The sequence below is a fragment of the Macaca mulatta genome, chromosome 2, assembly GCF_049350105.2.
Source record: "Macaca mulatta isolate MMU2019108-1 chromosome 2, T2T-MMU8v2.0, whole genome shotgun sequence".
NCBI classification, from domain to species: domain Eukaryota; kingdom Metazoa; phylum Chordata; class Mammalia; order Primates; family Cercopithecidae; genus Macaca; species Macaca mulatta.
The window spans coordinates 101,303,290-101,590,310 of NC_133407.1; the positions used below are offsets into that span (position 1 = coordinate 101,303,290).

Here is a 287,021-nt window from a genome sequence, read left to right on the forward strand (position 1 = left end):
CCGGCTGTGGTGGCATGTGCCTGTAGTCCCAGCTACTCAGAGGGCTGAGGCAGGAGAATAGCTTGAACCCAGGAGGTGGAGGTTGCAGTGAGCTGAGATTGTGCCATTGCACTCCAACATGGGCAACAGAGCAAGACTCCATCTCCAAAAAAAAAGTATATATATATATATTTGGACCAGTAATTCCCAAAGTGAGGTCCAGTGGCCCTAGGGGTCCCTGAAACCTTATTAGATAATTTGCAAGGTCAAAGCTATTTATGTAATAATACTAGATATTATTGTTCTTTTTCAATCTCCTTCTCTCATAAGCATACAAAAAAGTTTTCCAGAGGCTACATGGCACGTGGTATCACAATAGATTGAATGAAAAAGCAGATATGAGAAGTCAGCTGTCTTCCAAGAAGCCAAACATTAAAGAGATTTGAAAATATGTAAAATAATATCATTCTTATTATATTTGTTTTGTTTTAGAAAACATAGTTATATTTCATGAAAAATGTTATTTATATTAACATAAAATAGGTTTGGCATTTTTTTGTTGTTGTTGAGACAGAGTCTCGCTTTGTCGCCCAGACTGGAGTGCAGTGGCCAGATCTCAGCTCACCGCAAGCTCTGCCTCCCAGGTTCACGCCATTTTCCTGCCTCAGCCCCCCCATTAGCTGGGACTACAGACGCCCGCCACCTCGCCTGGTTAGGTTTTTGTATTTTTTAGTAGAGACGGGGTTTCACCATGTTAGCCAGGATGGTCTCAATCTCCTGACCTCGTGATCTGCCTGTCTCGGCCTCCCAAAGTGCTGGGATTATAGGCTTGAGCCACCGCGCCCGGCCAGGTTTGGTATTTTAATGTATTAATAAACAGATTTTTTTATTTGTAAGCTTTAATTTCAAATATGAAAAATGTAGTGGATATGACCCATATAATCAAAAGCTCTTTGGTCCTCTGACCCTGCTCATGCAAAAATAAAAAGTACATATATATATACACACACATACACACACACACACACACACATACATAAGCTCTTTAGGATTCTCCATCATATTAAGAGTGGAAAGGGCTCTTGAGACCAGAAAGTTTGAGAACTGCTGATTTAGACAACTAATGGAGAGTTTAGGTTGAATTTTTGTTAGGTAGACCAAAGCAAACAAACAATTACAAATTCCAGAGAAAATAGAAAGTTGAACAGAAAAGGAAACTAAGCATAGCATACTAGATGACTCAGCTAAGAAGAGCATCTACACAGTCTTTTAAAAATATTTTTTATTTTTATTTTTTGAGACAGGGTCTTATTTTGTCACCCAGGCTGGAGTGTAGTAGCATGATTATAGCTCACTGCAGTCTTGACCTCTAGAACTCAAGTGATCCTCCCACCTTAGTCTCCTGAGTAGCTGAGACTACAGGTTGGCACCATCATGCTCAACTAATTTTTTTTTTTTTTTTGTAAAGATAGATGTCTCATTATGTTGCCCAGGCTGATCTCAAACTCCTGGGCTCAAGCTATCCTCCTACCTCAGCATCTCAAAGTGCTGGAATTACAGGTATGAGTCACTGTGCCCAGCCAGGGCATGTACATAACCATATTAATGTAAAATGATATTGTCTAATCAAAGGTATGACATAACTATGTTAGATACTAGGGGCAAGTCTAGTTAAAGGGAAGTTGTCAAAAAAGAGCTAAATTCTCATCTTTCATAGTGAGAACTCAACAGGTAATAACTAATTCTAAAAAGATTTTAAAAATAAGCATGTTATTTAGAGATATGAAAATAAATACTAAAAAACCCACAAATAAAAGTAGAAGTAGGGGCCTCTAGAAGGGGGAAATGAAGAGGGGGATGGCATTTTCCCAACAAGTCCTATGGAATTATTTGACTCTAATTATGTATAATTTTATTAAAGATAAAAGCTGAAAATAGAAAAAATTTAGTACAAACTGAAGTTTTAGTATTTCTTTTCTTTTTTTTTTTTTTTCTTTTTTTTTTTGAGACAGAGTCTTGCTTTGTTCTCCAGGCTGGAGTGCAGTGGCGCGATCTCTACTCACTGCAAGCTCTGCCTCCCGGGTTCATGCCATTCTCCTGCCCCAGCCTCCAGAGTAGCTGGGACTATAGGCGCCCATCACCACACCCAGCTAATTTTTTGTATTTTTAGGAGAGACGGGGTTTCACTGTGTTAGCCAGGATGGTCTCGATCTCCTGACCTCGTGATCCACCCGCCTCGGCCTCCCAAAGTGCTGGGATTACGGGTGTAAGCCACCGCGCCCAGCCCATGAGCCACCCTGCCCACCCTAGTATTTCTTTTCTCTTGACTTTGCAATAGATAAATTCATGAGATAGCAGCTAAATTTTTTGATTCAGAGACCACCGCAGTAAATTTGGGATTTTAAATTTTGATTTGCGAAATAGAAGATTGTAATACATGTTTCCCAACTGGAGAATGAAACATAAGAGAATCACAAGGGTGGGATTGCTGAGGAGGGGTGTGTGTGGTTTGAAGAAAAACTGCTGTTCATTGAAGAACCGTTAATATTTATAAGAAACAGTGAATTCAGAGTCAAGAGAGCAGACTGTGGTTCCAGCTCTGCCACTTACTCCCCTTGTTTCCGAACCAAACCTAGGTCTGCTTGCCTGGCGCAGCATAGTTAAGCATTCACACTGAGGTTTTGCAGCAAGAGAAAGGAGGGCATTTATTTGCAGGGTGCCAAGCAAGGAGAATCAGGCAGCTCTGCTTAAGACCTGACCTCCCTGATGGTTTACAGGAAGGGTTTTTAAAGGCAGGGGAGGGGTAAATTTCAGGAAAGTAGAAGTTACAGGCAAAATTATAAATTGATACATGAAGGTTATACACTGGTTTGGCCTAAAAAGGTGGGATATCTTTAAGTGAGGGTTAAAGGCCATAGGTGGATTCAAAGACTCTCTGATTTGCAATTGGTTAAGGAAGTAAAGCTTTGCCTAAAAACTTGGGGTTAGTAGAAAGGCATGTTAAATTCTGGCCTGTAGGCCTAAGAAATTTAGAACAAAGAACAGTGGTCAGAGTTTGGTCCTCAGTTCCCTTTTATCTGAGGTCTACGTGCCAGCAGATGGCATTTTCCATTTGGTGGGGGTCCAGGTTTTTGAAAAGCAACTGTAGGACATATGATATCATCTTTAGTTTCTATAGGGAACCAAATATCTTGTGGCTCTAACTTCCTTGGCTACTGTTTTAAGCTACCTTTTTGCTTATCAGGTTGCTCATTTATTTCTCAAGGCTAGCTAGGTGTCTGGAATTCCCCTTGAAGGAGCTCAAGATTTTCCTTTATTTCCATGCTTGGGGGCGGGAGGTTCCTAAAAATGGTCCCTGCTCTGTCTCATCCTAACCAAGTCAGTTGGTCTCAATTTCTTGTTAAATAAGAGGAATGCACTTGATAGTCACTCGGATTATAATTAAGTCAAAAAATTATTGAATGTTCTACCAATAATCTGAATTACAAAAAACAGGTCAGACTGATCTGGACAAGGAATCTCTCTTATCTTTAAAATAGAGATAAAAACATTTTAGAAAAGAAAAATAATATTTGATTTGGGCTTTGAGATTTACAAATTAAATAATACGAAATTCTGGGTCCGGGAGCAGTGGCTTATGCCTGTAATCCCAGCACTTTGGGAGGCCAAGGCGGGTGGATCACCTGAGGTCGGAAGTTCGAGACCAGCCTGACCAACAAGGAGAAACCCTGTCTCTACTAAAAATACAAAATTAGCTGGGCATGGTGGCTCATGCCTGTAATCCCAGCTACTCGGGAGGCTGAGGCAGGAGAATCACTTGAACCTGGGAGGCAGAGGTTGCAGTGAGTCGTGATTGCGCCATTGCACTCCAGCCTAGGCAACAAGAGTGAAACTCCGTCTCAAAAAGAAAAAAAACAAAGAAAAGAAAGAAATTCTGTTGATTGAATAAACTTAGTGTACTGGATTAGCCCCCTCCCTCCCTCCCTCCCTTCCTTCCTTCCTTCCTTCCTCTTTCTTCTCTCTCTCTCTTTCTTCTCTTTCTCTCTCTCTTTCTTCTCTTTCTCTCTTTCTTTCTTTCTTTCTTTCTTTCTTTTTTTTCTCTCTTTTTTCTCTTTTTTTTTTTTTTTTGGACAGAATCTTGCTCTGTTGCCCAGGCTGGAGAGCAGTGATGCTATCTTGGCTTGTTGAAGCCTCCACCTCCCAGGTTCAAGCAATTCTCCTGCCTCAGCCTCCCAAGCAGCTGGGACTACAGGCACGTGCCACCACACCCAGCTAATTTTTGTATTAGAGACAGGGTTTCACCATGTTGGCCAGGCTGGCCTCAAACTCCTGACTTCAAGTGATCCACCTGCCCTGGCCTCCCAAAGTGCTGGGATTATAGGCGTGAACTACTATGCTCAGCCTGGATCATTTTCTTTACATGAAAACTCCATAGCAGTTTTTCATTGTGCTCCTTTCCAATAACTTCCTTGCTTCATAAATTCTACTTAAGATGTTGTTTTCTCTTCCTGATCTCTATGTGGGCAGAAAAAAGGTAGCAATGCTTCAGTGATAAGTGATTATGCTCATCTTTTACTTTTTCTTATGTTCATTTCTACAGCTTCTACTGTAATTAATTTTTTTAACTGAGGATGGCTAAAAATGTACCTCCAACTAGAGCTTGTAAATGCAAGATAAATGCTTGATGATCTGCTATTAGAGGTTCCTGAAAATAAATACCAGGTGACAGTTTGCACTATTCATCAAAGAGCATTAAGAGAGGTGAAAGGGTGGCATACTTTTTTATTTTAAAAACTACCAAATGAAAAAAAGTCATCAATAATGCTACCACTTAGAGATAACAATCTTTAGCAGATTGCATCATTAATAGTGTCTTCCAATCCTTTTTCTTGGCAGATATAACAAACTAAGTGATCCTGAGACACATTTTACAGGCTTAGTTCACACAAACTTTCACATACATAAAATTAGTGTATGCTGTAGTTGGAGCTATGCAGGAGATTCGGTCCCTGCTGGAGATGATGCTAGGACAGAAAAAAAGAGGAAGAAATTCCCTGGCTTCTTCCATTCTTTTTTTTCCAGTCTCCCAGTAATGCCTCCCATTGCCTGAACCCAGCCAGAAGTCAGCTGACAAAAGATCCTGGAAAAAGCAGCCCACAGCAGGGAAGCCCCAGGAAGTCACAGGAAGAAAGGGAGAGGCACAAACAAGCACAGGATCAGCATAGCCCACCCTTTTTGCTACTCAGCATCCATTCCAATCTTTCTGCCCATACTTAACTCTCATAAAACAACCTTACACTTCTACCTAATATAAAATGTTAGGCAGAAGATCTGTCCTACAAATAAGGATGTTCTTGCACTCTCCCCAACAAGGCAAAACACAAAATCTCATCTGTCATGTTGTCCACATAAAATCTAAGATCTCCAAGGGATATGCAGCACCAGCAGGTCTGGTTGTATCTTCTCATACCTTGTTGCCATTGAATTAAAGTTGAGCACCATTGAAAGTCTTTGTGCAAAACCACAGGGGAAAGGTGAAGGGCAGTGTTAGGCAGGAATCTAGACCCAACATGGCAGCGTTACCCAGCGTAGCAGGCCTTTTGTTAAAGACTCCCTTCACCCTTGTACATACCCGCAGACTTACATGCGTCAGAGTTCTGGTTAGGCAACCACACTCCCCGATGACCTGCAGCTCACCTGCATTCCACAAGTTCGTAAACAGCAGTTTCGGTTGACAGTTTCCAAAGACCCCTTCCTCATGACCCTTACTCGACTCCTGCCCTAGTAGTTTCAAGACCCCCCAGGCCCTGTTTGTACAACCAGCTTCCCTACCTCTTGGGCTATAAAAAGCCCCTACCCTCCTCCCTCAGCGCGACTTCCTCAGCCCACACCTTTGGACCAAGGAACCTCGCCCGCAAGCCCTAATAAAAGGCTATTCTCACTGCCATTTGCCTTGTGTCTTCGTTCCTGGTTTGGCTCCAGCCTCAGTTTACCTTTACATTTGGTGCCGAAACCCGGGAGGAGACCCCCTCCCCGAACCCCTGCTGGGTCGGGTGGGCTCTCCTCTCCCCAAGCCAGGATCCCCTCCTCAAGCCTGGAGCTGTCTCACCAAATTTGACTCAATTCGATCACTGCTGGGTAAGCTCCCCCCCGTCCTGAAGGCTCCCTCCGGGAGTCCCTGTCCAAAACGTGCGGCCGCGTCAGGGGCTCTCTCCGGTCAACTATGACCTCGGCACCGGGGACTAGGAGACTTCCAGCCTCCCCGGAAGCCACCGTATCCCACACTTCGCGTGGCAGTGGGAGGACGCTCCCATTGCCTGCGGACTGCCTGCCTTGAGACCATGGGAACTACCCAGTCCAAACCAAACCGAAAATCTCCTCTGGGGTGCCTCTTGGCGAATCTCCAGACTTTAAGTCTCAGCCAAGACATAAAACGAAAGCCGCTCATTTTCTTCTGCACAATAGCGTGGCTGCAATATAAATTGGATAATCAGTCTCAGTGGCCTGCAGAAGACACTCTAGACTTTAACATTCTCACAGATCTGACCAACTTCTGCAAGAGACTAAGCAAATGGTCCGAGATACCCTATGTTCAGGCCTTTTGGGACTTGCGTTCTCACCCAGATCTCTGCGCCCAGTGCTCATTAACTCAAGTTCTGCTCGCAAAGTCTCTTCCCTCAAGCAAGGAGAGGAATGATTCCTCCTCTTTTTCTGAGCCTCCTGACACCCTATCCTGGCCCCCCCTCCAGTCTCCTGCCCAACCTCCTCCTTACCCTGACTCACCGTTATCCCTGTCCTCGTCAATGCCTCCCCACCCTTCCCCCCGTCCTGTGCCCTTACCAAACCCGACAGATTCTGTCTCCCCTACCTCCACCTCCTCCCCTTCCTCGCCTGTCTCAGCCCATACTCGGTCCAGGACCGACCTCCTGTGTCCCTTACGAGAGGTGGCAGGCGCCGAAGGAGTAGTCCGGGTCCATGTGCCGTTTTCATTGGCAGACTTGTCTAAGGTTGAGGAGTGTGCAGGCTCCTTTTCAGCCAATCCTACTCATTATATCAAAGAGTTTAGGTATCTATGCTAGGCATGTGATCTCACCTGGCATGACCTTCATGTCGTTATGACCTCAACCCTGTCTCCTGAGGAGCAGGAACGCATCCTAGCGGCAGCCAGGCAGCATGGTAACCAGGTTCATTTAACTGACCCTGCCATGCCAGTCAACACCGAGGCAGTGCCCTCGGCTGAGCCTGACTGGGACTAGCAGGTGGGGCAGGCAGGCCGCCACTGAGACACGATGGTTCAGTGCCTTCTTGCCGGCATGCAGGCAGCCTCTAACAAATCAGTCAACTTTAACAAACTAAAGGAGGTAGTCCAAGGCGCAGATGAAAATCCGGCTGTTTTTCTTAACCGGCTGACTGAGGCACTTATTCAGTACATCCGCCTTGACCCTGCCTCCCCCGCAGGGGGGACCATCTTGGCCTCATATTTCATTTCTCAGTCAGCCCCCAATAGCCAAAAAAAGTTTAAAAAGGCAGAGGAAGGCCCTCAAACTCCCATTCAGGGTTTAGTCAAACTGGCCTTCAAGGTCTACAACTCCAGGGAGGAAGCAGCTGAGGCCCAACAACAGGCCAGGCTAAAACAGAAGGTACAACTCCAAACCCAGGCCTTGGTAGTGAGCCCTGAGGCCGGCTGGCTCCAGGAGCTCCCAGAAAGGAGGTACTCCCTAAGCGCCATCTGGTGCCTGCTTCAAGTGCAACAACGACGGCCAATGGCCCAGGCAGTGCCCTAACCCAAAGAAGCCAACTCGCCCCTGTCCGAACTGTCGGCAGATGGGCCACTGGAGGTCAGACTGCCCCAACCTAAGGACGGTCGCTGCGCCTCCACGTGACGACCCTCCTCCAGGTATTGGAGGCGCCTTCCAGCTCCTTGACACTGACGAAGATTGAAGAGGCCCAGACTCGGGGACCCCTCTCACTCTCACCGAGCCCAGGATCATTCTCCAGGTAGCGGGTAAGTCCATATCCTTCCTTATCGACACGGGGGCTACCTACTCTGTTTCGCCTTCCTTCACTGGCCCCAGCCACCCCTCCACTGTCACAGTCCCTCCACCTACTGCCAGACTCCTCTTCTGTCTTGCCACCTGGATGGCTCCCTCTTCTCACACTCATTCCTTATCATTCCTTCATGCCCAGTCCCCTTGTTAGGACGAGACCTCCTCTCCAAGCTAGGGGCCTCAGTTCACTTCCGACCCAACCCCTCCCCACACCTCACTTTCCTCTTCCCCCTTCTCTCACCTGACAAACCCCGCCAGGCTGACCTCCCACTCCGGTTTCCAGTCCCCATTAACCCTAAGGTGTGGGACACCTCCACCCCAATCATTGCCCAGCACCACACTCTGATCCGCATCCGGCTAAAAGACCCTTCCAAGTTCCCCTCTAGATTCCAGTTCCCTATCTCCCTTGAACACCAACAAGGACTAAAACCCATCATTACATGCCTGCTCCGGCAGCACATTCTAGTTCCAGCCAACTCACCATGCAATACTCCTATCCTGCCTGTACAGAAAAGCTCTGGGGCCTATCGCCTCGTGCAGGACCTACGCCTCATCAATGAGGCAGTAGTCCCTAACTTTCCAGTTGTTCCTAATCCATATATACTCCTCTCACACGTTCCCCCTGACACCACTCATTTCACTGTCCTTGACCTGAAAGATGCCTTCTTTACCATCCCTCTACACCCAGACTGCCACTTTCTGTTTGCTTTTACATTAGAAGATCCAGACACTCATATTTCTTCCCAGCTGACTTGGACTGTCTTGCCTCAAGGGTTCCGAGATAGCCCCCATTTTTTCGGACAGGCACTGGCACAGGACATCCTCCTCTGCCCCCTAACCCATAGCACCCTTCTACAATACGTAGATGATCTATTACTATGTAGTCCTTCCTGGGAGTGCTCCCTTGCAGACACTGCCACGCTTTTAAATTTTCTAGGTGACCGAGGTTATCAGGTTACCCCGGCTAAGGCTCAACTTTGCAGCCCTTCTGTCACCTACCTAGGCATACACCTCACACCCACTATAAAAAGCCTCACAGCAGATAGAATAAGCCTCATTGAAACTCTCCAGCCTCCTCAGGATGCAGAAGAGATCTTGTCCTTCCTAAGGCTGGTGGGCACAGTGAGTCTTATCCCATGGCCTGACTCAGGATCTTTAAGGCCCACATCAAGTTCATAAGCAGCCTTGTCAGCCTGGCCTCTGACGTCAGACAACAGGAGGAAGCCATCTCAGCTCTAGCCCAGGCAGCAAGCCCCAGGACAGGAGCAACCCTTTTTCTTGGCTAACCTTAGTCAGAGAAGGGGCTCAAGTGGTACACATGGCTGAGGTACACAACATCTCTCGTTGTTTCTTGTGTGCAGCCTTGAATAAGCCCCCACTGGTTGTGGTACCCTTACCCAGCCCTTTTAACTCCTCTAACCTAACCCCCTCCTTTCCCCTTCCCGGCCGCACACTACATTAATGAGTCAGGACTAGTAGAAACCAATCTCCTCACTCTAGAAAAGATTCAGGAAAGACTCCACCAGAAAAACCTCGGATCAAGGCCCTCACTTAGGTGGTGGCAGTCGTCTGTGGCCGGTTAAGTCATACCCTTTCTAAGCCCCTTACTAATCATTGGCTTCTTGCTACTCATAGCTCCCTGTGTCCTCCGCTTCATCCAGGACCGCATGAAAGAAGTCTCCCAGGTCACTTTCAATCAGATGCTGCTCCACCCCTATACCCGAGTTCCAGCCTCCGAAAAACCCCACGATGACCCATACCAGCAGGAAGCAGCCAGATGAACACGTCGCCCCATTTTCTTATTAGAAAGAGGTCAGAATGTTAGGCAGGAATCTAGACCCAACATGGTGGTGTTACCCGGCGTAGCAGGCCTTTTGTTAAAGACTCCCTTCACCCTTGTACATACCCGCAGACTTACATGCGTCAGAGTTCTGTCTGGGCAACCACACTCCCCCGTGACCTGCAGCTCACCTGCATTCCACAACTTCGTAAACAGCAGTTTCGGTTGACAGTTTCCAAAGACCCCTTCCTCATGACCCTTACTCGACTCCTGCCCTAGTAGTTTCAAGACCCCCCAGGCCCTGTTTGTACAACCAGCTTCCCTACCTCTTGGGCTATAAAAAGCCCCTACCCTCCTCCCTCAGCGCGACTTCCTCAGCCCACGCCTTTGGACCGAGGAACCTCGCCCGCAAGCCCTAATAAAAGGCTACTCTCACTGCCATTTGCCTTGTGTCTTCGTTCCTGGTTCGGCTCCAGCCTCAGTTTACCTTTACAGGCAGAGGCTTGGAATTACTGGTGTAAATACACATAACACTGCAGCCTCAGTCCTCAGCTTCATATCTGATCATGAAGCCACAGTTGATATTCATCATATCCTTTTTCCATTACCCATTCCATAACACTCCTGTCTTCGATCAGAACCTTGGCCGGTTAGAATTCTTTACACAGTGAGGTGACCCACACCTTCATTCTTTATGGGTTTTAGTCCTTAATTGTCCTGAATTTTTGTGGTCACTCTTACCCTCCTCTTCCACACTGACCTTTTCTATTGAATATGCTAGTATTAAGAGGTGCCCCAGGGAATTCCTGATTCCAGACATGGTCTTCTCAGTCTTCATTGAGTAGAAATGCCTCCAATTGAACGGAACTATTGTGTCTCCTGATGTAAGCATTCTTCTCTGGGGAATTAGGACTTCTAGACCAGAAGTCAAAGTTACAGACAAAGTCAACAAACTCTTGCAAACAGATTATTAATTGTAAAAAGGAGGCCCTCCCATTTCCATCACTTGGTTTCCAAATTGTGTGCTCTTGCCAGTAGAGAAAATGAAACATATATAAATTATTGGCTCAAAACACATCCTATAAGACAATATTCCAACTTAGTAAAGTATTGTCTCCCAATTATGTCTGCCATAATTGAGTCCTTAGCAGACCATTCTACCATTTTATTGGGCCAGCTGCTTCTAGATGATGGGACACATAGTAAGACCAGTTGAATCCCTTGCTGTACTTATTTATGGTAAAATGACTTCTTTGGTTGGAAGTGATGTTGTGTGGGATACCTTGGGGGTGAATAGGAATCTCATAAATCCATGGATTGTGCTGTTAGTTAAAGCAAACTGAACAGAAGCAATTATTCGTATTCAGAAAAAAAATTCAGTGAGATAAAAATGCTGCCCATTTAATGATGGAAGGGCTTCTATGTAATTGATCTACCATCAGGTGGCTGGCTGGTCTCCCAAGGAAATGATATAATATGAGGGGCTCATCATCGGCCTTTGTTGTTGGCATATTATGCATTCAACAGCAGCAGCAGCCAAATCAGTCTTGGTGTGGGGAAGTCCATGCTGTTGAACTAAGACATGGCCTGCATTTCTCATGTCATGGCCACTGCTATGGTTTGAACATTTGTTACTCTCCACAACTCATGTTAAAATTTAATTGCCATTGTAACAATATAAAGAGGTGGAGCCTTTAAGAAGAGAGAGACTTTAAGAATCAGGACACTAGGCCTCCACCCTCATGGGTGTGATTGGTACTGTTATAAAAGGGCAAATTTAGCCTCTTCTAGGTCTTTGCTTGCCGTTCTACCTTCTGCCATGTGATAGCATAGTAAGAAAGCCCTTGACAGGTGCCAGCTTCTTGATCTTGGACTTTCAGCCTCCAGAACAGTGAGCCAAACTTCCACTCATTATAAATTACTCAGTCTCAGGTATTCTATTATAGGAGCACAAATGGACTAAGACAACCACGTTGGGTTTCTATACACAAGCCCACTAAGTAAGCAACAGAACAACTGAAAAAAGAGACTGACTTATATCCACAGGATGATCATCTTGTAGCTCGGTTATTGTGAGGCTCTACTGATGTTAATGCCATCTGCTCAGTATTTACATTGGATACATTTTTATACTCTGTGCCTCTCCTAATTCAGGTTTTCCAGAAGCTGAGCCTGAAACAGAGGTTCATATATATGCAAAATTTTTTTCCAGTGGTTTAAACAAATAGATGTTTATTTATTTCTCAGAGACAGTGACTACACTGAAAAGGGTTACTAAGCGCTGGATTGTTCTGGTCATCATGGGAAAGATGTAACATATATATTTTTTGAGACAGTCTTGCTCTGTCGCCCAGGCTGGAGTGCAGTAGCGTGATCTTGGGTCACTGCAAACTCCACCTCCAGGGCTTAAGTGATTCTCCTGCCTCAGCCTCGCAAGTAGCTGGGATTACAGGCGCTCACCACCACCACATATTTTGTACAAAATATTTTTATTTTGTACAAAAATACAAAATAATTTTTGTATTTTTAGTAGAGACAGGGTTTCGCCATTTTGGCCAGGCTGGTCTTGAACTTCTGACCTCAAGTGATCAGCCCAACTCAGCCTCCCAAACTGCTGGGATTACAGGCGTAAGCCACCAAATGTGATATATTTTTAAGGCAGTCTCAGGAGAAACTGATAAAGGAATGAGAGAGGCAGGGTAGGGAAGGAAAAGGAGCTATGTAAGAATGTGGGTTAAGGTGAAGTCTAGCTTCACCTGATCCCACAGAGAACTTTGAAGTACAAATTGTGCCACAGAAACTGTCCCACTTTGAGGCTAGGAAAGGGGCTTTAGCACCCCTATCGCAGGTGGTCATTGGCCATAGGCTGCCAGGGTAGGGAAGGCAGTAAAATTCTCAGGTATCTGGGGTAAGATGGCTTCAGTTGTTCAGGGGTAATCCCCCAGAGAAAGTTGCAAGTATGAGGTATTGCCTGAAACACCCTGTTGGCTCAAGCATGTGTATACAAACTAAGGCACTGAAATTCAATTTCTGATGTTTATTCCTTTGTGTAGATCCATATTTCCATCTGGCATCATTTTCCTGTGGCCTGAAAGACATCCTTTAATAGTTCTTACAGTGCATCATGTAGTAGTGATAAATGTTTTCAGCCTTTGTTAAGTTTGGAGCATATTTATTTTGCTTTCATTTTTATTTAATTTTATTTCTTTACTTTTTGAGATGGAGTCTCACTCTGTCACCCAGGCTGGAGTGCAGTGGTGTGATCTTAGCTTACAGCAACTTCCGCCTCCTGGGTTCAAACAATTCTTTTGCCTCAGCCTCCCAAGTAGCTGGGATTACAGGAGCCCACCAACATGCCAGGCTAATTTTTGTATTTTTTGGTAGAGACAGGGTTTCACCATGTTGGCCAGGCTGGTCTCAAACTCCTGGCCTCAGGTGATCTGCCCATTTCAGCCTTTCAAAGTGCTGAGATTACAGGTGTGAGCCACTGCGCCCAGCCAGCCTTCATTTTTAAAAGATATTTTTATTGGTTATAAAATTATAGGTTGATAGTATTTTTATTTTAGCACTTTAAAAATGTTGCTTCACTAGTGCTATGAACTATGTTCCCCTCACATTCATATGTTGAAATCCTAACACCCAGTGTTGATGATATTGGAACGTGGGGCTTTTGGGAGGTAATTATATCATGAGAGTGGAGCCCTCAGGAATGAAATTAGTGTTCTCATAAAAATACACAAGAGAGCTTGCCTTTTCTCTCTCTGCTCTCTGCCATGTGAGAACACAATAAAAAAGATGGCCTTCTGCAAACCAGAAAGTGAGCTCTCATCAGACGTCAAGTCTGCCTGCATCTTGCTCTTGAACTTTCCAATCTCTAGAACCGTGAAAAATGAATGTTTGTTGTTTATATCACCTAGTCTATGGTAATTTGTTATAGCAGCCCAAGCTGACCAAGATAACTATTTTCTCACTCACATTGTGTTGAACAAGAAATCTAAAGTCATCCTCATCCTTGCTTTTCTGTAATGCCTTTTATTCTCTCTGGCTGCTTTTAAGAGCTTCTCTGTATCACCAGTTTTATGATGCGCCTTAGAGTTGTTTTCTTTATGTTTATGTACTTGAGTATTTTCTGAGGTTCTTGGATCTATAGATTTATAGTTCCATCAAATTTGGGAAAATTTCAACCATTATTTTTTCAAGTATTTTTTCTGTCTCTCTCTCTCTCTCTCTCTCCTCTGTTTTGGAAGCTCCAACTGTATTGTTTGAAGTTGTCCTACAGTTCACTTTTATTATAGTTTTCATTTAAAAGTTTTATGTCTTTTTTCTTTTACATCTTTTATATCTCTACTCAACTTTGTGAACATATGCATATAGTTACAACTGTTTTAATGTCCTACTAATTATAATATCTGTGTCAGTTCTGCATGGTTTCGATTGAACAATTTATCTCCTTAATATGGGTCGTATTTTCTTACTTCTTTGCATGCCTGACAATTTTTGTTGGATGGCAGATATAGTGAAATTTACTTGTTAGGTGTGGGTATTTTTGTATTCCTATAAATATTCTTAAACTTTGTTTTGGAACACTATTAAGTTGTTTGGAAAGAGTTTGTTTCTTTTAGGTCTTAAAGATTTGTTAGGTAGAACTGCAACAGGATTCATTCATAATTTCCCATTATTAAGGCAAGACTCTTCCACAGGGACTACCCAGTGCCCTGGCTGGTGAGATTGGGCCACTATTCCTGGCTTTTTGTGAACCCTGGGCACTGCTACTTCTAATCTTTTTGGAAAACTTATTTTCCTGACCTCAGGTTGGCTCCTCACACACACGTGCATGTGCACTGTGTGTACTCTGCCAAATACTAGAAAAGAACTCTCTACAGATCTCTGGGTTTCTTTCTGTGTGCAATTCTTTGCTTGTTGGTAGTCTGTCCTGAAAACTCCAGAAGCTTTTATTCTCCTTCAGACTCTCAGCTCCTTCCCCTCAACTCAAAAAAAGTACTGTACTCTGCTGGGTTCCCCTTCCTGTTCCAAGAACTGGAAACTCTCTCAAGATAGGGTTCACCTCCTTTGTTTCCTGTGAAGGAATCTGTCTTTTGTTGTTTGATGTCGAGTGCCTTAAAAAAAAATCATTGTTTTGAAACTGCGTTTATAAAAATTATGTAACAGTGATAAAATTATGGCAGTAGGGGAGATCTGATCTAGCCAACTTCTCTTGCCTTTAGCCTTCAAGCTGCCCTCCTAGGTTTAAGTAAGCTAACTTTGGGAGAAATATAGTTTATAGTTTACATGATAATAGCCCTTCCCCCAAACTCAACCACCTTTGTAATGCTAATGAGAGACCACCAGGCGAGAAGGATAGAGGAGCCTAAATTCTGCTAAGGTGTAGACACAGACAATTGACAGCCATTATTCTGGAGGTCACAAGATATGCAACTTCCCCAATTATTCCTGCAGATAACATTAATATTATAGAACCTAAGATTGGCCTTTTGAGATATCTTCTCAGTTTTTTTGCATGTCCAATAATGGATGGCTCTGCCTGGACCCACCAACCACTCCTGTGACCCCACCCAGAAGTGACTCAGCACTCAGGAGAATCATTTCCCACACCCTTTTGATTGCACCTCCAACCAATCACCAATGAGCACTCCTACTCCTTTCCCCAAACTACCTTTGAAAAACCCTGAACCTGTGAGCCTTCAGCAAGATTGACTTGAGTAATAACTCTGTCTCCTGTGTGATGTGGCCAGCCTTACATCAATTAAACTCTTTCTTTACTGCAATGCCATGGTCTCCAGGAATTGATTTTGTTTGTGCAGTGGGCAGGAAGAGTCCATTGAGCAGTTACAGTTTCACATGTTTTGTCTATTTTTTCGTTGTTTCAGCAGGAGGATCAATCCAGTTTCTGTTATTCCATCTTTACCTGAAATGAAAATCCACTCTGCTGTCATTTTTATGAATCCCTCACTTCCATTTTCCAAAGCTTTATTCTTTTCATAACCTTTTGAGTAGAATGTTTAATTCATATGTCACTCTTTCATATTTATAGTGCTATTCCCTTTTATCACAATTTTAACCATAACCCATACGTTTTACTTTATAGGGTTTTTCTTATCATTGCTTTCATTGTCTAATCAGATAAATTTTTTAAATCTCCAAATGGTTGGCATATTTATTGTTTGATCATTTTGTACCATTGTTATTATAAACTTCTTGTTTTTCCACATTATGAGTAAAGGCTTTGGTGAAGCATACCTCATAGTGGTTAACAGTTTGAATGCTTGAGTCAGAAGGCTGGGGTTTGCATCCCTGCTCTGTCTTTTTCTGACTATATGTTCTTGAGCAAATTATTTAACCTAAGGCTGAATTTCTTCATTTGTACAATGGAGATGACAACAATACCGATCTCAAATGGTTGCCCTAAGAGTTAAATAAAGATAATAAATACCTGGGAAGCCTTAGCGCATAGTAAGCATTCAACAAATCTTAGTTAAAGTTTCTATTTGGGAAAATGTAGAGACTTCTTTGTGGTCAAATTTTGATACTCACTGATAATTGAAAGAATTAAAAAGGATATTCTCAATAGGTGTGAAGTTCAATGTTGCAACAGATGTTACTGATCTCCAACCCCATATTCCTTTGGCCCCCCTCAGAGTTTGCCTGAAGCTGCATTGGACAATGTGCCGACCGGACAGTTCCCCTCAAGAACCTGTACATTTCTCTGCTTGTCTACCTAAAGTTGCTCCAGGGACAGTCCAGCAGTGTTTGAGATTTGAAACTGTCAGAGACAATTCTCAATCAGTGAGGAACAGGAAAAACAGGATACAAACCCCAGCTTTGCTGTCCCTTGAGAGAGAAAATCTAAGGTGTGTTCTATATATTCTTCCTAGAATCCCCAGAAAGATTGAGCTTCAGTCGCCCACAGAAGAAATCCACTCATTTTTTATGCACCCTGGATGGGCTTTTTCCCCTTCCTGTCTCACAGTTCCTGCTCTTTCTCTTGAGCTTCTTGAGATTACCTCCTAAATCTCCTTTCTGGAGGAACACACACTAACACAGATATGTGTATGTATTAGGTTGTCCTAGTAAATGCATTGTTCACATCCTCTAAGCAGAGGCTCTCAATTCTCATTTCATATTATAATCAACTGGAGAATGCATCAAAATTTCTGGGAATTGTGAAATAAAAAACAAATCCAGACTTAGTGATGAAAGACTTTATTAAAAAAAAATATATTGCAAAGGGGAGTGGGAGGAACTATTGCAATAGTGAGAGAAGAGCTATTACAACAGGGAGAACCTTCTGACCATAAGATCTGTTTAAAAAAAAAAAAAAAAAGCTTATGCACATTAAAATTTTAATAAGTTTATTTGAGCATTCAGCTATTTATGCATGGGGCAGTACCAGACCACAAGCGGTTTAGCGCTCCACCAAGAAGGTAAGGGGAAACTTTTTAAAGGTGTTCATAGAAGTAAGGCAAATTAAATATTTGCTTGGTTGAAAAGGAAAATCCCTAGTTAGAGGTTCGTTGGTCATTCCTGATTGGTAAATTCTCTAGTTAGAGGTTAGTTGGCAGTTTCTGATTGGTTAAGCTTAAGTTTTGCTCTATTGTTTACATTGAGTTGGGTTTTAGTTTGCTTAGGAACTCAAGGTGCTGGAGCTGTATTAGCCTAATGGCCTCCCTATTAATGATTTTGACAGTTCTCAAGGCCAAAAAGGGATTTCTTTTATAGAGAGAAGTAAACAAGACAAGAAAGACCCTGGTGTGACGACCTGGGATGAAAAGGTGGCCTGATGGAATAACAGATCAGAGAATGGTTTGCTCTGAGGCCAGCCTATTCTTGAGGGGCTGCTAAGAAGATGTTGTGGGGACCTGAGCGAAGGAGAGAATCTTAACCAAAGTTTGGTTAACAGGCATTTGTTCTGAGTCCCACCTAAGTCATATGGGAAAACATGGTCCTTCGCAATGGGCCTTTTCCAGAACACAAAATGGGTGGGCATAGGAAGGATTCTTAGCTGTTTCTTTTTTCCACAATCATAGGACTCAGGTAAAATTCTATGTCGTCTGGATGGAGCCTGAACAACAAAATTTTCTAGAAGCTTCTGTAAACTAAAAATAAAATTCTAAGCCCCTCAACTGACCGCTTGGCCAAGGAGCCCCCAGCATAACCTTGAAAACTGAGTTCTTGGCTATGATGGGATGGGGGGGTCAGACACACCTTGTTATACCCCCTCCCTGACTAACCATGATTAGGCTTTCTTCCCTCAGGGCTTAGCAGAAACCAGCCCTTTCAAAAGACTCCACCACAGATATCAATCAACCAAGTGCCTAAGGCAGTCCCTCCTTTTTTGCCTGATAAGAGATCACCACTGAAGTAGTTCTGGCCAGTCTAAGGAGAAGGCACAGTAAGGGTTTGTGTGTCCTCTGCTTCACCTTTTGATATCAGAGGGCCAAAAACTCTGCCCTCAGATCATGCTGACTTTGCTATGTTTTGTCCCTGGGACTCATGGAGAGGCATGAAGCTCAATTGTGCATGCACATGTTTCTCCTTTCATAAATGTTCATGACTCTTCCTATAGCTTAATAAATATGTATACTTGGCCACTGTGCTCCGCATAAATTTCTGCTCCCTTTGCCCCTACCTTGAAGTGTCTGTTTCTGGCTTCTTACTGGAGGCTGTGCTTCCCAGTCTGTCAGAATGGCCATCCTGCAGGCTGCAACCCTTTATGAGACACAAAGCTTTCCTTCCCACATTTATGAACTTTGTCTTTCTTCAGTTGACACTTCCTAGGTATAGATTACAATAAGAGACTTGTGAGACACATCAACTAATCAAAATGTATAGACCTTACTCAGATCCTGAGTTAAACACAGCTTTTTTCGCCAGGGGCAGTGGTTCACATGTGTAATCACAGCACTTTGGGAAACAAGGCTGGTGGATTGCTTGATTCCAGGAGTTTGAGACCAGCCTGGGCAATATGGCAAAACCCTGTCCCTACAAGAAAAATACAACAATAGGCCAGGCACGGTGGTGCATGCCTGTAGTCCCAGCTACTTGGGAGGCTGAGGCAAAAAGATTTTGAGCCCAGGATGCAGAGGTTGCAGTGAGCCCTGATCATGCCATTGCACTCCAGCCTGGATGACAGAGCAAAACCCTGTCTCAAAAAACTAAAATGAAATAAACATAGCTTTTTAATAATGGCATTTGTGCAACAATTGGAAACTTTAACACTAAATTTTTGACGAAGTTAAGGAATTACTGTTATTTTTAAGTGTGATAATGATACTACACTTACAAATTTTTAATTTTTAAAAAGTGATAAACGTATTGTGGTTATGCTTTTTAAAACGAGTCCTTACATGTTAGAGATACTGACTGGAGGAAATATTTATAGATAAAGCAATATGATTTCTGTGATTTGCTTCAGTATAATTTGGAAAGGGGGAAAGTGGATGGCGATACAGTTGGCCATGAATTGATAATGGTTGATGTTGGGTGGTGGACCATGTGGGCTCATTTGGTTAGTCTATTACTTTTGCATATGTTTGAAGTTTCCATAACAAAAAAGCATTTAAAAAGAAACTTCTAAATTGTTCTTCATATACAGCCTATATTGAGAACTGCTATTCATACCCTTACTTATTTTTTGTCTGCTCAATTGTTAAAACTTGAAAGGGGTTTTTTGAGGGTTCTCCTCCCATGACTTTTATATTTCTATTCATTTCTCCTTGTATTTTCTGCAATGCTTCCTTTATATCTTTTATTGCTTTATTATTTGTCACAGTAGGTTTATAAAAGATACCCTTTTTTCTTTAAAAATAATATATGCTTATGGCAAAAGCAAAGAAAAAAATCAAGCAGAATATGAAGGTAGATGATGAAAAATAGACTTGCCTTTCACCTCAGATCCCCAACTTTCCTTTTTTTTTGAGATGGAGTCTTGCTCTGTCATCCAGGCTGGAGTGCAGTGGCAGGATCTCAGCTCACTGCAACCTCTGCCTCCTGGGTTCAAGCAATTCTCCTGCCTCAGCCTCTCGAGTAGCTGGGACTACAGGCATCTGCCACCACGCCTGGGTAATTTTTGTATTTTTAGTAGAGGCAGGGTTTCACCATGTTGGCCAGGCTGGTCTCAGACTCCTGACCTCAGGTGATCCGCCCACCTCAGTCTCCCAGAGTTCTGGGAGTACAGGCATGAGCCACCATGCCTGGCCAAGATCCCCAACTTTCAGTCCCCCTTCCCAATCACCAGTTTTTTCTGTCTCCATGGAGGAGTATTGACTATGTATATAAACTGTAGGGACAGAAAGGTGTGATACCTTTCCTCCCCATCACAAGTGTCACTGCAGAAACTCCTATAACAAAAGACAGGTTAACAAGAGAAGAGCATACAGATTCATTTAATCACAGTTTTACATGACCCAGAATGCTTCAGAAATGAAGACCCAAGGACCCAGGGAAAATAGTTTGTTTTTATGCTTAGGTTCCATGAAACATGGATAGCCATGTAGAAATGTGATTAGACAAAAGGGTATGACCTAATAGTAATAGATAGAGTGGGGAAGCCCAGAAAGGCCTGTCTGCTCAGAATCTTCTTGGCCTCTCTGTTGTAGCATTTATTCCTCCTGGGTATGGGGCAGGACCCTTTGGAATGAGGTAAGGTCTTATGACCTACTATCAGGCAAGGGCAGATCAGAGAACATCTTTATGACCAGTGTTGGGGCTCAGAAAACAGTACCCCAAAATGAAGGCCTCAGAAGCAGCCTTAGGAACAAAAGTTTCTCCCCTGAGACTAGTCATACAAACTAGAATCCCTCTTCCCCAAGGCAGGTCACAGAAACCAGAACCCCTTTCCCCTAAAGCCAGCCATGAAACCTGAACATAATACTCCAACTTTTCCTCTACCTTTCTGTGTAATACTGGCCATAAAAAAAAAAAAGTTATCTGATCTTCCTTGTTTGACTGTAAGTCATAAGACTCCCATTTCAGAAAGCGTCCTGCCCCATACCCAGAAGGAAGAAATGCAGGCTCAGAGAGGGACAGACAGGCCTTGCTGGACTTCCCCATTTAGTCTATTAGCATTAGATCACACCCTTCTGTCTAATCACATTTCTACATGGCTGTCCATACTTTTTTGAACCTAAGCATGAAAATGGACAATTTCCCCTGTATCTTTGGGTCTTCCTTCTGAAGGCTCCTGTATATGCACATTACATAAATGTATATGCCTTTTCTCCAGTTAGTCTACCTTTTCCAAGTTGGTTTTTCAGCAAACCCTCAAAGTGCCAAGTGGAACCCCCTGGCCTCTGCACGAGCTCTTAGACAGAAAGGTTGGAGGAACTTTGGAGTAATAGCTTGCTTTGGGTAAAGGGAGTTCTAGCTTCTAAGGGCCCCCCTTCACCCTTGGGGAAGAGGAATTCTTGTTCCTGACTTATTTCAGGAGAGAAGGAGGGGTGGGAGACAGGAGGGCAGGAGGTCAGAGAGACCTTGGTTCTGAGGCTGCTCCTGAGACCTTCCAGTGTCCTTTAGTTCAAAGTACTCAGCATGTCATAGTGCCCTCAGAGAGGGTTCTTGATCTCACACAAGACAGGATTTGGAGTGAGTCCATAGAGTGAAGTGAAAGCAAGTTTATTAAGAAAGTAAAGGAATAAAAGAATGGCTACTCCATAGACAGAGGAGCAGCACAGGATGCTCAGCTGGCTATAAGTATTGTTACTTCTTGATTATATGCTAAACAAGGGGTGGATTATTCATGAGTTTTTTTTCCTGGAAAGGGATGGGAAATTCCTGGAATTAAGGGTTCCTCCCCTTTTTAGACCATATAGGGTAACTTCCTGGCATTGCCATGGCATTTGTAAACTGTGGTGGCGCTGGTGGGAGTGTCTTCTAGCATGCTAATGCATTATAATTAGTGTGTAATGAGCAGTGAGGACAACCAGAGGTCACTTTCATCGCCACCTTAGTTTTGATGGGTTTTGGCTGGCTTCATTACCGCAGCCTGTTTTATCAGCATGGACTTTATGACCTGTCTGATGTGCCAACCTCCTCTCTCATCCTGTGACACAGAATGCTTAACCTCCTGGGAGTGCAGCCTAGTAGGTCTCAGCCTTATTTTACCCCTCCCCAATTCAAGATGAAGTTGCTGTGGTTCAAATGCCTCTGATAGTTCTATTGCTATTATTTCTTCTTTTATACCTAAAGCTCTAAAAAACCTTGTTGACAAAAGTACACAGAAGAGTACTTGCTTCAGCAGCACATATATTAAAATTAGAATGATACAGAGAAGATTAACATGGCCCCTACACAAGAATAACATGCGAATTCACGAAGTGTTCCATATTTTTATTACATTATGTGTCAATTAAAACTAAAATAAAACTTTAAAGAAACACATAGAAGAAAATCCTTTCAACCTTAAATATCACATTCTGATCTGTCATTAGAGATTGTCTGCAATGATTTCTCAGCTGACAAGTCATTATACAAGGCAGATATTTATCTTTAAAATAATCCTGTGTTCTTTTTTTATGTGTGAAGATTCACTTTCTGAAAGTTCATTAAGCTCTATACTTAAGACGTGTTCACTGTTCTCTACTTGGGATATAACTTAAAAAGTGTCTTCTAAACAACTCATTTGCTCACCACGAATTACCTGAACTACAGCCTCGCTGGGTCGTGGGGGCTCTCCCTTCTCCCATCATGATGAGTACCTTTAAGTCCAACTTCCCATGATACCAATGGTTTCCTCCCAGGTGAGGGGCCTTTAACATCCTGCAGACTCCTGTCAAAGAAAACCAGAGCCAGACAGAAGTTAAAGCAGTGAAGATAAATTTTATTCAGGAGCTATTGCAGTAGGGAAAGAGAGACCTCAGTTTATAATGGGCTCCCTTCTGAATACAAAGACAAGTGGGAAATTATGGCCAAGGTGCAGGGTGGGGTCAGTGGATGGAAATTACTAAAAGGGAACATCAGCAATAAGATGGATTCTAAACTGTTTCAGCTTCTAGCTGAAGGCAGCCAGGATAGTAAGATACTGAGGGAGAGGGGTTGAGGAATTTCATCAGATATCAAGGGTGGTCAGATACCAAGGGTGGGGGATTCTAATGACACTAACTCACCAGGATTCTTTCTGAAAGCAGAATAAGCAAGCCAAGGACGGAGCCCAAGGTCTGGGTCTTCAGGGCTTAAAAGAGCCCAATTAGTGTTAGGTCAAAGAGAGAGTCTGTTGCTCCAGATGTCCCTAAAGCCCCCAGGGGTCAGACAGCTAACTTTCCTAGGCAACTTCTGAAAACAGCTGGCACTCCAAATCAAGACTGCCTGATGCCACTTCCTCCCATGGAGGCCACTTCTAGGAATGGCTCACTTTACTAGAAAAAAATAAATAAATAAAAGTGTCCAGCAGAAGCCCTGGCCCTAGAAACAACTCACATGGAAAGATGAGTAGAATGAGGAACACTGAAGATCCTTGTCTTGTTTAAAACCCCCCTTGACCTGGGGGGTTTTCCTTTACTCAATAAAGTCTACTTCTTAAGTCATGCTTGCAAAGCCAGTGGCAACCATAAAGGGCCTCATCTGGCAGGATAGATCCTCCTTCAATTTTATTAAACCATGAGATTTGCAAAAGGATTGTTACTGGGTTTGGGGGGTCATTCATTTACTCAAGGTTGACACCAGTTTTTCAAAAATCCCTGCTTGTTGCCCAGGGGTCAGTGCATGATAGTGAGATTCAGAACACATGGCTTTCTTTTGTAAATTGGAAGCTGAGCTCGAAAGGGTAGGTAAGAAAAGAAGGACCAGCATTGGCACTCAGCTGTGGGCAAATTTCTCAAACAAATGAACTTTAGGAATAAACACTCGGCTTCTGAAAGTTTAGCCCCTTAAAACTATCACTGCCCCTATCCCTTAAAACATCTCACAAACCCAACTGGGGAGGCTGTTTACCCCCATTGACAGCTGCTATTTCAGACCTTGCTACCAAGGTTGAAGCAAGGGTTTGAGAAGTAAGGAGGTAGGACAGTTCTTCCTTAGCTGGTGGCTTCTCTGGAACTAGCAGATGACTGAAGCTGGCATTTTACCTTCTAGAGCTTTCTTGGGCACTTCTGGGAGACCCAGCTCTGTGACCCAGCTTCAAGTCTCCTGAAGAGGTGACATATTCTGCTCCTTAGCCTAGCTGCATCCCACTCGGCCCTGGGTCATGGTGATGCACCCACACATTTTTCATAGTTGAAGACTTCTTTCTCATCTCCCAGGTGGTCCTCTTGAGTTGGACTTAATACAGTTCAGCCTAGATTTTTCTCCCATCTGCCACACATCCATCTAGTCTACAGAAAACCCTCATCAAACCCTTACCCCCTCCCAAATAAAAAACTGTGGGAGTACAGTCTGTTAACTAGCACTCTTGTGGCTCTACCAGCAAAGCAACTAGTTGGCCCATCTCTAGCCCTCTAGATTTGGGAGGGTTACACCCCAGACCACCTAACTGGTCACTTACCAAGCTCTCAGATGCTCTCACTGAAGATCTACCTCATTATATTCGGGATCACAGGATATATCCCCTTGGGGTAGAAGGGATGGAGTTCACAGCACAGATTTTTTCCAAAGAAATCTTTTAATCCCTCTTCCCATGCTCTGACACTGTTAATATCCTTAAACCTTCTAGATGCTTGTAACCAGTTCTCAAGGATATTTCATTTGTCAATTGGCACATAGGATCCATCTTAAACCGATTTGAGATTTCATATTAATTATATTTCTACCTCAGGTCAAACCGAGACAATAAACACTCATGCCATACCATTCTTTAACTGCTGTCTTGGCCTGTTTTCTGTTGTTATAACACAATGCCTGGGACTGGGTAATTCATAAAGGAAGTTGATTTGGTTCACAGTTCTGGAGACTGGGAAGTCCAAGGGCATGATGACAGCTTCTGGTAAGGGCTTTGTAGTGCATCATAACTTGGCAAAGGGCATCACATGGCGAGAGAGCAAGAGTGTGCAAAAAAGACAAAACATGAGGGGTGGCCTTGCTTTATAGCAATCCACTCTCGTGGTAACTAATTCAGTCCCGTTAGAGCAAGAACTCACTGACCCCCTGGTAACTAATTCAGTCCCATTAGAGCAAGAACTCACTGACCCCCTGGAGAACTAACCCAGTCCCATGAGAGCAGCATTAATCCCTTCATGAAGGCAAAGCCCTCATGACCTAAACACTTCATAAAGGTCCCATGACTTTTCAACATCATTACATTGGGAATCAAATTGCAACATGAGTTTTATAGGGGACAAGTCCTATTCAAATCATTAGTAACTGCCTATGTGTGGCAGTATCAGTAACTGTCTGGATGCATCTTTATGGATGTATCAATTAATTCATTTCATCCGTCATGGTCATTTGCTTCAACAATGCTTTAATAAACATCCCTTTACCTGTGTTTTTAAGTCAACTGTTAGTATACTGGTAGGATAAATTTCTAGAAAAGGAGCTAAGTCACTCTCTAAAGAGGTTATAGCAATTTACCCTCCCAATCTAAGTGTAAAAAAAGATGGTTTTCCACATCCTCTGAACACAGTACCTTATTAAACTTTTAAATCTTTTCCAATGTAATAGGTAAAAAATTATATCCTATTTGAATATGTATTTTCTTGATTACAAATGAGGTTAAATACATTTTTATGCAATTTAAAACCACTTATTTTATTTTACTATGAGATGCCTGTGCATATCCTTTGCCCATTTTTTCCTATTGTGCTTTTGGTATTTTTTCATATTAACTTGTAAACACTTCTTGTAATATTAAGGAAACTGGCCCACTATCATGTGTGTTCCAAACAGATTTTCCCATAGTGGGAAAGGGCATAGTGGGCAGGGGCACCCATGAAGAGGTGGTTCAAGGCAAACATAGTACAACTCAGTGCTTTTAGAATGTAGCTACATTTGGAACAGCATCTCTCACATCTTCTCCTGTCTTCCAGATGTTACTGAGTTGTTACCTTCTCATTCATAGCAGTTCAGCAGTGAAGATCTAATTGAAGTATAAGAAAAAGGGTCCATTGGACAGTCACCATGGCAACTGCCCCTCCCACAGTATTTACCATTCAAAGGCTTCTGCAGGCATTCATGTACAACAAATTAGCAAAGAAAGATTTCCAGATTCACAACCCTAATTTTGAATGCAGTTTGAAGGTGCTTAGAGACATAAAGAATGCCTGTGGTTTCTACAAGATTACTAGGAAAAGAATTGTCTTCAGTTCCAGCTTCTGTGGCAGGATGATTTGTTCAGACATTAGAGTATGTTTTGTTTTTGGTGTAATTTTTCTTCCATTTCCACCATCTGCTAAGGGTTGCCAGCCCACAGTGCTTGCTGGTCTCAGGAGTGGTTTATATTCCTGGACACAAAGCAGAAGCTGCTTAAAGATCTTCTCTGATCTTGCCCTTAGTGAAAGCTCAAGCTTACTGAAGAGGTAAAACTATAAATCTAGGTGGGGAGGGGCATGGTGGGGATAAACCAATTCTCTTTGGAGGCAGGAAGAGGACTGGGTGAAAGCAGGGTAGAAGCTCTGCAAAGAGGGCAGACCTGTGACCACTGCTGAAAACATCTAAGCTGGTGACAGAACCTGGTCATGATGCCTAGAGGTCTTAGGGAAGTGGAGCCCTAGGCACTGGGATTCCTGGTCCTCACAAAAAGTTCCAGTCCCAATGGCAGAAAAGATCAGTGGTCCGCCCACTTCCAAGGGACCATATTTCTGATACTCCAAAGAATCTCAGCCCTAACCACTGTGGCCTGAGGATTGTTGGTGCTTCCAGGCATATAACCCCTGGGATATATGAGTGACTTTATGGTCAATTAGAGTGTCAGAAGAATCTTAACAGTAACTGAAGTTACATTTTCCATCATTTTAGCTGGCCAAGAGCTTGAAATTATTTTTATTTTTAATAATGCGACATCAATTTGACACATCAGTTTATGGAGTAAAATTTACATCCAGTGCACCTTTTTAGATAGTATTGTAAGAAGCCTCAGCCAGTTCAGCTTCTGACAAAAATCCTACCACAAAAAAAAAAAAAAAAAGCACATTTGTGACATGGTTTTTATATTGTTTTTATTTTGCCCACTTAATACTTTACAAACACATTTTGCTTTATTTCTTTTAACGTATTTTCATGATCAATTATAGCACTTTTATGGGAGAAAATAGGTTTCCTGAAAAGATACTTTGGTTATGACTTTTCATCAGTGGGGAGTGTTAAGTATTTTGAAGTCTGACTTGTCACATTAGCCAGTTAGTTCAGATTAGGGATGGCCTGGATGGTTCTCTACTGCCCTCCAGTGGGAAAGCTAGATGGAGGTCAAAGCATTTTTGAAATGGAAAATGGATTGGTTTATGTGTCTCTAATATTGGGATGTAAAATATATGGACAGAAGAAGATAAAAGAACTGAAGGATGTTTTCTTCTCAGTGTGTTCAGAAATAAGTGAACTGTTGAACAGTGAGCCATTCAGCACCATGACTTCTTACAACTTGAAAACGATATTGTAAAGACTGTATTTAAAACTGAGGTCTTGGCCAGGCACGGGGGTTCTTGCTCACCGATAATCCCAACACTTTGGCGGGCCAAAGCAGGAGGATCACTTTGAGGTCAGAAGTTGGATACCAGCCTGGCCAACATGGTGAAACCCCATCTCTACTAAAAATACAAAAATTAGCTGGGCGTGGTGGTGTGTGACTGTAATCCCAGCTACCTGGGAGGCTTAGGCAGAAGAATAGCTTGAACCTGGGAGGCAGAGGTTGCAGTGAGCCAAGATTGCACCACTGTATTCCATGCCTGGGTGACAGAGCGAGATTTTGTGTTAAAAAAAAAAAGGAAGGAAAAAGAAAAAGAAAGATAAAATGGAGGTCTTTCTGCCAGGACAAAAATAGTACACAACTTTGGACATGAACATTTTAAACATTCTGAGTCTCTATGTATACTTATATAATCTTGCTTTACTTTTGCATAATTATTTAATTATGATCTTGTAGTCTATTATATATCATAATACCCTTATTTCTTCAAAGAAGATTATTAAAGGGCTATGAAGAAATTATGTAGCTTCTCAGTTTCTCCATGAATCTGATTAATATCTGTGACAGCCTTGCATTAAAAACTTTATTTAGTTTACAGAAAAAGTTTGCCAATCCCTCCTAAGTCACAATTCCCACCACATTTGCATCCTGCTTTAACCAACTGATAGATATTTTTATAGTGAAGGAAAAACTTAGAAAAAGTACATTTTACTAACATAAAAACAAAACAAGTACAACAAACCAAACAAAAATGGTTATACAAAAGGAGTGTATTAATCTCTGAATACTGACTGACTCTTACATGCTCATTTCCTCCTATACTTCTAAAGATACTTCTAGAACTGATGTGTTTAAAACAGATTGATGTCTGTGTCCGGAGCAGGGCAATAAAATAAACTCAGTTGCTCAAAAAAAAAAATAGTTTATTTAGCATTTCTGCATTATTTAAATGAGTCTTATTCTATTCTTTTAAAAGTCTGTCTTTAAAATATCCAAATTAATATATTAATCACTAACACACAGTGGTGGTTATAAATAAAGGCTCTAATTATGTTGTGTTTTTAAATATATCTTCAAAATATATTAATTCCTCTTGAACAAACAAACAAAAAACATGAAAACATTCACCTCTCCCCTCTGGTAAACAAGATGCCAACTGTGGGTTATGGTGGAAAGACATACTGGATACTTACATGGTGTTCAGCAAATGGATTGAACATGGAACCAGAAACAGAAACACCAGGACAATCTGAAAACAACAACAACAAGAAAAAAGAAAAAACAAGCTTTATCATTCCCCAAGACCTTTTCCAGGTTATAAAAGCAAGAGAGGAGGCAAGAAAAACTTCCAAACTGACTTGAAAAGTTTTAAGAAGTGATAGAGCCTGTATTACATAAAACTTATGAGACAGTTGACCCTAGGAAATTATAACAGTTTGCCAATGTTTCCTGGGCAAGCTGATCATTAAAATTAATATCTAAAATATACTGAATATTTCCTGCATACTAAGTGCTATGCTAAGATCATCTCATTTGAATTCAGAAGACCCATATGAGATGAGTACCATTTTCATTCCCATTTTACAGATAAAGAAACTGAAGATGAGAGAAACTGGCCAGGCACGGTGGCTCATGCCTGCAATCCCAACACTTTGGGAGGCCGAAGTGGGCAGATTACTTGAGGTCAGGAGTTCGAGACCAGCCTGGCCAAAATGACAAAACCCTGACTCTACTAAAAATACAAAAATTAGGCAAGCCAAGGTGGCGGGCGCCTGTAATCCCAGCTACTGGAGAGGCTGAGGCAGGAGAATTGCTTGAACCTGGTAGGTGGAGATTGCAGTGAGCTGAGATTGCGCCACTGCACTCCAGTCTGGGTAACAGAAGGAGACTGCATCTTGGAAAAAAAAGAAAAGAGAGAGAGAAAAAAAAAAACTAAATTAACTTGCTCAGGTAATTGGCAGAAGAAAGATCAAACTTCAGAGAATGATTTAACAATAACAAGTCCGGTTTATTTGGAAGCAGAAGCCTTCCAAAACTCTTATTTACTTTTTGTATTTACTACATTTTTGTTTATTATACATGTGAGGTTTCTTTCCGGATGTCAAACTTTTTTCATGTACAATCTATATTTTATTGTACAAAAATGCTTAAAACGAAGATTTGAGACTCAAAGAGAACAGAACTACAATATACCTCAGAAGTACCTTGTGAGAAAAGCATTGTTATTACTATTTTACAGATTAGTTAAGACCTTAGGGGCTTGGAGAAATAATGTGAATTCTCAAAGGGCAAAAGTTGACCTAGGACTTGACCCGTATCATGTGAATAACTTCAGGTGTGTAAGATTGACTTGAGAATATTCCTTAGGCCATGGCACATTGCTATCATTAGGCATTCACAGGGAATCTGAGAGATTATATGAACACATCACAGTACAATTGGCCCTCAATATCCATTGGTTCCACATCTGTGGATTCAAGCAACTGCAAATAAAAAATATTTGAAAAAAATCGCATCTGTACTGAACATGCAGAGTTTTTTCTTGTTATTGCCTAAACAATATAGCAGAGCTACTATTTACATAGCATTTACATTGTATTGGGTATAAGTAATCTAGAGATAATTAAAAATATAGGCCGGGCATGGTGGCTCACACCTGTAATCCCAGCACTTTGGGAGGCCAAGGCGGGCAGATCACAAGGTCAGGAGTTGAGGCCAGCCTGGCCAACATAGTGAAACACCATTTCTACTAAAAATACAAAAATTAGCGGGCATGGTGGTGTGCACCTGCAATCCCAGCTACTTGGGAGGCTAAAGCAGGAGAATTGCTTGAACCCAGGAAGTGAAGGTTGCAGTGAGCTGAGATTGCACCAGTGCATTCCAGCCTGGGTGACAGAACGAGACTCCATCTCAAAAACAAAACAAAACAAACAAAACACAAAACAAACAAAAAAAAACTATACAGGAGGCAACAAAATACCAGCAAATAGAATTCATCAACACATTAAAAAGATCATGCATTACGACCAAGTGGAATTCAGCCCAGAGATGCAAGGACGGTCCAATATATACAAATTAATTTAAGTGATACAACATAATAACATAATAAAGGACAAAAATCATATGATCATTTCAATTGATGCTGAGAAAGCATTTAATAAAATCCAACATCCCTTCATGATAAAAAAAAAAAAATTCCTCAAAGAACTGGGCATAGAAGGAACATATCTCAACAAAAGCCATATACAACAGACCCATGGCAGTATCAGACTAATGCAGAGGAACTGAAAGTCCTTCCTCTAAGATCTGAAACACAACAAAGATGTCCACTTTCATCACTGTTACTGAACATTTTAATAGTAGTCAGTGTCCCAGCTAGAGCAACTCAGTAAGAGAAATAAAAAAAAAGGCATACAAATTGGAAAGGAATAAGTCAAATTATCCTTGTTTGCAGATATGATCTCATATTGGGAAAAACTTAAAGACTCTATCAAAAAACTATTAGAACTGATAAACAAATTCAGTAGAGTTGCAGGATATAAAATCAACATAAAAAATCAGTAGCATTCCTGTATGTCAATAGTGAACAATCTGAAAACAAAATCAGGAAGGTAATTCCATTTACAATAACAACAAATCAAATAAAAACCAAGAAATAAACTTAATCAAAAAAGTAAAAGATCTCTATAATAAAAAGTATAAAATGTTGATAAAAGAAATTGAAGCGGACACACAAAAAATAGAAAGATATTCCATGTTCATGGATTGGAAGAATTAATATTGTTAAAATGTCCATATCACCCAAAGCAATCTACAGACTCAATGCAATCCCTACCAAAATAATAATAACATTCTTCACAGAAATAAAAAAAAAATCCTAAAATTTATATGGAACCATGAAAGGCCCAGAATAGCCAAAGCCATCCTAAGCAGAAAGAACAAAACTGAAGGAATCACATTACCTGACTTCAAATTATATTACAGAGCCATAGTAACCAAAATAGCATGGTACTGGCACAAAAACAGATACACCGACCAAGGGAATGGAATAGAGAACCCAGAAATAAATCCATATATCTACAATGAACTCACTTTTGACAAAGGCACCAATTACATACACTGGGGAAAGGACAGTCTCTTCAGTAAATGGTGCTGGGAAAACTGGATATCCATATGCAAAAGAATGAAACTAGGCCCCTATCTCTTGCTGTATATAAAAATCAAATCAAAATGGATTAAAGCCTTAAATCTAAGCCCTCAAACTATGAAACAACTAAAGGAAAACATTGAGGAAACTCTCCAGGACATTAGTCTGGGCAAAATTTTTTCTTTTTCCTTTTTTTAGAGATGGGATCTCACTATGTTGCTCCAGCTGAAGTGCAGTAGCTATTCACAGGTGTGATCCTGGTACTGATCAACATGGAAGTTTTGGCTTGCTACATTTCTGACCTGGGCCAGTCCACTCCTCCTTAGGCAACCAGGTCTGGTCCCCTGCTCCTAGGAGGTCACCACATTGATGCCAAATTTAGTGCAGATGCCTGATTGGCATAGTGCGTTATAGCTCAGAACTCCTGGACTTAAGCCATCCTCCTGCGTCAGCTTTCTGAATTCAGCAGATTTCTTTTTTTTTTTAAAGAGACACAGTCTCACTCCGTAGCCCAGGCTGGAGTGCAACGGCACAATATTGGCTCACTGCAACCTCTGCCTCCCAGGTTCAAGAGATTCTCATGCCTCAGGCCCCCCAAGTAGCTGGGATTACAGGCATGCCCCACCACATCTGGCTAATTTATGTATTTTTAGAAGAGATGGGGTTTTGCCATGTTGGCCAGGCTGATCTTAAACTCCTGGCCTCAAGTGATCCGCCTGCCTCGGCCTCCCAAAGTGCTGAGATTACAGGCATGAGCCACCGCGCCTGGCCAAGCAGATTTCTTAAGTAATACCCCAAAAGCACAGACAATCAAAGAAAATGGATAAGTGGGATCATCAGTTAAAAAGCTTCTGCACAGCAAAGGAAATAATCAACAAAGTGAAGAGACAACACATAGAATGGGAAAAAATATTTGTAAACTGTAAAAATATCTGTCAAGTGGTTAATAACCAGAATATATAAGAAGCACAAACAACTCTGTAAGAAAATATCTAATAATCCAATTAAAAATGGGCAAAATATCTGAATAGATATTTCTCAAAAGAAGACATACGAATGGCAAACAGGTATATGAAAAGGTGTCCAACATCACTGATCATCAAAGAAATGCATATCAAAACTATATTATCTCACCCCAGTTTAAATGGCTTTTATCCAAAAGACAGGCAATAACAAATGCTAGTGGGGATGTGGAGAAAAGGGAACCCTCATATACTGTTGGTGGGAATGTGAATTAGTACAGCCACTCTGGAGAACAGTATAGAAGTTCCCTCAAGAAACTGAAAACAGAACTACTACATGATCCAGCAATCCCACTGCTAGGTATATGCCCAAAAGAAAGGAAATCAGTATATTGAAGAGATATCCGCACTCTCGTGTTTATTGCAGCTCTACTCAACAATAGCCAAGATTTGGAATAAACTTAAGTGTTCATCAACAGACAAATGGATAAAGTAAATGTGGCACGTGTATATGATGGAGTACTATTCAACTACAAAAAGGAATGAGATAGTGTCATTTGCAACAACATGGATGGAACTGGAGGACGTTATGTTAAGTGAAATAAGCCAGGCATGGAAAAACAAACCTTGCATGTTATTACCAATTTGTGGGAACTAAAAATTAAAACAATTGAACTCATGGAGATAGAGTAAAATGATGGTTACTAAAAGCTGTGAAGGGTAGTGGTGGGGGTGGGGGAAGTGGGTGTCATTAATGGGTACAAAAATATAGTTAGATAGAATGAATAAGACCTAGTATTTGATAGCACAAGAAGGTGATTACGGTCAGTTATAATTTGTTGTACGTTTTAGAATAACTAAGGGAGTGCAATTGGAATGTTTGTAACCCACAGAAATATGAATGTTTCAGGTAATAGATACTCCATATACACTGATGTGATTATTGCACATTGTATGCCCCTATCAAAGTATCTCATGTACCTCATAAATATATATACACCTACTCTGTACCCATAAATTTAAAAATAAAAAAATTAAAGTGTACCGGAGGATGTGTGTAGGTTATATGCTAACACTATCCCATTTTATATCAGAGACTTGAGCATACTTCCATTTTGGTATCAGAGGAGGTCCTGGAACAAATCCCTCACAGATACTGAGGGATGACTGTACTTATAATGGGGGACAGAAATGAGAATGGGAGCCAAAAATAAAGAAGGATGTTAAACTTTTCATATTATCTAGGAGTTTTGGCAGAAGTCTTAAAAGCTGAAAACAATATAATAGGTGTCAAGGTTTCTTACATTTTGAATAAAGAAACCAATCTTTTCATACAGAAAATGCTTAAAAAGATTGTTGAAGGAATTCTGCCAGGACAAGCTTCCTAGCAATTTTGCAAGAGAAGGCAAAGAATTAAATGGTAGATTGAAGAGGGTGATGGTAAGAATATCCTTGTGAGAGTTGTGAAGGCACTGTGACATTTTCACTCCCCATGAAGAAGAGAAGGTGTATTAGTTATCTATTGTTGCATTGCAAATTATCCCACAACTTAGCCGCTTAAAACAATAATAAACATTTATTGTTTCACACAGTTTCTGTAGTTCAGAAATTCAGGAGCAGTTTAGGTGGTTGGTTGTATCTCAGAGTTTCATGAGGTTGCAGTCAAGATGTTATCTGATTAGTCAAACTGAGGTTACATGCACATACTTTAACTACAAAAGTGAGTAACTATCCTCATTTTCTATAGTGGGAGTATTGCTCACCACAACTAAGACACATACAGTGAGGAATTCCACACACATAGAACGAGGGCTCATATGATAGACAGCAGAAAATAAAACCACAAAAATGTCAAACACAAAGCCATCCCTTTTGTTGCCCAACACCAATATAACCGTTGCTTCCAATGTTTATATTTCAAAAAAGTGTTGCCACTTAATATATTGCAATGTTCCTTTATACAATCAAAGATGCACTCACATTATCACTCTCCAAGGAAGCCAATCCAATGTGTCATCAGTTACCACATCCATCAACCCAATTCCAAATCTAGAACCATCCATCACCAAGTCTAGTTGGTGGCCATTCCCCTTCAGGTTCTGTACTGATATCACATCCACATTCTGATACTTATGGACTAAATGATGAAGTTTACAACAGTATCACACCCTATATACAATAGTGAAGTATAAAGGCTAAAGAAAGAAAATAAAAGTGAAAACACATAAAAGAATACATGAAACATTAAAAAATACATAAACAAGATGACAGCTCTCATTTCTTCCCCTGATCATAAGGCCTTCCCTCCATTTATGACTTCCTTTCTCTACCGGCGATTCCATGCTCCTTTTCCTTTCAGCCAGTACCTTCATTTCTAAGGGATCCAAGCATTTGGTAGATCTATCTGTTTAAAGGTATTATACCAGCTAAACTATTTTTTTGCCTGGTGATAAGTTTAATCACATCAAACAATACCATAACTTTTTTCCTCTCTTTCACCTTCCTCTTCTCTTGCTTATCCAATGACAGATGACATGGAAAATGGTCAGAGGGCAGTCTCAGCTCCAAATCAAAGGAATCATTGTTTAGTTCTTGCTGGAGGAACTCCTTTCCTTAGAAACAAATCTCTAAACCACCAAATCCCAGAATTTCAGAGAATGGAAGTCTAAAAAATTGTTTTAAGTGGGGGGGTCATTAGGTATAATATCCCTTTGTTTCTAAATCTATTTATTTTGCCTATGGCAGTGTGGTGGTTTTAAAATATCTCCACTATCAGAGGAACCCACCCCCAATATTTCAACGTAGGTTCTTTCTATTTTCCCTAAGTGTTGACCAGTCTGAGAAATAAAGAGAAAGAGTACAAAGAGAGGAATTTTACAGCTGGGCCTCTGGGGGTGACATCACATATCGGAAGTACCGTGATGCCCACATGAGCTGCAAAACCAAAAGGTTTTTATTAAGGACTTCAAAAGGGAAGGGGGTGTATGAACAGGGAGTAGGTCACAAAGGTCACATGCTTCAAAGGGCAAAAAGGAGAATAAAGATGACATGCTTCTGAGGCCAATAAAGATCACAAGGCAAAGGGCAAAGCAAAGATCACAAGGCAAAGGCAAATCAAAAACTCCTGATAAGGGTCTACATTCAGCTGTGTACATATTGTCTTGATAGACATCTTAAACAACAGAAAACAAGATTCAAGAGCAGAGAACCAGTCTGACCTCAAATTTACCAGGGTGGGGTTTCTTCCCCACCCTAATAAGCCTGAGGGTACTACAGGAGACAAGGGCGTATTTTAGTCCTTATCTCAACCACATAAGACAGATACTCCCAGAGCTGCTGTTTATAGACCTCCCCCCAGGAATGCATTCCTTCCTCAGGGTATTAATTATTAATATTCCTTACTGGGAAAAAGAACTCAGCGATATCTTCCCCACTTGCACGTCCGTTTATAGGCTCTCTGCAAGAAGAAAAATATGGCTGTATTCTGCCCAACCCCTCAGGCAGTCAGACCTTATGGTTGTCTTCCCTTGTTCCCTGAAAATCACGTTATTCTGTTCATTTACAAGGTGCATTGATTTCATATTGTTCAAACACACCTGTTTTACAATCAATTTGTATAGTTAATGCAATCATCACAGTGGACCTGAGGTGATGTACATCCTCAGCTTATGAAGATAACAGGATTAAGAGATTAAAGTAAGACAGGCATAAGAAATTATGAGTATGAATTTTGGGAACTGATATATGTCCATACTAAAATGAAATCTTCACAATTTATGTTCCTCTGCTGTGGCTCCAGCCGGTTCCTCCATTCAGGGTCCCTGACTTCCCGCAACAATCCACAAACACACAATGAGCCCTCTCCCGCACACTCCGTGGGACCTAAGCTGTCACAGCATGGTACCATTTTGGGAAAGAAGCCACTGCCAAAGTACATCCTGCCCCAGGATCTAATGGCCCCTATATCTCCAATATCCCTGGGGCCCTGCGGTCATTCCACCATGCCCATACAGAAGACTGAGTGCCAATATCCCAGCCAGACCTAGCAGTAGAGCCATGACTCCAGCACTAAAGTCCACATACCACTCTGTGATCCAAGAAGGAGATAGTCCAGCACAGTAAGGAGGTCACACTCAGGAGTGAGGGAGCCAATGTGTATGCCCAGCCACCTGGTACCCACTGCTGCCAGCAACCCTATCCCCTCCAGTGATGAGGCTGCCTTATGCATGGGCACCCCTAGAGACCAAAGATCAGCCCACCTAGAGGCTGTCACCACTGAAGACCCTGCTCCCTCCAGCAGCAGAGCTACCATGTACCTCAAAAAGTCCCCAGGGACCAAGGACCTGCCCACTTAGCACCCACTGCTGCCAGCAACCCTGCCCCATCCAGTAGTGGAGATATAGCATGTGTATATGTCCCCCAAGGACTGAGGACTGGTTTACCTAGCACACACCACCTCTGCTAATCCCACCCCCTCCAGAGGTAGAGACATCACATGCTGTGTTCCTCAGGGACTAGTGCCCACCACAGCTGGCAATGGCACTCCTGTAATCAGTAAAGCTGTTGTTCCAGGTAAGCACCCTCCCATAATCCGAGAACTGACCACCAGTGGACACTTACCACCAGCAAAACTACACTATTGCCTCCACAAATGTCCAGTCCATGCCACTGTGGCACTCAAATACTGCTGATGCTGTCAAAAATCACACAGAGACTACATAACTGTTATTGCTTCTCAGCCTTTTGTCTAAGATCGAGTGTGGAGACTACACTACTGCACCCACTCAGAACCAAAGCCAAAGCACCTTACACAATCAACACTATAGGTCACAACTACAGGAAAAAAGTCTTTCCCAATCAAAGCTACTCCATGAAATTGGGAGAGGTGACTGTTTCACCAGATGCACAGATATCAACCTAGGAACACAAGAAACATAAGAAAACAAGGAAACACAACATTACCAAAGGAACACAATAATTCTCCAATAACACATTGCCCAAAATGAAAGCTATCAGATGCCTAAAAAGGAACTGAAACTAATGAGCCTAAGGAATCTCAGCAAGATACAGGATAAATACAGACAATTAAATGAAATCAGGTAAACATTAACACTCTGAATGAGAAATTCAACAAAGAAATACATATTTTTTTTTTAAAGAACCAAACAGAAATCTTGAAGCTAAAAAATTCCACAAATGAAATAAAAAGTACAATAGAGAGCTTCAACAACAAACTAGAAAAAGAAGAAGAAAATAATTTCTGAACTTGGAGACAGGTCTTTTGAAATAACTCAGTCAGACTAAAAAAAGAAAAAAGGATTCAAAAAGAATAAAGAAAGCCTACGGTACTTACAGGACACCATTAAGCAAACAAATATTCACATTCTGAATGTTTAAGAAGGAAATGAGATGAAAAAGGAATAGAAAAACTATTTGATGAAATAATCACTGAAACCTTTCTAAGACTTTGGAGAAATATGGACATTTATATCCAGGACACTAAAAAATCTTCAAATACAGTCAACTCAAAAAGGTCCTCTCTGAAGCACATTATAATCAAACTGTCAAAAGTCAAACACAAGGAGAGAATTTTTAAAACAGCAAGAAAAAAATGTCAAGTCACATGTATGAAAATCCCCATTAAACTAACAGCATTTTTCTCAGCAGAAACCTTACAGGCCAGGAGAGAATGGGATGACATATTCAAAGTGCTGTAAGAAAAAAACTGCCAAGTAAGAATATCAAACCAAATAAAACTATCCTTCAGAAATGCAGAAGAAATAAAATTTTCCCCAAACTAAAACTGAGGAAATTCATTACCACTAGACCATCCTTACGAGAAATACTTAAAGGAGTCCTACACCTGGAAGCAAAAGGATGATAGCTACCATCATGAAAACACAAAAGTACAAAACTAACTGGTTGAAAAGATACACAAATGAGAAAGAAAAATAAATCAAACCTTATCACTGCAAAGATAAATGATTAGAGGAAGAAAAAAACAAAGAATTTCAAAACAACCAGAAAACAATTAACAATATGACAGGAAAAAAAATCATATTTTAATAATAACCTTGAATGTAAATAGATTAAATTTCCCAATTAAATAATATAGACTGGTTGAATGGATTAAAAAAACAAGACCCAGGCCAGGCACAGTGGCTCATGCCTGTAATCCCAGCACTTTGGGAGGCTGAGGCGGGAGGATCACTTAAAGTCAGGAGACCAGCTTGGCCAACATGGTGAAACCTGTCCCTACCAAAAATATAAAAATTAGCTGGGCATGGTGGTAGGCATCTGTAGTCCCAGGTACTCAGGAGGCCAAGGCAGGAAAATCACTTGAACCCAGCAGGTAGAGGTTGCAGTGAGCCAAGATTGTGCCACTGCACTCCAGCCTGAGAGACGGAGCAAGACTCCATCTCCAAAAAAAACCCCAAACAAACCAAGCGCCAACTGTATGCTGCCTATAAGAAACTCACTTCACTTGTAAAGACACACATAGACTGAAAGTGAAAAAATATAAAAAAGAAATCTCAATGAAATTTCTGCAAGAAAACATTGGAGAAACACTCCAGGACATTAATCTGGGCAAAAATTTCTTGAGTAATACGTCACAAGCACAAGCAACCAAAGCAAAAATGAACAAATGGGATCACATCAAGTTAAAAAGCTTCTGCACAGCAAAGGAAACAATCATCAAAGTGAAGAGACAACACAAAGAGTGGGAGAAAATATTAGAAAACTAGCCACATAACAAGAAGTTAATAACCAGAACATATAAGGAGCTCAAACACTTCTATAGGGGAAAAAAATCTAATAATCTGATCAAGAAATGAGCAAAAGGTCTGGGTGCAGTGACTCATGCCTGTAATCTCAGCACTTTGGGAGGCCGAGGCAGGATGATCACCTGAGGTCAGAAGTTCGAGACCAGCCTGACCAACACGGAGAAACCCTGTCTCTACTAAAAGTACAAAATTAGCCGGCTTGGTGGCACATACCTGTAATCCCAACTACTCGGGAGGCTGAGGCAGAAGAATCACTTCAACCTGGAAGGCAGAGTTTGTGGTGAGCTGAGATCATGCCATTGCACTCTATCCTGGGCAACAAGAGCAAAACTCCATCTCAGAAAAAAAAAAAAAAGAAAGAAAAGAAAAAAGAAATGAGCAAAAGGTTTGACTCGACATTTCTCAAAACAAGACATACAAATGGCAAACAGCATGTGAAAAAGTGCTCAACATCATTAATTATCAGAGAAATGAAAATCAAAACTACAATGAGATATTATCTCACCCCCAGTTAAAATGGCTTTTATCCAAAAGTCAGGCAATAACAAACGCTAGCAAGGATGAAGAGAAGGGAGAACCCTCGTATACTGTTGGTAAGAAGGCACATTTGTACAACCTTTATGGAGAATCATTTAGCAATCTCAAAAAACTAAAAATAGAGCTACCATATGATCCAGCAATCCCACTACTGGGTATATATCCAAAAGAAGAGAAATCAGAATATGAAAGAGACATTTGCACTCCCATGTTTGTTGCAGCACTGTTCACAATAGCCAAGATTTGGAAGTAACCTAAGTGTCCATCAACAGATGAATGGATAAAGAAAATGTGATACTTACACACAATGAAGTACTATACAGCCAAAAACAACAACAACAACAACAAAAAAACCCAGAATCCTGTCATTTGCAACAACATAGGTGGAACTGGAGGTCGTTATATTAAGTGAAACAAGCCAGGCACAGAAAGACAAACATCACATGTTCCCACTTACTTGTGGGATCTAAAAAAGCAATCGAACTCATGGATATAGAGAATAGAAGAATGGCTACCAGAAACCAGGAAGGGTAGTTGGGGGTGGGGGGAGGTAGAGATGGCTAATGAGTACAAAAAAAAATTAGAAAGAATGAATAAGACAGTCAGTATTTGATAGCACAATGGGGGGGCTATAGTTAATAATACTTTAATTGTACATTTAAAAATAATTAAAAGAGGATAATTAGATTGCTTGTAATAAAAAGGATAAATGCAAAACAAAAAGGATAACTGCTTGAGGAGATGGATACCCAATTTTTCATGATGTGATTACCATGCATTGCATGCTTGTACCAAAAGATCTCATATATCCCATAAATGAATACACCTACTATGTACCTACAAAAGTTAAAAATAAAAATAATTTTTAAAATGCCAAATGTAAATGCAAACAGAAACCAAAAACAAGCAAGAGCTTTTTACTTTAAGTCAAAAACTGTAAAAAGAGAAAAAGAGTGTCATTATATAATAATAAAGGGATCAATTCAGTAAAAGGGTATAACAATTTTAAATATATGTACCCTCAGATATACAAAGCAAATATCATTAGATCTAAAGGGAAGACAGACTCCAATACAATTAAGTTGGGGATTTCAATACCTCATTCTCAGCTTTGACCAGATAATGTAGATAGGAAATCAACAAAGAAACATCAGATTTAAACGGCAATATAGACCAAATGGACCTAACAGACATTTACAGAACATTTTATCTAACAGCTGCAGAATACACATTCTTCTCATCAGCATATAGAACATCCTCCAAGATAGACCATATGTTAGCCCTAAAAACAAGTCTCAACACATTTTTTAAAATCAAAACCATATCAAGCATCTTTTCTGACTACAATGAAATAAAACTAGAAATCAATAATAACAGAAACTTCGGAAACTGTGCAAACACATAGAAAGTAAATAACATGTTCCTGAATGATAAATGTGTCAGTGAAGAAATTAAGAAGGACGTTTAAAAATTTATTGAAACAAATGAAAATAGAAACACAACATACCAAAACCAATGGGACACATCAAAAGCATTACTAAGAGGAATGTTTATGACAATAAATGCCTACATCAAAAAAGCAGAAAGATTAAAAATAAACAAACTAATGATGCCCGTCAGGGAACTACAGAAACAAGAACCAACAAAACTCAAAATTAGCATAAGGAAATAAATAATGAAGATGAGAGCAGAAATAATGAAATTGAGACAAAAAAATACAAACCAACAAAACAAAAAGTTTTTTGAAAAGATAAAATCAACAAACCACTAACTAGACTAATTTAAATAAAAGAGAGCAACAACCCAAATAAATAAAATCAGAAATGAAAAAAACAACTGTTACCACAGGAATACAAATGATCATTAAAGACTATTATGAAACAACTATATGCCAACTAGATGAAAAGCCTGGAGGAAATGAATTCCTGGACACATGCAACCTACCAAAATTGAATTGGGAAGAAATAGAAAACCTGAACAAATCAATAGCAAGTAATGAGATTGAGGGAGAAATAAAAAGTCTCCCAACCAAGAAAAGCCTAGGACCAATGGCTTCACTGCTGAATTGCACCAGGCATTTAAATAACTAATACCAATTCCTCTCAAATTATTCCAAAAAATTAAAGGGGAAGGAATTCTTCCAAACTCATTCTACAACCCCAACATTACCCTAATGCCAAAACCAGGCAAAAACACAACCAAAAAAAGAAAGCTACAGGCCAATATCCCTGATGAACATAGATGTAAAAATTCTCAACAAAATATTAGCAAACCAGATCCAACAACATATCAAAAGGATTACACACGATGATCAAGTGGGATTTATTCCAGGAATGCAAGGATGATTCAACATATGCAAATCAATAAACAAAAGATACATCACATCAACAGAATCAAGGACAAAAACCAAATGATCATCTTAATCAATGCAGAAAAGGCATTTGATAAAATTCAACATCCTTTCATGATAAAAATTCTCAAAAAAGTAAGTACAAAAAGAACATACCTCAACACAATAAAGGCCATATATGACAAACCCACAGCTAATATCATCTTAAACAGGAGAAAGTTGAAAATTTTTCCTCTAAAAACTGGAAAAAGACAAAGATACCCACTTTCACCACTCTTACTCAACTTAGTATGGAGAATACTAGCCAGAGCATTTAGGCAAGATTAAAGAATAAAGGGCATCCAAGCTGGAAAGAAAATGTCAAATTGTCACTATTTGCAGATGATATGATCTTATACACGGAAAACTTAAAGACTTCATCAAAAAATTCTCAGAACTGATGAACAAATTCATAAAATTGTAGTATATAAAATCAATATACAAAAATCAGTAGAGGCCAGGCACAGTGGCTCACTCCTGTAATCCCAACACTTTCGGGGGCCTAAGCAGGAGGAACACTTGAGGCCAAGAATTCAAAATCAGCTTAGTCAACATGGCAAAACCCTGTCTGTACTAAAAATACAAAAATTAGCTGGGCGTGGTGGCATGGGCCTGTAATCTCAGCTACTCAGAAAGCTGGGGCATGAGAATCACTTGAATCTGGGAAGTGGAGGTTGCAGTGAGCCGAGATCATGCCCCTGTACTCCAGCCTGGACAAAAGAGTGAGGCTGTGTCGCAAAAAGAAAGGGAGGAAGGAAGGAAGGAAGGAAGGAAGGGAGGGAGGGAGGGAGGGAGGGAGGGAGGGAGGGAGGGAGGGAAGGAGGGAGGGAGGGAAGGAAATTATAAAACTCTGATGAAATAAATTGAAGAGGACATATACAAAAATGGAAAGACATCAATGTTCATATATTAAATTAATATTGTTAAAATGACCAAACTACCCGAAGTGATCTACAGATTAAATGCAATCCCTATTAAAATACCAATGACATTCTTCATAGAAATAGAAAAAATAATCCTAAAATTCATATGGAACTACAAACAACCCCAAATAGCCAAAGCAATCCTGAGCAAAAAGAACAAAGTTGGAGGCATCACACTAACCTCAAAATATACTATACAAAGCTATAGTAAACAAAACAGCATAGTACTGGCATTAGAAAAGACACATTGACCAATGGAACAGAATAGAGACCCCAGAAATAAATCCATGTATTTATAGCAAACTAATTGTTTTTTTGAAACAGGGTCTTGCACTGTCACCCAGACTGAAGTGCAATGATGTGATCTCTGCTCACTGCAATCTCAACCTCCTAGGCTCAAGCAATCCTCCCACTCGAGTAGCTAGGACTCTCAAGTAGCTAGGACTACAGGTGTGCACCACCATCCCCGGTTAATTTTTGCTTTTTTTGATAAAGACTGGGTTTTGCCATGTTGCCCTGTTTGGTCTCGAACTCCTGGGCTCAAGCAATCCACCTACCTCAGCCTCCCAAAATTGTGGGATTATAGTTGTGAGCCATTGCACCCAGTCCCCCACCACCCCCCAACCCTTTTTTTTTTTAAGACTGGATATTGCTGTGTTTCCCAGGCTGGAATGCAGTGACCACTCACAATCATAGTATACTGCAGGCCTCAAACTCCTGGGCTTAAGCAATCCTCCTATATCAGCCTTCAAGTAGCTGGGACTACAGGCATGTACCACCATGCCTGGCAATTAACTGATTTTTAACAAAGGCCCTATAACATATTGGGAAAAGAACAGTCTCTTCAATAAATGGTGCTGGGAAAACTGACTACCCATATGAAAAGGAAAGAAACTAGACTCCCTATGTCTCACTTTATACAAAAATCAATGCGAAATGGATTAAAAACCTAAATATAAAACCCAAAACTATGAAACTGCTAAAAGATAATACAGGAGAAATGCTTCAGGACATTGGCCTGGGCAAAGATTTTATGGATAAGCCCTCAAAAGCACAGGCAATGAAACCAAATATAGGCAAATTGGATTATATCAAACTAAAAAGCTTCTGCACAGAAAAGGAAACAATCAATAGAGGAATGAGACAGCCAACAGAATGAGAGAAAATATTTGCAAAGTGTTTATCCAACCAGGAATTCATATCCAGGAAGTACGAAAAACTCAAACAACTCAATAGCAAAAAAAACCCCAATAATTTTTAAATGGGCAAATGATCTGAATACACAATTCTCAAAAGAAGACATATAAATGGTCAACAAATACATGAAAAAAATGCTCAACATCACTAATCATCAGGGAAATACAGATCAAAACCACGATGAGATATCATCTCACTCCAGTTAGAATGGCTATTATGAAAAAGACAAAAACAAATGCAGAGGGTGAGGGTGCAGAGAAAAGGGAATTCATACACTATTGATAGGAATGTAAATTAGTTCAACCGTTATGGAAAACAGTGTGTAGATTTCTCAAAAAACTAAAACTACAACTACCATATGATCCAGCAATCCTACTACTACCCAAAGAACAAGAAATCAGTATGTCAAAGAGATATCTGTGCTCGCATAGTTACTGCGGCACTATTCACAGCCCCCAAGATATGGAGTCAACCTAAGTGTCCATCAAAAGAAGAATGGATAAAGAAAATGTAGTACATATACACAATGAAATACTATTCAGTCATAAAAAAGAATAAAATGTTGTCATTTGCAGCAACATGGATAGCACTGGAGGTCATTATCTTAAGTGAAATAAGTCAGGCACAGAAAGATAAATACTGCATGTTCCCAACAATATGTGAAAGATAAATAAGTTGATCTCAGAGAAGTAGAGAACAGAATAGTGTTAACTAGTGGCTGAGAAGGGTAAAGGAGAGGATTATATAGAGAGAGGTTGGTTAACACATATAAAATTACAGGTAGGCAAAAGGAATAATTTTTGGTGTTCTATATCGCTGTAGGGTGACTATGGTTAACAATAACTTATTCTATATTTTCCAATAGCTAGAAGAGTGGATATTGAATTTTCCCAAAGCAATTATTACAGATTGTATACAGGTATCAAAATATCACACTGTACCCCATATATATACAATTATTATGTGTCAATTAAAAAATACATCCACAAATTTATTGACACTTCATAAAAAAAGGAGTCATCTGGCCGGGCGCAGTGGCTCAAGCCTGTAATCCCAGCACTTTGGGAGGCCGAGACAGGCGGATCACAAGGTCAGGAGATCGAGACCATCCTGGCTAACACGGTGAAACTCCGTCTCTATTAAAAAGTACAAAAAACTAGCTGGGCGAGGTGGCGGGCACCTGTAGTCCCAGCTACTTGGGAGGCTGAGGCAGGAGAATGGCATAAACCCGGGAGGCGGAGCTTGCAGTGAGCTGAGATCTGGCCACTGCACTCCACTGCACTCCAGCCTGGGTGACAGAGCGAGACTCCGCCTCAAAAAAAAACAAAACAAAAAAAAAAAACACCGACGGCCTTAGTAACTAAGTTCTAATGAATTGACTGTGGCTTAAAGTGATACTGCATGACTTCCACTGTGAGTTAGAAAAAGCATTATAGCTTCCAACCAGATTTTTCTTCTTTTGGATGCTCATCCTTGGAACTCAGCATATTGTGAGGAACCAAACAGTGCTGTGGAAAGATCATGAATAGGTGTTCTAGCCACAGCTTCAGTTAAGGACTAGGTCAACACCAGTATCAGTCACCGGACATGTAAGAAAAGGGGTCTTCAGATGATTCCAGCCTCAATCTTGTAGCTGCCCCTGCTGATGTGAAGTGGATAGTGGAACAGAGACAATCTGTTCCCACCAAGCTCTGCATAAATTACAGATTTGGAAGTAAAGTAAGTGTTGCAACTGTTTTAAACCATTACATTTTGCGGGCGGTTAAACAGCAATAGATAAAAGGAACAGGAAAAAAGAGTGCTGAATATTGGACACTAGTTCAGAGCATATACTGCATCCTACAGGACAGTATCAAAAAGGGTTATCTCCCAGAAGGCACCATAACTAAGTCTTCAATATGTCTTCAATAAGACAAGATACTCCTCAGTGATTGAGTACACAATTAGGCCAATAAATTCTATGGGCAATAGCCCATTGCATTACTTCTTTCATTGTAGAGTGAATTTTTTGGTCGAAAGCAAAAAGCGTTAGAGAAAATGATAGTGTCTAAAGCACTAATTCCCTAGATGGTGGTGTCAGTGGAAGTACAGTGAGCAGGGGAAGCAAATCTCAATCTAGAATAAATATATTTCAGAGAGAACAAATAAGAACTCCCTCAATGATGGGAGAGGGCCAATGGCCAATGGAATGGACTTGCCTACATGTGGCTGGCTGATCCTCTTAGAGCATGGGGTATTGGTCACTGCTTCTGAACACCCAGCAGTGGCTTGGTGATCTGAACACTCAGCAGTGGCTTGGTGATCCCATGCATAGCTCCAATCCTGCTGCCATTGCCATTGTCATTGCCATTTATTTCATGATTCCACTGAGCAGGCAGTAAGGCTGAGTTTCATCACAAAGCAGTTCATTTCATCCCTATGATTCTTAAGGTTTATTCTGAGAGGCCCATCACTATATCCCTTCTGGAGTCTTCTGTCACTAGTCCCCCAATCTTGCTCTTTCCATGTCTTTGACAAACTGGCCAAAAAATTATCCTGACCCTGAATTGACCATTTCTCCTTTCAGCCAAAGTGAACATCAAAACATACTGGTGAAAATTCTGCCCACTGAAAGAACTTCACTACTTTAATATTCTTCAGGTCCAAAGCAGGTCTACAACATAACAATCAATTTTTGGCAAGTACCGGCATATTGTCCAGAGCAACATACCTGTATGGTACTTTGCACATCATAGGTGCTCGATGGACACTTAAACAATTTTTAAAATATAGACCACATTTTTTCCCTCGCTATATTTCAACAGCTTCCCATTGGTCTAAGAGACCCTGCTGGGTATGGACTCTGCATACTCCTTTCACTTCCTGTACTCTGAGCCTTGACCCTCAGTTCCTGTAATGTTCCATGCTCTCTCCTGCTACAAGATCTTTGCTCAGACTGTTCCCTCTCCTTGACTAGTTAACTCTTGACTCAAGATACTTCCTGTCTTACAATCATCTTTCTTCAGAGTACTTATTTCTGTATTAATTCCTGTCTCATCCTGGGACTCTAAGTTCTATGACTATGTGCACTCACCACTGATTCCCCAACACCTAATATAGTGCCTGGCACATATGAGGTACTATTTAATATTTTGTTAAATGAATGAATACATGAATCAGTGAATGAGTGAGCCTGTAATGATGCAGTAATTTACTTCTAAGTTATCACTGCCAGTTTTGCTTAAGCAGCTTTCTGCCATCACAATTTTTACTCCTCTAATTCACATTTCTTTATTAATTTAAGAACAAGTATTTGTCAAGACAACTTTTCTAAGCATTACTTATATACTAGCACTATGCAACAGAAATTTGTAACCACAGATGTAATTTGAAATATTCTAATATCCATATGACAAAATTTAATAATAAATTTTATTTAGCCTAATATGCCCCCAAACATCATTTCAACATGAAATCAATACAAAAAATTATTAATGAGATATTTTACATTCTTTTCTTCAAACTAGTCTTTGAAATTTGGGGGTAGTTTACAATTACGTATCTAAACTGGAACTAGCTATATTTCAAGTGCTCAAGAGCCACAGATGACTAGCAGATACAACATCAAATCCCACAGTGTAGTTCTATAGGATTCACTTTCACTAGAGAGGGCCTGATCACCCTCAGCTCCTATAATTAGTGTCAGTGAAAACCACACTTTCACCCAGAAGGACCTAACTGTTCTAGTATAAGAGATGATTTAAACTAGAACTGGGTTTTCAGTTCAGGGTTTGGAACTGAGTTGTCTCTGGGAACAATTTTAGCTGATGTACCGTTTTCACCTTCCTGTAACATCTTTTTGTCTTTTTTTTTTTTTTTTTTTTTTTTTGAACTTTTAAGTTCAGGGATACAAGTGCAGGTTTGTTATATAGGTGAACTTGTGTCATGGGGGTTTGTTGTACAGACTATTTTGTCACCCAGGTATTTTTTTTTTTTTTTTTTTTTTTTGAGACGTAGTCTCGCTCTGTCCCCCAGGCTGGAGTGCAGTGGCCGGATCTCAGCTCACTGCAAGCTCCACCTCCCAGGTTCACGCCATTCTCCTGCCTCAGCCTCCTGAGTAGCTGGGACTACAGGCGCCCGCCACCGCTCCCCGCTAATTTTTGTATTTTTTTAGTAGAGACGGAGTTTCACGTGTTAGCCAGGATGGTCTCGATCTCCTGACCTCGTGATCCGCCCATCTCGGCCTCCCAAAGTGCTGGGATTACAGGCTTGAGCCACCGCGCCCGGCCTGTCACCCAGGTATTAAGCCTAGTACCCGTTAGTTATTTTTCCTGATCCTCACCCTCCTCCCACCCTCCACCCTCCAAAAGGCCCCAGTGTGTGTTGTCCCCCTCTTTGTGTCCATGTGTTCTCATCATTTGGCTCCTACTTACGAGAACACGCCGTATTTGGTTTCCTGTTCCTTTGTTAGTTTGCTTAAGGAAACGGCCTCCAGTTCCATCATGTCCCTGCAAAGGACATGATCTCGTTCTTTTTCATGGCCCCACTTTTTATCCTTTTAATTTAAATGTATTATTTGCTCTTCCCGAAGATGGAGGCAATCTCCTTTGCAAGGACTTCTATTCTTCCCCCTTTGAGGCCAAGATACAATTCTCCGCATTTTTAGGTACTTAATAGTAAATCACTTGGTTCCCCTGCTTGTCTAGGAAGGGTTAGGAGATCGCCCAGCGCCATGTCTTGCACTGTTAATTCTTTCAGTGCTTTCATTTCGCTTGGACCTCTCGGGGAGGGCCTGGAAAAGAGAGCAAGCCAGGGTCTAGGGCCACACAGAAGTGGATTTGGATTGCTCACTCAGCCCTGAAAAGTGGCTCTCTCCCCATCAGTATTATACTTGCACAATGATTTTGTTTTTAGGTGCATCTACCTCACCACGTGGCTACCGGCCATACAGCAACGAACACCACCTAGGAAACACATATCCTGTCTACCTTCAGACCCGCCACTGATCCTTGGCCAAAGGGAAACGGGCAGAACATCCGCCCGGTCTGAGCCACCTCCGGAAGTGACGTCGGAGTGTCAACATGCAAGATGGCGGCCCATCACCGGCAGAACACAGCAGGGCGGAGGAAAGTGCAGGTATGGAAGCCCGGTTCCTCGGCCTTCCGGACGCGGCTGGCAGCTCCGGGCCCACTCCAGCTAGAAGGTGTCCGGGGCCACGGCCGGCCGGGGTAGCGGCATGGGGCGAACGGGGCGGGGCGCGGCCGGCCTTGAGGGGTGGGGCCGCGGCGCTAACGGCTTGAGGAAGGGGCGGGGGTCGGCCTGCGTGGCCCTTGGGGCCCAGGCCCGGGACCCTCGCGGGCGGCGTTCTGAGCCCGGGATTGCTGGTCGCCGCTTTTCTGTAGGAATGGACTTGCGGGGTCGGGATAGGCTAGTTCCCCGCCCACTTGCCTCCCTCTTCCCCTGCCTTTCTTCGAAGCGCTCTGCCCTCGCTGCGTCTGAGCGGAGGCCTCCAGGGGTTTCCCGGGAGGGTGGGCGTTGGAGGAGTGAGCGGCCTGTGCGGGGGCGTGGCGAGGCGGCGGAGCATCGACGGCCCTGCGGGGTTTCTGCTGAGGATTCCGCACTTGGGAGCCCCCAGCCTTCTCTTATGTTGGAGCTGTCCCCTGGGTAGGTGGAAGTGACATGAGAATGTGCGTGGGGAAATTATAATTTTAATTGGAAATTTAAGTTCGTCTTCACCATTTCTTCACCTTCAGTGTGCATCGCTGAATCTTTCTTTATTGTTTGTATAATTTATTGTCCATGTGGTAAAGAGTTGTCTAATCTTACCGTGTGTGTCTTGTGCCTTGTGCCTTTGTGAATTCACTTTTGTTTGGGGTTACGCTTAAGAGTTATTGCCACTTCGGGGAACATCACACACCGTGGCCTGTCGGGGTCTGGGGGAGGGATAGCATTAGGAGAAATACCTAATGTAAATGAGTTGATGGGTGCAGCAAATCAGCATGGCACATGTATACCTGTGTAGCAAACCTGCACGTTATGCACATATATCCTAGAACTTAAAGTATAATAATAAAAAAAGTTATTGCCATTTAATATTTTCCGTGATGCAGGGAATAAAAGCCCTCTTACAGGTGTTTGCCTGCAGGTGTATTGTATGTGGTAGTGGCAGTTTGGTGCATTTATTCTTTAAACATTTACCTAGCACTTAGAGTGGCCCCCAGAGGGGAAAAGGGATTGAAAGGTTGTAGGAATAATTTACACCTAGGCTTTCTTTATAAAACACAGCATTATATGGAGTTCTGCAGGTTGAAATCAAGTGTCAGATGAAGGTGGTTAGATAAAGGGATCCTTCAGTAAGGTAATCCCAGCAGAAGGTGGTAGGTTATAAAGTCTTCTGAGTAGTTCACATCTTGGTTTTATTGATCTCATTGATCAGCACAGTGTCTTAAGCACTCACTGTATGTTTGTTGAAATGAGTGAAATTAATGAGTCTAAACTCACTCTGTTAGGTGAGTTTTTCAGTGCATTAGTGATAGGATTTCAGTATCACCAGCATCCAAGGCAGGTAGTGAGAATGTCTCCTCTGGATGGAAATATAACTCAAAATTGTAACCTGATTGTATTACAAGTCTATAACACTATATGGTGGTATACTTCTCAGGGGAATAAGGGTAGTTCATCAGGCCTTTCAGTTTATTGCATTAAGACTTAAAAGTCCTATTACTGCAGTGTGTTCCCTGCTTGCTTCCTTCCCAGGCCTACCCACTCCCAAAATGCATGCAATAAAGTATATATATTTTAAAAAGACTTACAAGGCAATTGTACTAGTATGGGATGAAGAAAATGTAAATTAACTGCAGCAGGTTTGGAAAACCAATGTTTTAATAGGCTGAATGTGAGCCAGTGCATGTAGAATGAGACAGGTGATGGATAATGCCACTTTTCACTGGTCAGAATAAAAAATTAGAGTTTGCTCTTCCGCACTTAGGACCGTGTTCTTCATAGGTAGCAGTCAGATTGGTGAACTGACTTGAAATTATTTCCTATGAAGAACTTTTGAAAGAGCTGTCTGAGATTAACCTGCTGAAGAGAAGATTCAGGTAGCTTTCAGAATTTGTCCCCAAGGTATAGAAGCAGCCTGAGAAGCCACAGGATTGATTTCATCTGAACCATCATTGTCTATGAGGTGTTATTTAAACTAATGAGTGTTCATTGTAAAAATCCCAGCAAACAAAAGTATAGATTAGAGTTGCCCTCCATGCTTCCGAGAAAGCTGCTGTGGGCAATGTCATGTTTTAATCCTAGACCAGAGTTTATCAACCTGAGCATTCTTGAAATTTTCGTCTGGATAATTCTTGGCTGTGTCTGAGGGAGGGAGCTGTCTTACGCATCACAGGTTCTTTAGCATCATCCCTGGCTTCTACCAACTAGATGTGGTAGCATCTCCCTGGTTGTGACAACTAAAAATGTCTCCAGACGTTTTCAGATGTCCCCTCGAGGGCAAAACTGCTGCTGGTTGAGAACCACTGTTCTGTACCTCTTCCTGCTTGTGTACCTGACTTAACGTGATTTTTTTTTTTGCTATAAGTGGAGCCATAGTATTCACTGTTTTGTGTCTTGCTTTGTCAAATTTTTAAATAAACACTCCCTTTAGCCCAGAATTCCTTATCTAAAAATATATTCTACAAATTTGCATATGCATATATCTGTCCCTACTTATGCAAGGGTGTTGTGTGAAGCCATTCTTGAATTGCTATAAAGAAATACCTGAGACTGGCTCATTTATAAAGAAAAGAGACATAATTGGCTCACAGTTCTATAGGCTTTACAGGAAGTATGGTGCTGGGATCTGCTCGTCTTCCAGGGAGGCCTCAGAGAGAGAGAGAGAGAGAGTCAGAAAAGCAGGTCAACATGGCATATTCCCATTTCCACAAAGGAAATACGTGTTTTAAAAGTCTGTAAGGGTCATAGCAGTGATTATCCCTTTGGGAATAGATTGTGTGATTATAGATAAGACAGGACATGGGATATCTTTTAGTTTGAAGTATACATAACTTTGTATTTTTGAACTTTTTACCACAGTATTTGCTCTTATACATCAAAAAGAAAACTTCTCGTTTTGGAAAAAGCATATATGGGTACTTGCAGTAAAATATACTTTGTCTCCTGACTGTCTCAGACCAAGGGATAGTAGCCCTGAGCTCCTTGTCAAATTGTAGGCCAAGACAAACCCTTGAGACTTAAAATATTGCTAAATAATCAGTGGAGGCCGGGCGTGGTGTCTCACACTTGTAATCCCAGCACTTTGGGAAGCCAAGGTGGACAGATCACTTGAGGTCAGGAGTTCGAGACTAGCCTGGCCAATATGGAGAAATGCCGTCTCTATTAAAAATACAAAAATTAGCTGGCATGGTGGTGCTTACCTGTAATCCCAGCTACTCGGGAGGCTGAGGCAAGGGAATCGTTTGAACCCAGGAGGCGGAGGTTACAGTTGGCTGAGATTGTACCACTGTACTCCAGCCTGGGGGACAGAGCAAGGCTCCATCTCAAAAATAAAATAAAATGATTACTTAAAGAAAATCAGTGGAGATGAGTCCAAACATACTGCATATTAATTATCGACATAATTTTAAATGAGTCCATGTCCTACCATCTTCAGCTTCTAAGAAAACTGGAGATATGAGGGGAGAGGGATAGATTTGTGATTGTGAGAAACATAATCAAATATGTGAATTCAGATACATGATGCAGCGTTTTCTCTGGTAACCAAGATATCAAAGCAAGTCTTTCCCATCCTTGGCAGTCCCTTAGTGTTACGATTTTCCAACAACCTGAGTCTATTGATTGGCTCTCTCTGCCTCCATTTTTCCTCCTGTTATGGCCTCTTCCTTCACTGCTTCATAGTGTTTGGGGAGAAGCTAGAAAGGTTTAGTTACTCTGGTAGGCAGAGTGAGCTCTCCCCAAAACGTTCATGCTCTAATCCCTTGCAAATATGCTACATGATCATGTTACATGCTATGTTACATGATCACGTAACATGTTAATCCGTTGCAAATATGTTATGTCACATGATAAAGGGGATTTTGTGAATGTAATGAGGTTACAGACTTGAAAATAAGGGATTATCCTAGTGGGCCCATTCTAATCGTTCTAATCATATGAGCCCTTTAAAACAGAGGACTTTCTCTAGCTGGAGGCGGAAGCAGGGAGATGTGGTGACAGAAATTTGAGTTGTAAGAAGGACCCAACCCTCTGTTGCTGGAGAGGACCACTGGAAAGCATGAGAAGGAATGCAGGCAGCCTTTAGGAGCAAAGATGGGCCCTTGGCTGACAGTCAGCAAGGAAACAAAACAGAGACCTCAGGGCCTACAACCGCAAGAAACTGAATTTGACCAGCAACCTAAATGAGCCTGGAAGCAGACTCTTTCTAGAGCCTTGAGTAAGGAACACAGATCTGCTGATCCTTGTCAGTTTTGGCCTTGTGAGATCTTATGCAGGGGACTCATTTCAGCCGTTTGGACTTCTGACCTGCATAATTGAAATAATAAATGGGGTTATTTAAAAGCCACTAAATTTGTGGTAATTTGTTACGTCGGTAATAGAAAATCAATGTGATTACTTTCAAATAAAATGATGAACAAGGAAAGATACGTTTATTTCTTGATTGTGTGTACCCTCTGGCACACTACCAATGACTCTAGGATTATTTAAGTGTGAAAGGCAGAAACAGATCACATGAAGTACAGTGGATTATGATCACTATTTTTTGTTTGTTTGTTTGTGGTCCCAGATAATTGGACTACATTAATGGTTGGCGAAATTAAACAATGCTTACTGAGCCAGCTGCAAATGCTCCACTGTAACTTAACTGGATACTTGCTGCTGGGAACTATTCTATTATTTTTCTCCCTGTTAGAGTCCCTTTGATTGACTCTTTCAAAATGTGTATTTTCTACTGAAGGGCAAACTTCCCATTCCTTTGCAAAACTCATATAATACCCTGCTCCCATTTTTTAAAGCAAATCAAGATGTTTGGATATGAATCCTCATCTTCTCTGCCTTAGCTTATACTCTTGACTATCTAAATGAAGTTCTCCCATGACTTTGTACACTCAGTTATTGCTTCTGTCTCTAGTACCTTCTACTTTTATCTTTTACTCCCATCTCTTCTGCCTGAAAAAGCTTGCCTGTATCTTGGGGAAAAAAAAATACTTCACTTAACTTGCTGTCACTTCTAGTTATGCTCTTTCCCCAGCTAAATGCCAAGAGGACTTTCGTGCTGACTACCACATCCTCAGCATTTAGAATAGTGCCTGGCAACAAGTGGGTGCCTAGTCAATATTCGTTGAAAGAATTAAATCCATTTTCTTCTATTTTTCTGTAGCCAGACATTTTAAATTTTTTCTCTGTACTTTAATGGATGCAGTAACAAGTTTTTAAGGTGACATGTCTTGAAACATATCAGTGTATATAGTTTTCATTCTTTGATGACCACACAGAATGGATGTACCGTAATTTAGCCATTTCCTTATTGAAGATATTGCTTTGATTTTTTTCCACCATACTATAATTTGCTTTGAAAAAACCTCCAGAGTTATAAAATAGTAAAGGAAGTGTTACGAAAATAAATGAAAGGACAAAGATAGATAATACAGAATGCATAAGATGAGGGATCAGTTTGAAAGTTCCAGTATCTGACTCATTTGAGTTCAAGAAAAAGCAAAGCAAACAGATGATTATTAATAATGAATACAAGAAAATTTCCCAGCGCTTAAGTGCCACAAATTTCTAGATTGAAAGGGCTTTCTAAATGCACAGCAAAACTAATGATAGAAAAAACAAACAAGGAAATGTCACAACACCGAGGAAAAAGAAAAGATCCTAAAAGCTTAGGGAAGGAGATGATAAGGGAGTGGAGAAAAGAATGAAAATAGGATCCCTTTAAAGCTGTATGAAACAGAATGGCATTGAAATCAGTGGCAACATTGGATGCTAGAGGAACTTACAGCAATGCTTTCAAGAGCTGAGAGAATTGCTAAATCAAGTGTAAATGTGGAGGAAAGACCTTTTCAGGCATGCAGGGACTAAGTTGCCACCCGTGTGCCTTTTCTTATATTACTTTCTTAAGGTATTGGGGATGTACTTCAGCAAAACTGTGGAGTGAACAAAGAAAGGAGGAGGCATTAGAATTCAAGAAACAATGGCTGTAACCCAGAAAAGCAGTAAAGGAAAACACCAAAGGTGACAGCTGTGCCAGCAGATCTAGAGGACAGTCAGCCTAGATTGTAGTGAGAAGAAGGAGGGTTTGGAGAGGGAAGCCTTCTGAGAAAATAAAGGGGTGGGGGTGAGTTCTGTGGCACAACAATTAAAGAAAATTGAAGTTAAAGTGAAGAAAACCATTGAAGAAGGAAAGATTAAAACTCTAGGGAAAACAAAAAGGTCTTTGAGGAAGCAAATGTATTCATAATATAGTACTTAGTAGATAGCCTTACAGTCACAACAATATAGCACTGATTGTTTTGTTCAATTAAAAATAGGGATGTATCTATATTAGAAGAGTAGAGGGAGGAGATATTGAGGGTAATTCCAGAGCTACATCCTAATCTACAGTAGCATGAGTAAATTGATAATGTCTAAAATGGATAAGCCACAAAGTTATAAGATAAGCACAATATTTAGAGAAATGCAGTTAACTATCCAGTAGCAACAACTGAGTTGCAATTAGTTACCTTTAGGGATGAAGACTAGCTGTGGGAGTCTTATCCAGACAGTAAAGAGACTGTTTTTCATTACAGTCATTACTATTTGATTTTCTAAATACAGGCAAGAATTACTTGGATAACAAATGATCAAATTTTAAAAACTAAGTAATATATGTTCTTTGTAAAACATTCAGACCTCATAAAAGAGACATGAATGAGTGGAAAATCACCATAATCCCATCATTCAGAAATAACTGCTGGTTATTTTATTATTATTTTTTTTTGAGACATTGTCTCACTCTGTCTTCAGGCTAGAGTGCAGTGGCACAATCTCGGCTCACTGCAACCTCTGCCTCCTGGGTTCAAGCGATTCTTCTGCCTCAGCCTCCTGAGTAGCTGGGACTACAGGTGCGCACCACCACACCCGTCTAATTTTTGTATTTTTAGTAGAGACAGGGTTTCACCATGTTGGCCAGAATGGTTTCAATCTCCTGACCTTGTGATCTGCCCACCTTGGCCTCCCAAAGCTGGGATTACAGGCGTGAGCCACTGCAGCTGGCCCCTGGTTATTTTTATATATGTATAGTCTTCAAAACTTGTGTATTCTGAAATATTTAATATTTTGAAACATTTTTATAATAATGACTATTGTACATTGCTGTGTTGGACCACACATATTTCACTAAAAATATATCATGGCTTTCCTCCCATGTTTATTAGTCTAGACCTCCATCAACTCTTTCTTATTCTTTAGAGACAGGGGTCTCATACTGTTGCCCAGGCTGTAGTACAGTGGTGCCATCATAGCTCACTGCAACCTCAAGCTCCTGGGCTCAAGCAGTCCTCCCACCTCAGCCTCCTAAAGCACAGAGATTACAGGCATGAGCCACCACAGCTGGCCTACATCAACATTTTAAGTGATTGAATAGTACTGTGTTTTACAGATGTGCATGCTAGAATTTATCCAACTAGGATACTTCTAATTCTTTTACATTTTAAAGCGCATATCTTTAGGAAATATCATTGAAGAGGCTGGCCCAGACTGGTTTTGACAGTAATTACTTTCCACCTAGAATGAGAATTCTGACCTTCAGGTTATTCTTTCACTCTTGCCTTAATCAGTCAGATAATCTCCCAGAAGTCTGGATGTTAAGATTTAGATATGCTGCAGTCTCCGTTAAAGGAAATGTGAGCTAGGTAAGCAGCCCTGGGACCCCAGAGAAAGAGAGATTGAGAGAGACTGAAGTTGACATTGAAACTAACTTGGTGCCTAGTGGCTTTGGAAAGCCAATTCATGCAGTGATACTTATGTCTTTTATATGCCAGACACTATGATGGGGACACAGTGGTGGAAGGAACAAGGCAGACAAGTCTCTTGCCTTCTTGGAGCTATTATTCTAATGGAGAAGATACACCAAAAAATATGAATGTGGCTGGGCGTGGTGGCTCACACTTGTAATCCCAGCACTTTGGGAGTCCAAGGTGGGTGGATCACAAGGTCAGGAGGTCAAGACCAGCCTGGCCAAGATGGCGAAACCCTGTCTCTACAGAAAATACAAAAATTAGCTGGGCACCGTAGCAGATGCCTATAATCTCAGCTAGTTGGGAGGCTGAGTCAGGGGAATTGCTTGAACCTGGGCAGCAGAGGTTGCAGTGAGCCAAGATCGTACCACTGTACTCCAGCCTGGGCGATACAGTGAGACTCCGTCTCAAAAATAATAATAATAATAATTTAAAAAAAGAATAAAGAATGTGGTAAGAACTGTTAAATAAGTAGGGTAAGTGATAGGGTCATAACCCTGAGGAGAATGAGATCAGGAAAGGCCTTTCCAAGGAGACCTTTTTCCTAAGATCTGAAGAGTAAGGGTGAGTTAGACAAGATGAAAGCTGGAGAAAGAATATTGCTATAGGGATTCGAGGGGTGATGAATCTTCATGACACTGGCAACAGTAAATGAGAAGGTGCTGGGATGGGAAAGAGCTTGATGTGTTTACGGAACAGAAAGGAGTTTGGAGTGACTGTCATAAAAGAAACTGGGGGCAGTCAGTTTGAAATGAGTGTGAGGATGTGGGGTTAGAACTAAGCATTTGAGGAGTTTGAACTTTAAATTTTGTGAAAAACCCTTTGGAAAGTTTCAGCAGAGAAGTGTCATGATTTGATTTTTTAAATGCCTCTTATAAATGATGACTGTATTTCCTGACCTGGGGCTCTGTTAAGATATCTTGTATTCTTGTGTTGAAGTCTCCTTTAAAATACAGACAAACAAACAAACAAAAAGGCTGATTTGAGTAGATCTCAGTTACAGTTAATTGCATCCAAAAGACTTGGTTAAAACAACATCCTTGTAGCGATTTGTGTCTGCAGCCCTGGCCCTTTTTAAAGGACAAATTTCTGGAAATTGAATTTTAAAGAACATTTCAAAGAGTTTAAAACTTTTGTCAGAAAGTGTTTATTTATCCTCAGGGGAAACAAAAATGGCAGTTATTTTTAAAATTTTCCTGTATTATAGGTAAAATCTCATATTAATTATGTCTTTGATTATTTATGTGGTTTTTGGCCATTTCTTTTTTTAAAAGTTCCTTTTTGTAACTTTGTTCCTCTTTCTGTTAGAAAATTTGACTTTTTCTTATAAGGAATCTTGTTAAGAGTAAACTTTCTTTCATATTTATTTCATTATTCTCTTAGTCTTGCTCATGTTACTTTTTGAAATTCAGAAGGTTTAAGAAAATAACATTGTGATAAAATTCACATACCATAAAGTGCACCCTTTCAAAATGTACAATTCAGTGACTTTTTTGTATATTCAGAAAGTTGTTTATTGGTCACTTAACTCCAGAATGTTTAATTACTCTATGTTCATTAGCAATCACTCCCCATTTTTTAGTTTTTCCTCCTTCAATCCCCTGGCAATTACTAATGTACTTTCTCTGTGGATTTGTCTATCCTAGACATTATATATAAATAGAGTTATAAAATATGTGGCCTGTTGTAAAATATGTGGCTAATTTCACTTAGCATATTTTCAAGGTTCATCCATGTTGTAGCATGTGTCAGTACAGTATATATATGTGTGTGTATATATGTGTATATATAGTGTGTATAGATATTTGTGTATATATATTTTGTTTGTTTCGTCAGTGTGTTTTGTTTTGTCAGTTGATGGATATTTGGGTTGTTTGTTTTGTCAGTTGATGGATATTTGGGTTGTTTCTACTTTTGTGGCATTATTGTGAATGGCACAATGCCGTGAACATTCTTGTGCATAGAAAAGGTTTTGACTTGTATTTGGCCAGATCACCATTGTTCTTTTCCTTCGTAAAGATTACCATCTTTCTTGGCATGTTGGAAGAGTTTTCTCTGCCAAGGGACTATGTAAATATTCACCTGTCTTTCAAAATTTATTTTTATGCTGGCCAGGTGCAGTGGCTCACTCCTGTAATCTCAGCACTTTGGGAGGCTGAGGCGGGTGGACCACTTGAGGCCAGGAGTTCAAGACCAGCCTGGCCAACATGGTGAAACCACTATCTCTACTAAAAATGTAAAAATCAGCTGGGCACGGTGGCACATGCCTGTAATCCCAGCTACTCAGGAGGTTGAGGCATTGCTTGAACCTGGGAGGTAAAGGATGTAGTAAGCTAAGATCGGGCCACTGCACTCCAGCCTGGGTGACAGAGCGAGATTCTCTCAAAAAATAAATACAAAAATTTTTATGGTTATTAAATTTCAGTCTTTAATTCGTAGAAAAGTTCATTTTTGGTTTAAGATGTGGAGAAAGGATATAATTGTTCCTAAAGGAATCACTATAGTTACTTTAGATAATTTTTTTATTATTATACTTTAAGTTCTAGGGTACATGTGCACAACATGCAGGTTTGTTACATAGATATACATGTGCCATGTTGGTTTGTTACACCTATCAACTCGTCATTTACATTAGGCATGTCTCCTAATGCTATCCCTCCCCCAACCCTTCCCACACCCCGACATGCCCCAGTGTGTGATGTTCCCTGCCCTGTGTCCGTGTGTTCTCATTGTTCAACTCCCACTTAGGAGTCAGAAGATATGGTGTTTGGTTTTCTGTCCTTGTGATAGTTTGCTGAGAATGATGGTTTCCAGCTTCATCCATGTCCCTGCAAAGGACATGAACTCATCCTTTTTTATGGCTGCATAGTATTCCACGGTGGAATTTTCTTAATTCAGTCTGTCATTGATGGACATTTGGGTTGGTTCCAAGTCTTTGCTATTGTGAATAGTGCTGCAATAAACATACATGCGCATGTGTCTTTATAGTAGAATGATTTATAATCTTTTGGGTATATACCCAGTAATGGGATCGCTGAGTCAAATGGTATTTCTGGTTCTAGATCCTTGAGGAATCGCCACACTGTCTTCCACAATGGTTGAACTACTTTACACTCCCACCAACAGTGTAAAAGCATTCCTATTTCTCCACATCCTCTCCAGCATCTGTTGTTTCCTGACTTTTTAATGATTGCCACTCTAACTGGCATAAGATGGTATCTTATTGTGGTTTTGATTTGCATTTCTCTGATGACCAGTGATGATGAGTATTTTTTCATGTGTCTGTTGGCTGTATAAATGTCTTCTTTTGAGAAGTGTCTGTTCATATCCTTTGCCCACTTTTTGATGTGTTTTTTTTTTTTTCTTGTACATTTGTTTAAGTTCTTTGTAGATTCTGGATATTAGCCCTTTGTCAGATGGGCAGATTGCAAAAATTTTCTCCCATTCTGTAGGTTGCGTATTCACTCTGATGGTAGTTTATTTTGCTGTGCAAAAGCTCTTTAGTTTAATTAGATCCCGTTTGTCAATTTGGGCTTTTATTGTAATTGACTTTGGTGTTTTAGTGATGAAGTCCTTGCCCGTGCCTGTGTCGTGAATGGTATTGCCTAGGTTTTCTTCTAGGGTTTTTATGATTTTAAGTCTTAACGTTTTAAGTCTTTAATCCATCTTAAGTTAATTTTTAACTGGTGATTTCATTACATTAGACAGTTTTACTTCTGGCTGCCAGCCAGCTTATTGACTTTTTCTTAGGGGTAATTGTTTTCAGTTGATCCTCTGTTTTCACAAGGAACAGGCAGAGGTCACCAACAATAATAAAGTAGGGAAAAATGCCCTGAAGAAAAAGGTTATTAGTATGCCATAGGAGCTCAAAACCTCCTTTTGCTTGGCAATTCAGGGAAGGCCCTCTAAAGGAAGTATTGTTTAAATGGAAGCCTAAAGGCTGCAACGAGAGTTAGCCAGACAGGTGGGAGGAAGAGCTTCCAAACAGAGAGGACCGGCATGTGTGATGGTCTGGCGGCACAATGTGCACCAGAACCTGGAGCACAGATGAGTGGCCAGAAAGACAAACAGGGCACTTGAGACCATGTTAAGGATTTACACCCAATCATGAGTCTAGTAGTCAGCAACTGGAGGCTTTTGAGCAGAGTTAAGATACATTTTTAAATAATTACTCTAGCTGCTTTGTGAAAAATGCATTAAAGAGTGGGAAAGGAGTCCAGTTAGGAAGCAGTTGTAGTAGTGTAGCAACTTACTGATCTTGGACTAGGCTATCATTGATAGCATCCTTCTCTTCAGCCCTTTAGTCTTTAAGGAGTAAAATTAAAATTAAATTTGTATTGGATTGAAAAAGTACATATTGCAAAACATGGGATTTTCTGTTTCAGATTGGCCACTAGAAGACTATATTTTATTACTGCATGGCTTCTAACTTTATAAAAAGCATATGTTGACGTATTTGTCAGGTTTCCTATGTTATTCGAGATGAAGTAGAGAAGTACAACCGAAATGGAGTCAATGCCCTGCAGCTGGATCCAGCACTAAATAGACTTTTCACAGCCGGTCGAGACTCTATCATAAGAATATGGAGTGTCAATCAGCACAAGGTAATGCAGGGATTAAAATCTGTACCCAGCAAATTTTGTGCAAATGGCTTTCACTGTGTAATACGACACCTCTTTCACAGTTTCAGATTTAATCTCTCTGATTACTGAGTTATTAGGTACACTCTATAAATACATCGCGACCAGAATTCTGTAAGTCTCTGAGAAAAACCATACCTAGGAAAGTTTCAGAAGTGTTTTAGCTAAGACAAGGACTCCCTAAACTAAGTTTGCCTTAAGAGTTATTTGCCACAAAGGAACAAAGTGATTTGGCTAGTAGGGGGATTACTTTCAACAATTAATTTTTCTGCTTTAAATATGTTCCCCAAAAACCTCCTGGTAACCTTACTAAAAAAAGATTGAACATTCTTTTACATTTATAATTAATCTTTAAAATATTTTATTTTCCTCATTTAAAAGTAATTAGGGTCCTCACAAACCCCACAGGGCCTAATTAGATAATATAAGGTTAGGCTGGGCACAGTGGCTCACTATAATCCCAACAATTTGGGAGGCCGAGGTGAAAGGATTCCTTGAGTCCAGGAGTTCGAGACCAGCCTGGGCAATGTGACAATACCCCATCTCTGCCAAAAAAAATTAAAAATTAGCTGGGCATGGTGGCACACACCTGTAGTTCCAGCTGCTCGGGAAGCTGAGGTGGGAGGATCACTTGATTGAGTATGGGAGGTTGAGGCTGCAGTGAGCCACAATCACACCACTGCATTCCAGCTTAGGCAACAGACCTTGTCCCAAATAAATAAAGATAATATAAAATTGGTGTTAAAACTATGAAGACAACTTGCTGCCCTTCAAAAGTTTCCCTTTCTTAAGCAGGGAACAGGATTTAAATATATATAAAGATAAATCCCCAGGCAAATGGGAAGGAGCCCTTTTGTTAGAACGCTTATATTGTGAATGACAGAGAAAAAAAGAAAGAGGGAAGAAAAGAAGAGCGTTTATTGATCTTCTAAGTATGTGTCGGACGCTCTTTGCATTTTCATATCCAAAGTGATTTTAATTTTCAATGTCCCTCAAGGTATCTTTAGGATCCATTTTATTTATTTATTTTTTTGAGACGGAGTCTTGTCTGTCACCCAGGCTGGAGTGCAGTGGCGCAATCTTGGCTCACTGCAACCTCTGCTTTCTGGGTTCAAGCAATTTTCCTGCCTCAGCCTCCCGAGTAGCTGAAACTACAGGCACATGCTACCACGTCTGGCTACTTTTTATAATTTTAGTAGAAACAGGGTTTCACCATGTTGGTCAGGCTGGTCTCGAACTCCTAGACTCAGGTGATCCACCTGCCTCTGTCTCCCAAGGTGCTGGGATTGCGGGTGTGAGCCACTGCGCCCAGCCAGATCCATTTTCATAGATGGGAAAATGGGCTCAGAGAAACCCATGGTTAAGTGGCTAGTAAGTAACAGAGAATTAGCACCCAACCCAACTTGAAAACCCTAGTGCTAGACCTTGTATTTTTAAAAGTTTGTGTCTTTTTAGCAAGTTTTACAAATCTGATATTCAGTTCAGAAAAAGAACCACTACTTTATGCACCTAGAACTTCAGTCTAGCAGGCTTTGAATTCTTTAGCCAGTGGAAGCAGTGGTGGCCAAATGTCAAAAGCATGAAAAGTAAGAAAACTATGTTTGGCTTTGAAATGCTTTTTGGTACTTGTATTTGAATTGGAATGTCTCCTTTCTGAGAATTCACAGTATTTCAAACAAATTAAGAAAAACCCCCACAAGAACTAACCTGAAGAATCTGGAAATCTGCCTGTCCTGCCCCAAACATCTTTTTTCTGGTCTTCCTTTTATGACAAGATTGAATAGCATTATTTGTCAAACAGACTTGTACAGAGCTGTTCTGTTTGCCCATAAAGTGTCTCAAACTTGCCTGTTTTAGGTGTAGGATGTAACTAAATACTGTTCTTTAAAAGGCCTCTCCCGGTTATTAAGCCAGGTAAGAGAAGTAGAATCTTGAATTACCTAATTGAAATGGTGACATGGGTTGTCCTTTCTCAGCCATTGGATTTCATTTTGTCTCTGAAGGACTGTAGGTACCATGAGGAAAACATTTAATTCAGAAAGTGACCCCAACAGTAGGAAGCTGAAAGCAGAAGTGTTTATCTCCCTCTGCATCCAGACCAGGCTCCTTACCACACTCATCAGACTCATTGCTGCCTCTGCTGTCTGCTGTTGAGCCTTCACCACCACTCATTCAAATCCCCACAGCCTACAGATTCCTGCAAGCCCTGTCCTTTCTAGTGAACCCTTTTTAGAGGGTTTTATGTCACACACAGTGCTTAGTCCAGAGCTTGTTGCCTTCACTTTCACAAGGCAAAAAAAAAAAAAAAAAAAAAAGAAGTATTTATCCTGGAAACCTAAGCTTTCAGTAAGAGTAAAACTATCCTGAAACAAAACTGTTTACATCTGTTATCTGGAGGCATCACCTATTTGGTGAGATTCTACTCAGAATTCAGGTGTTAGTTTTAATGCCTAGAGCAGTGTGTCACATTAATTGAAGAATTTAACCATATCTATCATTCGTAATATATTTCATTCTCTCATGTAAACTCTTATGATTTTTCTTTTAATTTCAGCAAGATCCATATATAGCATCTATGGAACACCATACGGATTGGGTAAACGACATTGTGCTCTGTTGTAATGGGAAAACATGTAAGTATTTCTTCGGATTATTATTGGGCTTCTGATATATTTTTCATTTTTTATATAAGCTTTTTTATTGAAATATACATACAGAAAAGTACACACAGTTTGAGATTGCAGTTCAATACAGTTTTAGAAAGTGAATACCCAAATTAAGAAACAGAATATTACTAGAAGCCTCCTTGTGCCACCCTTTGCCACCCTTTCAGTTATTCCCCCTTGCCCCAAGGTAACTGCTCTTCTGTCTTCTGAACACCAAAGGGTAGTTTTGCCTTGATTTGAACTGTATATAGACTCATGTATTCTTCTTTTAGCCTTATTAATACCTCTTTTGTTCTTGTTTTGGTGAGATCCATGCCTTGGTTTTGCAGTCTGAGCTACAGGAATTTTTCTCAGTCACATTAGTTGAGGCTTCAACTGGAAGATTAAAAATGTTTGCACTGCTTGTTTTAAAAATATATTTTTTTCTTTGAACATGTGTCTTGAGATTTTAAAAAATTGAGGCAATATACAGTAGGTTCTAGAAAGAGCTTTTAGGTATGTTTGTGTGTGTGAGAGAGAGAACAGGTTAGTTTGAAATAATGTTACATTGTTGTAAGATAAGTTTTCAAAGTTGTAAGTCATACTACTAAGGAGTTTGTTAATTCTTTGCTGCTTCTAGTGATATCTGCTTCTTCTGACACGACAGTAAAAGTATGGAATGCACATAAGGGATTTTGCATGTCAACATTAAGGACACATAAGGTAAAACAATACAGTTCTCAGTGTCTTTAATATTGGGATCTCAGTACTTTGTGTGGCTCATTTTATTACTGATCTACAGAAAGATCATAGTATGTCTGTTCTATTACAGGATTACGTAAAGGCCTTAGCATATGCCAAGGATAAAGAACTAGTAGCATCTGCTGGGTTGGACAGACAAATATTCCTTTGGGATGTGAATACTCTAACAGCACTGACTGCCTCAAATAACACTGTCACAAGTAAGGTGTTTAAAAGAAACTTCTTTGAAAGTGATCCAAGTTAACATAAATAAAGAATGGTTTATAAAACATTTTTGATAGGTTTGCATCAAGACAGTGGTTCATATTTTGAGAGTGCTTCTACCTACAGCGTTCTAGCCCCCAAGAGTATGATTCAACAACAAGGAGCTAGTTCCTCACTGCAGTCTGAAAATGGTAACTTCTCCAGGTATAACCTGGTTATTTTTTGTACATGTGCATGCCTTAGCTCCCTAGCTAAAATGTAAGTCGCTGCAGGGTAGAGAAGACTGTCTTACTACTTTGTGTCTCCCACAGCATTCCCTGGTCCAAATCCATACACTCAGCAGGTATTATTGAAGGAGGTGGTGATTATCTAGACAAAGTAGGCGGTTTTCTGACTTTTTAAAGTGTTAATATATATTAACAGCTTTTGAGTTAATAGCCAATATGAAAAGTACCCAAGAGAAAGAAAGAAAAGTTTTCCAGTGCCAATTTATCCAATTTTCTGCCTTTTAGAGCAGCCCTGAGAAATCGAGCCAATTCCAGAAGAGCCAGAAGGGTAGAGTGCTTCTAGAGGCAATCCAGAGATGTTCACAGCATGGATGCTTCATCAGCTAAGAGATCTCAGACTACCAAGTCAGGCTCATACAAGTCTAGATTTGAAATTGAGCTTCATGCTTGGCCCAACCTACTAGAGTCCTCCAGGCCAAGTTTCAGAAGGGACTGTTAGGAGCACATTTTTGGTGAGGCCTGACCTGGAAAGTCTACATTGAAAACATGGGCCTGCACTCTCTGGATCCCTACATTATAGATCCATTTTATAATGACTCTGTGGAGTGTTCACATTGACATAGACAATACACTTTTACTAATATAGCATAGTATGTGCCAAGAAGGGCAAGTTGGGAGACTGGTATTTATAATCTCTTGATTGTTGTTTTGCCTTGTTTCCCAGGAAATATGTGAAGGTCTCAACATTCTGTTTCCCTTGTTCTTGATTTTTCACCTGTACATTATCTCTCATTCATCAGCTGGTCCCTGTTGGGGGCTGTCATGATACATCATTAGATTTTAAGTCTGGCTGTAAGGCCTGCCTCAAAGAGACACTAATGGGCGGGAACAAAGCAAAAAAAAGAAGCAGATTGTCACAAGGTCAGGGCCCAGGCTTAGTGGATACAGATTCTACTATAAATACATCTTGCTTAGAGTTGTTTAGAGAGGATATCACACTTTTTTGTTTAATATATAATAATAAAAATAACACTAATAATGGCTAACATGTATACAGTACTTGCTACAAGTAGACATTTTTCTAAACACTACATGTATTAACTCGTTTACTCCAACTTTTTAATATGTTTGTTTGTAAAATTGGGATCATACTATATAGACAGTTTCACACGCAGTTTTTTTCACTTCAGTGATACTGAGAGCATGAACATGACATGATTTTTGCTATATATTGTCTGAATTCCTTCCTGAAAGGTTGTACCACATACTTCACATAAGTAATGTATGAGAGTTCCATTGTACTGTTTTCTTTTTAGAATCAAGTATTACCTTGTTTTTTGTCTTTGTGTATGAAACAGTATTTTTGGTTTGATTTGTGTTTGAAAAATACTGAAATTGAACTTTTTTTCGTATTTATGGCACATTTTTTGCTTTAAACATATGTCATTTAAGTGGATAGCTTTTCAGTGGCACTGCAATTTATCAGATATTTATTGAGCATTTGTGTATATTCAAATCCAGAAAATATGTAAATTTTGATAATAATACTGTTTAGAATTATCTCCATTATAGGTAGATTTCTTTTACTTAGAGTACTTATAAAGATAATATTTTCTAAATTGAATAATTAAACTTGAAGTTTTTGCTGACTGGTTACTAAATGGCTGATGATCTTGTTAACATTTAGTTCCATTTATCCTCAATAGCTTCTTCTTTAAGTGGAAACAAAGATTCCATTTATAGCCTGGCCATGAATCAACTGGGAACAATCATTGTATCAGGGTCCACTGAAAAGGTAAAGGAGGAGCTTATTTCTTCTTTTTTTTTCTTTTTTTAAAATTATTTTTCACATACCTTGTCTCCTGTTATTTAAGCAGGTATTTTACGATTAGCTTCTTTATATTTATTTATTTAGAGACTGGGTCTCTGTCACCCAGGCTGAAGTGCAGTGGCATCATGATCCTGGACTTCTGAGGCTTTAGCGATCCTTCCACCTCAACCTCCTGAGTAGCTGGGACCCCAGGCACACACCATCACTCTCATCAGGCCACACCTTGCCCCATCTGGCTAATTTTTGTATATTTTTGATAGAGACAGGGTTTCGCCATGTTGCCCAGGCTGGTCTCCAATTCCTTAATGCAAGCAATTCACCTGCCTCAGCCTTCCAGAGTGCTGAGATTGCAGGCGTGAGAGCCCCTGTGCGTGGATCAGGGGGAGCTTAAAGGGTGTTTTGAACATTAGAAAATAAAGAAACAAAAATAATTTAATCTGTGTAATTATTAAATATATAGACAGTGGTTTTGCCTAGTGGGTGCTAAACAAAAGGTTTTATTTGAATAGGTAAAACTATAACTGTTGTGTGTATAGTGACAAGATAAAGAGGCTGTGCATTTTTGATGTTTGAAAGACCCAATTCCCTGAGATTGGGAGGCTTAGACAGTGTCCATTGGCAGAAGCAGTATTGCCTTCTCAGAATTTAATGGTTATCATTTGCCTTATGAGAGTTGTCTGTTATTTAAATTTGATACTGATATATTTAGTTTGTGCAATATTCTATTAAAATTCACAGGTGTTAAGGGTATGGGATCCAAGAACATGTGCAAAACTAATGAAGCTTAAAGGGCACACGGATAATGTGAAGGCATTGCTATTAAACAGAGATGGCACGCAAGTATGCAGTTTCATTTGAGTATTTACCTAATAGCCTTGTTAGAAATTTCCGCACTTTGTATACTATTGCATAGGTTGATTTGAACTGAAAGCCACACTTACTATAAATTGTGGTCTGATTAAAAAATTTTAAAATACTAAATTGCATATATAAGCTACATTTAAAAACTATTCTATTTGCATCACTTTTAAAAACAAAACAAAGAATTTCCTTAGAATAATTCTAATGCAAATGAGTATATGCATTTATGGTGCATAGAGGCTAAAATAACTAAAAATGTTACCTGTGTAAAGCAAAAGGAAGCTTTGATATCAAATGCTTTTTGCCAATGTGTTAAGTGGAAAATTTTCTCACAGTGGGTCTGACTTTGGGGCACGTTTTGTCAGTTGACTATGTAGCTATAGTTGATAAATTTAGTTTTCTAACATAATGCTCAGGGTGAACATTTCAAAGAAAAGCATTTTGGTAATGTTATACATTAGCTCTGTTGGCCACATAATTTGTGAATTATAAATCACAATTCTGTTCTGTAGCAGTGGAAAATACTATTTCATCAATGTAGATAATAAAAAACAAAAGCCATCATCTTGTAGGTATGACATACATCTACCATGTACCCTTGAATCCCTCAGCCTTTTTTTTTCAGAGTGCAGTGATAAGTGAGAGATAACTGGAATTGATTGTAATAGGGTTAGAAAAGGGCGAGTAGAAAGATGATGAGGTGAGAAACACCATCGGTTTCTTTTCCTGTAGAAGTTAAGGCAGAAATTGCTTTAGAAATTAATCAGAGAAACCGTTGCCTCCAGAAGTGAACAGAAGGTTTGGAAACTAAGGAAGGAAATCATTTTTCAGAACCAGGAAAAGAAAGATTTTATTAAAGATACCTGTGGAGGTCTTTGGAAATGTGAAGAATCTTGATGTACTGTGTGACCTTGAGGATAAAATTTCACTTTAGTCCTTAATTTGCTTATCTGCAAAGTGAGAATCATAATATATAGTTGGTGAGAGTGTGTTTGTGTGTATATACATGTGTTAATAGTAAGTATTTTCTTGACTGTAAGCCAGGGCATTTTCTAGAGCTCTCAAGTTCCTTTGTGACGTCATTTTCATGTGAGTGTAAGAAGCCCAGTGCAGTCAGCTCCTCACTGTTTTGCAGTGTAGCTGCAAGGCTGCACTTGAGATGGTTGCCCATGTGTCTTTAGTTAGCTTTGCCAGGATTGGGCTGGATCATATCATCTCCATGGTTTTCAGAAGGGGGCTATGGGCCTGGCAGACCTTCTAAAGCTCTACCTGTCTACTCCATCTCTTGTTTCCTATCTATGCAATTATGAATGTGATTTTATAAAAGATGATTTAAGTATCACATGTACAGTTAGAAATGTACTTCATCTGAAGTCAGCTACATTTATTGTAAGCAGAGGCAATATTGTGGTTCTACTTTAAAAACTGCCTGTTAGTCTCAAGAGTGTATACTTGATAGGTATCATTCTTCATCTAGTTTCTCTTCTATCCATTTTCCTTATTGGCAACTATGGACTAAATGTAAAATTACCACCAACAACCTAGCATATTTATGTTAGTGAATTGATCAACAAACTGTGATAACTGCTTATTTGGGAAAAAGAGGTGAGGAAAAAAGAAACTCTTACTGATTAATGAATTGACCAACAAAAAACTATAATTACTTCTTTGGAAAAATGAGGTGCGGAAAAAAGAAACTTCTACTTACAGATTCTTGAATTCTTGTAATATGGAAGAGGTGGTTGTCAGTTACTGGGCCAAAGTTTATATTGCATCCTGCTAAATTGTCCTCTGAGCTTATAATATAGGGTATCTGGTGACTTTGTTAAGTCAGGAGCTGGCAGTAAGATATATATATGTTATAGGCCAATGAATCCCATGAACATCTGCCTGTTGCCTCATTCTTTTGTTGTAGAATAAGATTCTTATTTACCAAATGTATTTGAGGTTCTCCCTAAGGGAGTTCTGCCTGTAAAGAGGTCAGCATTGCAGTTGCTTTGATTGGTGCTAACATTATTGGGCAGAGCCACCTATCTTTTTATTCCTTTTACTCAGGCAATTAATTGCTTGAGGAGCTGGGGACAGCCTGCCATCTTGATTTGAGTCAGTCATGTCCTTGTATGTCACAGGGTTCTTTTGGTAATACAAGTCTGCTGATCCTAGCTTATGGGTCTGAGGGTCTCAGAGCATCAGGCCACTTATTGCCTCAACTTACCTCGTCTACTTGGCTGATCTCTGCTGGCACTTGAGATTGTGTGTTAGTGACCATCCCAGGAACACTCCTGTTGGTCAGCAGGAACTTGGCCTCAGTACACTGGTACTTCCTATCTTCATTGACAGAAACAAAGAGCACCTGATTAGGGAGGGCTACAGACTCTATTCCACTAAATCTGATTTAGCAGAATCATTGAAGGACATTCTGTCCTTGTCCCAGGAGTTACCTCATAATGAACATCTTCATGTTTACCTATGTTTATCTAGTGGAAGGATGGAGGCAGTGGAAATGTTTTGATGACTCCTCCAACTCCTACAAGATCTCAGGCACTAGAATTCCTATAAAACAGGACATTCTTTAATCATACTACCAAACACTGCGAAGAAGTTGGCCAACGTAATACTTTTTTTTTTCTATTTTTGTACTTTTTTTTTTTTTTTTTTTTAATGTAAGTTCTAGGGTACATGTTCACAACGTGCAGGTTTGTTACATATGTATACGTGTGCCATGGTGGTGTGCTGCACCCATCAACTCGTCATCTACATTAGGTATATCTCATAATGCTATCCCTCCCCACTCCCCGCATCCCCACAATAGGACCCGGTGTGTGATGATCCCCTTCCTGTGTCCAAGTGATCTCATTGTTCAGTTCTCACCTATGAGTGAGAACATGTGGTATTTGGTTTTCTGTTCTTGCGATAGTTTGCTGAGAATGATGGTTTCTAGCTGCTTCCATGTCCTTACAAAGGACACGAACTTATCCTTTTTTATGGCTGCATAGTATTCCATGGTGTATATGTGACACATTTTCTTAATCCAGTCTGTCACTGATGGACATTTGAGTTGATTCCAAGTCTTTGCTATCGTGAATAGTGCCGCAATAAACATACATGTGCATGTGTCTTTATAGCAGCATGACTTATAATCCTTTGGGTATATACCCAGTAATAGGATGGCTGGGTCGAATGGTATTTCTAGTTCTAGATCCTTGAGGAATCACCACACTGTTTTCCACAATGGTTGAACTAGTTTACAGTCCCACCAACAGTGTAAAAGTGTTCCTATTTCTCCACATCCTCTCCAGCACCTGTTGTTTCCTGACTTTTTAATGATTGCCATTCTAACTGGTGTGAGATGGTATCTCATTGTGTTTTGATTTCCATTTCTCTGATGGCGAGTGATGATGTATGAATGTCTTCTTTTGAGAAGTGTCTGTTCATATCCTTTGCCCACTTTTTGATGGGGTTGTTTGTTTTTTTCTTGTAAATTTGATTGAGTTCTTTATAGGTTCTGGATATTAGCCCTTTGTCAGATGAGTAGATTGCAAAAATTTTCTCCCATTCTGTAGGTTGCCTGTTCACTCTGATGATAGTTTCTTTTGCTGTGCAGAAGCTCTTTAGTTTAATTAGATCCCATTTGTCAATTTTGGCTTTTGTTGCCGTTGCTTTTGGTGTTTTAGATATGAAGTCCTTGCCCATGCCTACATCCTGAATGGTATTACCTAGATTTTCTTCTAGGGTTTTTATGATTTTAGGTCTAACATTTAAGTCTCTAATCCATCTTGAATTAATTTTTGTATAAGATGTAAGGAAGGGATCCAGTTTCAGCTTTCTGCTTATGGCTAGCCAATTTTCCCAGCACCATTTATTAAACAGGGAATCCTTTCCCCATTTCTTGTTTTTGTCAGGTTTGTCAAAGATCAGATGGTTGTAGATGTGTGGTATTATTTCTGAGGGCTCTGTTCTGTTCCATTGGTCTATATCTCTGTTTTGGTACCAGAATCATGCTGTTTTGGTTACTGTAGCTTTGTAGTATAGTTTGAAGTCAGGTAGCATGATGCCTCCAGCTTTGTTCTTTTGGCTTAGGATTGTCTTGGCAATGTGGGGTCTTTTTTGGTTCCATATGAACTTTAAAGCAGTCTTTTCCAATTCTGTGAAGAAAGTCATTATTAGCTTAATGGGGATGGCATTGAATCTGTAAATTACCTTGGGCAGTATGGCCATTTTCACAATATTTATTAAAGTGGTTGTTTTGTTGGGGGGCCTGCTTTTCTGTAGTCTTAGAATACTACCTACCATCAGAGATTACTTTGCGTTCTGTATCAGCGTTGATACAACTGTGTTTCCTTATCTGCTTCCAACTGTGCACCCTTAGTTGAGACTTATCCTTTCCTGTTACAAGTTGCCCCAGGCCACGAGGATTTCTAACCCATCATATCTTACTTTCCTTATCCTCTTTAAGTTGTCAGACCTTACTCTGTAGATGCATAGTCTAGGATCTGAGGGATCAAAGCTTTACTGAAAGTTTGCCACCTCAGAGTAACACCTCTTCCTGGAATGGGGAGCCCCTCCTTGGCCCCTACACCATCCAATTGCCACATTTCTCACTCACACATGTTGCAGATTTGCTTTAACCTTACTGCTGACAGTTTCTTTATTGGTTAGTTTCTTGGTTCCCTTGTAAACTAGCTGGAATACATTATTAAACTACTGATGCTCCTGGCATCTTGTGGGGTAGTTTCCTAGTATGTGTTCATTTAATTAAACATGCTTGGAGTTCTCAGGGGCCCTTAAAGTCATGGGGCAGGCCAGTGAATTTTTATTCCTGAAGGCCTCATGTATTTGGGCACCTTCCAAATCTCCAAGACCACAACTGTCTTTCCTTCTTTGAAGCTCTTTGCTTACTTAACTTCATACTCCAGTGGCAGCAATTGCTTTTTCCTCTGGGCCATTCTTTTTCCCGAGGAAATCAAGTATTTATCCTCTTCTTCAAGTCACCACAGTAACATGCTGAGTGTGGATGCAGGGTGTCTAATTCAGTCTTTTTCCGCCGCACTCACAGTGTGCTCAGCCCTCATTTGTGTGCCAGCAGCTTCTATGTAGTTGACTCTCTTGAGCCATCAGAAATTGTCAGAATTGCCAATGTTAACTCACCTGAGGCTCCTCATATGGAAGTTGTCCAGCACAAAGAGTGAATGGTAAGCCTGAGACAAGATTTTGTTTCCGACTCCTGTCAGTAGAATCCAAGAGACCTGGCCTCATCAGGAATCCAGAGCCATGAGACAGCGGTGTAACCCAGGGCTTCAAAAAGCTTACTGGCCTAGTGCAGTGTTTGTCAAACATAGTGAACATCAGAATCGCTTGGAGAGCCTGTTAAAGCACCAATTGCTGGGTTCCAACAGAGTTTCTGCCTTGTTAGCTCTGAATGAGACCCAATAATTTATATTTTAACAAGTTCCCAGGGGACACTGATGCTGCTGGAACCACACTTTGAGACCCATGGGCCTAGTGCAGACTACTACCTTTGTTTCCACTGCTTTCAAACTCTATGTTTCTTAGTAGTAGATAATGCAAATAGGGCTTGTCTACAGGATTGACCAGAAATCAACAAGTGGCCAGGAAGAGAGGACAAAGGCAGTTCTTGCTCAGTGATTTCTCCTGCTGGAGTATCTCTAAGCATAATTAATAGGTATCATTCATCTAGTTTCTCTTCCATCCATTTTCCCTATTGGCAACTATAGACTAAATGTAAAATTACCACCAACAACGTGGCATATTTACATGAGTGAATTGATCAACAAAACAACCATAACTATTTATTTAGGAAAAAGAGATGAGGAGAAAAGAAACTTTTACTTACAGATTAGTGAATTGATCAACAAAACTACCCTAATTACATATTTGGGAAAAATAAGTAATTTTCCCCAAATTAAGTGAATTAGGTCACTTTAGTCTGTGGTGCATGGTTGTCAAGCCTTTATCCGAGGCAGAAACACAGTTATTAGAGTTGTGTGTTTGACAGTGTGGACTCAGGAGACGTCAGGTGCAAAGCACAAGAAAGCAGGAACTTTGTGGCAAGTTCTAACTTTACCTTTCTTTGTTTGTAGTGCCTTTCTGGCAGTTCTGATGGGACAATTCGCCTTTGGTCCCTTGGCCAGCAGAGATGTATAGCAACATACCGAGTCCATGATGAAGGTGTTTGGGCGCTGCAAGTCAATGATGCCTTCACACATGTGTATTCTGGTGGAAGGGACAGGAAGATTTATTGTACAGACCTAAGAAACCCTGACATTCGGGTGCTAATTTGTGAAGAAAAAGCACCAGTTCTTAAGGTATATCATATATTAATATTTTAGTTTTTATAATTAAGGTTGTTACGTGTGTTAGTCAAATAGAGCAAAAGCTATATTAAAACATGACTCAACTGCCGGTGGGGGGTGGTTTGTAAAAAAGATATTCCATTATGAGCAGAACTTAACAGGACAAGGAAGAGTAGCCATCTGTCTGGATGGAAGAGTGTCGGTATGAGATACTCTGGGGCAGTTTTGTGTTTTGCTTTTTTTTTTTTTTTTTCAAAACAGTTTTGTAAGTCGCCTGTAGAAGAAAGTGTGACTTCTTGGTGCATCAGTGATGCGTGACTCTCCCACTGATGGATTGTAGTGAAATTGTCTCATACTTGCTCCTGAGCTTGCCTGGCTTTCCTGAGCAGTCCTTAGGAGGAGAAATATGAGGAGTTAAGGTTATCTGTGAGCAGACGACAAAGCAGAGGAAGGTCAGGAAATGTGTCCATGGTCTCAGGAGTAAGGAAGTGAAAGAGTACTCTCCTCAAAGAGAAGAGGGAGCAGGCTGCTTCATACTCCAAACCACCACTGCCTCAGAGCAGCCCTGACCATCAGGATCTGTCATGTGGGTCAAAGGGTTCTTGAGAAAGTCTTTGGAGGCCATCCATATGGACACCTGCTGAAAATGAAGCCTAGACTGAAAAATGGCCAGTCGACATGTTCAACCTCACCGATAGTCACAGAATTTCACATTAAAACAACTGTGAGGAAGTTTCCAAATTTTTTTTTTTTTTTTGAGACGGAGCCTCGCTCTGTCACCCAGGCTGGAGTGCAGTGGCACAGTCTCGGCTCACTGCAAGCTCTGCCTCCCGGGAGGCCATTCTCCTGCCTCAGCCTCCCGAGTAGCTGGGACTACAGGCGCCCGCCACCACGCCCGGCTAATTTTTTTTTTGTCTTTTTTTTTTTTTAATTTTTTTAGTAGAGACGGGGTTTCACCGTATTAGCCAGGATGGTCTCCATCTCCTGACCTCATGATCTGCCCGCCTTGGCCTCCCAAAGTGCTGGGATTACAGGCGTGAGCCATGACACCCAGCCAGAAGTTTCCAAATTTTAAAATGAAGGCAGAAAAATACTACTACTCCCTTTTCTCAGAAATCACCTAAAAGGAAAATGAGAAACAGAACTACAGATACTCATTCTCTGCGAAACTAAGTGACATCTGAAACCTCAGACCGCTGTATAGGAGGAAGGGCTGAAAAGAGGAATGAAGGTCAAATGTGAAGGTTGGGAGGATGTCTGCAGTCTAAGAGCTCAGACAAAACTGGCCAAGTACAGTTCTTTAAAATAGATGGCATATCCTAATGGACCAAACCAGTAATCCTTTAGAGAAGCAAGGAGTCAGAGCTGAATTAATAATCATACATATACAACATGCGTGCAGGCAGCAGGCTGATGGGGAGACAAGCTTGGAGGAGAAACATTCTGCATTATGAGTTCTACGGCTGCCTGGATCTCCTGCCGGGATCTTGGCTGTGGGGAAAAGACTGAAAGAATTTGGCACAAACATAATTACATGTTATGAGGAATATCATCTTAACTGAGGAGGATTGTTGCTAGCTAGGAGTCCTGCCCTGTCCCCACCACTGCAAACCTGCAGTTTCCTGATGTGGGAAGAATAGTGGATGAATGTAGAGTGATTCCACTTGTGTAATATATACATGCACATAAACATATTCTTATATGTGCAGTATTTTACATACAGAAGAATAGACAGTAAGCTATTCCCAGGCATTCCCATCCTTAGGCAAGGGTTATTTTCACTTTTACTATGTTGTTAGGATGTTTTTTACTTCAGACATTTTCAAAGTAAAAAGAAATTTATTTTCTTGTTATTAAAAAAAAGAACATAAAAACTGGAGTAACAAAAAGAAAAAATTATGGAAAGTCTTTATCCTTTTGACTGTATCTATTCAAGTCCCTCAAATTGACCACACTTAAAATTATTAGCCACTGTTTTAGGTGAGAAATTACCCATTACACTTTTATAGGGCTGTGAATTTATTTAGCAAAGAAAAAGACTCTCATTTTTCTGTTTATCCTTAGTTTTTCACACATGTCCAGGTATAGTCACATACAGTTGTTGAATGAAGAAGTTAATAACGTATCCAGTCCTGGCAGTTCAGAAGAGTTGACATTCCACAAAGCAGTATTTTTGTGCTTTGTTTTCAGATGGAGCTTGATAGATCAGCTGATCCTCCTCCTGCAATTTGGGTTGCAACAACTAAGTCTACAGTAAATAAATGGGTAAGTGAGCCGTTAACCTGGCAAAGGTTTATAAACATGTATTTTGTTATCACAGACCTGTAGACACCGGTTGCAAATGCTCAGTGTGGCCCTAACTCTAGCATGCTTTTGGGCAGGGGCAAAAACCTGAAAGCCCTGTGAATGTAGGTAGAATCCTAAAGATCATACTAAAATTAAGATAATAATCAAAATGACTATTCTGACTTCTTTGTCCAGAGCCAAGATACTTGTTCCATGTCCTTAGAATAGACACAGTTGCCTGATAAAACCAGTAAGTCTTAGTACATCCTCTGACCTCATGAAGCTACATTTGAAGATAGGCAGCCCACGTACCAACAAGGCAGGGAAACTCACCAGGATTCAAATTTGTTTAAACATAAGAGAAAGCAGAAAATTGTGCTTTCAAATTAGTTTTCTTTTTCCTCATAGCATGAAGAACAGGGATAGAAATAGAGGATAAACAGAAGTCATCCAAAGCTCACTGTTAATTCTTAAATCTTAATTAAAAGACTTAAGTTTTCTTGCTTACCACACTATCTGTAGGTTACAAAAGAGAAAGTGTTTGCATTTATTCCTGTTGACATGCAGGTCAAGTGTTCTTTCTGTGTACTTATTTTTTAAATGTTGTTTATCTTGTGTTAATTTCATCATGCCAATTTATGACCAACATAATTTTACCTGGAAGAGTACTCCTACTTTCGTGCATAGTTTTCTCTCCCAAAGACAATATTCCCTTCTTAATATTTGTTTCTTTTTAAACGATGATAGATAATTGTATTGTGATCAGATATTTTTCGGTTGATGTAGTGGTTGTTGAGGTTTTCTTGTTTGTTTTTTGACTTTATTTTTCTTGCCACTTTAAACAGGCTGGCAAAAATTGTAGAGCGTAAAATGATCCAATAATAAATTTTGTTATTTTAGACTTTGAAGGGAATTCATAATTTTAGAGCCTCTGGAGATTATGACAATGACTGTACAAATCCTATAACACCTCTTTGTACACAACCTGACCAGGTTATTAAAGGTAAGAAAATGGAAGGTACTGTACCCTTTATTGAAGTTAGCAGTGGTTACTTAGAGATTGACAAAAATGAAGACAGTGACCTTGCTTTAAATATAATTCTGATGTAAACAAAAGATAACACATTGGTTTATTTTTAATATAAGAAAAAGAGGTTTTTTTTGGTTTTCGGTTTTTTTTTTTTTTTTTTTTGAGACGGAGTCTTGCTCTGTCGCCCAGGCTGGACTGCAGTGACAGGATCTCGGCTCACTACAACCCCTGCCTCCCAGGTTCAAGCCATTATCTTGCCTCATCCTCCCAAGCAGTTGCGATTACAGGTGTGAGCCACCACGCCCAGCTACTTTGTATATTTTTAGTAGAGATGGGGTTTCATCTTGTTGGCCAGGCTGGTCTCGAACTCCTGACCTCAAATGATCTGCCTGCCTCAGCCTCCCAAAGTATTGGGATTATGGGCATGAGCCACCACGCCCAGCCAGAAAAAGTTATTTTAAAAAATGCTGTTAGTGACTTTTAAAGTGGACTTTCTTGAGTCAGTTTATTTGCCTAACATGAGAATAGCCATGATAAAACCAGTAGCCACTTTGTAAAATATATAGGATTTAATATTGTACTTAGGTATGAGGCGGAAAAGGACAGATATGATCCTCAAATTCTACATGCTGCAGCTGATTATGGCAAAAAAGCAGCGTACGTTTAATGTCAGAGTTTAGGATTAGAATTTTGTGTGGCACATTCATTTGTTCATGCTGTTAAACCTTTAGAATATTCATTCAGGAAGCAAAAGATGGGAAGCAAAAGTTAATGCAAAATGAGACTAATGCAGAGATTTCCTGTCATCATTTTGACTTTTCCCAGTGGATAAAGCTGTTGTCTCTCAACAATTTTCCACTAGTACCCCTTTGACATGAAGAGCCCTTTAATCCATAATGTATTATTAAAATCAGACAGTTTTTCTTTGAATGTTTATAAATGGACATAAATAATTTATGGCCCTTGAATTGCTTTAGATATAATCATACAGTCTTTTGGTTTGCCTTTTCCTTTCTGGTAGCTAGTACAGTTTGTGTTCCTGTTACATACCAGTTAACAATTGTTACCACACTGTGAATTTAAATGTAGGAGGATTGTTTTACCAATTGTGTGTTTGTTTGTTTTTTTTTTCCCATTAGGGGGTGCTAGTATTATTCAGTGCCACATTCTTAATGATAAGAGACATATATTAACCAAAGATACCAATAATAATGTGGCATATTGGGACGTATTGAAGGTGAGTATGTTTTTTGGGTTAAATATAGGTTGTTAGATTGTGTACCCCCTTTATTTTTTATTTTTTGTATGTGATAATATAAATTAAAATGTAATTGCAGTAATACTTTATGGGGTGGTGTATACTTTCTTGTGTGAATATCAGATAAGGTCATAGTTCATCTTTTTAAGTAAATAAACTGTTTAAATGGAATCATTTTCTCTGGTTAGTGTATTGCAGACAATCTTATATGCTTCCTTACCTTAAAAGTCTCATCCTTGTCACTATTGACATCTTAAGCCAGATAATTATTTGGTGGGGGGAGGGGGCAGATAGGGGCTATTCCATGCATTGTAGGATGTTTAGAACCTCTCTAGCCTCTACCCACTAGTTGCCAGTAATACCCCTCCCTCCCCCGCGGTGTGGCAACCACAGGTGTCTCCACATGTTGCCAGATATTTGGAGGGAGGAAGAATGGTGTAAAATCACCCTAGATGAGACACACTGGAGTGCACAAAATAAGGTTGGCTGTTTCTTAGGATTTATAGACATCACTATGAGCATTAGTTACAACTCTGGGTCATGTTACAATAACTCCCTGTGGGACAGTTGAAATGCATGAAGCTATTCAATCACATTCCAAATAGCACTGAAGTGTTTGTAGGCTGATTAAAAAGTTAGTCTACTTTTATCATTCTGACCAGTCTCTTAGTGTTGTTGGTATACTTGTTCATTTGTTCAACAGATATTTCTTAGATTGAATGACTATCATGTGCAAAGAACCATGCTTAAGGGTCATAAATGATGAAAAAGTCTTTACTTTGATCCCCTTTGGTAGGGAAAACTTTATAGATAAAGAAGAAACAGATTTCAGGATAGCTTATGGATGAGGGAAGTCAGGAGAGCTTTGTGGTGGAGAAATCACTTGAACAAGGACTTAAAGATTTCTAGTAGATGAATAATGGGGGTAGGAGGAAGAGCATTTCAGGAAAAGGAAATGAATGGCAGAGGCACAGAAGAAGGATGGTATGTGCTTATTTGGGGCAAGGTGAGCAGTTTTGTTTATTTGGAGACCAGAGTAAATATAAGGAAGTAATAGGGGGTGTAAGGTTGAAAAATGACATATAGGTTATTTCCCAAAGAGTCTTAAGCTGCAGTACCCAAAGTTGGCCTTTCTTTTGTACTCCCAGAAGAACCTTAGATAATTTTAGAGCAGGAAAATCTCATGTTGAGAGCAGTAGTAGTTAGTGTATGTAATGGGAGACTAAAAGCTGGAAGACATCATGATTAGAGATCTAAAGGAAGAGACATGAGCACCATAGGAAAGGTTAAATAAATAAATAAATAAAAATAAAGGGCGAGACAGATGTTGAGCATATTATAAAGGAAGAATTGAAAAGAGCTGGTATTTTGGTTAAGCTCCTGGTTATAAAGAAAAGAGATTCACTTACTTAATGATCTAAAGAATAAGACAGGCAAGTTTCTTGTTAGGAAAATGGGCCTGTCTGTGAACAGAAACCTTGACTTGACTACTGTTTTTACTCCTGGTGGGACATCTATGTGGGAAGTCCATTATGAAACAGTTGTTTGGTGAGCATTGCTTCAGAATGAGAGGCTTTAGTTCTTTGAGTAGAAAGTTTAGTTGCAGCAAGCTTCAAAAATCTGATTAGTTTTTCTTTACAATAGAGAGATGCCTGTTGGGGGTCGGGGTAGAAACTCATGTTGATTTCATAGAGAGTTCCTTTGGGGACTGGGAGGATCCAGAACAGCCCTAAGGAACTGAGCAGCAGGAATTCTTGATTCTTCACTTTGATACTCTACCACAAATGTGTCCCTAACTCTGTCCTGTGGCTAGACTTCACCTCATGCTGCCCAGGACGTAATTATCTCCAGAATACCCAAGAGAATCTGATCAGGCCAGCTACTCTTTGAGAGTTGACCTATCAGGTTTTCTGTATATGGGTCTGTTGCCCACTCTTGGTCTGGTTAACTGAGGCCTGAGTAGAGTCCTGCCGTCTGAATGGGAGGTCCTTCTACTTAGATGGGGCTAGCACACATCATGATAGGCATTTCTGTGTACCTAGCAGCTTCCCATATTCAGACCTTGAAGTTTTGATATCAAATGATCTGGTGTAATAGACATGGCTGAACAGTGTGGGACAGTCAGGAGTTTTTTAGGAACATTGGCTTGTGGGTTGGACAGAACTGCATTCTAACCTTGGCTCTGCCAAGTACTCACCAAGTGACCTAGGGAATATGCTAGGGAACATCTCTAAAATGGTTTCTTCATTCCTAAAATGTCGAGGGTGCCTATTATTGGTGATGTTGAGAAGCACAGTGTCTGGTACTTAATAGGAGGCTGTTGCACTAAAACAGGTGAAAGGTGATATTTGTCTAGACTAGGGTGGGAACAAGGGAGATGGAAAAAATAGAATGATTAGGAAAATATTTAGGCCTGTGAACAAGAGTGATAACTTTTTTTTTTTTTTTTTTTTTTTTGATATGGAGTCTCACTCTGTTGCCCAGGCTGGAGTGCAGTGGCGCGATCTCGGCTCACTGCAACCTCCAACTCCCTGGTTGGAGCAATTCTCCTGCCTCAGCCTCCCGAGTAGCTGGGACTACATGCATGCACCACCACATCGGGCTAATTTTTGTATTTTTAGTAGAGACAGGGTTTCACCATGTTGACCAGGATGGTCTCAATCTCCTGACCTCATGATCCACCCGCCTTGGCCTCCCAAAGTGCTGAGATTACAGGTGTGAGCCACCGTGCCTGGCCACAGGAGTGATACTTTAATGAAAGGAGTATGAGGAAAGGAAGAAGCAAGAATGAGTCCCAGGTTTCTTGATTGGACAGTTTGTTGAATAGAAGTGATGTAGGGAATGTAAGATGAAAAACAGGTTATCAGGAGAAAAGGATATGCTGAGAAAGATGTTGAATTTGAGTTTCTGTGGGATATCTGAATAGAGATGTATGGTGGGCAGACAGCTGTACAGTCTCAAGCACAGTTAAAGAACTGGGCTGGAGAAAAAGGCTCAGCAGTCATCAGCTTGTGGATTACAGTTGATGTCATAGGAAATGTCAGAGTTTCCAAGGGACATATGTAGACTGAGAAGAAACTAAGTCATCAGTTTTTCAGGGATGTTGGGAAAAGAGGAGGCCACAATAGTATATGATTTTAAAAAGTTGCAGGGGAGTAAGAAAACCAAGAGCCAATGGCAGCTCAAGAACAAATTGAGTATTTCAGGAAGGAGCTTGTGGTTAGTGGCATTAACCTGCTGTGAGTTGATTTAAGATGTGACTGTAACATGCACATGGATTTAAATAAAGAGGGTGGCCTCTGGTTAGAGTCTTAAGGGCAAAAGCCAGATAGAGTGCGTTGAGTAGTGATTTGAAGGTGAAGAAACAGAAAATTTGACTGGATAATCTTTGAAGAAATTTGATTGGAGGGGTAGGCAGGAAGAGGCAGAAGCTGGAGAAGAGGTAGGAGTCAGAGGGCCAAAGGAAGCTTTTGATTTTGTTTGGTTTTGTTTGGGTATTTGGGTATTTTTCAGATGTAAGAAATTTGAGCATATTTCATTGCTCCTAGGGAGAAGCCAGTAGAGACATTCATGGGTAGATGACAATACAAGGTCATCCCAAGAAGCAAGAGGTGAGGGGGACTGGAGCACAGTCAGAAGGGATACTGTTTTCCTTGCACCAGGGAGAATGATAGAGAAAGTTAAGGGGATTCTGTCAAGGTTTTTCTTTGTTTTAAGAAAAAGAAGTCAGAATCATGTGCTGAGGGTAATGGGGAAGGTGGCAAGGTCAAAGGTAGAAGAGAGATTTAATTGAGATAGACTGTGAGACAGTGAGCCCAGGGCTCAAGTCTCCAGTAAATGAGGGAGAGTGGCAGGTTGCTAGATGGCAGTGAAGGAAAGGTGTACAGTTTACTGCTGCTGAATGACATGGGCCTCAGAGAAGTAAGTTTTTACATGGAGATGGTGGAGTAATGGTCTCCATGTAGCATCAAGGAACGATGGGATGTGGGAAAATATGCAGTCCGCCTTTGAGAAGATGGCCGACAACTGGGACCCTTGAAAGAGCCACGTTGCTGTTAAGATGAGGTGGTATATTATTATCAGTATCAGCACAATTAAATTACAGTTTCTCCCCAAATAATATTTTGTGCTTTTTTAATTTAAAATTTTTATAGCAGCAGATTGTTATTTAAAAAAAGGACCACATTCTTTTTGAAATGTATTTTAGACTGTTAAGACACGTGAAAATGTGTAAAATTTTGAATAGCAAAGTCAGAACCAAGTGAATTCACCACTTAATATTGATCATTATACTTTCTTTTGATGTATAGGCATGTAAAGTTGAAGATCTGGGCAAAGTGGATTTTGAAGATGAAATTAAGAAAAGATTTAAAATGGTATATGTACCAAATTGGTTCTCAGTAGACTTAAAAACAGGGGTAAGTTAGCAGTTGATACTTGTATAATTTGGGATAATTGAAGATTTTCATTATAGCTCATAATTATTATTAGTTACAGAGTCCTGTGTTTTTAAGTGTGAAAGAAAAAAAAATCTGTGTTAAAACTTACAAAATGCAAAACGGAATAAAAAAGAAAACAAAATTTTAAAAAACAAAAAAAAATTAAAAAAGAAAAAAATTAAAAAGTTACAGAATGTCTTTGGTATCCCAGGAAACTAAATTGTGTAGTTGCATTGAATCACATAAAACACATTTTGGTTCCTGAATTTATGACTTAGCACTTCAATCAAGTAGTACAAACAAATGAAGGTTTAGAGACTTGTTTGGAGAATATATTCAAATAGAATGCCACTAAGTTTTTTCTTTTGATAGATGTTAACTATTACTTTGGATGAAAGTGACTGTTTTGCTGCCTGGGTTTCTGCAAAAGATGCCGGTTTTAGCAGCCCTGATGGGTCAGATCCAAAATGTGAGTTTAAGTGTCCTTCATTTTTTCCCTCCCTTCTAAAGAGAACATGAATATGAGCTGTTTTTTGCTAAGTACTTATCTTTATAAAAGTTCTCTATATTTTGTTGACTATGTCCTAAAAATGTGGTATGTACAAATACCTGATGAATACAAGTCATTTTAGTAACTTTATATGGAAATAGCCCTTTAAAGAATCTGATTCTCATTTTTGTTTTTAAATAATAGCTATATCTGAGCAACCATATAGAATATCTCTTTGCTCCATATCATCATTGCTTTAAACATTCTAAGATAAAATTTTAGCAGAATTGGCAAAATGACTAAAGTCTTAATTTTAGACATCATTGGCATTGGGTTAAGAATTTAACATCAGAGGGCCGGGCGCGGTGGCTCAAGCCTGTAATCCCAGCACTTTGGGAGGCCGAGACGGGTGGATCACAAGGTCAGGAGATCGAGACCATCCTGGCTAACACAGTGAAACCCCGTCTCTACTAAAAAATACAAAAAACTAGCCGGGCGAGCTGGCGGGCGCCTGTGGTCCCAGCTACTCGGGAGGCTGAGGCAGGAGAATGGCGTGAACCCGGGAGGCGGAGCTTGCAGTGAGCTGAGATCAGGCCACTGCACTCCAGCCTGGGCGACAGAGCGAGACTCCGTCTCAAAAAAAAAAAAAAAAAGAATTTAACATCAGAATATGTACAAACTTAGAATTTTTATTCTCTTTTTAGGTTAAAGCCAATTAACTCTCTTTTCCATTTTATCTCTTTTTAATTAACTTCTTGGCAGTGAATTTAGGAGGACTTTTACTCCAAGCACTCCTGGAATATTGGCCTAGAACACATGTGAATCCAATGGATGAAGAGGAAAATGAAGTAAACCATGGTTAGTTTTTATATTCAGATAGTTGCATAAAAAGTTAGAGGTACTTACTTAAAAGGTACTTACTTAAACTGTTTGCTAAAATATTTGTGGTGTGCTCAATTTATTGTCCGCCCTTCCACACCTCAAAGTAAGAACATCCATCCAGTCTTAACTGAGACTGAGATTCCAAAAGAGCAGACCACCTTATGATGTGGCTTTTAGTGAGACTGCTCAAGATAAATAAAATACCCTATATTTATATTCAGATGACTTTTGTCTTAAAATGAGGCACCTTAACAGACTTATTTCCAAAATATTCTTCAAGGTACCTGTGATCTTTTGGATTAACCTCCAAAGCTAGGTAGGTAGGTGCATCAGAAAGCCAGGTTTTTCATTGCATAGTCACTCTTCATGTTGGGCTGAAATGTTGGTATTTGCTAGTCTCATGGCCTACCTGATTTTGACTCTGTTTCAAAAAAAAGTCAAATTCCATCTCAGAAGTGACAGGGCAAATGCTCAAGCATGTGTAAAGAATTAATGTCATTGAGGACATCTGAAAGGTTTGTGTGCCATAGGCAGTGGCAGTAACGTCCTCTGAGCAGCAGAGGAGAACATGTTTTGAATATATGCATTTGGCTCAGTTTGATCAAAGGAAGGGGAAACAAGAACTTAGAATTTCACATCCTCATGTGTAACCTACAGCTGGTTGAGGAATCACTGAGTCCCATCAACTGAGGCTTACTCCTCTGAAGATTCTCTGCTGGCTACCAGGAGTGAGCAACAATGGCGAGTACCTCCTGCCAGGGACTTTGTTCTGGCTGTCAGATTCACCCATGATGATATGTGGTATTTAAATCTCTCACATGAGGATGACATGCTTCCTTGAAAACCAGTCTTCTGATGTTCCTGTCAGAGAGAGGGTGCTGTTGTCCCACCCATGGTGGCTTTTCTTTTACATCACCTAACACACTTTGATCCCTGTCAGAATTGTACCGTGGACTTTGAGTCAAAGAAACTGATGGAAAAATCTTTCCACAGAGGGTCAAGAAAGCTAGGTTCTGGGGTGGGCTCTGCTGCTTAACAGCTATGTTGCTGTGGGCAGATCATTTCCAGTTAGATGGGATACTCTCAGCGACCCAAATAAGCAATAAGGATTAAGTTACCAAAATAGTGGTATAGTCAGGCACCCCTTGGATCTAGGCTTTGGGTGAGGAGTATAAGGAAGACATCACCAGAAACCACGTCATCCTTAACATCAGACTGCACGGGGAAGGCAGGGCAGGGCATGGCTACCTCCTCATCCAGTGCTCAGACCACAGCACCTGCAGCATATACTCAGTGGACACTCTGGAGTTGTTCAGATGGTGAGCAGCTCTACTATTCAGGGGCCCTTACCAAGTTTCAGGTGGGGGTGCTAAAGACACATGGGTATGGTCCCTGTCCTTCAGGAGCTGATGTTCTGGTATGGCAGAGTTACTTATGGAAAGCACTCTGAGATAGAAGAATTGGGTACTAGGAGAGAGGTTCCACAAATGCTATAGGATTTCAGGGGGTCAGATACTTCCAGTTTAATGAGGAAAGTGTCATGAATGAATTGGCCACTTGAGTTGGTGTCACCTGTGCTGGGTCAAAAGTTTATAAAGAAAGCAGAATGGAGCTAGGCGTGGTGGCCTCACACCTGTAATCCCAGTGCTTTGGGAGGCCTCTAATATTTGTTGACAGTGATTTTGACATTTGTGCTTGTTGGGTTACTTACTACTTGATGGCTTATGTTTAGGCTGCTCTGCCGAGATTCTGGGGGTGAGACTGAGTCGATGCTTCTCAGGAGTTTGAAACCATGCTGGGCAATATAGCAAGACCCTGTCCCTACAAGAAATGTAAACAATTAGCCGGCTGTGGTGGTGTGTGCCTATAGTTCCAGCTATTCAGGAGGCTGAGGTGGGAGGATCACTTGAGCCAGGAGAGGTTGAGCTGCAATGATCTGTGATCACACCACTGCACTCCAGCCTGGGCAACAGAATGAGACCCTGTCTCAAAGAAAAAACAACAGTGGAAAGGAAATCTGCAGAGAACAATAAAAGCAAAATTGTGGACTCCTTGAGGATTTTTTCACAAATGCTTCTGTCATTAGTTATGGCTGCCATTAAATGTAATTTTTTTTCCTCAAGAAATTTTTCTGAGCTTGGTGTTCTACAAAAAAAAAAACAAAAACCCTAGATCATCATTTATATACAGGCTGTCCTAGACTTCCTTGTGGCTGAAGTAGCTGGTTATGTTTTTGTTCTGAATCTCAAACATTCGTCTCCTTTTTTATTAAAATCCTTGAAAATACAGTCATTTTTTCCATGAAATATACCACAAGTTGCTGTGTTTCTTATTTTCAGAAATTTAACTTTTGTTTTTAACCTTTATTTCTAACTCTGGTGGACTTAGAGGACATTTGAATTTAATCTTGCAATGTTTGAAGCTTATGGGAGTAAAATGTTTAGAATCTGTTTTTAGCACTAACTCTGATACTAACACCACCTGCATCTTTTCCTAGTAAATGGGGAGCAGGAGAACCGCGTGCAGAAGGGAAATGGATATTTTCAAGTGCCCCCCCACACACCCGTGATCTTTGGTGAAGCTGGAGGTCGCACACTGTTCAGGTATGGGTAAGAAAGACCAGAGGTTCTGCCTGAGAAGGTATCCCATTTGCTAAGAAGTGTCGACTCAAACTCAATATTTCGATACTAGAAATAGTTTATTATTAAATTCTAGGGATGCCAGGGATTGGAAGCATCCCATGTCCATGAGATAGTGAAATGTCTACTGCTGTTAGACCACATTCTAACTGGGAGGAGAACCTCTACTGTTAGAATGAGGTAGAATACTTTGCCTCGAAGCAGCTTCTCTATTGGTTTCTGTAGGAAATTTTCACTTTTCTTCACTTTACCCGTGTGACTGCAAGGGTCAAGCAACAGATGATACCACTAGAATTCCCTGCCCACAGAAGAGCTTCAGAGTACATTACTTTCCTTAGGCTGGTCTAGCCAAGATGAGCTGGGCTGCTCCTGGGAACTGTTGAGGCTGACACTGACATTGCCTGGGGTGCCAGACAGTTACGTGTGGGGCCCTTCAGGGAAGGGCTGGACTGGTTCACCTCCAGGTTGCCAGCAAGGTCCTAGTAGAGCCAGGGGGAGAGCTTACTAGTCTATAGTTGCCAGAAGAAAGAAAGAATAAGACATGCTTGTCTTATTCTTGAGTGCAGAATTATCTTTCTTTCTGATAGTTTCCTGAGTGGTTACCAGAAATACTCTGACTTCTACTGCATGTGAAAGTCTCTGCCATGCACTGTGGCACTAGCTGGGGACATTTACTGAGTGCTTTGCTTGCACCCAGGTTTCCTATCATCACCCAAGGACTCCAAGAATCAGCTATAGTGTATGCCTGGCCTTGGAATCTGGGGGCCTGAGTTTTAGGGCCTGCTTTCCCTTTTAGCTGAGTGAGTCATTCTTCCAGGCTGTACTTTATTTCCTCAGCTGTCAAGTGGGGGTTAGCCTACATGAAAACCATGAGGGTTCCTCCCTCTAATATTTGTTGACAGTGATTTTGACATCTGTGCTTGTTGGGTTACTTACTACTTGATGGCTTATGTTTAGGCTGCTCTGCCGAGATTCTGGGGGTGAGACTGAGTCGATGCTTCTTAATGAGACAGTGCCACAATGGGTAATTGACATCACTGTGGATGTAAGTATCCTCCACTCCCACTTGGCTATTTTATTTTTTTGCAACTCATGAAATTAAGAACTGCTTTAGACAGTATAATCTTAAACCTTACTAAAAGCTAGACTCCCAAGTGGAATCCCCATCTGCTTCCTTGCAGTTCCAAAGTTACAGAAGTAGTACTGATAATTATTTATATATCTAGCTTTGTTGGTTTTTATATATATGCTTATTCAATAAAATAATAAATGAATGAAGCCCTCATCTCTTCCCCAAGCATTCATTCTTGCCCATTCACTCCCTATCCTTCCTCCCATGCATAATAAATTAATGCATAGCCTTCAGTACTTTTTTCTTTCTATAATATTTGTGTACATAGATGTGTCTACAGTTCATTTTATTTTGCACAAAATCTCTTATACATACTGTTCTGCAACTTTTTTTCACCTAAAAAAATGTTGTCCTGATCATCTTTTCATGTCTGTACATGCGAATCATTCCTTTTTAATGACTGTGTAAGATTCTGCTGTATAAATGTACCATAATTTATTTAATCAGTCCCCTATTAATGGACATTTAAGTTGTTTCCAATGTTTTCTATTACAAACAGTGCTGCAGTGAACATCCTTGTACATATATCTTTGTGTACTTTTTAGGATAAATTCTTAGAAGTGGAATTGCTGGATCCAAGGGTATGCACATTTTAAATTTTGATAGATACTGCCAAATTGCCCTCACAAAGGCTGTACTAGTTTACATTCTCACCAACAGTGTATGAGTGCCCAGTTCCCCACACCTGCACCAACACTGGATACTTTTAATCTTTGCTAAAAAATAGGCAAACAGTATCTCATTATTTTTATGTGGATTAAAAACAAATTAATAGTGAAGTTAAGCATCTTTTCATATTGGCCATTTGTTTTTCTTCTGTGAATTACCTGTTTGTATTCTTTATCCATTTTTCTATTGGGTCATTTTTCTTACTGATTTGTGGGGTGGTTCTTTATATTGAATATTTACCCTTTAACTATTATCTGTGTCTCTCAATTAAATTTTCACTTCGTTCCTGCTTTCTTTTGCCAGGTGAAAAGTTTTACTTTCTATATAATCAAATTGATCCTTGATGGCTCTCAGTTTCATGTCTTGTTTAGGTATTTCCTACTCCAAAGAAACACAAATATTCTCCTATATTCTCTTTTAGTTCTTTTATGATACTTATTTCTAGCTCTCTAATCTATTAGAATTTATTCTTCTGTTTGGTGTGAAGTAGGATTCTGACTTTTACCAAAGGGACAGCTCGTGTGCTAGCACAATTTATTGAAAATCTGTCCTTTTTCTACTAATCTGGAATGCTGTGTTTATCATGTACTAAATTTCTGTATACACATGGGTCTATTTCTAGACTGTCTTATGTACTGTGGATCTATTTCATATCTTTCTAAAGCTGTATGAAAAGGAATTTAATCTTTAGAACCTTCAGAAACTTTATTTTCTGTCCCGGATATACCTCTAAGACTTAAAGCCAGTGTGACACCTGATGGATATTCCATGGTCTTCTCTATGCCCGAGCACCCCATAAGCCACTAATTTCTTTGAGTGTGAAACTCACCTGGGACACATTGCTGACTTTAGGCCTGTGGCTTATTCCTGAGAGGAGATATCCAGACAGGATGTGACATGGAGGCTTGGAGGGGATTAATACCCTGAGAAAAGATGACCACGTAATTTTATCTTTCATCTAAGAATGTGGTTTACTTCATGGTAGACATCTGGGTTCTTGGCTGAAGTTTCCATTCTTTCTTAACACCTCAGACTTCACTCTGATGTCAGAGGGAAAGAAAATGGGAGGACTTTGATTGGCCTTTTCAGTTGGATGATGGGCCTCACCAGCACAGAATATGTGGCTTTGCTCAAAGGTGAATGCTGTGGGTTTCTCTCAAGACACTTAAGTTTTTGTTTGGGCCTTTAGGTATCAGCCCCAATATTTTAATGTAGAATTGAGATTTTGGTTTGTATGGCTTAAAAAATTAAAATAAAGTTTGTTTCTCTTTAATACCTTGTACTGTTATCTAAGAAGAGCCATGCTACAATTTCATATTGCCACTAATGTCACATATATTTTTCTGATGAATTTTCTCAAAGGCTGACTTAGGTAATTTGATAGCTCACTATACATTTCATAGAAAGTCACTTTTAATTGTAAGATAATTATTACTCGCAAGTCATGTTTTCCTATTAACATTATTTTCATTTATCAACTAATAGAAACTATTATACCTTTTTTAACTTTTACTGTTTCAGAAAAATATGCCCAAATTCAACAAAATTCCTTTCTACCTCCAACCTCATGCATCTTCAGGAGCAAAAACCTTAAAAAAGTAAGTAAATATATGCTTTATTGATCTAATTAACTACTGAGAGAATTCCTTTTCCTTCCTTTTATAGCAAAGGAAGCATATACCAGATCTAAGGCTGATTTTATAATATTCATAGTTTATACAATTAAACCACTTACCAGGTACCAACTTTGGCCGACTACAGGTGTTCAGAAATAAATAAGGCCAGGCACAGTGGCTGATACCCATAATCCCAGCACTTTGGGAGGGTGAGGTGGGAGGATTAATTGAGGCCAGGAGTTTGAGACCAGCCTGAGCAACATAGTGAGACCCCCCTCACTACAAAAGATACAAGTAAAAAAATTAGCTGGGCATGGTAGCACACACTTGTAGTCCAAGCTAGCCAGGAAGCTAAGGCAGGAGGATCGTCAGAAGTTTGAGGCTGCAGTGAGCTAAGATCATGCTACTGCACTCCAGCTTGGGCAGCAGAGAGAGACCTTGTCTCTAAGAAAAAAATGATAAATAAAACATGCATTTTGTCTGTTGCCTTAATTCACAGTTTAGGACCCAACCTGTATATAATAGTTGCTTTTATGGATACTTAAGGAATAATGAGAGTGGGAGAAAGAAATGAGCTTGTGGCTGGAGCTTCCCAGAAAGGCTTCTTGAAGGACATGGAATTTGAGTTGGACATGTAATGATTGGTAGAACTTCAAAAGATAGATATTCCAAGTCCAGGACACAGTGTGATCAGGGATATGGAAGTGGGAGCATGCATAAGATAGTGGAAAGTAGTGTGAGGACCCATGCATCTGCAGCATGGGATGGAGGCACAGCAGGAAGATATTAGGAAGTAAATTGGAAAGGCTGTTAAAGGTTTTGTTGATGTTGGATTTGAATGCCAAGCCATAGAGCGTGCAGTGACTAAACACCAGAAACTTTTGAGCCAATGTGGGATATGGTCCAGGGAGACCCAAGAGAAGAATTTTAGTACTGTAGTGATGGAATGCTAAACTATGAACAATATGTATATTCTAGCAAATAAAATCAAAAAAATTTGTAAGCCTCTTTGTTACAGAGATTTCCAAACTTATATAGAAAGAGCTCCCCATTGTCCAATCAGATAGCTTCAGTAATTATCAATACCTTGCTAAACATTTTGCTTCACCTGTACCTCTACCTGCCCTCCCACCCACCTCCCTCCACACACCGCACAGACACACACACAATTATTTTAAAGTGAGTCTTAGATAGATTTAACAACTGCAGTTCAAATGGTTTTCAGAGCGTAAGCCTTAGTTTTTTGGTGTAATAGTTATTGACTGTTATCAGAGATACAGAAGTAGGGTGTTGGTGAGTCTAGTTTGGGACATAGAGAGTTTGAAGTGCCTGTAGGACATCCAACTGAAGATACCCAACCAGCTGTTGGGTTTGTGGTTTACGACAGAAGTTTGAGACTCAAGGTCTAGACTCAGGCATTGTCTACCCACAGGTGCTAGTTGAAGGCATGGCAGTGGGGAGGAAAGCCCAGGGAAAACTGAGCAGTGTAGGACTCTGGTAAGCATTGGGAGCTGCCTGCCTTTCCAGAATTATTATTTAGTTTGCCCAGGCTCTGGGAAAGTATTCAAGGGAATAAAACCCAGAAGGCTACTATGTATATATATGTAAGTGTTTTTGTTTGTTTGTTTGTTTTTCTGAGATGGAGTCTCACTCTGTTGCCCAGGCTAGAGTGCAGTGGCATGATCTTGGCTCACTGCAGCCTCTGCCTCCTGAGTAGCTGGAATTACAGGCGTGCACCACCATGCCCAGCTAATTTTTTGTATTTTAGTAGAGACAGGGTTTCACCATGTTGGTTAGCCAGGCTGGTCTTGAACTCCTGATCTGAAGTGATTCACCTGCCTTGGCCTCCCAAAGTGCTGGGATTATAGGCATGAGCCACCACACCTGGCCTGTATATGTAAGTTTTAAGAACATGTATTAATCTCATTTAGTTGTACATAAACTTATGTCTTAGAAGGACACTGTAGAAAATCTTTCGGCAGCTCTAAAAATGGATTAAGGTAATGACTAAAAACATTTATTGATTTTTCATCTTTATAAAATGTTCGCATCAAAGAAAAATAATATGGAATAAATAATATCTAGTGATTTCCCTGATGTCACAATATGCCACTGCTTCTTTACAGAGACAGACTCTCTGCTAGTGACATGCTCCAAGTCCGAAAAGTTATGGAACATGTTTATGAAAAAATTATCAACTTGGATAATGAGTCTCAAACCACTAGCTCTTCTAATAATGAAAAACCAGGAGAACAGGAAAAAGAAGAGGATATTGCTGTGTTGGCAGAGGAGAAAATTGAACTTTTGTGCCAGGACCAGGTAAGTGGACTTGAGGACTGCAGCCCCAGTTTTTCCAGTGCTGGTGCTTATCAAGAGTTACATGCCTTTGGGCGGGGGGCTTCTACTTTTAGAGGGGCTCTAAGGAGCCCTGGGCCTCTCCCACCTAAAGCCCACCCTAAAGCTCCTCTTTACTGCTGGGGAGATTTTCAGAGAAGGGATACATAGACAAATGTGGATGTGCTGGTAGCTTTTTTTTCTGACAAGAAAAAGACACATGGTCTTCTTGATTTGCAAAGCAGCATGTGCCATGTTAGTTTATGATTTAGAGTGAAGGTGTGCGGAGAAATGGCAGAATGGTTTTTTAAATCAAGATGCACTCAAAACATATCCTTAGACGAATGGCTGAAAGATGGCCTGGTGTTTCTGGTATAATCACAAAAGATGTACATCTCACTAAGCTCAATTTCATTCCCACATGCATGGAAGCCGTGACAGCAAGAATTGGATATCAGGCATAGGGGAGGAGTGAGCAAGCTGGAGTCCCTGAGTTAATGATAAAGGTTTTAGATATTAGAGACTTTGAAATTTTTAAACTTAATTTTGGCTATTCAGGTTTTGGATCCAAATATGGACCTTCGAACAGTGAAACACTTCATATGGAAGAGCGGTGGAGACCTAACCCTCCATTACCGTCAGAAGTCCACGTGAAGGGTGGGCTAATGCTTCTGGGTATTCATTTACGACCTTCCTCTATGGCCCCAAGAGTAGTCCTAGGAAGCCCACTGAGCCCCAACGGGAGCAAGACTTCTAATGGCCGATTTGGTATGGACCGAGATTATCTTTCAATTGAAGTGACTAATCGAGATGTAATATAGAAACCAGTCTCCATGTGTAGATTAAGCTGTCCCCAGGGAAGCAGAATGCAAGAGCAGAAGAACCCCAAGCAGACTATGCCTTTCGAGATGTACAGAAGACTGACAGCAGGCCAGTGCAGACTTTGCTTCCTCCTTGTTTCAAAGGACCTTATCTGTCTGTTAGCACTTGTTAGAGACACCTCGATCGGGCCACAACTGTCTTTGTTTCAACTTCAAACCCACACACTCTGTAGCTTTTCTAAAAGAGTACATTCCATTCATGCAATAGATATGAAGGCTTTTTCCAAGTTTGTCATATAAAAAAAATCAAATTGTTTTCACCATTTAAGACAGTTATTTTTAATGGGAATTTGCTGTTGCACAATTTGAGAACCAGCCCATTTCATAATAAAAGATTAATGTTGGGCTTGTTTTTAATATTGCATCTCAGATGTGTTCTTGTAGGAAGATCTGTTGAAATTCCAGGTGCTGGATCATAGCACTTGGACTGCTGGGCCAGAGTTTGCACAGCCCGTGCCTAGTGATGCTGCACCCTCCCATGACGTCCTGGCTTTGTGGCAACCCCAGGGAGGTGCAGCCGTTTCACTCCTTCCTCCACTGTGTCCAGTTCTATTTACACAAAGCGAGCTGAGACCATGGGTTCTTGCTCTGGATGAGCAGCATGACACCACTAAAACTTAAGACCATGGTGAAATTTCAGTTTCATTCAAATGTTACCTAAAATTTATGGTGTCAGAGTAAAGGGAGATCATAGTGAGTTAATTTGATATTCATATCCTGGAAGTATACATATTTGTTTTTCCAAAGTTTTATATGCAGGTTTTTGTTGTACCTGTATCTAGATCTTCTTTTCACTGTTCTAACAATCTAATACTTTCATAGAATCATTTGGATCTTGTATAGAATGTAACTTATTGGGGATAAACACTTCAACTTTTGGCAGAAAATACTTTGGATTCTCCCCAAGGTCATTTGTATTCAGAGTATAAATCAATGGTCCACCCCCATGAAACTGTAAGACAAGCCTCCTGTATGAAGCCAGAAGCACAAGTGCCTTCAGAGGGCAGTTGATTCCAGTCCAGTTGCCTCCCTAGCTTGTGTGTGGCCTGCCTCCAGCATAGCAGGGACTAGGGAGGGAGGCAGGGAAGGTTTTTTTCTTTTCTACGTCTTCACAGGTTCGGCTGGGGGCAGCTGATGGGCCTAAGTCCATACCTTACTATTTAAGATATTCTGATCGCACAACTGCAGAGACAGGGTTCCCTCACTGCTAGTCAGCTTCCTTTGGAAACTGGACAGGCCATTGCCACCTGCACTTTGAAGAAGTGAGCAAAGACGTGGCCACATTTCCAATAAGCTGAAATGGTCTTTCTCCCTTCCTCAGAGAGCAACCAGCTTTTTTTTTTTAAAAGTCCTTTCTATCTGTTGGATACAATAGTGCGCTTTTGGTGCACATTTTTTAGCAATAGTTGTGAATTAATGGCAAAAGCAAAACAAAACAAAAAACCAAACTTATTTACCAGCCCTCAGTTGTGTTTGCACGAGGGGCCTTTGAGCAAAGAAATGGGTTTTGCTGGGTCATTGTGCCCTGTGTGCTAAGCCTTGGGTGGCTGCATTCCCCTCCTATCATAGATCTGAACCCCAGCATGATTGTATTTCTTTCCCCTCCAGTCAAACCGTAATACAGTTTCCAGAAAATTTGACAGTCCTGCAATGCCAAAAGGGTAAAAATCTGTATTTCACAGTTGTATAGAATAAAGGCTTTAGTTAAAATATTTCGAAGTGTAGTACACATTTATTTTCTTTTCATTTGTCATTTTCTTTCATAGCAGATTACAGAGAAAGAAAGAAACCTCTGGTTTCATGTTCTCCCTGGAAATATTAGCATTGATACCCATTTTATCCTCCAACTTATGGGGGAAGGGAAAGTAAAAGTGAGGGAGGGAAGAGCCAGAACATTCGGGTGAGGGCAACTTTGGGTCAGACTGCCAGGCTACAGAGTTAAGGGAAGCTGGCCCCAGAACAGTCCTGTGGCGATTCTGTTCTACTTCCTGCATTCCTGCAGACTTGACATTGGGCTCCCAGACGATCCAGGACACAATGCCTCACTGTTCTGCACACGTGTCAGCTGCTCGGGTAGGCTTGACAAGGGTTTGCTTTAAATGAAGGGTTTGCTTCAAACTTAGGGTTTGCTGATTTGGGGCCCTCCCTCCATATAGTTGGTCTGTGCCCCCCAGAGCAGGCATTCCTTGTCCTGCACAGCTGACAGAGCTTGTGAGTTCCATGCATGTACACCAGCATTACACATGATCCTGTAAAGGTGAGACTTTCAACTAGGCACAGGCTAGAAGACAAGACCAGAGGCAGCTTTCATAATAATTAGCAGTGTGGGAAGTGACGGTCCAGTCAACACAGCAGAGGACTTCAGGTGATGAGGGGCCGTCCCGGATGGAGTGCAGGGCCTAACCTAGCCTTAACCTGCAAAGGCACCTGGGGTGGGGAGAACAGCTTCCTCCCCTACAACAGGAAAGAACAGAAGGGTCTTTACCTACTCTTAATCTATTCCCTTAATTCCCCCTTGGGGTTGGAAACTGTGTGTGAATAGACCTAGTCAGGTAGACTGGCTTTGAGAAATTGTTTAGGGTGTTGAACTTAAATTTGTGACTTTTATTCACTATTGAGGCTGGGTAGATGCCTTGTATATTTAGAAGAGATCACTGTTTAAGTTTGGGAGCTAACAGGAGTTGCCACTGGGGATACAGGTCTGTGGTATGTAGGCCCTGAGGAAGAAGAAATACTGTGGTCTGGGCACAAATGGGTCTCTGCTGAAGGGCCTAGAATTTCCAACCCACCTCCCTCCAGGAGAGGGGGGCAAGTACACTGCCTCTCTCCCCCTCCTGTGACTAGCATGGTGGCCAGCCTGAGCCAAGTGTGGCAGTGTAGCCTGCGGACAAGGACACATGACAGAGGACTCAGTGATTGGGACTTGAAAGGGGGTGGTCCCAGGGCTTCAGGGTCCCTTCCAGTACAGATGGGGTGGGCTGAGCTGTGCAGGAAGAATCAAAGCAACCAGGCCAACCCTGGACAGCAACCCCTTCCTTCCTCACCTCATCTTCACATTGGATTATAACCAGACCCTGCTGCCTCCTGGGCAGCCCCAGTGACCAGAGCAGGACCAAGCACTGGACCTGAGGGTACACGGCCAAAAGATGTCCTCCCACAAGGCCCGTGGCCCCCTCTCACCACCCACTGAGGCCTTATGCCCCACCCAAGCAGCAAAGAATCCTTCCTCTCCTACCCCAGCTCCTATAAAACAATTTGGGGTGCTGCTCCCAGCCCTCTACTACCCCAGAAAGACTTGTTTGAAACCCCCAAAGCCAGGACTATCAGGCAGGATAAATGCTGGGAGGTTACCTCTTGGACACTAGAAGTAGAGTCTGAGTGGACACAGAAGCCCCCTGCCAGCAGAAGTCCCTGCACATCACTTGGAGCTACAGCCTAGAAAGCTGAACACACAGGGCTGGGATCAGGCACAGGGCTAGGATCAGCTTGGAGCTGACCGCACAGTGCAGCCTGGGCTGCCTGCCCACATCTGGGCCTCATGAAATGTCACCAGGGGCCTTGTCACAGCCCAGGGTGTTATTCTGCGGTAGAGATCTGGGCCTGGCTGGCTAGCCCCTCAGCCTCCGTCCCAACATCTAGGCCCTCTGTGCTTGCTGGTTCCTCTTCAGCCTGAGCTTCAAGCAGCTCGGCAGACAGCCCATCTTCTGGTGAGGCTGCAGAGGTGAGACTGTCAGGAAGAGTCAGCTGAGGCAGGTGGTCCGCCTGGGCTTGGGCACCTGGGCTGTCCAGGAAGGGGACCTCAAACTCTGACCCAGACCATGTAGCCTCACCTGCAACACAGAAGATCAGGCTGAGGAGGCCTGCAAGAACCTAGGGCCATGGTGTTAGGGCCAGTAACCCCACTGACCACCCCCCATTGCCACTCCAGGTTTGATGGGGGATTGGAGATGGAGTATACAAATGCCTTGGTGTGACTCTGTCAACCCAATGGCCTGCTTCTGCCCAGCTGAAGAATTGAGGGCAGCCTTCCCAACAACCCGGGGTCCTTCCCAGAGGACTTCAGAAGGTGATGGCCACTCACCACCCCGCTCATGAGAACTGCTGCTGGAGCAGATGTCCTCTGGCCCTGAGGTTGAGACAGCTGTGGAGGTCAGTTCTGTGGAAGAGGGCAGGCTGGGCCACATACTGGCATTGCTGCTGTCCAAGAGGGAAATTCCTGACACGTCCAGGAAGCCTAGGGGAGGGTGGTGCAGTTCTTTGCCAGCATCAAACCTGACTGCTGAAAAGCAACACCCTGGGTTCAACTTGCCTAGGGCATCTGGCCCAGCCTGTGAGACTGTAATCGCCTCAGACCCTGGTGATACACCTCACCCAGCCTCAAAGAGGTTCCCACACTGCCTGTTTCTGAGGAAAGAAAGGGACCTGGAGTTGGTCATTATGGGAATAGCACAGTGGCAGTGGGCCTAGACTGCTCTGTCTCCAATTTGCTGTGTGACCTGAAGAAGGCCACCTCTCTTCTCTGGACTACAGACTCCCCATCTGTACACTAGATTGGATGGTATGCAACTATTAATATCTTGGTGTACATGAGATATGAGGGGTCGGCAGGGCCTGGGGAAAGTTTTGACATTCCTGCCAAAGTCCAGCCCCAGGCCTGGGGCCCACTCCTCTCCAGGGTCTGCCCACTACCTGGGTCCATGACTCGCTGCACTGGAGGTGGGGGCTGAAGAGGAGTCTCCATGAAATGGGGAAGTCCATCAGGGTCTGGAGCACTCTGGCTGGGACTCCCAGGCCCAGGAAGGGGATCCTCCATGGAGGAGTCAGGTGCCTGCAGCAGGGCCTAGGGAAGAAGAAGAAATGGGTAGGGGACAATCAGGACAGTGCCTCAAGGTGAAGAATTTTGCAGTCTAATCTTGTCCCAGGAGCACTGCTCTGCCTGAAGGAAATGGCCTTAATAAGCCACCCCTTCTTATATTGGTGATAGGAAGTCAGGCCTGAGGGGCCTGTCCTGGCCTCCCCTGCAGTGTTGGCACTGAGAGGGAGCACTCTTTCCACTCAGATGAGGAATCCCAGGTGCCCACCTGGCCCCGACACAGTCCCTTTGCCCCATCAATGACTCACAAGAAGACAGGGCCTTCCTTGAATTCAGGCGTACCTGGAGAACATCCTTGAATATTCCCTGGCCCAGACCCCAGGCACCAGCCCAGTGCCCAAAGGTGCTCTCAGAGGACCCACTCATCAGCTGTGAAGGCAGGGCCAGCACTTCCCTGCAGACTTGGCCAGACAACCATCCCAACTGTGGCTCTGGAGGCCCAGCCCTTTGTCCAGTTTTGCCACAACTCACAGGCACAGCAAGCACCCATCTCTGAGCCTCAGTTTCCCGCTCATGAAATGAAGATGACAACTTGGGCTTCACCTCCACCCTCACTTCTAGACCCAAGGGGCAGGAAAGCCAAAAGTGAGTTTCACTGCTCCAGGCATGGCTTGCCTGCTCCCACTGGGTCCCAGAAGTAGATGGGCCTCTCAGATCACAAAGGCCCCACAGGCCCCTGAGGGTTGCTGATGGCTCCCCAAGGGCAGCCTCTAGAGTCTTCTCTCTTCCCAGTTGATGGATTCTCCCCACATACCTCCATGTAGTCACTCTGCCTGGAACCTGTCTCCAGGGAAGGAGAGTCCTCGAGGGTGGGTCCAGGTGGTAGGGCATCATGCAGTGGGGTATCAGGTGGTGGAGCACAAGGTGGTGGGGTGCCAGGTGGCTTCTTGTGGTAGCTGGGGGGCTGAGTTGGGATCCGGTGTAGATACCCGTAGCCAATGCCACATCCCAGACTGCCGAAGGCCAGAAACATTCAATTCAGGGGCTTGTCCCATGGCCCTCCCTACCTTTGCTATCCCCACCTACTACCAGCAATAAGGGGACTGAAAAGAGTACTTCTGAAACACTGGTCAGCCTCAGGATCCCTGGGACAAGGGCCCAACCCTCCTCCATCTCCACCATAGAACTCTGAGGTCCATGCCCAATGGTCACGCCCCACCCACCTGGCCCTGCAGCCCTCCAACCCCATGAAGTACCTGCCCTCTCCACCCCAGGCTGCATTGGGAGTTACAGTCACCTCCCGGCAGGAGTCTGACTCGGAGTTATACACCATCAGCTTCAAGGGCTTCCCCTCATGAGACTCGATGAGCGTAAAGAAGTCCTCTGACTGTGAGAAACGCATAGCACCTGAGGCCTGCTTCCAGGGCTAAAGCCTCAACAAAACCAGACACTTCTCATGGACAGCACCCTTCTCTTCACACCACATCCAGAGGGTCTAGGGAGGGGAAAGCTACAGGTTCCTCACCTCCTGGAGGATCTGGTCCGAACCAACCACATAGTCTGTGTAGGGGCGCAGACCGGCAAGGGCAGCAGGTGAAGATGGTTCCACATCCTGGAGAAAGAACCGCAAGCCACTGGCCATGCTACTAGAGGTGTGGTTGGGGGATGGGAAAGGGCAGGGGGAACTGCCTTTTCAAGTAGTGAGTGGGACACTTGTCCTCTGTCCCTAAGCAGGGCTTCAAGCCCATACTCCCTCTTTTCACCCCTCCATTCCCCTGCCTCCCCCAGGTCTACAGCCTGTCCAGCAGAGGGCAATACCATGGTAAGGCTCAGCACCAGGCTCTGGAAGCTGACCCTGGGCTCAACTTCTGGCTCCAGATGCCCAGCTATATGACTGAAAACACATTATTGAACCTCTCCTAGCCTCAGTTTCCCCACAATTAAAAGCAAGATACACAGTATCTAACGATAGGGTTACTGAGAAAAATAAAGAAATATACGAAAAGAAGAAAAGCACACCTTGGCTACAGGAGGTACCCCACTACATTGCTGCCTCTGCTGCAAGCATGTGCCTAAAGACCCCTAGGGGTTGGAGGTGAGGACAATGAGCAAAACTGGGTACAAATAAGGATTCCTTTCTTCCTTGGGAAGTTTCACCACTCCCCATCTCCCTGGGAAATGCAAAGGAATTTGCATCATCAGTCCCCTCTCCCTCATGGGCAGATTAAAGAAGGCTGCAAGAAGGCCAGGCTCTCCCAAGAAGTCAGTGAGAAAAATAAGTGGCTAGAAAACAAACCAGCCAACTTCTAGTTCAGAGCACCCTCCTTCCACCAGGCTACAGGACTGAGCATTCAAGAACTTAGATACCATCAATGAGCACAGGTGTTGGGTGTGCACGTGTGTCTGTGGACAGACTAACATCTACGACAGCTTGGTCACTGAGGTTCGTTAAGATATCGATTAATCATATAACAATACACCAGAAAAAAACAGTATATTTACAGTCACGTTGCTTATTGACAGAGATACATTCTGAGAAATGCATTGTTAGTTGATTTCATTGTTGTGCAAACATAATACAGTGAACTTAACTTACACATAGCCTATTACACACCTAGAGTATATGGTGTGGCCTATTGCTCCTAGGCTACAAACCTGCACAGCATGTTATTGTTCTGAGTACTGTAGACAACTGTAACACAAGTATCTGTGTGGCTAAACATTCAGGCATAGAACAGGTACAGTAAAAATATGGTATTACAATCTTATGGAATCAATATTTTATATGCAGTCTGTGGTTGACTGAAATGTTGTCATGCAACACATGGCTCTGTGTGTGCGCGTACACACACACACACAGAGGGACACAAAATAATAAAAGCAGCAGCATTCCAGCAGTCCAACCACCATGCCAGTAGATGGTATTTCTGCCTTTCAAATTAAGTAACCTAGGTATAGAAGGTAAGAAAGTGCTGAGTCATGGCTAACGGGAAGCAAGGTACACTGTTCAGGTAGTAATGAGCTGCCCTCTCTGGGACACTGGAATGAGACCACATCCTGCCCTCTGTCTTCCCTGACCACGGCTCCAAGGCTCCCGCCCCACTCCTGCATGTCCCACCCTCACACCCCGCCCACATCCAGACCTGCCCCAGTGAACTCATCCTTCCGACACACCCTGCCCTACCATACCCCACACTCACCAGCACATGCCACACCTGCTCACTGGCCCTGCGGAAGCTGCAGAAGCGCACGCTGGCACCCAGTAGGCCCTGGCCGCCCCACATGTTGCTGGGTACCACCTCCACCTCGCGCACCCTCATGGTCTTCATATTGAACACCTCCAGCTTCACGGGCTTCTCCACATTGGCTTTCAGTAGTGCCTTCAGTGTGTCATTCTCTTTGTTCTGTGGGGGCAGTGGGGCTGACTCCAAGGCCACCCCATGCCCAGGCTAGGACCCTCAGATAAGTCTGGGCCTGAGATGGGGCAAGGGCCTTAGTGGGCAGCAGCCCCCAGCAGGGTCACTGTGGGGATGGGCCAAGGTAGTGGATGGGCCAGGTTCACAGACCAGGGTTAAGCCTGTAGCCACTGGGACCCCTACCTCCCCCAAGCACTGCCAAACCTTCCTCAGCCTGCCAGAAAAAGCAAGCAAAAAGCCTCTGGGATCCACAGCATTCCAGTGCTGCCCCACTCTGAGCTGCCCCTTGGCCAGGGCCCTCATATCCCTCACGCCCAGGAGGCAGGCCCCATGGGCCTGTGGCCACCTCCAAGAGGCCATCTGTCCTCTGTCCACCCCAGAGAGCTCAGAAGCTGAGCACTGGGCAGGGCCCCAGTCAGGCTCTAAGTACAACCCTGGCAGAAGGGGAGACAGGGCTGGGACTCCCTTTAGAAAAAAAGGGAGGGAAGGGTAGACTGGGGCCTGTGGGACAGATGGAGACACACAAACACACACAAGCAAGCAAAGCAGAGGCAGGGTTGGGGAACCTCACCAGCCTCGAGTGCCCAATGGTGATGATGAAGTCAAAATAGGGCTCCAGGCCCGCCTGCTGGGCTGGGGAGTTCTCCTGCACCTGTCCCACAGCAAAGGCCACAGTCACTGCGCCAACCCTGGGACTCTCCAAGTAGCCCTCTCCCCCATTTCAGGAACCATCAGCACTCCCGGTGTGCCAGCCAGAACACATGCCTGGCGTGAACTGTTCTGGGCATTCTCAAGGTTCACTCCATGGTCTCTTGCTACCTTCCTGAGCAAAAATTTTCCTCTTAGGAAAATGGCTCCTTCCTGATTATGATCCATAGATGCTTTCAGAAATGGCTTATAGCCCAGGACATCATTAGGGGCTCCCAGGAGGCAGTATGGAGACAGGCTGGCCCAGGCCTGTGGGAATGCTGCTCTAGAGGGCTGGGCTAGGGTTGGCTGGAAAGCCAAAAGGATTTACCAGAAAGGTTTAGACTGGACAAGAAGGGAGGGCCCTGATGTGCAGTGGAAGTGGGCAGGCCTCAGGAGGGATATACCCAGGGCTGTGCCCAGAAAGAGGAGTGGGAAAGGCAGCTTGCAGCCAGATCCCAGGGGTCCCCAGCCTCTGGGGTGGGAGACCCAGGCTCAGTCCAGCAGGTAATGAAAGCCACTGGCAGAGGAGCAGACCCCAAGGGTAGAACTGGGCCTGAGCCAGGGAGCCCAGTGAGTGGGCAGTGCCAATCCCCACACCCTGGCTCTGGACTGAGGAGCCTCCCACTGGCTCAGCTACCCTACCAGCCTCATAGTGTAGCCTCCATGCCTGTGCAGGACACCTCCTCCAGGAAGCATTCCCAGTCCCAGGGTGCTCCCTGCCCCTCCCTGAACTCCCCAGCTCACTGCTGCTGTCTCCAAAAGCACAACCACCAGGCCTTGCAGGCTGCAGCAGAAATCCATCCCAAAAGCCCCATTTACAGAGCCTGGCTTAAACAATGCAGGCTTTGTCCCAAGGCCCTAGACCCGAAGATGGACCCACACCCTCTGGCTTTTGGCTATAGGCATTTGATGACCTGTTGGTGTAGACACCAGCCAGACCCAGCTCAGAGGGCACAGGACTTAGGCTCTTGCTGCCTCCTCATGGGAAAGGCCCTGTGGCTCCTGCTACACACCAGCCCCTCCAGTTTTGGATTCCCCAACCTGAAGGACAGCTCATGAAGACTAGGCTGAGAACAAATCGCTGAGATTAAGGCCAGTTTGCCCCTGAAATTAGGACTCCCTTCTGGCAGCATCACCAACTGGGCCCCTCCTTATCACCTCCAGAAGTTGCCATGGCTTCCAAAGGGAGTGAGTGCAGCCCAGAAATCAGATCTGGCCCTACTTGGCCTGGCCCAGTAGGCAAGCTGCTCCCAGGCCCCACTGCAGGGGAGCTCTGGGCCCTGCCCTCTAACCCTTGGAGTGAGGGGATCTTTTGAAAACCACAGGACAGTTATTCAGGAACAGCTTGGGGACAGTGCCCCTACCTGATCACGGCCACTTCCAAACCACTCCATGTCAGGTGCCTGCCTATTCCCCTCCCCACTCCCCAGCATTGCATGTCAGCTGCTCTCCATCATTAATGAGGTCCAGAGACTCAGGCCCCAGGATGGGCTCCTTGACCCACCCAGTACCTCCACCCACCCTCTCCTATGGCTTTGTCTTCTGCTTGGCTACACTCCACTTTTCTCACCTGGGGCCTCGTCACAACTCACTATGGCTCCACAGCTGAAATAATCTATGCTGCTGCCCACTGTATTGCTCCCCCTTCAGAAACCACTGCCTGCTATCCAGCTCCCTCAGGGGCTCCCATCCCAGCCTGCCCCATGGCCCTTTAGTGCTGCTTTTCCTAATGCTTCCACCCTATCCTTCCCAATCAGGGAACCTAATGGAACTCACAGTGATCACAGCTTATTCTTACTAAGGGCTGGTCGGCTGAGTGCCAGGGGATGGTACCACCTCACCTGCTTTATGTATCATTTAACCTTTTTAATAACCTCAAATGACAGATGAGACCAAGTACTCAGTAATTCAGCAATTTGACCCCAGGAAATCCAACCCAGAGCCCTCCCCCAACCACTGCCCTCTCCTAACAGCTGTTTCCTGGTGAATCTGCCACTACTCTAAGCTCACTGAGGGCAGTGACTTCTCCAAAGTGTTAGGCACACAGCGAGGTGCCAATATTTCTAGAATGCAGCACAGCTGTTCTTCAATGTTGTTAAATGTAAGTAGGTCATGTCACTCCTCCACTTAAAACCTCCTGATGGTTCTACATCTCAGAATACAATCTTAAATCTTCAGGACAACAGGCAAGGTCCTACGTGGTCTGCTCTGGTCTCCTCCTCACACTGGCCACACCACCCAAGCACACCAGCATCACCTGGCATTTCCTCAAACACACAAGCACAACATACCTCGGGGAGTCTGCACAAGCTGGTCCTTCTGCCTGGACTACTACTATTCCCCTAAATATCTGTGTTGTCCACTCTTTACTTCCTTCAGAAGCATCTGTTCTAATGTGACTTGAGAAGAGGCCGTTCCTGACCACTCTATCAATAACAGCACCCACTCACTATTCTGTATCCCCTTAACCTGCTTTATTTTTATCACTAGTAATTACCACCTACCATGTATTTTTTTCATTTCCCTTCTTTCCCTACCAGCATTCCAAATGTCAGTTCCAGGAGAACAGGGACCATGTTTGTTCTGTTCACTGCTTTATCTCTAGAGCCTTAGAATTCTGCCTGCCAGAGTAGGAGCTCAAAACTATGTTTTTGTGATGACAGCCTCTGATTCCTGGTCCCTCTCCGATTTGTCCCTCTCCATCAGGCAGGTTCCTCCCATCTCCGAAGCTCCCATCATCGCCCTACCCCTCCTCTTGCCAATATCCTGAGTTCCTTTGCCTTTAATCAAACCTGTTGGAAGACGCTCCTGGCTGGATGCATTCCACTGTCAACACTTGCTGTTTGGTGCCTCACTGTAAGAAAGCCCATTACCAAGCACAAATCCTGTCAACTCTGGGTTCTCCAAGCCAGCCCGGTTTTCACGTTAAGAAACTCCTCCTTTAGCCCTCTCATGTGGCTAGCTGGCAACAGACCTTACATTCGAAACACACAAACCGACAAACTTGCCCGTCTCCACTCATCTCTGCATCCAGCTGCCTTTCACTAGGGAAAGGGGGGTGCAGGGACGCCTCTTCCCCGCAGCATTCCGAGGTGAGAGACCCCCAGCCCCTCTCACCTACATTATAGCCCTTCCCTCTCCGCAAGCACAAATCTCCATCAGGCTGCGGCCCCTCTCCTCACCTTCACAGCCCACTCCGTTCTAGGAACCCCACTCCGTCTCCACTTTCCGGAAGCCTGCTCGCCCAGACTTCCTTGTAGAGGCATCTAAAGGCTGGGACCCTCCCCAGCTGCAAAAGCTCTCCTCGAGGATTCTGCAGCACTCTCCTGGCCCTCCCCTTCCCCACTATCCCGTGGCTGGTTTGCACCGGTCCTCTACACTCGGAAGCCCTTACGACCCTACGACTCGCGGGATGCGCACCGACGGGCTCTCCTGCAGCTGCGTCCACTAGGTTACCCCGGCCCCCGGGACTGTCCTCGGCATGGCTGACTCTCTTCCCAGGCCCAGCACGGAGCGCGGACGCGGCAGGCGAGCGTAAATATGTGCTAAGTGCAAGAGTGCGTCCTGACTGGCAGTGGTGCATTCTTCATCCGGGAGGAGCGCCATTCCCGGCGGCCGGACCGGGAAAACGCTCCGCTTCCGGCACTGCTGTCACTTGGTGCGGGCGCTGGGCCCGACCGTGGCCGCAGAGTGGCCAGGGTCCGGGAGTCCCGCGAGGCCGCCTCTCCCAGGCGGCTCCCACCGGGCAGGGGGCACCGCCCGCCACCCACGCGAAAACACTCCGGCCGGGACCCCGCCGCAGTCGCCAGCCAGCCGGCGACCGGAGGCCCAGGCGCGGGGTTGCGAGCGCCCTGCCAAGGTCACCGGCGCCGCGGCGGCGACTCACCCCGTGCAGGTGGAAGCCCTCGGCGCCGCCCGCGGGCTGCTCAGCGCTGACGCCCAGGCCCATGGCAGCGGCTCCGCTCGGCATCCGGGTCCACTCCCGCTTCGCCTACCCAGGCCGACCCGGCGCCACTAGCACGGACTCGCTCTCTCGGCGCTCGATTCCTGCGCCTTGTGACGTGAAGCGCTTTGTTCCTCCCACTCCAGACACTGACGCTCCTAGCAACCGGCTAGCAGCTCCGTTTCCAAGGACTGTAACGCCTTCAACCGCCCGCCGTGATAGAGTGCCCACGACCCTGCCTCGGGAATCCCGCTCCGCACCGCCCCACCAGACCCGGACTCGGAGCCGCGAGCGGCCCGAGATGAGCAGCAATGACTCCTCCCTTATGGTGCGTGGCCTGGGCGCTGTCCGACCGCTCCCTCGTGACTCCCCGCCTCTGACACAGCGACCTCGTGCCTTGCTACTCTCCTGCCACCCTTCGCCGTCCTCAGTTATATATCAGGCGGTCCTGCCCTTTCTTGCCCCATTCTTCCTGGCAAGCGCATCTTCTCCGGGGCTTCTGCGCTCCCTGAGCCCTAAATTAGCATCCCCGGTTCTTGAGCTACCCCAAACCAGCGCATCTCATCACTATCATTATCCTTTCTTGTCATCATCCCTTCTTCCACCCAGCTCACTCTCGCCTGCGCCTCCCACCCCCGTTGATGGCATCACTATTTAATCTCCTAGCCTTAACTCATACCTCTTCCTTATACTCATCTTCTAATCCTGTCTTCAAGAAATGCCAGCTCCTCAATGTCTCCTGAGTTTTCTTTTTATCTTTTTATCTTCTAGCCCAGAACCAGCACCATCTCTCCCCCTGAGCGCCTGCAACAGCCTCCTTTCCCATCTGGTTTCTCTGCTCTGGCTTTCTTCAGCAGCAGTAGTCCCTGCTGCCACCACAGCACACACTCCCCACACGCAGAAGCAGCCAGAGCCAGAGTGGTTGTTGCAAAAATGTACCTCTGAAAACATCCCTCGCCTTAAAACCATTCTGCTTTCTGTTACCCTTAGGATGGTGTTTGGGCTCTTTCGTATGGCCCACGAGGCTGTTTACAGTCCAACCACATCTGTTCCCAACCTAGCACTCACAAACCTTGGGGGAAGTGAAACTTAACTTTAAAATCTCAGCCCCTTTGTCAAGCTATAGTCCATGGGCTTAAGCTTCCTTAGCTGTGAAAGATACTGAGAGGGCTGTGTACAGGATAGTGGATATGAAGCCCACAATAGCTTGTAACTACAATTGGTATAATTTTTCTTATTATGTGTCCTCATTTTTCCCCCTTATTCCCTTCCTAAGACAAAGCCTGGGTTGTATTCCCCGTCATAGTTGAACCAGAATCTGTTGGTAATCCCCCAAACACCTCCAAACTCTTTCCTGGAGAAACTACATGGAGCTGCTCCCAGGGCTGTTAGAGGACAGGATGAGGCCTGAATGTTTCCTCTTTCTCTTCCCTTTGCAGAACTGAGGAGGAGCAGGGGATAGGGAAGGGAGCAGGTCTCATCCCATCTGGGACAGAACAGAGACAGAGAAGGGACTGGGCTAATGCAGCTATGTCTTCCTTCATACAGGCTGGGATCATTTACTATAGCCAGGAAAAGTACTTCCACCACGTGCAGCAGACTGCAGCTGTGGGCCTGGAAAAATTCAGCAATGACCCTGTGTTGAAGTTCTTTAAAGCTTATGGAGTCCTCAAAGAAGGTAAGGACTTGGCAGTGTTGGTCTTGTGACCCCAGGCACTAGCCCGGCCCTAACACTCTGGCTCCATCTGGATGCCTCCTTGTATCCTAGTTATGGTCCCATAAAAACAGTTTCATACTCAGCGGCTGGATTCCCACGGGAATCCACAGAAGCCTACGTAATCCATATCTAGTTGACTTTTGAGACCTCAGAGCGCTCACTATCCCTGCTCTGCACCTCGGGTTCCCTCTCTGTAAAATGAGTGATTGGAGAGATAGCTGCATGATTCTTGAAGTAATTCCAGGCCTGGAAGCTGAGAACTGGTAATGCAGGCAAAGGAGGAGGAAGAGGTAGGTGTGAGGACAGGTGGGTATGGTACAGGTACAGGGAAAGGAGTGGGGCCCATGCGGGTGCAGATGCGCTGACATTCAGAAGGTGGTCCTGGGCTGAGGACTGGCCGAATGGCCCATGGCCAGTATCTGAGGACATGGAGGGATAAATGTAATCAGTGGCTCTTGAGCACTAGCTGGGAAAGCCCTGCCTGAAGTCCTTCTTCAGAACTGACGCAGCTAATGATTGCAGCCTCACACATATCCCCACAAGTACTCACAGGTACACCTTTCAAGTCCAAGATTTCCAGCCCCCAACAGCCTGGACCATGTTACCAGCAGCTCTTTCCCAGAGCCCCAGTCTTCAGGGAGCTTGGGTCACTGGGGACCTTTCAGACCAGTTAGTCCTCTGACTCTGGGCAAAGGCAGGTAGTGCTGAGCCGTTGGGTCAGCTACAGAGTCTCATGTCCTCTAATCCTGGAGCTTGAGAGTATAACTATGTGGACTGTCTTTGCAGAGCACATCCAGGATGCCATCAGTGACCTGGAAAGCATCAGGCATCACCCAGACGTGTCCCTGTGCTCCACCATGGCCCTCATTTATGCTCACAAAAGATGTGAAATCATTGGTGAGTGCCACCATGCTCAGCCAGGCCTGACCCACCAGGGGAAAGAAAGCCCTGCCCCAGAGATACACAGTCCCTCAAGGGCTGCCAAAGGAGGTGTGTGCCCTGGTGGCTGGGCAGATGCTGTTAACCAGTGAGAAGTGACTGCTGCTCGTCTCCCCTTGGAGGTCTGGGAGAAGACGCCATGCCTGGATCCAACTGAGTGGAAGCAGGCAGAACCCATGACAGTGGGAGGGGTCCATGCTCCAGATCCCAAGAGTTGGGGAAACACCCTTCTTCTTTGCCAAGATCTTGTCAGAAAAACCAGCTAATATATATAATTCTACCCCTAATCTCCACCCCTCTAGAGTCAGGGAGGGGGTCCAAGAGTGACTACAGACTACTATTTCCCCACTCATAATAAGTTGTAGGCCTGAGGCTAAGGATTTTGGTTTGGTCTGCCTGCTCAGCACACTGCTGGGCACAGAAAAGAGAAGATAATCTCAGAGAGCACACCTGAGTCCAGGCCGGGGCAGCCCCTGCGGCATCTCAAGGGCAGGTACTGCTGGTTTCTAGGCCTTGGACTGCACGCGGTGTGCTGCATATGTTGAAGGAGATCCACAGTGTGTGAGAGAGACCCAGAGGTAGTTCTCTGGGCTCTTGGTGGCCCCTGCAGAACTAGGCAGACTTCCGCATCCTAACTCTCCCTCTTCCTTCGCTCTTGGATTTACAGACCGAGAAGCAATTCAGGAGCTTGAGTACAGCCTGAAGGAAATACGCAAGACAGTCAGTGGGACTGCCCTGTACTATGCTGGTGTCTTCCTCTGGCTCATAGGCCACCATGACAAGGCCAAAGAGTACATTGACCGCATGCTGAAGATCTCTAGAGGCTTCAGAGAGGTACTCACCACACCATGGGGACAACAGGCGAAGAAAGCAGCATCCAAACACATAATAGCAGGGTGGCCCTTACTCCCACAAAGGGCCCTGAAACTGGGGGAGAGCCACACCCAGGCACTGATGAAATACTGGGTCTCACAGTTGCCCCAAGTATGTTGTCTCTGGGCTTAGCAGAGGTTACTCATTGGCGTTTGTCCATAGAGTCTGATTTCTAGATAGATTTTCTATGGCTTGCACCATATTCTTAAGAAATTTTTTTTTGAGACCTCACTGCAGCCTCAGCCTCCCAGGCACAAGCAGTCCTCCCACCTCAGCCTCCCAAGTAGCTGGGACCATAAGTGGGTGCCAACACATCCAGCTGGTTTTTACATTTTTTGTAGAGACTGGGTCTTGCCATGTTGCCCAGGCTAGTCCAGACTTACTGGTTCTTTTGAGGACCCAGATGAGCTGGTCACACTGGGCCATTCCCTTCCTATAGTGCTCTGCTGGAACTGAATGGTGGCTCATGCAGTACAGCCCATATACTGTATATCTGCACTAATATGGAATTTGAAGCCTCAGTCTAGACCATGCCTTCTCAGCAGGGCTGATATCAATTTTCAAAGGGTGTAGACATGGTCCCTGGGGGAGAAGATGAAAAAAATCTTATTCTTTATATATAAAATACACACACATATATATAGTACACAATACACAGATATGGTATATCTGAGGCATTAACATTTCTTGCAGGGGAAGGGATTAATTAGGAAACAGTATCTAAAGAGACTCCTTAGGACAGATAATAGAAAAAGAGAAATAGAAATATAACAGAGAAATACTGATCTAGGCCATCATGAGGGGTGCTTTAGGGCAGGGCTCTTCCAAGTCTGCTTCCCAGGCCTGGCCCTCCCCATCTGCCAGGAGAGGCTGGGTGAAGGCTAACATGGAACCAGCGAGGTCCGCGAGCTCAGAATGGCTCCTGCTCACCCACTCAGAGGGCATTCCTGGGCTTCCTATGCAGGGCCAGGCCTTGTGCTGGCCTAAGAAGTGGAGAGATCAAGAGTGGCCCTGAGTAGGACCCCATGTTGGCTACTGACCCCAGTGTAAACAGGCAATGACAGGATAGGTGAGTGTGCCTCAGTAAGGGTTATGGAGAGCTGTAAAGGTACAGGGAAGGAGGTCTCCTAAGCAGGGGCCTCTGAGGCTGAGTTGTACTGAGTGGTAATGGACATCAGGTGCAGGGGTTTGGTTGGGAGTGGGAGGGGTGCTGTCCAGGGCATTTCCAGACAAAGCAACAATGGGAGACCTGGCCGTGAGAAAGAACCGGCTGCCCTGAGATCTGCATGGGGCTGTGCCTGGCGGGGCCTCAGGGTGTTGGGTGGCAAAGGGTGGATCGTGTGCAGGCTGGGTTGAAGCTGTGCGGAACCAAGGACTTCATCTTTCATCTTGTTCTCATCCAGGCCTATGTGCTCAGAGGCTGGGTGGACCTCACCTCAGACAAGCCCCACACTGCGAAGAAAGCCATTGAGTACCTGGAACAAGGAATTCAGGACACCAAAGATGTGCTGGGGCTGATGGGAAAGGTGGGCAGTGGGAAAGGGAGAGGTAGAAGTATTCCTGGCCAGGCCACTGGAACCAGAGACCCACCAGGTACCCCCAGGCCAAAACCTCAGTCTCCAGATGCCTCATCTGGTAGATGAAGAGCAGAGGCCCAGAGAGGTTCAGCAGCCAACCCAGGGTTACACAGCAGTCCAAGGTCCACTCTACTTCTCAAATTCTTCCTGGTTGATCTGAGTTTCTGTCTCATTTGCATGGGGGTCTTCTCAGGGTCACTATCTGAAGATCTGTCCTTCCTTGACCATCTCACGCTTTCTGTCTGCCTCTGTGTTAGTTTCACTCAATGCCTTTCTCCCTTCTTTTATTTTGACCTTCCCATTTCACCTCTTTGTACCTGTTAAATTCATTTAGTGTGCCGTAAGAAAAGGGAGGTATATATTTTATATGTTCTGTATTTTCTGATCTTGTTTCTTTTTTCTCTTGTGAGCCTCATGGAATTAATCTTTGAGAGAAAAAAATGTCCTCATATTTTCTTCTGTTTGTATATTTTTTATTATAAAAGAGTATGTACTTATTTAAGAAAACAGAAGCCTAAAAAAAGTCAACAGATGAATTAAAATGGCAGGCTTAGTCTTACCGCTCCAAGACAAGTGTTAGTATTTTAGGGCAATGTCTTCTAGTCTTCTTTCTATACTTGGGTCCAGGGTGTGTGTTAGGTTGGCTTTCTGGGTGGCAGAAAGCGATGGAGATTATTGTGAGCCAGCTTATCACAGAGCACCCTTGGGGCCAGCATCTGTGGAAAGAGAAGGCTGGCTGTGAACAGTCACAGCAAAGGCCGCAGCCAACTCTGTGAGGAACTCTGGAGCTGGGAAGCCCCTTCAGTGAGCTCCCCGTCAGTGCCCTGACACTGGAGGTGGGCTGCCCCAGGGACAGGTGTGACCTGGGACAAAGCAGCTCCCTTCAACCATGGGTGATCCCTGGAGGGAGGCTCCATTGAGAGCCATCAGTCACCAACTCTCCTGCTCCTGATGGTAGGGGGGTGGGTCACAGTGTTGGTATATAATGTAGTTTTCACCCTAGGGCATATTATCATTTACTTTGTTTTTCTTCATGTAATATTGTCTTTGTGTAATATTCAAAATGTCAGTTTGAACATAGATGTAAAGCCAGTCTTCTATTGTATAGGCATAATGTAATTTACCAACCCGGTCACCTATTGTTTGGATATTGGGATTGTTTCTGGTTATGCACTTAAAGTTTTTCAGTGAACACATTTATACAAAAATCTTCATTATACAGAATAATCCTCTTGTTTTTAATGACAAGTCTCTTAATGGGGGTTACTGTAGGTCTGAGGGAAGCCCTCCTTTCAGAGTCCAATTTCAAGTCTTTTAGAAGCATTGCCCCCTGGCCCTTAGGGCACCTGTGTCGTGACTGTTTGAGGAGAACCTAGTGGCTGGTGTTTGCCTGCAGGGGCCATGACCGCAGCCCAATAGGCCTTGACAGAACAACAACAAAAAAACTCCACAACCTTGCGATAGAAGTAGTTGCCAGAAAACCCTAACTGACTCAGAATTGCTAAACTGGGCCTTGGCAAGCAATTTCAGTGATGCAATACAGAAAAGTGAATGGGAAATGAATGGAAAATTTATGGAAGTGGAAAGTGCCCAGTGACCTCACCTCTCGCCTTCAGGGTAACCTCACATGGGCTTGCCCTATCCCAGGCCTGCTAAGTTTCCCAAGCTTGGGACTTAGCTATGTCCCCAAAGCCCCTGTTCATCCTGTCCAAGAACCCAAGACTGTTGTAAACCTTGATATGTCACTCTTTCTCCCAGGGACTTTGAGGGCCTACTGGCCCAGCTGAGAGGACCCGCAGTGCCCATGTGTCAGGTTCTGTTCCTGTTTTCATGGAGACACTGAGACAACCCCCCTCCAACAAACTCCCTTCATGGGCACTCCCTTCACGGAGGCTCTTCTGTCTGGCTCCCAACAGGCAATGTACTTCATGATGCAGCAGAACTACTCAGAGGCCCTGGAGGTGGTGAACCAGATCACTGTGACTTCAGGGAGCTTCCTGCCAGCCCTCGTCCTGAAGATGCAGCTGTTCTTAGCTCGGCAGGACTGGGAGCAGACAGTAGAAATGGGACATAGGTGAGTTACTGCCCAACCGTGCAGCTTCCTTTCTTTCCAAGACAAGGGTGCTAACACGTATGTTACCATCTTATAAGATGGTGAGGCAGGAAAACAAGGCGGAAAGGTAAATATCGCCCATAGAGGAACTGGGAATTGTGCTATGGCCAAATTGGGATGAGGAGGAGACGGGGGACGGGTGTGCAAGCAAACGAAATACACATCATAACATGAGGCTAGGAGCTGTGGCCTGTGATGGCTAAATCAAGAAATAGAGGGTAAAGGCTTGTTAAACAACAAGAGGCAGGGAAGGACCCATCGAAAGAACTAAAGCAAGAGTTCCAGGGTAGAAAGCAGTGGCTGTGAAAACTGCAGGAGAATAAGACTAGAATATATTTCATTATTAAGTTTTTTTTTAAACTATGAGTATGGTATACCTTAATAAAAACTTTAGGGGAAAAAAGTCACTGGTGACTTTGAGAGAAGTGTTTTAGCAGCAGACTGGGTACATAAACCAGAGAGCAGATTTCAGGAGTTATTGGGCGTGTAGAAACCAGATACCAAGTGTAGAGTGATCTGGAAGCATTGTGAAGAAAAATGAAAACGGCTTTTGGGAGGATATTTGATGCAAGGCTTTTGGCGAGCCAAAAAAAAATGTCTCTTTAAACTCTAATGGGCACAGTGGGCTCATCCCTGTAATCCTAACACTTTGGGAGGCTGTGGCAGAAGGATTGCTTGAGCCCAGAAGTTCAAGACCAGCCTGGGCAACATAGTGAGACCTTGTCTCTACAGAAAATAAAAAAATAAAATCAGCTGGGCATTGTGGTGTGCACCTGAAGTCCCAGCTACTAGGGAGGCTGAGGTGGGAGAATCACTTGAGCCCAGGAAGGTTGAAGCTGCAGTGAGCTGTGATTGTGTCACTGCACTCCAGCCTGGGTGACAGAATAAGACCCTGTCTCAAAAAATAATAATAATAAATAAAAATAAACTCTAACACTTTATTTTTATCACAATCATTCTAAAATGTATCATCTTCATTTTTTTCCCAGTAAGAGTTAATGGCCCATGAGTTATCACTATGACTTGTAACTGAATTATAGGGAAATATATAGCACAGGTCTAAAAAAAAAAGCATATAATCAAACTTCTTCCTTCCCTTGGGAAGAATCCTAATTCCTCAGCTGATGGCTGGAACTTGAATCTTATAGAGAGGTGCTGGTGGCAAATCAAACATGTCTCTATCCTGCCCAGCCCACAGGCGCCACACACAAGCTGCTAATGCCTGTGTGGACCTCAGCTTCCCTTTCTCACAGTGTAGACCTGGCCTTCGTAGGAGCTTGCTTTGGAGGCTAGGTCTCAGGCCAGCAGCTCACCTGGAAGCACCTGGCTGAAGCCATATGTGGGTGTTTGTGGCCTCCCCGGCCCTGGCCCTGCTGTGCCCATGTGAAGGGAGACAGTGTTTGGGGCCAACAGATTGAATCCAGTGCCCCCCAGCGTGTTCCCTCATGGAAGCTTTCCTAGTTAGTGGGATTCATAGAATTCCCTCAGATTTTTTTTTTTTTTTTTTTTTTTGGAGACGAAGTCTCGCTCTGTCGCCCAGGCTGGAGTGCAGTGGTGCGATCTTGGCTCACTGCAAGCTCCGCCTCCGGGTTCACACCATTCTCTTGCCTCAGCCTCCTGAGTAGCTGGGACTACAGGCGCCCGCCACCTCGCCTGGCTAATTTTTTTGTATTTTTTAGTATAGACGGGGTTTCACCATGTTAGCCAGGATGGTCTCAATCTCCTGACCTCGTGATCCGCCCGCCTTGGCCTCCCAAAGTGTTGGGATTACAGGCGTGAGCCACTGCTCCCGGTCCCTCAGATTTTTAAAACTCTGCTCTATAAAGGTGTGTTTCTGTTTTCATCCCTAATATATTTTTTCTTTCTTTTCTTCATTAATATTAAAAGTCTGCCTCTCTTATTAGCCTTTTTAAAGAACTAGCTTTGAGTTTTGTAGCTCCTTTCTATTATATTCTAATAAAATAGAAATTTTGTATTATAAGTTCTATATTATATTCTTTGTGTATTCTAATTTATTAATTTCTGCCCCCCCCCTTTTTTGCGGGGGGGGAATGTCTTGCTCTGTTGCCTAGGCTGGAGTGCAGTGGCATAATCATAGTTCACTTCTGCCTTGAACCTCTGGGCTCAAGTGATCCTCCCATCTCAGCCTCTCAAGAAGCTAGGACTACAGGCAAGCACCACAATACCCAGCTATTTCTTTTTATAAGTTTTTTTTTTTTTTTTTTAATGTTGCCCAAGCAGCTGTCAAACTCCTGGGCTCAAACAATCTTCTTGCCTCTGCTTCCAAAAGTCCTGGGGTTATGGGTGTGAGTCACCACACCCAGCCTAATTTCTGTTCTTAACTTTATTATTTCCTACCAACTACTTTTTTCCAAGGTATTCTGCTATTGTATTCTCTTTTTTTTTTTTAATTTTAGTTTTCGGTTTTATTTTTTAATTTGTAGAGATAGGATCTCACTGTGTTGCCAGGCTGGTCTTGAACACCTGGCCTTAAGCAATCCTCCCACCCCAGAATCCCAAAATGCTAGGATTACAGGTATAAGCTACCATGCCTGGCCTGTTTTCTGACTCTTAATTTGGATGCCTGTCTCAACCATTCTACCAATTTTACTTTAGAATATAAGCATTGAAGTCTGTGGGTGTCCCTCAAGATACCATTTTTGCAGAGTCTACCCATTTGGATATGTAATATTTTTCTATATCATTTGGCTCCAAGAATTTTCTAATATCTATTCAGATTCTTCTTTGGTCTATAAGTTTTTCAAAGTATGTTGCAGTTTTTGTTAATTCTCAAATGTATGAGGTTTACAGTGCTCTCAGAAGCATCAGAAATGGTTAGAACTTTTTCAGTGCTGATTGTGCCTAATCATGTTGGAATTTAGTGTGTGAATTAGACGAACCTACTATTAAGCAGAAAGTCATTCCCTGACAGGCTGAAAAATGGGAAAGAATCTTTCTATAAAGAAATAGAATATCGAAAACCTCATAGTATGGTCAGAAGCTATAGCTTCACAATGGGACAGAATTGAAACCCAGGTTCCTTTTCCATCTTAAAGTGACTGCCCCCCAAGTACCTTTCTGGCCACCTCCAGACTCTGGCACCGTGGTCATGTCTGGCTAGTTGGGTTATGAATACGTTTCTGTGGCAAAGACCCTCAGATACACAACTTAAATAACATAAAAGGTTATTCTTCCTCCAGGTAAAGTTGTTGGTGGCTCAGGGCTGGGATAACAGCTTAACTCTGGGGAGTCCCAAGCCCCTCTGTCTTGTTGCTCTGCTATTCCTAGGATAATGCTCACATGGTCTACATTCCAGACAGTAGGCAGGAGGGAAGGCATGCTGGTGGGGCACAACTGGACAGCACACCCCTCACTTGCACTTCTATCCTGTAGGTCAGACCTTTGTCACATGGCCAAATGTAAGCTGCAAAGAGAGGCTGGGAAATGTCATCTTTATTCTGAGCAGCTTATGTCTGGCTAATTTGGGAGTTCTATTATTAAAAGAAGAGGGGAGAATGGATATTCAAAGACAATCAGAAGTTGCCAACTCACCATCCCAGCCTTGCCTATCAATACCCTCAATTCATGTGCCTCCTCTTCTTCCTTCAGAATCCTAGAAAAAGATGAAAGCAATATTGATGCCTGCCAAATTCTAGCTGTGCATGAGCTTGCAAGAGAAGGAAACATGACCACAGTAAGTTCTTTGAAGACTCAGAAGGTGAGCCTTGAAACAGAGTCAGGGAGGAACCCTTCATAACCTGTGCACCTGACCCAAAGCCTTTGTACAGAGCCCCTGGATCTCAGCTTCCTCTTTCCTACCCACCCCTATACTCGCTGCCAAGGAGGCCTGCTCTGGTTTGACTCTTTGCGTTATGTAGCTTGGGAGTCAGGCAGCATCAGGCAGTGAGGTTGATGCTAGGCTCTGCCCTGTGCTATCTGTGGAAGCCTTGGCAGGTGTCCCCACCTGGATAAGCCTCAGGCTTCCTGTTTGTAAAATTGACAGAATTCCACACGGGACTAAATGTGATAAGAAGTGGGAGAGTTTGGAACAGTCCCTTTCACACTACAGTAATTTCATCAATGTTAACTGATAGTAGAAGTCGTGGTAGTATTTCTGAATTCAGGAAATGCCATTTTTTTAGGGGATAGTTGGAACTGCTCAGGCATTGGCCAGGTAATTCTGGGCCCCAGACATGTTCGTAAGTCTTGTAGTTTTCCAGAGAAACCAAAAATAGCCCTCAAATGCAGTCAGAAACACCTAGAATTCTTAGTGAAACTCCAATACCCAGACAAGTTCTCATTTTCAAAAAGAGGTTGTGTTTTTAGCCAAAGCATTGCCTTTTAGATCAGTGAAATATATTGCCTCTGTGGAGAGCATGGCAAACCAAGAGTCTCTAAGGGGTCATGGTGAGAAGGGGAAGCTTCTGGTTCCTTCTGCACAGCTCTGAGATTGTGGGTTTTGTGGGATGGGATGAGGTAGAGGGGAAAGTCCGTATTTGGGAGGAACCCACAAAAAGGGCCCCAGCCCTTTTCGTCTCTGGGTAGGAATAAGAGAATAGGACTAACCTCAGCTCCCTGTGACCCAAGATCCCTAAGCATGCCTTCCTGGGGCCAGGTCTGAAAGTTAATCCCAAGGGCAGACTTAGCATTTAGCTAACTGGGATTTAGCATTAGCCCCTCTTTTACTCCTGCTTCAAACCTCGGGGCCTACCTCCGACCCCGAGCTGGCTACCCAGTTCTAATTTTGTTCATGCTTACTGAACAGAGTGGACCCATACCATCCTGGGTTTCGCTTTTGGCACTTCTCTGCAGCTGGGAACTAAGAATTCCTTACTCCTGGGTGGGGAGTGGGAAAGAACCTAAGCTTTGGAATCTGTCAGTGACCTAGGTGACTAGGTGACCTCAGACCAATTGCCTAACCTTTCTGACCTTTCATGTGTTGGACAGGAAAGTTTGGAAAGTTCGGATCGTTATACTGACTTACATTTGCCTCATGTCAAAATGGAGCAGAGGCTTCTGGGCCAGCACAGTTAGTTTGCTGCTGGCCTGGCAGGCTGCACTATGGACACAGTGAGGGCTAGCTACTGGCTCTGCCTGGGTGGGTCTGAAAAGGCAGCTTCTCTTCACAAACTCGGGAACAGGGCTACTCTATGGGTTAGCCCTGCTCCATAAGGAGCAGTCAAAAGAGAAAAAAAGAAAAAAAAAAAAAAAAAATTCAGGAACAGAGGGGCAGTGCCAGCTCTGGGTGAATAATGTCCCCAGGAGCTCCACCTATGGGCTTTTGAAGTAATGCTAATGCGTGGGCCACTCCAATTCACTTAAATCTGAATTTCTGGGGGGTTGTGCCTGGGCATGGGCATTTTTTAAATCTCCCAGCTGATGCTACTATGCAGCCAGGGTTGAGAACCACGGCCCAACTCTGACCTTGCACCTTGCATGTTGACATTCTGTTTTGTCCCTGCAGGCTACCAATCATGTTAGAAATCTGATTAAGGCACTAGAGACAAGGGAGCCCGAAAATCCAAGCCTCCATCTTAAAAAAATTCTTGTGGTTAGCCGACTGGTAAGAAGGTTCTTTCATGGTTCTGAAATGGTGCTTCTCCCTGCTTTCCTTAGAGGAGACCTGTGCTCCCCCAGGAAACTCCTTGAGTGCCTTGCCCCTCCCTTCTGGCTCAAACTTGTCCTTTTGGGGTAGTGGCTCATAGCCTCTTGCACCTACTTGCCTCTGGCTGATAACTGTGACATGTGGGTTCTACGTCCTTAGCCTAGGTGCCCCCTCAGAGATGCCATGAAGATCAGGGAGACAGGGTCTGAAAGTACTTTCGGAGTAGGCTGTGCCTTATTTGGGGAAAGTGGGTGGTATCGCCGCTGTTATGCAGCAGAGCCACACCCAGCTCTGGCCTCCAGTGCCTGGGTGCCTGGCTCCCATATTCTTTTGTGTGGAAGTGGCCTGAGAAGGCTGGCCTGCCTAGGCCTCTCAAGCATCAGGGAAGGTCCAACTAGACCAGGTTGCCAACAAATCTGTGTCTCTTTTAGACTCTTCAGCCCCAAAGCAAGATTTACTAGAAGTAGTTGCTATAAGAATGAAGGCAACTCTGGGACCTCAGGAACCAGAACTGTGGAGTTGCATAGACACCATCTCTCCCTCTGTGTGTGTGATTCTCTCTGCCTTGTTCTCCACATATGGCAGGGAACATGGCTGATGGCAGCCTTTGGGGCCCCTTCTTATTACTGGACACAAAGAAGTTATTTCATTCAGCTTCAATTTTTGAAAAACTTCTTGGTGACTCCTTAGACCAATTACTGTGGTCAGACAGGGGATAGGTCCCTCAGAGGACCCTGTGGCTAGAGGCAGGTTCCACAGATGTGGCCAGTGAGAGGTTCCTTGGGAGCCAGACAGCAACACAGACCCAGCTGCCTAGACACAGGGTACCTCTTGGGCTCTCCTGGGCCTACCCAGCCCTGCCTACCAAAGTGTCCCCCATTTCTGACATGACCTTGCTGATACAGGCTGGACTGACTGGTCTCCCAATTCCCACCTTCCTGTTTCTTGTAGTGTGGGAGTCACCAGGTGATTCTAGGACTAGTGTGTAGTTTCATCGAGCGCACCTTCATGGCCACCCCCTCCTACATCCATGTGGCCACAGAACTGGGCTATTTCTTCATCCTGAAGAACCAAGTGAAAGAGGCCTTGCTGTGGTACACAGAAGCCATGAAACTGGACAAGGACGGCATGGCTGGTTTGACAGGTATATGCAGGCAGGGCAGGGTTCGGGGCTGGGTGTCGGGAGCCAAACCGGGCAGCTTCCACGGGTCCAGAAGAGAGGTGCTGGAAAGCATTCTCCTTGGGGGGTATGTGAATTTTGGGGTACGATGTATGATAGGGTATCTTTCTGGGAATCCACAAGTATGGATGTAGGAGGCACAGGAATGCTCGGAGGTATGATCAGAGTCACTCTGATCTCCACCAGACCTCCACCGTCTGTCTACACTGATTGCCCCAGAAGACTGACAGGCTGAACCTTACACTCAGTGGGCCCTGCCTCTTCTCAGGCTGCCCAGGCCGGGGTTGGAGGCAGTTCTACTCACCACCAATCCACACATGCAGAGCCTCTAGATTCACCTCTGCAGACCCTCCTCCAGGGCTGTGAGCTGAAAAACCACCAAAAAGAGTAGCTCTGAGACTTATATATTTCCCTGTCTGTCCAGGTGACTTTAAAAATCCTTTCTGTAAATGTCAAATGAACTTTCTACAACGCCATTTCCATTTTACACATTTTTTAAAGCCCCCTACTCTATGGTCTGTGGTGAATTCTGAAACGGCAGTGTTTGCTTTGGGTTGAGGAAGTTGTGTGATCCAGTGCTCAAGGCAGGCTGGCTCTTGCCCTGGCCCTGAGGGGCTGTGTGTTTGGGGCCAAGTCACTTCTCCTTTCTAAACTCTAGGCTCCTCATCTGCATAGCACAGTTATCAGAGTAGTTTATCTTGACTTCTGGTTCAACATGTCAGGCTGACCCCCTCAAATCCATGCTTGCCCTCTGTCCCCAAATCCCATGAAAATAATGAAAGATATCTTTAAAAGGCAATTAGCCGGGCGTGGTGGCTCATGCCTGTAATCCCAACACTTTGGGAGGCTGAGGTGGGCAGATCATTTGAGGTCAGGAATTCGAGACCAGCTCGGCCAACATGGTGAAACCCCATCTCTACTAAAAACACAAAAGTAGCCAGGCGTGGTGGAGGACACCTGTAATCCCAGCTATTCGGGATGCTGAGGCCAGAGAATCACTTGAACCCGGGAGGCAGATGTTGATATGAGCCGAGATGGTGCCACTGCACTTCAGCCTGGGCCACAGAGTGAGACTCCACCTCAAAAAAAAAAAAAGGAATACATTGCAGCCTTAGAAACAGAAAAATACCTTCCATGGACCAGAAACTTTGAAGAATTTCACATTTCTAGAAGATGGAAGGCAAATGGTATCAAATACATGGGAATTCCAAGCAGATCTAGAAACCCATAAACCAACATAGGCAGAGATGGGTTAGCTAAAGAATTTAGTAGACCAGCTTTCCCCAAAGAGTTCCAGGAAAAACAAAAACTAAAAAACACGAGCTCAGGGTCACCAGAGGCTGAGTGTGAAAGCATGCCACAGGGCAGTGAAAGCGATTATAGGAGGATTATTGGAACCGTGCCCCGGCCAGAGACTAGAATCCAGGAGGTGTGTATTGGGTGTTGGGGCAGGAGGGAGAGGAGCAGTGCTCTGGATGATTTCCCACCATAACCAGGGATATGAAGGACAAAAGGACTTGGCTGCTCAGCACAAAAGCAAAATTCCCTAGAATGTTCCTCCACCAGGCTGAGTCCTTCCCTACTTCCTCCTTCAAGGGAGAGAGCCCCAGTGGTTAGCCAGAGGAAAGTCCACTGGTCAGGATGTCTGTCCTCTCTCCCAGTCCAAGCGAGCCCACTCGTATGTCCTGGAGTCACCATATTTTCTGTCCAGTCTGGCAGAATCAGTGACGTTAACAGTGTGTGAAATGTGCCTACTTGCTGTCCTTCCTTTATAAATCTGCTAGCAGTCTGAAAGATCGGCCGAGTGGAACATATAAAGCAGTAGCCCTCTGAGGAGCAGAGTTAAGGCTAGTACAGAAAAGACTTTTCCTCCCAAAACCTCTTCAATGTTTGGAGAGGCTATTATGGCAATAAGTAAAGAACATGCTACTATGAAAAAGGTACAGGAACAAAAAAGAGTTGCCAAAAATCAAAAATATTGTTGTAAGGTAAAAAATTGCATAGATGGGTCAAATAGTGGGATGGATATAACTGAAAACTAAGATGGTGATTAGGAAGATAGTCAAGAATAAATATGCCAAAGTAGCAAAGAAATATCTGTACAAGTAGAATAGCTTGCTTCAAACATGTGAGATTTGTCCTCCCAACATCAAAACATATCACAAAACCACAGTAATTAAGTCCCTTTGAGGCCAGCACTGAGTGGGATAAGCAAATAGATAAATGGGATGTAACAGGCCTTATTTCAAGCTGATAGGTTGTTCAGTAACTCCTAGTTGGATACCCTGCTATCCATTATGAAAAAGAAATAAAGGTAAGTTCTCATCTTACACCATACTTAAATTTCAGTTGAATTAAGTATTAAACATAAAAATTAAATGAAACATGGGTTTCCCTGAGGATTCTAAGCCTAACTCCAAACTTGGAAGCTGCAAAGTTTGGCTTTGTGGCTCTACATGAAAAAAAAAAAAAAATAGAAGCCGCAAAGGAAAACATTTTACCTATTTGACTACATAAAAGCTTAAAATTACTACCTGACAAGATACTGTAAAAATAGTTAAAGGATAAATGGCAAACTAATAGAAAGCACTTGCAACAAAGGTTAAGAAAACATAAAGAGGAAAAAAAAAATCACCCCCTCCAAAAAAACCAGGCAGGCTGTGAACAGAAAATTCACAGTAGAAAGGAAAAGGCTATATTGGAAATATGAACAGATGTTCATTCTCCCTAATAGTTAAAAAAAGGTGGTGAATGAAAACTAGTTACTTTCCATGTTTCAGACTGGCAAAAATTACAGCATGTTTGAGATTATGAAGAAAGGATATTTTAAATTCTTGATAGTAATATAAGTTCAGGTATCTTTGAGGGCAGGTTGGCCTTATCTGTCAGCATTTTAAATATATGTGCTCTGTGACTCATCAGCTCTCCCTCAGGAATTTGAACATATGTAAATGTTCATCATAGCATTGTAGTATTTAAATACTGAAAACAAAGTAAATGTGAAATTAGATGTCCTTCAGTAGGGCAATAGTTAAATAAATTGTTACATCCACAGTAAAATATTATGTTGTCATCAAAGAGAATGGGGTAGATTTGTATGAAGAGATGGAAAAATATGACTATCATATACAAAGTTAAAAAAACAGATTGTGGCCGGGCATGGTGGCTCATGCCTGTAATCCTAGCACTTTGGGAGGCTGAGGCAATTGGATCACCTGAGGTCAGGAGTTCAAGAACAGCCTGGCCAACATGGTGAAACCCCATTTCTACTAAAAATACAAAAATTAGGCAGGCATGGTGGCCATGCCTGTAATCCTAGCTACTCAGGAGGCTGAAGCAGGAGAATTGCTTGAACCTGAGGGGCGGAGGTTGCAGTGAGCCAAGATCGTGCCACTTCACTCCAGCCTGGGAAAAAGAGCAAAACTCCATCTCAAAAAAAAAAAAAAAAGCAGATTGTAGAATGGTGTATGTGAAATTTGATTCCCTTTGTGGATGTGTGTGTTTTTAAACCCATTGGTATGCTTGTGTGTACATATAAATATATATGTCTGAGGTGTCTATATAGTAGTAACATATTATACCTCAAATGTTTCCTAGTGGTTATTTCTAGAGAGAGACATTGTTAAAGCCAGAACATGAGCTAGGGATGTTTTTCTGTCTGTATTGCCTTAGGGTTTGAATTCTTGAGCATGAGCATGTATTTCTCTTTAAGTTTGTAGAAATGTTGGAAAAGATTCCCTATGCTGAGACACCTTCCTTCCACTGTCTTACTCGTGCTCCTTGACCTGATGGGCTGCTGGCTGTGCTTCAGGGCTAGCTACTCATCATTGTTTTGTCCCATTTACAGGGATCATCTTGTGTCATATCTTAGAAGGCCACCTGGAGGAAGCTGAGCACCAGCTGGAATTCCTGAAGGAGGTGCAGAAGTCCCTTGGGAAGTCTGAGGTCAGAGCTCCCTGGGGCCATGGGTTGCTCCAGGACGATGTCCTTTGCTGTCCTCCCACCCCTGATTTCCAATAGAAAGCAGCCAAGGTTACCTGGACCTTCACTTTGCCCTTGCCTACCAACTCTGCCCAGGCTGGCATTGGCACTGAGACTCGGTCCTGTCTTCCACAGGTGCTAATTTTCCTCCAAGCCCTCTTGACGTCTAAGAAGCACAAGGGGGAGCAAGAGACCACAGCGCTCCTGAAGGAGGCAGTGGAGCTTCACTTCTCCAGCATGCAAGGCCTTCCTCTTGGCTCTGAGTACTTTGAAAAGCTGGACCCCTACTTCCTGGTCTGCATTGCTAAGGAGTACTTGCTCTTCTGCCCCAAACAGGTTAGGGGAAGGCCTATCTTCATGGTGGGGGTCTGGAGTACAGGTTTGGATGGTGCCCACCTGAACGACAGAGGCATCCTTACTTGTGACCTTACTTGGCCCAGTTGGGGAGCCCAGTGCTCTTCAAACTTGAACATACAGCACACAGGTCACCTGGGAGGTTGTTCCAGTACAGATTCTGACTCTATAGGGGGGTCTAAAATTCTGCATCTCTAACAAGTTCCCAAGTGATATGGATGCTGCTTGTCTAGGGACCACATTTGGAAGAACAGGGCACCAGCCCATGGCCCTGCTTTTATCCGAGACAAGAGCTTGGCTTCCTTTTCCGCAGAAGCCCCCTAAGAAGTATGTTAGTCTTTACTTGTTTGTCCTGCTCTTCCAGCCAGTCAGGATTCTTTGTGACCAAGGATCATATTTTTATATACCTTAATATCCTCCCAGTGCCTTGTAATGAGTCACTCAGCAAATATTTATTGAGTGCCAGATACCATTCTCTGTACTGGGGACACCACAGTGAACAAAACCAAGCACTAGATGATACAGAGGATAATAAATAAATGTGGAATGAAGCAAAATTCCTTCACTGAGAGCGTTTTCTGAGAGCTCCAGGAGTCTCTCTTAGAATAGGGCAAACCTACTCCCACCTCCACCACCGTGTTCCCACAGCCCAGGTTACCAGGCCAGATCGTGTCTCCACTTCTTAAACAAGTCGCCGTGATCTTGAATCCTGTAGTCAAAGCAGCACCAGCTCTGATCGACCCCCTGTATTTGATGGCTCAGGTCAGGTATTACTCAGGTGAGCGGGGGTGGGGTCCTGACAGCCAGGTGGGGCCTTGCAAACACCTGATGGAGCTTTGTGTCCACAGGCTCCTTGCCTGTGATACTGCAAACACACACACACACACACACACACACACACACACACACACACACTCCTTGCTTGGGGTACTACACACACACACACACATGCACATGCACACACGTACATTTGTGCACACACAGGCACATGCCCCTACAGGCCTGCCCACTCCCAGCCTCTATCCCCTGGTAACCCTAGTAAGCTCCCTGACCTCTCACCAGCAGGGGTCTCTCCCACCTAGGCCTTTGTGGATTTACTCACTTGATCTGTGCTGGTAATAGTCATTGAACTTCATCTGAGATACAGTAGTACCAAAAATAGGCAAAAATTCCCTCATGGAGTTTGCATCTAGTAAGGGGAAATTGACAATTCAATGCAAGCTCCACGAGGGAGCACATCGTATTTTTTTGTTAGAACATGGCAATGCTATAGAAGAAGCTGAAGCAGGGAAGTGATGCAGGGGTGGCAGGGTTGCGGTTTCGAAAAGCTATCCAAAAAAGCCTCATGGAGAAGTGAGAACCCTGTACCATGAAGTCTTCAGAGCCTCCAGGAGCCCTTTCACCTTCTCCCTTCTCAGGCCCAGACCCTGGAGAGAAAGGGAAGGAGAGGGAAAACCTTCCATAGGTGCTCTATTGTCCTCTGTGATGCAGAGCCCTCCCCTGAAGTACTATCTCCCTGTGGCCTCTTACCCCATCCTGCCTGCCTGGAAACCAGGCTTATCTCTGGTGGTCTGGGGGTGTCCAAAGGGATCAGAATACTGTGGCCATTTGTCTGTCTTCTGGCATTGCATCGTGTGGGTTGTACTCCTGCTGAGAGCTTTCCTGTCTTCATCCTTGGTCCTCCCTATGTTCATTTGAATGCCAGGTTTCCCCACAGCTTCAAAGTATCCTGGATACAAGGCCAGGGTGAGAGAACTTACCCTGAGTGCTGGCATCTGCCAGCAGATTTGGGCCCAAAGCAAGGTCTCCAGCTGCGTAGGTTGCCATGGTGACCTCTTCACATTTCCACAGCACGTAAGAAGGAGCAGGGAGCTTGGGACCCAGAAGCAGGGGCTCCCTACCCACCAGGTTATGGATCCCAAATAGGAGTTGTTGAGAGACCTGACTGCAAGGGAAGAGAGTGCCCCTACCAACTCATTACACCCAACCCCTAGGCTGCTGCTACCACCCTGTAAGTGCCAGCCTGTCTGCAGGGAGGCCCCTCAGCCCTCAAGTGCCAGGGGGTTCAGAGCTGAAGCTCAGGAACCCAATAGGTCTGGACATAAATGCCAACTTTGCCCCTTCCAAGTTGAGTGGCTTACATCACTGGAGCCCCAGGTTCCACATCTGAAAAAACAAGAACAATAGCACCAACCTTGCAGGGCTGGGCAAGTAATAAATCAGACTTTCTAAAATGCTTTGCAAGTGTTGAAACAGAGCAGGAGCTTCATAAATTGTAACTATTACAGTTGCTGTTTCTACTAGGTTTTGTTTGCTCTTAGGTGTGGGAGTTGAGACTTAATATGTTCCCCTGAGCTTCTGGATGGAGCAGTGAAGTAACTTAGCTATCTCCCTGAGGGTTACAAAGACAAGAAGGGTGTTACACTGAGGTTTGAGTTTCCTGGCTTTTGTCGGAGTCAAGGAAACAACTGTGTAGTCTTAATTTTAGAAATGGACCCCTGAGTGAAGCAGAACAAAACTGGCTAAAATACTCAACTTTGTATATTTCTGGAGAACAGGACATGTAAAATTCATTCTGCCCTTGCATATCAGGTCTTAGGAGCCCCTTGGGAACCCTGCATGTAGAGGTTTGTGTATTATTTCTAGGAGAGCTAGAGAACGCCCAGAGCATCTTGCAGCGTTGCCTGGAGCTGGACCCCGCCTCCGTGGACGCCCATCTCCTCATGTGTCAGATCTACTTGGCTCAGGGCAACTTTGGCATGTGCTTCCACTGCTTAGAGCTGGGTGTCAGCCACAACTTCCAGGTGGGTGCCCTGTCATCCTCTCAGCATCCCAACACCTAGCTAGCTGCAGCCCCTGTTTGCCTTCTGAGAGTAGCCCCAGGGGCTAGCTGTGTCCCACAGATCTTTCTGCTGGTCCAAAGGCAGGGGTAGGCTCAGTGGGCTCCTGAGGCCTTCTCTGACTTGGCTGCTGTGAGCAGCAGCAGTAGCAGCAGTGAACTGGAGCCCCATACTCTGCTGTGCTCCTCCTAGGTCCGAGATCACCCCCTCTACCACCTCATCAAGGCCAGGGCTCTCAACAAGGCTGGAGACTATCCAGAAGCCATAAAGACACTGAAAATGGTCATCAAATTGCCAGCTCTGAAGAAGGAAGAAGGCAGGAAGTTCCTCGGGCCCTCTCTGCAGACCAGCCAGCGGGCATCCATCTTATTGGAACTGGTGGAGGCCCTCCGGCTGAATGGGGAGCTAGTAAGAAATGCCATGCTCTCCTCCCTGGGGACTGGGGCACACTGCAGGCTCAGGGTAGGCCCAGGAACCAGGTTCTTTGGTTCCACCCACTGTTTCCTTGTGCACCAAGTGGAGGGTCTGTTTGATTCCCATGTTTTAGCATGAGGCCACCAAGGTCATGCAGGACACCATCAATGAGTTTGGCGGCACACCAGAAGAGAACCGCATCACCATTGCCAACGTGGACTTGGTCCTGAGCAAGGGTAATGTGGACGTGGCACTGAACATGCTAAGGAACATCTCGCCCAAGCAGTCCTGCTACATGGAAGCCAGAGAGAAGATGGCCAACGTCTACCTGCAGACCCTCAGAGACAGGCGCCTCTACATCAGATGTTACCGGTAAGCCCCACAGGTAGCACAATGACAGCTTCTTCTCTGATGGTATCTTAGAGAATGTTTCCTTCAGATGTTATTTCTTCAACCTGGGTCTCCAGAATGTGTCCTTGGAGTGTAGTTGATGAATGTATGGAATTGTCCATGGGTTACAGTTTGAGCATGAAAGGTCAGTAAGCCCTGTTCATGGATGAGTTCTGAGGATACAGAGTTGAATTGGCCCTGAGCCCTGCTTGCACCCCCACTTCGCTTACCTGCTTGCACATACTGGTAGGAGACTGTAGGCCTGGTTCTCAGAGCAGACACACTGAAGCTCCAAGCTGCTGTCTCTGTATGATTTGGCATTGGGACCTCCAAGGCGCCTTCTTCATCCCTTTCTTCTGGCAGAGCTTCATCTAAGCAATTTAAAGTGGGAGGTGCGGTTGCTGAGGGAGTAGGGAAGGCTATCCAGCAGTGGGAAACCAGTGAACAGTATGGAGGCATGGCCAGATTGGAGTTTTAGAAAGAGTGACGTGGCTGCCTCATGGAGAGGGATCTGAAGGGATGGCGGGTAGAGTGAGAGGAACAGGTAGAGGGCCTGGCCATGGCCTATCTACAGAGATGGATGTGGAGAGCCTGACTCAGGTAGCTAGCACAGTGCCTCATGCACAGTGGACTTTCTGTAAGTATTGATTGCTGAATGAATGAATGTCAGCCAGAATCAGTGGGAAGGAAGTGAAGGAGATGATTTCAGGAACATGAGGTGTGTGCGAGCCTGAGATAAGCTTTTGGTTACTCTTGCTTGCAGTGAGCTCTGTGAACATCTGCCTGGCCCCCACACCAGCCTGCTACTGGGCGATGCTTTAATGAGCATTCTGGAGGTAAGTGAGAGGCCTCACAGCCTTGCCAAGTGGCCCCCCAGTCTCCCTTCTCCAGTGGCAGAGAAGAGGAAGACCCAAAGACACTTTCCCCACCAGCCCGAGAAGGCCCTGGAGGTCTATGATGAGGCCTATAGACAGAACCCACACGATGCCTCCCTGGCCAGCAGAATTGGGCAAGCTTATGTGAAGGCCCACCAGTATACTGAGGTCAGGCTGGGCTGGGGTGTGAAGGGGCAGGGAGGGCCAGCCTAGCAGGGAAGGTGGAGGACGGTACATGACTGGGGAGCTCTGGATGGGAGGAGAGTGGCTGAGTTTTCACTCAGCTCCTTGCTGAATGGGGTGCCAAGGGGAGAACTCAGCAACTCTCTGCCGCTGACCACACCTGCTCAAGCTGAGGCTTACACCCTGTGCCAGGTAGGAGGAGTGCTTTTTCACCTTAGGCTTCTATGTTCTGGAGGGGCACACTGGTGTGATGGCTGCTGAGGGGAACACGGTGTCTGGCACTGAAGTGCAGAACTAGGCCAGAGGCTAATATTTATTGTTTGCACTAAGGCAATTGAGTATTATGAGGCTGCCCAGAAGATTAATGGACAGGACTTTCTGTGCTGCGATCTGGCCGAACTGCTCCTAAAGTTAAAGAAGATCAATAAAGCAGAAAAAGTTTTGAAGCAGGCACTGGAACATGACATTGGTGAGGCAGCATTCTAACCTATTTCTAGCATTTGGAGCAGACATACTCCTCCCCCATTCCCCATTAGCTGAAGTCCTGAACCCAGCCCTCCCCACCAACCCAGCTTCCCAGGAACCAGCAAACTAACACTAATTTGAGTTTCCGTTTAACAGTCCAAGACATCCCATCCATGATGAATGATGTTAAGTGCTTGCTTTTGCTGGCAAAGGTTTACGAGAGCCATAAAAAAGAAGCTGTGATAGAAACTTTGAACAAGGTAATTGACAAGTGGACTCAAGCTCTTTATCTGCCATCTGCTGGTGGGGCCTGAAGAAGGAGAAAGGAAAGAGCTCCAGGTCTGTAAAGCCCCAGACCTCTTCCTCAAAAAAGGACCTAGGTTACACCTCTGACATCCACCTTCACTTATTTTCCCGTTCTGGTTCATTCAGTGACGGTACACTAATGTGCTCTGAGCTAGGGTGGCTGGGGAAGGCAGGAAGTAAGAGAGTGCCTTTGTCCTCAAGGGTGATGGTAGAGATAATAATGAGGCAATGACAATAGCTCCCATGCATTAAAAGCTCTGTGCTAGGTTCTGTAGGGTTTTTGCTTTCTTATTGAATGATCACAGTAGCCCTTTGTAATAAGCATTGTGACATTCCCATGTAACAGATAAGTCTCTAGGAGGTTGAGCAATGTGCCCAAAGTTGGGTTCAGTTGTGTTAGTCTGTATTCTGTTGGTATATACCAGAATACTTGAAACTGGGTAATTCATACATTTCCTACAGTTCTAGAGGCTGAGAAGTTCAAGGTGGAGGAGATCTGGTGAGATCTCATCTGGTGAGATCCTTTCTGCTCAGGAGAAGGGGAACTCTCTAAAGAGTGCAGTACAGGGTATCACATGGGGGGCGGGGGCACCGACTGTGCTAACATGCTTGCTCGGGTCTCTCATCCTCTTCTTAGAAAGCCACCAGTTCCACTCCCATGATAACCCATTAATCCATTCATCCACGAGTGGTTTAATCCATTTATGAGGGCAGATCCCTCATGATCCAATCACCTCTCAAAAGCCCTAACTTTCAATACTGCCACATTGGGGATTAAGTTCCCAGGAAAGCACATGACGTTTGGGGGGCACATTCAAACCACAGCAACGTCATATGTTGCTTATCAGCAGGGATATGATTTTGTTGTGTGAATATCATAGAATATACTTCTACAGACTCAGATGGTATAGCTGACTTCACACCTAGCCTATCTGGTATAGCCTATTGCTCTGAGTCTATAAACCTGCACAGCATGTTACTCTACTGAATTCTCTAGGCAATTGTAGCATCATGGTAAGTATTCGTGTATTTAAACATAGCTAAACATAGAAAATGTACAGTAAAAATACAGTGTTATAATCTTCAGGGACCAGCATCATATATGTGGTCTGTCATTGACTGAAATGTTATGCAGCACGTGACTGTACCAGCAAGTGGTGGAGCTGAGATCTGAGCCAGGTCTGGCCTGTCCCAACCTATGTTCTTTGCACACTGGGCTGCCCCTGATCTGAGAGCCCCCAGCCATTCCTGTCACATCTTCCTCACTTTTTTCCCCCAGGGGTGTGGCCTCAAACTTGTTTCTGGAGTATGCTCTGTGGTTCTAGAGGGAGAGCCCATACTCTTGACTGTTTGAGATGATTTATCCCCTTGCTTACCGCTGGATTCCCATTCCTCTTTTTGGCCCTCGGGGAGCCAAGTGCTGATTCCTACCCATATCCTACAGCTTAACCCTGGCATCATCATTTCCTCTTGCACTGATGTTCTCTGCTTACTCACCTGATCATTTGTGTGGTGAATATTTGTGGCTGCGTCCTCAAATTCCCAGTAGGGCGGCATACAGAACAGAACAGTCTACTGTGTGCCTTGGGCACCTACTGTGTGCTAGTTCTAGCCTGTAGTGTAGCAAAGCGAATTAGACACAGAGCCTCAAGGTGTGATGGAAGCAGGTAAACAGGCAAAGTACAAAAGCATGTTTTGTTTGAGTGCCTTTGCTTCTGCTCCTGCCCCCAGAGGCAGTGCCAGCTTGCCTCATGTACTCAGCCAGTGGCTTTGCCTATTCAGAGTGATCCAAATTTGCCCAAGGGCACTGAAGATGTCATTTTTTATACTTCTGGATCTGAATTAAGAGCTTGGTACTTTCTGTGAACTGGTATGTCAGGCTCTGAGTTTCTGATCCTGGCTTGATTGGTTTCCTAAGGCCTTGGACCTCCAGTCTCGGATACTGAAGCGAGTTCCACTGGAGCAACCAGAAATGATCCCCTCCCAGAAGCAACTGGCAGCCTCTATCTGCATCCAGTTTGCAGAGCACTACCTGGCAGAGAAAGAGTATGACAAGGTGGTACGGTCTTATAAGGATGTCTTCTCCTACTTGCCCACTGACAATAAGGTGAGTGACCCTCAAAGCAAGAAGCTGCTTTCTCCCTCAGGGCACAATGCCTTGCTGAGTTCCCTGACCAGGTACAGGGGCCAGTTCCTTCTCCATTCTTCCCTGAGGAGTCACAGATATGATGGGCATGGGAAGCTGGCTAACAGTGGCCTCTGGGGTAAGGTGCCTGCTCCTGCTGACCTGGGACCTCACCTGCTGCAGCCCTTGGAGCAAGGCTCACCTTGCATAGCCAAATGTGAAGGGTATAGTGGGAAAGACATTGCTGAAAGTCACATTAGTCTGACATTTTCAAGTCCCCCTTGGAGGTGGGGAGATGATGAGGGTTGTAGCTGCCAGGGCACTTTGGGCATGAAGTGCAGGCTGAGCTTCCAAGAGGGCCTAGAGTTGTGAGGGAGGTGTGGCTCCAGATAAGGGAACCGTAGTTGGAGTTCATGCCAACACAGTAGATGAAGAGCTTAGTGACAGATCCATTCATTCATTTAATACTCATTCATTTAACAGATACCTAATCTAATATGTGGCAAGTACTGTGCCTGGCTCTGGAGACACAGTGGGGCAAGGCTTGGTCACTGCCCACAGATTACCCTTGGGTAAGGGCATGTAGACGAGAGCACAGGCAGCACTAATGCCAGGCAATACATGCCTGCATGGGGGTGCAGGGCACCACTTGGAGGAATGGTACCTGCCCCAGAATCTGGGGCACAGAGGACTCTCAGAGCAGTGAGGCCAGAGTTGAAGCTGAAGGATGAGTATGTGTTAGCTTGGCCCAACTTTCAGAGGTTAGTAAGACACAGGGTATGACTGGAGAACTGAGTGGGAGAAGGGGAAGGCCAGAGATGTTCACTTGGGGAATCTGAGACATATTTTGAAAGCAGAGCTGATAGAAGTGGGGTGTGAGGAGAAGAGCTGTCAAGGATGATCCCAGGGGTTTCCCATGGTGTTTACTAGTTAGTTTATTATGTCCGGCCTTGTCCCAGGTGATGCTGGAGCTGGCACAGCTCTACCTGCTCCAGGGGCACCTGGACCTGTGTGAGCAGCACTGTGCCATCCTCCTGCAGACTGAGCAGAACCATGAGACTGCTTCTGTGGTAGGAAGCCCCCAGTACCCACTCCCTCCCTCTCTTCCTCCCTTCCTCCCTTCCCAGGGTCCCTGTGACCAGATGCAGGCTACTTCCTAGCCCCATAGCCCCATAACCTCAGATGCCTCACTGACACACCTCTGAGGAGCTGTCAGGCAGAGGACTCAGTGCTGCACCTACTCTGCCCTTTAGCCGGAAGGGGTGGGCTGGCTGGCAGTGGGCAGCATCAACCTCCTGGGCCAGTCTAAGGTAGGGTGAGGTTGATTCATCCCAGGGGAAAGCACATCCACTGTAGGTGAAGGCAAGGGTGGGATAGGTTCCTGGGGCTTCAGGAAAAGCCCTCCCCAGTTCTGCCTCTCTCCTCCCTATCATCCAGACCTCCTCCGGGCTGGCCCAGGAGCAGAAGCTGAGCCCTTGCAGAACAAGGAGGGGTCCTCATCCCTACCTCTATTGCCTGGCAGTTCTCAGAATGGGTGGAGAGGCTTTCCCTGTAGGCTATCAAAAAGCCCCACTGGTCTCTACCACTGGCCTTACCTTCCCACATCCATCCTCAACCCAGCTCTTCTTGCCCCCCACCTTGGGAAGTCCTCACCTTCTGGGTGGGGGCCTGAGAAACCCTCAGGCTTCTCCTGTGGCAGCTTCTCACAAGGCCTGGGGAGGCTGCCTTGCAAGTCCTTTTCTACCTTCCCTTCCTACCACCACCATCACCCCCATACCCCCCGCCTCCCCTTACACCCATGCAAGCTGCCACTGTTGGGAAATCTGGAGCTTGTGTGTTTTCTGATAGTTGATGGCTGACCTGATGTTTAGAAAACAGAAACATGAAGCGGCCATCAATCTTTACCACCAAGTCTTGGAGAAAGTGCCAGGTAATTCTGCCCATGGAGACTGCCTGCACCAGTTCCCACTGAGCAAGGGCCACTCTCCCAGAAAAGGGTGGGACCTCTCCCTCCTTCCTGACTGGGCGGAGGAAGCCCCTTCCTCCCTGATTGTTCCAGAGAAGCAGGAAACTGATAAAGACCCAATGGAACGTGCCGGCCCTTCCCGAGTCTAAGGGGCCAGTTCCTGGTCTCAAGGACTTGGCACTGGACCCAGGACAGCATGTCTGTCCCCAAATCACAGCCAGTGGGGCTCAACACAGTCCCCTTTTGAGGTCACAGCCACTTGGAGAGACTAGAAATTCTCCTCTGTTGTATAGCTTCATTCCCATTCACTGCAGCATAAAACCACCACTTCTTGCTGGGGAGAGGGGCCAGACCTAAGGCTCAGGTTGGAGCCCTGGCAGGCCCATGGCAGTGTGCCCATAGGCCCAGGAGGTCACCATGGTTAGGAGTATGGGTCCTGGGGCCAGGCTGCCTGGGTCTGAGTCCTGGTCTACCACTTACTGGTTGTGCAACTTTCGGCAAATTATTTATCCATGTCTCAGTGTCCTCATCTGTAAAACAGATACAGTAAGAGTACCTACCTAGGCCAGGAGCGGTGGCTTACGCCTGTAATCCCAGCACTTTGGGAGGCTGAGGTGGGCGGATCACGAGGTCAGGGGATTGAGACCATCCTGGTTAACACGGTGAAACTCTGTCTCTATTAAAAATATTAAAAAATTAGCCGGGCATTGTGGTGGGCACCTGTAGTCCCAGCTTCTTGGGGGGCTGAGGCAGGAGAATGGCATGAACCCGGGAGGCGGAGCTTGCAGTGAGCCAAGATCGTGCCACTGCACTCCAGCCTGGGCAACAGGGCAAGACTCCGTCTCAAAAAAAAAAAAAAAAAAAAAAAAAGGATTAGGTACCTACCTAATCTTGCAGTTAATGTATAGGTGAAGCACTTAATACCAGGTACAATATAAATGCTATGTAAGTGTTAGCTGCTATTCTTTACTATTTTTAAGCATTAGTATTATTCTTTACTCAACCCTGGAACTGTTGGAATGTCCCTGCTCAGCCCAGATGGGCAGTATCTCTTGGCCTCTCCTAGGGGCCCAGCACCCTCATCTGATACAGCTACTGGGCATCTCAGCCTGGAGATTTCTGTCTCTTATTTTAGACAATTTTTTGGTATTGAATAAATTAATCGATCTGCTAAGAAGAAGTGGTAAACTTGAAGACATTCCTGCCTTTTTTGAATTGGCCAAGAAGGTGTCCAGCCGGGTGCCTTTGGAACCAGGGTTCAACTACTGCAGAGGTATCTACTGCTGGTGAGTTGGGTGTGGTGTGTTGAGGGGCAGCTGTGTGCAGGAAGCCCTACTGGCAGATAGGCTAGGCCCTTGCGCTGCACAAAGGGAGCGGAAATTCTGCCTCCAGGACACCCAGGCCCAGCAAGTGAGGGCCCACAGGGGCAGAGGTGGAACCCTTCGGAAGTCGGGGAGAGCCTGCAGCCTCTGGATGGAGGCCAGGTGAGGGCCACTTGGGCAGGCCACTGGCCTGCATCCGACACCCAGGTCCGACGCCTGCGTCTCCTCCAGAGGAACTGGGAAACCAGCGATCCAGCCTCTGCTTTGTGCAGACTCACAAAGTGGCCCTTGTATATCTCTGCCCTGTCTGGGCCTCAGTTTCCCTCACTGATTCTTGGTATTTTCTCCACTACAGGCACATAGGGCAGCCCAACGAAGCCTTAAAGTTCCTGAACAAGGCACGCAAGGACAGCACTTGGGGCCAGAGCGCCATCTACCACATGGTGCAGATCTGTCTGAATCCAGACAATGAGGTTGTGGGCGGAGAGGCTTTTGAGAACCAGGGGGCCGAGAGCAAGTAAGGGCCCGTGAAGGCAGAGGCGGAACCCTGGGGAAGTTAGAGAGAGCCTGCAGCCTCTGGGTTGAAGCCAGGTGAGGGCCACGCAGGCAGGCCACCTGCCTGGGTCTGACACCCAAGTCTAACGCCTGCAGCTACACAGAGAAGAAGGAGTTGGAACAGCAGGGCGTGAGCACCGCCGAGAAACTGCTGCGTGAGTTTTACCCGAATTCAGCCTCCAGCCAGACCCAGCTGCGGCTGCTGCAGGGCCTCTGCAGGCTGGCCACCAAGGAGAAGGCTAACATGGAGGCTGCACTGGGCAGCTTCATCCAGATAGCGCAGGCTGAGGTACGGCTGGTGGGGACTGGCGGGCATGGGCAGGTGGCAGGGCTGAGGCTGACCAGGCGGCCAAGGCATGCTGACGTCCATTTCCCACCCGATGTGTAGAAGGACAGTGTCCCTGCCTTGCTGGCCTTGGCACAAGCCTATGTGTTCCTGAAGCAGATCCCCAAGGCACGTATGCAGTTGAAGCGCCTGGCCAAGGCCCCCTGGGTGCTGAGTGAGGCTGAGGACTTGGAGAAGAGCTGGCTCCTGCTGGCCGACATTTACTGCCAGGGCAGCAAGTTTGACCTCGCCTTAGAACTGCTGCGGCGCTGTGTGCAGTACAACAAGGCAAGGGGCCACACACACACTGGGGCTGCAGGGTGGCAGAAAGGGTTCTAGGCATTCCAGGAAGGTGAAGCAGGCTTTGCAGGCAGAGGTCATATGGAATAACTAGTCAGGAAGAGGCAGGCTGAGAGGGGCACATGGGCAACAGACCAGAATAGGAATGAGGATCAAGGGCAATGGACTAGGTAAGAGGAGGTACACAGGGTCGTGTCATGTCCAGAGGAGGGAACACTAAATGACAGAAAAAGATGGGAAAGTTTCAAGGGTTCCAACCTGGAGGGACTTTTGCAGGTCAGAGCAGGCCAGGAATGGGAGTGGCGGAACAGGAGGGCTGCAGGGAAAGAGGTTACACCAGTGTCTGGGGTAGCTGAGAGGAGGGCACACAGTTGGCTTCTTGCAAAGGTTGGGGTACCCCGAGGTCCCTTGGCAGTTTGGTTTATGGCAGCTCACTTCTGTCCCTTGCCTGCTTCTGGTTCTGGTCCTAGTCCCACCCTGGCCCAGGGAACCAGCAGAGGCTCTAACTGGCTTTCCCTGCAGTCCTGCTACAAGGCCTTTGAGTACATGGGCTTCATCATGGAGAAGGAGCAGTCCTACAAGGATGCAGTCACCAACTACAAACTGGCCTGGAAGTACAGTCATCACGCCAACCCTGCCATTGGTAAGGCAACCAGCCAGGGTGCACATGAATGGACATGGGAGGGAGGTGGGCAGGAGGATCCCCACCATGACCCCAGAACTCAAGGCCTGTACCCTGGCCGTTATGAGAACCATAGGGGTTCTCAGGTCACCAGGGTGCCACCATCTATGCTCTCCATGCCCCTGGTAGGCTTCAGACTTGCTTTCAACTACCTGAAGGACAAGAAATTTGTGGAGGCCATCGAAATCTGCCACGATGTAAGCCAGCAGTCTTGGCGGGGAGGGCCTGGTGTAGTGGTAGGGAACCCTGCCTGATACTGCATACCCATTCTCTGTTCCAGGTCCTCAGGGAGCACCCCAACTACCCCAAGATCAGGGAGGAAATTTTGGAAAAGGCCCGAAGGTCCCTGAGGCCCTAGCTGGGGTCAAGGGGCCTGCGGTAGAAGCCATCAACCTACTGAAGTTGTGTGGAAGGATGGAAAGTGGGTCAGTGGAGAAGGGATTCAGAAAATGACACCTTCTTCCCCATTACTAGAGTGTATGTGGTTTATTTTGAATCATGTTTCATCTGACCTAAGGGTCATCCCAAAGCTTTATGTTTTTAAGGCACAAGAAATGTTGCTCTGGGAAGAAAGACATCAACTGGCTTAACTTTTGCTGGGCTCATTGGGTGCTTTCTAACAGACCTCGCTTTTATCCCAGACTCTTTGAGGGGGCAAAGGGGAGCAAAGAGGGGGCTTCTAGTGGAATGGTGGTAGAAAAGGATCCCCTTCAGCTATTTTTCAATGGTTGTTGCCCTTCTCCTGTCTGGTCTCCAGGATCCTGGAGCTAGAGAAGCAATTACTCCTCCCTTCCATGCTACCCTCTGAGTCTGCCTGGCGGTGGGCCCAGGATGCTGTGGGCAGTGTGCCCAGACAGGAGGATCAGCTGCAAAAGGTCCTGTGTGAGAGGGCCTGCAGGGTGCAAGGGCCATTGTCCCACCCTGTCCATGCATTGTTTCCCTTTCCCCTGCCACCTCCCCCCTACTCCCCACCAAGTCCAGCTGGCTTCTTCTGGTCCTTACCAGTTTGGGACAAACCTGACTACCCTCGCCTGGCACAAGGAAATACATTCCAAGAAAAAATAGTTCCCACTTCAGCTTTTACAAAAGACACTGGCCATCTAACATCCTACAGAAACCCTTTTAATGTCTAAGAGGGCAAATGCAGTGGTTCCTATTTAGATGAATAATGTTAACTGCAACTGGCAAGAGGGTGACAGAGGGCACCTTTGCTGTGCTCCCAATATCACTCTTCCTTGATGTCATTAAGGATGCCAATAATGGGACAGTCTGGCCTCAGGACAGTCAGGAAGCCTCGGAGACAGTCAGGATCTCCGAATGTGGACTTCCCAGGTCCCTTCCCCTCTCTGGGTCTTAGTGTCCCCATTTGTGGCAGGAAATTAGATGTCTCCCAAATCATGGCACAACTCTCTGCCAGTGATATACAGCAAACATTTTAAAGTTTAATAACGGTGTGCTTACACATCATTTTTACATAGAAAACCAAGTAGCACAGCAAAGTCAGGAATTTACGGGTGCTGTTCCATGGGATGGGTTTAACTTTTAAGCATACTGATATAGTTGAAGAAAAATTATTTAGAGTAAGTAGAATGCAGATATGGGCAGAGTTTTCAAGAGCAGTTGTCCAGTGACTAAGGTTTGGGAACAGTGGACAGATGAGGGTCCCTTTGGAACAGTGTAACTCGGATGGCTGCTGAGCCTCGTTTTTATAACACACTGCTGATCACATGTATGGTTGTTGATAGAAGCTGGGGATCTGGAATGCTTTCCCCAGGTTACTACTATCTTTCCTATGGGAAAACCCAGTTCCCTTTCTGTGATCTGCTTTACAACCCAGTTTTGTTGGGACAGGTTTGTTGACAGGTCTATCTATATGGAGAATGATCCTGTAAAGGGATTGTGTATTAATCATGTTTTTGCTGTAAAACCTAGATTGTCTTCATTTATCTAAAAACAAAGAAACAAAAACTAAGAACCCTGTGGCCCTAGATGGGACTAGGCAGGCCTCTGTCCAGCCTTGGGCTGAGTCCATGGGGTGGAAGCCTGTTGGGGCTTCCTGCCAGAGTACTGGAGCTGAGGGCTGCCACCCAGACCACCAGGCCAGTCAGAGTGACCCTGAGAGCCCTTGGAAGAACCCAGGTTTTGGACTGTGCATGCTGAAGTAATCTCTACAAAAGGGTCTCCAGGCACCAGTGAAGAAGAAACAGGACAACTTAGTGTACCGGGGCACTTTGCCCTGAGAAGACAAAGGCCTAGCTATTCCTAGCTAAGCTGGTTACAGGGACATACTGCCCCACCACAGGCCAGATTCCAAAGCATGAGTCCTCTAATGGCACTGATACAGCCATGTGGTCATGTCCATGCATGTCCAGAGGCAAGAGATAGATACCTAAAGGGTGACAGGACAGGCAAAAAAGAAAGGATTAAAGATACAGAGAAAGAATGGCAGAAACATGAAAATTGATGCAAGTTGCAAACGTACACAGGACTTGCATGTTCCAGGCACTCTTTAAGGGCTTTGTAAATATGAACTAAACAAGCTTATGAGGTGCGTAGTGTCACTATTTGCATGTAGTATCGAGGACACCCAGGCACAGAGGGAGTAATTCGCAGAAATCACCTTACTAGGTAGTAGAAAATCCAAGATTCAAGCCCAGCATTCTGGCTTTGTGCTCTTAACAGTCAAGCCAAAGAGATGAGTGAGCCCAGTACAGACCAAGGCAGGGAATTAGAGCGAGGAAACCCAAATCAGTTCTCCTCTGGCAGTTCCTCCTTCCAGCTCTTGTACAAATCACTATCATTCCTAAGGGGGAAGTCAATCTTTCTCAGGCCTCCAGACTGGGGCTCCCCAGAGCAGGGTGTGGCCTACTCCTCTGGCCTGCAGCCCAGCTGGGCTGCCAGGGACAGGTCAGACAGGTCTGGCTAGTGCAGATGGATGAGGTTCTGCAGCTTCCCCCCTGCTCTTCCCACTGACCCCCTGGCTCAAGTCCTCATGGACCACAGCTGCTAAGTAAGGCCATCACCAGGCCTTGACCAGGCATATCCCCTTGCCCTGCCTCCATCCAGGCTGGTGAATTCACCCTCAGGACAAGGCCTCAGCTCAGTGTGGGTGTGTAGGAAGAAGGGTGCCCTCAACCATCCCCAGCAGATGGCCCCGTCAGAAGACCCTGTTGCTGCTCCTCCCCACCACCCCAGGTCACCACTGTAGAGGAACAGGTTAATCCAAAGGAAAAAGTGCTCTATCTGCCTGGTCAGCCTCTCAGCTGGCTTCCTGCCTCCAACTTGACTGGCTTGCCTGGAAAGAGGCCCAATATGCTGGGTATGCCTACTTCTACCCCCCGACACAGCCTGTGTCCATACTGCCCTCTACAGGGCTTGTCCCCCCATCCCCAATTCCCCTGAGGGTGTACCCCTGCTTCCCACCCCAGAAATACAGACCACATTGTTAAAAATAAAGCCTCTTTATTGGTACCTGTAAGCTCAGGTACAAGGTGTTCCCATAAGCACACAGGCTGGCAAGGCCTCCTGGGCAAGGGGGCAGGCCCAGAGCCTGCGTTTCTTGGCACTGACACAGAAATGGAATAAATTATAGTTTTGACACTCAGGGACAATGTAGAAATTATGATGCAAAATTAAACATTAGCAAACAAAGGGTATAAAAGCCCTCAGGAGCCACCCCTCACCAACTGGCCTCAGGGCATGGGCAGGTGGGCCAGGCCAAAGTGCAGTGCCCAGAAAGCCCTGAGATAATAGTCTGGGGCATGGTTCGCGCCCGAGGTAGGCCCTTTGCCCTCTCTGGGCCTCCTGTTTCCTCCTTCCCCCTCCTACATCCCTGGGCCTGGAATAAAGGCTACGGCCTTTGGGGAAGGGGAAGATGGAACAGAGGGCAGGAAGTGGAGGGGGCAGGGTGGGGCAGAAGGGAGTTTTGGTCACAGCTGGTTAGCCCAGCCTCTCCCCCTGCCTAGATGATGTCCTTGGCCAGCACCTGCCTGCAGAGCCATCCAGGAGCCAGGCAGCAAACATAGATCATAGAGCTCAAATCCACACCCAGTCTGCACCAAAGCCCAGGCAGGGCAAGGTGTAAGACTACAAGGCAAAAGGGGCTCCTTGAGGGCCTGTGCCCACCCCACCCCGGCACTACCCACCAGCCAGAGAGGTGCAACCAAAGCCTCCTCAATCTCCAAATAAATTATGGAAATAAATTATAGTCTTCACAGTCCAGAGGATTTAGCCACCCATGGGTCTAGGGCTCAGCATGGCAGAAGCCACCTGATTTCAGCCCTGTCTCACCGTCTTTGGGCTAAGGAACATCATGCAAAGACCGAAAAGTGGTCTGCCAAGCTCCAGAGGAGCCACATTTTCTCCTCTTCCAGGCTCACATTGTGGAGATGGAAGAGCAAACTGTGGGTGTGGGGGTCCGGGCAGCTGAAACAGGAAGCCCCTCCCCCCAATCCTCTCTTCAGTACAGAAAAGTTAAAACAAATAAATAAACCCAGAGAACTGTATGAAAACCAGGAGTGTGCGCATGGCACCTGTGAGTGAGCCAGCCAGTGGGAGACTGTTACAGAGACTCTGGGGAGCCCCACAATTACAAGAAAGCAGCAACAGGTCCCTTGGGGCTGGGAAAAGGCATCCTGGTCCTCACACCAGCACAGGCTCCATTAGAGATGCTGGGACAGTGTCCTCAAACTGGCTGTCGATAAAGGGATCTAGGGCTTCGGCGACTGGCTCGGAGAAGCCCATGAGGGACTCCAGGAAGCAATTGCTGGCATCCCCAGGTGGAGAGAGGCCAGGCAGGGGGAAGTGAGGTGCCTCGATGTGGTCCAGGCTGTCAGACACCTTCTGTGATGTGTAGTGAGGCCCCAGACTATAATCTGGCAGAGCCTGGAGTAACTCAAAGGAGTCACAAGAAGACAAGCTGAGATCCACTGAGCTACTCTGGCCAGCGTCCATGCTGGGTGGCACTAAGTTGCCAGGAAGGCTGCCTTCTCTTGACCCTTCAAGGCCACCATTTAGGAAGCAGCTGGCATCGAGGTTGGCATTTTCATCCAGGATGCCCGATGTGAAGCTACAGCCAGAATAGCTATGGGTCCAGCTGGCCAGGCCACCAGGGTCACTAGTACCAAAGATGTCAGCTGGATGGAAGCAGCTGAGGTTGTCCAGGTTCCCCACACTCCCTTCCTCCTCTTCCTCCTCCTCCCCGCCGAGGTCAGAGTCACTGAAACTCAGGATCCGTGCCAGGCTGTCGTCATCAACGCCAGGCTGGAAGCCAGGGCCAGGCAGGCCTGGGTGGGTAGGGCCGTCAGGAGCCTCACTAGTGCCTGACGCTGAGGAAGATGCCGTGGAAGAATCAGTCATGTCGCTGCTGCAGCTGTTGTCTCCCAGCTCATTGTTCATGGGGGGCTTGGCCAGTGGGAAAGCAGGGACCAGGGCCTGCTCACCAGGGCTGGGTGGGCTGCCCTGGGCAGGGGCCTCTAGCTCCCTAAAGCTCTCAGCCTCCTGTTCCAACTGCAGGCGGGTGAGTGTGTGGATGAAATGGGTCTGAACTCTCGCCTGATTAAATTCCACACGGCCCATGGGGTTCTCACAGCCCTCCCTGCAGCAGCCACAGGGGAATGCTGTGTGGTCCATCTGCACAGAAAGTAGAGGTACAAGTGAGGATTACCGTGGAGTACAAAGAAGTCCCCATGCTCAGGTTCCCCATCCCAGCCCAGTCCAGCCACCACACCTGACACTTGATGCCTGCTAGGCTGCAGCTGCAGGTCTCAGGGTCGCAGATCCTATCGCAGTGACAGCCACAATCCTCCCGGGATTGGCGCAGTGCCTGCAGCTCCCGCTTCTCCTCCCGATCGATCCTTCGCACGCCCGAAGCCCTCAGCAGAGCTCGACGTCGCCGGGCTGGGTAGGGCTGTAGGAAGCTCACTTCTTCCAACCGGCCACCTGCCACAGCGACTGCCAAGTCCTCCTCCACAGAGGCATCATCAATGGCATCCACCGCAGGTGGTAGCCCTGCCTCTGCCTTGGGTACCCCGGCTGCCGAAAGCTGCATCCACAGGAAAGAGGTATGTGAGAGGTACAGACGTGGACATGGGCTTAGCCCTACTGTCACTAGACAAACCCTCCCCATGTGCTTACCCTCCCACTACTCATGCTTAATCTGTGATGGGCACTGTGTGTAGACAGTGAACAGGACAGCCAAGAATACAGTCCTCAGGGCATTTGGGAAAAAAAAAAAAAAGAGATATCCTACTCATGGCATTCTCTAGATCATGGACAGACTCCCTTTCCTAACCAGACAGATACGCACCCCCCTAATTCATATCAGCTTCACATCCCCCTCTCCAAAAAGTTCAAGTTCAGATTCAGGTATCATGCCCCCAGCCCCTGCAGCAAATAGACACAAGCCCTCCTCTGTGCCTCCTGTTTGCAGACAACCCAGGCAACAGACTCCAATCAAGCCAATCACTAGGCCCACAGGCCTGTTTCCCCATATACATAATGAGCAAGTCAGCACCCACCCCTGGTACACCCACCCCTCGAGGTTAGAACTCCAGGAACTGCCTTAGGAGGTGGGCCACGGAGAGGGCTCTCTCTACCTTCCACTGCAGCATCTCCAACTTCTCCTCTTTCAAGCGCTGGCGGAGCTTCTCGTGCCGTGCACGGGCTTGCTCCTGTGCAAACTCAGCCAAAGAGAAGTGGCGGCAGGCACTGTGGCGAGGGGCCATACCCAGAGTACAGCCACCACGGCTGGGCACACTGGTGAAGCCCTGGCAACGGGGAAAGTAGAAGACGGTGATCCCATCAAAGGCTACACGGCCTGGGCGCTCCCGGCGAGCCCGCTTCAGGATAGACAGGGCTGGAAAGCAGGCAAAGATGCTGGGTATTAGTTTTCAGTGAGGCACAACATACCTCCAGGAAGATCATGCCAGACTGCCCTCCCGCCTCCCGCCTTCCCCCTCCTCCCTCTCCGCCCACTTTGAAAAAAGAAATGTGAATTTAGGAGCCTGTGTGGCTGGGACTGGAGCAGCTGAAACTGAACATCACACCCATGTCAGCACTGGCTTATTGTTATTTTCCAGTTTAAATGACAGTATTTGTAAGATTAAACATCTCTGCTATGTTTATTAGCCATGTACAGGTCCTTTGTACAGTTTTCTATTGTTTTTTATTGATTTGTAGGATTTCTGTGTTCTGCAACAGGCTTAAAAAGGCTTTCCCTTTACAAGTTAATGTTTATTGATTAGTAAGCTACGTACTGGTATTTTCATTAGGTTGAACCATAATAAATTACCATGTAATGGTGAAATATTGGAAATTCCATATATTTCAACTTACTGTATTAATTTTATACCCAGCTACCAGGGGGAATTCCCTTCTAAAAGGTTTTCTGTTTATACTGTTAGATCACATGTGCTAAAAATGATATTCTTTTTATGTGTAATGCACAGATATACATACAGTATATAAAAAGGTAAACAGCACATCTATTGTATTAAAATTTCATGGTGGGGGTGAAAATTAAGGAGAAAATGTCTTAATAGGCTTCCTGGGGAACAATAATGAAAAATAAGGTCCAGAAACACTGCTCTAGGGCCACGTTCGTCAGTCTGGAATCACAATTATGCAAGCTTGAAAATAACCAGGAAAAACCCCTTTTCACTATGTTCAGGCAAAATGGACAGCATTGACAGGAGAGGGACCGGCTTGACAGGCCCCATGGCAGAGAAGCATGGGGCGGGCGGGGAACTCCAGTTCCATTTGTAGGAGGGTAGGGTGCTCATTGGAGAAACGAAACTGGAACAGAAGGGAGGGGCCAGACCGGGAAGGCCCTGAGGGCACTCTGGAGAGCTGCATCCTGGATGTCATTACTCCCAAGGTCAAAGGTGAATTAGCTGGGCTCAGGTGCCCCTGGACAGTGGGCACTGAGTGACCACTGTATCACAGCTCGTGAGAGCTACCTCCATGGGGACGTGACCTCCAGAGGCCAAAGGCATTTTGTCAAGGACCTCTACATTTCATCTTTCAGGAAGGAAGGCAGGTGATGGAATTCCCTGGGGAGGGAGGACTCACGGGTGAAACTTCTGGGGCCACAGAAGTCACGGTCAGGCAGGGGCATCTGATCCCAGGGGCCTTCCTCCTCTGAGTCCCAGGCACGGGAGACAGAAGAGCTTGAGCTTGGGGAGCAGGAGCGAGATTGGCACCCAGAGGAAGAAGAAGAGGAGGAGGAGGAGACCAAGGAGTTGTCCTCATCCAGCTGGTCAAATTTCCTCTTCAACAGCCCAGTCATGGTGGTGCCGGAGGTGCTCTGGGGTCTGGGGACAGACAGCCTGGAGTGGGAATGAGAAAGCTCTAAGTGGCAGGCAGGTGGGCTTCCAGCCAGGGTCATCATCCCTCCCACTGACCCTCCAAGGCATCCCAGAAACTGGCCTCTGCCCTCCAGCCCTGCCTGTGGAGCGCTGTGTGGCGGAGGACGGTCTCCAGGAGGATCTCTGCACAAGACACAGCACCTCCCTCCCTCCAAACTAATGTTCAAATCCATGGCCTGATGTGTCAAACTCCCACCTCTGCCCAAAGCCTTCCCAAGCACTAGGTACCTTCCCCACCACCTCCTACAATACACACACACACACACACACACACGCATCCACACCAACAGGGGAAGGAGGCAGACAGACCAACAGATGGACTGACAGACCTCACCCTGGTCTCACTCATTCCCCAACAGGAATCCTGGGGGCTGACTCACAGGCTGGGTGATTCACACAGCTCGCATCTGTGTGCGTGTGTGTGTGTGTGTGTGTGTGCGCCCTCCAGCCCGCTCGCATCTGTGTGCCTGTGTGTGTGTGTGTGTGTGTGTGTGTGCGCGCGCGTGTGTGTGTGTGTGTGTGTGTGTGTGTACGCCCTCCAGCCCGCACAGCCCGCACGGCCATGGTATGGTGGCTCTGCTTCCTCCTCCTCCTCCTCCAGCACACCCACACAGGCACGCCACCCTGCACATAGGCAGGGCTGCGGGCCCTTGCTCCAGGCTAGCCAGGCATTCTGGGGAACAGGCTGGCTTTGACGTTGGCCTCCACTCCTAGACCGGAGTAGTTTCTGAGCCCTTCCCCTCCCGGTGTGGGAGCTTCTCAGACTTTCCCTTAGAAACCCCCGCTCCACTGTCAAGAAGTCTCCTGCCTCCAGGCCTGTGTGACCACAGCCACTCAGGCTGTCTCTTTCACATCTCATTTGACCCTAATGTCCAAAGTCTCTCCTGTCCGTGGCTTCGTGACATGGAGCACCCCACAACCCAACACTGTCTCCCGTGTGAGAGTCTCGGCCTTCAGCAGAAGTCTAACCAGAGACTCACTCCCACAGCTGGCTGGCCTTATCCAAGCAGAAGAGACTTGGGGCTCCCGCCCTGGAATGCTTCAGCGAATAATGGCCCTTCCCAAGGTCTGGCAAGCCCCAGAAGACTCCATCCCAAACGCTGAGTACAGCTACCTTGTGTCTGTTGCTCCAGCTGGGCCTTCGGGGAGGTCACCAGAGGGAAAGGGAAAGGAAGTTGAAGCTGAGGCCGAGGCCCCAGTGCTGGGGAACCCTTCCCCCACTGCCATCACAGGAAATGAGAGAGAACAGGAAAAACCAACCAGAAGGCTGTCTTGGTCTCCTCTACTCAGGTGTCCTTTCCAAGCACTCCTTCCCCCTCTGCCCAGCCACCTACGAAGTCCCCGAATCCTGTAGGGTTTGCTGTCAACCTTACTAACTGGATAATGTTTACCCCCAGGGACAGCCTCCCCTAGGCAAGCGTGAGAGAAGCAAGAAAATCTCCCTCCCTGGCCAATCCCCCACCCTGCGCCTGGGGGAAGAAGACTCACAGATGTTTCCGGGGGCTTCTCCGTGGGTAGTTTCTCAGGCTTGGCACCACCCCCCCCGCAGGGTCAAACCACAAACAAAAACAACCCAGCTCCCAGCTGACCTGCAGGCTCTCCCAGGAGGTGGGGGATTCATGACCCAGAGGCAGGCATACACACGTGTACACACATGCACAGACCACACGGAAACACACATATGGACAAACACCACCCACACATCCTGTCCCCATTGCATCCTGCCAAGAGACCCCATCCTTTCCCAGGTTCCAGATGCCATCTACAGGGCCGTGAACGCCTCCTTCACCACACACCCAGCCTGAGATCTCCCAGGACCCGCTGCCCACTTGGTGTCTCCGCCCAGCCATCCCCTAGAAACATAAAATTCTGCAGGCCCCAAATCGAACCCCTTGTCTCTGTTCCCCACCCCCCATGCCATCTGTTCCTCTTCCTGTGTTCCCTATCTTAGTAACAGCCCCACCACCCACCCAGTCACTCAAGCCAGAAACCTGCAGTCATCCTCAACTCCTTCCTCTCTCTCCCTCCATCTACATCCAGGCACCCCATGCCTGGGAGTTCACGTAAATCCATTTAATCCACACAAAGCCAGGGACAGACCCAGTAGGTATAATGGAGGCCACGTGGCATAGTGTTAAGAACTTCGGCTCCAGAACCAGACTACCTGCTTTTGAACTCTGGCTCCACTACTAATTGGCTGGGTAATCCTGGGCAAGTTCCTTAACCTCTCTGTGCCTCCAATTCTTTGTCTTAAGACCTCATAGGGTTGGGAGGTTGAGAAGCATCAATACACGTCACATGTTCTTAGATTAGTGATAAGTGCTCAGTGAATGTGTTATTCCACACTGGAAAAAAAAAAAAAAAGAGCTCCAGCTCCTGGATGCACACGACACAGATGCATCTCACAGACATCATGCGGAGTGAAAGAAGCCAGACACAAGATATATGCAAATGTTCAAAAAAAAGGCAGAACTACTCCGTGATGATATAAGTCAGAGCAGTGGTTCCCCAGGGGAGGGAGAAGGACACCCTGGAGACAGTCATGAGGGAAATTTTCTGGGGTCGGGGATAGGAAGGGCTGGGGGACCTGTAAAAGTTCTATGTTCATCTGCAGGGTGGTTACATGGAACTCTAAAATTGTAAACATTCATCTTATGGACACATACGATTTATATACTTACGCATTTAGGTTACTATCAATTTAAAACGTTACTAACCTTAACATGTCTCTGTCCCCACAGCAGCTACCCCATGTCCCTCTGCTCCTGCCCTCTTTCCCCAGCCATTCTTGATCCTACAGCCAGAATGACCTTCTTAAAGCACACATTTACCTGCCACTGCCACACCTAGAACCACTCTATAGCCTCTATAGCTCCCCTTGGGGAAGCTTGACATTAAGATCAAGTCCAGAATTCAAAAAGCCGAAGCTGACCTGGCCACTGCTTCCCTCTCCCCACCTTGCTCTCTATACTCCAGCTGAACTTGCAGTTCCCACCATGGCGCTCACCTCCTGGCCTCTGCAAAGCTGGAACAACCCAGCCTCATTCCCTTTCAGAAAGTCATCTTTTGAGGGGCCTCCTGACTCTCCTACTCCTTCCTCCTGCCTCTCTGCGCTCCTGCTAGGGACTGAATATTTGTATCCTATCAAAATTCTTATGTTGAGACTGAATCCCCAGTGTGACGGTATTTGGAGGTGGGCCTTTGGGGGGTAATCAGGCCACGAATGATACCTTATTAGCACCTTTATAAGAAGTGACACAAAAGAGATGGTCTCCCTCTCCAACATGTGAGCTCAGACCCAGCATGAAGGTGTGCATCTGCAAGCCAAGAAGAGGGACTTCATCAGGCTGACTGGAGCCTTGATCTTGGATTTTGCAGCCTCCCAAGGTGTGAAAAATAAATCTTTTGTTTAAGCCACCCAGTCTGTGGACTTTCTATTACAGCAGCCCAAAGTAAGACAGCTCCCAAAAACCCTGGTATTTCCCCATCACAGACTTTATCTGATCAGACTGCAGGGGCCTCATTGCTCATCTGCCTCACGCTGAGGGCATCTCTGTCTGGCTGCCCCCGTGCCCATGTCTAGGACAGAGTCTGGCATAGAGAGGGCACCTGATAATACCAGAGGTAAGCAGACTAGCCCTGCATATCGGGTATAGACCCAATTGCACAGGCAATCTTATGCACATGAGGTTGCTGAGGGCGACTGGTCACTGTGACCTTCTCCTGCTCCTGTCACAGTTAATTTAAGAGGGGCAGGAGGAGAATCACATGTCTATCCCCCAGCTGTGCCAGAGGGTACAAGCAAGAATGGTGCTCAAAAGGGGTGGCTCTGAGGGCAACAGAGGGAAGCTCAGGCTGCAGGCAGGTGCCAATGTACGCAATCCCAGGAGGCTCCCCGGTTCCCCAAGAGGTACCAGATGGAGAGAGATGTCAGGAAAGCAGGCTCAGCCACACACTGCGGCTCTGCCTAAGGGATGTCCACAGAAAGAGAACTTAAGGTGAGGAGGTTATGACCTCCAAGCTACAGACAGGGAAACAGAGACACAGGGAAGCTACAGTCATGCTGCAGGTTCTAGTGATGAACAATCCCTTCCAAATCTGCAGCGCAGGAATGAAATGAGAAATTACCTCCTCCCTGATACTCCTTCTGGAGAGGCGGGGGAAGTGCCCCTGGTTCTCGTGTTCCTCTGTTCCACGTGGGAATCCAGAGGCTAAGAGGCAGAGGCAGGAGATGAGACAAAAAGACTGAGCCAGAGACAAGGAGAGGCCAAGAGGGAATGAAAGATAGTGAGAATCTAAGTGTCAGACAGTGAGTCAGAGGTGGGGGGAGGGGCCCTCAGCAGCTACCCAGGAATCAGGATTCTGACCATGGCAGTGTTCCCAGGGTGAGCACAGCCCCCTCCCTAGGGTCCTGGAGGAAGGAAAAGCAGTTCCCAGGAGCTGGCTTGGACAGAAATACCTCACCGCCGAGGAACCCCAGAGACAGGCCCTGAATCAGAGAGCCAGGCTTCTTCTGGGATCTGAGCCCTGACAATTGGGCAGCCCTCCTGCCACCACACACAGGCACTGACAACCCCCCACTCAACTGGCCACGGTTATCCACACACTCAGGTCACACTATGCGAATCCAGGAAAGGCCACCTCACCCCTGGGCACCAAGCAACCAAGGGCTGTTTTCGAGAAGTGGGGGCGGGGCTTGAAAAAGTCACAGCAACTCCTCTGTCCACCTCGGCAGTCCCACCAGTGCCCCAGGCCTCAGCCCAAGCCAGTCTTAGGGAGGGGGCACCTTTAGCTGCCTCCATCCCCCTTCAGGAATCTGAAGAATGTGTCCTTTAACCTCTGAGCCCCAGGCCTTGGCCAGTCCCCCCAAAACACTTGGGGTCACATGACCCCTGTCCCTCAGGAACAACTTCCTGGGAGAAGGGGAGGGCACCTCCCAGCACCTCTAGTCCCCACTGAAAAACCAGCCTGGGTGGCCCAGAGAGGACAGACCGAAAGCCTTGGCACTTCCTCCCCAAGCATCCCTCTGAAGGAGAGCTGGGGGAGGGGATGGCTCCTCAGCTTTGGCCTTCAGGACCTGGCACTGGATAGGTGCCAAATGTATGCTGGCTACATGAGGCACTTGTTCTTGCAGAAGGGACATTGCACCTGACAATGACTGCTTCCTCCACCTAAGACGGGCCTTCTTCCCTCTCTCATTCATTCATTCATTCAACAAATAGGCACCAAGCTCAACAAATACGTGCCAAGCACTGTGGCAGGCACTCGCGCATGCAGGGAGCAAGACTTACACAACTGCGGCCCTCTTGAAGCTCTGAGTTGAGCAGGGAGGACAAATAGAGTGGGTTGCTGGGATGGAGGGTCTGAAGGGTGGGACAGGGTACGGCTGGGGTGAAGGTAGGTCTCTTTGAGGAAGGAAAGTAGGCAGAGTTCCAGATAGGGACTCCGCATGGGTAAGGAACAGGAGGAGGGACCAGGAGAGTGTGATCGGAGGAGGGGCAGCCCGCGAGGCTGATCCTGGGCTCCAGGGCAGGCTTTAGCTTGAGGGCACAGCAAGCCACAGAGGGCTTAACTAGGGAGTGACAATGCCAGATTTGCATTTTAAAAACGTGGCTCAGCACCGGGAGTGGAGGGGGTGTGACCGGTTGGAGGTGCTGCCAGGGCCAGGTGAGAGGACAGGCCAAGGGCATAGGAGAAAGGCAGATACTGGGATGTGGTGAAAGAAGAGGGCAGGGCTGTCAAGGATTTGGGTCGGGGGAGGTGATGAGTTACTCTCCAAAAGGATTGAGACTTCTGGGTGGAGGTGCTGGGTGGGCAGCAGGACACGGGGAGGGACTCTCTGGTGTCAGGAGTGTGGGCTACGGCTGTGTGTGACTGTGCCAGGAGCGGGAGTGACTAAGTGTGTGACTATGGCTGTGGTGTGGGCATCTCCACAGTGCGTGCCTGTGAATGGGCCCCGGGGAGGAGAAACTGAGGAAGGGGAGGAAATACGTGCTGCGGAAGGAGGAGAAGTGCGTGGGAGAGAGTCTACGTGTGCCTGCGGGTGGCCGGTGTAGCTGCGCCCGTGACTCACAGCAGTGGCCTCTGAGAGTGACGGCGACTGACAAACAGGTGAGCCTACGACACAATCCCTCCCTCCCTCCCTCCCGGGGTCCGTGACTCACCGCGCCTCCCTGTTCGCTCATCCCTCCACTCCCTCCCTGACCCCCGCCGGCCGGGGGCGCCCGGCACACGCCGCAGCTCCCGCAGCCTCCCCGAGGGGGGAGCCCGAGGAGGAAGGCGACAAATGTCACCTGCTCCGGCCACGCGAGGAACTTCTGAAAAGTTCTCAGGCAACTGGGTCAAAAGGAAACTCGCCCGCGGACGCACGCCCCCGTCGCCTTGCCGCTCGCGCGCAAGCCCTGCTCTGTCCCCACTCGCGCAGAGCTCGGGGAGCCGTGACTTCTCTCGGGGTTACCGCGGCGGGCGGGGGAGGGGAGCAGAAAACCTGCGACTCCCGCTGGCCGGACCCCGGGCCCCCGACTCCGGCCGCGGCACGCCGTCAAAGCCGGGCAGCTCCCGCCCCCGCGCCCGCTCAGGGTGCCGAGGAGAGAACCGCAAGAGGCAGGAGCGGCAGTGCCACTCGCGCTGAACGCCCCCTCCCCAAAGTCCCGTCCTGCCGGGCCCAAGGCCCTTCGGCGCTCACCTGCAATCCGGACGCTCGCGGAGGAAAACGACGCGACCCGCGTCCCGGCGGGGGACGCCCCCAGCGCCGCGACTCTGTGCGCTCGGCCCGGCAGCCGTCGGTCCAGCCGCCCCTAGCTCTGCGCGTCCGGCAGCGGCGGCGGCGGCGGGAGACTGGCTGCGCCCAGCCCCGCCCGCCGCTCCGCCCTCCTCGTCAGTGGAAAACTCCGGGGCTCACTGCGCTGACGCACGCCGGGCCTCCAGCCAGGCCGCCCGGCAGCCCCGCCCCGGAGGCGCCGCCTCCTCCCCCGCCTGGAGCCTGGCGCAGCGGCCTGGGGGCCTCCCTGCGGACTCTGACCCGGCGACTGCGCCTCCGCCGCTCTCCGCCCCCAGCCCTCTCCCGCCAGAGCCCTCCCCGCCCCGCTTCCAGCACCGTCCCTAAAGGCGCGGACGACTCAAGCTGGCAGAGCCGGGAGTAGAGATCCCCCCTCGCCCCACCGCCCCAGCTTACAGATGGGTAGACTGAGGCCGGGAGCAAGGCCAGGGGCTAGACAGTGGCACAGCCGACGTCTCCCGTACGCTCTCCACCCCCACCCCTCTAGAGGGAGTTTATTATATTCGAATCTAAACGTTCCCTCCTCCGCCCCCAACCTACCACCCACCCCCAGATCCGTCGGAAAAGTAAACTGTGGCTGGAGAGGAATCTGGGGTGTGTGGGGAGCAGGGAGGCGGGGAGCGGGAAGGATGGATGTAATCAGTGGGCCTGAACATCACCCCTGCCCACGGGCCAAGAGACCCTTCCCTGCAGAAGTTCCAAACTAGGGGTTCTTGGAACTAGCTTCCCCACTCCCACCTCAACCTTCCCTTAAAAAAATAAAAAGTCTGGTTTCTTCCGGGCCAGATCTTGGCCACTTAAAATGGCCCACTGCCTTCTCTGCTCCCGCCAAGGCCTTTCCTGACTCAGGGCCAACCCTCCCGGTACGACTTGCCCCGGCAACCAAGTCCTGGCCTGGGAGCCCACCCTCAGCCCCACTTCCCAACCGCAGGTACGGGTCTACCCATCACCTCGAGCGTTTCCACCCTCACGCTTTTGCTGCAGCCGGTCTTCTCGACTGGAATGCTCTCCTGCCCTCTCTCTGCTTACCAGAATCCCAACGCTTTTAAGGGCTCAGCTTGCACTGCCTCCTCCAGGGAGCCTTCGTGGGAGCCTGACCCTCCCCCTCCCAGTCCTGCTCCCGCTGCATTCTGGGTTCTTCTGACTGTCCTAGATGAATGCTGTCAGCCACTAGCCCAGCCCTCAGGATTCCATTCTACCTTCCTCCAGGTTGGGGGTGGGGGTGACCTCCTGGCCTGTTTGAATGGTATCTGGGGTGGAGACGATGGTGAGAGCCCCTCTTCAGCCTCAGATGTGTATGTAGAATGGCAGGGGTCTGCTCCACTTTACCTTTCCTGGAAGAACAATAGGAGGAAAGCAGGTTGGGGGAAGATAAAGGCCCCTGTCCTTCCGGATGCGTTGAGTGTGTACCTGGGGGCCTGCAGGGGGAGGTGTCTGGGCAGCTGGAGCCAAGCTTCCAGTGGCTTCTCAGTACCCTCCTGATGAAGTCTCAACTCCTTGGGGCCTACAAAACCGGAATAATCTGGCCCTTTCTCACTTTCGCAGTCCAACCTCTCTCTTCATACCCTCATTTCCCACTCCCTCCCCCGCGACCATTTCAATGCCATTAATGTGTGAACGTGTCGTTTTTGTTGGTTCATGTGCTTTTTTTTTTTTTTTCCCCCCTGGAGATGGAGTCTGGCTCTGTTGCCCAGGCAGGAGCGCAGTGGCTCCATCTTGGTTCACTGCAACCTCCGCTTCCTGGGTTCAAGCGATTCTCCTGCCTCAGCCTCCCAAGTAGCTGGGATTACAGGCATGTGCCACCACCTCTGGCTAGTTTTTTTGTATTTTTAGTAGAGATGGGGTTTCACCATGTTGGCAAGGCTGGTCTCGAACTCTTGACCTCAGGTGATCCGCCCTCCTCGGCCTCCCAAAGTGCTGGAATTACAGGTGTGAGCCACCGCGCCTGGCCAGTTCATGTGCTTGTAACATTAGTCCTTCTGCATTCGGTTTTATTTTACACATGAGGTATGATTCTGTCCCAGCCTTCCCTGTACATTTCCACCTCACACCCCTGATGACTGCTCTCCAGCCCTGTTGGCCAGTGGTCAGTTCTCAGAGTATGTCCTCTTTTAAACTTTCAAGGATGCTGATCCCACCTCGCACCTGCCTTGCACCCACTTAGTTGTGTGGTTTCCTTGTGCATTTCCTTGTGTGTTGTCTGTGAGCAGTGGGAGGGCAGGAGCAATGTTGGACTTGATCACTGCTCTAACTGCAACGCTTGATAAGAACTTGTTGAGTAAACTAAACATGTGCCTAGTAAATGGGTAAAGTTGCTAGGGCTCAAGGAGAGGGCAGGGCTGGAGGTGGCAGTGGATGGATACACAGCTAGCATACTGAAGCTATGGTGTAGCTGAGAATGCGCAGGAAGGAGCTTAAAGGCTACAAAGCTGGGCGTCTGTTGCTAGAGGTGACTCCACTCTCAGGGCTTTAAGGGGTAACCCCCCAGGCCACCCATCCTCCACCACCCACCTCAGACCTCAGCTGTGCTTTCACTGTGGCTGCTGGCTGCAGACGTTGCTGGTCCCAAGGAATCCTTTCCACTGCCTGCCTTCCTGCCTGCTTCTAATCTCCAGGCCAAGTTTCCAGCAGAAGAGGGGTTTCCATGATACCCAGAAGTGATGTTCTCATTTGGTTTCTGTCCCTGACTCTCCCTTCCCCTCTCTCTCTGGCCTTTAGCTTTTCAATCTGTAGAAGGGAGGCATTGGACAAGAGAACCCTCACCAGCTTCAACATTCCTTGACTCAGTTTCTAGAAGATGCTGCCTGCTTATCAGGGAACTGGGCAGGGTTGGGCACTAGAATTAATGAGGGTCTCTCATGCTGCCTATGTTTGCATCCTGTTGGGTTGTATACTGGGGAAACCAGACGAGATAGAAATCAGGCTAGGAAGTTGGCTGGTGAGGGCTGGAGTGGTGCTTAGAGTGGGGAGTCTAATGGAAGAGAAAAAGAGAACAAGGGAAAATACAGGAGAATAAAAAGAATCAAATAAGTGATGTGTGTTCTCCAGAAAAGCATCTCCCTGTCCTGGGATGGACTCGCCAGATGTTCCCCAGATGTTGCTGATGATGGGAAACATCTCCCTCTGGGATCCCAAGTAAACTCTTCTTATTCATGGGGAAAAGAAAGGTCTGTTCCAAAGCAATAAGGGTGGGGTCTGGAGCAGTATCCATCTGTGGTTATGGCATATATATAGGCAGAAACACACTCACACATCCTCAAGGAATTTCTGAATACTTGGAAGAGTCCTAACAGTTTCTCCAACATTCAGCATCCATGAACCACCAATTTTAGGTAAATAAAAATTATCACAAGTTTTAAACAAAATTTTTTAAAATTAAAAATTAATGCTTTATTCCCATTAGTAAAGCTAATATCAAAGGAACTAACAATATTAAATATGACAAAATTGAGAATTGACCAGATCCGTTGTAAATTGTTCAGGCTGGAGTGTAGTGGCATGATCTCAGCTCACTGCATCCTCCGCCTTCCGGGTTCAAGCAATTTTCCTGCCTTAGCCTCCCGAGTAGCTGGGACTACAGGCACATGCCACCATGCCCAGCTAATTTTTGTAGTTTTAGTAGAGACAGGGTTTCACCATGTTGGCCAGGCTGGTTTCAAATTCCTAACTTCAAGTGATCTGCCCGCCTTGCCCTCCCAAAGTGGTGGGATTTCAGGCATGAGCCACCACACCTGGTCCGTCGTACATTGTTGATGAGGGGGTGAATTGACACAATCAGGGAACTGGGCAGGTTTGGGCACTTGAGTTAATGAGGGTTATAATTGGAAACAATTGGAAATAATTCCACTATTCAGTATATACCCAGGAGAAACAAGGCGCTTATACACACCAAGAGACATTTAAAAGAATATTACAGCGGTTTTATGTATGTTTTCAGCCCATAACTGAAAACAATGCAAATTCCACTAATAGGTAAGTGAAAATTAATTGTTATCATATAATGGGATATTACACAACAATGAAAAATAACAAGTTATTGCTTCATACAATACTATGGTCTGAATGTCCCCGCAAAAACTCAGATTGAAATTTAATTGCCATTGTGTCAGTACTGGGAGGTGCGACCTTTAAAAGAGGAGTAACTATAATTCCACTTATTTATATTAAATGTTAAAACAGGTGAATTAAAGCACAGTGATAGATAATGTTGCCTTGGGGATATTGACTGGGAAGGGGCACAAGAGCCTTCTGGGGTGCTAGAGATGTTCTATATCTTGATCTGTGTAGCAGTTGGGCAGGTATATACATATGTAAAGATTCAAGTTCCTTACTAAAGATTTGTTCACTTTAAGTTTTACCCTGATTTTTTTTTTTTTAAATAGGGGAGAAGTTAATGACAATCATAGTGCCATTACTGTGAAAAAGGAGCCAGTGTTTTCAGCCTTTCACCAATAATCTATCTCTAGACCAGTGAGGTATATCTGGGGTCCACAGGTCAGGTTCAGCTGTTTGGTTTCTCTTCATCTAAATTGGCATGATGGTCTGGAGAGTTTTCCAACACCTACAGCCAATTATCTGATTCTCCAGACACCAGCTGGGTGTTCAACAATTCAACTTGAACACTAACTTCCCAGCATTAGTGCAGACCCCACAGCTTGAGGGCTCAGTCCCACAAGACTGACCATTCATCTCAGACCCTAGTCACAAGTTCCAAGCCTATTGTACTTCTGACCAACCAGCTATAGCTGGAGTTCCCACAGCCCCCTCCTAAGGTTCAACAATTTGCTGAAATGGCTTACAGAACTCAGGGAGGTGCTTTACTTACCAGTTTATTATAAAGAATACAAACGAAGAGCCAGACGACAAGAAACAGATGGTAAGGTTCAGAAGTGTCTAGAGCCCTGGGGTGTGCTTCCCTCTTGGTATGTGGACGCATTCACCAGCCTGGAAGCTCATTCCATCTTATCATTCAGGAGTTTCTGTAGAGATTAATCTCTAGACCCCTTACCCTTCCCGGAGGTTGACGGGTAGAGTCGAAAGTTCTAGCCTTCTAATCCCTTGGTCTTTCTGGTGACCAACCTCATTCTGAGGCTAAGGGCCCCACCCTTATAACTTTATTATAATAGCATAGACTCAGGTGTAACTGTAAGGGGCTCCTGAAGGATAAATCCTATCACTCAGGAAATTCCAAAGGAACTCTGAGCAAGAAAGTAGGGACGAAGACCAAATATATTTCTTATTTTGTCGCAGATGGGTAAGAATTTTATTCCATTCATGACTCTCAAGTGCAAGGAGCTTCAAGTTATTTTTCATCTAAGAGTTTCATAGTTTTAGCTCTTATGTTTAGGTCTTTAATCCATTTATACATTTTGTATGATAATAAGGAAAGGGTCCAACTTCATTATTTTGCATATGAATATCTACTTTTTCCAACATGATTTGTTAAAAAGAAATCTGCCCCCCGCAATCAAATCTGAGCAGCTGAGTCTCAAGGGGAGCTTCCCCTTCAGTCAGCAGAGACACTCTCCTGTGTGCCATCCCAACCCCACCCCTCTGAGGTCTATGTGAAGACTGGGGATGCCTTCACCTGTCTAGGATGACCTAGCTGTCTGATTTTCAGTCCATACTGTCTGCTTGTGGCTAATATTCTCCTTCTCCAAGCCCGTGGATCCACTGAGCATAGACGATGGGCCCTGCTGTTTCTGAGCCATCCTTGGTTGTGCAGAGGGAAGGGAAGACTCTTTGATGAGGCTGCAAATAGGGGCTAAGGTCCTGGCTCCTTAGGGGGCTCAAACATTCCTCTCTGGACAACCCCACCCCAACGACCTCCTCCTCTCCATAGGGGAATTCTCCTGAGGGGAATTCTGCTCCTCTCCACCTTGCCTTTTACTCTTCCTCCTCCTCAAAGGAACTCCCCTCTCTAGGCTTTCTTCTTGGTTGGAGACCCACCCTGGCCCTCTCAACAGGCTAAGGCAATTGTTCTCAAGTTCTAACCCCTGACCATCAGCATCAGCATCACTGGAGAAGCTGTTAGAAATGCAGATTCTTGGGTCTTTCCTAGACCTACTGAATCAGAAATTCTGCAAGTGGGGCCCAGCAACCTGGGTTTTAACAAGCCCTCCAATTGATTCTTATGCACATCAAATTTTGAGGCCCACTGAGCATTGCATTGGAAAGCAAAAATGAGGAAAGGAGACTGTCTTAAAGCACATTTCTTGAACATTTCTTATTTATCTAAATTGGAAGACTTCTGTGCATAGATCTGTAGGTTAAAAATCCAAGCAGTTGAGTTCTGGGTCAAAGGAATTTGAAAGACATTGCCAAATCACCATCCCAAAAATTGCATCAATTTCACTCTCAACCAATAATGTCTGAGGGTGAGTGTTTCCCAACACCCTCCCTGGCACTGGGTGCTATCAAACTGTGAATCTCTGCCAATCTGATAGGAGAAATAAATCTTACTATTTCAATCGGCATTTTTCTTTTTACGAGTGAAGTTGAGGCTTTTAAAAGCCATTGCTATTTCTCTGTAAACTGCTGGTTTATATTCCTTACTCATTTTGTATTGAGTTGCTTTATGTCTTTGAGGATGAAGGAGGTGAGCTTGTCTGTCTGTCACACAGTAGTACTTACTATTGGTTTGTCTCTCATCTTGCTTTATAGAATGCTTTACCGTACAGAAGTCTTTTTTTGTTTTTTTTGTTTGTTTGTTTGTTTTTTGAGACGGAGTCTCGCTCTGTCACCCAGGCTGACTGGAATACAGTGGCACAATCTCAGCTCACTGCATTCTCAACCTCTAGTGTTCAAGCAATCCTCCCACCTCAGCCTCCCAGGTAGCTGGGACCACAGATGCATACCACCACACCTAACTCATTTTTTTTTTTTTAATTGCTTGTAGAGACCAGGTCTTGCTATGTTGCCTAGGCTGGTCTTAAACTCCTTGGCTCAAGCAATCTTCCCACCTCAGCCTCTCAAAGTGTCAGTATTACATGCATGAGCCTAAATTTTTATATAGCCACATTTCACAAATGTTTACTTTAGGGATCCTGGATTTTATTTGCTGAATTCTCTATCATAATATTATAAATACATTTACTTATTTTTTATCTATGGTCTTATGGTTTTATTTTTAATATATATCCTTTATCCATCTGTAATTTATTTTGATTTAGGGAATAGCGTTCCCATTATATTTTCCCCCAAATGGGTAGTTAATTTTACTACCACCTTTCTCTACTAATTAATGTCACCTTCAACATAAACTGAATTCTGATATGTGTTGAGATCTATTTCTGATTTTCTATTCTGGTTTACTGAGTTGTCTATTTCACCTTTGGGTACCAAATTTCTTTACAAATTATAATTTCATAATATTTTTTATCATCTGATAGGTCTAGCCTCATCTCGTTGCTTTTCTTTTTCAGGGCTTTCCTGGCTCTTATTTATTTCCTCATTTGGCTGTCGTATAATTTTTGACAAGTTCCTCACCTAATGAACAAATCTGATGGGTATTTTGATTAGAGTCACAGTAAATAAATGGATTAATTGAGAAAGCACCGACATTTTTTATTTTTAAATTTTTTAAATATGGAGTTGAGGTCTCACTGTGTTGCTCAGGCTGGTCTCAAATTCCCGTCCTCAAGTGATCCTCCCTAAGTTCTGGGATTACAGGAATAACCCACTGTGCCCAGCCAGCACTGACATTTTTATAATATTGAGTCTTTCTATTCAAAAGCACAGAATAGGCCGGGCACAGTGGCTCATACCTGTAATCCCAGCACTTTGGGAGGCTGAGGCAGGCAGATCGCCTGAGGTCAGGAGTTCGAGACCAGCCTGGCCAACATGGTGAAACCCAGTCTCTACTAAAAATGCAAAAATTAGCTGGGTATGGTGGCAGGCCTCTGTAATCCCAGCTACTCAGGAGGCTGAGGCAGGAGAATCGCTTGAACCCAGGGGGCAGAGGTTGCAGTGAGCCAAGATTGCGCCATTGCACTCCAGCCTGGGGGACGAGAGTGAGATTCCGTCTAAAAAAAAAAAAAAAAATTAGCCAGGCATGGTGGTGGGTGCCTGTAATCCCAGCTACTTGGGAGGCTGAGGCAGGAGAACCGCTTGAACCTCAGAGGCAGAGGTTGCAGTGAACTGAAATCACACCACTGCACTCCAGCCTGGGTGACAAGAGGAAGACTCTGTCTCAAAAGAAAAAAAAAAAAAAAAGAAGCACAGAATAGTCTGGGTACAGTGGCTCACACCTGTAATCCCAGCACTTTGGGAGGCCAAGGTGGGAGGATCACATTCATCCAGGAGTTTGAGACCAGCCTAGACAACATAGGGAGAACCTGTCTCTACCAAAATTCAAAACTTTGTGGGGTGTGGTGGCATGTGCCTGTAGTTCCAGCTACTCAGGCAGCTACTCAGGAGGCTGAGGTGGGAGGATTGCTTGAGTCCAGAAGGTTGAGGCTGCAGTGAGCCGTTATCATGCCACTGCACTCCGGCCTGGGAGACAGAGTGAGACTCTGTCTCAAAACAAAACAAAATGAAACAAAACAAAATAAAATGAAACAAAAACAAAAGCCCAGAATAGAATGTTCTCTGTATTATTTTATTTATTTTTATTTTTAGAGACGGGATCTCACTTTGTTGCCCAGGCTGCAGTACAGTGGCGGGTCATAGCTCACTGCAGACTCAAACTCCTGGGCTCAAGCAATCCTCTTACTTTAGATTCCCAAGTAGCTGGGACTACTGGCGTGCACCATCACATTTGGCTAATTTTGTTTATTTTTAGTAGTGGTGAGGCCTCACTATGTTGCCCAGGCTGTTCTTGAATTCCTGAGCTCAAGCCATCCTCCCGCTTTGGCCTCCCAAAGTTCTGGGAGCACTTTGTCCAGCCTGCTGTATAATTTTAATATTATCTTTGTAAAGGACCTTATATGTCTTTTAAATATTTTTCTAAATATTTTATCTTTTTGATTGCCATTGTAACTGTAATTTCTTTCTATTATATGTTTCTGATAGATTTTATATATATACATCTATATTATATATATATATAAAGTAAAGTAAAGGAGAACTACTGGGTTTTGTATATGAACCTTGGAAACTGCCATCATCTTGATTTTTTTTTTTTTTTTTTGAGATGGGGCCTCGCTCTGTTGCCCAGTGGCACAGTCTCGGCTCACTGTAACCTCTGCCTCCTGGGCTCAAGTGATCCTCCCACCTCAGCATCCCTAGTACCTGGCATCACAGGTGCTCACCATCATGCCTAGCTAATTTTTGTGTTTTTTGAAGAGACAGAGTTTTGCCATGTTTCCAGGCTGGTTTTGAACTTTTGGGCTCAAGAAATCCACCTGCCTCAACTTCCCAAAGTGCTAGGATTACAGGCGTGAGCCACCGCGCCCGAGGCATCCGGAATTACTGTCTCTCTAATAGTTGTGCATTTTCCAATCACATCATCTACATATAAATTTGCTTCCTCTTTCCAGTATTTACATCACATTTCTCTTTTTTATCTAATTACACTGGCTTGAACTGCTACAGCCATGTTAAACGATAATGATCATGATGGCTGCTTTCATCTTGCTTTTTATTTTTTGGCTTAAAACAATAGAAATTTATTCTCTCACAGTTCTGGAGGCCAGAAATCCGAAGTCAAGGTTGGCACTGCTCTTTCCTTCTGGACACTCCGAAGGAGAACCGTTCCCTGCCTCTTTTGCAGTTTCTGGTGGCTGCCGGCCATCCTCAGCATTCCTTGGCTTGTGGCCGCATCCCTCTGGGCTCTGCTCTGTCTTCATGTTGCCTTCTCCTCTGTGGACATTTTATCCTCTTCTCTTCTGAAGACACCTATCATTGGATTTAGGGCCCACCTCAATCCATGATGATGCCATCAAGATTGTTAACAGAATTACACCCACAAAACTCCTTTCATACATTCACAGCTTCCAGGAGGACATTATCTTTGGAGGCGCCACCTTCAACCTGGTGCTTTTTCCTGAAATGACTTTTTTCTTTTTACATTTGGCTACTATGGTATAAACTGTTGTCCCATCCGAATGACCTGACGTGCACTTGAAACATGTTTGAAAACACAACGTTTGTTAGTGCAGTCAGCTCTCCTCTGGAGCCTTTCACCTAATCTGTCACCTTACAGCTCTTTGTCTGATCCTTCTCTTACCTGGGTATAGGATGTGCCCACAATGTCAGGCCTTTTTGTTCTCTTTATATATACAATTTTTTATTTCAATAGCTTGTGGGGTACCAGGGGGTTTTGGTTTCATGGATGAATTGTATAGTGGGGAAGTCTGAGATTTTAGTGCATCTCTCACCCAAGTAGTGTACATTGTACCCAATATCTCTCACCCCTTTTCCACCCCCCACTTCTGAGTCTCCAAAGTTTATTACACCACGCTGTATGCCTTCATGTACCCACGGCTTAGCTCTCACTTATAAGTAAGAATATACAGTATTTGGTTTTCCATTCCTGAGTTACTTCACTTAGAATAATGGCCTCCAGCTTCATCCAAGTTGCTGCAAAAGACATTATTTCATTCTTTTTTATAGCTGGGTAGTATTCCATGGTATATATGCCACATTTTCTCTATCATATCTTTGCAATTGTGAATTGTGCTGCTATAAACATGCATGTGCAGGTGTCTTTTTCATATAATGACTTCTCTGCCTTTGTGTGGATACCCAGTAATGGGACTATCAGATCAAATGGTAGATTTAGTTCTTTAAGAAATCTCCATACTGTTTTCCATAGACGTTGTACAAATTTACATTCCCACCAACAGTGTATAAGCATTCCCATCTCACCACATCCACACCATCATCTGTCATTTTTTAGCTTTTTAATAATGGCCATTCTGGCTAGGGTAAGGTGGTGTTTTACTGTGGTTTTATTTATTTCATTGTTATTATTATTTTTTGAGACAGGGTCTCACTCTGTCACCCAGGCAGGAATATGGTGGCATAATCACAGCTTACTGCAGCCTTGACCTCCCTGGCTCAAGTGATCCTCCCACCTCAGCTTCCTGACTAGCTGGAACTACAGGCACATGCCACCATGCCCCACAAATTTTTGAATTTTTGTAGAGACAGGGGGTCTCCCTATGTTGTCCAGGCTGGTCTTGAACTCCTAGATGCAAGCGATCCCAAACTGCTGGGATTACAGGCATGAGCCACCACACCCTGCCTAAACGAGATTCTTCAGGTGGATACCACTGTTGCTCCTGTTTAACTTTTTTTTTTTTTTGGTCACGTTTCACATTTTTATATTTAATTTAACTTTGGCTAATGGTAACATTGCAGCCTCAGCTTAGTATTTTCTGGTATACCTCGGTTTGTATTTTATTTTTAACCTTTCTGAGCTATTTTGGCAAAGATGCACCTCTTGCACACATCATACACTTTTTAAGATACTTTTATCATTCATTGTGAGAATCATTTCTCTATCATGAGTAGTTTTATCCCATTTACATGTGCTGATGTAACTGACATATTCGCCTTAATTGTGTCTTCTTATCTTGTTTTCTATTTAATACTGCTTATGTTTTCTATGTTTTACTATGTGTATTTTTGTCTTTTTTGGTATGCACGTGTGTGTGCACATATGTTTGTATTTTCTCTGATTATTTGAAGGTTTATAAGTCTGTTTTTAATATTTCTAGTGGTTGCTTTTATCTTGATTTATTTCTCTGCCAAGAGAAGAAAACATTTGGATGTAGGAAAAGAGTTATATTCTCAAAGGCTAAGCTTTGGCACCATAGTTCTGTCTTCAACATCTTTATGTCTATTTCTCAGTATGAAAGAGGTTGATAGCCTTCCCAGAAGCCAGAAGTTCAGGGTAATCAAGATACTGAATGTGCCACTGAGATGCTGCTTGAACTAGCCACCTACATCAAAGAGCTATCAGTACCACAAAGGGATGCTGTATCTCCTCTCTTCTTTCAAAACCTCATGTGAATATCTTTCCTTCAGCAGCCAGCATACTTTGTTCAACAGTGTCTTTGACTTACTGTCCATTTCTCTACACAGTATTCTGAGAAGACATAATAGGAGAGGCCATGAATTGAAAGCATTGACTCTTCTTGCTATTTGTTTCTATATATATCGAGATTAGGAGCCAGATTGTTGCCTGACAGCTGGTCTTTGTGAATACAGTGGTGTATGGTTGATATTCAGCTGCAAGTTTTTTTGTTTTTGTTTTTGTTTTTTTTAATCTGTGAATTGATGCTGGTTGGTCAGTCAGTATACCGAAAGATAATAGCACACTTAAGGCCAGGATGAGGCTGCTGTGCCTATGGAGTAGCCATTCTTTTATTCCTTTACTTTCTTAATAAACTTGTTTTCACTTAAAAAAAAAAAAAAAAAAAAAAAAAGACTTGTTTTAGGAAGCCTGATTTTAGGAAGGCTTGTTTACAAGGGGACTATTTACAGTCCTGCAGGTGTAGACATATGCCAAGAGATGGTACAATAAACTGGATAAGCAGTAGCAAAACTGTTACCACCAACAGGCTTGAAGAAAAAATGGGTGGAAGGTGTCATTAGAAGGGAGAGAACCGATGGAGTGGGCTGTCTTGGGAGGACCAGTGGCCTCCTGTTGAAGGATGCATCCAACCCATGTTGACTCACAGGCAGGAAACCAGGGGATTAAGTGCCCTGATCTCACTCTCTTCCTTCTCCATTTCCTGCTGGGGATTGCCATTGCCGAACCCAACTGGGAGCCAGAAGCTCATTCATCTAATCTTGCAAAGGAATTCGGTGATAAACAGCATAAAAAGTTAACAAGTACATTTCCCTCATGTGTCTTGAAAATATGTTAAGAGCTGACTCATACTCCACACACCGTGGTGTACCCATTAGCAAAGTTTGCAACTATCAGTGATGGAAAACAAGTTACAGTGGCTTTAAACATAGAGGGGTTGACTTCTATACTATAGCAGGAAGTCTTGAAGTAGGCAACCACTGACATTCAGTGGCTCAGTAATGGCAGTGCTAATGTGCCTAGAATTATTTCAGCCTTTACCTTGTACTGGTTGCTTCATACTTGCAAGATGGTTGCCCAGCCCCAGGCATGGTCAACTTAGGAAGAAGGAGGGAGAGAAAAATTTTCAAGAAGTACCCTCAGCAGACTTCCCATCATATTTCATTGATCAGAACGGGGTTTCATGGTCTCCTATAGTAGCAAGGAAGACTGGAAAAGTGGGAAATGGGTTGATCATGCCTGATTTAAACCACTTGTAATTAATTGCTTGAGACTGGAGACTTTGGTGCATGGATCAAAATCAGGGATTTGTCATCAAGAAGGAAGGGATGGGATGAATTCTTAACAATGAATGAGGCTTACCACAAGTGGTTTTATTCAACAATGAAGCCAATTGTCTGCTAGTACTCACTCAGGACAGCAATTGCTCTTTCACACTGTGTGCCATTGATTTTCTGTGACATCCAAAAGTGTTGTTTAATCCAGTAATTTCATCAAGAGCCTGCTCTGCTTTTTCTCTAATCATCATATTCCCTGGTAGCCTATGACTCAATTTAAAAGCCATGGTGTGAATTGTGTTGATTTTCACTATAAATTGGACAAGTTTTATGATGCCTCTGTGGTTTCAATCTTTTCTCTGTCTTTAGTGAGAAAATGCATCCCTATCACGCTAGACTTTATTTTACTCATATTCAGGAAAAGCTTGATTGGTCTTCTAACTAGTTTACAGGGTCTGATGCAAACAAATATGATGCAGAGGCCTCACTGGGCATCATGCCACTATCTGACAAGTTTCACAACAGACGATGCCTCAAGAGGAAATGCATTACCAGCTAACAAAATCCTATTTTTGGATATTCATTCCCATACCCTTATTTCTGATTCATACTTTATTTTTCCTACTCGTATAAAATAATCTGATTCAGCCACTCATCTGCCCAAATATACATAATCACTCTTTATATTGCAGTATTTTTGTTACTATTTTCAATAATACTTCTTTTATTATTTAATGAACCTTTTTTGAATGATGGATCTATCTTTATGATTTGGGGCCATACTGCCATTATTATATGACATAATATAATAACAATAATAGTAACAATAAAATGGAAATATAACAAACATAAACAATACCATGAAAACAGTATGAAAATGTTTTAGCAAGTTCGACTACAGCTAATGGTATTCTCTTTACTAAATACGAGCTGAGCTAAACTGCTTAATTCAGCTCTGATGGCACGGGTGCATGCTACAAGACCATGATAATTATTACAAAGGTAATGAGATTTCTATGGAAATTATCATTGATCTCACATTTATGAAATGTATGTGAACAAAATTTCTTGTATGTGTAGCAACCTCTGCCATGCCCTGCTTTTATCCCCTTGGCCCTCATAGTTCTCACACCTCCTGATGGTTTCTCACTGCAAACACAGGTGACTCTCTGCCTGAGTGATGTTTCTGGTCACAGGACCATGCTCCATAGGCACACAGGGCAGGCTGGAAGTGCACCCTGAATACAGCCCTTAGCTGACAATGGGTTAGGGTAGACACTGAGGGGTGTTCCAGACAGCATCCCAGAGGTCCCAGGGAGATTGAGCTGCAGTTGCCCACCCCGGTAATTTACTCATCAACACACCCTGTGTTGGTTTCCTTCCCTTCCCTGCCCACCTTCCTTTCTTTCCGTGAGTGCTTCCTGGGATCCAAGTGAAACACTCAAATCTTTGTCTCTGGGTTTGCTTCTGAGGGAAATGAGCTCGAGGCAGTTTTTTCTTTGAAATATCCCTGCCGGCTCTGAGATTCATGAAACACACCTTAGGAAAAACTATTCTAGACAACTCTGCTTATTTCCTCAGTGAGCAGATTGTGGCCCAGAGTCAGGGCCCTGAAGTGCCTAGGGTTACTCTATGGTGAGGGACAGACCCAGTGGCCCTGGTGTTCCCTGTGATGGAACCAGCATAGACTGACATCCTGATGCCCTTGGGGGCTGCTTTGGAGGTATGACCTGAACTCCCCCAACCAGGCATGACACACAGGGGCCTCAGCCCTTCTTAGACTTACCTGGAAGACCCACTGAGGACAGGGAGCTCCTGGCATAAGCTGGGGCAGGAGGGGAATAAGACAAAAGGAAACCAAGGCTGGAAGGGGTCTCCAGCCAGTGGAGGGCTGGGCCTGACCACTCTGTACCTCCTGTCTCCCCTCGCTTTCCCAGCTCTTGTGTTTTTCTGCTTCTGCTCCTGCCCTCACCATTGAAATGAAGGGTTTTCTGGGCCGTTCCTTCCTGGATCTTTCCTAAAGAAGTCCCCACACAAACATCCCACATAGAGATCTCTTCGACTTATGATGGAGTTAAGTCCTGATAAACCCATCATAAGTTGAAAATATCCTAAGTCAAAAATGCATTTAATACACCTAACCTACTAAACAACATAGCTTAGCCTCTCCTATTTTAAATGTGTTCAGAACATTTATACTAGCCTACAGCTGGGCAAAATCATCTAACACTTTTAAGACTATTTTATGATAAAGTGTTGCATATGTCATGTAATTTATTGAATACTGAAAGTGAAAAATAGAATAGTTATATGGGTACTTGAAGTATGGTTTCTACTAAATGTGTATAGCTTTCACACCACAGTGAAGTAGAAAAATTGTAAGTGGAACCATAGTAAATAGGAGATCATCTGTGTACACACTAATGCTTCTCTCTGGGATTAGATCCTGACTCTGTGGATCTCAAAGGAACTGAGAGGGGGTTGGGTATGGTGGCTCACACCTATAATCCCAGCACTTTGGGAGGCCAAGGAAGGTGAATCAACTGAGGTCAGGAGTTCGAGACCAGCCTGGCCAACATGGTGAAACCCCATCTCTATTAAAAATACAAAAATTAGCCGGGCGTGGTGGGGCATGCCTGTAATCCCAGCTACTCGGGAGGCTGAGGCAGGAGAATTGCTAGGACCCAGGAGGCAGAGGTTGTAGTGAGCCGAGATTGCACCACTGCACTCCAGCCTGGACAACAAGAGCGAAACTCTGTCTGAAAAAAAAAAAAAAAAAAAAGGAAGAAAAAGAAACTGAGATGGATTCATGTCCCACAGAACAAGTCATTTTTCTCTGTGCTTCATCTTTTCCTATTTCCTATGAGAGAAGCTTGTGACCCTGTCAACCATTTCCAGATGAAGAAATTGGCTTCTAACCTAGTTTTCTAAATAATCTATTAGAAATGTCTAACCTATGGACCTTTTCTTATTTCCAGTTGACAGACTAAGGCCAAGAAAGAGGTTATATCATGAACCCATTACCTGACTCCCAGACAACAATCTTGCCATTCCAACTTCAGAAGAAGCTTTGGAGGGAGTTTAAACCATAAGCTTACCCTCTCAATCATCCACTACCCCAAGGTAAGTAGGGTTTGTTAGAATCATGGCCCTGCTGGTAAAATCAACTGTTTTCCTAGCTGTGTCCTATCCAGATCCCTCACCTCAGGTTTTGTTTTTGTTTGTTTATTTGTTTTTTGAGACAGAGTCTCACCCTGTCACCCAGGCTGGAGTGCAATGGCACAATCTCAGCTCACTGCAACCTCTGCTTCCCGGGTTCAAGCGATTCTCCTGCCTCAACCTCCCAAGTAGCTGGGACTACAGGTGCCTGCCACCATGCCTGGCTAATTTTTGTATTTTTAGTAGAGACAGGGTTTCATCATGTTGGCTAGGCTGGTCTCGAACTCCTGACCTCAGATGATCCACCTGTCTTGGCATCTCAAAGTGCTGGGATTACAGGCATGAACCACCACACCTGGCCCTCACCTTAGTTCTTATGGGGCCAACTGGGATGTCATCCTAAGGAACTGGAGCATAAATGTCCAGGGCCAGCTCTTGAAAGAGGAAATTCATTTATATAACAGTTACTGAATCCTGCAGGGCCCTAGGCTCACATGCAGAATGATGGAGGGTTCAGGAGATGAACCTTAAAGAATCTAATGCATTCCTGCCCTCCCACGGAGAGTGCATAGGCTAAGAAGTGGGATAGTTCCCATACTACAGGCTAGAGTATACTAAAGCCAACAACAATAATAATGGCCGTGATGGTTTAAAAACATGCCTACACATTCTTTCATGCTCTTTTTTTTTTTTTTTTTTTTTTGCAATGGAGTCTTTTTTTGCCAGGCTGGAGTGCGGTTGCACAATCTCGCCTCACTGCAACCTCCACCTCCCGGGTTGAAGTGATTCTCCTGCCTCAGTCTCCCAAGTAGCTGAGATTACAGGCGTGCATCACCATGCCCAACAAATTTTGTGTTTTTAGTGGAGATGGTCACCATGTTGCCCAGGCTGGTTTTGAACTCCTGACCTCAAGTGATCCAACCGCCTCGGCCTTCCAAAGTGCTGAGATTATAGGCATGAGCCACTGCGCCTGGCCACATGTTCTTCTTATCAAAATGGAAATCTAACATACCTCTCCTTGAAAATGGGCCAGGCAGCTGGGCACAGTGGCTCACACCTGTAATCCCACCACTGGGAGGCTGAGGCAGGCGGACCACAAGGTCAGGAGTTCAAGACCAGTTTGACCAACAGGGTGAAACCCTGTCTCTACTAAAAATACAAAAATTAGCCAGGCATGGTGGCAGGCGCCTATAATCCCAGCTACTTGGGAGGCTGAGGCAGGAGAATAACTTGAACCCAGGAGGCAGAGGTTGCAGTGAACCAAGATCGTACCATCACACTCCAGCCTGGGCGACACAGCAAGATTCCGTCTCAATAAAAAGAAAGAAAATGGTCCAGACTTAGTGACTTGCTTCTAATAAATAGGACGTGAAAGAAGTGATAATGTGTGATTTCTAAGGCTAAGTTAGAAATGGTGATATAGCTTCTACCTAGCTTTTTCTTGAATACTCGCCTTTGAAACTCAGCCACCATATTGTGAGGAAGCCTGGGCTACCCAGCACACACCTCACATGTAGGTGTCCTGGCCAATGGCCCCAGCTGACAGCCAGCATCAACTGCCAGATTTGTAAGTGAACATAGTTTCAGATGATTCTCATCTCTAGCCTTCATGTCTTTCCAGTTATGAGTTATTCTCATCAAGTTCTGCCCAAATTACAGATTTATTAGCAAAATAAATGTATTCAGTCACTACATTTGTGAATTGGTTATGCAGCAATAGATAACTGGAACCATACTAAAGTGTGTTGAGTATCTACTACAAGCCAGTGTGCTAAATACATTACAGGGTTATAATCACATTTAATCCTCCCAACAATTCTATAGGTAGATATTATGGGGTGTCTACCTTATGGAGAACTGAAGCTCAGAGCAATTAAGTGACTTGACAGAATCACAGAGCTTGTAAGTGGCAAAACAGGACTGGAGGCAGTAGTGTGCTGGTAAATGATTAGCAACCAGTCCTCTGGGTTAGGGCAGGGGTTGGGGGAGGAAGGAAGTCATGATCTATAGTTTTTCTAATTTCTGTGGTATAAATTATTCCATGATGGCTGATTTCAAGCTACTGGCACAGAAAGTGAAATTGGGTAGAAACGTGCACAATCACCTCTCTGAGGCTATGGTACACCACTGAGTAGAGACTGCCAACCCCAGGACCTATGTATATGGGGTTATAAAAATGGATGGTTGGAAGATTTCTGAGGGGGTGATGGAGAAGCTGGTCTAGGGAGTTTCTCTTGAAATGTAGTCTGAGCTGCAGAAAAGGCACTTTGGGCATTCATTCATCCTGTGTACTCACCTGAGTGCCAGACAGTATTCTAGTCATTGATCATTAGCAGAAAATGAAACACACAAACTCCTTGCTCTCATGGAGTTTTCTTTTTATCAGGACAGAGGTAGGGAGACTCAAAGGCACAGGCTATACTGAGAAGTTTGAGCAATGGAGAAGAAAGTGGAGCTCTGACTGAACTTAGCCAGCCACAGTCAGGCTCCAAGAGGGGAGATGACCTGGGCTGATGGCTCCCTTTCCTCTGTTGGCCCTTCCCTTTTGGGAGAGCTCTTATGTCAGAAAAGTCTCAAGTCTGTTAGATTGGGAGTCCCTGACTCCCAGCCCAAGGAAGCAGCCCTAGGAAAGGAGAGGATGCAATTTCCCAAAGCTACCTCTTACCGCTTCCCTCCCCCAATCTCATCCCTCCATCTATTGGTGAGAAGCCTCCTAAAGTTGGCCTGAGGCTCCTGAGGGACTGGTTCCACCGGAGTCTTTAACGAGGACCCCATCCTCCTTGGGACCTGCAATAGTGATAAGAATCAGAGCACAATCCTCAAATAATTCCCACAAATTTGGAACTGATTCTTAACTAAAACAAAAAAAAAAAGAAAGAAAGCTTTCTATCCAAAGGATTCTGTGCTCTGCAAGGAAGAAATACCTTGTCTAAGGGTTAGCTTCTTCAGAAAGAGAACTAGGAGGAATCTGCCTTCCAAGATGACATCAGCCAAGCTTGTGTGGTTTCATCTAAGGAGGGGGATTTATTTTTGATATACAAGACTGAAAATACTTAAAGCATGACATGTAAAATTATTTAAAAGATACTAAGACGTGACAAATTAAGCTTTCTTGAAGTCTTGAGTTGGAAGAAGTGGAGTGAGGGGCAGGTCATGAAGCACATAGCAGGACATAATTTAAACCAGATGTCAGAGGTCACTGCTCCTAAAGCCATTGGCTGGACTGACACGTGGAGAAGATGCTTCCAGCCATTCTCTTCTCAGCCCTGCCTGTCCCAGACTCTATCAACTCTCTTTCTCAAATTCCAGGGTTATCCCCAAGCCTGCCTTTCTTTCTTTTTTTTTTTTTTTTAACTTTTATTTTAGGGTCAGGGGTACATTTGCAGGTTTGTTATATAGATAAATTTGTGTCACAAGAGTTTGTTGAACAGATTATTTCATCATCCACGTACTAAGCTTAGTAGCCACTAGTTATTTTTCCTGATTCTCTCCTTCCTCCCACCCTTCACTGTTCTCCTCTGTGTGTCCATGTCCATCATTTAGCTGGTCTCGAACTCCTGAGATCATGTGGTATTTGGTTTTCTGTTCTTGCATTAGTTTGCTGAGGATAATAGCCTCCAACTTCATCCATGTTCCTGCAAAAGGCATGATCTCATTCTTTTTTACGGCTGCATAGTATTCCACCGTGCATATGTACCACATTTTCTTTATGCTATCTGTCACTGATGGGCATTTAGGTTGATTCCATGTTTTTGCTATTGTGAACAGTGCTGCAGTGAACAGAGGCATGCATATGTCTTTATGATAGAATGATTCATATTCTTTTGGGTATATACTCTGTAATGGGATTGCTGGGTTGAATGGTACCTCTGTTTTTATGTCTTTGAGGAATTGGCACTCTGCTTTCCACAATGGCTGAAGTAATTTACACTGTCACCAACAGTATTAAGCATTCCCTTTTCTCCGCAACCTCACCAGCATCTGTTATTTTTTTATCTTTTAATAATCACCATTCTGACTGGTGTGAAATGGTATCTCATTGTGGTTTTGATTTGTATTTCTTTAATGATCAGTGCTATTGAGGTTTTTTTTTTTTAATATACTTATTGGCCACATGTTTGTCTTCTTTTGAAAAGTGCCTATTCATGTCCTTTGCCCACTTTTTGATGGGGTTGTTTGTTTTCTTCCAAGCCTGTCTTTCAATTGATTTTAAAAAACTGTGGATCTGCTTTCTTATTTTTATTTTAATTTTATTTTTTTATTTTTTGAGATGGAGTCTTGCTTTGTCGCCCAGGCTGGAGTGCAATGGTGCGATCTCAGCTCACTGCAACTTCCACCTCCCGGGTTCAAGGGATTCTCCTGCCTCAGCCTCCTAAGTAGCTGGGATTACAGGTGCCTGCCACAATGCCGGGCTAATTTTTGTATTTTTTAGTACAGACGGAGTTTCACCATATTGGTCAGGCTGGTCTCGAACTCCTGACCTCAGGTGATCCACCCGCCTTGGCCTCCCAAAGTGCTGGGATTATAGGCATGAGCTACTGTGCCCGGCCTGGATCTGCTTTTTCTATAAAATTATATCTTTCTTGCGGTGGGAGAGCCTTTTTAAAAAGTCCTATTTTCTTTCCTTTGATAAAACTCATACATATACATGATTGAGAACATCAAAAATGGAAGAAAATGAAAAGTTAGGTCTCCTTTCTTCTGTTTACCCTTAGGTGTCTCCGCTAGAGCCGCCATTAATAGTTTTTGTTACTTTCCAGAAATATGCTATGTACATTATTTACACACACACACACACCCTCATCCTACTAGACCTCTCTGGAGTCTTTATCTCAGCCCTCCCTCCCTTCCCCCTCCTAGACACACTTGTTTCCCTTGGCCTCAGGCATGGCTCTCTGTTCTCCTGTCTTACTGACTGCTCCTTTGGAGGGTCCTTTCCTGGCTCTATTTTATCTCTCAATCTCTAAATATTGGAGGGTCCCAGCACAGTGACCTGGGTCCACTTTTCTATCTGCTTCACTTCCTAAGAGATCCCTTCTCCAGCCTTATGGCTTTACGGATCACCTTCACTGCTGGCTACTGCGTCCCTGGCCTCCATGCGCCACTCCAGACCCACTTGCAATCCTTTTACTCCCTGCTCTGGGCTGGGGACTGACCCGTATGTGCTGCATCCATGGGCTCCCTTGCCCTCTGGCTTCCCACGGCCTTTGGAGGTGGGGTGGAGAGTGACGTCAGGGTATTTGTTCTCCCTGTAGGGTTGCCATGGAGTGGCTGCATTTTTCCACCAAAGGCCTCAGCTCCTGTCAGTTGGCAACATACAAACTTGTCTACTAAAAGATAAATCCCAGGCTGGTGTGGTGGCTCACACCTGTAATCCCAGCACTTTGGGAGGCCAAGGCGGGTGGATCACCTGAGGTCAGGAGTTCAAGACTGGCTTGCTGTCTCTACTAAAAATACAAAAATTAGCCAGGTGTGGTGGTGCACACCTGTAATCCCAGCTACTCGGGAGGCTGAGGCAGGAGAATCACTTGAACCTGGGAGGCAGAGGTTGCAGTGAGCTGAGATTGTGCCACCACACCCCAGCCTGGGCGACAGAGCAAGACTCCATCTCAAAAAAAAAAAAAAAAAAAGATAAATTCCCTTCCTTGGATGAAATCACATGAATTTGGATGTTGTCTTCTCCACTCAGCTATCTTTCAGTTATCTTTGTCCCCAGGTTCCAGCAACTCCCTCTTCTCACTCCTTCAGAACTATGGATGGTTAAGGACCCACTCTTACTAGCCCTGGGGGCCTACACCACCCTCCTGGTTTCTCTACATCCTGCTACTCTTTTCTAAAGGCTCCTTTTATTAAACCCTCCTCAAATTTCTCAATTCCAGGGTGCCAGCTGTCTCTCCCTGGGACCCTCTCTGCTACAAATTCCAAACAGCTCTCATGTTTCCATCACACCGGAATTCCCAATCCATGTGAGCAGTTCAGACTGATTCTTCACCTCGGTTCCCCAAAATCTTGCTCCTCCCACCAGCTTCCCTCTCCTGATGAAAGATAACTCCATACTTATAGTTACACACACCTCTTTCTCTCATACTTAGATCTGGGGCTATCAGCAAATCCTATCAGCTCTACTATCAGAATTCACCCAGAAGCAGATCATTGGGTGACATCTCCTACCACCCTGCTCCAGCCCCGCTGTATCTCCCATGGTTGCAGCAGCCTCCTTCCTAGACTCCCGGATTCTACCCTTGCCCCTCTGTAGTAGTCTCCCCTCAGCAGCCAGAGGGATCCTTTAAAACCTAAGTCGAGTCACGTCACCTCTTTGTGCAAGAACCTCCAATGGCTATGAAAGCCAAAATCCTCACAAAAGCCTAGGAAGTCCTATCTGATCTTCCTCCTCCCCTCCTTCAAGACCGTTCCTCCCACCACTGTGACCCTGCCCGCTCCTCTTCAGCTTCGCTGGCCTCCTGGCTGGTCTTCGTGTCCAAGTAAAGTCTTGTGCACAGGCTAGGCCCTACACCGGGCGGAGAGGTGACGTTCTCTCCCATCATTCTGGTCTCTGCTCTGAAATCAACTTGTCCCAGAGGCCTTCCCTGACCACCCACTCTAACATGGCACAACCCTGACATTTTCTGTACCCCTTGCTCTGACTGAGTCTCCTCCATAGCACTTATCACGACTTGATGCATTTTACTTGTTTTCCCCCATCCCCATAAGCTGTTTTGTTCTCTGTTTTATTTCCAGTATCTGCAATGTGCCATGCACTTTGTAGGTGCTCAATACATGTCTGTTGAATGAATATATACCTTTAAGAAATGACCAGGCCAGGTGTGGTGACTCACACCTGTAATCCCAGCTTTGGGAGGCTGAGGGGGGTGGATCTCTTGAGCCCAGGAGTTCAAGACCTGCTTGGGCAACATAGTGAGACCCCCATCTCTACAAAAAATTGAAAAATATTATCTAGGCATGGTGGCATGCACCTGTGGTCCCAGCTACTTTGAAGGTTGAGGTGGGAGGATCACTTAAGCCCAGGAGGTCAAGGGTGCAGTGAGCTGTGATTGCACCACTGCACTCCTGCCCAGGCGGCAGAACAACACTCTGACACACACACACACACACACATACACACACACACACACACACACAGAGACCATAATGGGGAACACAGAGCTGGCTCATAAACAGCTGCCTCATTCTTGTTCACAGCACATAGTATTCCACGGCATTTTTTAGATTAATTTCCTATGATGGACATCTAGGTGGGTTCTGACCTTCAGTACTTCAAACTATGCAGCTGAAACGATGTGCTGCTAACATAGCACAAGCATTTATCCTTGTATTTCTCAGTAGGATAAGTCCCTAGATGTGTGATTGTTAGGTCAAAAGGTATGCTCATTTAAAATTCTGATCATATTTCCAAGTTGTTCTCCAAACTGGCAGACCCAGCCAGTTCTCTCTCCCTGACAACAGTGGATAAACACTGCTGTTTCCCCATCTGCTCCGACACCATGCAGTATCAGACTTTTTGATCTTGGTCAGTAGGGATCGGTATTTCTGTGTTCAGTCGTCATTTCTCTAATATGGTAGTGAAGCCTAGTTTCCTTTGGAACTTTTCCAGGGATCACACCGGCCAAGGCCTGATTGGAGACGCCTGGGACCCTGCCGAGCTAGCCGGCCCCTTAACCCTGGCCGCAGCCACGACTCCGAGCGCTGCTCCTTCTTTTTCTGCACTTTCCTTTCTCCCCCACAAGCTTCTGATTCTTGGAACCAGGCTTGGTGACCTCACGCGAGTGACTTCATATCCGGGACTTTCTGGGAATTCTCAGCAGCACTTTTTCGTAAGAAACGTAACGCGGGGGGGGGGGGGGGGGGGGGAGTGGGTGGGGAGGGGGTGGTGGGCGGAGCTTTTGAGGAAGAAGGGAGAGAACAGCTCAGGGCCCGCTTCCTCCTTCCGATTAGGTCGGGTGGAGCTGGCAGGCGGGCGGGCCAGCTGCAGCCAGCGAAACCCGAGTACCGCCCCCTTGGCCTGCAGCAGGACACCCGCGCGCCTGCCTTCCGGGACGCAGGTGGGGGTTGGGGCGCGGACCTCAGTCCTCATAGCGCCTGATTTGGGACCAGGGAGTTGTTCCTGAGGGTTCCCAAGCAGAGCCTCTGCTAGAGTTTTCTTCGGAAGTTAGCTGGGCATCTAACTAGGCAGCTCTGCCACAGGTTGCGGGGAGGGTCAGCATAACCAAAACCAGAGCCCCATTATGATTTTTGTGGACCCTAAGTACTTTTGCCTTAATGGGCTCCTTTTCCATAAAAAAAAATTTTAAAGTATATTTTACGACTGTGGTGGTATAAAGCCGAATAGGTTAATGTTATATATTCAAACAATGTCTTCGGCCTGAAAGTTTGTTTTTCCCTTCTGATAGTAAAATAAGTTAAAACATTGTCATGAGTTTCTAAAAGTATTGAGGACCCTAGGCACTGTTGCCCCCTGTGCCGGATGGGTGAGTTGGCCCTGGGTAAAGTCAGGGCGATGTGACACAGCCTGGAAAGAACATGAAAGGATCTAGAAGATAGAATTCTCCCCTCCCGGAGGAGGCCATAAACACAGTAACAGCTGCACAGGAAGGGCCTTGAATGACCTAAGAAGCGTGGATTTTAAGGTGACAGAGGTGGTGAGAAGCTGCTGCAAGGCTGGATTGGAGGACTGATGGTTTGGGGGTGGCACTGGTGGTGGGGAGAGAAATGAGGAGGCTGTTGCTGCGGTACAGTTGGATGTTGGAGCTCACAGATCAACGTAGAAATGAAGCAGGGGGCAAGGGGAAGAGGTACTTGGGAAGCCAAAGCCCACTGATATGAGGCGGTAATGCAGGGAGAAGCCTGGGCTATCTTCTCTGGCTTCGGTGAATGGCAGATGCTGCCAGCCCTCTTGGAAAACAGGAAGACAGGAGGAGAACCTGTATGTGCTCCAGGACTTTGGGAAGATCAAATGGAAGGTCTTTCACAAATAACAAAGCAAGGAGACTTCCAGTAACTTCACAGGCTTGTGGGCAGCTTCAGGGCCACCTCTTGCCCAGATCCTGCAATTGTTCTTAACAGGCATTCTAACCCCACCCCTGCTGCCTGAGCTGCCTCCCCAAAGCTCCATTCTTGTTGGGCCACTTTCCTGCTCCCTATGGCCTGGAGGACAAAACCACCTCACTTGGACATTTCCAGGATAAAGAATGGGGAAAAGCAGACTAAGTTTTCAATACCCTTTCAGTAGAAAACTGTCCCAGAAACTCATTGGCTACCTACTTCTTAATTCCCAATAACTGTTTTTATGTGCACATCTCCACCCCCATAATAGTCTTGACTCCCACCCTCAAATATGAACACTGGGCTTTCTCCAGAGCAGATCAGGCCAAAATCAAGGGCTGGGACAGGAAATACACTTGCAGGGAGAAGAGCTGGGCTTGAATGACCTCTTGAAAGATAATCCTTCATGTATTCACTCTAAAACATGAATTTAGCACTTACTATGTGTTCTGGCACCATTCTAGCACTGGGGATGCAATAAAAATCAAATGAGATGTGGTTCTTCATGGAAATGCTACTTCAGTGGGGGGAAGACTGACTGTGGAGATGTCACTTTCCAAAGACGTATGCATGTTCTAGAATTTTGCCTCTCGCCTACCAAAAGGTGATGTCTAATACCCCCTTCCTTTCAATCCGGGCAGACTTGTGACTCACTTGTAACCAACAGGATGTACAGATGTGATTTTTCATGACTTCTGAGACTAGGTCATAAGAGGCGATACAGCTTCTGCCTTGTTAGGTGGGACATGTCTTTGGAGCCCTGAACTACAACTTAGGAAGTTCGACAACCCAGAGATTGCCATGTTGTGGGGAAGCCCAGGCCACATGGAGAGGCCACATGTGTGTGTTCTGGCTGACATCCCTGCTGACGTCCCAAACATTGTGGCACAGAAACAAGCCATGCCAACTGTGCTCTGTCCCAAATTCCTGTTTGGGGTGGTTTGCTATGCAGAAATAATATCTAGAACACTAAGAAACAAGGGAATAAGTGAGCAAGATAATTTCATATTGTGAGAGGAAAATATGGGAAAACATAAAGCAGCGTGAAAACAAGGGCCTCTTTAGATGGGGGAAGCGGGGAGGACTGATCAAGAAAGGTCTTTCTGGAGAGACATTGGAACTGAGACCTGAGTGAGAAGGAGCTCAACCACTAACCATCTGGGAGAAGAGACTTTCAGCCAGAGGGTTCATTAAGTACAAAGGTCCGGAGGCAGGAATCAGCTTGGTATGTTCTGAGAAGGGCAAGAAAGACAGTGTGACTAGGGTGATGTGGGTGAGGAGGAGAGTGGGGCCAACGAAGTTGGAGAGGAAGGCAGAGAGGCAAGTCATTCTGGTCCTACAGGTCACTGAGAGGAGTTTGGATTTAAGACTGAGTGAGCTGGGGAGCCGGTGGAGGGTATTATGCAGGAGTGCCTGGATCTGGTAAACTCTTATTAATAAAAGTTCCTGCTGCCTGCTGGAGGACAGAGTGTAAGGACACACAGGGCAAAGGGAGGAGGATCATTGGGGAGGCTACGGCAGTGCCTCATCCCCCAGGGAAGGGAGGATGCACGATGGCTTGAGACATGGTGATGGCGGTGAAGATGGGGACTGGTGGACAAATTCCGGACACAGAGGCAATGACAGAGAGTACCAGCGAGGGAGGAGGCGCCCAGTCCTGCAGGTCCCGAGCAGGATCTAGACATGGGTGAGGACGGGAACCCGCTATCCGTCTGGAGTCCGAAGGGAGCCTCAGCGAGAGGGCTGGCCAGGATGGCGCGTCCTGGCGTCCGTCGTCTGCAGTGCAGAGCCAGTCCCTGGCTGCGCTCCTGCCGGACGTCTCCCAGCAACAGCCGCCGCCGCCCGAACGTTCTGAACTCGGCGGCCCCTTAGCTCTCATCGTCGCCTCGGCGACGGCCGGTGGGAACACGCCCTGCGGGCTCCGGGGGCGGGGTCTTGGCGCCACGCGCTCCGCCTCCCGCGGGGTGCGCCTTCAGCCCCGCCCGCCCCCTCCCTTCCTCGGCGGCACGCGTGGCCGCAGGTGTGCAGGGCGCCCGGAGCGGCCTCGCCGAAAAGCCGCTTCTCTGTGCACGCCGCCGCCGGCGCGCACCACAGGCCCAGCCACCTCTCCCCACTCTTCCCCTCAGGCCGCCATCTTCAACCAACTGGACTGAGTCTTCTGTCATTCGGGTCACCTCCGCTGAGACGCCTTCCCTGACCACCCAAGTTGAAGGAACTGCCAACATTTCCCTCTTGGACTTTGTGTTTTATTTCCTTCACAGTATTTCTCCCCTCTAAAATTATCTTGTCTGCTTCTACCTATATTGTCTTCCCTCTTGAAACCGAAGTTCCATAAGCTGAGGCAGAAATTCTGCCTTGTTCATCTCTGTTGTCAGCACCCTGAACAGAGCCTGGCATGAATGAGGTGCTCAATAAAAGTTACTTCGATGAATCGGCAGATTTCCTCAATCATTTCATTCATTTATGCATTCATTTATTTGACATTTATGGAGTGCCTTCTAGGCACTTGTGGTAAAGAGGTACCAAGATGAACGAGACAGGGATACCCCTGGAGGTAAGAAAGAAGATATGTATTTTTTTTTAATTACGATAATACTAAAAGTGAATGTCTTTGAGTTCCAGATGCCAGGCATAGCTTCAAGCTCTTTATACTTTCTAGCGTTCCATTATTGGAAAGCTAAGCATGTGGGAGTTATTTGTCCGACTGCTCAAGGTCATTGCCTATATAGGCTGCTGGGCCCTGTAATCAAGTGAGATCCCGCAGAAGGCAGGGGATCAACAAGATTTGTGTACCAGGCCCAAGCAGGTGGATTTGGTACCTTGATTATTCTCGACACAGCACAGTTTCCCACAGGGCACAGGCTCCTTCCAGATCAGAGCTGTGTTGTCCCAGGAGAACCCTACGCATATTGGCTGAGCAGGCAACGAGGGGCCTGTGAGGGTTGTGGAGGGTTAGGCCCTGGGTTAGGGGTAGGATAGGGCCTATCTCTTCCATTGAAGCAAAGTGTGAGTAACTTTCCACATAAACTTGGTGTGAGGCAAACCTAGTTTCAAACGCCTGGATATCCAGGAAATCCAGGAACTAAATTTATTCCACCTCGGGGTCTTTGCAAGTGCTCTTCCCTCCACCTAGCATGCTTCCTCCCCCGATTTGCACATAGTTGCTCTTTGTCATTGAGATCTCAGCTGAGGTGTTTTTTCCTTAGAGAGCCCTGCCTTGGCCATGCCACAGTCTAAGGCAATCACCTGCCATTGTCGCATGACCATATTTTAAGACTTTTATCCCAAAATGGGAGAGTGGCCTAGTCAGATGCATCACCCTATTCCTGATCTAATTTTTCTTATATATTGTCTCTGTCTCCTCATTCTAAAAGGTTCCCTGAAAGCGGGACCCCATTGGACCTCACCTCTGTATCCCCATTGCCTAGAACAGGCCTGGAACACAGAAGATGCTTAGTGATTTTTGAAAGACAACTTGAAAAGGGCCCTTCACCAAAACATCCTGACTTTCTAGGCCAGGATCTGTGCACTCCATTTTCCAGGAACCCCTGCTTGGCACACGACACCTGGGCTGAACAGGCAGAAGTGACCCAGACATCTTGGGCAGAGGAATTCTCCTGGCATGAGTTCCTCCCGCTTCCCAGGCCTGAATGGGCTGCTCTCCAACTCTGGGGCAGGATTCTAAGAACCCCTCCAGGATGGTGTTCAAGAACATCCAGGAGGGGAGATCGAGATAGAGAGGGCAGCACTGTGTGTGTGTGTGTGTGTGTGTGTGTGTGTGTGTAATGGGGATAGGGGCAAGGAGACTAGAAGTGTGGGCAGGGCATTTCTGGTTGCCAGCCAAGATGGAGGAGAAGGGGTGGCTTTTAGAGCCTTCCCACACTACTGTTGCTAGGAAGATGAGGCACCTGGAGGTTGTGGCTGTTTTCTCCCCCTGCAGTGGGAACACAGACTGGAACAGATGTACACACAGTCAGACATGCACAGAATAGAGAATAAAACTTGGATTTATTCAGACCGTATGCTTCCCATTTGGGGTGCAGAGTGGGGGACAGTTGTGGGGACAGAGAAAGGCAGTGCATTTGGCTTCTAGGGATATGCTGATTGCTGACTCTTTGTCTGACCTTTGGGCCACCAGATGACCAGCTGAATGATGGAGATGGTGATGAAGGGGCTGGCGGCCAGGTCCTTCTGGAGACCTCACAGTGATTCCAAACAGAGACCAACGCTGTGTCCAGTTGGCTCTGTTCCTCTCCAGAGATTAAGGAGCAGATGGCTGGGAGCATTCAGACTAATAAAAAAAAAAATTAAAACTCTGGGTAGAGGGACACTCTGGGGGACTCCAACTCAGGCAGTGGTGTGCAGATTCACACATGTCCATGCATGGGCCAGGCCTGTGTGAGAAACATGTGTGTGTCTGTACATATTACATCCTCCACAAGGATGTAGCTGGGAGCCCCCGTCCTACCCCCACGCCTGTGCTACTCAGTGGGCCTCTTCCAGACCTTTCTTTTTCCATTTGGAAGAACTGGGCCTACTGAAAGAAGTGATGAAAGGGAAATGGCCCACAGTAATCCTCTGAAGATGCCCTTTCCTCTTGGTCCTTGCTCCAGTGTGCAGGAGGCAGGCACCCACCTCAGTCCTGGGGCAGTGGAGGCCAGGAACAGGTGGCAGGTGTGGTGGGAGGCGGTGGGCCTCACTGGGTAGCTGGCTGGGAGTAGCTGCAGGACACCTGCACCATCTCAGCTTCTGTCAGGTCACTGCTGAACCCAGCTGGGCTGTGTAGGAACTGCCTCAGCAAGGGGGAGGCGTGGAGCCCGAGGTGAGAGCCTGGGCTCCTGGGTGGCTCTGCCTGCTCGGTGACTGTGGTGGAAGACATGAGGACTGTGTTCCCAAACTGGTCCACCTCCTCATACTGCTCAGTCACGGTTCTCATGGCTCCATAGTGCTGTGAGCTCCCTGGCCCAGTCTGTAGCTCCAGAACACTCTTTTGCCGCCCTCTGGGCAGGGGACTTGCTGAGGGAGGGGCAGGCTCAGGTTGCACAGAGCACTGGGTGATGTCCTTCTTCCCAGCCTTGTCTTGGACACCTTTCTGCTGGAGCAGGGCCTGGCCTATGTCCTGAGCCGCTTGTGTGCTTTTCACTGAGATATCAGGGTTACCCTTAAAGCTAGAAGTCTCTAGAGGCTTCCTTGTGGCTGACTGGATGGAGATAAATGTTGGGGAGGAGGGCGAATCTCGCCTGGAAGGTAAGACCCGAGGGAGGCACAAATCTTCTCTTGATGTCTCCTGCCTCCTGGTGGAAGGGGCAGTTGAGGCTGCGTGACTTCTGGCCTCTGTGTGATTTCTGATCTTGACTTGATTCTGGGCCTCAGTGTGGCATCCAACCTTGGTTTGGTTCTCAACTGCAGTTTGACCCCCGACCTCCTGGCCTGAGCCACTGGGCCTGGCACTACTGCTGACTGTGACACTGATCTTGTGGGCACTGTGGTCTTTTGGAGGTCCCTGGAAGTGGCCGCTGGCGCTGGCCTCAGGCTGGAGGCTAGACATGGAGCTGAGTGCCTTGTGCACAGCCTCTTCAATGTCCAGCAGCCTTGCCAAGGTCTGTTCCTTCAGTCGAGCGACCTCCGTGCTGACCCGTGTCAGTTCCCCAAATGCCTGCTCCACTGAGGCCTCAGGTTTTTGGTGGGCAGCAGGAGCCTGAGGAGCAGCCCCTCCCAGCTGGGGCACAGCCTCAAACAGCCTCCGCAGGGCCTGCACATCCACACTGCTTGCGGCCTCCTTCTCAAGGGCTTGCACCTGGTTCAGGAGGCCCTGGAGCTCCTTCTGGTTTCTTTGCAGACTCTCAGGGCTCTCAGGGGCCCCTTGGTGGGAACCTTCCATGGGCTGCTCTCCTGAGGTGCTGGGGCCCCACTGCAGTGAGGTGGGATCACGGTTGAGGGCATTGAGCTTGGGGGGCTCAGAGCTCTGGGCATTGCTGCCTGTAGCCTGATTGTTGGTGGGCCTGGGTGCCGTGGTGCTGAAGCCATGTTGGGGACTGGGCTGGCTATGTCCACTGGGGCATCTGGCCAGAGGTATGTGGCCCTGGCCTACAGTGGTGGGAACCTTGACTGGCTGAGGGATGGCTGCATCTGTCTCACCTCGTTGGTGTTCCCTTTGCCCCACCTCTGAGGAAAAGCTGGGAGATACAGGCAAGGGCTTGGGCAGCCTCTGAGGAGGGTGGCTCTGGGTTAGGTGTGCAGGTTTAGGGGGCAGCTGCGGCTTCTTCTTTGGGGGCATGGTGGGCTCCAGTTTTGAGGTCTTTGTCTGTGACCCTCCAGGGGTTTTCTGGCCAGCAGGGCTGCTGTGGGGGTGAAGAAGGGGGTCCTTCAGGGGCTCAGAGGCCTGCTGGATGGAGTCCTCGTCACGGCGGGCTCCGGCTGGAAAGTCAGGTCCTGTCACAGCAGCTGGGAGAGTAGGAGGAGGAGGAACAAAGGCATTATGGGGGTGCGGGCTGGCACCTGCGGCTTGGGGCCCAGAGGCCAGATTGTGGCTGCCTAGAGGGGCAGTCTTCAGGGTGGTCTCTGCAGCTTGGAGGTCCCCTGGGCAGACTTCTGCCATCAACTTCCCTGGAGGCCCCCAGGCCATCTGTGCGCGGCCCCCAGGCTCCTCCCGCCCTGGCCCAGTACTCTGACCTGGGCCTCCCTGGAGTGGGCGGGGAGCCCGGACTGAGAGGGCAGTCTCCCTGCGCCTTGACTGGGGTTCCCTCTCAGAAGGCTGGACACCCCCTGGTGGGTCAAAGGTCCTCACGGGATGAGCGGTGTAGATGCCGTCCTGAATTGTCACCCACCCCCCAGGCAGCCCTCTGGGTAGTGCTCGCTCTTCCCCACTGACCTTTCTGGGGGCTGCTGGGATCCGGGGATCAATTCCACCCCCAGGCCTGATGTTGCTTTGGGTAGCCCCAGCTTTCCGAAGACCGTCCTGGATGGGGTTGGAAGTGGCTGCGGGGGTGGGGCCCTGCTTGTGCTTATTCAGAACTTGCTGGTGCAGGCTCTGGGCTTCAGCTGTTGCCATACGCAGACTCTGCATGGCGGCCAGGAGGTCTGGGGCCCCAGGCCCCGGAGAGGTAGTAGTGGCTCCTTCTGACTTTCCCAAGACTGCCATCCCTTTCTGTCCAGAGTGACTGTCTTCCTGCTTTTCTGTGTTTTGCAACTGGGCTGGTGCTGCAGCTTCCCCAGCCAGAGGGACTGCCTTTCCAATGGACTGAGGAGGGCAAGGGATAGCTTGCCCTGAGGCTCTCAGATGCCCCATCCCCATGCTGGGGTTCAGTGGGGGAACATGGATGATGCTCTCAGCTGGGGGCAGGCTCTGGCCCCCCTCGCTGGCTGGCACTGGACTCGGGTCAGCCGGGGGCTCCCACCGCAGACTGTGCAGGCCACTCAGGTCTCCTTTGTCTATGCAGCTGGCCAACAGCTGCACGCTGCTCCTCTCGGAGGCCTTGCTAGTTAGCCGAGGCTGCAGAGAATAGGCAGTCAGTGCGACCAGGCCCTGCTCTGTCTCCTGCATCACCAGCCCAGTTCTTGCCACGGAGGCCCTGAGACCACAAGCCAGCAGCTGCTGGAGCTCGGGGTCCATGTCTTCAATACTCCCACTGCTGCCTGGAGTTGGCAGCCTCAGCGGCTTGAGTTGGAGCTGGCCAGTTGGGTCTTCCTGCACCAGCAGCCCCTGCTGGTCCACATCTGGCCGGCGCAGGACTTGGCGGATGATCCTGGGAAGTTCACCTGACACCAGCTCCTCCTTTCGTATATAGGGGAGTCCCTGCCCTGTGCCCGAGAGCACATACTTGGCAAGACAGAGCTCCCCTGGCCCTCGGGCCTCCATGAGGATGCCTCCATGGTGCAGGATGCCAGGTGTGGCATGCAGAGTCCGCAGGGTCCCCTCAGCTGCAGTCTCCTGGCTCTCTTGCATCCTGTTGCCTGAGGGGCTCATGGGCTGCTCTTCCAGGAGGTTGCCCCCTCGGATGCTCTCAGCTGCCAGGGAGCCCATGGGGCAATTCTCAAAAAGCCAAGTGAACTTGTGGACAGAACCCGCGGGGATGGACCCAGCGATTACCCGGGGCTGCTGTTCTTCCTTCTTGCCTGCCTCCAGGGCCTGGAAAACCTCCTTCTGACGAGACACCTGCCCTGAAGGGATCTCCACACGGCTGCAGTATCTCACAGGCCCTCTTCCGCAGGGACGACCTGAGGCCTGAAGAGGCTCGGTCTCAAAGACATGTCTGTCTGTCTGTCTTTCCCCAGCCGGGACCTGGCTAACCTGCAGGTGCTGCTCCCTGGAGCCCACTGGCCTGTCCACAGGTTGGGGCTTGAACATCCAGGTGCAGGACTGTGCCTCAGCCTTGGCTGTGGGATCTGTGACCTCTGACCCCTGCTTTTCGGCCAACTCACTCATTGGGCAAGTCTCGAACAACCACCGGATGGTCTGCACATCGCCTTTGGAGGGTGCCTCAGGCTGGGGGTCTCCCTGACTCTTCCCCTCTTCTTTCTGTCGTTCCTGCTGCTCCCGTTGGTGGATCATCTCCAGGGGCTGGGTCTCAAAAAGCCACCGAGCAGTGCCAACATCCCCAGCCACCACTTCCTGCCGGGTGATGCCCCGCACCACGTCGATGGTACTGGGGCTTCGGCCGAGCTGGGCTAGGGGCTGTGTCTCAAACATCCACCTGTAGCCTTGGACATCACCTCCGACTATCTGCTCTCTGCTAACAGAGGTCAGGGCATGGAGGCGGCCCTTGCTGTCCTGCATGGCATACACTGGGGACCCTATGCCCTGGGCCTGCCCAGCAGAATCAGTTCCTTCTTCTCTGCTTGGACTCCCATGGGCCAGAACCTCACCCTGTCCAATGCTGTCCAAGGGAAGGGTCTCAAAAAGGTTCTTAAAAGTCTTCACGTCCCCCTTTAGCCCATCCCTCTGGGGGGCAGTCTGAGAGAAGGGCAGTGCTGAGGAGTTGTCACTGGATAGATGCCCCTCACCGTCCTGGGGATCCACTCGCTGTAGGTGACCCACTTGGACCTTGTCTCTGAAAGCATCCAGGGGCTTTGTTTCAAATAGCCACAGGGTGGAGCGGACATCACCAGGGACCACTTCCTCTTTGGGTGGGGCCTCTGCTCCAGCCTCCTCATCCCCCTTCAGAGTGTCCAGCGCTCGGGTCTCAAACAGATGCCGCTGCTGCTGAACATCTGGACCAGGTGGGATAAGGTCTGGGGATGGCTGGAAGTCCTTTTCATCTACTAAGATCTCCCGGATGGCATCCAGGGGCTGTGTCTCAAAGATCCAGCGAGTTGCACTGACATCGGGCCGGGACCCCTCCTCCAGGGAAATCCCCCGGATCACCCGCACCTGGCTGGGGTCCTGGTTGATGGCGTCCAGAGGCCGGGTCTCAAAGAGCCAGCGGGCAGACCTCACCGCGTTGCTTTGGATCTCCTCCCGGCATGCGGCCTTGACCTCATGGATGGCACCCTCTGCATCCTGGATGGCACACAGGGGCTCCGTTTGGAAAAGCTTCACTGTCTTTTTCACATCACCCTTCAGCTCCTGGATCTCTGAGCGCAGTTCCAAGGGGCTCTGCTCCTGCAGGGAGGGGCGGGAGCCCAGGCGGTCCAGCGGCCGTGTCTCAAAGAGCATCCTGGTACCCTGCACATCTCCGCTGGCTGCAGGTTCCCTCACAGTGGCCTCCAGTTCCTTGGCCTGCCCTGTCAGCTCATCCAGTGGCTTTGTCTCAAATAGCCAGCGGGCTGCACGAACGTCCCCTCCACTTGGCTGGGGCCTGGTTGGCTCCTGGTCTGTGCTGTTGGCAAAAGAGCCTTCCTCAAACTTGCGGGAGGTGGCCTGGACGTCACCACCCGGCACAGGCTCCTTGGCAGCTGGCCTCTCGTGATCTCCAATGGCATCCAGTCGCCAGTTCTCAAAGATCCATCGCATGCACTGAACGTCACCCTCAGTGGGTTCCTCAGAGCCCAGGACCTCGGCCAGATCCTCGGCCACAGCCTCGGCCAGATTCTTGCGGAGCTCAGGGTGGATGTGCCTGTAGAGGCGGCGGAGTTCACTAGCTTGCCGCTGCTGGTGGAACTTGGAGAAGGACTCCTTGGGTGGTGGCAGTGGCAGGTCATCCAGGGCTGGGGGTGGAGGGAGGGGCAGGTCCTCTGCAGTTGCCATCCTCATGGTTGGTGTGGGGGCCACCTGTGTCTGGGCGTCGGCCATCCTTCTGAGAAGAAGGGGCAGAGATGAGGATGGGATGGGGGGCCTTAGATCTAGATGTTCAGCAGGGTAGAGGCTGGATGCTGGGAGAAATGGCAGTAAACAGGGCTCAGGGTCAGAGTAGCTCTCGGTGACTTACACTTAGAGACTCCTTGCCTCTCTTTATGTGCCTGGCCTGGGTTTCACTTTGCTGCCTGTTGTGGGCAACAGGTCTTGAACTTAGGACATATGGACCCATTAATCACAGTGGGTTCCTGCTTTCCCTACATCTCCTGGGTTGCTAGGGAGCAACCATGGGACAACTGGACATGACACTCTTTCCTTTAGCTCCATAAGGGATGCCTAACTGGACAGGCCCCATCCTCGCCTTCCTTTGTTAAAAATCAGTGTTGCCCTAGAAGACTCCCAGGAGAGTGGCCTGGGGGAATCCTGACTTTTGGAGTCCCAGCCTTGGAGGGACAGGTCTCTAACCTGGTGACTGATTTCCCATGGAGACGAGATTCCTTTGCAGAACACCAGAGGGCAGACTTGCCATGTTGACCTGGAGTGCTGCCTAACTTTTCTCTCTTGGCTGTCAACGCACTCCAACCTTTCCCAGGCCCAAGGAGGCAAGCGGAGGCCAACAGCCCATGCTAGGGCAGAAGCAGTTGAGGATCAGGGCTGGGAAGCTGCTCATCAGATATCTCGTGGTTAGGCCAGATCCAAATTCTGAATCTCTGGTCAGGGTTTTCTGCACTATACTCCAAGACTGAGAATGTCTGAGCTAGGGGGATCTCAAAGGTCTTTTAGCACAACCATTTATAAATAAAGACGAGGGAACTTAGGTCCAGAGTCAGATCTTGGTGAATAAATGGAAGGCAGTGCTGGCTTGGGGTCCCTAGACTCTATTTAGGGCATGGGCCCAAGACATAAGAGGGTAGGAGGTGTAAAGCTTTCTTATTGGCCATAGGACCAGTCTATTCCCCAGCAGGCACCCCTCGGAGGATATGAGGGCGACACCTACCAGGGAGAGGACCATGGGACCAGGGTCCTTTCTGCAGAGACAGCTCTGCCCCTTGCCCCTGGAGACCGCTCTCTAAGCAAGCAAGCACAGCTTCAGGGGCTCGGACTCAGGGGGGCTTCAGGCTAAGCCCTACCCCTCCCTGGCTCCACCCCCACCCCTCAATGGCCTCCCACCCCTCAAGCGCTTCTCTGGTCTCTGTCCATGTATGTCTTATCTGTCTTGTGACAGGTGTACTAACAGTCCCCAGAGGCCAGTAGGGAAAGAATGGGAAGCATGTGCCCCCTCCCGCTGCCCCTGACCCACTGCTCTGCACCACACAGGGTGCTAAATATAGCTGATGTTCTGGCCTCAGAACAGCAGCCCGGGGCTCAGAGGGAGGCTGAGGCCCAGCCAGTGGGGATCCTCAGTGCCCTTGGCTCACCTCGTCTCCTTCGTTACCCTGGGCTCCCCTATCCTGCCTCCTGGGCTGGTGTCAGGCCCCTGGGCTGCAGTCCAACCAGGTGCTAGAACCTGGACACCTTCCCTGGCCAAAGGAGTCTGCGGTGGAGGGAAGTACTGGCAGCAAGTGGGGCAGGACTTCCTCCCTATGGCTACCTCAGAAGGAGGAGAGAGGAAATTGAGACCTCCTGACCCCATGCCCACCCTGGCATGTCCACCAAAGACATCAGAACCTTTGGGGAGTGTGAGCTCTGAAACCTGTAACCTGAGTCTCATCAAAGCTCTGCGTGGTTTTCTTTCATTTCTGAGCTCCAACGAGGATCCCCTGCCCAAGGCAAACCTGTGCCTGTCTCCACCTCCACTCCATCCTGTCACCAGCAGGGTGACCTGAGCAGATGGCATGGGCAGACCATCAGCTTCACCCCACCCCCACCCCCAGGAATTTCCAGAATCTCTGCTAAGGCCACAGGCAGTTATTATCATGGAGTCCAGGGATGTCAGGCCTAAGGACCCTCAGAGATCACTCAATCTAAACCCCTTATTGTTCAAATAGGGAAACAGAGGGCCAAAGAGGGGAAAGGAGCTGTCCAAGGAGGCTCAGCAAGGCAGTAGCAAAGCCTGAAGCATGCCTCCTGACTCCTGGCCTTCTCACCACCATCCTTGCCTGGCTTGAGACTCCTGGGGCAAGTGTAGAGTCAGGACAGAATTCATAACTGGGACCAGACTTAGGTGGGGTGACCCCAAGAACTGTCCTAAACCTTGGTCTCCTAGGGCTGGGCCAACCTCTCAGGATGGTCCCACTGCTGTCCTCAGGTTACCTCCTCCTCGGCCCAGCTGGCTCCATATGTCTTTACATCTGGGCAAATTCAGATCCGGTCTCCCTCCCCTGAGCGCCCCAGATCTGCCCTGGGGGCTTTCCCACTGGGCAAGACCATGGGCAGAGTCCAAATTCCACCCCAGGTTTTAGGCTATGATACGTAGGGAGCTGGGCTCCGGCCAGCCCCTGGGAGCTATGCCTGGGCCAGATATGCCGAGAGTGTCATCCACAGCAACTAGGCATGGGGCTTGTTCTAGCAATGCACACTCAGGCCTACCTACGGCCCCTGCTCCCGCCTCTCTTCTGTTCCTCCTTCCTCCAGACCCTGGGCCTGCCTGAGGCTTCCCTGGGAGGAAGCCCCGAAGCCTGAGGCATTCCATACCTGTATTTTAAAAATCACAACTCCAGGCCTTACTGGATCATGCCAGCCTGGCAGGACCCTGTCCTTTCTGCTAGCTTCAGGCCTGTGGCAGCCACTCTGAGAGCTCCCATGGGGCTCACACTGTCTTTACCTCCTTTGTGGGTTCTTTATATCTGAGACTTCCACTCACCTCCTCCCATGCATGCCCCTCAATCTCCTTCCCCCACTCAGAGCCACCCCTAATACGTCCATTCCAGGAGGGCAGGGGATCCCAGCTGTGAACGCCAGCCCTGCCGTGGAAGGACAGAGAGGTAGGTTACTCACCGAGGGTCTCTCTTGGCTGATGGGGTGTTTGGGGTCTGTAGCAGCTGTGGTCTCAGGGTTCGTCGTTCCTCTCGAGGTTCTTGTTCAAATTGGTTCTGTTCTGCTGGCTCCAACAGACACCTTCTTGCTGCCCTGGCTCCGGGTCTCTGTCCCCTGCCAGCCCCAGCAGCTGCCTTTATCTTGCTGGCTAGTGGGTGGGCCGTGGTGGGGGCGGGCGGGAGAGGCTATGTTCAGAGTATTAAGTGGTTTGGTTATTTTTAGGTCTTGTGGAAGTCACTCTTCCATCCTGGGGAATCAATTACATGTCCTTCGGGCTGGGGAGGGGAAACAGAGGGGGAGAAGCTTCATTCATCCAGAGTCTGATCTGGGGATTGGGGTCAGTGACTCAGCTGGGTTGTGGGGTTGGGGGTGTCCCAGACTATTTTGAGAGAGTGAATAAGAAGGGGCATCTGACACCTTGGACAGCTTGCCCCCGTCTTGTGAGCCTCCATCACTCTACTCTGGTCCTGCCTCTGACTCTTCCTGACGTGTCTCCACCCACTGTGCCAGGAGACTGGAGGTCTCCTGAGGGCAGGCTGGGCCTCTCCTCCTCTGTTCTGAGCCTGAATACCTCTGAGTGTGAAGCTCAGCTCTTTTTCTTCCCCATTCCCTTCTGCACTAAAGAATTCCTTCTTTCTTATCCATTCTTCCCCGTGCCCCACAGCACAGGTCAACACGGCCCTGATAAAGCTGGATTTTGGGGGAAGACATCTGAATGACAAGGCACAGCTCTTCACTGGGCCGAGATTGGCCAGGTCCAGCTCCTCCTTTGCGCCACCATACCCGGTTAATTTTTGTATTTTTAGTAGAGATGGGGTTTTACCATGTTGGCCAGGCTGGTCTTGAACTGCCGACCTCAGGTGATCTGCCTGCCTCGGCCTCCCAATGAATGAATTCCACAGCAGGACTCCGTGGTTTTCATCCCAGATTAACTGAGTCCTTTCTCTCTTCTCGACTCTTCCCTCTGACTCAGGGCCCAGGCTTTCTGGGAACGGAGGGGAGGGGAAGGGCGGCATGCAGGGAGCTGACCGTGGGGTTATTTCTGACCCTGGAGTCATCAGCTTCCCAGTCACAGATGGAGTGGCAGCAGGGAGGGGGGTCACACCTGCCTCCTCCTTTGCTTACCAGGGTCTGAGGGGCCCAGCAGGCCCAAGAGATCCTGGCAGTCAGACCAGTGTGGTGAAGGATATCAGGGGACCATCCACAGAAAACTTGAAAGAGGTGTTTCATCCTAGGTGGGCCTGGCCCAGGCTCCATGCCTGTGGGTATGCAGGTGCATTCTGTGGCCTGGCACATGAGGTCTTCCTTCTGACTCCCCAAATGCCCTCTGGTACCAGGGGATGATGCCAGACATTGCTCACTTTTTCCATGTAGTCAACGTCAGTCCTGCAGTGGCAGCTGGAACGGGGGCGAGGACATCTGGGAACCCCTCTTCCTGGTCTCCCTCCCTCTTGTCTCTTCCCCTGCTCTTTTCTAGCCCTCTACCTGTCCCGCAGGCTCCTGGCTCTCTCCAGGAAGGGCAGGGAGACCAATGTACCAGTGTTTCAGGGAAGGGGCAGCCTTAGGTCTCTCCGAATTTCTCCCAGGAGGAGCTTTCTCCCTGTGGATGCTGAAAGTTCCTACTTTCTAGGTTAGTTTTGAGAATTGAAGGAATTATTATATGAAAAGAGTGCCTCCAGCCAGGCACGGTGGCTCACACCTGTAATCTCAGCACACTTTGGCAGGCTGAGGCTGGTGGATCACTTGAGGTCAGGAGTTCGAGACCAGCCTGACCAACATGGTGAAACCCTGTCTCTACTAAAAATATACAAAATTAGCTGGGCATGGTGGCACACGCCTGTAATCCCAACTACTTGGGAGGCTGAGGCAGGAAAATTGAACCTGGGAGGCAGAAGATGCAGTGAGCTGGGATCGCAACCCTGTACTCCAGCTTGGGTGATAGAGTGAGACTCTGTCTCAAAAAAAAAAAAAAAAAAAAAAAAAAAAAAGTGCTTGAGAGCACTTAGCACATAGCCTATGCTTTAGAAGAGCCAGCTATTATACTGTATATAACACAAAAAAGAAAAGCTCCTAGGTGGAACTAACTTTTGTATTCACCTCCTGTGATAACCATGGGAGAAATTCCTCAGGCCTCAGTATTAGGAAAGAGGCTCTTCTTGAGCACTTGGTTTCTTTGTATCTAGTACAGCTGTGCTGTCCAATACAGTCGCCACTAGCCAAATGAGGCTATTTAAATTTAAGTACATTAAAATGAAATAAAATAAAAACTCAGTTATTTCACTACACTAGCCATATTTGAAGTGCTCCATAGAGACAAGTGGCTAGCAACTATTATATTGATTTTGTTTGTTTGTTTGTTTGTTTGTTTGTTTTTGAGACGGAGTTTCGCTCTGTTGCCCAGGCTGGAGTGCAGTGGCGCGATCTTGGCTCACTGCACCTTCTGCCTCCCGGGTTCAAGTGATTCTCCTGCCTTAGCCACCCCAGTAGCTGGGATTACAGGTGTGTGCCACTGTGCCCAGCTAATTTTTGTATTTTTAGTAGAGATGGGGTTTCATCATGTTGCCCACACTGATCTCAGACTCCTGACCTCAGCTGTTCCGCCTGCCTCGGCCTCCCAAAGTGCTGGGATTACAGACATGAGCCACCGTGCCTGACCTGAAACTATTATATTGAATAGTGCAGAATGTTTCCATTATTGCAGAAAGTTCTACCAGATAGTGCTGTTATAGATGTTAAAATAAATAAGTAAATAATTTTTTTCTGGAAGGAGAATTGTCAATAAAATAAACAATTTTTATAACATATGGTGTTTCTCTTTGCCTTGGCTGCTAGGAAACTCAGAGCTAAATTTTTAAACTAGCAAGTAGACTTTATGGTCCAAATTCTCTGTAATGAGGGTGATCAACTTTTTGTTGTCTGTCTCTGAGGAGTTTTGCAAGACAAGGGACTTTCAGTTTTAAAACTGGAAGAGTTCTAACAAAGCCAGGACAAGCTAGTCACTCTATGTGTAATGATCTAATGATATCACATCATCATGATATTAATTATGAGGCTGTCAAGGTAGTAAACTAGGCATTATTTACTGGAGTATCTTTAGTGGCATTAAGAAGGTAAACTGAGGCATAATAAATTTTTTAAGAGTTTATGTGTGCAAACAACAATTTTCGAACCAGGCAGTCCCAAACCAGAAGTGGCTTGGGAGCTCTACTGAGGGAACACAAGCGGGAGCTTTTTATAAGACAGATACAGAAATAAAGCAAAGATAATATTTGATTGATTACAGTTATAGAGTTGTCTTATTTGGTCTATCCCATTGGAAAGTCCCTGGTTATATAATTATTTGTGCTAGCTGCTTCTCATTAGTTGCACTTAAGTTTTATTTTTCTTTAATAGAAGCATTTACAAGAAATAGCTCAAGGGCTGGCATGGTGACTCACACCTGTTATCTGAGCACTTTGGGAGGCTGAGGTGGGAGGATCACTTGAGCCCAGGAGCTGGAGACCAGCTTGGGCAACATAGCAAGACCTCGTCTCTACAAAAAATAAAAGAAAATATTAGCTGAGTGTGGTGGCGTGCACTCGTTGTCCCAGTTACTAGGGAGTCTGAAGTGGGAGAATTGCTTAAGCCAGAGAGGTGGAGGCTGCAGTGAGCTGTGATTGTGCCACTGCATTCCAGGCTAGGTGGCAAAGTGAGATCCTGTCTCAAAAAAAAAAAAAAAAGAAAAGAAAAAAGAAAAGAAGGAAGGAAGGAAGGGCGGGCTCCAGTTTTGCGTTATGTCTGCAAATCAAGCAAGGTTAAGGTCCCTTACGAGACCTAACTTGTTTTGCCTGCTCAGGGATACTTCAGGTCTGAGCTCCGTTTTAACTTACTTTAACAGTGGAGATACTGTGCCTCTATTTCTTTAAGCTCTCTCAAATCATTTTGGGAATGAGGCTGGAAATGAATAAATATACTGAGGTTGAACAGCTGATCTTTGTCAACAGGCAGAGAGGTGCTTGCGGAGGGTGTGTGAGGGAAGGGTGGTTCCCTTCCAGCTATCGCAATCCTCTCTTTCAGAGCCTACTGGTTCTTAGGGTCCAAGGCATCGTCTCCTACCAGCCCCTCCCTCCAAGTGGGGTCCATCGAAGTTGGGTTTGGGCAGAAATTCACACATAAATCATGAAGGAGCTGATAAGTAGCTGGCAGTTGACTCACTTCAAGTTTCAGGAGAGATGGGATTCAAGAATGATAGGAGCCAGACTGCTTGAGGCTGAATCCTACCCATGACACTTAATAGCTGTGCAACTCCTGGCTACCCTGGCAATGGCTGGCAGTCCTGGCTTCCTGCTGGCTGGGAAGCAGGCACTGGTGCCAGGGGGACAGCTTGGGCAGCCAGGCTGGCTCTGTTCCAAGCCTGCAGGGGAGGGGTCTGCTCAGCCTCTTGATACCAGAGAAGAATCATCTGAAGCCAGAGAAGGGATTTTTTTGCTCTGGGGTCAGCAGAGTTGAGGGGAGAGTCTCCATCCTCCTGCCATGGCAATATCATGGCTACCGTGTGAGAGGAAACAGAGCATGGTGTTTGAGAGAGTGAGAGCTGGTGTCAGATGGCCTCAGATCAAATTGCCAGTCTGTCTCTTACTATTTATTTGACCTCTGAGAGTCTTTGAGCTCTCTGTACCTTAATGTCTGTATTTAGGTTCTTCCAAGAGCAGAATCTGAGACAAGCATTTGAGTGCAAGTGATTTAACTGGGAGAGGATCCCAGGAATGTAGTGAGGGTAGAGAAGTGAGTAAGGGAAGGGATGAAAGCGGGTTGCCTCTGTAAACAAGTGGGGCTTAATCTCCTAATTTCCTTTTCAGGTAGTTCATCGTTAGAGTATAGAAACACAACTGATTTTCATATGTTGATTTTGTATCCCACGACTTTACTGAGTTTTTATCATTAGTTCTAACAGTTTTTAAAATGGAGTCTTTAAGAGTTTTCTATATATAAGAATCTGCAAATAGGGACAGTTTTACTTTTCTGATTTGATTAACTTTTATTCTTTTTCTTGCCTAATTGTTCTGGCTAGGACTTCGGTACTATGTCTACTCAATATAGAAGTGGTGAGAGGGAGCGTACCTGTCTTGTTACTGAATTTAGAGGAAAAGTTTTCAGTTTTTCACTTATGAGTATGAAGTTAGCTGTGGGCTTTTCATATACAGCTATTAGTATATTGATGTTCCTTCCTTCTGTTCCTAGTTAGGATGTACCTTCCTTCTATTCCTAGTTTATTGACAGCTTAAGCAGTCAAATTTTGTCAAATGCCTTTTCTTTTCTTCCTCTTTTCTTTTCTTTTTTTCTTTTATTGAGTCTCGCTCTGTCACCCAGGCTGGAGTGCAGTGGCATGATCTTGGCTCACTGCAGCCTCTAAGCCTCCACCTCCCAGGTTCAAGCGATTCTCCTGCCTCAGCCTCCCAAGTAGCTGGGATTACAGGCGCAGTTCACCATGCATGGCTAAGTTTTCTATTTTTTTTCAGTAGAGATGGGATTTCACCATGTTTGCCGGGCTGGTCTCAAACTCCTGGCCTCAAGTGATCCACCAGCCTCCCCCTCCCAAAGTGCTGGGATTACAGGGGTGAGCCACCGTGCCCGGCCGGAAGTGAATTTCTTTTCTTCATAAATGACCCAGTTTCAGTTATTCTAAGCAACAGAAAATGGACTAAGACAGTGGGGTATTTTCTACCAACCCTCACCTCCCATTGACTGGGTGCTGTTTCAGGAAGTGCTATCTATTTTCTCTTCCCCGTACTTCTTGCTTGCTCCTCAGGCAGAGAGAAGATGCAAGTATTTGAAGTAGGAAGCTCTTATAGGAACTATCTATGGAAGTTACAGGTGACCCCAAGTGGGGCAAGGTAGTATGGGGCATGGGCAGCATATGCTACGTTGGGTTCCCCTGTCTGTGAGATGAGGGTGATAATAACAGACCCATGTCATGGGGTTGCTTTGAAGATTTGGGCCAGTGCTATTGGGTAGAAAAATAATGCAATTTGTCTAAATAATATAAGCCAAATAGTGTGAGAGAGAGCCATGTAAGTCATTTAAAATTTTCTAGTAACCACATTTAAAAAAGTAAAAAAAAAGAGATGAAATGAATTTTAATATTTTATTTGACCTAGATTTCCAAATTATCATTTGCACATAAATTAATGTAAAATTATTAATAAGATATTTTGAATTATCTTTGAAATCCAGTGTATATTTTACATTTATAGTATATCTTAATTCAGGAACTAAATTTTCATCAGAAACACTTTATCTGGCCAGGCATGGTGGTGCACGCTTGTAATCCCAGCACTTTGTGAGGTCTAGGTTGGTGGATCTCTTGAGCACAGAGTTTGAGACCAGCCTGGACAATGTGGCAAAACTCTGTCTCTACAAAAATTAGCCAGGAGTGGTGGCACACACTTGTAATCACAGGTCCTTAGGAGGCTGAGGTGGGAGGATCACTTGAGCCTGGGAGGTCAAGGCTGTAGTGAGCCGAGATGGCACCACTGTACTCCAGTCTGGGTGACAGCGAGACCCCGTCTCAAACAACAATAACAACAATGAGAAAAACCACGTAATCTATATTTAATAAACTGTATTGCTGAAAAGTAGATTCTCAAGTTGTTCAAGCACACTTAAAATTTTCTAGTAACTTAATTATCAGTTTTAAAATTTGAGTGAATTAAATAAAACTAAAGAAGCCATTTGTGCATGTTGCATTTTGTTACCCTTGTTATAATTCAAGTGCTCAGTAGCCACATGTGGCGAGTGGCGACTATATTGGACAGCACAGATGTGGAGGGTTAATCCCAGTGAGGTGTTTAAGGCAGGTAGTCAGCTTGTATCAGCTCTGGCTGGCTCTGCACACTGCGAGAGGCCGAAAGGTGCTGGGGCAAGCGCTGGCCTGGAAGTCAGGAGTCCTCACTCCTAGCCCCACTACTGCCCTGACAACCCCTTTTCATTTTCCTCATCTGTGAAATGTATAAGTTAACAGTCAATGGTATTTAAAGTCCTGTCCAAGTCAAAAATCTCAGTGACAGAGAAAGATTGAATCCAAATTCCTATTTTCCAATTGAAAAACCTAAGGCCCAGCAAAGGAAAGGGATTTATTTATGGTTAACAGCCACAGGGAAAGTAAAAGTACTAACATTTAGTTCACTTTCCTTGGCTTAGAACACCTTTCCCAGAACTGCCAATGTTCAAATCCCCCACTCCTTTAATATCCAGTTCCAGTGTTCTGAGCTCCTTTTGTACGTGCTTGACCTCATGAAATCCTCACAGAAGCCCTATGAGAAAGTTATTTGTGTGCCCATTTTACAGGTGAGGAAACAAAGGCTCAGAGAAGTTACGTTGAAATGTTAAAGTGACACAATAAGCGAGAGGTACATCAAGGACTAGAACTCAGGTTTCCTGAGCCCTTGATCAGGATGGCACATATACTTCTATAGCACACAGGGATACGTTGTGAGGAGGGATGTAATGGGGGATGAGACAGGCCTAAGTCTCTCTAAGGACCTGGTCCAACTCTGCCTGCGTGGGGCTGCAGAAGGCTGAGAGATGGCTGCCCCCTAGTCCTTGGGCTTGCAGAACTGTCATCAGCCATGCAGCACACAGTCTTGGGGACCCAGAACACTTTTCACGAGGAAGGTGTGTGGTTGGCAGCCTTCGTCAGTTCTCCTGGAGTTGGAGGCCCTGTTGCTTGACCTTGTTAGCATCCCCTGCTCCTCTGTTCCTCCCCAACACTTATTGATGCCCTACTGGGAGCAGGCCTCTGCTGGAGGATTCCCAGTACACACCAGCTTGTCAGCTGTGGAGCCTTCCCTAGAACCTCCCGGTCTAGTGGGAAACTGACATGGTGGGAACAGAAGTACCAACTGGGTGTTGGGGAGCCCAGTGAGACACAAACTCCATCTAGGGTGGTTTTATGCAAGAGGCAGCCTGTGAACTGAGCCCCCCAGATGAGATACTTGATGGGTGGAGATGGTAGATATTGTGGACTAAATTCTCTTCCCCTCCCCCAATTCATATGTGGAAGCCCCACTACCTTGAAATGTGACTTTATTTGGAGATAGGCCCTTTAAAGAGGTAATTAAGGTTAAATGAAGTTATAAAAGTGTGGCTGTTGCCCTATCGGTGTCCTTATAAGAAGAGGAAGAAACACCAGGGATGTACATGCACAAAGTGAGGGCAATGTGGGAACACAGTGAGAAGGCGGCTGTCTGCAGGCCGGGGAGAGAGACCTCACCAGAAACCAACCCTGCTGACACCTTGATCTTGGACTTTCAGCCTCCAGAACTGTGAGAACAGAAATGTCTGTTTAAAAGCCATCCAGTCTGTGGTATTTTGTTACAGCAGCTTTGGCCAATGAATAGAGTGGGGAACAGCATTTAGGTAACAGGTATGGCCCAAGTATGGACAGGTAGGTGGAAAATCTGGTTAAGCACAGGATGAATAGCGGGGTATTGAGACAGGAGTCCCAGAGGCCATGCAGTCAAATTTTGTTCATTTCTGCCCCCCAGCACTGCTGAGTACAGGTTAGGTGTGGAGCAGATAGCAAATGCCTGATGAATGAGGGTCTGATCAGACTTCTAAAGATGGCCCCTCAAAAGTTCCCAAGCGGGTGGCAGAAGAGAAATGTGAAGAGAGATTTGAAGCATGAGGGGAATTTGTTGCACCATTGCTGACTTGAACTTGTAGAGATCACATGAGAAGGACTGTGGGTGGCTGCAAGGAGCCAGGAAAGGCTAACAGCCTCAAGAAAGCAGGAACCTCAGTCCTGGAAACTCGGGGAATTGAATCCTTTCCCCAACATGAATGAGCCTGGAAGACTTCTCTTCAGTTTCCAGATGAGAACTCAGCCCAGGTTCAGCCTTGGAAACCTTGAGTGGAGAACCCAGCCATGTCTATAGGACCTCTGAGCTTCAGAACTGCGAGTGGAAACATCCTTTTAAACTGATCATTTTGTGATATTTTGCTACACAGCAATAGATAAGGAACACAGACTGGAAACTGGAGAACTTGAGGGCAGGCAGAAGGCCACGCCGCCCACTGGTCATAGTGTTCTTAGTGGAAAGCACTCACAGGTCACGCAGGCGGTCCCTGAGTAGGGTCTGACCTGAGCACTGTCCACTCAGTGGCTGGCTAGGGGCCTGAGGCAGCTGTGCTCTGTGCCCCCAGGTCACCAGGGAACTTCAGAGCATCTCAGAATGAAGAAATCCTGATCAGGCAAAGTGGGAACAGGAAGACCCCTTTGTTTTTTTATTTTCCCCTTTTACACATGGGGAAGCCAGGGCTTGGAATAAAGTCTGGACCCTGCAGAGCATTGAAAAGAGCTGGTTTCAGGCAGTCTTCCTTTGGGACCCCAGCTCCACTACTTCCCAGCTGTACAACCTTGGGCAACTGTGTCAGCTCTCTGAGCCTGTTTCTGGCCAGGTGTTTCTGGCCAGGTATTTCTGGCCAGGTGCAGTGGCTCATGCCTATAATCCCAGCACTTTGAGAGGCAGAGGCGGGCAGATCACCTGAGGTCAAGAGTTTGAGACTAGCCTGGCCAACATGGTGAAACCCTATCTCTACGAAAAATACAAAAATTAGCTGCACATGGTGGCGGGCACCTGTAATCCCAGCTACTTGGGAGGCTGAGGCAGGAGAATTGCTTGAGCCAGGGAGGTGGAGGTTTCAGTGAGCTGAGATCATACCAATGCACTCCAGCCTGGGTGAAAGAGCAAGACTCTGTCTCAAAAAAATAAAAATAATACAATGAATTTGTTTCTTTGTCTGTACAGTGGGGATGAGACACTTTGGACGTGAGAAGATGAGGGAAGGAGGTTCTGGGCAAAGCGAAGAGAGTGGGCAAAGGCACAGAGGCTTGGCTGGCGTGACGTGTGCAGTGTGCCTTGAAGGCAGGATGTGTGGGCAGAGGTGGAGCGTGGTCTTGGACAGCATGGAGCCAAGTTGTGAAAACTGAATGGCAGGCATGGAGTTTGGGTCCCATTCTGAAGGGTTTTAATCAGGGGCAAGTTGGAGTGTAGAGTCGGTTAGAGTCCGGCCACAGGGGAGGAGACAGGGCACGGAATCTGTCCCAGCAGTCCAGGTTCCATGTGATGAGGATCTGATGATAGCAGATGAGGGAGAGGAGGGACTATCTGAGGGCTGCCCAGGAGTCAGAGTCGACAGAACCTAAAAGAGCTAAAATATGCCAAACTGCTTGGTGTACTGTTTGATGTTACTTCTGAAAACCGTCTAGTGACCCTGGAGGTGAGGAAGGGAAAACTCTGGGCTGATACCCGGTTGTCTGCATAAGTGAGTGGGGGGATGCATAAGTGGGGGCAGTGGGAGTGGGAGAAGGGGCGGGGTGGTTGGGGGTGTGGGGAGACCACAGGCTGACTTTGGACAAGGTACGCATTAAATGTCGGGCTCTCCCAGTCAGTGCTAGCTTTCTGGGGACCAGGCAATCAGATGTGGAGCTCAAGAGAGAAGACTGGGCTGGCAGTTGTTTGTGTGCAGATGGGGATTGAGGCTGTGAGGGGAGCAGCATTCGCAGGGGTCTGTGAAGAGAAGCGGGCTTAGGGTCAGATGTGGGAGAAGGCGGACTTTAGAGAAGCAGCAGCCAGAGAGGGAGGGAGAAAACCTGGGGAAGACTTGATCTTGGAGGAGGTTAAGGGAAGACCATATTTGAGCGGGGAGGACAGCACCACTGTCTGGGGCTACACAGAACTGAGGTAAGATAAGCAGGCAGGATGGGCTGCTGGTTCAGCAAGGCCTCCCCTGAGCACTTAGGCAGAGCAGTGACGGTGAGGAGCCACAGCCAGGCGGCGGGGCTGAGGAGAGCCGGGTGAGGCCGTAGAGATATCAGGCGGGACGCTTCCGTTCAGCAGCGCTGGTCCTCAGAGCTCTCGTTGGTCAAATAGGAATCAACACAGGCGTCGGAATTCCTGTTAAAAAGAAAAAATCAATCCGCCATTAGGGATCCGGGCAAGGTGGCTCACCCCTGTAATCCCAGAACTTTGGGAGACTGAAGATCACTTGAGCCCAGGAGTTCGAGACCAGCCTGGGCAACAAAGCGAGACTCCCATCTCTACAAAATAAATAAAATTAGCTGGGCCTGGTGTCACATGCCTGTGGTCCCAGCTACTGTGGAGGCTGATGCGTGAGGATTGCTTGAGCCCAGGAGGTCAAGGCTGCAGTGAGCTGAGATTGCACTACTGCACTGCACCCTGGGCGACAGAGCGAGACCCTGTTTCAAATTAAATAAATAAATACATACACACATAAAAAATCAGCCACTGGGAGAGTGCCTTGTAAACTGAGAGTGGCTTGGGGCAAGGAGTGCATAGTTAGTTCCAAAGACCTGCTGCCTTTGAAATGGCTAGCAATACCTCAGTTCCCAGAAGGTGGCAGCACCTCATCAAGCCACACTTCACCTAGCGGGACTAAGCAGGTATTTAATTTATTCTACAAGATTTCTTTGTACTCTTTGTGCAGCTGCTATGTGTTAGACTCTGGGCTAAGCACTGGAGATTATTGTATATGTACATACCTAATAGACAATCTAATATATTAATATAAAATATGTATAAAATTATATATATAACATAACAAAAGTTTCTTAGGAAGCCTACATTTAGTTGAAGAGGCAGTTAGCACAAATAAGTGAATTATCTTCATAACTGTCAATTAACTCTCTAAACTCCAAGGCTTTATCTTCTCCAGGTTAGAGAGAAGTCCTTCTAGAATGTGTGACATATATCCCCTCCTCCTAGAACAAAATGTACTGAGCAGAACTTGAGTTCAAATACTGGGTCCACCAGGAAGTGATAGTGTTTGCCTATCCATGGGACAGATTAGATGAATTTTCCGAAGATGGTCGCTCCAATATCTCCTACCTCATATGTTATGCGCATAATGTGACTTTGATACTCTTTTAATTGAGAGAAAGAGGTCTTTGTGCCATCCCCTTGAATCCAGGCTGACTTATCACTTCAGTGGCAGGACACTTTGCGATTTCTGAGGCTGGGTCATAGAAGTCAATACAGCCTCCATCTCTGATGACATTGGAACCCAGCCACCATGCTATGAGGAAGCCTAAGTGTGCTGTGGAGAGATTATGTGGGAGGGAGCCAAGGCCCCCAGGCCACAGCATTGGCTGAGCTCCCAGCCAACAGCCAGCATCAACTTGTGGATATTCTTGGAAGCAGATATTCCAGTCTCAAGATGAGTTGTCCCAGCTGATACCACATTGAGCAGAAATGAGCTGTTCCTGTTTGTCCAACTGTAAGCAAAAGAAATGATTTTCATTATTTTAAGCCATTTAAGTTTTAGAGTGGTTTGTTATGCTGCAATAGATAGAGATAATTCATTAATTAATATTTATGAGTGCCCACTCTATGCTGGGCTCTTTGCTAAGAGCTGGGGATGTATGGTAAACAGGACAGACAGTCTGTGCTACTATGGAATTTACTGGCTGGGTGGGAAAATGGATTGCCATCAAAGTAAACGAATTTGCTGGCTAACCTAAACTTGAAGCTGTGACAAGGTTCCCAGGCTCCAAGCCCTTGTCCTTTTTGACTTTATCTCCAATATACTGCATATACAAATACCCTCCCTTTCCTCAGAGTCATTGTGACTCTCCAATGGGATAACAGCTATTAAGACCACACAAAGAGAAGCATGGGACTAAGAGTGAAGATAGACGAGGATTTCTTAAAGGAAAGGGTTGTTCTTCCCCTCCCCTCAAGTCTGATAGGGGTCTTCAAGAGAGTCATTGGCAGAGCTTGGCCTGAGTCCCTCGAGCTGACTGGGGTGCAAGAGTGAAGAGAACTGCCAAGGTCTCCTGTGAACCCACTCGAGAGGATGCTGGCAGGGCAAGGACCTGTGTGGGTGGGGAAGCCATCATAAGCAATTGGCTGGAGGTTGTGTCGTTCTTGTCAGGGAATGGTGCACCTGTGGGATGGTGTCTCCAGTGCACCCACCAGAGCACCCCACAAGAGAAAGAGCCAGCATTTGGACATCTGACCCACCCAGAGGGCATCAGCAACACTTTTCTGCCACTCTATCTCTCCTCTTTCTCCTTACCCAACTCTAGATGAGTCAGGAGTGGCATCATGAGTGGGTAAAGAGGAATGAGGAGTAGGGGAAGAAATAATGAGGAAGCCAGCTACACTTCCTTTCCTCACCAGGTTTCCAAGCTGAGCCAGGGTAGCCTTCCATGTACCCACCTTGTCCATCTCCCCAGCCTGCCCAGCTTGTACTCCAGCTTTTTTGACCTCTCCAGGTCAAAACTCAAGGGATGGGGCAGGGAGACAGGTAAAGGGCAGGAAAGAGATTGAATGCCTGGGACTTCCCTAACGCATTGCTCCTGGAGTTGGCAGGTGGCTCTTTTTATTATTATTATTATTATTTTTTGAGGTGGAGTCTTGCTCTGTTGCCCAGGCTGGAGTGCAGCGGTGCAATCTTGGCTCACTGCAAGCTCTGCCTCCCGGGTTCACGGCATTCTCCTGCCTCAGTCTCCCGAGTAGCGGGGACTACAGGCGACCGCCACCACACCCAGCTAATTTTTTATATTTTTAGTAGAGACGGGGTTTCACCGTGTTAGTCAGGATGGTCTTGATCTCCTGACCTCGTGATCCACCTGCCTCGGCCTCCCAAAGTGCTGGGATTACAGGCATGAGCCACCGCACCTGGTCTGCAGGTGGCTCTTTCTATCATGGGTGTTTTGAAGGTTCTTTGGGGATGTCCATGCCCCATACCCCCTGCAGTTACTGACACAGATGATGTACTTTCCAGCCTTCTCCTGACAACTCCCATTCAACCCCTGGTCCTAGGAGAACATCTGTGCAAATCAGTTGGGCTCCTATTGGCCCTCCAGGCAGCCCCCATGGGCAAATCCTTTTAAGGCATCTCTCTCCATCTCAACGTACCTGGGACCAAGTATTCTCAATTCAAACATTCCACCTCACTTCCAGGGCCTGTGTGGTTCTCTTTTCTAGGTTCTTCCACTGAGGGCAGACTATTATGCTAAACCATACACCTTTAGGCCTGGGAGGGTGGCCAAAGAGAGGGGAGTTTATGGACGTACCTTGGATCTGCAGTCTGGGATATTCACATATATGCACTTCATGGTGCGAAACAGAACCAGGGATGAGAGGAAAAGAGGGATGAGGCCAGGGATCCATTTATTCTCTTGCCTCCGTCTGTAAATGTTACAGATAGGTGAGATAGGAGAGGAGGCTAAGATGTCCCCAGCAGCCCAGCAGAGGAAACAGCAGATGCTAAGACCCTGAAGTGAGAGAGAACATTGTGCATTCTGGGGACAGGAAAGGGAGAGAAGGAGAGAGTGCTATCAGTCTCAGTAGGGGATGGAGGTGGACTGGTGAGGTAGGTGCATCACATGGAGCTCTGTGAGCCTTGGCAAATACTTCGATCTTATCCCAGAGTAGTGGGAAGTCTTGGAGTGGTTTAAACAGGTTAACAGTGTAAACAGACTGCATTTTAGACAGACCTCTTTTGCTGCTTTGCGACTTGGTGGTGGGGGTGTTGGGGGGAAGACACAAAGAGTAGATGCTTGAGGAAGAGTTGGGGTATTGATGTCATAGTGAGACATAAGAAGTGATGACCTGAGCTAGGGTAGGGCTTCTGGAGATGGTATCATGGACCATCAGCCACCTCAGGCTGCCTCTGGGCCCATGCCAGCTTCCCCAAATATAGCCTGGTGGCAGGTGGTAAACTAAAAAGTGAGAACCAATTCAGTCACCATTTTTCTGCAAGTTGCCACTTCATTTCAGAGTGTGTGGCACTTGAATGCATCTTTCTTACTTCTGGAGCTTAGACCAAAATCTCTGAGACAGGAAGAGACCCTGAAAAGTCACGTTACATGAAGAATGATTCTGCACCTGCAGGGATCCGAAATGCACTTCAGTGGCATAAAGATCATTTTAAGCTAAAAACATCTGAACAAACAGCAGCTGCAGAAACAAATAAACAAAAAGTGCCTAAACTTTGCTGACTTAAGCAGGACCTCCTAAACACTGCTGCCATAAATCCCCTCTCTAGGAAGTTTACAGCCAGAGAAGAGACTAATCATTGTCACCATAATGAGTAATTGCTTAAACAAATGTTATCTGAAACTTCATACCTTCCATTTGTTCTTCCATGGAAGTCCTCTCTCCACCTCCCTTTCTCCTTGTTAAGTGGGTATATAAACCCCTATTTTGGGCTGTTTAGACAGCCATATTTATCTGAAGACTCCTTTGAATAAATAAACGTCATCTTTTTTCCCTGTTAATCTGTCTGTGGTTGGTTAATCTGTAGACTCTGAACATAAATAGGTAAAGAAAAAGTGTTTTCTCCCAACACACTTTCCTTTTGCCAATAAGAGTACGGGAGACTGGAAAAGATTTTCTATCTGTTACTGGATTTTATCTTCCTGCCCTGCCAAAGTTGCTGAAGAGCAGAGGGTTTGCTTATTGTCTCTTTCTCCCTCTCATGCATGTTAATCGGATTAGAAGAGGTGGAGGGAAAGAGACCATAGAGGAGACTGCATTGCCAAATGTACTACTAAAGGGAAGCAGAATACTCCACCCTAAAATATGCTACACTGGCATAAGGATTATTTTGAACTGAAGGTAATTGAGAAGAGGCAGACACAAGAAAAGCTCTTTGCCCCTCCCCCTCCCCCATTTGCCTAAAAACAGGATATAACTTTACAAAGGAGTTCTTCCTCCTCTATCAGGAAGAACAAAGACTGACGACAACTTTAGGCCCTCATCAGCCTGAAGGTGGCACCAGAGGAGTGGACATAACAGACTTCATTGACTAGCCCTTATCTACCACGAATTTCCCATATATTTGCTTTCCCACAATTTTCTCCACCGGGATACTCAAGGTCTTTTTCTTTTGTCTTGACACTTCTCTAAGAATGTATTGCTCCTTGTTAAAGATGCTACATAATTGAAATTCTAAGCCACTTGTTTGAGAATTAATCTTTCCCTGAGTATTTTCCATATATATATAAAATATACATGTTAATACATTTCTCTTTTTTTTTCTCTTGTTAATCTGTCTGTTGTTACAGAGGGCCCCGCACCAACTGGGAAGGGTAGAGGGGGTCAGGGACGGTAACTCATGCCTGTAATCCCAGCACTTTGGGAGGCTGAGGCAGGTGGATCACCTGAGGTCAAGAGTTCGAGACTAGCCTGACCAACATGGCGAAACCCTGTCTGTACTAAAAATACAAAAACTACCCAGGTGTGGTGGCGGGTGCCTGTAATCCCAGCTACTCAGGAGGTTGAGGCAGGAGAATTGCTTGAACGTGGGAGGTGGAGGTTGCAGTGAGCGAAGATCACCCCACTTCACTCACTCCAGCCTGGGCGACAGAGCAAGACTCCATCTCAAAAAAAAAAAAAAAAAAAAAAAGAAAAAAAGAAAAAAGAAAAAGAAGGGTAGAGGGAAAATTATTTTTTGTCCCCTACCTTATTTATATAAATCATTGTACTTCCAATTTAGCCACAAACAACGAAGGGCTGGTGTATGCTGTAGAATGGCTGAACAAAAAGAATGCTTTCTTGTTTTCAAAGTGATAATGGCCAGAAGGGTAGATAAGTTATGCTGGTTTACATTTAGTCTGGTTTAATCGCACTTAAGTAGAATGCTAAATGTCACCAAGTGGCTGATTATACGTTGATTGGACCAAAAACAGATTAATAGCTTCTGCATTAGTCTGCTAGAGTTGTCATAACAAAATACCATAGACTGGGTGGCTAAAACAGCAGACATTTAGTTCTCACAGTTCTAGAGGCTGGGAAGTGCAAGATCAAGGTGCTGACAGATTTAGTTCCTGGTAATAGTGGCCACCATCTCACTGTGTGCTCACAGAACCTCGTCTTTGTGTGCATGCAGGGAGTGAGCTGTGGTCTCTCTTCCTCTTCTTATGAGGCCACTAATCCCATCATGGGGCCCCACCCTTCATGACCTCATATAAACCTAATTAGTTCCCAAGGGCTCTACCTCCTAATACCATCACTTGGAGGGGCTGGGGGGAGGGTGGCATTCGGGTTTCAACATATGAGCTTTGGGTGGTCACAAACTATGAGTCCATAACACCTTCTCTATAAATAAAGACTAGTTAAAAAGTATTGTAATGAGTATAATACCAAATGTTCATGTTAAAATGTGTTGTTGTTGTTGTTGTTTTTTCTGCCAGTCTTTTGTTAGATCTTGCCTGGAGACATCAAACTCTCCTTCTTGTTCCTTGCCTGCCAGAAACTCAATCTGCCTTTGCCAGGACTTATACATGGAGTACTTCTGTCAGAAAAATCAAGTGTAGGAAAAAATCTTTGTATTTCAATAGAAAACAATGCACCATCTGTAGCACACCTTCCTGCATTATAAGATTCTAGGTCTGTACATTGTCTGAGCTATTTTGAAACTCTTTGTAAGTTATAACTGGTATATAAATGCTGTACTGTCTGGTAGTGATTTTAAATGACTTCCTCCTCACTGTGGAAAACTCAGTTTTGACCTCATTTGCAATTTATCTTAACATTCCTTTACTCCATATAAATTTGTGCTGTTTTGAGCTTTCCTTTAAACTGGTTATAACACCTGCCTGCTTTTCTTAGATCATATAAGTGAAGTAAATTCTTCAATATGTGCTAATTTTTACATCTGTATGAGAGTCATGATTTTACCTTTTTCTGAAAATTATTGTTTAACACAGAGAAGCCTTTGGGGGGAAGTGGCAGGACTCGGCTTCCAAAGAAGAATGGAGTGAATCTCTGAGCCCTGTGTCTCCCCCGTCTAGGTTAGTGGCCACGCATTCCCCAATTGCTCAGGCCCCGAAGCATTCAGGTCATTCTTGGCTCCTCCCTTTCTTGCACCCCCATCTCCAACCATGTATGGGCTAAATAATGTCTCCCTAAAGCTGTCTACATCCAAACCCTGGAACCTGTGAATATGTTTGTTATCTTACACAGCAAAAGGGACTTTGCAGATATGGTTAAATTAAGGATTTTGAGATAGGGATGGATTATCCAGGCAGACTAATTGTACCACAGGAGGCAGAAGCATGATAGTCAGAAAAAAGAGATGTGAGGATTGAAGCAGGGTTGGAGAGATGTGCTTTGAAAATGGAGAAAGTGGGCACATGCTAAGGAATGCAGGTGGCCTCTAGAAGCTAGAGCAGTTGGAGGAATTCTCCCCTCAAAGCCTCGAGAAGGAACTAGTCCTGCTACTCCCTTTTAGCCCCATAAGACTATTTTCAGATTTCCTACCTCCAAAATGGTAAAGGAATAAATTTATGTTGTTTTAAACCAGTAACTTTGCATCCTGTGTTACAATAGCAATGGAAACCAATACAAATGCCATAGCAAATTATGTTGGCTTCATCTTCAAAATGTAGCCAGGATCCGACCACTTTTCCCCAGTGCTGCTGTTAGCATTCAGGGCCGAGCCAGCTACATTCCTTGCCTAGGCTGTTGCAATGGCCTGCATACAGGTCTCCTTGTTTACCCTGACCACCCAGCCTTTTCTGCTCCCTGGATGCAGTATTTGAGTCTCTCGATATGCTGCCTAGGAGGCCCTCTGGCTTTCACACCTGACACTTTCTCCAGTGCTTTAGTAGCTCCCAGGCAATGGCCATCCAATTCCATTGTCTTTATGATGACTACTTGATAGTTCACACAGGCCTGGTACATTCCACCCACCAGGGCATTCCTTCCCTCCATATGCCATCCTAGTTCACCATGCACGACAGCTTTGACAATTGCACTACCTCAGTTTGCTGGGGCTACTTGTACTTTACCTACAATCAGCATTGCTTTCTTGGACCACTGCTGGTACAAGCTGTTGCAGGTCAGGTTCTCTGGATTCTGACTCAGAGATGCAGATTTGCATGCAGGCAGGTTTTTGGGGAGTGCTCATGAGATCAACACCTGTGGGAGAGGGATGGAAGCAGATGGACTCCCGTGGGGGGTGAGGTGGACTGTGGAAATGCCATGCAGCCACAACCAAGGTCACTGCTCGCAATCCCAGAGGGAGCTCTGGAGCTGGAGCAGTGCTTTGGAACTGTCTGCACAGGGTGCAAGAAGGCCAGACTTTTATGCCATACATTAGTGAGTCATTGAATGTGGGTTAATTTTAAGAAAGGAGTGCTACTTTTTTTGTGTTTGTTTGTTTTTGTTTTTTTCTAGAGACGGAGTCTTGCTCTGTCACCTAGGCTGGAGTGCAGTGGCGCAATCTCCACTCAATGCAACCTCCGCTTCCTGGGTTCAATCGATTTTCCTGCCTCAGCCTCCCAAGTAGCTGGGATTACAGGCACACACCACCATGCCCGGCTAATTTTTTGTATATTTAGTAGAGACGGAGTTTCTCCATATTGGCCAGGCTGGTCTCCAACTCTTGACCTCAGGTGATCCGCCCACCTTGGCCTCCCAAAGTGCTTGGATTACAGGCATGAGCCACCACGCCCGACCAGGAGTGCTACTTTGAGCAAGGCAGCGCTCTTCAACCATGAGCAACCCTTGGAGAGGGACTCACCTGAGAGCTTTTGGCTGCCAACCTTCAGGATGAGTTCTGAAAGGGGTGGGAGAGTAGCATGTCTGAGTGCCAAACTGTAGCATCTATCACAGTGAACTTTGATAGAAGTTACATTAGATTTTACCACTATCCTCCTTAAATTCCTCCAGTGGCTTAAAATGAAATCTGTGGGTAACAGATGCTGCACACTCTGGCCACTGATTACCTTCAGAAGTATCTTACCATTCTCCTCCTGGCTTATGTGCTGCAGCTATAAGCCTTCTCTCTTGCCATTTGCTCAACAAGTATTTATTGAATATTGACTATGGATCAATGTTCTAGATTGGGGCTAGAACTGTGGACCATAAGCTAAATTGTGGGACTGCTTTTGTAGATAAAGTTTTATTGGAACACAGCAACACTTATTTGTTTAAGTCTTTTCTATGGCTGCTTTTGTGTTACAACAACAGAGTTGAGTAGAGGCCATACAGCCCCAAAGCCTAAGATATTTACTACTTGATCCTTTACAGAAAAAGTTTACTGACATTTCTTTTAGATCAGTGCTGCCTGATACACACAGACACATACACACACACACATTGCAGATCACAATTTAAGTTTATTAAAAAAGAGAAATACATTTTAGTAATATATTTTATATAACCTAATATCTACCAAATATTTTAACATATAACCAGTATAATAAATTATCAGTGAGTTATTTTACATTTTTCTTTTAATACTAAACCCTTAAAATTCCGTGTATATTTTACACTTATGGTGTATTTTGAGGTGGGACAGCCATTTTTCAAGTGCTCACTACCCACACGTGGCTAGTAGCTACGATATTGGATGGTGTAGTTCTAGAAGTAACACAGCAGTGAGTAAAGCTGACCAAATTCCCTGCCGTCATGAAGCTCACATTCCTATGGGAGAGAGAGGCAATACACAAGTACATAAAGTGGATTTTATGCCCGCTGGTGATAAGCGGTGCCCATGACATCACAGAGAACAAATGGAAGCGTTATATTTAGACAGACTCTCCTGGACTCTGCCTTGGCTGATCTCATCCCTCCCCTTGGCAGATTTTAATCTGTATGGCTTCCCTGTAATAAAACACAACTATCAATACAACAGCTTTCTGTGAGTTCTGTGAGCCCTGCTAGCAAGTTATGTAACCTGAGGGTGGTTTTGGGTGGTTGTGCACCCTAAATTGCGGTTGGTGTCAGAAGCGAGGGTGGTCTCTTGTGGGGACTGTTCTCTCTAACTGCACAATTGGCTTAAACTCTTTGCAGAAGGTGATGTGTGAGTAAAGACCAGAAGAAAATGAGGGGACTGGCCAGGGGCTGTGGCCTGGGGCAGAGTGAGCAAAGGGGAGTGTAAGGAGATGCCTTCTTTACTCACTGCCTTAGATAAACCACTTTACGCATAGACCAAATACTCATGCTTTAAAATTGTAGCATCAGGATTAAGGTTTAGGTTAACATTGAGGTTAGGGCAAGGGGCTGAAGATTAAGGTGAGTTTTAGTGTTTTGTTTGGTCTAGGATTAGAGTCGGGATGTGGCCAGGGTTTAGGCTTTATTGTTTAATATTCAGTGTTCAGACGTTTCTAGTTAAGAGCAGTGCGGTGTGTTGTTCTGCAGCTGTGAAAAGAACACTCCACAGACTTGTGCCCGCCGGTGGCCTCCCCTGTGTCCCTGTGACCACAGCAGCAAAGATGGACCCAGGAACGCAAGTTGCTGATGAAGTATGTCACATTTTTCATGACATGAAAGTTCATAAATGCTCCACACCAGAAGAAATCAAGCAAAGAAAGAAGACTGTCATTTTTTGTCTCAGTGCAGACAAAAAGTGCATCATTGTAGAAGAGGGCAAAGAGATCTCAGCTGGAGATACTGGTGTAACCATAACCGGTCCTTTCAAGCACTTTGTGGGAATGCTTCCTGAAAAAGATTGCTGCTGTGCTTTATATGATGCAAGCTTTGAAACAAAGAAATTCAGAAGAGTATTGTTTGTTTGTTTGTTTTTGTGGGCACCAGAACTACCACCTCTGAAAAGTAAAATGATCTGCACAAACTCTAAGGATGGAATCAAAAAGAAATTTCAAGCAAATGAACCAGAAGATCTCAATTGGGTTTGTGTTAGATGGGTGGGTACTTGATTGCAGCTTTTGAAGGATCTTCTGTGTAGGCCATCATTCAGTGCCACAAATGGAAAGCTTCCATGTTTAATGTTATCCACTTCTAAATAAATAAAGCAACCATATATTTTTAAAGAAGAGAAAACAAGAGTAGTGCTCAGATAGAATGTGTAGCTCATGGAATTCAGTACTGGGGATCATGTTTACTTCCTGGTGTGTGCATTTGCTAAACAGAATTCTACTAAACAGCCAAGGATACATACCCTCTTTTAATTAAATAATAGAAGCCAATTGAGCATTGTCTTAGAGTTTGTGGAGAAAATGTGTAACCCTAGAAATTATGCCCATTCGTGTATTATCAATGTGTACAAGTCACAGAAAGACATTTTGGAAAGTATATTGCCCAGGAACTTTTTCTGGAAAGGGTAATATGGCTGAAAGGATTCAGCCAAAAGAAAACTAAATTCAAATAAAATAAATTAAAAATAAATTAAAATGAAGACAGCTTCTGTAATAAAGAGGCATTTTTATGTGAAGAGGCATTTTTATATGAAGAGGCATTTTATGTAACTATTGATAACAATGAAACCAGTTATAAATAGTTAAATCTAAATATTTCTGATAATATGAAAAAGAAAGAGGTTTGATGTGAAAAATTAGTAAGGAATTACGCTTATATATTTTTCCAACACTTTGAGTCATATGAGGGGAGAAGTTACAGTGTCCAGAATTTTGACGATCTGAGAGGTAAAAAGTGAAGTTATTTAAACAAAAATAGTTGTTAGGCTGGGCGCAGTGGCTCACTCCTGTAATCCCAGCACTTTGGGAGGTTGAGGTGGGAGGATCACTTGAGATCAGGAGTTCGAGACCAGCCTGGCCAACATGGTGAAACCTCGCCTCTACTAAAAACACAAAAATTAGCCAGACATGGTGGTGCATGTAATCCCAGCTATTTCAGGTGGCTGAGGGATGAGAATCACTTGAATGCGGGAGGTGGAGGTTGCAGTGAGCAGAGATTGCGCCACCGCACTCCAGCCTGGGTGACAGAGCAAGACTCTATTTCAAAAGAAACAGTTGTGAAAGTGATAAATGCACAACGTAAAGACATTTGAACCTGAGGAAAGGCGTGCAACTAAGAGTGATGAAAGGTAAACCTTCATCCTGGGCTTTCCCTTCATTGCTCTTCTGAGATGGATTCACTCTTTCCTGCCCTTGTCTTTCTTTGATTTCCTTATTTTGTTGGAACACATCATAAGTATGATGAAAGGTATGTTTATTCTACCATTTTGCTGTATTGGTGATTGAGCTAGGTCTAGAATTCTAGAATTTTGAAGGCTTGCTTTTTATCTTCTAGCCCCTAGGATTGCTGATGGCATTCTGATATCTTATTATTTTTATTTTTGCAAGTGACAATTTTACTGCTGTTATCATTTTTGTGTGTGTACCTGAAGACTTTAGATTGCCTCTTCATTTTTGGTGTTCTGAAACTTGACCATGACATGTCTAGTTGTAGGTCTTTTTTTCATTCAGCCTATTTAGTAACTGGGGAGGGGAACTTTGAGTGTCTTCAGTCACCTACATGAATTAACCTAGCCCTTTACTTCAAATATAAATGGGCCACCATAGACCACCAGACATTTCTGCAAAACCAACAGTAAAATTGAGAAGGACTAAGATGAACAAACAGGAAAAAAAAAAGAAACCCAGATAGCATTCAGGGAACTGAAAGTTGTAAAGTGCTGACTAGTCTCTCTCTCTGAATCCATGACCACTGAAACCTCAAGTAGCTCAGAGTGCTGCTCAGCAACTGTCCTTCTTTTCCCCATTCCATCCACTTCCCTAGGTGATGACTATAGCTTACCTCTTTCAGACCTCCAGTGCAGCCTCCCCATCCCACCTCAGCTGATTACCTTGCTCCTTACTTTCTTGAGAATTAGAAGTGTCAGAAGAGAATTTTCATGAGCTCCCATTGCCAGATCCAGCCAGTTTCCTGACACAGTACTCACATGCCTTGTCTTCCTTCCTATTAGTGTGCAGTAATTGTCTCTACTCTTAGGTCAGGCTGGCTCCTTCCCTGAAGCCTTAGATCCTATCCTCTCTCTGCCTCTTAAGGACATGGCTTTACCATTCTCTGCCTTCTCTCCTGAATCATCATTTCTCCCCTCTCTACTGTATTATTCCCCTCTGCAAATATGCTGTTATTTTTCACAAAGAGCATTTCCACTTCTCCCTCCAGCTACTGCCTTTCATCTCCCATTCTCTTTCTCTTTTTTTTTTTTTTTTTTGAGGCCGAGTCTCACTCTGTCACCCACTGTCACCCAGGCTGGAGTGCAGTGGCGCCACCTTGGCTCACTGCAATCTCTGCCCCCCGGGTTCAAGAGATTCTCTTCCCTCAGCCTCCTAAGTAGTTGGGACTACAGGCACGTGCCACCATGCTCAGTTAATTTTTGTATTTTTAGTAGAGACAGAGTTTCACCATGTTGGCCAGGCTGGTCTTGAACTCCTGACCTCAAGTAATCTGCCCGCCTTGGCCTCCCAGAGTGCTGAGATTACACGCATGAGCCACAGCGCCCACCCCCATTCTCCCTTAATCAAGATTTTGTCCTCACCACTCTACCCAAACAAATCTTGTCAAGTTCAACAATGATCTCCTTATAACTAAACCCAAAGGTCAATTTGCAGGCCCCAGATTCTACTGGATGCAGGGAATCATGCCACCTACATTGAAGCACCGTCTTTACTTGGCTTCCAGGACCCCTGCACTCTCCTGGTTTGCCTCTGAGCTCACTGGCAGCTCCTTCTCACTCTCTATTGGTGGTTCTCCCACTATTGTCCGCCCTTCTAATATTGGGATCTCCAGGACTCAGTTCTTGAGCTCTTCTCTTCTTTATCTACACTTCACGAATTTCTTTTTAAAGTCCATCTATATATAATATTTACAATCCTGACTTCTTTCCTCTGATCTCAAGGCTCATGTATTTCACTGCCTTGTAACATCTCCTTTTGGATCATAGGCATCTCATGCTTAGAAAGTCCAAAATTGAGCTCTTGACCTACCCCTCACCTCCAACATGGCTTCTTCCACAGTCCCCCTCATCCCTCAGTAAATGCTAATTGAGGTCTCCTAGTGCTCAATCTGAGAACACAGGAATCTTCTCTTTTCCTCACATGACACATCCCATGCATTATGTATTATATAAAACATACCCATTATATATCCAGAATCTGACATCTCATAATCATCTCCATTTAGCTGGTCCAACCTATCATCATTTCACACCAGAACCTTCTGAAATAGTCTCCTAACTAGAGTAGCCAGCTTGTCTCAGTTTGCCTGGTACTTTCACAGTTTTTGCACTGAAAGTCCAGTCTCAGGAAATCCCTCAGCCCTGCACAAACCAGGATTATTTGCCATCCTACTTATAACTGGAATCTTCTCTTCTTCTGTTGCCTCTTACGGTCCATTTTCAATACAGCTAGGGTGATTCTTTTAAAACACAAATTTTATTATGTCACTTCTCTGTTCAAAACCCTTCAATGGCTCCCTACCCAACTTAGAAAGAAAGCTATTGCTTTCAGTGGCCCACAAGACTATAGGGTCCACAGGCTTGTAGGAAAAGATGGGAAGTTCAATTTTGATCAGGCTGATATTGCAGTACTGTGGAATGTTCAATTGGCAAGGTCCAAAATTGAATGGAGTATCAAGAATATCTTCTGTTCGTGAAACAAAAATAGATTACTATGGAAAAACTTGCAAGAAAGAATTCTAGGAAATTAGAAATATTTGTTAAAATGAAAAAAGTCAATGGTAAGCCTGAAAGACAAAATTATAGAAGCTCTGTCTTGCGATACTAATGATATATTCATAAGTAATGTGCATATGATATAGTTATATATTACATAAGATAAAAATATATAAAATAAAGACATATAAATACATACATTAAAAAATACATTTGCAACATGATGCACCAAATTCCCAAAATCTTCAGTGTGCATCTTTCCAAACCAAGGACCCTCTTCTACATAACCACCATACAACTCTTCCAATCAAGAAGTAAAAAATCAGCTCTAACACTAACATCTAATCCAAAGAATGTATTCATATTTTGCCAGCTGTCCTAACAATGTCTCTTTCCTGTCCAGGCCAGGATCACACTTTGCACTTCATACTCAAGTCTCTTTAGTCTCCTTCAATCTGGAATAATTCCTTGGTCTCTCCCTGTTTTTCATGATCTCAATAGTTTGAAAGAGTGCAGACTTTTCAGTCTGCAGGACGAAGCTCAGCCTGGTTCCACCAATGTTTCCTCAGGACTGGATTCACATTTGTGCTCTGGGAGTGCCGAAGCTCAGCCTGGTTCCACCAGTGTTTCCGGGGTTCACACGTATGTTCTGGGAGTGCTATATGGAAGGGAGGTTGTCATCTTCTCACTGCGTCACACGAGGGGGCATACAATGTGGGCTCGTCCCCACACTGGGGATGGCCATCTTTAGCACCTGGTCAATTTGTGTCAGGTTTCTCCACATTAACTCATCATTTTTCTATTTGTAATTGATGAACATTTTGTGGGAAGATATTCTCAAACTATGCCAATATCCAGTATCCCATTAAATCTCCACTAACTCGATTTAGTAGTTATTGATTACTTTTGCCTGAATTAACCACTGTTATGGCGGTTGTAAATGGTGGTTTATCTATTATCATCATTCCTATGATATATATTAGCTGCTGTGCTACTATAAGGAAGACATTTCCCTTTTCCTCCACTTACTTTTTTCCTTTTTAAAAAAATTACTCATAGTCAATCCTCTACTTATTTTTATGGATGTAGGCTCATGGATTCCTATTTGATTCAGCAGATTTAATCCATTATCATCAGTATTTATTTTAATATCAAATCATTCCAGATTTGGCTAGATGATAACCTTTGACATTTGTACCCATGAGCTATAGACATGTCCCATTATTCTTTGAGTAATTCTTTACTTGCTGGCACAAGAAAATGTTTCAGGTTCATCTTGCAATTTCCCTGCCTTGGCCTTGGAATTACTTATTTCTGCAAGAAGTGCTAAAGTTGAGAATGATATTTGGAGACTATAATCTAGGTACTTGGTTGCTTATTGCTTCTGGGCCTTCCTGCCTCGTGTTGGCATAGGATGGGAAAGTCAGGAGCTGGGGACATTCTCCCTCTCTCAAGAGCAAAGTAATTTCTCAACTTTCATAGGCCACAAGACTTACTCATCACTGCATCCGTCTGCATCTTCCTTCTTTTAATCAGCTTCTTTGCCTGCACATGGGTCTCTGTGCCCATCCGCCTTGAGTCTGACCTGACCGCTGAACTGCCCACCATTATCGGCTACAGAGTCTGAAATGCCCAAACTGTGAGAGCAATAACCTGCTTGTCTCTGTCCAGTCTATAGATTGGTTAATCTTGGGTTTGGGTTCTACCTCTAGTCTAATCACTTTTGGTCAGGGCAGTTAGTGATGTTACAATAGTGGCTGGGACAGCCCTGACAGGGCTGTAGAGAAGATGGTGCAGTTTCTCTAGGGAGGAATGAGTCCTGTGGAGGACCCTGACTCCATCTGCCACATTCTATAGTCGTACATTTGGTTCTTATAGAGAAGTTTTTGGATTTTCAGAAGTGAGGACATTTGGTAAAGGTTCTGTGAATCTGAACATTAAGGATAATTTTGGGTTCATGGATCAGTTACTGGGAAACACTGATCTAACTCCAGCACTTCAATTTCTCAGATGAGTAAACTGAGGCCCAGAGAGAACAAGAGACTTGTCCTCATGTACATGGCCTGTCAACAGCAGATCTGGGATTAGAACCAGGGCTGGCCATCCAGTGAGGCAAGAGAAACATCTAAGATGCAAAATATAAGGAAGCCCTCACCCTCAGGGTCATGCAAGTGCCCTAGGGGTTTCCTTGACTCACCCTAGGCCCAGCCTAGATTAGAACTCTAGGGTCCTGCTTGCCAGGAGGGAGAAATATCACATCTGGCTTGAAGTGTATGGATAAGAGGGACTGATGGGGAGTTTTCCTGTGTTGCCACCTTCAGGGAGAAGGAAGTTCTTGAGGAACGCTGGTTAAGCTAGTGTCCCTAAAGTGAAGGATCCAGTAGCTTGGGATGGCTGCTCACTGGAGAAGCTTGAATTATCCTGCATGCACAGAGCACTGAGGCCCCTTCAGTCTGGGTGCAGAGTTCCTGGCCTGGGATATCTTTAGCTGATTGCTGAGAGTTGCAGCATTTCTCAGCCCTGGTGATGGACACTTCTCTTTTCCCCTGTCTCGTAAAAATAGACCTTCCCTCCAACCAGACCTGCCTTGTTAGATCTGTTGTTACATAGACAGGACATGTAGGGTTTGTGCTTTTCTAGCCTCCAGTCTGGTGCCTGCTTCCTTCATGTGGAACTGCTTACTAAGAATTTAACCACAGGAGGATTTTAAGAAAGTAAATGTTGGCTTTGTTGTTGGTTGAGGTTAAAAACAAAACAAAACAACAACAACAAAAAAAACCCATCAAGATAGTAAAAAATAATAAAGGAGAGAAGAACAAAAGAGAAACATCCGAACCGTTTTGTGACCCTTTTTCTGCTGCTGCCCTGGTGCAAGGCGCAATCCGTTCTCACTTGGATTCCTGCTGCACTCTCACCCGGATTTGGTGTATGCTCAACAAGGCAGCTGTTTGCTAATGTACAGATTAGGCAAGAAAATGGAAATGAAATAAAAGGCTTTCATGTTGGAAAGGAAGAAGTAAAACTACCTCTATTTACAGATTATATGATGATGTGTATCCACTAAATCCACTGAGAAACTATCAGAATTCATTAATGCGTTTAACAAGGTTGTAGGACATGCAGTCAATATGTAACAATCAATTTCTATACCTTTGCAATGAACAATCCAGAAATGAAATTAAGGAAACAATATTTATAGTAGCATCAACTAGAATAAAACACTTAGGAATAAGGTTAACAAAAGAAGTGCAAAACTCATACTCTAAAAACTACAAAACAGTCTTGAGAGAAATTAAAGAAAACAAATAAATGGGAAGACATCCCATGTTCATAATCAGAAGAAAATAAATATAGTCTCAAATAGTTAATAAATATTAAGCATTGAAATAGCAATATTCCCCAAATTGATCTATAGATTCAATGCAGTTCCTATCAGTATCCCAGCTGGCTTTTTAATAGAAATTGACAAGCTGATCCTAAAAATTATATGGAAACTCAAGGAACCCAGAAAAGCCAAAAACAATCATAAAAAAGAAGAAAAAATTAGGACTCATACTTCCTAATTGCAAAACAATAATCAAGACAATGTGGTACTTACTTAAGGATAGATACACAGACTAATAAAACAGAATTCAGAGTTCAGAAATAACCCCATTTATCTATAGTTAGGTGAATTTTGACAAGGAAGTCAAGACTATTTGATGGGGAAAAATGAGTCTTTTCAACAAATGGTGTTGGGATAACTGTATAGCCTCATACAAAAGGATGAAATTGGACTCTTACATCGTGTATAAAGATTAAACCAAAGTGCATCAAAAACCAAAATGTAAGAGCCAGAATTATAAACTCTTAAAAGAAAATATTGGTATAAGTTTTCATGACCTTGAATTTGGCAATGGATTCTTAGATATGACACCAAAGGCACAAGCAATAAAAGAAAAAAAAATGGAGTTCATAAAAATTAAAAACTTTTGTGTTTCAAAGGATACTACCAAGAAAGCAAAAAGACAACTGATAGAATGGGAGAAAAGATTTGTAAATCTAGAAGATATAAAGACCACACACAACTCAATTTTAAAAGGATACACAACCCAATTATTGGGCAAAGGATCTGAATAGCCATTTCTCCTAAGACATGCAAGTGATCCCTAAGCACGTAAAAAGATGCTCAACATCAGTAGTCATCAGGAAAATGTAAACCAAAACCACTGTGATATAATACTTCACACCCACCATGAGGACTACAGTAAAAATAATCAGATAAGTGTTAGCAAGGATGTGGAGAAAGAACCTTCAAGTACTGCTGGTAGAAGTGTAAAATGGTTTAGCCACTTTGGAAAACAGTGACAGTTCAGCAAAATTTACACATAGTTACTGTTTGATCCACCAATTCACTCCTACGTGTATACACAAGAGAAATGAAAATGTGCTTCCACTCAAAGATTTTTACATAAATGATCATAACAGCATTCATAAAAGCCCAAAAGTCCATTAACTGATACATAGATAGATGTAGTATATTCATACAATGAAATGTTATTTGGCCATAAAAAGGAATGCAGTACTAATACATACTACAACACGGATAAACCTTGAAAACACTATTCCAAGTGAAAGCGGACAGTCGCAGAAGATCACATATTATATGACTCCATTTGTAGGAAATGTCAAGAATAGGCAAATATATAGAAACAAACAGAAAGTAGACTCCTAGTTACTTAGACCTAGCAGGGGGAAGGGGTTGATGAGAATACTGTGAAGTGCTGGCTAAGGGGTAGGGTGTTTCTTTTTGAAGTGACGGAAATATTTAAAAATTCACTGTGATGATGATGCCACGGCTGTGGAGAAATAGGAATGCTTTTACACTATTGGTGGAAGTATAAATTAATTCAACCATTGTGGAAGACAGTGTGGTGATTCCTCAAGGATCTAGAACCAGAAATACCATTTGACCCAGCAATCCCATTACTGGGTATATACCCAAAGGATTATAAATCGTTCTACTATGAAGATACATGCACACGTATGTTTATTACAGCACTGTTCACAATAGCAAAGACTTGGAACCAATCCAAATGCCTTTCAATGATAGACTGGATAAAGCAAATGTGACACATATACACCATGGAATACTATGCAACCATAGAAAAGAATGAGTTCATGTCCTTCGCAAGGACATGGATGAAGCTAGAAACCATCATTATCAGCAAACTAACACAGGAACAGAAAAGGAAACACCCCATATTCCCACTTATAAGTGGGAGCTGAACAATGAGAACACATGGAACAGGGAGGGAAACATCACACACCGGGGCCTGTTGCGGGGGGGATGAGGAGCAAGGGGAGGAGGAGTATTAGGACAAACACCTAATGCAAGCAGGGCCTAAAACCTAGATGACAGGTTGAGAGGTGCAGCAAACCACCATGGCATATGTATACCTATGTAACAAACCTACATGTTCTGCACATACATCCCAGAACCTAAAGTAAAATAATAAAGGAAAAATCACTGTTGTGATGGTGGCACAATTCTGAGAATGTACAATTAAGCATGATATTATACTTTGTAAATGAGTGTATTGTATGGAATATAAATTCTATCTCATTAAAGTTGTCTGTAGCTATACAATTTGGATCATATCTTGCCTCTCCTGAGCATCCTCCAAGAGCTCTCCTTTCCTCTAGAAGAGTAATTTCCAAGTCCTCCTAATGTCCTACAAGGCCCCACAGGATCCAGAACCCTCATCACTACCTCCTGGTCTCATCTCCTATTCCTGTACTCTCTCTCTTTGCTATCCCACTAACTGGACTGCTTTCCTCCCTTATAACTGCATGGCTCATGCCCTTCCTTCTTCCAGCTCTTTATTCAAATGCCACTTTCTCAACTAATTGACTCTGACCATTCTATTTAAAATTGTAGTTCTGACCCTACTGCCTTGTTCCATTTTTCTTTTCCATAGCACTTATCATCTCAGCAGGTGTGATAGTCAAAATACTTAACAGTCCATCCAATAGGGTAGAGAACTATAGGGTACGAAACAAGGTAGGGATTCTACAGACCCCTGCTGGGCTGAGCATGAAGCCTGTAGTTACTGGATCATAAAGAGATCAGGGTGGTGGTGTTCCTGGAAAGGGGCAAGGAAGCTAGGGGGCACTCAGGCCTTAGGGCAGAGGTACAGAAATATTTCCACTAGACTGGTAGACTGGCACCTGATAAATATCTGATCTACTTGTATTACATTACATAAGTTTCTTCTTATGCTTATTATCAGCTTCCCCTATTAGGACATAAGTGCCACAAAGGCAGGAGCTTTGTCTATTTTGTTTACAGTTATATTCCCAGCCCCAAGAGAAGCACATAGCAGGCTTTAAAAAACGTTTGTTGAGTTTAAGAAATAACAGCATGTGGATTTTGGAAAGAGACACCAAATCTATACAACCTGGACCTTTGATGTTAAGATTTTCCAGCTGCCACACATGTTGAGAAGGTCTGTGTGTTGATGGCCCAAGACAAGCACCCTGGTTTTATCAGTTACTGAAAATGCCATACAAAGAAGAAGGGGACTAAGTTCCTGGACATAGAGGTGGGGAGGGAGTGGATTAGTCAGGATTCTTGGTTGCAAGATACAGAAACTAAATTCATACTGTAAGGACAGGAAGGAGTTAATGGCTCACATAATTGAAAAGTTCAGGGTTTTATCTGGCTTCAGATGCAGCTTGATCCAGAAATTCCAACACTGTCATCAGAAAATTATCTCTTCATTCCTTTGCCCTGCTTTCTTCTAAATCACCTTCATTCACAGACCAGATCTCCCCAAGTTGTAGCAAAAACAATCACAGGCAGCTCTAGATTTAGTTCTAGCAGCTGAGTACATTTCTTTGAGAAGACAGGACCCTTTGCTGCATAGTTGGAACAGAAAACGAAACACCGCATATTCCCACTTATAAGTGGGAGCTGAACAAGGAGAACACATGGAACAGGGAGGGAAACATCACACACCGGGGCCTGTCGAGGGGAATGAGGAGCAAGGGGAGGAGGAGTTGGATGACAGGCAATCCAGAAGAGAATCTGCCTGTGATTCAGACAGACCCATGTCCAGGAGGATGGAAGTCCAGTTACCCACAAGGGGGAAGGAGGCCCACTGGGTTCACACCAAATCCTTTGTGGCTTTCAATTACTCTTGGCTAAGGGTCATGATATAGTATTGGATTCTTGACATATTTTGATGGTAGAGTGGGCAAGATTTGCAGATGGATTAAATGTAAGGAGTTGGAGAGGAGTCCAGGATGATCCAAGATTATACATCTGGGCAACTAAATATATCAAAATGCCGTAAGCCAAGAGGGAACACTGAGAAGGAGATGTTTTGGGTGGAAGTCAGTAGGTCAGACTTACATAACTTTCAGACATTTATTAACACACAACTAGAGGAAGATGTTAGGGAAACCACTTGATGTGCAATCTATAGTTCAGGAAGGTGCCCAGGTGGGAAATATAAATTTCAGGGTCATCAGAAATGGATTATATTTAAATCCATGAGCCTGGCTGAGCATGTAGGGAGCAAATATAGACAGAACAATGGAAGGATAAAGAAGTGAGTCTTGAGATGCTAAAACATTAAGAGGTGGGGAGATGAACCAGAAAGAAAGACTGAGAAAGAGATCCAGCAAAGTAAGATGAAAACCAAAAGAGGAGGAAGAGGGAATTGACTAATTGTGCCAAATGTGTAAAATGCTGTTTATAACTCAAGAAAGATGAGAAATAGGATTGACTATACAAGTTAGCAATGTTATAAATGACCTTGGCCAGAGGTGACTTTGGCCAGAGCTATTACGGTGAAACAAAGTGGACAAAAGTTTGATTGGAGCACATTTAAGAAAGACTGGAAGGAGAGGAATTGGAGTCAGTAAGCAGAGAAGAAAACTCATTTTTTAAAGACTTGCTGTGAGGCCGGGCGCGGTGGCTCAAGCCTGTAATCCCAGCACTTTGGGAGGCCGAGACGGGCGGATCACGAGGTCAGGAGATCGAGACCATCCTGGCTGACACAGTGAAACCCCGTCTCTACTAAAAAATACAAAAAAACTAGCCGGGCGAGGTGGCGGGCGCCTGTAGTCCCAGCTACTCGGGAGGCTGAGGCAGGAGAATGGCGTGAACCCGGGAGGCGGAGCTTGCAGTGAGCCAAGATCACGCCACTGCACTCCAGCCTGGGCGGCAGAGCGAGACTCTGTCTCAAAAAAAAAAAAAAAAAAAAAGACTTGCTGTGTGAAGGAGAACAGAGAAATTGAGCTGTGGTATAAAAGGGGAAGTGGTGTTGAGAGGCATTTTAAAAGTTAATTCTTTATAATTTTTTGTGTAAGTTTTCTTTTTTATTATTTTTAATTAAAGTTTTTATTTGGATTAAAGTGTTTACTTGTGAGTAATAGTGGATTCACATTCAACTGTGAGAAATAACACGAAGACATTCCATGTTCCTTTTACCCTGTTTTCCCAAATTGTAACACCTTGTAAACTATGGCACAATACCACAACCAGGATATTGACATTGACAGTGTCAAAATACAAAACATTTTCACCACTGCAAGGATCTCTCACATTGCCCTTTAAGAGACACACCCCCCTCCCTAATCCCCAACAACTGCTAACCTCTTACTCATGTCTATAATTTTGTCATTTCAAGAATATTATATAAATAGAATCATAGAGTATGTACCATTTGGGATGGCTGTAAAAAAACTCAGCATAGGCCGGGCGCAGTGGCTCAAGCCTGTAATCCCAGCCCTTTGGGAGGCCGAGACGGGCCGATCACGGGGTCAGGAGATGGAGACCATCCTGGCTAACACGGTGAAACCCCGTCTCTACTAAAAAATACAAAAAACTAGCCGGGCGAGGTGGCGGGCGCCTGTAGTCCCAGCTACTCGGGAGGCTGAGGCAGGAGAATGGCCCGAACCCGGGAGGCAGAGCTTGCAGTGAGCCGAGATCCGGCCACTGCACTCCAGGCTGGGCGACAGAGCGAGACTCCGTCTCAAAACAAAACAAAACAAAACAAAAACAAAAACAAAAACTCAGCATAATTCTCTGGAGATTCATCCAGGTTGCTCCATGTATCAATAGTTCATTTCTTTTTATTTATGAACAGTATTCCATGGTGCTGACATACCGCAGTTTGACCATTCATTTGTTGAAGAATATCTGAGTCATTTTTAGTTTTGGGTTATTATAAACAAAGCTGCTGTAAGTATTTGTGTACAGGTTTTCTTGTGTGAACACGAGCTTTCATTTCTCTGGGACAAATTTCCTGAAGTACAATTACTGAACCATATGGTAGTTGCAGGTTCAGTTTTAAAGAACCTGCAAACTGTTTTCCAGAGTGTCTGCAGCATCAGTAACGTATCAATGACCTAGTTTCTCTACATCCTCGCCAGCATTGGTGATGTCACTATTTTTTTTAAGTTATTGATAGTTTTTTAGTTTATAGTTTAGATAGTTTTAGTTATAGTTTTTTAGTTATTGTGGTACCTCACTATGGTTTTAATCTGCATGTTCCTAATGGCTAACGATGTAGAATATTTTTTCAAGTGCTTATTTGCCTTCTATACATCTCTTCGGTGAAATATTTCTTCATGTCTTTTACCCATTTTCTAATTGGATTGTTTGCTTTTTTAACTGTTTAGTTTTGAGAGTTTTAAGAAATATATTCTTGATATTACTCTTTTGCTGGATATATGGTTTGCAAATATTTTCTCGCTCTGTAGCTTGTCTTTTTATCCTCCTAAAAGAGTCTTTTGCGTGGAAAACATGTTTTAACTTTGGTAATGTCAAGTTTATCAATTTTTTAATTTTATGGGTTGTAATTTTGATGTCGAGTCTCTTTGCCTAGTTCTAGTCATGAAGATATTTTACTAGGCTTTTTCCTTTTATTTATTTATTTATTTATTTTTATGTTTTTTTTTCCCTAGAAGTTTTATAGTTTTACATTTTACAATTAGGTTTGTGATCATTTTAAGTTTGTGTAAGGCATGAGATTTAGGTTATATTTAAGGTGAGGTTTTTGTAGAGAGCTTATAATTTGGTTACGTTTTCAAATGTCTTCTGCCAAGCTTTATATTTTAATTCATGTATTTAGACCATCACATTTGAGGCAATTATACATATATCAGGACTTAAGTCTGCTATTTTATCTTCTGTTTTTCTTTTCTTCTTTATCTGTTTTCTTTTGCTGTCTCCTATGGGTTACTTGAACATTTTTCAGAAAGCAGTTTTGATTTATCCATAATGTTTTTGAGCTTATTTTTTGTATAGTATTTTTCAGTGATTGCTTGAGGTGTTACCTTAAATATATCTACCATCACAATCTACTGATGTTGACATTTTACGAGTTTGAATGAAATATAGAGACCTTGCTCCCTTTACATCTTTTTGCCTTCCCTCACTTATAATTTAATTTTCTTAAATATTTATTTTATATACATGTGGAATCACATGAGACAGTGTCATAATTTCGCTTCAATTATCAAACAGAGTTTTAAAAACTTGAGAGGATAAGGAAAATGTATTATTTTCACCCATATTTTTCCTGCTATATTCTTTCTTCCATCCGGACATTCCAAAATTCTTCTTTTATTGTTTCTTTTCTGTTTAGAGAACTTCCTTTAGTCATTCTTCAAGGCAAGTCTGTAGGCAGTATATTCCCTTAGGTTACCCTTATTTGAGAATGTCTTCATTTCTCCTTCATTTCTGAAGGATACTTTCAATGGATATAGGATTCTAGATATGAGAGTTTCTGTTTTTCTCTGCACTTGAAAGAACTGAAAAAAGCACTTGAAAAATGCTGAAAGAACTTCCTTCAGGCCTTTCTGGTTTATGATGAGAAATCCACTGTTATTTGGATTATTTTCCCTTGCATGTATATTGTGATTTCTCTTTTGCTGCTTTTGAGATTTTCTCTTCGTTTTAGTTTTCAGAAGTTTTACTATTATATATTCAGGGGTGAATTTTGCTGAAATTTTAGATTTCAGCTTTACTCAGCTTCTTGAATCTGTAGAGTTATGTCTTTTGCAAAATTTGAGAAGTTTTCAACCATTATTTCTTTGAGTACTTTTTCAGGCTTGCCTTTTTTTTCCTTTCCTTCCAGGGTGCCAATGACATTAATGCAGGTTCTCTAATTATAATTCTGATATCCTTGAGATTCTGTTTATTATTTTTTTCTAGTCTATTTTCTCTCTGTTGTTCTATCTTCAAGTTCACTGATTCTTTCCTTTGTCCCCTCCATTCTGCTGTTGAGCCCATCCACTGAGTTTTAAAATTTTGGTTATTACATTTTTTAGTTCTAAAATTTCCCTTTAGTTCTTTTTAATATCTATTATCTATCTGATGAAACTTTGTATTTTCTTACTAAGACCTTCCATTTTTTCATTTGTTTTGAGCATGTTTGTAATTGCTGTTGAAGAATCTTTGTGATGGTTGTTCTGAAATCTTTGTCAGATAATTCTAACATTTTTGACATCTCAGTGCTATCATCTGTTGGTAGTCTTTTAAAATTCAATTCGAGATTTTCCTGGTTCTTGGTATAATGAATGATTTTCTATTGAAATCTGTATATTTTGGCTACTATATTATGAGACTCTGGTCTTATTTCAACTTGCTATTTTAGCTGGCTTTTTTTGACACCAGTCCAGTAGGGGGAGGGGTGCTGCTGCCTCATTACTGCAGGTGAAGGTAGAAGTCCAGGTTCTCCACTTGGCCTTTGTTTACATCTGAGGAGGGAAACTCCTTACTACTGTTGGGTGGGAATGGGAGTTCTGGTCCACTAGGCCTCCACTGATACCTCCTTGGCTGAAAGGGGTAGGGGTGCTTTGTTACTACTCTCCACGTGGCCTTCATTATCACTAAGCAGTGGTAAAAGTCCTGACTCGTCAGCAGGCCTCCTCTAATGTTACCGCAGTGGAGAGTTGGAGGGGTGTCTCATTATTGCCTGGCATGAGTGAAGTTCAGGGCCTCATGGTGTCTCTACTAACACCATACAGGGTGGGAGTTGGAGGGGAGGGCTTGTTATAGCTGCAGGAAGGTCAAAGTGTGGAGTCCCCACCCTGCATTTGCTGGCATGAGTTGGGGTGAGACCTCTGTGTTTTCTGTGGTATTTGGCTGGAGTAGAGCAGTTGTCTAAAAGTTTTCTGTCTTGCTAGGCTGCCCCTTTACTGTTCCTTTGGCTGGAGACAAAAGTCTTTTATTGGGCTTAAAAATATTTTGTTTTGTCTGTGCCCATAGGTGTTTTTGGATTTTTAGCTTTTTCCACTCTGAGCCAGGATATATGAAGCAAAATGAAAAAGCCAGAGGACTCACTGCCATGTCCTGCCTTGGGTCCTGAGATTTCTAGCCAGTCTGCCTCATTGTCTCCAACTTCCAGAGTTTCTTATGCTTGTTTTATATGTCCAGGATTTACATAAAGATAATGCAAAGATGAAGTTTGCATGCTCATGGGAACAGTAGGAAAAATAATAATGTAGGGAAGGAGGAGAGCAATGCTGGTAAGATGTCCTTGAGGAAGAGGCAAGAGGGGTGACATCAAGCACACAGTGTTAGCTGTAAGTAGAAGAATGGACAATTCATCTAGTAATGTGTGTGAAGGCAGAGAATGCAATTAATTGAGTTCAGTGAAGAAAAATAAAAGAAGAAAAGAGAATAAAGAATGTGATAGAAGTTATTTTACACAGATGGTTTCTCTGAGCAGATAACCTTTGATCACAACCCTGTATGAAGCAAGGAGTAAACTAGGTAAATATGTGATGGGACTGTCAATTGGAAATGGGTTTATCATGTTCCAGAAACAGAAAGAGGACCTCCTCTTCTGTGCAGCTCTGCTAGACCACTCTGCCCCTCCCCCTACCTAGCCAACCTTCCTATGTGGACCATTCGGCTTACCTCTATTATTTACATTGGTGATTCTGTCTGTATTGCAATCAACTTCTTCCAGCTTTCTAATGTCTCTCCCATTAAGCCTTCTGAGGACAGGGACTACACCTGTTTTATCTTGGTAACTTTAGCACTTTGCACCATGCCTGACAGAGAGGAGGTGTTTTAAAACTGTCTTTCAATGGATTACCACAGAAAAAAGTTGCTCACCTCTAGAAGATGCTAGAACAGGTACAGTGGAAAGAGCATGGATTGGAGGGCAAAGACATGGACTTCATGTTGGACTGCGGGCTTGAGCCAAGGAATGGCAAGGTGTGTTTGGATGGGCTGCTTTCCTGCTTCTGCCAAAAGAATATGCACAGCATTGTGCATTTTTTATTTTGGATTTCCAGAGATGGAATGGAAACCATACAAAGTGGGAATTGTGCTCTTCATTTAATTTCTCCTGATCCCACTTGTCAGACCTTCATGTATTACCGAGACAGGCAGGCTGGTTGGTTCCCTATTTTAAGATGGTTTCAGTGGGGACGAAGAATAAAAGCCCTTCACTTAAGCTCTAGCTTATCTAACGTTTAGCCAATTAGTAACAAAAGACTCAAAAAGTTGTTAGGTGTCATGTTTCTATTTCAGGGGGCTGGCTGCTTCTTCAGAGCCCCATGTGTGCAATTAGACTTAAACTCCAACCTATAGTTACCCTTCCTCATTTTAATGCTAAAAATCATGCCCAGGGATGGAGATTTAAAATGCTAATGCTACATACGATGTACAAAGAAGCGTGTTGAGCCACTGTGCAAGCACTAGAAAAACCCCTCCTATATGTGCCCTGACGTAAACCTTCCCTATAGAAAGACCCTGTAACACTAACCCACATGTTGCCCTTGGGGAGCAGCCTATTCCTTTTCCTTTCTTAGTGCCAGCTCCCTTGTGCACAAGCCAATATAATTTTCTCTTTGCTGCTATACCTGCTAGTCTCTTCTCATGCAGGAGAAAATGAATAAAAATAAATGGAAAAACTGTCAACCTTTAGGAGGTACTGAGAGATAACTCAGTGGTACTACAAGGCAATGCCCTCTGTCTCGAAGTGTCTAGGTTTGCATTTCTTTGAAAAGGAGCTGAGAAAGGGAGTGGTTCTATTTCCTGCTAACAGCAGCAGATCTGCTGAGACCCCAGCAGCAAGTGGGTGTCTCCTTCAGCTTAGAGGTGAGAAGATCACACCCAGAGAGCTGCTGTTTGCCCCTCCCCTCCTGCATTAGTGTGGCGACCTGGGTGAGGCGTCCTTGCTTCTAGATGCAAAGACTCCTAGCTGGAAGTCTAGGAAAAATGACCTAGGAAAAAAGGCTTTAATTGTAACTGATAAATTAGAGAAAGTTGACATTTAAGGATTAGCTCCATAGATGACTTCAGGGCATTAAATTTGGAGCATTAAAAACATCACTTACCCTAGGGAAGAAATTAAGAACTGGCAAGAAGAGAGAGCCGGGGTCATAGTGAACACCAAATGGTGACGTAATTAATGAGCTTGCTATTAGCAATATGGCTGTCAATAGGGAAAGTGGGGCAGACCTTGGAATGGTGAGGAAGTGGCTGAAATGGTCACAGATCCTGGGAGAAAAGATAAGGAAATGTTTACAGAAAATCCATAATCATCTTCAAGGGTTAAGCAAGAGTATGAGGCCAGGAGTGGTGGCCAATGCCTGTGATCCCAGCACTTTGAGAGGCCAAGGGGACAGATCGCTTGAGCCCAGGAGTTTGAGACCAGCCTGGGCAACATAGTGAGACCTCATCTCTATTAATAATTTTTTTTAAAAAAGAAAACACATTTTTAAAAAGGAAAAAGTATAAAGAGATTTTATATCAACTTTTGTGTGTTTTCAACAAAAGTGTGTTTTTGTGTGTTTGTGTTTTCGGCAAACATGAAGGAAGATAATAGAGTTACAATTGACATGTAATTAATTAAAATACACTGTGATGATGGCAAATTTTCCAAATGATTTTTAGCATTTCACTTAGAAAGGGTTCAAAAAATAGAGTGTCATTGCTATTAAAAAAGAACCCAGCTGGACACAGTTGCTCACACCCATAATCCCAGCACTTTGGTAGGCCAAGGCAGGAGAATTTCCCCCACCTAGGAGTTCGAGACCAATCTGGGCAACACAGGGAGACCGTGTCTCTTAAAAAAAGAGAAATTTTAAAAAATCAACTGAGTGTTGTGGCACACACCTATAATCCCAGCTACTGGGGAAGCTGAAGCAGGAGAATTGTTTGAGCCTGGGAGGTTGAGGCTGCAGTGAGCTGTGCTGGTGCCATTTGCACTCCAGCCTGGGCAACAGAGTGAGACCCCGTCACACACACACACACACACACACACACAAATCCTTCTGTTCCCATCTATTTATTTGTATAGTTAAAAAGACAGAAATAGAATTGATGCCAAATTCTGTCTTGTGCTGTCAATAAGTTACATTCACCTATGGAAACACGAACTAATTAGGAAAAAACACAAGTTTCATCTCAATGAGATGCACATTCATTGGAATTTTATTTTTTATGTTTGCTATTTATCAAAATATGTTATTTTGATTCAACGGTCACCAATAAATAATTATAATAATATTCAATCTAGAAGAAACTTTAACACTTAGAGTCCTACTGTTATAGAAAATTTTTTAAACCCCATTTCAAATAAATAGATGGTTTTCTTAATTTGTTTCTTTATTGAAAAGAAAATACATATTCATAGTTAAAAATTCCAAAACTACAAAAAGAATCCAGGCTGAAAATTAATCCTCCTCCCCTCCCTGTCCCTAGCCACCCTGTGCTCTTGCCAGAGGTACCCTCTGAAACCAGTTTCTTGGTCGTCTGGCCATAGATTCTACGTGTGAACATTTGAGCAGATAGTTGGCGCTCAGTAGGTCTGTCACTGTTTTATTTTTTGTCTTCTTCATCCAGAAAAAGAACCTTTTATGACTCCACCATGACTCTCTGAGGTGGCTGGGCACAGCCTGAGATTAAGTCCTGCAGTAAAGAGAACCCCTTCCTTCTGCAGGCACCATTGTGGTGGTTTCTGCGTTGGAGAGGCTGGTGGAAATGTTGGGAAGCCCAGAGAGATCCTGCTGAGTGACACCCAGAAGTGTGAGGCCATAGGCCGCCTCTGCCATACTTCACATCACTACCCACTGGCTCTGTTCAGGGCTCTCGCAGCTCAGGAGTGTTGAGGGTTAAATTGTACTCCCCCTCAAAAATATATTCAAGTCCTAGCTCCTGGTACCTGTGAATGTGACTTTAGAAATAGAGTCTTTCCAGATACAATTAAGTTAAAGGAGGTCACACTGGATTAGCATGGCACTACATCTGATGACTGATGTCCTTATAAAGACACATGTGAAGATACAGAAACACAGGCACACAGTGAGGACACCATGTGACAATGCAGGCAGAGACTGGAGTGACGTGTCTGCCAGCAAAGAAATGCCAAGGGTTGCCAGCATCTGCCAGATGCTAGGAGAGAGCTGTGGAACAGATCCTCTCTCCCTCAGAGCTCCAAGAAGGAACCAATCCTGCAGTTATCTTGATTTCAGATTTCCAGCCTCTGGGACTGTGAGAGAGTAAAGTTCTGTTATGTTAAGCCTACAGTTTGTGGTACTGTGTCACGGCAGCTGTAGGAAACCAATACAGGTGGTCTCAAAAGCCACTCCCGTGCTCATCTCTCAGTACCTGAAGGAGGGTTCCTTCCTGCAGCAGGGGCTACCCTGCCCCGACCCCTGATCTCCATCTTAGCAGCTAGAGCTGCTGCCAAAGGCTCCTACCAGGGACTTCTCTGGAGGCTTGCTTTCTGGAGGATAGAGCACTGCCCCACCGGTGCCTGGGAGGTGTCCCCCCTGTGCCCATAACCAATGACATTCTGCTTCTAAGGAGCCTGATAAGACCTTTTCCAGGGCCCCACTCCTCTGTTCTTGGGTTTAGGGCTGTCCTGAGGTGCTGTGGTGTGGAATGTCCATGTGGTGAATTTAGACCAGGACTGAGTGAAGCCCTGGGGCTTTGCTGGGCATCAATGCTGTTGGGTGATCTGTAAGGGGCAGACACTAATGAAGTCCTTGTGAAGGCTGGTGGAGGAAACAGCTGGCAGTCCCTGGTGTTGGTGATAGTAGGACCTTCCCCCAATGGAACCCTGAGAGTCACAGAAAGTAACTGAGCACCCCAATAGCATTCCTGTGGCCGTTTGTCAGACTCACCCACCAGCTCATCCTGGATGACAGCTTCTTGGCCCCTTCTCCGAGGCTCTGAAGTCTCTCCTTTCTCAATCTCCTTCTTCCTCTCTCTTGCCTCCCCTCATATATTAATTCATTCAACAAATATTTATTATCAGCTTTGCATCAGGCACTATTCTGGGTGCTGGGGACAGAGCAGAGGATAAGAAAGACCAAGTCTGTCATCTCATGGAGCTCAGAGTCAGATGGGGAGACAGAAACACATGCAGATGTGTCAGATCAGGTCCAACCCTGGGAAGTCTCCTTAGAGGCAACGAAAGCATTTTCTTTGCTTGCCTTTGTCAAGATGCTGCAAGTAATTTCTCCTAAGGATTTAAACTAGAGTCTAATAATAGTAGTATTTATTTTTATTTTTATTTTTTATTATTATACTTTAAGTTCTAGGGTACATGTGCATAACGTGCAGGTTTGTTACATATGTATACTTGTGTCATGTTGCTGTGCTGCACCCATCAACTCGTCATTTACATCAGGTATAACTCCCAATGCAATCCCTCCCCCCTCCCCCCTCCCCATGATAGGCCCCGGTGTGTGATGTTCCCCTTCCTGAGTCCAAGTGATCTCATTGTTCAGTTCCCACCTATGAGTGAGAACATGCAGTGTTTGGTTTTCTGTTCTTGCGATAGTTTGCTGAGAATGATGGTTTCCAGCTGCATCCATGTCCCTACAAAGGACACAAACTCATCCTTTTTTATGGCTGCATAGTATTCCATGGTGTACTGGATGTACACCATGGAAATGTGCCACATTTTCTTAATCCAGTCTGCCACTGATGGACATTTGGGTCGATTCCAAGTCTTTGCTATTGTGAATAGTGCCGCAATAAACATACGTGTGCATGTGTCTTTATAGCAGCATGATTTATAATCCTTTGGGTATATACCCAGTAATGGGATGGCTGGGTCATATGGTACATCTAGTTCTAGATCCTTGAGGAATCGCCATACTGTTTTCCATAATGGTTGAACTAGTTTACAATCCCACCAACAGTGTAAAAGTGTTCCTATTTCTCCACATCCTCTCCAGCACCTGTTGTTTCCTGACTTTTGAATGATCGCCATTCTAACTGGTGTGAGATGGTATCTCATTGTGGTTTTGATTTGCATTTCTCTGATGGCCAGTGATGATGAGCATTTTTTCATGTGTCTGTTGGCTGTATGAATGTCTTCTTTTGAGAACTGTCTGTTCATATCCTTTGCCCACTTTTTGATGGGGTTGTTTGTTTTTTTCTTGTAAATTTGTTTGAGTTCTTTGTAGGTTCTGGGTATTAGCCCTTTGTCAGATGAGTAGATTGCAAAAATTTTCTCCCATTCTGTAGGTTGCCTGTTCACTCTGATGGTAGTTTCTTTTGCTGTGCAGAAGCTCTTTAGTTTAATGAGATCCCATTTGTCAATTTTGGCTTTTGCTGCCGTTGCTTTTGGTGTTTTAGACATGAAGTCTTTGCCCATGCCTATGTCCTGAATGGAACTACCTAGGTTTTCCTCTAGGGTTTTTATGGTATTAGGTCTAACATTTAAGTCTCTAATCCATCTTGAATTAATTTTCGTATAAGGAGTAAGGAAAGGATCCAGTTTCAGCTTTCTACTTACGGCTAGCCAATTTTCCCAGCACCATTTATTAAATAGGGAATCCTTTCCCCATTTCTTGTTTCTCTCAGGTTTGTCAAAGATCAGATGGCTGTAGATGTGTGGTATTATTTCTGAGGACTCTGTTCTGTTCCATTGGTCTATATCTCTGTTTTGGTACAATAGTAGTATTTATGAATATTATTATAGCAACCAGCCTTCTAGGATATTTCTTTTCTCTCCTGTCCATGCTACCTGCTCATATGGGGAGAGAAGAAGGAGAAAATACAGAAAGAAAGAAGTATACATTAATATCTCAAAATATTAACCTATATTTTGCTTGTTAAATCATATCATTAGGTGTCACTTCATATATCCCATTAGAAAGGGGAGAGTTGAGGGACTATTTCTGGAACATTCCATCACTATCTTTAGGGGTTGGGGAAGGTTATCGGAAGACCTTGTGTGTGACTTTGGGTGAGTCCCTTAACCTCTCTGGGCCTTATTCTGGCAAAGGTTGTGTGTCACGGGGGTTTGTTATACAGATTATTTCATCACCCGGGTATGAAGCCTAGTACCCATTAGTTATTTTTCTTGATTCTCTCCCTCTTCCTAACTTTCTCCCTCCTAGAGGCCCCAGTGTGTGGGACTCTGATATTACTTTGAGAGTTTATTTATTTATTTTCCTTGGTTTGCTAGGAATAGATATCTCAACAAAGGAACTGCTTACATAAGCTGCTGAAGTTTTAAATGGAGAGCAGAGATAGCTGGAGTCCTGTGGGTACTTTAGGGGAGTTTCATGTATGTCCTCCAGTTCTCAGCTCTCTCTTAACTGCCCAGCTGCTAGGAGCTTTTATGAGTCAAGGGATGAGGGCAGGTGGGGTGCGAGGGGTTTCCAGAGTGGTTTGGGGTAGAAGAGCAGGAGATCTAATGGGGACGGTGAGCAGGTCCCTATTTTTTCTGCCTCTGAGTTTTCCAGAGACGATCATCCTCATATCTTGTACTCAAGGAATAGGCAAATGTAGCAATTCTTGTTTCCCTGATTTTTGGCTGGATTGATCATCTACGTGTCAAGCTAATCATGGAAAGCAGGTTTTATTTTCTCTCAAACATTGGGCAGGATTGTGTGAAAATGTGTGGGTTTTCTTTAGCCCTCATAATATTTTATTTCTTTACTTATTTATTTTTATTTAACTTTTATTTTAAGTTCAGAGGTATATGCGTAGGTTTGTCATATAAGTTCAGGGGTACATGTGTCATGGGGGTTTGTTGTACAGATTATTTCATCACTCAGGTATTAAGCCCAGTATCCATCAGCTATTTTTCCTGATCCTCTCCTTCCTCCCACCCTTCACCCTCAGGTGGCCCCAGTGCGTGTGGTTCCCCTCTGTGTATCCGTGTGTTCTCATCATTTCGCTGCCACTTATAAGTGAGAATGTGTGGTATTTGGTTTTCTGTTCCTGCATTGGTTTGCTAGGGATAATGATCTCCAACTCCATTCATGTTCCTGCAAAGGACATGCTCTCTTTATAGTTGCATAGTATTCCACGGCGTATATGCGCCACATTTTCTTTATCCAGTCTACCTTCGATGGACATTTAGGTTGATTCCATGTCTTTGCTATTGTGAATAGTGCTACCATGAACATACGCATGCATGTGTCTTCATGGTAGAATGATTTATATTCCTTTGGGTATATACCCAGTAATGGGATTGCTGGGTCAAATGGCATTTCTATTTTTAGCTCTGAGGAATCACCACATTGCTTTCCACAATGGTTGAACTAACTTATATTCCCACCAACAGTATATAAGCCTTCCTTTTTCTGTACAACCTTGCCAGCATCTGTTATTTTTTGACTTTATATAATAGCCATTCTGACTGGTGTGAGATGGTATCTCATTGTGGTTTTGATTTGCATTTCTCTAATGATCAGTGATATTGAGATTTTTTTCATACATTTGTGGGCCACATGTATATCTTCTTTTGAAAAGTGTCCATTCATGTCCTTTGCCCACTTTTTAATGGGGTTGTTTGTTTTCTTCTTTTAAATTTGTTTTTTACTTATAGATGCTGGGTATTAGACTAGCCCTCAGAGTATTTTAAGTAACACCTTGAACTGGTTGCCAGTTAATACCAGGAGATTTCACTTTTAACATTCCTATTTTCAGAAGTTAAGAGATTCTAAAACACAGGTCCTGAGCCTCCCAAAGCCAGTGTCCCAGAGATGTGCTGCTGCTGCCGTCTTATAATTCAAGACTGCAATGTCAACTCTTCCTTGGATCGCCAGCCTCTCTGCAGATTTTGAACTTGCCATTTCCCATAATCTCATGAGCCAACTCCTTAAAGTCTCTCTGTCTCTCTCTTATACACAGACACACCACCACCACCACCACCACCACCACCACCACCACGACCACCACCACCACCACCACCACCACGACCACCACCACCACCACCACCACCACCACCACCACCACCATCACCACGACCACCACCACCACCACCACCATCACCACCACCACGACCACCACCACCACCACCATCACCATCACCATCACCACCATGACCACCACCATCACCATCACCACCACCACCACCACCACCACCATCACCACCACCACCACAACCACCACCATCACCATCACCACCACCACCACGACCACCAACATCACCATCACCACCACCACCACGACCACCACCATCACCATCACCACCACCACCACCACCACCACCACCGCCACCATCACCACCACCACCACTACCACCACCAGTAGAGTATATGTCCTATTGGATCTTAGAGAACTCTGACTAATGTAGGTTCTAAGCTAAAGTATGTTTTTACATAACATAATTTACCTTATTTAATGCTCACTACATTCTTTCAGAAGTAGGTATTGTTGGCTCCGCTGTGCATTTGCTTTTGAGAGTGCTAAACGGACTGAGAGAGATATTCAGAGATTTCTCAGGTGGGAAAAACAGATACCTAAAGGCAGGTGTATCTGGATGGAGAGTCAGCACATTGAGTCAGAAGATGAAATAAGACCAAGGTGTGAATAGGAAAAATGGGCTTCTTCAACTCTTTCGGGTCTTTCTATTCTCCTTTGTCTGGCTATTTTTCTTGATCCCCCTTCAAGTGGCAGTCACCAGAGACCTTCAAGGAGCCAAACTGAAGTAGGTATGAGAGTGCCTCAGGCAGGAAAAGGCAAAGCCTCTCTAGTGGGTGGGGGTGTGTGCAATTTAGACAAAGTTACTTCCAGTAAGAGATGTTTAGGGAAGTCCTAGTCTCTAAAATAACTATCTCAGGGTGAGATTCTCTTCCATGTTCTTCGTTGCCCAACACTTTAGGTTGCAAGTGATAAAAACTCAGATTAAATTGAAGTAAGTAAAAAAGGGACTTTACTGGCTTACATAATGAACAGGCCACAGCCTGGGTGTGTTGGGATCCAGGTCCTTGAGCTAGGTCATTGGGATTGCTTCTCTTTCACCATCTTTTTGTTCTGCTTTTGTCTCTAAAGGTAGCAAGATATTTATGAGATTTTATTTTTATCTCACCAGTTGAGGAACTCCAGTAGACAGAGAGAGAGAGAGAGAGAAAGAGAGCGAGCAAGCGAGACTGCTTCCCAACAGTTCCCACAAATGTCCTGAAGTTGAAATTGATTCTCTTTGGGTCATCTCAGGACATGTGCTTACCCATGACCAATCTCTGTGGTCAGAAGTGTGGAATATGATAGGCTCCCCACTGGGATCCATTCAAGCTCTGGACAGCTTAGAGCATATCAAAGTCCCTGATTTTAACATAAAAGAATTCATAAAGGAAGTAGTTAGTAGATTTGTCTAACTGAAAATTAAGAGCATTTAAATGTCAACATCCATCATAAACAATACGAAAGAGAAAAGAGAAAATTGGACAGTAGTTTTATAAGTCTTTATATAAAAATGGCACACACCTTCATTTTAAAAATACTGACTCCATCTATGACTTAGAAAAATGCTCATGCATGTGTATGTTCATTGCAGCACTATTCACAATAGCAAAGTCATGAAGTCAACCTAAATGCCCAACAATGATAGACTGGAAAAAGAAAATGTGGTACCCAGACAACACGAAATACTATGCAGTCATAAAAATGAGTGAGATCATGTCCCATGCAGGGACATGGATGGAGCTGGAGGCCATTATCCTCAGTAAACTAACACAGGAACAGAAAACCAAATATTGTGTGTTCTCACTTATAAGTGGGAGCTAAATGATGAGAACACATGGATACATAGAGGGGAACAGCACACCCTGGGGCCTATTGGAGGATGGAGGGTGGGAGGAGGAAAAGGATCAGGAAAAATAATGAATGGATACTAGGCTTAATACCTAGTTGATAAAATTTGTACAACAAATCCCCATGACACACTTTTACCTATGTGACAAGCCTGCAATGTACCCCATAACCTAAAGTAAAAGTTTAAAAAGAAAAGAAAATGAACATTTGGCAGCACCACTTATATATCCCATAGGTACTTCAAAATCAGCTTGCAAGGTGGACCCCCCTTATTTATATCAGGTAGAATTCTCTCAGAAGTAAGTAACAGAAAATCTGACTCATACCAGCTCTAATCATAAAAACCAGAGGTATATTGGCCTCAGATATAGTTTGATCAGAATTCTAGTTCAATTTCTCTGAAATTTTCTTTCTTCCTTTCCCCCCACATTCAACCTCCTCCTGAGGCTGACTGCTCTCATGGAGATGAAGAGGCTACAGCAACTTCAGATTTCATGGACTCAACACCACACCGTCCAGTATGTGTGTCCCCAAATTCCAATCAATACACTTTACATTGCTTGGGTTATCCTTGAAGCCACACATAGACAGAAAAATGCCATAAGCTGATTGGCTTAGACTTCATTCTTTAACTAGTCTCTTTGTAGAGAGAAATTATTCTGTTTCCTCTGAGTCTGTCAGAATCTACCCTATGAGCTGGGAGGGGTCAAACCTACCAAACTTCATGGCTACTATAAGATGAGATGGGGGAAGAATCATTGCTGGGGAAATAGTAACAGAGTCCATGATATCACTGTTGTTTCCAAAAATGCCTCTTCTTGCATGTTCCCCATCCTTCTGCATTGCAGTCAGAGAGTTTTCTAAATCTTGCATAACTCTTGCTTAATATCTTTTTAAATTTAACTTTTAAGTTCAGGGGTACTCGTGCAGTTTGTTACACAGGTAAACTTGTGTCGTGGGGGTTTGCTGTACAGGTTATTTCATCACCCAGGTATTAAGCCTAGTACCCATTAGTCATTTTTCCTGATCGTCTTCCTCTTCCCACCCTCCATCCTCTGACAGGCCCCAGCATGTATTGCTATCCTCTATGTATTCATGTGTTCTCATCATTTAGCTCTCATTCTTAAGTGAAAACACGCTTTATATCTTTTAATGGTCCCACTCTACATGCACGACGAAGTCCAAATCCTTCACTATGACTTACAAAGTCCTCCAAGAACTGGCTGTTAAGATCCGAGACTTTTCTTTCCAGTCTCTCTAGATTCATCCCTTTTGTCCTGACCTTTCTCACCTCCTACCATCCAGGCACACTCATCTTCTTTTCTTCTTTCTTTTCTCTTTCTTCCAGAACTTTATACATACAGTTTCTTTGGCCAGTAACCCCCTTCTGCCACATCTTCCCCTAAACTAGTTTCTCCTTAACTCTTAATTCCTGGGTTAAGTGTGTCTTCCCCCGGAAAGACTATCCTGACCTCTGTCTACTCCCAGGCTAGGGGAAGGGTCTCTGTATTCTCATGTGTCCTCTTTCTGCCCCTCTCCCTTGTCAGCTCTGTGATGACAGAAATGAGTTTATTTTGTTCAATGCCGTTTCTCTGGTGTCTTCCCCTACTCCATCACACACAGAGTATGTCCAATAAATATTTGTTGAATAAATAAGTGAAATAACAGAGGAAACATAATAATTGAGAAATCTATGTAGAATATTTATCTCTGGGAAGTGAGATAAAGCTAATTTTCAAATAGCTTTCCATAATGTTCCAAATTTTCTTCAACAAGCCTTTATTATTTATGTAACAAACCCTGTGCAGAAGAAAGCAGGTTCTCCCTAATGTCAACTGGAAAATTGATTCCCAGTAACCTCCCGCACTGATCCTGGCTCCATCCCTGGGCATTTGTGCCTTTTGGCCTGTCTTAAATTCTGTCTTCCCTGTTTTCTAATTCTCTATTTAGCTGTATTTATTCTACTACTAAGTCTGTCTTTTGAGCTTTTAGTTCTATCATAATTTTTATTTCTAGGAGTTTTATTTGTTTTTCCTGAAGCTGTTTCCCTTTAACTAATATTTTCAAGCTTCTCTGTTACTTGTTGGAACAAATTAAATATTGTATTATCTTCTATTTCTTTAATTTCCAATATCTGAATTTATTTAGGACTAATTCTGTCAGTTTTTTTCCCTGCTAGCCTTTACTCATGGTGCTTTTTCTCCTTGTATGTTTTATTTATTTATTTTTAACTTTCAATACCTTTGAAATTTGTGGATATTCTTTCAGAATTGGGATAGAGTTTCCTCCAGAGATTTGAATTTACCTTTATCTGGTACTAGGGTTGCTATCTGTTCCAGGACCACCTTAACTTATTAGGTGAGCTTTTCTGACCACTGGGAAAGAGTGAATTGAGGCTTCAAATACATGTGAGGGAATGGCTCATGGTTACAATTGCCAGGGGAGATATTTCCTACTTCTGTTCAGCACAAAGGATCAAGACCTTTACTTCCCTGGGTTAGGATGTAGGCAGTTCATTGTTACCCTTAGCAAACTAACGCAGGAACAGAAAACCAAATACCACATGTTCTCACTTATAAGTGGGAGCTAAACATTGAGCACACATGGACACAAAGAAGGGAACAACAGACACTGGGGGCTACTTGAGGGTGGTGGGTGGCAGAAGGGTGAGTTCATTGTCTAGTTCATTGTTACAGTATGGATGCAGTCCTTTGGGGTTCCAGTTTTGGAGCATTATCCTCTTAGACTCTCTGCCTTGAGCAAGCCAAGAGTTTTTTTCTGTCTCTTTGGCTCCTTGAAGTAGAAAAAGTCATACTCAATTTCACAAAGTTTGTTAAGGTTAAAGCTGGCTTCAGAGCTCTACTTACACACACTAAATTAGTCCCTGCTGGAACATTCCTCTTTTCCCATATTAAATGTGCTTTCAAGAAGGTGGGTTTTGTATTTTTATTTATATATTTATTTATTTATTTGAGACAGAGTCTTGCTCTGTCACCTAGGATGCAGTGCAGTGGCATGATCTCAGCTCACTGCAACCTCTGCTTCCTGGGCTCAAGTGATTCTCCTGCCTTAGCCTCCTGAGTAGCTGGGATTACAGGTGCATGCCCCCACACCCAGCTAATTTTTTGTATTTTTGGTACAGACGGGGCTTCACCATGTTGGCCGGGCTGGTCTCGAACTTCTGACCTAAGTGATCCACCCACCACAGCCTCCCAAAATCCTGAGATTACAGGTGTGAGTCACCATGCCTAGCCGAGAGTTTGATATTTTATTCAGCATTTTAAATTGTTTTTACTATGAGAGAAGAGAGCTACAAACACAGAATGGGGTATTTCCATTTTATTGTTGGATTAAAATCAGTATCAATATGGACTCATAATTAAAAAAAAAAGATAAGTGTGTAACTGTGTGTGTGTATCCTAACTCTATCCATAGAAAGAGATAAGAAATAATGACATCCAGTAACATGCAGGACACTTATTCCAGATGTTAGTGTTCTTTTTTGCTTCCAACTTTATTTTAGGTTCAGAGGATACACCTGCTGGTTTGTTACATGGGTAAATTGTGTGTCACTGGGGTTTGGTGTACAAATGATTTCATCACCCAGGTAGTGAGCATAGTACCTAATAGGTAACTTTTCTATCTTCACCCTCCTCCCACCCTCCACCCTCAAGTAAGCCCCAGTGTCTGTTGTTCCCCTTTTTGTGTCCATGTGTGCTCAATGTTTAGCTCCCACTTATAAGCGAGAACATGCAGTATTTGGTTTTTCTGTTCTTGCGTTAGTTTGCTAGGGATAATGGCCTCCAGCCATTATCAGTTGGGATGGCCCATTAAAGTTGTTCCAAGTTGGGGTGAGGGACCCACGTCTTTTTATTTCCTACCCATTCCCCCATATTGTCTAGCATGATGCCTGTAATCATTGGAGAAGGCAGCTCCTTCCCACGGAGGATAATTCCTGGGGACAGCCTTGGCTGAGAGCCCTCAGCAGACAACACTCTGAGCAGCTGGGGAGTGAGTGCCCTGGTCTGAAGAAGAATAGGGAAAGCAACCACAGCATCCACTACAATGCCAGATAATACATGTAGAAGGAATGATAGAATTAGGAAAACACAATTTTTCCAATTCCAGCCTAATAATGGATTCAAGCAAGGACCACCAATGATGCTAAAATCATTAGGTGAAAGGTTTCATGGGAACAAAGTATTCATATGGTCTCAAAATTAGTTCTCAATTTTATTTATTATTTATTTTAATAAGGTGCAGTAGGCAAATAATTGTGTATATTTATGGTTTGCAATGTGATGTTTCGATATGTATGTATACATTGTGAAATAGTTAAAGCAAATGAATTAACACATTCATCATTTCATATACTTATTATCTGGCTGTGAGAACATTTAAGATCTACTCTTTTAGTAATTTTCAAGTATATAATACATTATTACTAAGTATAGTCACTATGCTGTACAATCTCCTCACTGTTTAATTACTTTAGTTACTTTTTAATTGCAAAAGGGAAAAGTGCCTTTACAGTGGAGAGATCTGACAGATACCATCTTAACCAAGAGATGAAACTTAACCTTATCAATAATGTGACAAACGAACTTCATATACCTCCTGATATATGCTCCATCTTGCATTTTTGCCTAATATTTTAACCTGATCTAATAAGGAGAAAACAATCAGACAAACCTAGTACATATATGGGATATTCTACAAGATAGTGTTGCCTGGATTTATCAAAAATGTAAATGTCTTAAAGACAAAAAAAAGACTTGGGGGAATGACTTACGTTTATTGTCAACCATGAATATTCATGGGTTGACAAACTATAGTCCATGGGCCAAATCTGGCCCTCTACCTACTTTTGTAAATAAAATTTTATTGGAACACAGCTAGATCCTTTCATTTACTTATTGTCTATGGCTGCTTTCACACTGCAATGGCAGAGTTGAGTAGTAGAGACAGACCTATATAACTCTTCATAGAAAAAGTTTGCCTGACTTCTGCCTTGAAGATGACTAAAGAGGCATGACGATCAATTGTCAATGCAATGCTGAATCTTGATTGGATCCTAGGTTTTTTTAAAAAAGCAATAGGGGAAAATTTGGGTATAATTGGATTGTACATTAAGTGATATTACTGAATCAATGTTACATTTCTTGGGTGTGATAATAATGTTGTGGTTATGTGGCAGGAGTCATTGTTCTTAGGACACATATGCTAATGTAATTAGGAGTAATATCATATCTGTCACTTACTCTTTGATAGTTTAGTCAAAGAAAAATCTCTTTCTGTCTCTTTTTCTTACTCTTTCTTTCTCCTCCTTTTCTCACACAGAGAGATCAAACACAGGTGGTAGAATGTTAAAGTTGCAGAATCCAGATAAAGGTTATATGGTGTTTGTTGTAGTGCTCATTTAACTTCTTAGCTTTACCATTTTTAAAATAAAAAGTTGGGGAAAATGGTAAAAGAAACTTTCTTAATTTAATTCTTAATCTAGTTAAATATTCCAGCAGTCAGTTTTCAGGCTATTTAAAGTGGTTTGTTTAATTTTTTCCAAATCTGAAAGTCAATCCTTCTATTCCCATAGATAGAACAATAGTTCTGGTTCAAGAGGAAGAGAGCTAGGTGCTTTCAGCCTATGTGAGCCATCGGCAACACCCAACAGGCTGAAAGGAAAGCCTGCCGTGATGTAAAAACACCCAGTAATACCCAGTGAAGATGAATTCTCTACCTTTCAGTTCCTAATTTTTAGTTTTGAATCTTAAGGAATGGACATTTCCAAATTGAAAACATCTTCATGGAAAGAGTGTGGCTGGGTAGTAATGTGGTACTATGTTCAAATCCCAGCTGGACCACTTTCTACTGCTAGGCCATATGGAATAATGATCACCGTCACAACTACCACAGTGTTCATGGAATTTGGCCAATGTGCCAGGCCCAGGTCTAAGAACTTCTCAAATACTAATTCATTTAATTCTTACACTGTGAAGTTAGCCATATCATCACTCTCCTTCTACAGAGGAAGAAACTGAGACCAAAAAGTGTGAAGAGCTTGCCCAATGTCTCACAGCTGGCAGGTGGAATGACTGGGATTTGCACCAGGCAGCATCCTTGGGAGCTCCCACTTGTCCCCACGACACCACAGCCTCTTTCAGATGGACGTAGGCTGACCTTCCAGAACTGGAATCTTGTAACTTCGGTCTACTATTAAATTTCTGTCTGGATTCATCACACACCCAACTTAGCCATCATGGCCGTGCCGTCAGATGTGGCTTTTAAGGATAAGAGTTATGGTAAAGGCAACTGACTGGTGGTTGGGTTTTGAGGAGAGGCCGGTCCATGGACATGTTAATCTTTAATGCCCCCAAGCAGAGCATGTACATAGTTTACCAAGAGTGGTCACCCTTATGATTGGACCATTCCAGATATGGTATCTGTAAGGGCAACTTTTGAAGGAATCAATCCCAATCCACAAAATGAGAGATCCTTTATAAGGGATGAAATAAAGTTTCATCGAATTTAGTTCTAGGTGGCAAGTGGGTCAGCTAGCAAGTTCCAAAAGACCAGCCCTTTTCTTTGAGTATATGTGCCTGAAACTCCTCCTAGTAAACATCTGAGGCTCACTCACACCTCAGTTATGAACTGCCTCCCTCCTCCACTGAGAGCAGGAAGAGAGCACCCAGAGTGGATACCATGACAGCTCAGCCAGACAGGCTCTCTGCCAGGAGGTCTGAGGCAGGAACCAGTCACACAGACACTCTCCAGGAATGAACTCAGGAAAGATCACGCACTTGACTTGGTCAATCTGAAGTCACACCCCTCAAGTATACCCAGTAACCTTTGTTTCCCTCCTTCAGGTAACAGCCACCACAATGGTGTGACTCGAATGATGCTGTGACTAATTTCTCAGACTTTCAGGACTGCCCTGTGGTTAAGTACCTATCACCAAAAGCCATAAAGGGCTGCAGACCACCTTGCTAAGGTTACTTCAGCACAATGCCTGTATTCAGCAGACACACGCAGATGGTAGTTCCTTTCTTTGAGTCAGTTTGTGCTGAGATGCTGACATTTCCCCAGACGATGCCACCCTTTTGGGTATGCATAATTTCCTAGACTGTCTCGCCCTGGGCCATGTTCCTTGAATTAGAAATTGAAGGGAGGGAGTCAGGTCATTCTTCAGGGTACATGACTCCTCTTGTGTCCCATCAAGGATAGCAGTGTCCCTACTGGAATAACCCCTCTTAGTTCTCTCCTCTTAGAGCCTTGGAAACTTAATTTCAGGACAAGTCATAGCTTATTTTATTCATTTTTAGAAAGGTGCTATTTGGATTTTGCACATAGCTGTGAAAGTAAAAACAGGATTTATAATGCTGGAGATTGAGGAAGAGTTTTGCAACTCAAACCTCAAAGGAGAAGTATTGGCTTCCTCAGCTTCCCCCTGACAAGGGAGATTAATGTCATTCCACTCTGCTAGTGACTAGCCGACAGAGGGAATTAAAATAGATCTTTGTTGTGCCAGGCAGGAGGAATGAATGTTGGAAGCTCCCAGTGCTGCTCTCTTCTCAGCTCTCTTCTTAGCTCTCTTCTTAGCTCTCTTCTCTCTTTAGGAGCAGACAGGTGATGCTGATTAGCAAGGGATTCCTAGCCTCCCGTGGGAAGTAAGCCAGGGTGGAGGCTCAGACACAGGTCCTCTAAGTAGGGGGTGTGGCTGTGATTCTGAGGAAGACTCCTGCTTGGCCCACACTTCCTGAAGGTTCAGTGTGGGGAGGCACAGGCATAAGAAGGCATCGGTCTTGGGCCTTCCCTCACTCACGTTTAGGGCTGCACACCGTGCCCCACACCACCCATCTCCCACACCCCCTGCCCAGTGCCATTTCTCCCCCTACCTACCCCTCTGTGGCCTTTCCCCTTCCTGGAAGGGGACTGCGGCTGGAGGGCAGATCTGAGAGGAGACCTAAAAAGAGAGAAAACAGGAAGAAGACAAAGGTAAAAGAATAAAACCAGGAGGCTTATTGAAGGAGGGAGGAGCAGGGGAGAGTGGAGGGCAGACAGATGGTTCCAGCAGGCTGGATGTTGGGAGGAACATGATGGGGGCTCAACACAGATAAGACTAGCTCTATTCTCAGCACTTCTATCAGAATTAGGCAAATCCTTAAATTTTGTGACAGCCCAGTGACAGACATAAGAAAGTGCCCTCAGAGCTCTGACGGTCGGAAGAGAACTTGACCACTGTGCTCTGCAGTTGCTCCCCATCGAGGAACTCAGTATGGCAGATCCAATCCCGGGAGACATCACATGGGCGCCATGACATCCCAGTGGCCTTGCCAAACTTTCCTTCCATCTCTTCAACACAGGGGGCAGACCTGTGTCGTGGTCTGAAGGCTTCTCGGCCTCTCACAGCCTCCCTTTTTTCCTTACAGGTGTTCTCCCTAACACCTCTCATACGTCCAATTCCTTCCCATCTTAGCATCTGCTTCTTGGAGAAGCCAAAACAGCAGACAACTCAACACTGGGCACCATTGTTATGTTTATTTTACAGAAGGGGAAATCAAGGCACAGAGACATTAAATGAATTGCCTCAAGTTTTGTAGTCAGTACATATATAGTGGAGCTGGGAGTTGAACCCACCTGCTTAAGCCTCATGCTGCTCTTACTACCATTTTTCACATGGAGAAGCTGAGACAAGCTCAGAAATAAATGCCCTGTCCCTAGGCTATTGTGGCTCAAATGCCCCAGGATACTGATGGGACCCAATGAGCATCAAGCCTCCATCATCTTGAGTCTCCAGTCTTCCGAGTAAGGACAGCATCTCCTCACACCTTTCTGGAGTGAGAGGGCAGCTCACAGGTGTTCAAGGGACAAGTCCAGGCCCTCCAGTGGCATCCTACACATCTACCAGGCATCAGGCATCTCCCATCTGCTATCACATCTCCTCCTGGCTCCCAGCAGAACTGTCTGTGGTACACTCCAGTGACTACAGAGTTCCTGAGACTCCAAAACTGCCATAGCCTTGTTGGCTTTCACTCAGTTCCAGGGAGTTCTCAGAGGGTCTGAAAAGTTCTGGGGCAGGTTTGGGGCCAGATACCTGCTGCTTCTTTTTCTCCACACTTTTCACATCGCTGATCCCGGATACCTTTGCACAGAAGTGGCTTCCTTAGCTACATGCCAGTTACCCCCAAGAAGACTACATTCTGCTAACCAGGGGACAGCTGCCTGGATTCAGGAGGGCTCAGATGAAACACTGCACAGCTGGGAAGTGTTGGACAGAGATGGAAGCCTGGGTCTGCCTCCGTGTGTAACAGCCCTGCTCTTCCTTATAGCAGAGGAGGAAAAACCTGAAAGAGAGGGAAGTCACAGAGTTAGTTAGGACACAAAGTGATGAATGGAGGTGGGGACAGTGATGCTCTTTGATGAGGAGAGATAAGGAGACCGGAGAGAGGGGGCATCTCTGCGGACATCAGGCTCCCCTCACAAATGGTCCTGTGGGTGGCCATGGGCCAGGAGGGCATTCGACTTGTCTGGCTGTGAGGGCTGTTTGGGGAAGGGTCTGTCTGAGAGCTGGGGGCTTTGCCCACATGTCAGTAGGACCTTTCCAAGTCTCCGGGATCACTGCTCTTTCAAGCAGTCACCAACCTTCTTAGCCTGGTCTCACCCACCCAGTGACTTGTGGCTTCTCCCAAAAGCTTCCTGGGTTCTCACAGGGCTTCCTTCTTATTCTCAACATTTCCACATCGTTAAGCCCAACTGCCACACCCTCCATGAAACCTGGCCCTTCTCTTGCTTCTAGGAAGGTGTGCACATGTGCGTGTGCATGTGTGTGTCTGTGTGTGCATGCACACAGACCTAGGGACTCTTCTAGCCAGGCCCATAGACTGCTGGCCAGCCCCCAGCACAGGAGGATTGAGGAGCCACAATGGCGATGGAGGGATGAAGACCCCCAGCCAGTGCTGACAGTCTTTTAAGGAGGTGACAAGATAGAAAGGAGCTCCAGCAAAGGTGATCCCATTCCTCTCATGCTGTGGCCTTGGGCATGGAAGGCCTGGGGAGGAATGGCTAGGAGGATGCATGGTGAGAAGCCGGGGCAGGAGACTCAGGTGTGCTGGCAGTGTTGGGGAGACCGGCCTTGGTGCTGGCGGTGGAGTTAGTGGTGATAGTAGTGTACAGAGTGAGGGCAGGGAGAGGCTATTGACAGAGGGTCTGGCTGAAGGACAACAGGGAGGGGTTGACTGTGAGGGTTGACTGTGTGAAGTGGAGGATGAAGAGGACTTGGGGGCTACTTTTGCCTGCTGCTTCCTGTGCCTCTGTGATTTCTTCTTTCATGCCCTGTCCCCAGTTAGCACAGCGTATCTGTGGGATTCTTCCAGTCTTGCCTGGTCTCTAAGGCTCCAACCACAGCACCTGCATCATCTAATTCTTCCACCTGAAACCTTCCTCTTTGACTTCCAATGTTCAGAGGCTCTGCCACGCCCTGTGGCACACTGGCGCTCCCTTTTATCCCTTCTTTCCAAATTCGTTCACATTTATCTGACACCTAGTCTTTACCATGCCCTGTAGAGCAGGACAATTCACGGATAATTTTAACCTATTTTTTTCTGGTTCTACCTTTTAAAGATCTAAATTCCTTAGGCAATGGTAAAGAGGAGGCTTTCCCCTTTCCTCTCTTTCTAAACTGTAAACAGATTTCCTGGGCAGGAGGAGGCAGGGGGTGGGCGGGGCAGCTACGAATGTATAGACTCAGGTGAGTCACAGAGAACAAGCCCTTCTCTGCCTCTTGGGCAAAGCCCTGCAGTCGCTGCAGCACCCATGATCATGTGTAAGATCCAGTGGCAACAGGACCTGTGCCCTGCTCCCTAGGCAGAGTCCTGGGAAGGAGCAGACCCTAGGGAGAGAATAGGTCTAGGCAGATGGCCATAACCAACGTTTTGGAGAGGCCCATGATGTGGTGTGGCATGGGTGCAGCAGAGTGACTCTGGCCTGCAGTGTGGCATGGGAAAGTGGGCACAGTAGCTGGACCTGAGGGCCAAGGCAGACAGGAACAGGGGACCACCTATGTGGCTCAATGGCTGCGGTATAGGTGGGAAGGTGGATGTCTGGTGAACACCTGAGTGGCAAGCAGGGGATTCAGGGAAGGGTAGTTACCAGCTTATTGCAGGGGGCTGCAAGGAGCAGAAAACTCAACAGAAGGTGGTATGAACAAGTGGGAGGCTTTGTGGCTCTTGTGCTGGGAAGTCCTGAGTGGGCAGCCCAAAGTGGTTGCAGCACCATAACACTGTCACCTGGCACCCAGGCACCTTAGGCCTGTTTTCTTTACCATTTGCTATGGTTTGAATGTGTCCACTCTAAAATCCAGGTCTTATCAATGTGATGGTATTAAGATGTGGGGTTCTTTAAGAGGTAATTACGCCATGAGGGCTTCTCCCTTGTAAATGGGATTAAGTCTCTTATGAGGCTTCATGCGGCGTTTGGCTAGCTTGGTGGCTTGTCTTTCTGTCGTCTGCCATGTGAGGACATGGTAAGAAGGCCCTCATCAGACCAAACGTTCGTGCCTTGATCTTGGACCTCTCAGCCTCCAGAACTGTGAGAAATGAATTTTTGCTCTTTTAAAATATTTCAGTCTATGGTATTCTGTTATAGCAGCACAAATGGTCTAAGAAACTATTCTTTTATTAGGAAAAAAATAGCAAATTGTGGTTTTAGATTTAAGAGATAAATTTAATTCATGCAAATGATTCATCCTATAAAGATGAGTCATAAATACCAAAGAAGTGCATCCTTTTTTATACATGTTTAAATATAGTCCACAAATATCAGTGCACTACTAACTATAGCTACTCCTACAATTTCAGGTTATCTCCTACTCAGCCAAATGTCAAGATTTTACCAGTGAAAACTTAATCACTATTTTTCTTGCTGCATTAATTTCACCCCAACAAGCCTTTAGTACTTTAGTAATATTTTGTGCCATCTGAATAGCAGCAGCACCAGCACATGCCACTAAAGCCAGAGTCATGTATTTCAAAGGGACCACTCAGGTTCATCACAGAGCAGAATGACACCTCTTGCCTCCTCATCTCTGCATCCTTCATATTCTGCTCCTGTGCAAAACTGTGTTTACGAAAAAGTACATGTAACTTTAGGTCCTACTTCAGCCCCAAGACAGGTTTAAATCTGCATATGCAGCTTAGGCTGCATACCTGGGGATATCTGTGTGCATGAGGTCTCAGGCTACAAATCTTCATCTCATTCTACTCCTAAAGAGGGAAGAGAAGTGAGGAGTCCATGGGCTTCTAGACACTAGAGTTAAGGCCACCATGCTGTTTCATGCACAAAAGATGGGAGACAAAGGCTGGAGGAGCATGAGCTCACCTCAAGGTAAAAGACAGGCCAGGGATATTGGGTTGCAGGCTATAGAAGGGTTAAAAATGGGGCAAGAAAAGCTTCCTGTAAAATCACCAAGAGCAAAGCTGACATTGTGGTGTATCAGGAAAGAATGTAAACAAGCTGGTCCAGTTGACTCTGGTAGAGGGAGCAGTAGGGCCTCGGGGAGGGCCCCTTAACTTTGGGGAAGCTGGCTGTGTCCTTTGGGGCAAAAAAACAGAAGAAAAGGGAAGTGGGCCTATTCAAAGCCTCTGCTGTGGGCGATACACTGCGCTAGATGCTTTCACTGCACTCTCTCATTTTCTCCTCAAGCCTGAATATAGGCCTTGCCACCCCGTTTTTCTGAGTAACAAGACAGTTAAGTAATTTCCAAAGAGCAACACTCTCGGAGCGTGGACGTCTAATCTTCAAGTTCAGGCTCATCAGCTTCAGAGACAGGGTCTGAGCAGGGGCCAGGGCAGATCCTGGTAGGCAAGGAAGTAGCAACATGGCCTCGGGGCCCTGTTGGTCTCACTGAAGGCGGTGCAGTCGGGGAGTCTGGACTCCACAGATGGCACCTGTAATAGTAGGAAGAAGAGAGTAGTCTGGGGCAGGGGTTCCCTTAGCCTGGGAGCGGCCAAAAGTGACCAGGCTAAAGGTTGATAACCTGGGCTCCTTACTTCTCTCAATGTTGCTCTGACAGTGTAGTTAGGATTTACACATGGTGTTTTCAATTCTTTTTTGCCAGTAAATGTACAGGAGATTGCAGAGATACTCTCAACTCTTAATTGCTGCAATTACACCATCCCTAGACTGAGCGTTAAAAAAAAAGCATTTTTTTTTCAACCTGGTATAAGGTTTTGGTACTGTCTTAGCGGTTCGCGCCACCACAGGTAAAAATACCTGGATGCCCTTATGAAGTAGCCAAATGGAGTGTGGTCAGTACTGCAAGCAGTTGGCATGGGCATTAATTGCTTATTATTTTCTCCAGCCTATATCTATCTGCCTGCACTTGGAGTGCTGATGAATTAATGCAGTGTCGTCTCTGCTGCCTCTGATCAGTTTACATGAACGACCATGATAAATATGTTGTAAATAAAAGTCATTTTCTTGACTTTCAGGTTTAAATGGCATCTGGTAACAGCTTCTGGGCAGCCCTTTCCAATATTTTCTCGAAATGCTAATTAATACACAGGAAAAGATGAAAATGCTCAATAATGCCGCAGACTAAGACTGAAACAACCTGGTGAGAATCGGGGAGGAATCTGCATTCTACATGGTAGAGCTATTTAAAAAAAGAAACCACTGTGGGTTTTGCCCTACATGGAGTGCCAGGGAGAGTGGAGCATCTAGGATGACTCCGAGGTTTTTGACCAGAGCAACTGGAAGAATAAAGTTGTCATTTACTCAGACAGCACAGACTGCAGGGGAGCGGGTTTTGCCTTGAGTGCCAGGAGATGCTGATTCTATATCCAAGGGAAGTTGTTAGGGAATTGAATATACACATCTGGACCTCAGAGAAGTCTGGACTGGAGAAAAGGCTTGGACCTTGTCAGTGTGGAGAGACTGGCTGAGAGAGGACAGAAGAGAAGGGAGGGGAGAAGAAGAGGGAGGCTGGAAGGGAAGAAGAGCGGATAAGTCTGGAGACTGAGCCTGAAGCCCTTGATGCATAGAGGTTAGGGAGGCAAGAAGGAACTAGGGAAGGAGACTGCAGAGGAGCACTCAGTGAGGTGGTTAGAGAACACAGAGTGGCATCTCCAAAGCTGAAAGGAAAAGGTGCTTCAAGAAAGAAGGAGCAATCACCTTTGCCTAATTCTGCTAATGGGTCAAGTAAGGGGAGGCCTGATTGTGGACCAGCGGATTTAGCAACATAGAGAATACTGGTGACTTCGACAAAAGTGTGTCTGGGGGAGGGGTGAGAAGAAAATTCGAGAATGGGAGACAGGGACCTGTCTGGAGAGAACTCTTTTGAGTGCCTCTGCCTGGACAGGAGCTGGGGGAGATGCGGCATCAAGAGGAGGCTCCTAAAAATGAGAAGTATTCTGGCCTGCTTGCATACCAAGTGAGAATTATCCAGCAGAGGGGAGAGACAGATAATGCAGGAGAGAGGGGATAAATGCAGGAGCGGAAGGTAGAAGGGGCTGGGATGTATCGTTCAGGTGGCAGGTTTGGCTTTAGATAAGCACAGGGACGATTCTTCCACGATACGAGGAGGGGCAGCAGAGTGCACTGGCACAGCTGCAGGGAGATGGGAAGATGTGGTTGGGGAAGGCTGTGGAAGTTCTTTTCTGGTTCTATTTCCTCAGTGAAATAATGTGCTTTCAAAGGGAAACACATATAGTAGTTCTGGAAGTGTAAATGAGCCTTTTGCTATTAGGCTTCCCAGTCTGGCAGCTGGGCATCCTCTTCCCCAAAGCAAGAGTACCTGGATATGCCAAGGAGTTCTTACAGCTGGAACTCATGGACTTCCCTGGCTGATTGGAGCATCACTGCTGCCAGTAAAGCCCAAGGTATACAGTATCCATAAAGTCACTATGGTTTGAACTTTTAATAAATTTTACTTCCATATAAAGTGTAGATAATTTGTGAAATGCAAACCAGAGATAACTTATGAAATATTTAAATAAAGTTGCTAATGTTCGATTTCGTTCTTTCTTTTATTTTACAGGTGTGAGCTCCACATTATGCTGAGATGGCTATGTACAAGTGTATCCAAAGTGACAGTAGATACATTGAAAGTCGAATCAACTGTGCTAAATCTTGAATCAATTCTCTGTTGCCTTTTGCAGGTTGTTTATGTTTTGTATAGAAGCGGATGGTTTAAACACTCAAACTGCACAACAGCTTTAGGGTTGCTCTGCTCACCTCTATTTCTTCTTCTCCTGCTAGGAAACCCCTCTATTCCCAGAACAAGTCTCTCCACCTCCCGCTCTTGCCTGATGCTGTATGGCTCTGATGGCCTCTCCTGTGTCCCCTTAGCCCAGGTGCTAAGTGGTCTCTGTTCCCTTAAAATAACTGTTTTGTGATGTTATTGGTCGCTTTTTAAAAATCCCCTCATCCCTCTTCTTTTCTCTCTGCTAAAGGGCAGCCTTACCATCTTTTAAGAACAGAAGTCTTTTCTTTCTGCCTGTTTAAGTCAGTAGCTGGTTTGTTACCCAATAACAAAAGCCCACAATATCCTGACCTCAAAGACTAGGAAGGTAGGTGGTACTAAGGTCAGGGATTGGGAGTCTTAGAGAGCAAGCAACACATTGTCATCTCTCTGAAAAGTAAATTTCCAGTAGCTAGCAAGAGATTTATAAATGCTGAAATCTATTAGTCTACTAATTCCTTTCATACAATCAAAGATCTGTGCAAAGATTTATGTTCATCATAGTGTCATTCCTTGTAGTGAAAAACATGGGAGTAGCACCCATGCCTGTCAGTAGGGCTTGGATGGACAAAGTCTATTATTGAGTCCTATGCAATCGTTCAAAATCATGTTTGATTATAATAGATGAGAAAATGATCATACTATAATGCTAATTGAAAAAAGAAGATATAAAACTGTATATATGTTCTGATCTCAAAGTTTTTAAAAATAAAATTTTTTTTATATATAAACACATATATATGTTTATATTTAAAAATAAAAATCTGTTTAGCTCTGTAATTTGTCTTTTTGACTTAAAGCTATATTATGGACATCCTTTTAGGATCATATTTATAGAATTGACTCATTCTTTAAAATTTTTTTTTTATTATACTTTAAGTTCTAGGGTACATGTGCACAACGTGCAGGTTTGTTACATATGTATACATGTGCCATGTTGGTGTGCTGCACCCATTAACTCGTCATTTACATTAGGTATATCTCCTAATGCTATCCCTACCCCCTCCCCGCTCCCAACAATAGGACCCAGTGTGTGATGTTCCCCTTCCTGTGTCCAAGTGATCTCATTGTTCAGTTCCCACCTATGAGTGAGAACATGTGGTGTTTGCTTTTCTGTTCTTGCGATAGTTTGCTGAGAATGATGGTTTCCAGCTGCATCCGTGTCCCTACAAAGGACACGAACTCATCCTTTTTTATGTCATTCTTTTAAATTATACAATATTTTATTGTATGGCTGAATTGAAATTTATTGAACCATTTTCTTATTGATGAAATTCAAGTGCTTTTAGGTTTTGTTCAGTTTTTTAAATTGTAAATGGACAATTTATAATTATATAGAACTATGGGGTAAAAAGCACTATTATGATTTATGAATACAATGTGAAATAATTAAATCAAGCTAGTTAACATACTCATCATCTCAAATAATTAACGTATTTTGTGGTGAGACCATATGAAATTTACTCTCTTAGCAATTTTGAAATGTGAATTACTCTATTATTAACTAGATTCACCATACTGTGTAATAAAACTCCGAAAAAGAAAAAAGCAACATATTCCTCCTATCTAACTGAAATTTTATTCCCTCTAACCATCAGCTCTCTCCTTTCTCCCCACCCCCTAGCATCTGTAACCACCATTCTACTCTCTGCTTCTACAAGTTTGATTGTTTTAGATTCCACATACATGTGAGAATATGCAGTATTTGTCTTTCTGTGCCTGTCTTATTTCACTTAGCATCATGTTCTCCAATTCCATCAATGTTGTCGCAGATAACAGAGTTTTCTTCTTCTTAAATGCTGAATAGTATTCTGTTGTGTATATATGCCACATTTCCCTTATTCACTCCTCTGTTGATGGACACTTAGGTTGATTCTATAACTTGGCTATTATGAATAGTGCTGCAATGAATATGGGGGTGCAGGCATCTCTTTAACAAACTGATTTCACATCTTTTGGGTAAATACTTAGAAGTGGTATTGCTGGATCATATAGTAATTCTATTTTTAGTTTTGGAGACACCTCTAAAATGTTGTCCATAATGGTTGTACTAATTCATATTTCTACCAATAGTGCACAATGATTCCCTTTTTGCCATGTTCTTGCTGACATTTATTCTCTTTGTCTTTTTGATAAAAGCCATTCTGGCAAATCTGAGATGTATCTCATTGTGATTTTAACTTGCATTTTCCTAATAATTAGAAATGTTGAACATTTTTCCACTTACCTGTTGGCCATTCATATGTCTTCTTTTGAGAAATGTCTACTCTTATGTATTTTTTTAAAAAACGTATGCTCATGGCAGAAAATAACTTCAGTGTTAAACCACAGTTGTCTCTGGGAGGTTGAATATCGTGTAATTAAAACATTTTTAATTTTAAAAAGTGTATTTTTCATGTTTTCTATAATGAGTATCTTTCTTTTAGAATCAGAAAAATATACAAATAATTTAAAACAAATGCCTTGAAAAATGAACAATCTTACCTAGTATTCAAAGAAATGCAAATTCAAATGTTATTTTTGTTTCTATCTCAGTAAATAAGGAAATATGGAGTAAAAGAGTAATCTTCCTGCTGAGCATGTTTTGCGGTTGCTAGCACTGCCCCGCTGCCGCTGCCGCTGCCCCGGGTGTGTCTGGAGGAACTCTCCCTGTTGCCTAACAACTGCTGTAATGTAACAGAAATAGAAACATGATGCCTCATATCCCTCAGAAAACGACTTGGCCCTTGGCCCTCCTGTGGATGGAGAGTATATTGAAGAGAAACCGGATATTTCTAAATTTGCTAAAACTCGTTTTTCTCACTTGCTCTCAGATCACACTACTCTTGAGTAGCCCAAAATTTTGTTGCCAACTCAGCAGGTTAAGCAAACAATATTACAAGTCATGTTGAAACTGAAGTGGTCCCCGTGGGCCAGTGAGTACCGTGCAAGTGGAGAAAAAATTAGCTGCTGAGTTAAGAGAACTGCTCCAATTTTGAAGGCACAAATGGGCATCATCTTGGGCCCAAGTACTACCCAAGGTGGACCTCTCATTCAGGCTCTTATGCTCCCAGGTGTAGTTGTTGACCTTTGAGGCCAGAGGTGAACTCTCTCCCTGGATGCTTAGGGACAGCATCTCAGAGAGAGATGAATGGAAAAGCCATGAGACCCTGTACACACTCTAGGTACAATGGATTACAAGGGTTGATAGCTCTTCTTAGTAATAAAAGCATATATGCTCCACCTTTCTTGATAGCAAGGTCCCTGGGAAGGAGACACTCTCTTAGAATGTCATTAAATGACCATAGATAAGCATGAAGTGAGTGGAATTATGTGGAAGGGATTCAGCATTTTGCCCAAGCACTGGGCAGCCCCTGGGTATGGCTGTCCCTCCACCATGGCCAGTCTGTCTAAGGCTTGGCCCACCCACCCAGATCCTCCTGGAAGCCACTGATAGCATTTGCCTCTGGGAATCCTGCAGCCTTTGCTGATGAGTCTCAGTTGACACCATCTGTCATTGCAGATACAGATGTCTCCAAACGGCAATTGCCAAAGGCTGTGCCACACAGCACACACCTGTCCATGTGCAGATTGATGCTGTTAAACTCTGCAGCTACCTTGCGGGCTGCTCCTCCCTGTCTCATTGTCTGCCTGCAGACCTTCCTTCTGTGTTCTCTGCTCTTAGAGGCCAGATTGATCTGTATTTTTATCAAGATGAGGAAGGAAATGGTAGACTGAATCTACCTCTCCCAGTAATTCACTGTGGTACCTTGGGCCACCTGCTGGCCTTCTCTGAGCCTCCATTTTCTTACCCACGAAATGTGGATTTGGACCCAGTTATCTCCAACCACCCAAGAGTCTGCGATTCTGCTACTAAGAAAAGCAAAAGGAAAGGACAAGACAGCATGTGTTTAGTTGCTGGGAAAAGCTCAGTCTAATAATAAAAATAATAAGTATAAAAATAATTGCCACCATTCATTCGAGCTTGCTTTGCCAGGTCTGCACTGTGATCTTTGCAGGGGTAATCTTACTGAATCCTCTGCTCCAACCCTACCAGGTGGGAACTACTTTTACCTTTATTTTTCTGATGAGGAGACTGAGCCTCAGAGATGTTAAATAACCTGCCAAAGCAGAGAGTTAATATGTTGGGATTCATCACAGACAGATCCTTCTGCTCTTGGGAAGCCCAGAGCTCAGAAGCAGGAGTGGGTCTGATTCAGGTGTGCTCTGAGGGCCAACTGTCCTTTCCAAAAATGCCTTCCTTTATTTAGACACCAACATCCTTGTTATTTTGGATTTTTCAATGAGCTTCCTTATTTTCTTCCTATTCTGTTCTATTCAGAAAAATGAATGAATGAGTAAATATAGGTTCCTAATGATACAAATTTAATTTTCTTCTAGAAATGAAAGTGTTTGTTTCTCTTCTTTTATTTCTCAAGCCAAAGTAATTATTTCCTCCTTCTTGGAAGTCCAGAAATAGTTTAAACTTTAATTAAAAGTCTTATGTTTCAACAGTTGGAATGAGGATCAGGTAATAATGAAGAAACTCCGTGAACACCCTGAGGAGAACCAGCACCCGCTCCATTGGTTATTTTAGCTCAGCCCACAGCTAACAGCTCAGCTCAGAAGGTTCCTACCACCCACTCCACTTCCAACACCTTTTAATATTCACACAGAGGTTTTTCACATTGCGAGATCCTCATGCTCTCACACACTTCCTTTACACATGCCGTTTCCTCAGCCTTGAATGCCACCTTTCTTTACCTGGAGAACACCTTTCCCTTAAAGACTCAGGTCAGAAGTCACACAGTACTCCTGTGCTACCACCTAATGCAAAGTGTGATTATTCCTCTACTTCTCTTCTGCATTTAAATGTTAAATTATTGAGGGAAGAGGCCTGGTCTCATCGTTTATGGAATAGCTCTGGATGTGCATTCACATTTTGTATATAATACAACTCAGTAAAGGTTGTGTAATATTGACTTTCATATGTGTGTATCCAAAGCTAACATATTCCCATGCCCTTTGACTCAGTTTTCCCCATGGCAATGAATTTAACCACAGGAAATAATTGAATGGGAGAAAGAAAGTTATACAGATGGAAGTTCTATAAAATACGTATTTGCTAAACATTGGAAACCAGTTAAATGTTTATCAATAGAGTAATGGCAAGTAAATTGGGGTACATGATCTTGAAGGAGCATGACTTATTCTCTCATTCATTATACAAACATGAAGACTGCCAAAGAGCTATCAGATACACAGCAATTTATCAGATACCACATCGGCCTTCAATGAATACACAGTCTGGTAGAGTCTTCTAAAATGAGAATTACCAAACTACATAGAAAGCGAGCACTATTTGTGGTCTAATGTGAAGAAGAAAACAAATCAGATTATAAAACCATCTGTACATGACGACTGCAACTCTAAACATGTGAGAGTGTGAACGAAGTCTGGATGGGTGAATACAGGAATGACAATATTGATGTGATTAGATTGGATGACATTTTCTTTAGCATTATTACAATTGGTTTTCAAGCTTTAAAGCGTTAGATTGTTTCAAACGTTTCTAGGGGGGGAAAGAAGCTACTCCCATGACCCTGGCTCCCCAGGTTGGCAGTGGCATGAATGACGGGGTATGTTTCCAGATGGGCAGGAGCTTGCCACAAAGTGATTGGGAGGGGATATTCAAGACAGTCCAGGAGAGTCGGCTTAGGGAAGGCTATCACTCTGTAGACTTGGGAGTGCTCACCGGGTGCCATTGTAAGAACCAGCCTCTTCTGTGTGCTATGCCACACAGCAGCACCTGCAGGCTTCCCTAAGTTTTGTCAGCACCACAACTTGGGCATAGCACAGCAGTGCCAGCTGTGGGGGAAGCAGAAGCCTAAAAAGCAGACAAAAGGGTTGAGACCTGCAGGAGTTGGTGGCTAGTTCCTTCTGCTGGAAAGGATGATCTCTATGTGAAAGCCTTATCCCTCTTCTATAGACAAGGAAACAGAAGCTCGATTAGTCCCAAGCTACCAGACTTGGGGTTGGAATCCATCCCTTCTTATTTGGGGGCAGGGTTTTTCTGTTTCCCATACTGACCTGGGAGCAGGTGGAGATGCATTAGGTCGTATGGAAGAGATAGGCTGATAGGATGGGTGGAGCCCTTTGGGAAGGAGGAGGCAATGGGGAATCTGTTGGTAGGATCCCATGATGGAGGTATGAGAAGCCAAGCATTTGAGTTTTGACTCAATGCAGTAGGCAGTGGGGAGCCCTTATAGGTTTGGGGATGTGATGGAGGAGGGCTTAATGGAAATGAGGCTGGTGTAATCAGGGGAGAGGCTGGGTCAGGCACATGGTAAGGGTGGTGTGTGGCATTTGTTCTGTGTAATCAGAACAGTACAAATTCAACTTCTTGGAAATATGTACTTCTGCTTATCTATCAGTGAGATTGGACTGGAAGCTTCCATCTTACATATCCCTTCCCCATGGATAACAGCACCTTCCAGGGATGGGCACCTGATACAAACTTGGCCTATCAGAGCACTTCCCTGGGAATTTTGCCCTTGGGACCAGAGAAGCATGGGTGTCAGCCCCTCTCTGGTGATAAAGCTGTGTCATGTAAGTCTAGGGGATCTATAATAACTAAAAGATTTGAGTGTCAGAGAGAGGCAATTCTAGCTAGGCTCAGGCCCTGGTTTCCCCTCACTTTGAGGGCTCAGACACCCTTTTGTTATGCCACAATATGAACAATATTCACCACCCCCTTTTAACTAAACTAGACTGAGTTGAATTTTTGTCAACTGCAAACCAAAAAGTTCTGATGACATTTGCAGTAAGGGAGTTCAATTTGTTCATTGTTCAAATTTTGAGCACAATTCTCAACAACACTCTAGGGTGGTTTTGTGTGCATTGGGTCCACCACTTTGTGCCTGTAGGAAGCAACAACAAAAATCTCTCCTCACTATTCAGCATCAGGTTCAGGCACTCCAGGTTCTCTGTAGACACAAGGCTTTGGGAGTCCCTTCAGAGAAGGAGGGACGCATCTCCATCACTCGTGTGGTAAGTAAAATTGCTACTCAGAACACTTCCCTGCCTGCTCCTTTGTGATTCAGATGGGGAGAAATCAACATGGACTGAGCGCCCACACAGGACAGCCAGGCATTTCCCATACAGGTGGTAAAGGTATCTTCTGAACTTCTCCCCAGCAAATGCATAGATGAGAGGATTCAGGCAACAATGGCTAAATGCAACTGTCTCGGTCACACTGAGGGCCAGCCTCAGATCCCTCCTCATGTCACAACTGGGAAAGAAGTCATAGAGCTTAAGCGTCTCCAGGAAAATCATAACGTTGTAGGGTGTCCAGAAGAGGAAAAACACGACGACCACCAGAAGGATCAGTTTGATGGCTTTGGCTTTTTTGTGGTTCTTGCAGGAAAACAGCGTCTGGATGATTCTGAAGTAGCAGTAACTCATAATGAGCAGGGGAAGTAGGAAGCCAAGAAAATTTGCTTCCACATTGCGGAGCACGGGCCAGATTTCCTGGAGGACCTCAGGGTAGTCACCAAGGCATTCGTTTTCTTTCTGCTTTGTGAACATGAACTGGGGTGCTGCCACCAAAATGGCTGCTGCCCAGACGCCTAGGCTGATGGTGACGCCATGCTGCACAGTCCGGTTGTTCATGGAGTTGGCGGCCAGGACGATGGCCAGGTACCTATCAATGCTGATGATGGTGATGAAGAATATGCTTCCAAAAAAGCCGATGAAGAAGAAGGCGGTAGTGAATTTGCACATGGCGTTCTGGAGGCCCTCTTCATTTATCACATAGTGAGTCCAGAAGGGCAAGGTGGCTACAAACAGCAGATCAGACAAGGCCAGGTTCAGGAGGTAAATGTCGGTGACACTCTTGGGCTTCTTGCTATTGGTGAGGGCAAACACTACCAACAAATTTCCCACCAGGCCAATGGCAAAGACAACGGAGTAGAATATGGACAGGAACACAGTCCCAAAGGCCACGATGTCCCCAATATAACAGGCTTCAGCTGAATCATCGTACTCAAAGTTTTCTGTAACTGATTCAGGGAACGGATCCATGGTGACAGCCTGGATCAGAAAGAAAAACAAGTAACTGCGTTAGTTCTCAGAGAAACAAAGTTGGAATTCTGTGTGGCCTCATATGTAGGCAGGCAGGAAGAAACAAATATTGGTTGGGTGCACACTACATTTCCCAGCTTCCCATTTGCCATGTTGTTTAATCCCCACAACAGTCTTGCGATGAAGACTGCAACAGACTCTTTTGACAGGATAGGCAGAGTCCTTTGACTTGCCCAAAGCCATGCAGTAAATGGCTCCGTGAGCATTTGGCTCTAGGAATTTTTTTTTTTTTTAGATGGAGTCTCGCTGTGTCACCCAGGCTGGAGTGCAGTGGTGCAATCTCAGCTCACAGAAACCTCTGCCCCCTGGGGTTCAAGCAATTCCTCTGCCTCAGCCTCCCAAATAGCTGGGATTACAGGCGTGCACTACCATGCCTGGTTAATTTTTGTATTTTTAGTAGAGATGGGGTTTCATCATGTTAGCCAGGCTGGTCTCAAACTCCTGACCTCAGATGATTCACCTGCCTCAGCCTCCCAAAATGCTAGGATTACAGGCGTGAGCCACAGCGCCCGGCCAGCTCTAGGCTTTTTGAAGCTTGAGACAGATCTGTTTTTCTTTGACTGTCCAAAGTCTCTCCAAAAGCTAGCTAGTTTGACCAATGTGTGGATGAGAAAGGGAGAGCCATGAGCAGGAGGCAGGGGTGAGATGGGGTGAATTGGGGGTGCAGCTGTAATTCACACTTCCAGTCCAAACTTCCCCAAAGCAATTCTCCATCCTCTTCCTTTATTTCCACTTTTTCCACTCTCTGGCTCCTTACTTTTCCATGAAGCTAGGCCTGGAGAGAGAAGCTTCAGACCCAGAGCCTTGGGCAGAACAGCACCGGGAAGCCCTCATCTTTGTTTTTTGAGAAACATTTCACTTTCTCTTCTCCTTATAACCAAGTCCTTCTCTTTCTTAGCAGGTATCAGACAGTCACTCTAGAGTGACTACCTTATTTTGGGTTGCCCAGGACTTTCCTGGTTTTAGCCCTGAAAGTCCCACCTATTGGGAACCCCCCACTCCCAGGCAAATCAGGACTGTTGGTCATCCTACAACCCTAAGTGAAGAGGAGGTGTTGCCATTATTCAGGGCTCTGCAGTCATAGAGGGGCTGGCTGATCCAAGATGGAGGATGGGGCTCCGATGTCTACTGGCCTAGGTTCCGAGTGACTAATTCCCCCTTACATTACCAGCCTTATACTTCACTTTGGTCTGGTCTTCCCCACTATTCTTATCTCCTGTTACTTTCTGAGCAGGAATTGAAAAAAGAAGACACTTCTGCAGGCTGCACTCCCCTTCTTTTCGCAGCCAGGACTTGGTCATTCACTCCAGAGCTGGCTGGGAGGCAGCCCCTTCACACTGCTCCTCTGGGTGTCTCCTCCTCCCTTCCTTATGATACCACAGATGCAGATGGGTCCCTCAGAAACCCTCAAAACAGGCCTCCTGGTTGTCACCGCCTCCCTCTTTACCACAACTTACAGCAAAGCCTCACGCTTTAACCGAGGGAGTTTCCACGCCCCACTATACCCTTTCCATGATGGTTTTACCCAGGCGGTGTCTCACCAAGATGAGGCCCACCCAGCCAGGGTGTCACTTCTCCCTTCCCAGCCTCTTCTTTGAGGACTGCATCTCACCCAGAATCTCCTGGGATAAGTGGGCCAGGGCTTTACGACCCAAGCTGTCTCAGGCTGTGATGAGTTCCCAACCCCAGGGAACGTGTATGCCTTCTCTGCTTCAGGCTGCAATGCCCTTTTCTCAGAGAATAATCTCTGGTTGTGACATTAATTAATAATATTTAAGTCGAATGGTATAAAATGGCTGACATGCAGCTATTTTTGAGCCACATCCATGTCAGTTTCATATGACTCAAGCTATATGTGGGGAAACAGAAATTGCTACTTAGTGCCTGTAGCTTGTCACAGAGCATGATCTTCCCAGACACGATGCTCTATGAGTAAAAATAGTCAAGTCCTTGGTGGTTCTATGTTAGGGACCCTGGAGCTAGCTACTTTCTCCCTCCCCTTCCCCCAGTGAGAAGAGCTGGCAAAGCTGACCTCAAATCCAATAAAAATTGTCCTGCATCTCTTCACATGCCTGTGGTCGGTCCTTTAGCCCAGGAACTTCTGTGGACTCGGGCGCTCCCGAGATTGAATCCTGCATCTGTCCTCTCTGGCTGAGTGATGGGTGAGCTTGAAACTTCTGAGTCTAACATTCTTTGTCTGTAAGATCGGGATTCATTCTCATGCCTGTACACAGAACTGTTTTAGGGGGAGCACCTGGCACAGTGTGTCGCATACAGCAAGCACTTAATACATGTTCAATTTGTTTCCTGCATTATGTGAGGAAGCAGAAGCCCTTTGGATCTTTGGAATCATCAAGGCTGCCTGTGGACTCCCATGTTCCACCTCTACCCTGGGTATCCTGGGAATTTGATCTTTAAAGGTCACTTTATTTTTTTTCCCCCTGAAATAAGACACGTTTTCTTTTCAGATTATTTTGGGGGAGGGGAACTAAGCCGCCCTTTATTGAGCTTTTACTAAACTGTCAGACTTATTGCTCTACTTGGATCATTATCAATCTAATCCTTTCTGCAATTCTGAAAAAAAAAAAGGTTCTATATTTAATTCACTGCCCTGTTGAATGGCTCTGGGGATATTCATGATGAGAGGAAGGAATGGGACAAATGTGGAGAAGGCAGGGAAGTTAGAAATAAGCAACTGACTTTCTGGTTGAGTGGCAGACGGGTCCCAAATCCGGCCCTTTGCCTTACTGGGTGCCTGGGCTCAGGGCTGCCAGGTGCACAGGAACATCTCTAATGTGCACCAAGTCTCCATATAAGCCTCGGGTGGTCCTGGCTTGGCGGGGAGCTCATGAAAAGATCAGTCAAGCACAGTCTAAGCCAGGAAGGAGCTTGTTTTCTCAATGGGGAAAATTCACATAAAAGCTTTGGTTAAGGCAGAACGGAAGAAGTGGGTCAATGTATCCTCTGAAGATGGGATGCAAATTCAGGTCATGCTCTGGGCGGGATGGTGTTGCCTGACACGTGGTGGTATTATGTATTGAGAGCCAAATGGCTAGTTATGGGCACCCATCTGGCTTGGGACTGCTCCCTGCCATCCAAGGGGTCTGCTCAGTGCGGGCAGAAGAACACTCTGCAGCCCTCATCCTAGCTCCCTGCTGTCTCAGCGTCCCCAGTGAAGACCCTAGAATTGCCATGGCTCCCACAGGAGTCTCTCGGTGCTGGCACAGTGAGTGCATGCAGTGGGTGCTCACCCAGCATACTGTGGTCCCTGCTACGAGTCATCTGGACCATGCTACAGAGGAAAGAGTGGTACAGATACCGCTTTCTACGAGTTCCCACGTGATTCTGAGGATCAGCACTGGTCATTGAGGGACATTGTTGACCTTTATATTCACATTTCCATTTTGCACACATCATGCCTCACAGGAGGCACAGCTGGGTGAAGCACCTGGCCCATCCCACAGCTGGAAGCACAGGGAGCGGGACTGAGGCCAAGGCCTGTGCTCTTCCCACTCTCCCTTGAAGATGGAGGCGACTTGGGCCCTGGGCTTAGGGTTCAAATCCTGGCAGGGGAGAAGAGTCAAGGACACAATGACTACCAAACAGTTGAGTCCCAAATCCAGTGGTAAAAAGGCATCAAAACAACAGCCTTAGCTTTCTCCTCTAAAAAATAACCTCTTAGGTTTTTTGAGAGCATAAGAATTAAATTAGTTTAAATTGCTTATTGGGATTTGTCATAGACACATAGATGCTCAAGAAGTGTGCACACTGTCACTGCAGCAAGCTTGAAATACAAATGAAGGGAAACAACCCCAATGTAGATCACTAGGGACAGATCAAATTACGATAAGTCCAATTAATGGAATACCAAGCAGCTGCTTAAAAACACAGTTTCCAGCTCTTGGAAACTTGGGAAAAACAACAAAAACAGGCAAATCTGTATGTTCTGTTATGGAACAATCTCTAAGATATACTGGTAAATGAAAAAAGCTAGGTGAGGTACCATGTACATAGTATGCTGTCATTTGTGGGAAATAATGATGTGTGCGTATTTTGTACAAGGTTTAAATATCTCTTAAGGAATACACTGGTGGTGGTAATAGTAATTATCCCTGGAGAGGGATTCTGAAGGCCTGAGGATGTGGGAAAGGAGACAGTCAGAAAACAACTTGGAAAACACAACCTCTCATTTCAACCATGCCTCTCACATGTGGCTTTTGAACATATGTGGTCATGAAATAGATATCAGCGTGGGTAACAGCAGCTCTGTTTTCTGTGCAAATCTCAAGAACAGCATGAGTCATGGGGCAACATAGGGTTTTGCCTGGTTCTGAAGGGACTTGTACTCTGTGTGCTGGAACTAGTTCAAACCCACCCTTGGTAGCCAAATGCCCCAGAGCATGTGAAGGCACCATTTACATCAGAAATCTGACATCAGTGAAGATGTGTCCTTCACAGAATTATTCCAGTGAACTTGATAGCTTTAGCAAGGTGCTTTTTAAGGAATACTGAGCCTGAGCTGAGTGCACCTCATATTTGTGTATCCTCCAAGATGTTCAAGGTTTGGGAGCTGAGCCTAAAGATAGGGCCCCCTGGCAGCAGATGGGAGTGTGGCCATGCCTTGGGGGTGGCCTGCAGGGTGGTTAAAGGCCTGCCAGAGGTCTAAATAGCTTTCATCTTAGGCTGGACCATGGCTTTCCTTTGTCCCTGAGGGACAATAGAAACCAAATGGAAGAATCAAATGAGGTAAGACTTTGCAGTGTCTACCCAGCTGGGTTTCATATCCACAAGGGTTGTTAAGACACATGCATTCTGGGATGTTGCACTAATAAAAGAACCATCAACTAAGGCTGCACTTTACAACTTAGTGCAGTAGCCAGTAAGAATTTAAACCTTCTCTGGGCCATCCTCAGGCCTCCTTACCCACTATGCAGTTAAGCCAAGGTTTTACTAAACGGCCTTGAGCTGAGAGTTTCGGTGAACCTAGACAGAGCTTTGAGTGTACACGTTTCACACCCAAGTAGAAATTTGTAAATTCCCCACTCACATCCGCGGCTGATCCTGGTCTACTTCCTCTGGCCTACTTCCTTTTCTCATGCCTGCTTATTTATTTTTTAACTTTTTAGGGGAGGGACGCTCATCATTACCCATTGTTTCCAATCAGCTTCCCTTTTCTATACTTCCCTTCTTCTTTAGATGGCCCAAATCCATTTCTTCTTCTATCTGACATCCTTTTATGTTGCTTTCCCCTTCTCTTTTGGCTTCACATCCAGCTTACTGTTTTCTAGATCCAGTGTATCTTCTGGTAGTTTTTACTCTCCTGGTCTCTGTTTATGGCTTTTTAGTAAAAGCAAAGACTAGGTTTGAGGTTCAGTCTGGTGCCAAGAAAATTGTGAGCCTTAATTTTTTTCTTTGTACCAAATGAGAGTAGAGAATTGCTCGAGGAGCCCCAACCCAGACTTTCCTTATGAGGATATCATTGTGCTGTTGGCGTTGCAGAATCTGAAGTTACCCTCAGAAAGTCCCAGTTTAGAAGGAGAGGAGGCTGCCATTCCTGGGTGCCTGCTAAGTGTCATGCTCCACATACAAGATCCCACCATATTCTCTTCACAATCCCACTTGAGAAATGATGATCCCCATGGTATAAATTAACCAGCTGAGGCTCAGAGATTTGGTTAACTGGTTTTCAAGGAAGCAAAAGAGGCAGGATCTCAACCCCAGATGCCTCTTTCCACAAAGCCTGTGCTCCTTGCACTGCACAATGTTTTTCTCCCTGGAGGGGAAATCTGCAGGATATTGCAGGCCACTTCTCTCAAAGTAGAACTGAAAATAGCAGACCCAGGCCCCTTAAGAGAAACTGGTCCATGATGCATCTCTGAATTGGTTGGGGTTTTCCCCTCTAGGCTCATAACCCAGCAGGCTGGCCCTCAGGGATTGGTGAGTGGAAAATGGAAGGTGGGGTATTATTTGCTCCTCCAGCCACCACTAGGTTGTCCACACTGCCAGAGCCCCAGGAATCTGGCTCCCATTAACGATGGTGAGGAAACTGGGGTCATTTTCTCTGGAGAGGAAAAGTCTGAAGGCTGAAGGGTAAGCCTATTTTCTGCTTTCAAATATATGATAGTGCTTTTAAGAGCCACATGTTTCACAGGAGCCCACACATTTCCGAAGATGAATGGCTGAGAGACCCTGGGCAGGTCACTCCGCTCTGCTTCAGTTTGTTGATGTATGAAATTAAAGCATTGGACCAGACCACCTCTAAGAGCCTTGCTAGCTCTGGCATGTTCAATTTTTCAGCAAGAATCAAACAGAAGGAAACTGCTTGTTTGTTTGTTTGAGATAGGATCTCTCTCTGTTCCCCAGGCTGGAGAGCAGTGGTGTGATCATAGCTCACTACAGCCTTGAACTCCTGGGATCTAGCAATCCTCCCACCTCAGCCTCCCAAGTAGCTGGGAGTATAGGTGTGCACCACCATGCCCAGCTATTTTTGGTAGATATGGGGTCTTACTATGTTGACCAGGCTGGTTTTGAACATCGGGCCTCGAGATCCTTCTGCCTGGGCCTCTCAAAGTGCCAGGATTACAGGTGTGAGCCATTATGCCTGGCCAAGGAAGCAGTCTTAAAGAGCAACATGAGTCCTAGGTCAGCAAAAGTGTGGTCTATTGCCAACAGAGAGGCTGCCCAGCAGCTTGCACAGGGAACATGACACCTCTGGGGCAAAGCCTCTGAGAATTCAGATGAGGTTCTGTTTGGAGACAGGGAGCTGGATCAGTTGATCAAGTCTTGGCAAATCTCGTTTACCTTGCACTAGACAGAAAGGTTCTCAGTTGGCTGCCATGCCCAGACCCCTGACTGTTTAGGAAGCCAAGTTTTACCAGGTCCTGATGGTTTTCTCATTTATGATGGCAGCTATTTTCATAATACACATCCCTTGGGATGCAGAGAGAGCAAAGGCTGATGGGGAGAGGAGTGCTGAGTTCCATGTTAAGGAGCCATGAGGAAACATTTTATACCCCATCCCCTATGCAAGTAAATTCAGTGACTATCTATTCCCATAGCAATGATTCCACCTAGAACAGCATGGCATTGTCTACCCACCGGGGTTTCACACTGGCCAAATGCACACCCAACCACCCCCTCCAGCCACCACCAAAAAAAAAAAAAAAAACAGCAACAGGAGAATCCTATTGGGTTTAGTGAATTGCCCCTTTACAAAACCTGCCATTATTTTGCGTTTGAAGCCCCGCCCTTCCCTTTCCTCTTCAAAATACTTTATGGTATTTATTTATTTATTTATGTCAAAGTAAACTGCAAAATTTTGAAGGCAAATACTTCATAATTGAGAAAGATGGACTTGTTAATTGTTTAATTATTAATTAAGTCAATATTTTTGAGCATCTGTACCATATTCTAGTCTAAGGATAAGTAAAGATTAAAAATAAAAACCTTTAATTCTTCTTGTTAAAAATTAGGACAGAGATCACCTCACCTCCTTTTTTTCTCAGAGCATTTACTTTAGAAAACTTTTTTTTTTTTTTTTTTGGACACGGAGTTTCACTCTTGTTGCCCAGGCTGGAGTGCAATGGTGCGATCTCGGCTCACTGTAACCTCCACCTCCTGGATTCAAGTGATTCTCCTGCCTCAGGCTCCTGAGTAGCTGGGATTACAGGCACCCACCACAGCACCCAGCTAATTTTTATATTTTTAGTAGAACCATGTTGGCCAGGCTGATCTCGAATTCCTGAATTCAGGTGATCCACCCGCCACAGCCTCTCAAATTGCTAGGAATACAGGCATGAGCCACCGTGCCCGCCTAGAAAATTGTATGTATTTTCTCCTCTCTTTGAATGTATGTAAATCCTTTTGAAACTATATAGGCTTTTTGTCAGCTTTATGAGCTAGGCTAGTCTTTCCCAAGGACCTGGGCGTCATCTCTTTGAAATGTAAACAAGCCTAAGAGAGACAGTGCTTCTATCTCCTAGTTTCTGTGGGAAGGTAGGAGCCTAACTGAAGAACCTTGCTCTGTGCTGCAAAATTATCCCTTGTCTTAAAGATAAATTTGATTTTCCTCTGGGTAGAGCCAGTTAGCTAACACAGGTTGTTACCCTAATTACCAGGTAAATTTAGAGTGAACCATGTGTGGCAAACGGTGCTGGCAAGATCTTTTACTTGAGGAACGTTATTGTTTGTCTTGATAACACGTGTGTAACAGATTGTATCCACTTGGCTATACAAAAGGGGGAGATTTCTTTCTGTTCTTGCAACCTCTTAGTAGAAGGCCTATAATGCTCTGAACGTTTTGGTTTACTGCTTATTCCATAATAAAACTGTTCTTTCTCTACTCCTTTTGTGGAGAGAATCTCTGTGTTGAAAGAAGACTTTGTTAATTCTATTTCACCAATACTAAGCACTGTACTAAATTCTGTAGAGGCAAAAGTGTTTAAGATACAGTTCCTAGAAGTGTTTATTATTGTTTAGTAACAGAATGTAAGAAAAGTTATGGGAAGCCCAAGGATTGAACCTCTATATCTGTCTCCTTAAAAACTGGGGGAGGGTGATCAAGAGGATATTACCAAAAAAAAAAAAAAAAAAAAAAGCTGCCATTTGAGCTGATGTTTTAACGATGGGGAAAGTCTTCCGGGTTGGCCAAGATGGAGGTGGCAGTGAATAGCGGGTGGGCTTTGAAGACAAAGTCACAGAGGGTCTGAGCATAGGACGGTTTCCCAGGGCCAAGGCCAGGCAGAGGGAAATAGAAACAGAAGGCAGTGAAGATGGTGGAGCTGGGAGGGACCCACATGCTCCCGGAGTGTTCAGGAAAGTCAGTTTAGGCTGAGTGCAGGGCTTCGGGGAAGGATGCAGAGAAAGCCAAGGCCAAAAAGGGAGAAGAGGGACAAAGAGAGGGGTCTCAAATTCCACACTAAGTAACTACAAGGAAAAATGATGAAAGACTTTGAAAATAGACACACACTGAGTGATGAAAGGACTGGGAGTCCTTTCTAGCATACTCTTTGGGGCTACCTCCCCCTTTTATTGCCTGAGCTAATTTTACAGCACCGTAGGTTATAGCAGATAGCAGTGCAAATGACTCTTGCTCATGGAAATACAAATTGTGTCTGGTGGAGATGCACTAGATTAAATGCCCTGTGGATATGGACCAATTGTGCCTTTATCTCTAAATTCTTCTCAGTATTTCTGAAAGCATCTCACCCGTGCTGTTGGTGTGGCTGTAGACTGCTAGTTCTCATTGCTGCATAGGATTCCACTGTATGAATAGTCCGTGATTTATTGCCATTTCTGCTGCTAATGCACACATAGGTGGCTTTCAGTTTGTTGCTAGTTTGGACAATGTCGCTGTGAAAATTTTTGTGCATGTACATCTCCTACAACGTGGATGCATTTTAAAAGTTTAGTCTTCAGCCAAATCAAAAAATATGAATCCATATATGAAGATCAGAAATAAGCAAAGCTAAACTACATTGTTTAGGGATGATAGTTAGATTCAGTCAAACTATAGGGAAAAGCAAGGAAGTAATCACCATAAAAGTCAGACTTACGGTTCTTTATGGGAGAGGAAGAGGCTGTGGTCAGGAAGGGACATGAGAGAGGCTTCTGGGATTCTCTTTCTCAGCCCGGATGGTGGTAATGTGGGAAATTAAATCTAATACTTTGCTAACCCAGACAGTGTTCTTTCAGTGTGTTGTATTTTGCAATAAACAAAATACAACACACTGAAAGGAGACTTTGTTTTCTCCTTAAGCACACTTTAAGGGGAAAACAAAGGTGGTCTAGGAAGATGTTTAAAGACATATAATACAGCTTTTCTTCCCTACTCACAAGCTAAAATGCTGCATTTTGGCCAAACAAGATGAGGGGGCTGAAGCATCAGCTGTGGCCAGTGTGCCGTGACAATCCCACCTGTGTAGCAGCCAGCAGATTCCAAGCCCCTCAAGAGGGCAGGTGGGATCAAGGTTCAGCTAGAAGCCCCAACTTTCCCCTGGCTCTTCTGGGCAGAGTGAGTGATGCCAGAGAGCCCGACTTCTCGGAATGCCTGGGCTGTGCTGCTAGGAATCAGAACATGTCCTCGGGAAAGGCAGCCAAGATCTGGATTCTGCCATTCAGGTTCCACTCCCTCCTACAACCATGACCTGCTATGGAGCAGTAGAAGTTCCCCTCCTTGTTCAGCTCCTCCATTACAGGTGCTGGTTCCAAACGTCTCTGAACTCAGGACACTGGGTCAGAGGCTGGGGCTGGGGAGGAGCAGTTGGATGCCTGGATCCAGCAGGAGGTTTTTTGAGGCTAGGGTCTCTGGCTAGGGAGAACCATACCTGACATTGCCACTGTGCCATAGCTGCCCAGGGCCGGGCAGGGTTCCTCCTCGGCTGGGGTGGACTGGGTCAGCTCTAACACGTTCTTTGCTCTCCTCCCCCTATAGCTCTGGATTCTTCACAACCTCATTCAATAGTAGTCAGTGTTTTTCAGGTATCCAAACTTTCTGAGACTCGGTTTCCTCATGACAACAATATGTATTGTTTCTTGAGCACCAAAGACGGGTCAGGCAGTGTGTTTGGGACTTTCTATGTCATGCCTTTAATCCTTGCAGAAAGTCGACACATACCCATTATGTGGCTTCAAAGGCTGATGAACAATCTCCATTTTAAAAGTAGGCAGCAGACTTAGCAAGCGCTGTGCACAGTCACCAAGTGCAGAGCCAGGACTTCATTCCAAAGCCAAGCTGCCTATGTCCCCATCTGTGAAGCGGGGTCAGCTGAGGAGCAGGGCTCAGGGGCAGACTTTGTGGAGACTGGCACGTGGCTGATGGATAGTAGGTGCTCCCTTCCCAGAGGTGTGGCAAGTGCCAGGTCAGCCTGAGCACTAAGAAGAACCACACTGAATTTGGGCTGAGACTATTTCCTGCCCTGCTTTCCTTTGTGAAAATAAAGCCAAGCGAAGAGGAAGATGAAAGAATCCACCCTAACCTTCCTGAGCCCATTTCTCATTCCCAGGGGTTTTGAACCCCAATCCACTGCCCCCATTCCCAACCCACAGTGGTCCCCAAGGCTCTGCAGCACAGATCTGTTGCCCACCCTGCCTCTTCTCAGGAAACCTAGGTCCCTCCAAAGCGCCCTCGGGGCCTGGGACGAACTGTGCCCCAAGCAATGCAAGCTTTCTTGCCTGCTTTCACATGGTTCAATTTTCCTTTTTTTTTGGCTCAGTTTTTTTCTGCCTCAAGTTTTCTACCTCAAGTATTTCAAAAATTAATTTTTTTATTTTTATTTATTTATTTATTTATTTATTTATTTTGTGGAGGGGTTGTTGAAAGAATCCTAAAATTGCTTAGCCGTTCTCTGGACTGAGCAATAAACTCACAAAGCAAGGATTGCAGGCTCTGTGAGGCTGTGATTGCCAGAGGCAAGGCAAGAGAAATAACAAGCCGTGGCCATTCCTCAGCTGGGGTCTCTGATGGATTTCCTCCTGTTCTGCACTCAGAATGTCTTTCTGAAGACCATGTTTTCCACCCACACAAACCTGAGCCTGAGTGTCCTCACAATGGTTGTAACAGCATATATCAAAATTGAACACTAAATTTGTGCCAGGAATTTATTAATTAAAATAGCTTTTCTAAAAAACTGTAGATGGGCCAGGCGTGGTGGCTCACACATGTAATCCCGGCACTTTGGGAGGCTGAGGTCGGTGGATCATCTGAGGTCGGGAGTTCCAGACCAGCCTGACCAACATGGAGAAACCCCAACTCTAATAAAAATACAAAGTTAGCCGGGCGGTGGTGCATGCCTGTGATGCCAGCTACTTGGGAGGCTGAGGCAGGAGAATCGCTTGAACCCAGGAGGCAGAGGTTGCAGTGAGCCAAGATTGTGCCATTGCACTCCAGCTTAGGCAACAAGAGCGAAACTCTGTCTCAAAAAACAAAAAACAAACAAACAAAACCCAAAAAACCAAAAAACCAAAAACCTGTATATGGCACAAAAAGTGGAAGAAAAAGGAAAAAAAACCCATGAATCTATCTGCAATGCAGTTTCCTAGAATCAACCACAGCAATCTTTTAGCTTTTCTCTATCTACATTTTATACATATTTTATATTTATATTAAGTGCATTTATATTTATATTAAAATGCAGATAACATTTTAAAAACTCTTTATTATGAAATTTTCAAATAAAAAGTAACTTTTCAAAAAAAGCAGCGAGAACCTCCTTGTACCCATCACCTGGCTTCAACAATTAGCAACCCATGGTCAATATTCCTCTATTCCCCACTTAATGTCTCTCCCGAATTTTTTAGTTTCACCCATAAACACTTGTGTGCATCTCTAAAAGATAAGCACTCTTTCTTAAAGAAGACTTTAATGCAATTTCTCATCTCAAAAAATTAGCAATAATTCCTCGACAGCATCCAGATGCAATTTTTCATGCTTTTTTCAGTTAGTATAAAATCATGAGCTTTTCTCCACGTCTCTAAAATGTAATTACTAATGTTTCTAATCTTATTCCACCAGGTTGAGTGTAATTATAAATTACACTGATCACTCCTTGCCTCCCCCACTCTTCCATCCCCTTGGACATATTTAGGCTACAACATCCCCAGGAAAGTGGTTTCCATTGTCTGCACGTAAGGCAAACAAACATTATTAACCTGTTTGCTGTCCACTGCTCCACCCCACCCACAGGTACCCAACTAGTCCTGTGCACCTACCTGGCGTGGACTGCCAAGGGAACCTCTGGATCTGCCAATCAGCCACCCTGTCCTGCGCAGACTCTACCAGAGACGAGTATTTCCCTTTCCTTCCCTCTAAGAGCATTTTATTTGCAGAGTTAGCCAATAGTATCTTGTTTCCTGTGAGGGAGACTATCTTTAGATGCTGCAACAGGCAAGCTCAGATACTCCAGGGTGGAGGCCAGCTGCCAACAGGAGGGCCTGACTTTGTAAACCTGGAAGACCTAAACCTCGGGGAAGACTGCAGAGCTGGAGGGAGAGAGGTGCCACTTACCCCAACCTGGAGGCAGGGGGCAGGGAGCAGGCCCTGCGGTCAGCAAAGCACAGCACAGTCAGCTCTCATCAATGGGGTGCCTTCAGGAAGCTGAGAGAGCTCATGGGGCCCTCAGCTTCCCTGCCCACGAAAGGGACCCCAGAGTACTCACTGGACCACATTGGGGCACACATAGCTCTTCTCCTCAAAGTGTGGTCCCAGGTGCTGGGAGCTTATTAAAGATGGCACCTCAAGCCCTGCCCTATATCTGCTGAATTAGAATTTGCATTTTAGTGAAATTCTTAGAAGATTGATACGCACACTGAGTTTGAGAAGCTCTGATATTGAAGGCATCTAGTGAGTATCTTGCACTGGTAGATGCTCAATCAATATTTTTTTCCTCACCTCTCTGCCCCAAGGCATTTAGTGGCTCCCTATACCCATCAGTCAAGCCTCAGGACACAGTCTTCACCCAGGACCTGGCCTAGGCTCCTTTCACAGTCTCTCCCCCTGCCACTCCTGCCCTGCAGTGGGGAACCTGGGGGGCTCCAGCATCCAGCCGTGCTTCTGCTCCCTGGCCTGGCCAGCTTGGGGCGACTGCAACATGAATCTCAATCGCTACTGCCTCACCACCTTCCATCACTTCATTACCTGCCTGACTCCTGGCACGTGCTATATAATTCCAATCCATCCCTAGCCAGGGTCTGGCCCCGCGGTAGGCTTTCAATACACCTTCATTAAATGGTCCTTGACTCCTTCGAGGCCCCTCTGGCCCCATGCTGCCCACATCCCAGTCACACCTGGTGTTCCCTTAGCTCTAGTCACTGTGGTATTCTGAGGACAGGGAGTGCTCTGTGCGCTCCCCACCTTGCCCCTCCTCACCTCCCCCAACCCCAGGTCAGAGCTGGCGGCTGCAGTGCAGTGCTGTGGGCTTGGTGGCCCTCTCATGGTGGAGGAAGTCCACCAGCAGTTTTCTTTCTTTGTTCCTGGTCTCAGTGTTTGGCCACCTTTCCCTACCTTTGGCCAGAAGGTCGAAGGACAAAAGCAGAGTCAGGTCGCTCCCCGCCCACTTTCTGACACTGGCCTCTCCCCACCCCACCCCACCGCATGATACATCTCCTGGGGTCCACTCAGCAGGGCTGGCTGCCTCAGCCCCTTCCCTTCCTCTGACTCCCCTCCTCTTCTGAGGGCTCCTTTCTTGGATCTGGCCAAGACTCTCCCTCTCTTCCCGTCTCACACTCTTGAGGACAGTCTCATCCACCCCACATCAGTAATCCCCTCTGGGTTCATGAGCCCACATCTCTACCTCCATCCAGGGCCTGGATAATTTCTCAAGCCCATCCAACCTTCTCCGTTCTCTGTCTTTCCTCTCACCATTTACCCAATGGCCATTCTCCACCCGGAAGCCAGAGAGCTCTTCCTGAAATCCAAGTCTGCCAACTTAAACGCCTCCAGGGGTTCTCTCATTCCTAGTTTAATTCCACAGCCTGGTAAGCACTGCCTGCCCCTTCTCACTTCCTACTGTGTTCTCACCACTTCCACTTCCCCCAACACACTTGTGCCCGTGGCGGGCTCTCTTCCCTTCCCAACTCACCTGGCTATCCTGTCCAGGACGCGACTTTACCAGCTTTTAAAGCTAACAGATATGTTCCACAGCTGCTAGCAGCACAGGGCTTCATGCTTGGCAGACATGGGCACCAGCGTCCAGTGTCAGTTGCCTTGCCCCCAAGCCCCACAGAGCGATGCCATGGCTTAGATAGATACCTGTGCATGTGTGAGGGATGGGGAGGTTATAGGAAGGGAACTCTGAGCTTGGGGAAACGTGCCATTTTATAGCAAGCAGTAAGCAAGTCGGTTATTTGGCCCTGAGTGAGATGTCAGCTCATCCCTCAAGGTTGCTCACTGCAAACTCAACCCCGCAAAATGGACCAAGTGAAGAGCATTAGCGCTTTGCATTCTTAACACACTCATGAAGATGGAAAGAGCCGCGGCAGCCTTCCCCCTCCCTCCACGCCTCCTTGGGCCTCTGTAAAGCAGTCTCTGGCTCTGCGCTGGGAACTCTCTCCTTCCTGAACTCTTGTTCACCCCCTCCCCCATGCTCCCACCCTGGTGCAGCCTTATTCCTTAGACCCCCGCCTTCCTCTCTCTGCCCAGCCCCTTTGGCTTAACTCTCTGCTGGAGCTGACCCTTGTTCACGAGTTCTTTGTCATTCTCCATTTCTCTTCCAGTTGAGACAGTAAATGCAGAGGACAGTTTGGTTTCTGCTGGGCAGAGAAATGAGAGTATGGTGGGCTGGCTCAAAGACAGGAGGCCAGACAGAGAGGCTGTGAGGATGGCAGGGGACATCCTGGACAGTGATGGGCTCACACAACGCAGGCAAGGACCGGATACTTGGTGTGAATAAAGCTTTGTGGGAATGTGGGGTACAGACGCAGAAACGGAGCATGAGAGTGTGATTCGCCTTCATTGCCAAGCCAAGATACTGCCATATTCTTCTGCGGGCCCTGGAGAACTTTGGGAATAATCGCATAAGCAATTGTGCAGCACTGGGTCTGCCTGAGGCAATGTCCTAAGTCCTTCAAGTACATGAACTCATGTAGTGCCCCCAGTGACCCCATGATGCAGGTGCTCATTTTTTTTTTCTTTTTTCTTTCAGACAGGGTCTGGCTCTGTTTTTCACGCTGGAGTGCAGCCACATGATCATAGCTCACTGCAGCCTTGACCTACTGGGCTCGAACGATCCTCTCCTCACCTCAGCCTCCTAAGTAGCTGGCACTACAGGCACACGTCACCACACCCAGCTAATTTTTGTATTTTTTGTAGAGACAGAGTTTCGCCATGGACCCAGGCTGCTCTTGAACTCCTGAGTTTGAGTAATCCTTCTGCCGCAGCCTCCCTAAGTGCTGGGATTACAGGCGTGAGCCACTGTATCTGGCCGCAGGTACTATTATTATCCTCACCTTACGTGTGAGGAGTCTGAGACAAGGAGGAGAAGTTATGTAACTTGCACAAGACCACACAGCTCATGTGCGGTAGGGCCAAGATTTGAACTTAGCATTGAGGTTGTAAGGTCTATGCTGTACATTCTCAGTGGAGGTGGTATTACTTCCAAGGCAGCGAAAATTGGTTCTGGAAGGTTCTTGTGTTTTATGTATAAAATACAGATATACATATAGTCGCTAAACCAATAGCATATCTGTGGAATAAAATTCCATGGTAAGAGGAGGTGAGTAAGAATGTAATGTGGGCCAGGCACGATGGCTCACACCTGTAATTCCAGCACTTTGGGAGGCCAAGGTGGGTGGATCATGAGGTCAGGGGTTCGAGACCAGCCTGGCAAAAATGGTGAAACCCTGTCTCTACTAAAAATACAAAATTTAGCCAGGCGTGGTGGCGGGAGCCTGTAATCCCAATTACTTGGGAGGCTGAGGCAGGAGAATCTCTTGAAACCAGAAGGCGGAGGTTGCAGTGAGCCGAGATAGCATCACTGCACTCTAGCCTGGGTGAAAGAGTGAAACTCCATCAAAAAAAAAAAAAAGAATATAATGTGGTTAATGGGTACAAAAAATACTTAGAATAAATAAGACCTAGTATTTGTAAGCACAACAGGGGCACTATAGCAAAAAAAATTTTTAATTTACATTTTAAAATAACAAAAAGAGTATAATTGGATTGTTTGTAATACAAAGGATAAATGCTTGAGGTGATGCATACCCCATTTCCCCTGATGTGATTATTACGAGTTGCATGCTTGTATCAAAACATTTCATGTAACCCACAAACATATACACATGCTATGTACCCTGCCACACACAAAAGAATATAATATCTAAAAGGACTTGTTGGGGAGTGATAAAGAAAAAAAGCCGAGAAACCATTGTCTACAATTTTTTTTTTTTTTTTTTTTTTAGACAGGATTTCACTCCCATCACCCAGGCAAAAGTGCAGAGGTCCGCCTCCTGGGTTCAAGCGATTCTTTCACCTCAGCCTCCCGAGTAGCTGGGATTACAGGTGCCTGCCACCACACCTGGCTAATTTTTGTATTTTTAGTGGAGATGGGGTTTCACCATGTTGGCCAGGCTGGTCACCAACTCCTGACCTCAAGTGATCCGCCTGCCTTGGCCTCCCAAAGTGCTGGGATTACAGGCGTGAGCCACGGCACCCGGACAAGAAACCCTTGCCTAAGGTCTTAATCAGACCACTCTGCTACCTCCCAGTTTAAAGTCTGGGGATTAGAGGGTAACATGACAAAAGTAGTCTCTTCAGAAAAATCAATCAATGGGTGGGTGTGAGGGAAACTGCTGGATAAAAGGGAAGGAAAAGACGTACATCAAGGATTTCTCCGTGCCAGGCCCTGTGCGAGGCATATTGTCTATTATATCTCTTTTTGACTTTCACCTTCTAGTCAGGTATTATTTTTTCCATTTTCAGATGATGAAATGGGGAGAAAAGAGCAATGAGTCCTAGGCCACACAGCTGAAAAAAGGTCAAGTCAGGATTTGAACTTCCTGCCCAAATTCGGGCAGGGAACAGCAAGAGGGGAGCCAAAGCAGTGGGTGGTGGAAGACAGAGAAGGGATCTCACTAAAAGAAAATGCATAGAATTGTAAAGGACCAGACATGTTGAGGGTCAAGTGAGAATCCAAAGGCTGTGTTGCCATTGACAAGTCAAAAGCCGTATGCTGGGAGATTTCAGCAGCAGAAAAAAAGTCCCTTTCCGGGCCAGGCACAGTGGCTCACGCCTGTAATCCCAGCACTTTGGAAGGCCGAGGTGGGCGGATCACGAGGTCAGGAGATTGAGACTATCCTGGCGAACATGGTGAAACTCTACTAAAAATACAAAAAATTAGCCAGGCGAGGTCACAGGCACCTGTAGTCCCAGCTACTCGGGAGGCTGAGGCAGGAGAATGGCATGAACCCGGCTGGTAGAGCTTTCAGTGAGCTGAGATCGTGCCACTGCACTCCAGCCTGGGACAACAGAGTAAGACTCTGTCTCAAAACAAACAAACAAACAAACAAACACAAAACAAAACAAAACAAAAACCCAAAAATCTCTCTTTCCTCTTCTCCCCTAAGAGGACAAAAGATCTTCTCCCTCTAAGAGGAGAAAAGATGAGACTCAGAAAATTGGAGGCCAGTAGAAAATTGGAGGTGGCTCATGCCTGTAATTCTAGCACCATGGGAGGCCAAAGTAAGAAGATCACATGAGTCCAGGAGTTCAAGACCAGCCTGGGCAACATAGGGCGACCTCACTGGTACAGAAAATTTAAAAAAAAAAAAAAGGCTGGGCATGGTGGTGCCGACCTGTAGTCCCAGCTATGGGAGGCTGAGATGGGAGGATTGCTTGAGCCCAGGATTCAAGGGTGCAGTGAGCAGTGATCCTGCCACTGTACTCCAGCCTGGGTGAAAGAATGACTCCAACTCTTAAAAGAAAAGAAAAGAAAAATGGAAAGTTGGAGAGGAGTACATCTAGACAAAGTAAGTGCTATTTACTACCTCCTCTGTCCTAATGTTTACATTTAACATCATCTGTCGCTATTTTCAGGTTTGTTTCATAGATTCTGCTCAACGGTGATTAAAAGCACTTCCCCTTTGGAACCATAGAAAACAGGATCTGGCAAGGAACTCCAGGAGTAATTAGGATAAATTTGTTTTAGGCATCCTTCAACTTTTGCTTTGCAATACTTAAAAATATCTGTCTGCAGACAGTATATGTCATTTTTTTAAATTTAAAAATTAAAAAAATCTGCTCTCTCCCCAAATATGGCATGTGTTTCCATTAGAGTGGAACTTACCAATGGAAGAATAATGAAAAATGAATAAATGAACTATAATCTTGAATTTTAAAATATGCCCATCTTAGCCCTTTGAAATACACAGGTAATTCAAATTAATTGCTAAAATGTCTTTATATTGTTTGCTGATATTCTGGAGGATCTGCTTTAAAAAATAAGGAAAATAATAGTTGTCTCTCACAAACATCTTTAAAACAGCCTTTTCTGTCCTCACTGTACAGATAATATCATGTTAAATAACTAGCGCAATAAAGTATCAGAACTCATGAGTCTGAATCATTGGCCAGATATTGAAAAATAAGCTGTCAGATTAGCCAGCTGGCCAGGGTATAAGTGCACCTACAAGATAACCTTACATGTGGCATCGTGTGACTACAGAAGTGACAGGTAGATTTCCTAAACTGTTGCTTTCAGGATTTTACTTATTTCAAAGGGTCATTCCAACAACAAAAGCCAAGGGGCTTATAGTATAGTGCAGAGGTGAGGAACGCGTCCAGAGGCAGCCTTGCACTTGCTGACACAAATGCAGCAGGTTCACTGACACAAAGAGACTAATAACAGGTGATCTTATGGGGATTTGGGAGCTACAGTGGGTACTGTTTAATATAAGACTATAATTGGACCACAAATGAAGTTGGGGGGTGGCATTCTGGGTCCAGTGTGAGCCAAATTAGCTCCTGATAAACTCTCCCCGTTGGACAAACTCGAACCAAGAATTTTAGACACCTCAGCTACACTTTTTCATCATTTAGAGAATTAAGTAATCCTTTACCTGAACTGAAACTTGTTTCGAAAGTATATTACAAGATGCAAACATAGCAAAGGCTGTGAAAGAAACACTTGACCATCTACTTTCTTAGCATTCAGAATATTTGAAATAAGCAGATATTTGGCTGCTGTTGTCAATGAAAACTTGAATAGTATGAAATTGTAACTGTGGCTACAAGTGAATACAGGGAAGCCGGACTGGAGAGTGTTAGACAGCAGTCAGTCTGTGGTTATAGCAAGAAGCCCTTTCTTAGGTACTTTTATAGATCTCTATTCTTTTATAACAACAACAACAACAACAACAACAACAACAAATGGCTGTGCTAAGTAAAACAATCTGTATTTTATTCAGAGCCAGTTTCTAATCTACTCGACTCTAGAACAAAATATCAATATTTATTTCTGCTTGATCTAGCTGCCAAAAGACTCTTTTCTATGTAAATCACACTCACATTTTATCCATATTTAAGGTAATGCAGACCTAAGTCTGTATGTGGCTGTAGAAGGTATTTATTTGGCTGTTTACTGTCACGCAGATGTAGTTGGTAGGGCAGGTGATAGGTCCTCAAGTGACTGTTTGGCCAGGAGGGAGTGCTTGGTGTCCAGCAAGCAGTGCTGAGTCATTTCACTCGGTCAATACACTTGGTGATGAAACCTGCAGTAACGTTTCAGTTTAGAAAGAGCCACATGGAGATGTCATGCTCACTCCAAAGTTTCTGACACTCTGCTTGGTAAACAGACTTCAGATTATTTTAATGCCTTCAGCACATTTATTTTTGACAAAATTGGAATATCCTTGAAACTGAATTGGGCACAAAGAGGCGTATATTTCAGTAATTTGAAGGGGTTAAATGGACAGTTCACGTATTCTCCTTTCAAAAGTGTTTTAGATCAATGATCAAGATTTTGTAAATCTACAATTTCAAGTTAATGCAATTTCGCATGCAAAAGAGGCTGAGAGGTATATTTCCTTGAAGCCAGTACATATTCTATAGCTTAAGTGTATGCCTGGGTTCCAGGAAGAAGCTGATGTTTGCTGAAATCACACATTCAGCAACATGGCTATAATTCCTGGGTGGTGACATTTCACCAAAGGAAGCAACTTAGGACATGAATTAAGCAACAGTTGTCATATTCAAAAGCTCACATATGTGTGTGTGTGTGAGAGAGATGATTTTGTGTGTGTGTGTGTTTTAAAGTAAGTGAAATCCATCTGTGATTCATATGTGAAAATGTGTCTGTCATTCTCTGGGAACCTAGCTTGGGTTGAATTATTGTTAAACCTCAGTATGTTGAGGCAGAAGTCCTAAAAGGCGCATTGCAGACTAAAACAAAAGTGCCTCTTTATTCCCAAGCAAGCCATCACGTGCCCCATTAACTGTTTAATAGTTATTGGTAATTGCCACTATTATGTGTCACACTTTTGTACACAAGCCATGCATCACCAGCCTGACTCTTGCTCACTCACTTGCCAGGTATTTAGAAAGCACATGTTGCCTGCCTACCTTCTTCTCAGGGCTGTTTGTTGAGGATACAAAGATGAACAGGGCAGGGTCTTTCCTTAATGATCTTTCTTCGTCTTCCACTCTTCTAGGTAGCTCAGGAAACTTAAGGTAATCTACAATCAGAAAGCTACAGGAGTGAGCGGCCTTGCCTCTATCCCCTGAGCTCTGTCTCCCCCTCCTGGTATCTCTGGCTCTCAGCAGCAACCCCGAGGTCCAGGAGCAGCAGGCGGAGCAGCCAATCAGCAGAGATGGCCGCACCTGGTGGGCAGCCCTTTAGCTTCTGAGCTCCCCTCTGGTTCATTGGTTTTACTCAAAGCACCTGGCTTTGCTGACAGACATCTGTGGTAGCTGCATTTCCCCAGAGGAAGTGGTGTCTGCAGGCAAATCTGGCAAGCCTTTGGGTTACAGTTTTGTGATGAGCCAGCCGGCCCACAATTACCTGGAGTCCCACTCTTCTAGTTCAAATCCTGATCCTGCTACTCTAAAGCTGTGTGGCTTAGGGCAAGCTATTTCTCTAAGCCTGAATTTCCTTACTGTTAAAGTCAGAGTAGGCCGGGCACGGTGGCTCATGCCTGTAATCCCAGCACTTTGGGAGGACGAGGCAGGAGGATCACCTGAGGTCAGGAGTTTGAGACCAGCCTAGTCAACACATCTCTACTAAAAGTACAAAAATTAGCTGGGCATGGTGGCGTGCGCCTGTAATCCCAGCTGCTCAGAAGGCTGAGGCAGGAGAATCGCTTGAATCCGAGAGGCGGAGGTTGCAGTGAGCCGAGATCACACCACTGCACTCCAACCTGAGCAACAAGAGTGAGACTTGGTCTAAAAAAAATAATAATAATCAGGTAAACTTATATGGCAAAGTTGGCATGAGGATTAATGATGACACGTGTAAAGCACTTCATATGGTGCTCCAAGTAGGGTAATGAGGGTAATAGAAATCTGTGTTCCGGGGATACACAGAAGAAGGAGCAATCTCTTCCTAAGAATCTTGGTGGATGCAGTCACCTGGGCAGGACGTGCCAGGAGAGGGACCAAGTTGTACAAAGGGTCAAGAGGGTGAAAGAGCCTCACTCATTAGCGGAGCCACTCAGAGTAGCCTCCTTCTGGGCTCTCTGTGGCTTTGCCGAAGTGCAGCTGTCCCCTCAGAACTCATTGCACTGTCTCTGGTCCTGGTTCCCTCTTACTCCACTTGCTTGGCAAGAATTTCTGAGTGACAGCTCCCTTTTCTACTTGAACCTGGTGGGCAATCTTGTCCCTCTCCTCTCCTGAATGCCTTTTTACTATCCTTAGAAAAAAATTAAAATCCATGTATATGGACTGAATTATGTCCCATTCATATTTTGAAGCCCTAACCCACAATATGACTATATTTGGGGATAAGGCCTCTAAGGAGGTCATTAAGGTTAAGTGAGGTTATAAGAGTGGGACCCCAGTCCAATAGGACTGGTGTCCTTACCAGAAGAGAGAGACACCAGGGATGTGCGTGCACAGAGAAAGGACGCAGTGAGAGGCGGCATCTGCAAGCCAAGGAGCGAGGCCTCAGGAGAAATCAAGCCTGCTGACACCTTGATCTTAGACTTCCAGCTGAGAAATAGATTTCTACTGTTTAAGCCCCCCCAGTCTGTGGTATTTTGTTATGAAAATCCAACCAGGCTGACCCCCAACTTTAATGTCAATTAATCAGGGTGAAATTATTTCTCATAGTTTGTGGGCATGAGGAACATCTAGAGCTTAAAAGTTAGATTTGTTTAGCTTACTGCGGCAAGGGAAGACACACGTCAAAGGAACCAGGGAGCATGTCCTTAATGGGGAGCTGGGGCTTGTGCTGGACACACCTAAGGGAGGGTTCAGGAAGCAGGGGCGGTTCTGGACCAGGCACTGTCAAAAAGCAGGGGCAGTTCAGTGACTGGGTGTCTTAGTGGATTTTATCTGGGGGGATTGAAGTGGGCTAGAGTCACCATTGCTAAAGCAGCAGCAATCCGG

At 44.9% G+C, this 287,021-nt stretch overlaps 7 protein-coding genes, 2 long non-coding RNA genes and 1 other non-coding gene across 26 annotated transcripts; 6 read left to right on the plus strand and 4 right to left on the minus strand.

Annotated features, from left to right (window-relative positions):
* Window positions 1-22,047: 22,047 nt before the first annotated feature.
* LOC114676489 (U6 spliceosomal RNA) lies at window positions 22,048-22,154 on the plus strand. The gene has a single exon (XR_003727561.1). It is a non-coding gene; the product is annotated as a U6 spliceosomal RNA (small nuclear RNA).
* Window positions 22,155-49,362: 27,208 nt separating this feature from the next.
* On the plus strand, window positions 49,363-96,146 carry WDR48 (WD repeat domain 48). Of its 3 annotated transcripts, XM_015131324.3 has the most exons (20): window positions 49,363-49,428; window positions 61,760-61,900; window positions 64,491-64,569; window positions 65,222-65,304; window positions 65,414-65,543; window positions 65,625-65,738; window positions 67,481-67,569; window positions 68,344-68,445; window positions 74,568-74,792; window positions 76,971-77,045; window positions 77,967-78,069; window positions 79,236-79,333; window positions 83,665-83,772; window positions 84,166-84,262; window positions 85,046-85,141; window positions 87,663-87,768; window positions 88,762-88,849; window positions 91,127-91,203; window positions 93,348-93,540; window positions 94,114-96,146. In XM_015131324.3, exons 1-20 carry the CDS (start codon window positions 49,381-49,383, stop codon window positions 94,207-94,209), a joined length of 2,148 nt encoding a protein of 715 aa, XP_014986810.1. In that variant the 5' UTR covers window positions 49,363-49,380; the 3' UTR covers window positions 94,210-96,146. The 3 variants fall into 3 exon arrangements, with proteins under 3 accessions (XP_014986810.1, XP_014986811.1, XP_077848321.1); XM_015131325.3 differs by lacking the exon at window positions 65,625-65,738; XM_077992195.1 differs by lacking the exons at window positions 65,625-65,738; window positions 91,127-91,203; window positions 93,348-93,540; window positions 94,114-96,146 and adding an exon at window positions 89,482-89,650.
* A 2-nt stretch (window positions 96,147-96,148) lies between these two features.
* GORASP1 (golgi reassembly stacking protein 1) lies at window positions 96,149-107,413 on the minus strand. Of its 7 annotated transcripts, none has more exons than XM_015131327.3 (9): window positions 107,242-107,413; window positions 103,237-103,317; window positions 102,450-102,653; window positions 100,775-100,861; window positions 100,506-100,636; window positions 100,064-100,262; window positions 99,126-99,276; window positions 98,518-98,592; window positions 96,149-98,266 (listed from the first exon to the last, which is right to left on the minus strand). In XM_015131327.3, the coding sequence occupies exons 1-9, from the start codon at window positions 107,323-107,325 to the stop codon at window positions 98,013-98,015; spliced, it is 1,266 nt and encodes a 421-aa protein (XP_014986813.2). In that variant the 5' UTR covers window positions 107,326-107,413; the 3' UTR covers window positions 96,149-98,012. The 7 variants fall into 7 exon arrangements, with proteins under 7 accessions (XP_014986813.2, XP_014986812.2, XP_077848322.1 ...); XM_015131326.3 differs by having other exon boundaries at window positions 98,518-98,670; XM_077992196.1 differs by having other exon boundaries at window positions 98,518-98,715.
* A 29-nt stretch (window positions 107,414-107,442) lies between these two features.
* On the plus strand, window positions 107,443-138,980 carry TTC21A (tetratricopeptide repeat domain 21A). Of its 2 annotated transcripts, none has more exons than XR_013413803.1 (29): window positions 107,443-107,626; window positions 108,847-108,976; window positions 109,802-109,912; window positions 110,622-110,788; window positions 112,231-112,353; window positions 114,321-114,478; window positions 118,127-118,211; window positions 119,982-120,080; window positions 121,074-121,266; window positions 125,150-125,247; window positions 125,419-125,619; window positions 126,286-126,415; window positions 128,284-128,441; window positions 128,670-128,885; window positions 129,025-129,263; window positions 130,045-130,117; window positions 130,214-130,324; window positions 130,670-130,808; window positions 130,961-131,064; window positions 133,029-133,217; window positions 134,195-134,305; window positions 135,084-135,165; window positions 136,337-136,487; window positions 136,879-137,040; window positions 137,175-137,367; window positions 137,467-137,691; window positions 138,174-138,346; window positions 138,515-138,582; window positions 138,666-138,980. XR_013413803.1 is itself a non-coding variant. In XM_001083557.5 (29 exons), the coding sequence occupies exons 1-29, from the start codon at window positions 107,600-107,602 to the stop codon at window positions 138,741-138,743; spliced, it is 3,942 nt and encodes a 1,313-aa protein (XP_001083557.3). In that variant the 5' UTR covers window positions 107,443-107,599; the 3' UTR covers window positions 138,744-138,980. The 2 variants fall into 2 exon arrangements, 1 of the variants encoding a protein (XP_001083557.3); XM_001083557.5 differs by having other exon boundaries at window positions 138,226-138,346.
* A 2,850-nt stretch (window positions 138,981-141,830) lies between these two features.
* On the minus strand, window positions 141,831-154,624 carry CSRNP1 (cysteine and serine rich nuclear protein 1). 3 transcript variants are annotated; one of them, XM_015131308.3, is made up of 5 exons: window positions 154,480-154,624; window positions 146,456-146,712; window positions 144,982-145,241; window positions 144,114-144,428; window positions 141,831-144,016 (listed from the first exon to the last, which is right to left on the minus strand). In XM_015131308.3, exons 2-5 carry the CDS (start codon window positions 146,670-146,672, stop codon window positions 143,027-143,029), a joined length of 1,782 nt encoding a protein of 593 aa, XP_014986794.2. In that variant the 5' UTR covers window positions 146,673-146,712; window positions 154,480-154,624; the 3' UTR covers window positions 141,831-143,026.
* LOC114676320 (uncharacterized) lies at window positions 143,691-145,866 on the plus strand. Its single transcript, XR_003727248.2, has 2 exons — window positions 143,691-144,447; window positions 144,816-145,866. It is a non-coding gene; the product is annotated as an uncharacterized LOC114676320 (long non-coding RNA).
* A 22,848-nt stretch (window positions 154,625-177,472) lies between the features above and the next one.
* LOC106996955 (uncharacterized) lies at window positions 177,473-181,284 on the plus strand. The gene is made up of 2 exons (XR_003727247.2): window positions 177,473-177,777; window positions 181,132-181,284. It is a non-coding gene; the product is annotated as an uncharacterized LOC106996955 (long non-coding RNA).
* Window positions 181,285-182,994: 1,710 nt separating this feature from the next.
* Window positions 182,995-192,555, minus strand: XIRP1 (xin actin binding repeat containing 1). Of its 6 annotated transcripts, none has more exons than XM_077992201.1 (3): window positions 192,177-192,555; window positions 185,877-189,240; window positions 182,995-185,449 (listed from the first exon to the last, which is right to left on the minus strand). In XM_077992201.1, the coding sequence occupies exons 2-3, from the start codon at window positions 189,234-189,236 to the stop codon at window positions 185,441-185,443; spliced, it is 3,369 nt and encodes a 1,122-aa protein (XP_077848327.1). In that variant the 5' UTR covers window positions 189,237-189,240; window positions 192,177-192,555; the 3' UTR covers window positions 182,995-185,440. The 6 variants fall into 6 exon arrangements, with proteins under 6 accessions (XP_077848327.1, XP_014986806.3, XP_077848328.1 ...); XM_015131320.3 differs by having other exon boundaries at window positions 185,877-189,316; window positions 192,177-192,491; XM_077992202.1 differs by having other exon boundaries at window positions 185,877-189,237; window positions 192,177-192,490.
* A 20,863-nt stretch (window positions 192,556-213,418) lies between these two features.
* On the plus strand, window positions 213,419-213,891 carry LOC694521 (destrin). Its single transcript, XM_077994078.1, has one exon. It carries the CDS (start codon window positions 213,448-213,450, stop codon window positions 213,889-213,891), a length of 444 nt encoding a protein of 147 aa, XP_077850204.1. The 5' UTR covers window positions 213,419-213,447.
* A 47,057-nt stretch (window positions 213,892-260,948) lies between these two features.
* Window positions 260,949-276,757, minus strand: CX3CR1 (C-X3-C motif chemokine receptor 1). Its single transcript, NM_001265871.1, is given in 2 exon segments — window positions 260,949-263,938; window positions 276,698-276,757. A coding segment is annotated over 1 exon segment (1,068 nt). The 5' UTR covers window positions 263,930-263,938; window positions 276,698-276,757; the 3' UTR covers window positions 260,949-262,861.
* Between the last annotated feature and the right edge of the window lie 10,264 nt (window positions 276,758-287,021).

Coding starts and splice junctions, on each gene's coding strand:
- XIRP1 (XM_015131318.3), bottom strand. CDS start 189,236: ATGGCCGACGCCCAGACACAGGTGGCCCCCACACCAACCATGAGGATG.
- CSRNP1 (XM_015131309.3), bottom strand. CDS start 147,978: ATGGCAGTGGGGGAAGGGTTCCCCAGCACTGGGGCCTCGGCCTCAGCT. Junction 146,713..147,865: donor GCTGGAGCAACAGACACAAG/GTAGCTGTACTC, acceptor TTCCCACTCCAG/GCTGTCTGTCCCCAGACCCC. Junction 145,242..146,455: donor TGGCCCCAGAAGTTTCACCC/GTGAGTCCTCCC, acceptor CCTGCTTTCCAG/CCCTGTCTATCCTGAAGCGG.
- GORASP1 (XM_077992196.1), bottom strand. CDS start 107,325: ATGCCGAGCGGAGCCGCTGCCATGGGCCTGGGCGTCAGCGCTGAGCAG. Junction 102,654..103,236: donor CCATTGGGCACTCGAGGCTG/GTGAGGTTCCCC, acceptor CTGCCCCCACAG/AACAAAGAGAATGACACACT. Junction 100,263..100,505: donor GCCTGGGGTGGAGAGGGCAG/GTACTTCATGGG, acceptor GGCCTTCGGCAG/TCTGGGATGTGGCATTGGCT.
- TTC21A (XM_001083557.5), top strand. CDS start 107,600: ATGAGCAGCAATGACTCCTCCCTTATG. Junction 109,913..110,621: donor CAAAAGATGTGAAATCATTG/GTGAGTGCCACC, acceptor TTGGATTTACAG/ACCGAGAAGCAATTCAGGAG. Junction 120,081..121,073: donor TTCTTGTGGTTAGCCGACTG/GTAAGAAGGTTC, acceptor TGTTTCTTGTAG/TGTGGGAGTCACCAGGTGAT.
- WDR48 (XM_015131324.3), top strand. CDS start 49,381: ATGGCGGCCCATCACCGGCAGAACACAGCAGGGCGGAGGAAAGTGCAG. Junction 77,046..77,966: donor AGTCTACAGTAAATAAATGG/GTAAGTGAGCCG, acceptor TTGTTATTTTAG/ACTTTGAAGGGAATTCATAA. Junction 84,263..85,045: donor TGATGGGTCAGATCCAAAAT/GTGAGTTTAAGT, acceptor ACTTCTTGGCAG/TGAATTTAGGAGGACTTTTA.
- LOC694521 (XM_077994078.1), top strand. CDS start 213,448: ATGGACCCAGGAACGCAAGTTGCTGATGAAGTATGTCACATTTTTCAT.